This window comes from Patagioenas fasciata, chromosome 14 (assembly GCF_037038585.1).
Source record: "Patagioenas fasciata isolate bPatFas1 chromosome 14, bPatFas1.hap1, whole genome shotgun sequence".
NCBI classification, from domain to species: Eukaryota; Metazoa; Chordata; class Aves; order Columbiformes; family Columbidae; genus Patagioenas; species Patagioenas fasciata.
In genome coordinates, this window is record NC_092533.1 from 18,781,602 (window position 1) to 19,067,536 (window position 285,935).

General features: G+C 49.9%; 3 protein-coding genes across 7 annotated transcripts; 2 read left to right on the forward strand and 1 right to left on the reverse strand.

Moving 5' to 3' along the window:
* Nucleotides 1-2,196: 2,196 nt before the first annotated feature.
* Nucleotides 2,197-103,658, forward strand: SIL1 (SIL1 nucleotide exchange factor). Of its 3 annotated transcripts, none has more exons than XM_065849417.2 (11): nucleotides 2,197-2,255; nucleotides 7,252-7,399; nucleotides 26,269-26,383; nucleotides 29,280-29,415; nucleotides 57,462-57,582; nucleotides 58,874-58,970; nucleotides 61,275-61,466; nucleotides 65,400-65,521; nucleotides 97,914-98,010; nucleotides 100,898-101,062; nucleotides 103,201-103,658. In XM_065849417.2, exons 3-11 carry the CDS (start codon nucleotides 26,279-26,281, stop codon nucleotides 103,549-103,551), a joined length of 1,386 nt encoding a protein of 461 aa, XP_065705489.1. In that variant the 5' UTR covers nucleotides 2,197-2,255; nucleotides 7,252-7,399; nucleotides 26,269-26,278; the 3' UTR covers nucleotides 103,552-103,658. The 3 variants fall into 3 exon arrangements, with proteins under 3 accessions (XP_065705489.1, XP_065705490.1, XP_065705491.1); XM_065849418.2 differs by lacking the exon at nucleotides 2,197-2,255 and adding an exon at nucleotides 3,326-3,346; XM_065849419.2 differs by lacking the exon at nucleotides 2,197-2,255 and adding an exon at nucleotides 4,128-4,233.
* Nucleotides 103,659-108,693: 5,035 nt separating this feature from the next.
* CTNNA1 (catenin alpha 1) lies at nucleotides 108,694-221,437 on the reverse strand. Its single transcript, XM_065848762.2, has 18 exons — nucleotides 221,280-221,437; nucleotides 205,498-205,604; nucleotides 203,057-203,252; nucleotides 196,455-196,621; nucleotides 195,558-195,677; nucleotides 193,274-193,540; nucleotides 189,662-189,865; nucleotides 153,999-154,079; nucleotides 153,123-153,275; nucleotides 140,315-140,407; nucleotides 129,275-129,431; nucleotides 123,670-123,870; nucleotides 122,439-122,590; nucleotides 119,980-120,090; nucleotides 118,407-118,588; nucleotides 117,527-117,632; nucleotides 111,515-111,649; nucleotides 108,694-109,837 (listed from the first exon to the last, which is right to left on the reverse strand). Exons 2-18 carry the CDS (start codon nucleotides 205,600-205,602, stop codon nucleotides 109,550-109,552), a joined length of 2,718 nt encoding a protein of 905 aa, XP_065704834.1. The 5' UTR covers nucleotides 205,603-205,604; nucleotides 221,280-221,437; the 3' UTR covers nucleotides 108,694-109,549.
* On the forward strand, nucleotides 161,470-166,285 carry LRRTM2 (leucine rich repeat transmembrane neuronal 2). 3 transcript variants are annotated; one of them, XM_065849072.2, is made up of 2 exons: nucleotides 161,470-162,180; nucleotides 162,518-166,285. In XM_065849072.2, exons 1-2 carry the CDS (start codon nucleotides 162,177-162,179, stop codon nucleotides 164,062-164,064), a joined length of 1,551 nt encoding a protein of 516 aa, XP_065705144.1. In that variant the 5' UTR covers nucleotides 161,470-162,176; the 3' UTR covers nucleotides 164,065-166,285. The 3 variants fall into 3 exon arrangements, with proteins under 3 accessions (XP_065705144.1, XP_065705146.1, XP_065705145.1); XM_065849074.2 differs by having other exon boundaries at nucleotides 161,481-162,180; nucleotides 162,967-166,285; XM_065849073.2 differs by having other exon boundaries at nucleotides 161,482-162,180; nucleotides 162,946-166,285.
* Nucleotides 221,438-285,935: the final 64,498 nt, after the last annotated feature.

Consider the following 285,935-nt stretch of genomic DNA (forward strand, 5'->3'; position numbering starts at 1 on the left):
CCCGTGTGTTTACCTGAAACTTCACTACCTCCTCCAAAACGTGTGAAAAACAAGGGGGTGCTGAAGGACCCCCTGGCAGGGAAGGGTTGTGAGGCCAACAGCACCTCATGAACCTTGCGAAATATGGATATTGGAACAATTTCTTCCCCAAAGGGCTGTGGGGCATTGGAACAGGCTGCCCAGGGCAGTGCTGGAGTCACCATCCCTGGAGGGTTGGACAGACGGACATGAGGTTCTCAGGACATGGGGCAGTGCCAGGGGTGGGTCGTGGTTGAACTCGATGCTCCTGAGCGGCTTTTCCAACCAAAATGATTCTGTGATTCCATGACCCCTGCGGTTCCTCAATAGCCCCAGTGATGACACACAGAGAGCGAAGGTCCCTGTGCTTGGAGTCTGTGGTGTAAGGCCAGCCTGAAAGAAAGCAGACGTTGTTCGGGAAAGCTGCTGATTTTATCCTTTTCCCCTAAAACTGACATGGGAAGGCAAAACCGCCAGTCGGTCAGCGGCTCCTGCGGGGTGACTGGATTTGCTCAGCACCCGGCGCTGCCTTGGCAGGGCTGGTGTGGGTGGGAACAGCAGGATGCGCAGTTCAGATAAAGGGCCTGGGATGGGTTATACAGGAATATGTTTTGTATTAGTGTAAGGGGTGATAGCCCAGGACAGTGAGAAGGATATCTCGGGCCAGAAAACCACCCCCGTATGTATGATGTGTGAATGTCGGGCCTGGGTGTGTGAATGAGTGGGCTGAACGCCACTCACAAGATACACATGGGAACGTGACTGCAAACAGTCTCAACATGAGTGTGGTGCGATCGCTGTAGGAAACAATTATTTTGAAAATAGAATAGGCCCAGGCAAGATCTCTCAGCAAAGCATATTTTAATAATGATTTTGCAAGACTGGGTGTTCTACCTAAAGGTCAGCACACACAGTAGGGCAAAAAGCCCCTGCTTATATCCCCCCAAAATCCCGGCCGCAGTTTCCCTCCCCTGCTCCCCATTGGTTGATACTGCAGTGTTCACAGACCACCCAACACACACAATACCCTTCCCCTTATCAATATGGATTCCTGGTACTTTGGCTACACTTCCCCGTAAATTAACTTGTAAATACAGGTATACACAGGTGTCAGTACATATTCCAGGAACAGACTGTGTTTTACATTAAGGATCCGCAGTCCGATGTCTCTCTTCCTTTCCCCCATTGGGCTCAGGCGCCAGCTCCTCAGTGATGTGAAAACAACCGTTCTTCATTAAACGTTCCTTACATTTGGGATAACATTTTTTTGAAAAAACAACCTAACCTCTCGGTCAGGCCTGTATCTGTAAACCTATAAATTGAGAACTGTTAATAAAAGTGAGCTCAGCCTAGCTCAGCTCTCACTGCTGACAAGAAGGCTGTGCCTGTGCGAATCGTTCTGCAGTGTCCGCTGTGTGGCACGGGCTGTTTTAATGACCATGAGCCAGCACTGGGCCCTTGTGGCCAGGAAGCCAATGGTACCTGGGGTGGGTTAGAAGGGGGTGGTCAGTAGGTCAGAGAGGTTCTCCTGCCCCTCTGCTCTGCCCTGGGGAGACCACACCTGGAATATTGTGTCCAGTTGTGGCCCCTCAGCTCCAGAAGGACAGGGAACTGCTGGAGAGAGTCCAGCGCAGCCACCAAGATGCTGAAGGGAGTGGAGCATCTCCCGTGTGAGGAAAGGCTGAGGGAGCTGGGGCTCTGGAGCTGGAGAAGAGGAGACTGAGGGGGGACTCATTCCTGGGGATCAATATGGAAAGGGGCAGTGTCAGGAGGATGGAGCCAGGCTCTTCTCGGTGACAACCAGTGACAGGACAAGGGGCAATGGGTGCAAACTGGAACACAGGAGGTTCCACTGAAAGATGAGAAGAAACTTGCTATCCTGGTGAGGGTGTCAGAGCCTGGCCCAGGCTGCCCAGGGAGGCTGTGGAGTCTCCTTCTGTGCAGACATTCAAACCCGCCTGGACCCCTTCCTGTGGAACCTCAGCTGGGTGTTCCTGCTCCATGGGGGGATTGCACTGGATGAGCTTTCCAGGGCCCTTCCAACCCCTGACTTTCTGTCATTCTGTCATTTGCGCACAGCGGGGGCGGCTCTGGACACCCGCCCATCCCCGGCTGCTCCGCTCGGGGACCCGCCCGGGACAGCACGGGCCGCGCCTGGCCGGGCGGGGCGGAGCTGCCTACCGGGCAGCGGGGCGGGGAGAGCGCGGGGCGGAGCCGCGTGTGCGCGGTGCGGAGCGGTGAGTGGGGTCGGGCCGGGGCCGCCGGAGTTGGGCCCGGTCGGGGCTGGGGCCGCACGTCGTGCGGGGGCCCGCGGTGAGGCGACCCCGCGTGAGGCGTCGGCGGACCCGGCTGGGCCTGCCACGGCTGTGAGGGCGCTGGGCCCGCGGCTGCTCCTGGGGCGGGATAGCGGCGGTTGTGCGGCTCCGGAGGCCTGGGCTGCCTCGGCACGGCAGGTGCCGCGGCTGCTGTGTGCTGGGAAGTGACCGAAAGTGAAGGCCCTGGGGTGGGCACCTGCCTGCTGAGCGTGGGGCGGGGAGCTCGGACAGGAGCCCCTGCACTGGAGGGTTTAAACACAAACTAAACAACCCCAGGTTCCAGAATAAGTTGGGAACGACTGTTGGAGGGTGGCATAGGGGAAAGGGACCTGGGGGTCCTGGGGACAGCAGGGTGAGCATGAGCCAGCACTGGGCCCTTGTGGCCAGGAAGCCAATGGTACCTGGGGTGGGTTAGAAGGGGGTGGTCAGTAGGTCAGAGAGGTTCTCCTGCCCCTCTGCTCTGCCCTGGGGAGACCACACCTGGAATATTGTGTCCAGTTGTGGCCCCTCAGCTCCAGAAGGACAGGGAACTGCTGGAGAGAGTCCAGCGCAGCCACCAAGATGCTGAAGGGAGTGGAGCATCTCCCGTGTGAGGAAAGGCTGAGGGAGCTGGGGCTCTGGAGCTGGAGAAGAGGAGACTGAGGGGGGACTCATTCCTGGGGATCAATATGGAAAGGGGCAGTGTCAGGAGGATGGAGCCAGGCTCTTCTCAGTGACAACCAGTGATAGGACAATGGGTGCAAACTGGAACACAGGAGGTTCCACTGAAATTTGAGAAGAAACTTGTTCCCGGTGAGGGTGTCAGAGCCTGGCCCAGGCTGCCCAGGGAGGTTGTGGAGTCTCCTTCTCTGCAGACATTCAAACCCACCTGGACCCCTTCCTGTGGAACCTCAGCTGGGTGTTCCTGCTCCATGGGGGGATTGCACTGGATGAGCTTTCCAGGGCCCTTCAACCCCTGACATTCTGGGATTCTGTGGAAACAAGAACAGTTTGGATTCAGCCTTGAGCAGGAGGTGGGTTGGGGACCTCCTGCCCCCCTTGCACTTGGGGGTGGTGCAGTAGAAGTGTCCTGGTGGTGCTGGTGTAGCTCTGGGCCATTAAAATGGATTTTTTTTTTCAGGGTAGGCACTCAGTAACAGGAGGCCTGAATTTCAAAACTCTTTAATGATTTCGGTACAAACTTGCGTACGACTCTCCTGCCAGCGAACTGGTGAAATTACATATTTCACAAAACCAGGGGGTGAAAGCTGAGCGAATGGGCTTCTGCATGTAAACACTATTTGGAATATTGCCTTAAACGGTTCCACTTCAGTGGTTGACTAACACTTGCGTTAGAAGTAATCTTTGACAAATAATCAACACTACCCGCCTCTCAAGATGGCCTGGGTTTACACTAACGAGTTCTGTAGCTGTGTTTTCTTAGGGGCACGTTATTTATTTTACAGTGTTTTGCCGATAGAACTAGCCTAGTACACATACGGCTCAGAGGCGGAAAGTCTGCCTTTGCCGGTGTGTTTAATTTGCTCGCCAAAGGGGTTTAATCCGCATTGGCACTGCTGTTGGTTTCTGTGTGCGGGCGGAGGCTCCTCCGGCCCTGATAGGAAACATTTCAAGTGCAGATAAGTCCCTGCAGCGTTAGAAGCTGACGACACCGTGTCGTTCACCGACCGCGCTGCTGCGGCGTTTCTGCTCTGTGATCCTCTTGGATTCACCAGTGCCCTGGGAGCAGCATTATTAGGGGATGAACTTCTTTCATTCTCCCTTTCTTTCTCCAAACTGCCTTAAAATGACCAGCCTGGACCACGTTGGGATCTTTCAGCAGCCTCCAAGGTGTTTCTGTGGTGGAAGCATCCCGAATCTTACCCCAGAAACTTTGATGTAGACGTGCAGTTTAACGGAGGTGAGCGCAGTGGGCTCTGCTGCCTGTGTGACCACATGTTTTCTAGATTTGAAGGGATCCAAATGCATTCCTTTGAAAGAAATAAGCTGGAAACTGGCAATTAAGTTGTCAGAATGTCCCTTGGACCTACGACACCATCCCCTAAACCAGGGCTGGCAAACTCATCCCTGGGGACCGCGGCGGCCTCCCGGTTGCTTTCAAAGGGCCATTCGGCCCTTTGAAAGCAACCGGGAGGCCGCCGCGGTCCCCGATGAAGATGATTTTGACATCCCTGCCCTAAAACATTGGGAGATCAGTGCTGGTGCTACCGCTGCCCCTTCTCCTTTCTTCCAGTTGAGCACTAGACTCCTGAAACACTCTCCAGCATCCCCAAAACCTCTCTCTGCTCTACCTGGAAGCTGTGGTCAAGCTGGGCAGGTGTGGTTGAAAGCGTGTCAGCTGTACCCCGCGAATTTGGCAGGCAGGGGATTATTGGGATAAATTTAGGGGTAACAGTCAGCCTTTCTATGTGTTAATCCACTCAGCTCCCTCTGTGGCTTTTATAACCCACCTCATCTCTCTTACCGCTCAGCTTTCCCCTCTGAGAAATGACATTTAACTTGCTGCTCGTGAAGGAGGTGAATCAGCTTTAATTAAGATTTGTTGAGTGCTTTGTTGATTAAGCTCCCCGTAAAGCTAGTTATTATTTTTTTCTTAACACGTAGGTATTCTTAGCACCTAAAGTGAAAAATGACACAACACTGGGGATGTTCTGGGAAGCAGCCCCGTGGAAGGAGCCGGTGTGTGCTAACGAAGGCTTCGTCAGATCGCTCCTGGCTGCAGCTCGTTAGGCGGCTCGTTCCTAAAACTCTGACTCAAAAAGAAGTAAATATATATATAAAAAATCCGCTCAAGTCACTGGGAAATCTTAAACATTCCTATAAGTTCAACGCCGCTTTTGCATCAGAGTGGTAGCTCTTGCCCCCTGGCTGGGTTTCCTACGGAGCCGTGGGTCGGGGTTCGGTGCAGCTGTGTGTGTTTGGCATCAGCTGCGCTGGCACAGCTGCTCTCACCTGATTTGAAACACCTTGTTTTGATGATTGTGATTGCGTTCAGCAATCAGCCCCCAAATTGTTCTGCTGGGGTAGGGAGGTGATGATCTGTATGGGCTGCAGCACATCACCCAGGTTGGTGGGGCTGTTTGGGGGTCTGAAGGGAGGAGGGAAACTTTTGCCTTCCCTTTGAGCAGCCCAGCCTGGCACCCCTTGCCCTGCTGTGCGTGGGGAGCCCGTTGTTGCTTGGTGGCAAATTAAGCTGAAGAGCTTTGTTTATGGAAGGTAGTGAAGACATGAATGGAACTGCTTTTGGGCTGTGCTCGTGCTGCATTGCTCTGTGGGTGCCCTTTCGGCAGGACAAGGAGCTCTGTTGTATTTTGGGGGAGAGAAGGCTGTTAATTTAGCTCATTGCTGTTGAGGTGTAGGAGTGGCCAGGTGGAGGGTGTTAAAATGAAACTTGGGGCTGGAAAAGCCTCCTGTCTTGGCCCCTGTCCTGGGGCCAGGTGAGAGATGTAGCTCTGGGCTGGGCAGTGGTGGTTGTTGGTGCGGATGGGGATGGGGGTGAGTTCCCTCTGGGGCTTGAAATCCTGGTCTAGGAGAGCCTGGTACCTCATCTAATTCATCCTTGCAGCAAATTCAGTGAGCTGCTTTGTCTCTTGCATTCATAGAATGGGGAGCCCAAGGGCTGGTTGTGAGGGTCTGGAGCACAAGTGTGATGGGAGCGGCTGAGGGACCTGGGGGTTCAGCTGGAGAACAGGAGCTGAGGGGAGACCTTCTGATCTCTGAACTGCCTGAAAGGAGCTTGGAGCCAGGGGGGTCGGGCTCTGCTCCCCAGGAACAAGCGCCAGGAGCAGAGGAAACGGCCTCAAGTTGCGCCAGGGGAGGTTGAGGTTGGATGTGGGGAACAATTTCTTCCCCAAAGGGCTGTGGGGCATTGGAACAGGCTGCCCAGGGCAGTGCTGGAGTCACCATCCCTGGAGGGCTGGACAGACGGACATGAGGTTCTCAGGACATGGGGCAGTGCCAGGGGTGGGTTATGGTTGGACTCGATGATCCTGAGGGGCTTTTCCAACCAAAATGATTCTGTGATTCTTGTAACGAGCTGTTAAATGCTGCTAATGATGCTGGAGGACTGGCTGTGTGTTTTACAGCTGAGGGCTCTGCTCCGTGCCCAGACCCTCCAGTTTGTCTGGACTTTCTCAGGGGCTGTGCCCATCACGGAGCACGGCCCTCCAGCCCTGAGTCAGGAACTCGGTGTTTTTAAATCACAGGGTGTTTAGCTCTTTGGAGCTGGAGCTGTGCTGTCCCAGCCCTGACACTCGTCATGGTTTTAGTCCAGTCTCCGATTTTCCTCGGCATTACCTCTCTCTCTAGAGAGATTTCCCCGTGCTGTGTTTGTGCACTTGGTCTTTGTTTTTGCTGTTTCCGAGTGCAGTTCTTTGCATTGTTTTCCTTGCTTTTTATTGATTTGTGTGTGTTTTGGGAACTTTTCTTCAGTTTATCAATTCCGAGCATGACCTCTGGAGTGCTCCCAGCTCTCAGCTCCCGGGCATCCCCTTGGGTTTTATAAAAGTACTTTGTTCAGGCCATTAATGAAAAGGATGAACAGAAGCAGACCTGGACTCAGCTCCGAGCTCCCATATTTAGTAATGAGCACTGTGCCTCGTTAAGGTGAGCTCAGTTAGTTTGAGTTCCTCTCAGTGCTCCGGTTGCTCAGCCGTGATTTCCACCCATTGCTCCCCAGCTTTGGTGGCAGAGGGGTCCGTGTGGGGAATCGGTGTCTGGAATGTCCTGCTCCCCTTTTTATCCGCACTGCTCCTGTCCTCAGTGGAAGTGAAACTTGTCTGTATGTGACTGGAGTAGTAAAAACACATTTTTCTCCTCAAGCAGTTCAAAGTTCCTTGTGTGGTTTCTCTGTTCTGGGTGAGGGACGTGAAATCTTGCTCTGGAAAAACGAATCACACTCGTTTCTATCCCTGCACAGTGTGTCGCCGTGGGAGCGGCTGCAGGATACCCTGTTCTACCAAGGCTCAGCGCGAAGAAGTGTAAGGAAGAGGAGTTACTTTAACTGGAATACGTTTAACTGGATAAAAACCTCCCAACAGGACCAGCTCTGACCGCCCCGGGGTTCTGTAAGTACCGAGCTGCTCTGTTCAGCTTTTTGAATTGTAAGAGGTTCGTCCTTTTCTGAAGTGCAGTCCCCCCGCTATAACATCTTTCTCTGCACGTCGCTGGAACCTGGGGGTGAAATTTGGGCCTCGCTCAATTCAAGGACCTCACAGGGTTCCTCAGGACTGGGTGCCCTGACCAAATTTCAGTTCCGTGGGAGAAAATTCAGCCTCCCTGAAGCATTGCTGTGGTTTCTGTTGGATTATTCCTTGTATCTCCCTGGGGGCTGCATGCTGTTGTTAAACACTGATAGGAAGGTTGCGTTCCACTCTGGATTATGGGGGTGGATAAATTGCATCCTGAGGCCAGTTTGCAAAGCCTTTTGGTCTCTGTGGGATGCAAGGAGCCGTGTCTTGTTCTGGATGTCTGTTTGCGGATAATTCTGTAGGATCTTCAGTGAGCAGGTTGTGAGAGTCCTGATTATACCGGTTCTCTGCACGGTGGGACTCTTTGCCCAAATAATTTGAAGGCCTGCTGCAGAGGGAGGATGAGAGTGGAAGGATGATATAGGAACCTCTAGGTCAGCAGGGTAGGTGGGAGGAAAATGCAGATGTTGATCTGAAGGAGGTACCAAGCCAGCATCTAAAGAAAAAAGGTTTTTTTTTTAAACCACTGCCAACTTTAAACCCAAATTGTTTCTTTAATGAGAGTTTTTAAAGGTTTAGCTGTTAATTTTAGAATTTTTATTTCAAGCGTACTTCCATAAAACCAACATTTTCAACACAGAACGCTTTAATACCTTCCACGTTGGTGCTCATTTGCAAGAAATCTAAGTGCAATTATTTCTTATGTACCAGTTAAATCTATCAGCCAACAGATGTCAAATGTAGCAAAAATGCTATAATAATATTACGGTCTAATAATAGTTATAATGATTCTAATTACGTGGCACAGCTTTTGAGAGAGACAGGCTCTGAAATTAGTGCGAGTGGGATGTTTAACCTTGAACTGCAGAATCAGGGCGCGTTCGGAGGTGCTTGGGCTGTACCGTTGCATCCTTGTTGGGCAGCCCGTTCCCTTTATTTCCTCCAGCAGGCTGGGGGCAGCAGTCCGCTCTGCTTTAAACCTTCAAACCTCGTTCTCAGTGTGTTCAGAGGTGAATCGTGCTGGTGAGCTGTAGGTGAGCACGGAGTCTCCATCCCCAGTGCAGTGTTCTCTGTGCCAGCTGTTTCACATCCAAATGTCGCTCTGCCACCATATTTTTCCTTCAGGAAGGATCCTGGGCTGCATCTTCTCTATTCTGGTGGGTTTTACCCACCCTTGCTATGTGCTGTGTAGTGCCTCGTGGTCCCAGTGCTCATTATCCTTGTGGAACCAGTAATGCGGTGCACCATGGGTCGCTCTTGCCGCAGCTGTTCATTTGAATTTTGCAATGTGATGTTGGTGAGGAGTCCCTGATTCACAGAGAAGGATCCTTTCGGCAGAGGAAGCCCTGCATTGGCTGGAAGGTGACAGCTTTCAATGATTATATGCCAGACGGAACGTGTTCCCTCCAAATAATATATTCATATGCTGATGAGAACTCAGCGGGACCTCTGGGAATTTGGCTGTCGGTTCTTGATCCGTTTTATCGTCTTCCTGTAAAATGGATCCAGACGTACCCTTGCAAGGTTTCCTTCTTCATGATCAATGTGCAGAGTCTGTTGGAGGCCTGCAGTCAGTGGAGTTCCCCAGGGTCAGCACTGGGTCCAGTCCTGTTCAACCTGTTCATCGATGACCTGGATGAACAGACCAATTTGCGCCCCCAGGCAGTTTGCTGATGATCCCAAACTGGGAGGACGGGCTGACACACCAGGGGCTGCGCTGCCATCCGGAGACCTGGCCAGGCTGGATGGGGCAGAGAAGAACCTGATGGAGTTCAACCAGGACAAGTGCAGGGTCCTGCAGCTGGGGAGGAACAACCCCTGGCACCAGCACAGGTTGGGGTGACCTGCTGAACGCAGCTCTGCAGAGAGGACCTGGGAGTTCTGGGGGACAACAGGTTGGCCACGAGTCACCAATGTGCCCGTGTGGCCAAGAGGCCAACGGTACCTGGGGTGTGAGGAAGAGTGTGGGCAGCAGGTCAGGGAGGTTGTTCCTGCCCCTCTGCTCTGCCCTGGGGAGGCCACATCTGGAGCTGTGGGTCCAGTGCTGGGCTCCCCAGTTTAAGAAGGACAAGGAATTACTGGAGGGAGTCCAGCAGTGGCTATGAAGATCATGAGGGGTCTGGAGCATCTTTGTGATGAGGAGACACTGAGAGAGCTGGGGCTGTTGAGCTGGAGAAGAGAAGCTGAGAGGGATGTGATCAATGGGATCAATATCAGGATGGACCAGACTCTGTTCAGCGGTGCCCAGCACCAGGGTGAGGGGCAATGTGCACAGACTGAAACACAGGGGGCTCCATCTGAACATGAGCAGAAACTTCTTTGCTGGGAGGTGCCAGAGCCTGGCCCAGGCTGCCCGGAGCGGGTGTGGAGTCTCCTTCTCTGAGCCATTCAAACCCGCCTGGACCCACCTGTGTGATCTGCTCTGTGACCCTGCGTGAGCAGGGCTGGGCTGGGGATCCACAGAGGTCCTGCAACCCAACCAGGCTGGGATTGTGTGATTTCCAGCCTGCTCGTGGCCTGGTTGCTGTGCTGCTCGTGACAGCCCTGCCCGCCGTGCTCCGGGGCTCCCACTGCTGAGGGCTCTGCCATCTTCAGCCTTTTTATCCTGGTGCTCTGGTTGGTACCTTTGGTGCATCGCCGTGGAGATGGGGCTGTAGGAACCACAGGGCTCAGTCGTTTCCATGCACCCATGAAGAAGGATGCTGTGACGGGTGACGCTTGTTTAGGGAAAATGATTCCTCCGAGTAAATAATTTGTCAGTGAACACTTGGCATCACCCCAGATGCTATTAAGGAAAAGATAAATCTTGGATCTCTTCAGGCCTGAGCTGTGAGGCTCATATAATATTCACTTGCTTTTTAACATGCTCTTCACTTTGCTCAGCATCAGACTTTGCTGCCATGACCAGCGCCAACTCACGAACCTGCTTGTACTTGTACTTAGCCTGAGAAACCAAAGCTCCCTTTGTTTTTCTCCTCCTGACGCAAGAGCACCTTTCTGCATCTCTTTTCTACCTGCTGAGAGTCGAGATTTTCCCTGCGCTGAGTCGGTTGCACGAGTTTCCTGCCCGATGGCGGGTCCAGCTCCGGACGGGGTTCCGAAGGACACGAAGGGTGTGTTGAGCTCTCCCAAATGCCAGGGGGTGCGGGCACGTCCCCAGCTTGTCACACTGTGCCACTGCACCCCGGACACCCATGGGCTCGTGCCGAAAGCTCCGTGGGGCTGCGGGAACGCTGCCCTTTGTGCTCGCTCTTCCTCCCCTTCCTGGTACACGGAGAACCACATCGACACGGTCTGGAAGAGCCTCCGGCACCGCTCTGCCTCGTCACCTCCGCCTCTCGTTTCAGATCGCTCTTGTAAACATCTCTTTGCCCTTGCTAAACGCTGTATCTCTTAATTTCTTTCTGCAAGAGTATTATTTAATTTGTAAATGTTTTAGGACCGTATTTGAAAAATACGCTATGAAGCCGTATTTAATTTTCTGTAATGATCCGCTAATGCAGGCGTATTTCAAAGGCAGGCTGTGCAGTACTGTGGGGTTTAATTAAATTCTGTTTTTCAAGTAAGCATCAATAGACAGACAATAACAAATGGTGGGTGCTATGGATACAGCACAAAGTCATTCCGTTTTCTTTTCCAGGGCTCTGGAAGTGAAAATGTATAGCCCTTCAAATGCACTTGGCCTGCTCCCGATTGCAGCTTTAGTGCAGTTATGCAATTTAGGGGGAGTTTTTTCTTTTTACTCGTAGTTAATTTTCTCGATGTCGTCCTACCCACAAAATAAACTGGTACACTATGAAAAATCTGCACCTGGAGCCTTGCGTGAGCTGGGTTCTGCTGCAGGCTCCGGACTTAGTTTGAAATATTGAGTTGCATTACGGCTTGTAGAGATGGGCCCTCGTGAGGGTTACAGAACCCAACGGCCGAGTGTGAGGTTCTCGTTCCTTCAGTGGGAAGCGCCGCTCTCCGGTGACTGGATGTGGTTTGCGCTGCCGCTGGGAGGTAAGAATGATGTCGTTGCATCCAACGTTATTGTACCGGGATCAGGAATAAGTGAGTGGCTCTTGAGAGTGTTCTGTTCCTTTTCTTCCAGCAAGCGTTGGGTAATCAAGTACAAAATGTATGCAGAGGAGCTTGGGCAGGCTGAGTGTCAGCGGGAGGCTGTTGGAAATCATAATGGCCACTCACAAGCATGGCACTTGTACAAGTTTTCTAGGGGTGAAGAAATTTGGCGGTGGTGACGTAAATGGGCTCCTTTGCTTGGGTTTGTGCAGAGCATCGCTTGAGGAGCAGAGCGACATCGCTGAGTGGAGGATCCTTGAGTTCAGCTGCTTTCTGGTGGCTAGCGGGGGTTTTGTTCTCTCTTACGTTTTGGGAAATCTTCCTTTATTTGAAAACATAACCAGAATTTGGTGAGGAAATCAGTGCGGGCGCCCTGGACTCCTGCAGCACCACAACCCTTTGATTTCTTTCTGAAGTCTCTGCGAGTCAGAGAGCTGAAAAAAAGGTTAATTTTTCAGAGGAGGACTCCATGTCCGTTCTTCAGAGATGTAAGTTCAAGCCGTGTCCTGACTGATGCCTGAAGCCTTCCCTGTTTAACCCACCACGAGCGGCTCCTGTGTGCGTGCTGGCCGTGCCGCGCTGCCACCTACCCTGCTCACCGTGCACAGGGCTCTGGGGTGGAAGCGGGAGCGTGCAAAGCCTGGGGGAGCCTGCAGGACCCTGCCCCTTGCATCGCTGCAGCTGTAAGTGCATGAGGAGCGTCGCTGTCAGTGACAGACTGGTGTCTGCTGACCTCCTCCTCCGCGCCGCCTCAGTTTGACACTCCCCACGCAGCCCGTGTTCTGCTCCTTGCTGCAGAGCAGCACCACGAGTGCTTTACAGCGCTGCCGCTGCACGTGCTGGCTCATGGTGCTTCCTGGACCAGGTGCTCGTGGGAAACAACAACCTTGTCCAAGTCAGGCTGGTTGGGTTGCAGGACCTCTGTAGATCCCCAGCCCAGCCCTGCTCACGCAGGGTCACAGAGCAGATCACACAGGTGGGTCCAGGCGGGTTTGAATGGCTCAGAGAAGGAGACTCCACACCCGCTCTGGGCAGCCTGGGCCAGGCTCTGGCACCTCCCAGCAAAGACGTTTCTCCTCGTGTGTCCTGTGCTTGATGCCAGTCCCTGTGGCTGGAGAGGAGTCCTGGGACAGTTAAAACAGTGTCTAAATATAACGTGTCACGAAGCGTTAGATGCTCTTTAAATAAATTCTTGAAAAAAAACCCACACAGCTGGGATTTGCGCTGGTAGTGCCAACACCAAGGTCATGCCCTGTGCCTGCTAACTTGTGCTTCCCTTGTTCTTTGCTTTAGACTGCCAGACTTTCCCTTTTCTTTTGTTCTTTGTCTTTTTGTCGATACCTAGTGTCACTTGAGGACCCGTTGCTGGGTTTTGGGGTGGACCATTGCTTTTTGGTGACTTGAGATGGTGTTTCTTACTTGTCTCATTCTTCCTTTGGATCTCCTGCCCCTCTCCCGTCTGCTCCCACTTTGTGATGCTCTCACCTTCTTCTGGGGCTGCTCAAGCTTCCCATTGAGGAATCTCAGACAGACCAACTTTTCTGGGACCATTGCTCATGTTCTATGGATGGGATGGGTTTCCTGGCCGTGATTGGGCTCAGGTGGGTGACCCCAGATGAAGCACGTTGGCATCTGGAACATCTGGATCTGGCAGCTGAGCCCTAGGCTGAGGGATTTGCCCCCGTGCAGACAGTAAGCACTTGAGCCTGGTCTTTGCAGGAGCAGGTGGGTAATTTGGGCTCCTCATGACACTGACTGGCACGATTAGATCTTGCAGTTATGCCCAGAGCAGGTTTAGGGGCAAAAATGCTCTAGGACTACTTAAAAGGAAAAAAAAATGTAATCTGTAATTCAAGTTTGGGGGAATTAATTTATCGTGATAGCGTAAGGAGGAGCGCTTGCTCAGGCAGACGGTACCCATCGCGGCACGTTACAGCACCAGCGCTCTTGGATGGACATCAGCAGCCTCAACGCCTCCCTAGGACGAGCGAGACGCTGCATGAGGAACGTGGGGTTCCTGGACTAAGAGGAGCTTCAGCACAGAGTGAAGATTTAAAGACCGAATTCCTTTCAATGATGGATATTGTTGATGTCTGTCTCGCACGGAGCGCTGCGCAGGAACAGGCTGTGTTGTGCCGACGTGGTTCAAAAATGAAAAGCACGCTGATCTTGTAAGCACGTGGGGCTGACGCCGGGCAGCCTGGTTTCTTGCATTTCTCCTTTGGAGTTTGGCGACTGTCTGCTTCAGGGAGCGCAGTGGTCTCTGAAGGGTTTATTTGATGTGACACATGACAAATTGTTTCTGCTGGCGGGTGCTGGAGACGCAGTCTATTTGCTGGCAGCCGCGGCTTCGCGGGCACCGAGGAAGTTGGGGAAGGCGAGTCTGCCTTCCTCCTCCTCTTTCTCCTCCTCCTGGGAAGTTCCGGCAGAGCGAGTGTCTGATTAAACCCACCTCCCGTTCCATCCTCTTTTTTGCCGGGTGTTAAATGGTGCTATTTGCATGGATTATTAATGTTGTTTGTGTGCTAGGTGTTCCTGCAGATGCTCGTTGTGTTTCTTGTTGCGCTTTGGTGTGCAAAGCTGCGCTTCTGAAACCGGACTGGGTTACCATTAAAGATGCTTTGTTAAGTTGTTTTTATTTAGGACAGCCTTTTAACTCTGTAATGAGCGGTGAAATACTACATTCCTCAGCAGAATAAAAGTACACGTCCCCTGTGAGATACTGTAAATACATTTTATGTGTTCTATTACCTGCAGTTTCAAGAATATGTCCCCTAAGCATTTTAATCTTGTTTTCCAAAGTTGTCTCAGGGTGAGCAATCACTCCTATTTGCAACTTTGGGAATAATTACTGTGTTTGTTAATTTGTTCTGTTTCCTGCTGCCCATCTATTATTGCTTTTGTAAGGGAAAAAAAAACCCTCTCTGTAAATCTCCACCAAAGCAGCGTGGGGCTGCTGTTACGAAACAGCAATGAGGCAGGACAATAAGGGACGCGGTTCGTCAGCCGCCCCGCTTTTGTCCTGCAACTAAAAGCCAGTTCAGAGGGTTTTGTGCAAGTGCTGTTTGCTTTGGTCCTTTTTTTGCTCTTTCTTTAAGTACAGACTGAAAAAGCTGGAGACTGGAGGCCACTGTAATTATGGTTTCTTCCTGAATAGCAGAATAAATGTGCCATTTAATGAATAAATGACAGGGTCCTTGCCTTGGAAAAAATATGTGGCCTGACCCTAATTCTGCAAAGTCTCTATGTGTGAGTCACCGGCCCTGCCTGGTGCTGGGTCCACTGGGATCTCGCGCTCCCTGCATCGGGGTCGCTGCCAAAACTTGACTGCGCCTGTGATGTCTGCGGTCACTGTGGAGGCTGTCATTGGAACAGCCTTCACTCCCTGGGCCCTTTGCAGGCTGGTGCTGCTCCACTCCGGAGATGTGCCAGTCTGCGAAACGGCTCTTTTTAGGGTATTAGCTAACAAAAGGATGTTCCTTTTAAATGGCTGGGTCTCCTGCTGTTGCTCCAAGCTCCAGATGAGAAACAGTGGGGCTTGTCTTTTGAACTGAAGGATGCTGAGGTTATGAACACAGTTGTCCCTTGGAAGAGAAAATCACAGAGGAAAAGCACTCGCTTCTGGTTGGACTGGGGAAGAAGGAAAACAGAGACGCAGTTTTTGGGCTGCTGGGGCCTGACTTTGCCGTGGCTGAGGGGCAATGGGATGGAGTGAAGGCACAAGTGTGATGGGAGCAGCTGAGGGAGCTGGGGGTTCAGCTGGAGAACAGGAGCTGAGGGGAGACCTTCTGATCTCTGAACTGCCTGAAAGGAGCTTGGAGCCAGGGGGGTCGGGCTCTGCTCCCCAGGAACAAGCGCCAGGAGCAGAGGAAACGGCCTCAAGTTGCCCCAGGGGAGGTTGAGGTTGGATGTGGGAACAATTTCTTCCCCAAAGGGCTGTGGGGCATTGGAACAGGCTGCCCAGGGCAGTGCTGGAGTCACCATCCCTGGAGGGTTGGACAGACGGACATGAGGTTCTCAGGACATGGGGCAGTGCCAGGGGTGGGTTATGGTTGGACTCAATGATCCTGAGGGGCTTTTCCAACTTAAATGATTCTGTGATTGTGCTGCTCCTGGTTGACCTCCCGGCTCCACGGGGCGGTGTGCACGGTTTTGGGGACCTATGGCCTGGCAGCAGTCCTGCTGCTTGGAAGCTTTACTACTTCTTGGAGCCTCTCTGCATGACCCAGCGTTATGCACACCTGTGAGGTCCGGACTCACACTTCAAACGTCCGTAGCGAAGCGGTTGCTGGAGCTTTCCCCATTGAGAGGAGCCACGTGGACCGTGCAGCCCTTGATCGCGGTGACCGGGGCGGCTGGCAGCACACACAGGCTCCCGCGGCGGCTCAGGCGCTCGCAGAAATGCTGTTTCATAATGTCTGCTGGGATTTGTGGGACGTACATAGGCAGGTTCCCTTCCTTGTCATCAGGACATAAGGATTTAAGGTTGAGGAGCTCTTTGAAGCCCCAGTACAGCCTGTTCTGCTGTGACGAGGTGGAGCTGAGTGCCAGCACAACTGTTCTTCCCCAAGAAAATGCTGTTTGGCACGGATCACAGGCTGTGGCCCTGCCGCTGTTTGAAGAGACGGATGAATCGCAGAGGCGGGGGCTCCGTGCAATGTCAGTCTGCCCGTCAGAAGCCGAGGAGCTCAGGTGGGTGTCCTTCATGTCCAGGCAGCAAAAGGGAAGAAGGTCTGTGCACCGGGGGTCACTTGGGGCACCAAAGCTCTGCATGGCAGAGGCTGACGAGGCAAAAGGGAGGACGATTGGGGATATCTGATAACGGCGGTGGGGCCTCTGGAGGGGTCTGTGAAACCTTGTCCTCTGCTGGAGACCTCCAGCCCGCACCGTCCTCTGAGGAGATGGACGTGCGATGTCCTGTGCTTGGCAGCACCTGAAGGATTGTGTAATTAAAACCATGCTGTACTGTCACATTTTCAACTATTTTTTCCATACGTTGCTACAAGTAACATCTAAAATAGCTCTCCATATCTGACAAGAGATGAGAGAAGAACTGTGTTTTTCAGCGGTGGACTTCTCGCATTTGATGGTGGTTTGTGCGCAGGTGGTTTCTTTGCTGCTTCTCTGATTTTTACAAGCTTAAAACGGTGCCCAAGGACCAAGGAAGCCTGGAGCATCTTGATCCGAGGGGCAGCGTGAGCACGTGTTGCTCTGCACCCATCTCACAGGCAGGAAGGCAGAAAACCCTTCCCCAAAGTACAAGTGGCAGGTGATGAAGAAGGGGAGAGGGAAGGAATTATGTTCTCTCTCAGCTGCTCTGGCTGTGCATTTACTTCTGCATTTGCAGCCCTTGGAACTCTTTGCTGGTTTAAATTTCCTTAGGAAAGAAATAAAACAGCAGCAGGAATGCAGCCTGGTGCTGGCTGCTCTGCTTTGGCTCCGGGCTGGGGAGGCTCCTGCGCTTGGGGATCAAGACTCGATTTTTAATCTTGGTGGGAAGCGCCTGGGTAGAAGAATGGGAACTGTGGTGAGAGTTGCTTCTAGGTGATTGTCGTGGTAGTCTCTCTGTTCTCTCTTAATACGCGTACCTGTCCCAGGGCTTTTTTAATTGCTTATGAAAGATGTCTTCTGAGACCACATTAAAAGTACTGATACAGTGAAAAAATTAGGTAAACTTGAATAATGACTTTTGTCCAAGCACGTGATCATAGAATCATTTAGGTTGGAAAAGCCCCTCAGGATCATCGAGTCCAACCATAACCCACCCCCGGCACTGCCCCATGTCCTGAGAACCTCATGTCTGTCTGTCCAGCCCTCCAGGGATGGTGACTCCAGCACTGCCCTGGGCAGCCTGTTCCAATGCCCCACAGCCCTTTGGGGAAGAAATTGTTCCCCAGGTCCAACCTCAACCTCCCCTGGCGCAACTTGAGGCCGTTTCCTCTGCTCCTGGCGCTTGTTCCTGGGGAGCAGAGCCCGACCCCCCTGGCTCCAAGCTCCTTTCAGGCAGTTCAGAGATCAGAAGGTCTCCCCTCAGCTCCTGTTCTCCAGCTGAACCCCCAGCTCCCTCAGCCGCTCCCATCACACTTGTGCTCCAGCCCCTCACCAGCTCTGTTCCCTTCTCTCAACTCGCTCCAGCGCCTCAAAGACTTTCTTGGTGTGAAGGGCCCAAAACTGTCCCCAGGATTCAAGGTTTGACCTCCCCAGTGCCAATATTGCTGCAGCCCTTAGTGGAAGGAGCCCCGTGGTTTCTTGATCGTAATTGTGGTGCCCGTGTTATAAACTGGAGTGACCGAGCCCAGCGTGGGGAACGATGTGCCTGGGTTCCCGCAGAGAAGGGCCCAGGCAGGAGCAGTCCCGAGGGACCCTGCTTGGCAGGAGGTGCCGTTCACCCCCGCCGAGCTCTTTGTTCTCCTTCTGCGGGGTTTGAGGTTGTTTCGTTAGTGCTTGATTCCGGGTTTTGCTGCTGGTGGCTGGTCTGGCAGCTCCTGTATGGGTTCAAGGTGAATCCCAGTGGCTTTTCAGCTGGAAACTTGCCACCAAACTGTGAGTGTGGGGGAGCCCAGACCGCTGTCAGGGGAGGTCCTGAGCTGGGTGTCCCTCCAGATGTCAATTAACCCTATGGGTTGCGCTGCCTCGTTAATCCCAACTGCGTAGCAGAGCACATGGCGGATGAGCCGCACGTTCGCCGCCCACACTGCGCGCTGTGCCCGCGGGTTGTCCCACCCTTGAGGGCTGTCACCGCTGCTCTCCAGAGAGGTGACGAAATGCATTTTTCATAAACTTGGCAGCTCCCTGTTCCTGGTGGTCGTGGCAAGACCGGCTGAGATACGGACACGGGGGACAGAAGCTTGCACAGTGTGGTGTGGGTGCTGCTGCGGGAACCGTGTGCCCCATACATCAACACTGGGTTTTTATAACACTGAGCCTGAATTTTGCAAGATTTTTAACCTTTTAATTGAGTGTCGTCGTAGGGAAGCTGGCGCCTGGCAGGGCAGCAGGTTGTTATTCAGCGTGAGAGCCACGAGCGAACAGCAGGAATTGGAAAACATAAAAAGCTGTTTCCAGAGAGGCTGAGGATGCCAATTAAACCTTTGGCTCCTTGTGGGCCTGGCTGCAGTAGGACGTGGGGGTGCCCGTGCCCCAGCTCGAGCGGGCTGTGCCTTTCCTGGTAGATTGTCCAAGCCTGGGAAAGCAGAAGGCATAAAAGAATACGCTGAACGCTGTCACACTCTCAGGTTAGTCCAAACCAAGGTGTCACCTTGCAAATAGGGGCTGATAGAAATGATAGATACACACGAGGGGAAAAGTATCACTCACTTGTATGGGTCGTGCATGGGAAACCGCAGCGAGGAGCAGAAGCGAGCAGGTATGGGCAGAGAGGTGTTCTCTGGGGTTTGGGGATGAGGAAGGGACAAGCAGATCGGCGTGTTTGAGGTCATGCTGTGTGGCAGCTTTCAGAAAGGTGTTTGTCCTGAACATCCCTGTGCATCTCTTCTCTCCAGGCAAGTCCTGAATTGGTGCCAATCAGCCCCTTTTCTGGTACGGACCTGAAGGTGCTCACCAGTCCTGGAGCTCTGCAGAGCGAGGCTGTCGTCTGCCCGTGCAGGCGGTCGTGGAGCCCCGCGACGGCGGCTGCCAGGAGTCCAGATAGATGCATTTTTAAATAACTGATAAATGATCATTCAGCCCTCTGATCTCCGAGGCTCACTCTGCTATCGCACGCTCCGTCCCAAGCGGAGCAGAAGGCCCCCGTGTCTTGCACCCAGGGCTCCCCGGCACGGGGGCTCTGAGGTCAGGATCTCCCTGGGCTGTGGTCCTGCTACCATCGCTGCCAAGTGAGCGGGGAGGTGACAGCAGCCTTGCTCCTTCCAGCCACCCGAGCATCAAGCTCTTGCCATCTGGAGAGCAGCGTTTTCTGTGAACGCTGGTTTCTGAAGGAATTCATTAAGTAAATTTAATTGATAGAATAAATGATGGTGAGGCCCCACCTTGAATACTGTGTTCAGTTTTGGGCCCCTCAGCATAAGAAAGACATTGAAATACTAAAGAGAGTGCAGAGGAGGGAACGGAGCTGGTGAGGGGCTGGAGCACAAGTGTGATGGGAGCGACTGAGGGAGCTGGGGGTTCAGCTGGAGAACAGGAGCTGAGGGGAGACCTTCTGATCTCTGAACTGCCTGAAAGGAGCTTGGAGCCAGGGGGGTCGGGCTCTGCTCCCCAGGAACAAGCGCCAGGAGCAGAGGAAACGGCCTCAAGTTGCCCCAGGGGAGGTTGAGGTTGGATGTGGGGAACAATTTCTTCCCCAAAGGGAGTGGGGCATTGGAACAGGCTGCCCAGGGCAGTGCTGGAGTCACCATCCCTGGGGGGTTTAAAAGATGTGTAGACAGGATTCTTAGAGACATGGGTTAGTGCTAGAGTTGGGTTATGATTGGACTCAATGATCTTGAGGGTCTCTTCCAACCAAAATGATTCTATGTTTAATGTTAAAACTGTGTGGGGTTGTTTCTATAAACAACAGGGTCAGAGCTGCTGGTTGGGTAGAAGAGGCGGTGGTGGCTTTAGCTGTAAATGACCTGTAAAACCTATTTGTTGGTCCTGTGTGGAGCTGTGGCCGGTGCCAGGTGCTGCTGAGCCCTCTCCTGTCGCTGGGAACGTCCCCGCTCTGCTCTCACCTGCTCCCGGCAGCGTTTGTAGGAAAGCCCAACGTCCATCAGTACAGTGACTGAGCTGGTTAGAGGGGCCAATATTAGCTAAGCAGGCAGCCTGTGGGGGCTATTAATATTTATTGTTATTATTGGTTAGTGGCAGCTATAAAAGGTGCGGGATTGCGTGGCTCTGTAAGCACGTCTCTGCCATGGGTATCCTTCGCCTCCCTCCCGTCCCCACCGCCCCGTGTCAGAATTTCTCCCTGTGCACTGGTCCCAGTTCAGGGCTGTGCCAGGCAGCACAGGCTGAGCCTAATGGCAGAGCTTGAGCTGTGCTTTATTCCTGTCAGCCTAGAAGCGTGGCCTTCTTGCTGCGTGGGTTCTCCGTTGGCAGCCAAATACGGGAAGGTGTTCCCACAACTTCTCCTTTGTGTAGGAGTGTTCTTAACATGCCGGAGCAGAGTCCTGGTAGGAGTAAATGATGAGGAGCAAGCAAGAAGAGTAAACTTTTTTTAAACAATTTCATAAGCGTATTGCAGTAGTATTGCAGCTGCATGCTCTCCGCTGAAATCTTGGTGATGTGAGGGTGTTTGCAGACAAGTGGTGCTCACTGTCCCGTCTTTCACCCGTGTGTTGTGGGGCTTGGTGCTGCAGTGTGGGACCCTCGGGCAGGGCTCTGGGCGCAGTGGCTCCTGCGTGCAGCGCTGACACGAGCGCTGCCCAGGGCAGGAGGACGAGTCAGCACCCTGAGCACAGCAGAGGTGGGTGCAACATCAGACCTGGAGCGAAGCTGCGTGGAGCCCACGCCAGCCCTGTGCGATGGGTCCATACCAGAGCACCCTGGTCCTGCCCACTTCGTCCTTGGGACAATCGGGGACAAATGAACTGGGGCTCATCCGGAGTGCCTCACGGTCCCTGAAGGATGCTCTTTGTCGTGTTTGGGTTTGGCATTCAGAGCTCTTCTTCTGCTTTGCATAAGGTGTTGGGTTCATTATTATTATTTTATTGTTTTAATTATTAATTTTTATTCAGATCCAGTTCTTTGATCAGTCAAGTGTATTCAGGTCTTTTCCAGGATCTTTGTAGTTTTAATATTGGATTTAATGAAGGGGAAGATTCACACCTGCCTCCTGTTGGGAACGTTGCTGCTCAGGGCCTGGCTGTGACAGGAGGTCCCGGTGCTTCCCAAGTGCCTGTCAATCATGTTTGAAAGGTCAGGACCTGTGCTCTGTCTTATGAGAGCCATTGGGGTTTTACTATGGGCAAGTTGTCTTCCGAAGGCTCCCATTTCCAGGGGAAATCCAAGAAATCCTGTGCTTCCTGCTAGAAGCCCCAAGGCGTTCGGCTGACACCGCTCTGCTCTTCGGTAGCAATTCAGCAGCAATGGTTGCTCATCACAGACCTGGGGACCCTGTTCTCAGAGGAAGAAAATTTGGGGTCAGGCCAGCTAAATTTCCTTCTCTTTCTCTATTGCATTGCATATCGCTTAGCACAGGGTTGTCAGACTCATTGTCACCAGGGGCCACATCAGCCTTGCGGTTGCCTTCAAAAGGCTGAATGGTATTTTAGGACTGGATAAATGTGGTAAGAGTTGATAGTGAATAGCTGATGTGGCTCCCGCTGACAATGAGTGTGACACCCCTGACTTATCACATCGTGCTGGGCTCAGCACCGATACAGCATCATTGAAATGACTTTGTGTTCAAACGGGGATCTTGACACTGATTGTGGTATGTGACCTGAGCACATCTCTTCAGTCAGACATCCCAATTTACACGTCTGTCTTAAAACAGTTCCCCTAACTGCTGTTGCCCATCAAGCTTTGGCTTCAGCCTAAGAGGCCGGGAGTGCTTAGAGGTTTTTGCATCAGTGGTTCAGCTGAAGGGCGCTGGGGATGTTCCTCGATGTCCTTCATCCTTTGGTTGTTCTCCAGTGCTGCCCTGTGAATTCTTTGTGCTTGAAAACACACAAAGTTCTGTCGGTGCTTTCGTTACCACCGGCTGTCTCGATGAAGGGTGGCTGCACACACATCCTGCCCGAACTAGTTAATTAGTGCACAGTTTTGCAAGATTTATAATTCCCATTCTGCGCCCTCAATCCCAAAATGAGAACAAGGATTAGCTTATTATTATTATCACTTCCAGTTGGCCGTAAGAGCGGAGCCTGGCGAGGGGCTGGGGAGCTCTCCGGGATGCTCGTGTGCTCTCCGGAGCAGCGGATCAGAATTCAGATGAGGCTTCAGCTGGATTTATTGGAGCGGCGCGGTGTACGCGCTGAGCTTTGAGTTGGGACATGAAAGAGCACTGCGTTCCCAGCAGCAGGAGGCTTTAATGAAACGTGTTCCTCTTACTGACTCGCTTTGAACTGTCACCTGTGACTACGGCAGCCCATCCACGGGGCCGTGCGGCACTTACCGATGCGCAGCCAGTAAAATCAGGAAAAATGTCCCTGCTAATAGAGAACATAATGGCAGCGCGATTGTGTCTGCGGCTGCCAGTGCAGCCGGGTGTTTTGGAGCTGCAGAGAGAACCTCCCAGACCATCGCCTGCTCTGATGGGAGCGCCGCTACAGGCAGCAGAGCCTTCTTTGAGCGCCACTTTTTGCTCTTTCCCTAGTACCCAAGGATTATTGGAAGAACAAGCCCACCCAAGGGTTATTTGCGGTCCCCCTGGAGCGGTTCTGGCGCATGTGGGTGCTGCTGGATCTGCAGTTCGTCCTTAAACCGGAGCAAACGCTTCCAGTGCAGGTGACGGCCACCACCTGCCTGCTCTGCAGCCTGCAGGGCTTGTTCTAAAAGTGCATCGTACCCGCTCGACAGCATTTGATGTGGAAATCCTGGCGCGCGTCTGTCTCGTCAGGAGGTGTCAGCCTGCGCAGGCTTCTCTCCAGGAGCTTCGAGCCCCGGGTTTCACGTGGTGACTCCTCTGCCTACCTGGGGCCAAGCGAGCTGCTCGCTGTTGCACCGATACCCCTTCCAGGCCGGGGGAGGCTTTGCGGAGCCCGTGCTGTCGTTTGCTGCCAGCCCTCTCGGTACACGTGAGCTCTATTTTTACGGGAGTGCATGTTTTCTTTCAGCTGCTGCTTTGTTGAAGTTCTTTCTCTTCTTTTTCTCTTTTTATTTCCAGGCTCGCAGGTAAAGTTTGAGGGTTTCATCTATTTTTCATTATCTCAGTTTTGCTGCTTGTTTTGTAACTAAAAAAAAAAAACCCAAACAAACTCACCAAACACAACAAAAAAGAAACCCCACTAATATTGTTTCCTATGTGCAAAGCAGCAGTTTGTTGCGAGGTGCGTTGAGGGGAGAACAGAGCGTCTTGGGCAGCGTGAGGTTGAGATTCTGACCGTGGCATTGGCCGGAAGGGCACGTAGATCCAGGTGCGGGTGGAGGTTGAGGCTGTGAATTCCACTCTGGGTTTCCCAGCTCAGGACACTGGGGGCTGGTTCGTGGCCTGATTGCACTCGCAGTGCCCGAGAGAGATGGAGGCGTCAGCCACAGGTTGTCCCTGCCTGTCTGCTGGAAACGGAGAGCTTTGTCCTGCCCTGCTTGGAGTGTCGTAAGGGCTTGTGGGTCCTTGAGGTGGTTCTTTAGGAGACAGGAAATGTGGAAGGAGGACGCGGTTTAGTGCTGGAGTCGGGTTATGGTTGCAGTCGATGATCCTGAGGGTCTCTTCCAACCAAAATGATTCTGTGATTCTATGATATCAAGGACCAGGTTGAGAATGCAAGGTGGCACTTTCAGACGTGGTATGAATCACAGAATCCCAGAGTGTCAGGGGTTGAAGGGCCCTGGAAAGCTCATCCAGTGCAATCCCCCCATGGAGCAGGAACACCCAGCTGAGGTTCCACAGGAAGGTGTCCAGGCGGGTTTGAATGTCTGCAGAGAAGGAGACTCCACAACCTCCCTGGGCAGCCTGGGCCAGGCTCTGCCACCCTCACCGGGAACAAGTTTCTTCTCATCTTTCAGTGGAACCTCCTGTGTTCCAGTTTGCACCCATTGCCCCTTGTCCTGTCACTGGTTGTCACCCAGAAGAGCCTGGCTCCATCCTCCTGACACTCCCCCTTTTCATATTGATCCCCAGGAATGAGTCCCCCCTCAGTCTCCTCTTCTCCAGCTCCAGAGCCCCAGCTCCCTCAGCCTTTCCTCACATGGGAGATGCTCCACTCCCTTAAAATTCAGCAGTGGAACTCGTTGCTGAGGGATACTGTGGGTGTTGAAAGTCCAGATCTGCTCCAGAAGCAATTAATGGGGAAAAACAAAAACCCAATTGATCTGGATTTGAGTTCAAAGATAGAAGCTGCTCTTCAGAAAGACCCTGGCTCAGGAGATTTTGGAAGATGCAGAAATGTATCAGATTTATTACTATTCATGCTCCCTGCTCTGCTGCTTTTTCCTAGCTGTCCACCACTGACCAGCGTGTTGTGGTCTTTTGCCTTTTCCTGGTAAAGCAAAAACCAAGCAGGAAGAGGCAGAAGTAACAGAATGGAGTGGGGAGAGCAGACAGCAGCAAAGGGGTGGAAGGAGAGGACTCCAGTCTCTCCATGTCCCCAAAGTCATCTTAGAGGATAGAACCACAGATTCATTTAAATTGGAAAAGCCCCTCAAGATCATCAAGTCCAACCGTAACCCAGCCCTGGCACTGCCCCATGTCCCTGAGAACCTCATGTCCGTCTGTCCAACCCTCCAGGGATGGTGACTCCAGCACTGCCCTGGGCAGCCTGTTCCAATGCCCCACAGCCCTTTGGGGAAGAAATTGTTCCCCAGATCCAACCTCAACCTCCCCTGGCGCAACTTGAGGCCATTTCCTCTGCTCCTGGCGCTTGTTCCTGGGGAGAAGGTCCTTTGGTGGCAGAGCTGGTGTTGGCTGGCCCCTGTTTTCTGCTCTGTGGGATAGAAGATGGTTGTGTCAAGGGAGGAAAAAAAGTCTGCGCTGATGGGCCGTCCTTATGGACAGCAGAGACAGAAAGATATTTAGGACTGAGTGTAGGGGAGGAAATTCTTTTAAACCTGGACAGGAGTAGGAGCAGACTTGATAGAGCGATGAGTAATGAAGGAGTGTTTGAACGGAACTAATCAGTCCCATCTTCTTGCAAAAGACCTAATTTAGTTTAATTTAGCAGTGTGTAAATTTAGAGCCCGTCAAAGGCAGCTCCTCTCCAGCCCCTGTGCTGGCGCCTGCTCCGTCCCCAGCCCAGTGCTGGGGGAGGGTTTGGAGCCTGGTGTTGCGAAGGCAGCGGGGACATGGTGTGCGTGGGGACATGGTGTGCGTGGGGACGCACGGAGCAATGGGGACATGGTGTGTGTGGGGACACACGGGGCGATGGGGACATGATGTGCGTGGGGACACATGAGGCAATGAGGACATGATGTGTGTGGGGATGCATGGGGCAACGGGGACACAATGTGTGTGGGGACGGGGACACGAGGTGCGTGGGGACATGGTGTGCGTGGGGACGCATGGAGCAATGGGGACACGAGCTCTGTGCCAGCAGGACTGACAGCCCCAAGAACAGGACCCTTTTCCTCCCCCTTCTCTGGTTCGGGGGTGCTCTGTGGTGGGTCAGGGTGCTCTGAGCACCAAGGGACACCCTGGCCCCCCAGGAACCACCCAGCAAACCTTGCTCTCCCCTGCAAAACGTTGTGGTGGTGGTTTTGTGTGATTTGAATTAGCGCAGCTACTTCTGTGCTTAAAATGAGACACAGGCAGAAAAAGCCTTTGCAGGATTGAACTGAGTTCAACTGATTTCCTTGTTGTCATCTATGGTGCTGACAAAACTATTTTAAACAAGACTTGCAGGTCTCTTTGTGTTTTCCCGCAGACACAGAAGCCCCTGTGGGGTCATTATAAGCCACTTTGTTGTTACCTGTCATAAACTCCATCAGCACTAAAATCGGCACCTCTTGCTGCCCCGCGCGCTGACACCTTGAGGTGTTGCGTTGCACCCCGAACGCACGCTGTGTTGCAAAATGTCACGTAAAGAATACTGAAACCTGTGAAAACATGGCCTAAAACACGACTGGTTGTGTTTTTCTTTGTATTTTAGGCTGGCAGTGATGTCTCACTGGGCTGGTCTCCTCTCCACCGCTGCCAAAGTCAACCTGCTGCTGTTGCTGGTTTCCGCGGTGTTTTCCTGGCCAAGCCGAAGCGACAGAGTTCCCGTAAGTGTTGGCTGCTCCGGCCGAGCTCTGCGCTCGCAAAGGGTTGTCCGGGTCCCCTCTGCTCGGCAGCGGCTCTGCAGTAACATCTCAGAGGGGCCTCAGCCCAGGAAATCCAGAATGCGCTCGATCCGGCGAGTCTGCAACTCGAGTAGCTCTCTTGTTGCTGGGTGTCACTTTTTCAACTTGGAGTTGTCACACGTTCCTCCGGTGGCAAGAGGCAGAGCTAGTTTTGTGTCTGGTGGTGAGAAGAAGGGAGGAGATGTCCTCGATCAGGTTCCTAGTGGTGCCACTGTTGAGCTGGGCTTAGAAGAGCCTCTGCTCAGGTCCCCGCATCCCACGTGTGGGGATTTTGCTCCTCGCAGCGCTATTGCGGAGCCGCAGTTGCTGTAGGCCCCTTTGCACTTGTACGAGTGTGCAAAACAAACCCCGTGTGGATTCTGCTCCCGAGTGGTGCCCGACCAGCAGGTCTGGAAAGTGTCCTGGAGCTGGCACGAGATGCGCTCCGCAGCAGCAGAGCGGTTTGGGCTTAGTTCAGTTGATGCTGTGGCTTTAAACGGGGTGTCGCAGCAGCACCACCGGCCTGGGGATCACCGGTCCCCGTGTCCCTGGACACTGGCTCCCGCCTTTGCGTTGCAGCTCGCTGGTCTGTGGGCTGTGTGATGCAGTTTTCTGGGGGCTGTTTAAACACACGGGCCCACCTGGAGTCGCAGAACAATGAGATAAGTCATCGTTATTTCAGGGAGGGAGAGGAGGAGGCTGGAGCGGAGTCACCCAGCGGGACAACAGCCCCCCAGGGCCAGGGGCCCGAATTGGTGCTGAGGGGTAGGCAGGATTCATGCAATTTGGGGTTCGCTCTCCCATCGCCCCCCTTACACCGGCTCTGTGCTGGGGACATGGGGACATCCCTCCTCTATTGCACACACACTGTGGGTTGTCTCCAACCCTCCCTGCTGAGGCTCTTCAGCTGATTTCAAACCAATAAAGCAAAGAGGTTTTTCAGTTATTGTTCTTTAGAAAACATCTTTCTTTCTGCTATTTAAATTCTAGAAACAAACCGAAAAGGATTCTACCTAATTTCTACGTAAATAAACAATCGCTTGTGTGGTGTTGCCTATTTTTGCCAGAAATATTACTGAAAACGGGGTATTGCAAAGGAACTGTGGCCAAGCAGTGGCAGTAACGTTTAACCGAACCGAGTCACATCCCTTTATCCTCACGGAACGTTGAGGCCGTGGCACTGCTCTGAAGCAGAGCCAGTAACCATTAGCCATCTCCATTATGTGTTTGAGCAGATAGAGCACTTGCAGGCCTGTTGGTAAATTTACAGTGGCCCGTATCGTTAAGTCCCTCTTGGATAATAATATAACAGCGTAAATAAGCCGAGTAATAACTGCTGTGACTCATTTATTTTAGTCCTGTTGAGTCTTGGCTCAGAAAATGTTAACATTGATTTTCATCCGCAGAACCTAGCTTTGTATGTTTGTTATTGTTACTGAGCTTCAACCATTTGTCATAATTTTAACAATCCCAAGCCTCTGATGCACTAAGTGAAAGCAGCAGCCGAGCTGTTTCCACATGTGTTTCTCAGATTTCCATCCCTTTGGACAGATGGAATCAAACCATCCGCGGGTTCGTCAGCCGTCCTGCGCGTCACCCTCAGCACAAACTGTGCGTGATTCGCTCAGGGTGATGTTTCTCTTGCTCAGGATCACTCTCCTAGGCTGGGTAACAGGTATTTATATGCAAAGCACCCACATTCTGCCAGAAAATTTACATGCTTTTTTCCCAAGGGGTGGAAGAAGTGAAGGGAGAACATGGCCTAAAGTTTCCCGTTCACCTCTTCATTAACTTCTCTTTGTTTCCCTGTGAAAACTTTCTAAGGGTTACTATCAAAACACTTCATGAACTGAGCTGTAACTCTTCTAATTACCAACAATTAGGAGTAATCTTTCCCTATAGGCTGGTGACGTGGAATTATTCGGCGGTGTCAGCCTTGGTGATAGCAGCAGCTGATAACGCGCTGTCTGGATGGTTACCCAGCGTATCTGTTCTGGGCAAACCAGAGCAGCACGGACCAGCTTCCCGAGCGCTCAGCCGCCTCGTGTGAGACAGCTGGGGTCGTTACTCACTCTGCGCTCTATCATTTCACCCCTTGCGGTTTTACACCACTCCCCACAGCTCCCTGGGGAGACCTTGCACTGAGCAGCGAGGTTTCCCTCGCAGCAAGGAGGATTTTCCTGCTTTCATCCTCGTTTTTCCCATTGCGCGCGGCCCCGGCCGCTCCGCCGCACCCCCAGGTAGCGGCTGGTGATGGAATCGCAGCCTCCTTGTTTTAAGAGACTTCGAGGACACCGGGTAAAGAAAAGGATGTTGGCGTTTTTATCGCGTGGGCAATTCAGTGTTGTTTTCCTATTTTGGAAACAGCTGAACTATTTTAGCTGAAATCTTCTCCAAGCCTGAAATAAGTGCATTTAGGGAAAGAAAAAAGTATATATGTAAAACCCAACAACACAAGGCTTGAGGCGTTCCACTCGTGTGGAAAATTCCAGCTGAAAAAGTAAAGTTTGACATATTTTTAGGCGAGGGAAAACGGGGTCTTACAACATTACACAACCCTAATAATAGTCAGGGCTCCTGGCTCTGGTGTGATATAGGTGAGGCGCTGCAAAAGCTTGGAATAGGAAATAAACCGCGTTGCTTTGTTCAGCACAAATGTCATGCTAGTTATGTGTGTTTAACCTTTAATATACTTTAAATCTAAATTTAACCATGTGGAAAGAATCTCGGATGTCAAAAAACCAAAATCTGCTGGCGATGGAAAAAATTTTGTATCCTCAGCCGGCACTAAATTACCCAGATGCAATTGCTAATGAGCTGAATCTCTTCTGTCCAAAAGGAGTTTGCCCTCACAAAAATAGAAGAGAGTGACACGAAAGGTGACAGCGGGAAGGAGCCGGTGACAGAAGATGATGCTGATCCTGAGGACCTGGAGGTGTTTTACCCCACACATCAGTGGCAAACCATCCGCCCAGGTAACATGCTGCCTGTCACCAGCGTTCCGGCACCACGGGAGCCTTGCGGAACCACCCCATTGTTCCCATGACAATGCGTTATTTGCAGGTGTTCACACGAAGAGGTGTGGACGTGGGACCGGAGACCATCCCCGGCCCAGCGAGTGGGTGCTCAAGTGCGTTGGGTTCCCCGGAGCAGGTGGAGGGGTTGCCGGTCACATCAGAGGTGCTGATGTGTCTCTGCCACCAGCTCCAAACCCCTTTTCCTCTTTGCACGCTTGTTAAGGGACAGAGTTTATAACATGCCAGGTCTGCTGTGCGAAACGCTGCTCGGTGCCGGTCCGATCCGGGCTCCTCGATGTAACGCCGCACAGTGTTTTAACTACGAGCTTTCTGTTCCTTGGCTGTTGCAAATCCAGTTTTTATCCCCATCTGTCCATCCCACAAAAAACATCTTCCTTTTTATTTTTGGTTGGTATCTTTTAGTAGATGTGCATGGGACTTGTGTGGTGAGGAAACACTGGTGAGCAGGTGGCTTTGCTGCAAAAAGCCCTGTGCTGGGAAGGGCTCTGGAGAGGATGAGCGCGTTTAAACACACACAGATGCGTGTGTGCGCACATGGTTTGGCAATTAGGATGGTTAGTAAGGCTGCCTCTGGGGTCTTGGGCCAGGTATTTAATCCACTTGTGCTTTGGTGTCCTTATGTATATGCAGGTGTAATACCTTCCCGCCTCAGAAGGGTGAACTAAGTGGTAATTAATTTGTATAAAGTGCTCTGAATTGAAAAGAGCTTTACCCTGTGCTCAGTATTATCGCTGAAAGTATAAATATGGGATCCATTTGCCTTGAAATTCCTGCCAGATAGAGCAGAATGACTATTCCAAGTGTAAATCTTTGTATAGCATAAAAGTCTAGCAAAAGCTCCTAAATTTCACGAAGCTGCAGTATATACTTATATTCCATTTTTGTACCATTATGTATGGAAGGCGTGTGGTGTCCCTGCTTAGTATTCAGACTGGCAGATCGCCCCTCCTTGTTGAAGCAGAATATGGATGTTCTTGCAGTCGTTACAGTTGTCATTGCTGGGTTTGTTCTCCATTGCTGGGGTGTCCTGTTCCACTTCATTTCTGCAGCAGCTCCACGCTGGGCTGTGGAAGGGGGGGCTCAGCAGCTTCATTTCTCTGCCCGCCTCCCCGGGTGCCCCCGCACCGCCTGCCCTTGTGTCCCCGCAGCAATCGGGACCGGTCTTGGTGGGGAAACAAAAGTTTGATTTGGAATCTGGATCCTTGATTTTAAACAGCGGAAGGGAGCTCAGGGTCGCGTTTCCCCCCGTCACGCTCCCGTTCCATCTTATTTCTGTTCTCAGCTCAACGCAGGATCTTGATGCTTCTGTCTGGTCCCACAGTTGCTTTTCTTTTGTACATATATTTCCAGTTGTACTCGGCTGTTTTCCCAGTTCCTTCTTGCTAATTGCATCAAACTGCGTTTCCGCCGAGACTGCAGCAGTGTCACCACCCTGTAACCTGTCACATCTCCCCACCTGATTTGATGGTTATTGTAGATGTACCGCTGCTCTGTGCGGCCGTTCCCTCGCTGCCTGCAATGTGAGCGGGGTTTTGATCAAGCATTTTCTGGCGCTCGGAGCTCGCTTCAAACTGCTGGAGGCAGCTGGATGCAAACACAGAGAGACAGGTACCCTGAGAGCTCTGCCGCCTGTGATCGGGAAGCCAGCAGATGAGTTGTCTCCTGTGCCAGCCAGCCGGGCGCTGACGGGCTGCGGGAAGGTGGCTGAAACTTCACCAAGTCCTTTAACACCTTGTTAGGCATCGCTTCTTCTGCACTCGGCACTAAATAATGCACCAGGCGCGGTGGAGTTTGACAGAAAGGATACGTGCGCCTTGGAAAGCCTCCCAGCACCTCCATTATTGCATTTTTTGTGTTATCTGAGGAAACGAAGGCTACATCCACAGGGCTTTTCGCCGTGTTCATGGTTGTTGAACTTGCAGGCTGCTTGGGTGTTAGCGAGCAGGGTTGCAGTGTCCTCCGAGCCCCTGCTCACACCACGGCTCGTGCTCAGGTTCCACCACAGGCAGAATGTTTTTTGCAGTTTTGCTCCCTCTGATGTGTTTTTTCCTCTCTCTGAATGCGTTTTCCCCGGTGCCAGCACCCTTGTGAGCCCCTGGAGAAAGCCAGCAGAGGTGGCTGCGTTTGTTCTGCTTACGCTGAGCTGTTGCAGGCACGGGAGGTGAGTCTGTCTGCACACAGGAGCACCCAATGGCTTTTCAAGGTGGTCTTGCTTGATGGTTGTGGCAATCAAAGGCTTGTGCTTAGTGTGCAGGATGGCAGAGGTGAGTGGAAGGGTTGGACAGTGTTGATGGTCTTCTCTTGACAGTTTTCATGGCGCTTCTGTATATAAAAGCATTTCTTCCGTGTTTCCAAGTGACCTCAAAGCTGCCGTGCAAAGTTCTAGAGCACGTGAAGGCTTCATCTCCTGGGAAATTCCTGCTTTTGTGACTTGGGCACCTCGTGTTTTACTTATCATTTCTGATGATGGTGGAAGGTTGGTTTGTTCTGGCCATGTATTCGTATCACTGACCAGCAGATTTTCCACCCTACGTTAGGGTCAGAAGCGGCTCCTCTGGGAAGCCATCGCTGTGAAGATTAAGAAACAGGATCTAAGACGCAAGGGTTTAGATGAGAAAGAAGGGGGCTAACTGACCCCGGGGTGCCGTGTGTCTGCCGGCGGGCTCTGCCATGTCCACGCCAGCGGCACATTCCTGCGCCCTGATGCCGCAGTAACTCCCTGGCAGGTTCCTCAGCTGACAGTTGGAATTAACGTGTCCAGTTTCCAAATCCGGATGGACCAAGCGAGAACCTCATCTGCCCTAACTATCTGTGTGCTTTCCATTTGAGAGAAGCCCACAGTGGGACACAGAAAAATTTCCTTTGGTCCAGAGCAGCTCCCTGCAGACCGGGGAAATGGGGCAAAATCTTGCACCGGCGACTGAAAAGCTGCAGCGTTGGATCTCTCAGGTTTGGACGGCATGTTTCAGTATCTAGCCGGGCAGAGCATCCGTTGCAGGAGCTCGGCTTGCCCATAACTTTTGCTGTAGTTAATCTTCTGGCTTGCAGAGCTCTGTGCTGATACCTGCAGCTACTCTGTGGCGTTTGTACCGTTCAGAGTCATTTTCCTAAGTGCCTAATTATATTGCAGTTAAAAAATAAGAAGCCTTGACTGCCGCTGTTGATCAAACTGCCGGAGCGAAGTTGATGTGAGCGTGCTGTTGTTGCTGCTTCTGCAAAGATGAGACCATTTTATGTTCAGCAGGGAGCCGATGACACATTGCTTAGCATTTAAATATCCACGGCTGCAGCTTCCCAGGGTCTTCGGGCTGCTTTCCCTGCCTTTGCTGTTCGTACTTGTCTCAGGTCTCCTTTCCTGCACAAACAAGGTTTTACATGTATGGAAACGCAGTTCTCAAAGAAAGCGTTCACTTGGGGAGGTAATTTCAGAAACCGCTTTGATGGACTTTGTGTGGTTTGACTAGAAAGAGCAGGACTCGGGATGGGGCATAACTCAGTCTGGTTTCATCGCCGATCTTTGCCTTTCAAGAGGTTTCAGCGTCGGAGCGACGTGGCGCTGCTGGAGGCCGAGGAGAGGTGTTTGGAGCTGGAGAAGGTGCTGGCAGCAGGATCCGTCCCTTGGCGCGCAGTCCCGTGCGGATGCTGCGGCCCGGCGGGGATCCCCTCCCTCTGCTCAGCTCCTGCTGCTCGCCAGACGTCCTGAGCTGCACTGCTCTGCTAATTGCTGTGCTCAGTTAATGAATCTGTCCGAACCATTGCTTTCTGGGTGACCTAGACCTAACTCAAACAGTTACATTACATGCAGGTCTCTGAAATATTGATGTCAGCACGGGCAAGAGAGGGCTGTGAAACATGGCATTAAACCACCAGGGTATGCTTGTTTTTGCAAAGCTTGACGTGTGTAATCCAGGAAATCGGAGCCTCATCAGATCAGCTCAGGTTTGCATGAAGAGGGAAAGCAAATGAGATTTTAAAAACCTCATTTATGCCACATGAAATGCTGGTTTTTGGGGTTTTTTTGGTAAAATAACTTGCTACGGATGTGCAGAGGGGAAAAATCTCGCCTGTGGAACAGGGGGAGCTGCAGGGTGATTAGAGCAGGTCGGAAAGCCCAGGCAGTCTTGGGAGCAGTTGCAGACATTTGGTGCTTGGAGGTGGAGTTCTGGCCACCAACAGCTCTTCCTCTGCTTCTTTCCATCTGACCTCTCGCAGATGAGACTTTTGATGTCTCAAATATATCTTATGCCTGTCCTGTTTATTACCGTGTGCCTTTGTGCCCTCCTCTCTCGGCTTCCCCGTCCCTGTGGGCTCTCTTTGACTTCTCTCCTTGTCATGCCGGCTTGTGCTTAATTCCTCCTTACACTGAAGTCGGCTCTGGCAGAGGCGCGGGGCTGGAGCTCCACGTGCTGCGCCAGGCTCTGGCGCAGGGCACTGCAGGGCGGACATGTGAAATAAATCCAGTTCTCTGTGCCTCGCTCCTCTGAGAGGAATAACGGTGTTTGCTGCCTGTTGTGGATAAGAGGCAGGACCAGGACTGCTCCAGAGATGCCTGGGGAGCCTGCGGACAGGAGGTGTCAGCACCGCTGTTTGAGCAGGGGAGGTGTGAAGCATGCCAGCTTTTGGATGTGGAAATGCTGTCTGTGCGTGCGTCTTTCCCTCTGGCTCAGCTGGGAGCAGCGCTGTCACCCATCTCCAGCCTTTCTCTGCGTTATCCACTTGGATTTTCTTTACCGGCAGGTTCCCGGAGCTGGGGAGTCACAGGATGGTCCTTGTCACGCCATCTCCCTTCAGTGCGCACAAGGGCAGCGGGGAGCAGTATGGTGTCCCCATGGGGTGCCAGGGGAGGTGATGCTGGGAGCATTGTAGCCCTGGACCTGTATAGTCAAACCTTGCGTGAAACAGCAGTGAATCACAGAGTCCCAGAATGTCAGGGGTTGAAGGGCCCTGTAAAGCTCATCCAGTGCAATCCCCCCATGGAGCAGGAACACCCAGCTGAGGTTCCACAGGAAGGGGTCCAGGCGGGTTTGAATGTCTGCAGAGAAGGAGACTCCACAACCTCCCTGGGCAGCCTGGGCCAGGCTCTGCCACCCTCACCGGGAACAAGTTTCTTCTCATCTTTCAGTGGAACCTCCTGTGTTCCAGTTTGCACCCATTGCCCCTTGTCCTGTCACTGGTTGTCACCCAGCAGAGCCTGGCTCCATCCTCCTGACACTGCCCCTTTCCATATTGATCCCCAGGAATGAGTCCCCCCTCAGTCTCCTCTTCTCCAGCTCCAGAGCCCCAGCTCCCTCAGCCTTTCCTCACACAGGAGATGCTCCACTCCCTTCAGCATCTTGGTGTCTGCGCTGGACTCTCTCCAGCAGTTCCCTGTCCTTCTGGAGCTGAGGGGCCACAACTGGACACAATATTCCAGGTGTGGTCTCCCCAGGGCAGAGCAGAGGGGCAGGAGAACCTCTCTGACCTACTGACCACCCCCTTCTAACCCACCCCAGGTACCATTGGCTTCCTGGCCACAAGGGCCCAGTGCTGGCTCATGGTCACCCTGCTGTCCCCAGGACCCCCAGGTCCCTTTCCCCTACGCTGCTCTCTAATAGCTCATTCCCCAACTTACACTGGAACCTGGGGTTGTTCCTGCCCAGATTCAAGACTCTACACTTGCCCTTGTTCTATTTCATTAAATTTTCCCCGCCCAGCTCCCCAGCCTGTCCAGGTCTCTGGATGGCAGCACAGCTTCCAGTGTCACCACTCCTCCCAGCTTGGTGTCACCAGCAAACCTGCTGGCAGTGACTGTTGGTGAGCTGGGCCCCAGGGCACAACACCAGCCTTGCTGGGGAGGGTAGAGCTGCAGAGCCTTTGCTGTTCACTAACAAATGGGAAACCAGAGCAAACAACAGAAATTTATAGGCCGGTAACTGAACTCCCACATTATAAAAACACTCCTCCTCTAATTTGATGAGTGTAGCAATGCAGTTTTGATTGTGTATTTTGTAGCATGTTGTAAATGCAGTGTGTATATTTTTAAATTTTAATGATGTGAGACCTCAGAACTGCGTAGCTTCTGGAACTAAATCATTCCTGGGAGCTGGGCAGAAATGGCTGGGTGTGTGTCAGCACCCTTGATTCGCAGGTTGTAGTTGAGCGGGGTGCCGGGGTTGGTGTCTGTGCCCCGTGTTCTGCTCGGCCCCGTGCTGCTCCGCCTCCGTTCCCTGCGCTTCTCGCTGCTTCTCCATGACCTGGAAGTTCTGTTTGAGCGGCGGAGGAGCACGCAGGTCGACTCAATATGAGTGATAAAGCGTATTTCGATTTATTAGCCCGAACAGCATATACTTATACAGTTCACGATAATTATGCATACCTGTCACCTACTAATTGGCTTAAACTCTAATAGTCACATTTGCATGGTCCTCCTACTTACAGTTCCTAGCTATGCTTATTCTACATTATTGTGCTGTTGAAAGCTGTTTGTGAGACTCTGCTAAGGTCGCAGTGACCTTGCTGATTTTACTGAAACAGTCAGTGGTTCCCACTGCGGCCCAGTCTTGCTACTTATGCTAAGGCCTTCAGAACAGGCTCTGCTCGTACAACTGCTCTATAGACCCATGTCCCTTATTTTTAAGCCATTCTCCAACAATTCTGCAGTCGCCGTTTCCCAGCACGTCTGTGAGGGCGTTGGGCTCGGTATTTGTGAAATGAAATGGCAGCTGGTTCCCTCTCATCCCCCCAAATGCAGCTAAAACTTGTGTTGTCTTCTGTCATTTCAAGAACCGCTGGTATCCTGGCAGCAGCGGTGAGAAAGGCTCTAAATTTACTGCATGGATTGCTCAGGTTTAGGGGCAGAGATGGGTTTTTGGCGAATACTGTCCCTTGCTGGCCGTGGTGTTACTGGTTTTGTTAAACAAACTGTCTTTTTTTTAAACAACGAGTCTTTTGCAGTGATTCACATACCGCCAAAAACTAATTAAGCAGCTGAGATAAAAGTTTTCAGCTTCTCTAACACGTGGCCCTGTGCTGGGACGTTGGGCACAACCGAAAGGGGTGTAGTGCTGTGTCCTCCTGCCCGCGCTGTGGCCGCCCCATGGCGTGTGACAGGTGTGTTATAAGGTGGTTATACACCAGGGGATGGAGCTGTTTGAGAGCCAAGCAGCTTGTTCTTGTGCAACAGGAGGAAGTTAGGCTGTGTTGTTCAAAATATTTTCAAGCTCAGCTTTCATGATGCTCTGACTGGTGGTGGTATAATGTAACGTTAGCAAAGAGAATAAGGTGGTATAGCAGCAGACATAGGCACTGGGAATCATCCATATGGTTAAATTTGCATTGTTTGGAAGGGAAAAAGTGCCTTGAAAGAAGAGAGACACTGTTTCCCACTCTCTCTTTTATCTCCTTGCTGCCAAGCCGGGGATGCTGCGAGCACGGCAGCTGCAGGAGACGCTTCAGCGTGTGCCGGGTGATGAGGAACGTCTCGCTATGGTTTTTATGTGCTAGCATGCTGTATTTTCTGCAATAACGTTAACAAACGTCGTGTGACTGCTTAGAAGGATGAACCTCATTAAAGAAGAGGTATTTAATAACAGGCCTATTTTTATCTCTGTCTGTATCTAACAGTCTGCACATTTATTTCAAGCTTGTAACAGTGTTCTGGAAGAAAAATGTTTTCCCTCGTGGAAAACGTTTGGGAGTGCATCCAGCCTTGGTTATCTTGAGCTGCCAGTCTGAGTGAGATCCCTCTTCCTTCCAGGGCAAGCGAGCCCAGGACCTTGGCTCCAGCGTTTCATTGAGTATTATAAGAAAGTGTTTGTCAACAAGTGCGACTTGGGTTCTAGAGTCTTTTCAATATAATCAGAGCAGCTCCCTTACCCTTACACTTCCAACGCGTGGTGTTGACCTGGGAGAAAAGCCTTCCCGGTGTTGCAGTGTGCGCTTGCCTAGCCGTGGGTTGCGCCTCCGTCCCCGTGAAACCCTGAAGGCTGCTTCATGGCCATGAAAACCTTGAATCCCCACAAAGCGCCGTGGGGGGTGCTGGGGATCAGACCTGTCCTGATCCCCTCCGAGCTGCGAGGGGAGCTCCTTGTGCCAGTGCAGCTCTGTGCCCTGTCACCTCATTGAGTGGGTCTTCTCTCCTCTTTGGTGACAGGCTCCCAGGCAGTTCATTCCTGGTTTGGGTGATATTTTCCCAGTGTGGGTGTTATTTTCCCAGGCTGCTCCCGGGCGCTGCAGACCATTGGTGACCACACACTCCTGGAGAGCTTGGCCATTGCACAGAATCCCAGAGTGTCAGGGGTTGGAAGGGCCCTGGAAAGCTCATCCAGTGCAATCCCCCCATGGAGCAGGAACACCCAGCTGAGGTTCCACAGGAAGGGGTCCAGGCGGGTTTGAATGTCTGCACAGAAGGAGACTCCACAACCCCCCTGGGCAGCCTGGGCCAGGCTCTGACACCCTCACCGGGAACAAGTTTCTTCTCATCTTTCAGTGGAACCTCGTGTGTCCCAGTTTGCACCCATTGCCCCTTGTCCTGTCACTGGTTGTCACCCAGAAGAGCCTGGCTCCATCCTCCTGACACTGCCCCTTTCCATATTGATCCCCAGGAATGAGTCCCCCCTCAGTCTCCTCTTCTCCAGCTCCAGAGCCCCAGCTCCCTCAGCCTTTCCTCACACGGGAGATGCTCCACTCCCTTCAGCATCTTGGTGGCTGCGCTGGACTCTCTGCAGCAGTTCCCTGTCCTTCTGGAACTGAGGGACCACAACTGGACACGATGGCTCTGCAGGTCAGGCCTCCCACAGGGCTGATGTTTTTCTGCGTTTGCAATTTGACTATGTAGTCTCATACATTAATCCCTGACCTATTGATACAATGCAGACGTTGTGTTTCCAGACCATTTGTTCTCATTTGCCGGCCGCGGTGGAGGCAGGCAGTCTGCCGCGGCCCCGAGGGGATGCACCGGCTCTGTCCCCATCCGTCCCCAGCGTCACCAATCGGCTCCTCACCCGCCTGCCGACCATCACAGAACGGCTCTGGGCCCAGAAGTGCTGTTTAAACAACAGTACTGTACAGCCTGGGCCCGGAATGACCATTCCTGAACCCGTCACCCAGCACAGGAATGTGGCCACATGCTCCGGGAGCCGCTGGGCTTGGTCCCTGTTTGAACGCTGTTACTCAAACACCCGGCTCTGGGAGCTGAACCCACAGTTTGGATCATCACTAAAACACAGTTCCACAGCATTATTTTTTTCATAATTAGGAGGAAACTCTTTTTCCCCTCCATCTTGCTCTGGCCATTCCTTTCTGCACTCTTAAGGCCCTGCTTGCTGAAATTTCTACAAAACTGATTCGAGATGGGCGAGCACAAAGTCAGAATATTTCTCAGGCAGTCGGCACACACTCAAGCGGCTCCTGCATGAAGTGTTTCACTCCGCTCCTTCACAGTTCATGCCTGTGAATTAGTGCTCTTACTCTTTATTTTCCCATGTGTTTATTTGTGGGATCACACAGCAGCAGATCTTTGTCCACAAACCCTTTCCAGTGCTGTGTGCTCTGCCTGCTCCATCCTGGCTTAACAGCACGTTGCTCTTCTGAGGAAGACCCTGAATATCCACCATGCTGTCCTGATTGAAGGAGACGTTTTCTCTGATCTCTGCCCTCCATTCATTTTAGAACCTGCAATGAATTTGGGATGTAAATTTAAAAAGGCTGTTCGGTGCGAGGTCTAGGAGTTTGTTTTGTGTTTGTTCTTACTTGCAACGAATACCAGAACAAATGTGTCTGCTGTACCGAAACAGCTTCTTTTAGCATCTCAGGGAAGCTTTGGCGTTAAAAAATAAATATATCTGTGTTTTTCCAGCTCTGCTTTACCAGCATGAGCTCAGGAAATAAACGTGATCTCCCTGGGTCTGTCCTGATGCTTTGTAGAACTAATTCCCAACTATCGCAAGAACTCTTACAACACTATATGCAAGTTTAATTTTTTATTCCGTGTTTACTTTTTGGAAGGAGTAAGCCTGGTGGTGTTGGAAATTCTAATTAAGGGTGACATTTCTGATTCAATAGAATCAGTCCCGAGGTTGTTTTTCCTCCCTCCTGATTTTGCTGCCTGCTCCTTCAGACTGCGGGAAGTCTTGCTGGGGTCATTGCCTTGCAGCGGGATGTTCCCTGCGTCCTGAACTGATGGAAGCCTGAGCCCGCCGCTCGGTATCACTGTGTCCTCCTGCCCGAGGTCTCCCAGCGCTGCAGACCTGACGGTGATGGCAATTCCAGGGTTGTGCCAAAGAAGGAACACGAGGCTGCGTGTCTCTGCTGTCCCTGCAGGGTGCGGATAAATAGATCTCATCAACAATTTACGTTTCTTAACCCCAGACCGGGTTTTATTTTTAGGATCTGTCATTCAGCCCAAGCGAAACCTTTTCCATTTCTGGTGGTGTTTCTAAAAGCAGCTTTAAGTTATCGCCAAGACTGTATTTTAAGATGTGTTTACATTTTGATATAATCTGCTTTTCTTATTTGAAACAAAGCCCACCTGTTCTTCATTAATTATACTATCATTTAACCTGCTAAACACACTGCTACTAATTACAGTTACCTCTCCGCTCTGCGCTCGGTGATGTGCAGAAATTATCAGCCCTCTCTGTATCTCCGTTAGCCAGAGCTGTAAGGAGGTGGCACATTGCGGAGGCTCTTACAGGTGTTGAAAGGTATGGACAGACGGTGTGACATAGAATCACAGAACCATTTTGGTTGGAAGAGACCCTCAGGATGGAGTCCAACCATAACCTGGCTCTAGCACTAAACCACGTCCCTGAGGGCCTTGTCTAAATGCTGGAAGGGGCAGCATGGTTCAGGGGGACCTTAACAGCAAAAAACAAAATGGAAGAAACATAGAAAAGTCTGTCGTACTGTAGAGTGAGTGAACGCTGGAGCAGGTCAGAGAGCTTCAGAACCCCGTGGGACACGGTGGTGGGCAACCCGCTGGTGCAGCCCTGCTGGAGCAGGGTAGGGATGGACGGTCTCGGAGGGCTCTCCCAGCCTCAACCCATGTGTGGCTGTCTGGCAGTGGCTTTTTGAAGGCACAACATCTCCTGGTGGGCTCCACAGATTGCCGCGAGGCCTGGTGGTGACGCTGCCTGCTGCTGCTGGGCTGGCCTGCGGGACCAGAGCCTCTGCTGGGAGATAAACCAAGGGGCTTTGCACCTGAGCCCTGTTTTATCATCTTTCCTCCACTTCAGGTGCTCTCCAGACCTTTGGATCCTGTCTGAAGTGGACAGGGCCTGTCCTGGGGGAGCAGGCTGGTGGCTGAGGTGGCACCTGAGCTGGTCCCTCACCCCATGGCCCTGGGGCAGGCCTGGCCTTGCTGGCAGCAGGAGGGAGGAAGAGCTTCCACATCAACCCGTGCTGCTCAGAGGTATTAACGTCACCCGTTTATGAGGAGGAAATGTATACGCTCTCCTTCATCCACTCCAGCAAAGATCCTCAGGTTGGGTCAAACCGTCTACACCAGCTATTTTTACTGTTTGCTCTCTGCTGTACTTGATAAACTTGACTTAAGTGTGGGCTTTTGTTAGAGTTTGGCTTTATTTTTTTGTTCCTGAAGTGGTGTAGAGCTGTGTGCTGTGATTTCAGTGTGGATGCAGCGGGCAGGGGTGGGACCAGAGCATCTTGATTCTCGTCAGGTGCGTTTGTGCCCAGGGCGCTGCCCGTGCACCCCGGAGTGCAAAGGTGGTTTTCTTCAGGCTTAGGAACACAACACAGACAGGTAAAACCAGACACACCTGAGAGACACCGACACGTCTCCTCTGCATCAGCTGGGCAGTACCCGTTTAATAATTGATCCCTGCTTGTGCCACCAAAGCTTTATACTGGGTGGAGACGTGTGGATTTTGGGGGAGGTTAACCCCAACCGTAGGCTTGTTGGGTGTCAGGCGGGATTTGCAGCACTGGCAGCTGGGGAGAAAAACAGTTATTAAGTGTAATGTGGCACCTTGGATACAGAAAGCATGGGAAGACAATAAATACAGACTTCTATAATGTCGTTTTATAGTGTCACTCTTCAGAATTTATTAAGACTTAGTTGCAGCGATGCCTGCAGCTTCTCCTGGTTGAATCAGTAAATTCTGTTCGTTATCTCCAGCACTCGTTTTGACCTACTGTGTTTAAAAAAGAGGAAATATCAGAGGCGTGGGGGCACCCCAATTGCTTTCTTTGGCAGCTGGGGTTTTTTTGCTGTACGTCCAGCTTTTCCCAGGTTTGCTGCTAACACCCCCAGTCAGTGTTTGTCTGGGTGGATGGACCCAAAACGTGAGGTATTGCTGAATAAGAGCACGGAGGAAGGCAGGTGCTGGTGAGCCGTGGTGAGGAGGGACGCGACCGTCACCTGGGAGCAAGTCTGCGTGTCCTGTCACCCCCCGGCGTGGGGACAGCAGAGGGTGGTGGCAGCTGGGGATGGGTTTGCAAGCCCTTCCTCATCGACAGAAAGGTGCTTGCTGAAGCCTCGGGCTCAAAGAATAATTCATGGTCACTTCTGTGCGGGTGGTGCCGCTCGTTTGCTGTGGGGAGCTCGGTGCTGAGCGGCACCGGCAGTTTTCAAGAGTTTCGCCGATCTACAAATGAAATTGTTCCCATTTCTCCCATTTTCTGTCAGGCACAAACCAGAGCGGCGGCGTGTTCGTGTACCTTCATCCCCGTCCTCAGCATTTAGCCCTCCAGGATGGAAGAAAAGGAGTTCAAGCCAAACCTTCCGATAATTTATTATATTCTTTGTGCTTCAGGGCAAAATTTAAGTTGCCAAAAGCAGATGTTTGCCTGCTCCTTTTTTAGCTCTCAAAGTACTTTCTGTGTGCTTGATTGATGGATGTCCCTGTTACATTAATAGTTGGGCTTTGCAGAAAGCTGTTATTACCAGGAGAATCTGGTGTGGGTTTCAGTTTTTCTTCTTGCATTGAAAATACATTATTACTGTCTTTTAGAGGAGAGAAAAAAAAAAAAAGGCTCCAATTCAGGCATTTTGCTTTGCTTTCTCAGGCTCCTTCGCAACTGTCTCTTTGAGGCACTTTTAAAATCAGCGTTACCAGTGTTCTTTATATTTTACTGTGTGGCTGAGGGTTTCTGCATCTTGCTATTGATTTGGGATTGTGGTGCAGGACGTTTGGGTGCAGGCAGGTTGGTGTGATGGATTGATTTGTGTGTGGCTTCCCGATCGCCCCTGAGCTCTGTGCGTGTCCCTCTTGCAGGACGCTGAGCCTGGGAGCTGCCGGGAGAACGTGGAGCCCAGGGCTGCAGCCTCGAGACGCTGAAATCATGACTGTTCATTGAGTTTGATTTTGGTTTTATATCAGATGCAGAGTTGTGCTTGTGAGGTCTCTTGTGTGGTCATTGCAGACTTGTTTCGTGTTCCGCATTGTAGGAGCATAACAGGTTGTCCTGGTTTTGTTCGCGGTGGATACCTGGGGAGGAACAACCCCCGGCACCAGCACAGGTTGGGGTGACCTGCTGAACGCAGCTCTGCAGAGAGGACCTGGGAGTTCTGGGGGACAACAGGTTGGCCACGAGTCACCAATGTGCCCGTGTGGCCAAGAGGCCAACGGTACCTGGGGTGTGAGGAAGAGTGTGGGCGGCAGGTCAGGGAGGTTGTTCCTGCCCCTCTGCTCTGCCCTGGGGAGGCCACATCTGGAGCTGTGGGTCCAGTGCTGGGCTCCCCAGTTTAAGAAGGACAAGGAATTACTGGAGGGAGTCCAGCAGTGGCTATGAAGATCATGAGGGGTCTGGAGCATCTTTGTGATGAGGAGACACTGAGAGAGCTGGGGCTGTTGAGCTGGAGAAGAGAAGCTGAGAGGGGTCTGATCAATGGATCAGTATCTCAGGGTGGGTGTCAGAGGATGGAGCAGACTCTGTTCAGTGGTGCCCAACACCAGGGTGAGGGGCAACGGGCACAGACTGAAGCACAGGAGGCTCCATCTGAACATGAGCAGAAACGTCTTTGCTGGGAGGTGCCAGAGCCTGGCCCAGGCTGCCCAGAGCGGGTGTGGAGTCTCCTTCTCTGAGCCATTCAAACCCGCCTGGACCCACCTGTGTGATCTGCTCTGTGACCCTGCGTGAGCAGGGCTGGGCTGGGGATCTACAGAGGTCCTGCAACCCAACTGGGCTTGGATTCTGGGATTCTGTGGTCGTAATGCAGCTTCAGCTCTTTGGACCAGTGCTGGCACGAGTGCTGATGGTGCCCTTTGGATGGGCTCTGCTGGCAGATCAGGTGTGAAGACCAAGTCTCAAAATAGTCTGGAAACGTGGCACCATCTGTAGGTGCAGTTGGATTTGCAGATGTAGACATGTGGAGTGTGTTGGTGGACCGTAGGCATGTCTGTCTGGGACCAGAGGCAGGTGTGAGGGGTGACACGGCTGTGACTGGCACAGGGGCTCCAAAATGCGGCTGTGACTGCAGGCGGCTGCAGCAGGAGTGTGGTGGAGAGGACAGAGAACCATGTGTGTGCACATGGCAGGTTCTAAAAGCGCAGCAAGGGAAGGTTTCTGTGCAGGGAGGGTTTGCAGGTACCTCAAGCTTGTCGGGAGCAGCGGGGCAGCAGCCCCGCTCCGGCGCTCTCGGACAGGTCTGGAAGGGGTTGTTGCTCAACCTGCCTTCGGACAGGCTGCTTCCAAACCTCTGTGCACCGGCAGCACAGGCTGCACGGCTCTGGGTGCTGTGGTTGCAATGACACACAGTGTGTGGCTGGTCTGGGTGAACAGCACATTGCTGCCAGCTGGACTGCGGGGTTTGCTTGTCAGAGAATCATAGAATCCTTTAGGTTGGAAGAGACCCTCAAGATCACTGAGTCCAACCATAACTCTAACACCAAACCCTGTCTAAATGTGTTTTAAACCCCTCCAGGGATGGTGACTCCAGCACTGCCCTGGGCAGCCTGTTCCAATGCCCCACAGCCCTTTGGGGAAGAAATTGTTCCCACATCCAACCTCAACCTCCCCTGGCGCAACTTGAGGCCGTTTCCTCTGCTCCTGGCGCTTGTTCCTGGGGAGCAGAGCCCGACCCCCCCTGGCTCCAAGCTCCTTTCAGGCAGTTCAGAGATCAGAAGGTCTCCCCTCAGCTCCTGTTCTCCAGCTGAACCCCCCAGGTCCCTCAGCCGCTCCCATCACACGTGTGCTCCAGCCCCTCACCAGCTCCGTCGCCTCCTCTGTACTCTCTCCAGTACCTCAATGTCCTTCTTATGATGAGAAGCCCAAAACTGACCCCAGGATTCAAGGCAGATTTATCCTCAGCAAGGTTCAACTCCTAGGCACGTAAAACACTTTGTGGATGCCTTCTGATGAATTAGTGGTTGCAGTTTATCCACTCGTGCTGGGGACCAGCGCTGCCGTGTCCCTGCAGGAGCAGCCCAGAGCCGGGCTTTAGAACGCGCTGGCGGGGGACACGACCAGCGGAGATCTGGGTCCGGCAGTCGGGAAGGAGGTGACACGCGTTACTGTGGGAGGCTTCGCCCTTGCCGCTGGGACTTCGTTAGCAATTCCGTTGATGTTCTGGAAACGAAAATGTAATTCAGACCACCTTCTCCTCCAAGCTGACCCTGAGAATCTGGGAGGAGAACAGCTCCTGAATAATGAAGGTACATATTTTTCCTTTTTGCTAGAGTCACTCTCGGTGTTGAAGTGCGCTGCACAGTGTCATTAGTTTCCTTGAACTTACTGCTCCAAGTACTTTGCATTAATATAATTACCTAAATTGCAGGCTCATTAATCACAGCGTGCCGCAGCATATCGCTGTCTCACCGAATTTTGCGGCTGCTGGGAACCCCTGTAGCCCTGGCGAGGGGGTGGCGGCCGTGGCTGGAGCACCCCCTGTACGTGTGCTGGGTTCAGCCTGGGCTGTGATCCGCCTGTCTTCTGCGGGGAGGGGACACGGGCCGTGGGGACGCAGCTGGGCAAAGGTGGTAGGTTTCTCACAGGGGGTTTTGCTGAACCACATCCCTGCTGCAGCTGCAGATTTTGGGTCCGTGGAGGTCCCGGCAGAGCGGATCCTGAGCTGTGCGCAGGGCTGGGCTGCAGGGCCCTGTGGCGAGGCTGTGGCTCTGTCTCCGTGGCAGAGCTCTCAGCCTTCCTGGCAATGTAAATTCTCCTGGCTGCGTGCTAAAATTACACTGAGTTATTGATTTATCTTTGAGAGGATTTCCTTCCCCAGGGACGTTTCTGGCCACTGTAATGATTTAGTTCTTGTGTGAGTGCAGGATCAGCACCCCCTCCAGCCGCCACCGCAGCCCTGGTGCTCCCCCCGGCTTCCTCCGCAAGCTGATTTCTGTTCCAAAGCCAAGGTTATTTTGCTGTTACTTCCATGTGACAGCTGCAAATAAAAGGGCATTTTCAGCTTCACACTGAGCAAGCTGCAAGTCTCGCACTGGTCTTCATCCCACCATCCTGCGCCTGTCGCAAACGCAGCTCTGAGGCTGGTGCATGGGAGCGTGAGGCCATGCCAGCATCAGCGTGCCCGGGCTCCTGGGAGTGTTTTAGGTCTTTAAAGTGGAGTGTGATGGGAACAGGATCATGCAAACATGTTTTTCTAAAGATACAGGGTACAGCTTCTCTTTTCTTCGCTTTCTGCTGGCTCGTCCCTGGAGCATCTCTAAAAATCAAGCCAGGCAAGTTCAATTTTCATCTCCTACTTGAACCCCTGAGGAGGCAAAGCCAGTTCCCTTCTTCCACCACCAGTTTTTTCCCCTTTGCCATGAAATCACCATCAGCAGATGGACCTGACCCTTCAGGAGTTGGGCCAAGTGTTGTAGTGGGTGTCTCCTGAGGGAGGTGACGGGCTCTGTGTCCCGGGTGCCCGTCTCCGGCAGTGCCCCATCGAAACACCTCCCTGTGGGATCCCGTGTCTGACCCCACGCCGGCTTTGATCCCATCTCAGCTGCATCGTGCACATTGATAAAGTGCGAGGCTGCTCACACGCGGTGTTATAAAACAGTGCCCCCTGATTAGGCCCAGGGAGAACATCAGTTTATTTTCTTATGAACCAAGTGTGGCACAACTGCCTTCTTTCCTAGCGATCTGTCTGCGAGATAGAACAAGTCCTTAGCATCTGTCTTAAATACTGCAGCGTTGACAAGTTCTCTTGACAGAAATTAGGCTAATGTCCCTTACGACTGCATTAGCTATAGAAACGAGGCTTTAAATTGCAGCTTTGGAAAGCACTATACCACCGCTCTCTCCCAGGCATCTTCTTATTCCAGCTTTTATTATCCAGATTTGTTCTCACTATAGCTTGGCAGCGTAGCGTGTTCTCCGATACGTTCTGTGAATCTCACAGCTGGAAGCTGAGGACAGGATTGCTGAGAGCCCGTTGTGTTTAAAAGGCACAGAGATGAGGTTCTCAGGACATGGGGCAGTGCCAGGGGTGGGTTATGGTTGGACTCCATGATCCTGAGGGTCTCTTCCAACCAAAATGATTCTGTGATTCTATGAAGGCCCCTTCCCAAGTGGTGTCCTTTCCATGCCCCCATGTTGCTGGGTTCTTTGGGGGTGGTTTTCTCTGCCCTTACATTCATCTGTGGTGACCATCTCAACAGTCTCTGAGGGTGCCAGATGTGGAAACAGCCATGGCTGATGATGTTCTGGAGTTGCTAGTTGTCATAGTAAAGAAAAGCCAATGGTACCTGGCTCAAAAAGGTAATAGATACCTGAAATTCAGAATAAATATAATTCTCAGTTCGTTTTGTCAGGTTCTCAGTTCTCTCGGTCACCCCCCTTGTCCTTCTCTGCCTGTGTTCTGCATTGATCTTCTCCCAACGTAGATAAGCCTTCAGCATCCCAGATGGGCTTTCTAGTCTAACAAACACACCTGGGCGATGGCAATTATTGAATAGGTTGCAGTGACATTATGAAGTGGCGTAGGCTTGGGGATAAGTAACTTAGTGAGCCAGAGAGGGATTAAAACTGGCTTTAGTAATAATGTTTCTTTTGGATGCTGAGGTGCCCACATGGTGGGACCAAGGTCACCACAGCGTCCATGCCGCCCAGCATGCCATTTGATAGCTGAAGTAACCCCAGCGTGGCTTCGGTCTCCACTTTGCTTCTGCTGCCCAGACCTTTGTGGGATTAAACTCTTGTAACTGCTGCCGATCACAGAATCGAGCCCCATATTGAAAGAGAAAATAAAGCAAGTGCTTCCTGTTGAGTCACTGAGCACAGGCACCACGCTGGGACCGAGGGCGTGCGGTAACGCTTAGAAGTGATTGGCTTGAAACTGGAGATAAGGGTTCGCTTATAAAGTGAAAACGTGTGTTTTTGCCAATTTTACGAAAGTGTGACCCTTCCTCCTCCTGCCCTGCTATTATTTTTTCCTGGTGTGTTTTCTGCTGTTGCGGTGCCAGTGAGAGAGGAACTGTTGCCAAGAGGGGGGTGGGAGGGCAGAAGCACTTGTTGCAGGGAGCTCTTTGCCATATGAAGCATTTCTGTATTGGCAGCAGCAGAAGAGAGATGAGCAGATGCTGCTGCATCCCCTTGCTTCTTCCTTAGAGCCTTCAACCCCTGGGCCTCGCTGGTGTCCTCCTTCGCGTACCTCATAGTCTCTCCAAGCGTCCCAGGAGCGGCACACACATGCAGGAGGTGCGTGTTCCTGCCTGTGACAGCCAGCGGGATCCTCACAGAGCCACAGATCCCAGAATGTCAGGGACTGGAAGGGACCTGGAAAGCTCACCCAGTGCAATCCCCCCATGGAGCAGGAACACCCAGCTGAGGTTCCACAGGAAGGGGTCCAGGCGGGTTTGAATGTCTGCAGAGAAGGAGACTCCACAACCCCCTGGGCAGCCTGGGCCAGGCTCTGCCACCCTCACCCCCAACAAGTTTCTTCTCATCTTTAAGTGGAATCTCCTGTGTTCCAGTTTGCACCCATTGCCCCTTGTCCTGTCACTGGTTGTCACTGAGAAGAGCCTGGCTCCATCCTCCTGACACTGCCCCTTTCCATATTGATCCCCAGGAATGAGTCCCCCCTCAGTCTCCTCTTCTCCAGCTCCAGAGCCCCAGCTCCCTCAGCCTTTCCTCACACGGGAGATGCTCCACTCCCTCCAGCATCTTGGTGGCTGCGCTGGACTCTCTGCAGCAGTTCCCTGTCCTTCTGGAACTGAGGGGCCACAACTGGACACAACATTGCAGGTGTGGTCTCCCCAGGGCAGAGCAGAGGGGCAGGAGAACCTCTCTGACCTACTGACCACCCCCTTCTAACCCACCCCAGGTACCATTGGCCTCCACACTCGTTATCATATTAACACCACAAGAGGATCAAGGTTTGATGAGTTTTTAGGCTGGGCTACCTGCAGGATCATAGTTTTGGCCACCAGCCAAAACCGGGTGTGAGTTAAATGGACCGGCTCCAACAGCATCAGCCAGGGTCCATTGCCTGTCACCACTGGTCTGCCTGTCACCGCCGGTCCGCCTGTCTGCCTCGTCCTCCCTTCCTCCCCCGCAGCCGAAGCCAAGTGCTGGCAGTGGGTGTGTTTGGCAGGAGGCGTTGGTAGCCGCAGCCCGGTGCTCGTGGGGTGCTGCCGGTTTGAATAACCGGGCTGGCAGCCCCCGGCACTGGCCGAAAAATCGAGAGAGCACAAATACCGGTGCCGTGGGAGAGCTGGGTGGGTTTAAATTGGCAGTCGTGGGTGGTTGTCCAGCCGAGTGTCCAAATCTAAGGGATGGTTTCGCGTGCCTAACCAAGCATTGCTGGAAAGGCTCTTCCTTGCGACGCTTTGTTCTCCGCTAGCTGTGGATCACATCGCAGGAGGAGGGATTTGATTCTGGAGTCATTTTAAAAACGTTTTCTTTATATCTGCCAGGGGAAACAAATTACAGAGAAGACCTCTCAGCACTAGGACAAAAGAGTGGCTCTAAACCGCTTTTCAAATAAACAAGTGTTTGAGCTGCAGGCCCGATGGGTGGTGTTTAAATACATCATCGTTACTGCCGCAAGTGAGCGGTTGGCGTTAAATATCGTAAGATGAGAGAAAGTTCTGCCGAGGTTCACTGTGGGCACTTGTCTCCCCATGATCCTGGTTATATGGAGCCCTCAGCATCCTGAGTCCACACAGAACTCCAGGAAAACAGGAGCCCAGGGAACACCAGTGAGTGTCTGTTGCTCAATAACAAACCGGGATGGAAACAGCGCTTTCCCTGCGCCCTGTTCCAGTAGAGTTCAAGTCCAGCGGAAAGCAGCACTGCTTCTGTGAGACATAGAAGGACCCTGGGCAAGAGCAGAGATGGTGACACTTTGGGACGTGTCAGTGCAGCGATTTGGGGGTTTTCCTGGGGTTGGCTTTGCTACCGCTGCTCTGCTCAGCGTTGAACTGGGTTCACCCGCGGTCAGCTTGAATGCGGTTCAGGTGGCTTCTGTCCCTGCTCTGCTGCAAAACCACTGTTGGAGAAGATGTTGTGTTTGGACATCACCATTTTGACAGGTGGAATTGCAAGATATTTATTGACATAGCTTCGAATATTATATAAAAGATTTGCCAGGTACACTAACTAACTAAAGTGTCTTACGTGAAACATCCCTGATTTTGTTGAGTTTTTTTAACTCTTCAGTCTCTCAACAATTCTGCACATTCAGGCATTTCTGGAGGATGCTGGTGCGAGTTGCTGCTCAGAGCTAAATATCTTTTTCCACTGAAAGATGAGAAGAAACTTGTTCCTGATGAGGGTGTCAGAGCCTGGCCCAGGCTGCCCAGGGAGGTTGTGGAGTCTCCTTCTCTGCAGACATTCAAACCTGCCTGGACACCTTCCTGTGGAACCTCAGCTGGGTGTTCCTGCTCCATGGGGGGATTGCACTGGATGAGCTTTACAGGGCCCTTCAACCCCTGACATTCTGGGATTCTGTGATCTGTGTGTTGGCCCTCCCTGCGCAGTGTTTGTCTGCATGCTCTGGAAGGTGGAAGAAAATGGCAATTAGAGTTGTTTGCTCTTGCTGTGAGGACAAAGCTCCCATCTCTTGGTTTCATAGAATCACAGAATCATTTTGGTCGGAAAAGCCCCTCAAGATCATCAAGTCCACCCATACCCCACCCCTGGCCCTGCCCCATGTCCTGAGAACCTCATCTCTGTCTGTCCAGCCCTCCAGGGCTCGTGACTCCAGCACTGCCCTGGGCAGCCTGTTCCAATGCCCCACAGCCCTTTGGGGAAGAAATTGTTCCCCACATCCAACCTCAACCTCCCCTGGCGCAACTTGAGGCCGTTTCCTCTGTTCCTGGGGAGCAGAGACCAACACCCTCCAATTTCTTCTGTAATCCCAACAAGGGAAGGACATCTTATCCTTGTCAGCCTCCTGCACAAGCAGGGTCTTTCTCCATATCGAGGTGTAATGATAAGACGAAATACTGGTGATAAGAGCAGGCTGACCCCACGGTGTTTGGGATTTGCAGGCAGAGGCAGCAGGGCAGTGCCCACAGGGGATTTCCTCCGGCATCCCCGCCCTACAGATGCTGCCAGCATGTGCTTGAGGAACAGTTTCATGAACATGTCAAACGTATGAAGGTTTTTTTCTGTAATTAATGACAGGAGGTAATTAGAGCCCTTGCTGTCACTGATGGTGCAGACTTGATAATTCGGTGGGCGCTGGGCAGCGAGCAGGACGGTGCTTCTGCAAGGACGTGCTGTGCTCAACGGGCAGCCGTGCTCTCCCAGCAGAAGGACAGAGCTCGTGGAAATCAGAGTCAACGTGAAGCGGCTTTTTGAAATGTTTTCATCCAGCATCAGGAGCTTCTGCTTGAAATGTGGCTGTGGGTGTTCGGGATGGGGGGAAGCGCCGGGACTGTTTCTGGGGAAGCTTCCAGCCTTGATGCTGTTAAACCTCCCCGCCAGCCATCTGGGAGAGGTGATTAAGAGCATATTAATGACCTTTTCCACTTAACTGGGAGGAGCTGTGAGTGCCAGAAAGCGAATTAATACAAAAGGCTGTAGCTGAGTGAAGAAGGGGCAGGAAGGAGCAAAATGAGATGCAGGCTCTGGGCTTCCTCTTCCCATCAGCAATCCATCTCTTCTTGACCTGTGTCTTCTACACATCTTCCCTTCCTTTTGTATGTAAAAATGTTCTGTTTCGAAATAACAAGCAATCCGAGGAGTGCTGTGACTCATCCTTATAGAAAAAAGGAAGAAAGCGCAGGCAGGCTGTGCAGCTTCCCTGCTCGGCAGCGCTAACCGGAGCACCTGGAGGCCATCGGGATGGGGCTGCTTCGTCTCTTCCTCCCAGCCCAGTGATCAGTGTGAGAAGTGTGGCACATCCCCACAGCTCCCCGGGGGTCCCGTCCCTCCGCGGGCTGTGATTGTGTCCCCATCTTTGTGACCAGGATGTGTCACCCCAGCCTGTCCCCATCACTCGCCCACGGCGCTGACACGACAACCTGGGCTTTGGCTCCTTGTGCTTTTTATTTCTAATCATTGTTTTATTAAAGGAGCACGTACTGTGCCATCAGATAACTTGTTACAGATGCTCTGTGCAGCCTTATTATTTTTAATATGGCAGCACTGCCGGTTTGTTTTGCTGGGAACATTCGCAGATTGATTTGCGGGTTCTTTTGTTGCCTGGATTAGAAAGCCCCTTTCTCCTCGCTCCCGTGTGCCAAGAGAAACAAAGAGTAAAGAAAGGTAGATGCTATCTGACGCTCGCTCAGATGCCAAGGAGATCCTGAGAACTGCAGAGCCAGTCACTGACTCATAGCTGGGGTTTGTTTTCACACTGTTAATAGATACAGATATATATATATATATATATATATATATGGGTTTTTGCAATGGCAAATGCAGACGCTCAGCTGGGGAGGAACCAGGGGACTGGTGAGCTAGCTCACCCTTTTTGCTGCTTGCAGAAGCCATCCCAGGGGACACTTCTCTGCCGGAGGGGACACGGTGGTGGCAGAAGGTGTTTCTGGAGGGGGAGAGTGTCCTGTCCCTCTTGGGCTGGCTGGGCAGGTCCATGGGCAGCAGCTCGGGGGTCCATGGCGCACAGGGATGGAGAACCTGCACGATCTGTGCGTCTGTGTGCGATGTGAAATCCCCCCAGTTGTTTTTAACCCCTGCCCGTTGCCGTGCAGTGAGTTGAGGCTCAGCCTTGTCCCTGTGCAGAGGTGCAAACCCACTTATGCCCAGCACTAAATGGAATAATGTCCTGGAACCTTTCTCATTTAGCAATGAAACACAGTTGGTCATTTGCTTGGTCTAGAACAAGAGAGATGGGGTTACTTGGGGGTTACTGCGTGATGCATCTTCAGCACAGCAGCCCTGTGCGTTGAGTTACCTGTACGTAACGTGCCCGGTTCTTGCCGGAGTTGTGAGCGTGGTGGAAGTGTGTTCTGTTTGCCATTTGTTTATTTATTCATCGTTTTTGTTTTCAGCCCCTGCGAAGCTTGGTACAGGAATGGAGCTTCAGAAACGTACACACAACAGAATAACAGATAGCTGTGATTTGGTTACAAGGCAATAATTTAAGTCGACAGGTTTAGCTGATAACATAAAACACAAGAGAGAAATAACATCAGTTTATAAATGTCAGCAGAACCCCTGCGAGTGAGTTGCTGCCGCGAAGCCGGCTCTGCTGCTGTTACTCCGCCTAATATATTATAAGAAGGAATAAACGGATATCTGAAAAAATCTGGCTGACCAAGATTAAAAGAATAGGGCTATAAATTAAATTCTTCCTCGGCGGCGCTTGAGGCAGCTCCCCGGACAGACGGAACCGAGCAGGACGGACACTGATGTGCTGGAGGGACCAGCTGCGGACCGGGGTGTCCAGGCGGGGTGCTGGGACACAGGCGGCACCGGGTGGCATGTGGGGGAGCAGCGGAACAGCTGTTCCAGCTGTGCGGGGAGCAGAGCTTGGGATGCTCCGGCAGCCCGCACGGGGATTAAATCGAGCACGGGAGTCACGCTGCCTTGGCTGGATCGGTGTCTCCTGCTTGCAAGGAAATACCGTCACATTGCTTTGATGTTTATTCCCAATAACATTTATTCCCAATAAATACCTTGTCATTAGTGCAGTGAAGTATTTTACCTGTTGGATGTTCTCTTTTTGGCTGTGAGGGAGCGGGGGCCAGAGGTGTTGTGTCCCCGTTGGACACCAGGTGGTCTTAAACCCCATGGCTTTCTCTGAGATCCATCAAGCCAAGTTGGTGTGGTAACGTGTGTTCAAATCAATTTAGTTGTGGTTTAAAAGCTTCCAAGGATGGGATATTTTTCAATATCCCTGGGAAGAGCGGGATGAGACCCAGCGGCTGTAGGATTTGGAGATCTCGGTCGTTCAGCATCATTCTGTAACGCAGATGCGCGGTGCATACGAGTCTGCATCAACATAGTTTATTTGTCTAAGGTGTCAGAGAGAAAAAAGGTCAGAAAACCACTTAAATATAAATTTGTTTTTGTATCTGTTAATTGAGTTTCAGTTCCCAAATGCAACTTAATACAAACAAGAAGGAAAAAAATTAATTCCTCTAGGGAAAAAAGCTATTAGGAGTGTAGTTGTGTATCAGCAGCACGTGAAGCTCTGTAATTGCTTACATATGTATTGCTCTGGTGTGTGCTCCCAGTTGTTGAATAGTATCAAATTATAGGAATTGAAGGGACTCAACTATTTTTAAGGGAAGTGTCTAGAACCTACATATTGAAACATGATTAAAATTCAGGATTTCCAGCTTGCTCTGTTAAATCAGCAATTTAAATCACATTACTCAAGTCAGCCCACCCTCAAACGCACTTCATGAATAGTGCTGCAAAACAGCCCAGACTAAACAAAACCAGAGACCTCATCCTGTCTCGAAGGTCTGGAATATTTTAAGTGACTCTGGCAATGTCTTCACCGCAAACAGAGGTGTCTGCCGTGGTTTATGTAATGCAGAGGTATGTTTGTCCTGCCGTGGCACGAACCAGTGCTGCCGGTGAGAAGAAATCCCTGCAGCGACAAAAGCTCCAGCTGAAATACATCAGGGCTGAGATTTCTGCTCTGGGGTTTGGGTGGTCTCAGTCAAATCTCGTTTAGGAAAGTGCGGAGAAGTGGGAGCAGGACAGGTTTGTGTCTTCTCCGCTGGCAACCTCTGTAACGTGGTTGTGATGGGTTTGTGAGCGCTGTGGTTCGCCTTTTATTTACTGGCTGGAAATAGAAGCCGGGCGGGCTGGTCACCGGGGAGCTGCTCGGCCCGTCCCGGGCTGCTCCTTCCATCCCTTTTGATGTTTCTTTCACGCGAAGCCCATCAGCCTCGTTCCTCTCCCCTGGCACCGGAGTGAACCACCTTGTTCTGTGCTCTCTGGTGGGGACGGTGAGTGAGTTCTGGCCCCGTGTGCCAGCTCGGGGTTTGCTCCGGCGAGTGCCGAGGCTGGAACCGGGCGGTCCTGGACCGGGAAAGCCGCCGGCTTTGGGAGGGAAGGACTCAGGTCGCCCCTCGATTTCCCCTCCGCCACGCGCCGTTTGTGCCCGTGGAGGAGGAAGGTGTCCTCGTGCAGCTCTCTGTTCAGCACGCAATGCCATTTTATATATATATTTTTCCTCGCTGGCAGCTCTTGGAACAGGGAGCGGAGATGCAGTGTCGTTCTTTTCCTGGAGACCCTACAAACTCCTTTTGGACCGGCGCGTCCCAACTGCGCGGGGACAGCTCGGCCCTCGCTGCACGGCTCCTCTTTTCCAAGTGGGAAGATGCTCCTCTGGGTAGACACAGGGGTTAAAGCTCCTGCGTGTCACAAGTGAGGGAGCAGGGGGAGGTTTGGAGCCTGTCCTTACACAGTTTAAGATGGGAAGATAATCACATCTGTCCCCTCACACATCCAAACAACACAAATTCCCACGGACAGCACATGGCGCAGAGGAACTATAAGAAGTGCACCATTTTAACAGGAAATCCTCAAAAATGGATTTTCCATTTTTTTTTCTAAATGCATTTCTACCTCTGGGATGGCTTTAGGCTTTGAAATGCTCTTGTCTGAATTGTGACGAACATCCCAGTCTTATGTAGGAAGCACCCGGTCCTTTGATCAGGGAAGTGTCTCTTTGGTCTTGAAGAGGGGGAATCAGCCTGGTTGTTCCCTAGACTGGAGGATTTTATCTTTGAGAACACGTATGTGTTATATGAAATAATTATCCATGTCTTTGCCTCCCTTTGGTCTCCTGCGTGCTGTGTTATTTTAGCCGAGATGCCTTTTTAGGTAAAAGCAAACAGGGCTGAATAGGGAAACCCCATCCAGAGGGGCGTGAGCAGCTGTCTGTCTGTCTGTCTGTCCATCCGTCTGTGTGCAGCTAAGATCACCGCGCTCGTTCCGCTGTGACCCCGCTCTCCTAGGCAGGCAGATTTTGTTCATTAGAAGGAGTTGAAGCAAAATGAAGAAGCAGCAGCAAGGATGCTGCCGTCCCTCCCTTGCAGAGCGCCGGCCAGCGCCGCCTGGTCGTGGGGAATGGCGACCAAGGGAAAACGGGCTGCGTTTCCCATCTTTTCTGCATTTAAAACCAAAGCTTAATGTATTCCTTGTATTTTTGTTGGTGGATAGTAGTGATCATGTATTCCTTTTAATACAATATTTCCAAACCAACACAGCCTTGCCTCGGAACACTTGATATTCAGCGTGCCTGGCTGTACTCTGCGCTGTGCTTTGATTTCATTCTGCAGCTCTGCTTTATCCTCTCTACCCCAATCAGCAACCGATTCCTTGTTCTCCAAAGAGTCTCCAAACCCGCTCCTGATGTGGGACTTTGGTGCTGTCTCAGGAAGTGCCATGGGAGGGAGCAGGGAGCTGATGCTGTGCGGGGGCCGGGTCCCTCCTCCCCTGTTCGGTGGGTCAGGCTGGCATCTCCCACAGCATCCTCACAGCTGAACTGAGGGAGTGCGGTCTGGATGAGCGGGCAGTGAGGTGGACTGGGAACTGGCTGAAGGGAAGAAGCCAGAGAGTCGTGGTCAATGGGGCAGAGTCCAGTTGAGGCCTGGATCCAGTGCAGTGCCTCAGGGGGCAGTGCTGGGGCCGGTATTATTCAATGTATTCATCAATGATTTGGATGAGGGAACAGAGTGACTGTCAGCAAGTTTGCTGGTGACACCAAGCTGGGAGGAGTGGTGACACTGGAAGCTGTGCTGCCATCAGAGACCTGGACAGGCTGGAGAGTTGGGCGGGAAAAATTCAATGAAATATAACAAGGGCAAGTGTAGAGTCTTGAATCTGGGCAGGAACAACCCCAGGTTCCAGTGTAAGTTGGGGAATGACCTATTAGAGAGCAGCGTAGGGGAAAGGGAGCTGGGGGTCCTGGGGACAGCAGGGTGACCATGAGCCAGCACTGGGCCCTTGTGGCCAGGAAGCCAATGGTACCTGGGGTGGGTTAGAAGGGGGTGGTCAGTAGGTCAGAGAGGTTCTGCTGCCCCTCTGCTCTGCCCTGGGGAGACCACACCTGGAATATTGTGTCCAGTTGTGGCCCCTCAGCTCCAGAAGGACAGGGAACTGCTGGAGAGAGTCCAGCGCAGCCACCAAGATGCTGAAGGGAGTGGAGCATCTCCCGTGTGAGGAAAGGCTGAGGGAGCTGGGGCTCTGGAGCTGGAGAAGAGGAGACTGAGGGGGGACTCATTCCTGGGGATCAATATGGAAAGGGGCAGTGTCAGGAGGATGGAGCCAGGGTCTTCTGGGTGGCAACCAGTGACAGGACAAGGGGCAATGGGTGCAAACTGGAACACAGGAGGTTCCACTGAAATTTGAGAAGAAACTTGCTATCCTGGTGAGGGTGTCAGAGCCTGGCCCAGGCTGCCCAGGGAGGTTGTGGAGTCTCCTTCTCTGCAGACATTCAAACCCGCCTGGACACCTTCCTGTGGAACCTCAGCTGGGTGTTCCTGCTCCATGGGGGATTGCACTGGATGAGCTTTCCAGGTCCCTTCAACCCCTGACATCCTGGGATTCTGTGTTCCCGGGGCTGTCTATGGAGGGGCCATCACGCTCCTGTTCACCGTGCCCTTCTTTCACAAAGCTGCAATAACGACCGTGCCCTAAAATCATCTGACTTTTGTTTGCAGGTCAAGCCGTTCCTGCAGGGTCACACGTACGACTGAATCTGCAGACAGGAGAGAGAGAAGCCAAACTCCCTGATAGTGAATATGGAAAAAGTGAAGCGAGAGAAGATAAAAGAAGAAAAAGGTACCGTGATGCAGAGCATGGGGGTGGCTGGGCTGCTGATTTCTTTGCTTTCCTGTCTTGTATTAGAGACCAGGTTCCCCAGTGCACTCAATCGCTATCTCTTCCTGAGGCTTCATTGCTGGTTCTAGAGCTCAGCAGTGCTTAAAACTGAGCCCTGCCCTTGGTGATCTCTTTGGGATGGCAGTAGAATCACAGAATTACAGAACAGTTTGCGCTGAAGGGACCGTCCCAGCTCCCCCAGTGCCACCCCTGCCATCTTCACCAGCTCAGGTTGCTGGTACAAGTGCCTCAAGTGCCCATTCAGAGACACCTTCACGGCTCCTCACGCCGTGACACTGAAACTAAATTTGCAACGTGACTTCTTCAAATGGCGTTTATTCCTTTGAAACGTCCGCAGCAATCGGTCTGGAGCTGCTTGCTGAGCTCGAGTCGTCAGAGCCGTCGTGACGGGCTTTGTTTGGGCTGAGCCGGGGCTCCCTGGTTTAGCTGGGTGCGATCCGCAGGCCGCAGCAGCCGTTTACACCCCAGCCACTCCCCTGTGCCCACACTCCTTAATGTCTTTTAAAAGTTTCACGGGTGCTGACTTTCCCCCAGCAAAGGCAGGTTTAGTTACTGTGGAGAACTTTCCTTAAGCGTGTTGGATTTACCGCTGCTCCCCAGTCTGTCCCGTTTGGTTCACGGAGAAGCTCTTTAATTCCATGATGTCTCCAAGGTTGGCGTTGTTTTTCCCTGTGCACGGCTGTTTATGGCCCCGATATGTTCCCTGAACCAATGAGATTGACATAAAGAGTGACACAACCTGGTTTTAAGCATTCCTGTGTGATGTCCACGTGGGCTTGCCCTTGCCCCGGCATTGCGTGTGACGATGGTGTGACACATCTTCAACTGCACATCTCCCCGGTGAAGCCTGCAGGTCCTTTGCAATGGTCTGGTGGCACAGTGGTGCTCTTTTGGTTTTCCTCTGAAACATTTCCTGCTCTTTTTATATTGCTACATGAATTTCAGACACATCAATTAATTGGCTCCTTTTATTGTGTTAGGACTTGACGTTTGGAGCTGGCATGCAGATTCCCAAGCCTTTTTGGATTGCCAGGATGAGATGTCTGCAAAACACTCACAAAATATACTGCTTGGACTCATCTTTTCTTGAGCCTGGAGTTTTTCTGTTTTAAGCAAGACGCGTGGAAATCCAGTGCTCTTGGCTCCTTCCCTCCCGACGTTATCCATTGCCACAATGAAAATATTACAGATATAATTGTTCACTCATAAAATCTTTCATTTCCCCTGCCAGACTGGGCAAGGTGGACATCGACTCCAATTCGTTCACGTCCCAGGAGCTCAAGAAAGCGTTGGCTAAGATGAAGGAGAGCGAAAAGGCAGAACGGAAGGTGAGGGGAGTTCCTTCTTTCTAAAGCAACACACACGACACAGATGTGAACGCTCTGCATCGCGTGGCGCAGAAACACGATTGTTAAAGTAATTGCTTGGGAAAATACTGTGCAGACTAATCTTCTGGTGAGTGTGGGCCTGAAATACCTTTGCCAGCCTGTTAGTGATACGGTTCCCTGGGGAACTCTCACCCCTTTTTGTACTAATCCTGGCTTTTCTGTAGAAATGGAAGACTTTTGGTGAGGTCTGTGTTGTTCATTCCCAACTCAAAAGCCTTGCGTTGCAAGCTGCCTGTGAGTATTTCAGTACGTTTTTGCAGTTCAGGGTGTTTCTCGGTAATAACTGTCCCCTGCGCTGTCCGGGGAGCGAGCTGGGATCAGTTCAGCGACAGATCAGCCCTCAGGTGTCTGGATGTATTTTCATCCATTGTTTTACCTGTTGGAGTGCTGCTCTGTTCACAGAGACGCCTGCAGACCCCCAGAGTGGGGTGGATCGCAGTGTCATGGTATTTGCAAAGGAAATCACTTTGCTGTTCACTGTCCCGCGTTGTGGCCATAGCCTCCCCTGCCACTGGCACAGCTGCGCCCAGAAGTCATCTCGTGATTTCAGTTGCCAATCTCATGCCGTGGGTAGTAAAAACTGAGCGGCTGTAGTGAAGCATAAGCTGAAGTTTCTTTATATAAGCTCCAGGTTTCCCATGTAGTTATAAATAGCCCACAACCCAAAATAAAATAGGATATAAAAGCTGCTTTCAGCCCACTCTGGGCTCGGAGCTGGTCCCCAGCCACTGGTGGGATGATACACGGCTCAGCAGATGGATCCCAGCCTGTTTCCCTTGACCATGTCTCAGTCCAAGGAAAACTGCAGCAGAAGTCAAGGCTCTAAAGTCTTGGAACCACAGAAAGTCTTTTTTCCCCCGGTTATTTTGTTTTCTGTAAGATGATTTCTGTAGCAGCCAGCACTACTGATAGCAGGGCTTCTTGAAATAAGTGTCATTTAAATGTGAAAATTAGCGATACTCTATTATGGGAAAATAAGCCCTATTTTAAAAAACCCTGTTAGAATAGCTATTGTCCCAGCAACTGAGCTAAAACCAGCTACATCTAATGGACCTAAAGTACTCCATTTAAAATCGCTCCTGCAGGGAGCAAATTCATCCTCGGAGTAACTGTGTCAGAGTAAATTGAGCTCCACGAAGCGCGTTCCCGTCTCGCAGAAGTGGTTCTGCGTGGCTGGGGTGGGCACGGCGTTCTGTGTTATCGCCTGGTACCTGTGGTAATTAGGCCAGGCGAGTGACGCTGCTTTCGCTCCCGTCGCTCTGCTTTTTTCTTCTCCGGCGCCCGCGCCTGTTTGCGCGCGGGGGAGCTGCGGGAGCACCCACGTGCGAACCCTCTCTGCTTGGGGGTCGCTCCTGTATAAAACCAGGTTTTGGTATTTGTGTTCGTGACAGAATCCCTTTCGAAAGGGGCTTTCCTGCTCTCTCCGGCTCGCGGGCAGCACATCTTCGCTCTGCCCTCTCTGCTTCCTCCGTGCCCTGCAGCAGCAGCTCCGGCCCCGCCTGTCCCAGTGCCACCAGTGCTGCTGAACTGGTCCCTCTCCCTGATCTCCGGCGGAGCCTTTTCCTTCTCGCCACAGCCCTGGGTTCATCTTTATGTGAGGAACACCAGCCGTGCTGTCTCCTGGCCAAGCCCCGTGGCTCGGCACTTCAGCTGTCCCCGTCCTGGCCTCCCGTCCCACTCTGTGGCAGCTGCTGTCCCCGACAGCGAGTTTCCCGAGGGATAAAGCCATCCCGAAACCCGGTCAGTGATTCGGATGGCGGAAGAGTTTTTGTACGTGCCCGAGGAGATCTCCTTGATGTCCCTGGGCTGGACGGGACCTCCCGAGGCCTCCAGCCCCATCTCCGCTTCAAGCAGGGTCAGCTCTGAGATCAGGAGGATGCTCGGGGCTTTTTGCAGTCACGTCTTGAGAACATCCACTTGCAGGCAAACGGAGGCCAGCGGTGCTGCCCGACCCCGGGCTTGACGTTGTTTGGAAGGCACAGAGGACACAGAAATGGGTACAAAGCCCCAGGTAACGGGCTGTGCTGCTCAGGTCCCCAGGGTCGGTGTCTCATAGATAACCGGGCTCTTGGGCTTCTCCCAAGGACCCTCCAACGCTGCCTCTGCATCCGTGCTGCTCAGCAGTAAACCCGTGTGCACAGGCAGCCGGGTTCCCCTTGTAAATCTGGGCCTGGGGTTTCTTTCTGCATCTTCCTTGTCTCTATCTATCCCCTTCATCTCTGGTTTCCTCCTTCTGCTTTCAAGGCCCACGAGGAAGAGGTGAGGAAGAAATTCCGGCCCATAGAGCAGCTGAAGGAGGAGTTTGAAAAGCTGAATGTGAAGATGGAAACAGATTATGAAATTATGGTTAAATTAATCAGCAAATTCAACAGCTCTGCCTCCACGCTGGAAGAAAAAGTAGCGGCACTTTATGATCTCGAATATTATGTTCACCAGGTAACAAAAACGCCTTAGTAACTACCATGTAAAATGCAGGTGATACGGTGTCATAAACGTGGGTTTATTTTTCTTATCGGTATCGGGTAATACAAATTGCTTAATTATCATAATCCTGGGACAATAACAGACAGCAGAGGGCTGCTGCAGGCTTATTCTGTATCCAAGTTTGAATAAATCTCCGCTCGTGCCAGTAGCGAGCGGTTTCCTAGGGGTTAGTGTTGCCTGATTTGTTGTCTGTTCTCAGGCTTTTTTTCTTGCCCGCTCTTTTTCTTCATTCATATGCTCAATGGTATGAAATGGGGTTTTATCTGCTGATTTTGGGCAAGCAGAGTGATGGCTGCTAAGAAGATAATTATTTTCTCGCTCCTTCTGTGAAAGCCTCTGTGCTTGCAGGTAGGTGCCCTCACATCAGCTCACAGACCACGTCTTTGTACCAGGGAAGGTGACAGCCACCCAAAAACCTGCACTTTGCCTCGGTGTGAGTAAGAAGAGGCACCAAGAGCCTCTTTCACAGCTGAGCGGGTGGCAGGAATGGCTGAAGACCCAAACACGGTATTTTTGGATAAAGTAGCAGAAGGAATGAGCTGCTGTGAGTTGGAGTCCATGCACGAACTAATAGAAGTGTTATTTCCAGGGCTCTTTGTCTTCAATTTCTGTCACAGGCATGCAGAGGCTTCCTTGCTGTTTGTTCTTGAGGCTTTTGTTTCACTGACTGCATCTGACTCAGAGACCAAGTGTGAACAATGGGCGCCCGAAGAGCTTCGTATTTATAGTCAGGGCTAATTCTGTCTGGTTAAGGGTGCCAGAGCATCAGGCCAGCATGCTAAAAAGCAACCCCCAAACACCCTGGGATGCTTTGATTTCCAGCAGAGCAGTCTGGGCTGTTAGAGCATAAAACCCTGCCTGCTCGCAGCATGGGATGGGGCAAGCGATTTTGGAACGGTGAGAGGAGCAGGGAAGTGGGGACCGGAACATCAAAGGAAACCACGTCCAGCATCAAAGGGCTCCGCGGGGGCCGCGGCGGGGGACGGGGGCACACAGGGCTCCTTTGTGCGTCCGTCACAAGGATGCTCTGTGCCCGCGCTGCCGGGGCAGATGGCTGGGCAGCACCTTCTCATCAGGCAGGAAGCTGATAAGAAATATGACTTGTCTCTGAGCCAGCGCGTCTTTTCCTCCTCTTTCTTCTTCCAGCCAGTCGAATGCGTCCAGAGCATTATCTCTGCTTGGTACTGACTTTAGCAGCGCTGCCTTAATGTAATTACTGAATAGCAGCCAAATACGCTTGTGCCGCATAACCCTGGAGGGGCTGAACTTGTCAGGAATGCTCTGCGGCGGCCGTGCCGTGGACAACGGGGACCATTGCAGGTGCGGTGACCCCAGGCAGCGTGTACCCGTGTGCGGGACCAGGGACAGCTCTGCTGCTCCTTGTCCCCCAGCCTCCATCCCAACGGTGATGTGCCACGGCTTTTGATAATCATCCAGCTCCCGGCCCTCCTGCTGCTCCCATGGGTGTACAAAATGCCCTGTCGAGTGGAAAGCGCTGAGCCCTGCAGGGTTTGTGAGCCAGGGCCACTCTCTGCTCCATGCGTGGGGATGGGGAGGCGCTCGTGCTGCCGAACGCGCGGGGGAGCGAGGGCGGCCGGGCCGGTGCTGCGCCGGGGGAGGCGCTCGGAGGAGGCAGCCCCAGGGTCTGTGTTTGCTCGGCTTTGGGTTGCCAGCCCCGCTGTGCTTCTCATCAGTCAGGATTTGACTTGGCATGTTTGGGAGCCCGTCTTGGAGGAAGAGCAGGAAGGTTTGGCCCACTAGGTTGTCTGCAACGCATAAAAACCAAATGCAAATGTGAAGAGGCCAGAGCATAACTCATTTATAAACAGAATTCACGGTGCTTGCACAGCAGTGTGCAGAGCCAACACCCGTTCTCATGCATTGCAGGCTCTTTCTCTCAATTATTTACTCTCCTTATCTTCCTCTCTCCCCTCCTCTGACATGCTACACCATTTCTCACTGCTAATTTCCCTCTCTGTTGCGTATGGTTGACACGCTGCTTTTCCTTCCTCTCCTTTTCTATCATTTTCTCTCTCCCCTTCCCTCCTCATTTTCCTTCTCCTCCAATTCGAGGCTGCTCTCTAATAACCGCTGTCATATTTGCCCTTCTCCCATCCCTCTCCTCACTCACCTTCCCTGTGTTCTTTACTCAAGAGCTCTTCTCATCTTTGGCTTTCTTCTGTGCTGTTTGCAGCATCTTCTGCTCCCCAGAGAGGTTAATACCTTCCAGTTATTGAGTTTGGGGGTTTTGTTCATTTTAAAATAGTGAGAGAAGGAGCTCTCACAACAGAGTCCAGTTAAAAAAAATTCATACACCTTCAAAATAAGCTTTACAGCACCGTTTGTATTCTGTGGTTGAGGTGTTGGCCTGAAGGACTCGGTGCTGATGGGGATACAGCGACGGTTGGTTTTACCCCGACTGATGCAAACTGATGCCCCTTGAATTCAATGTCCAATTCCAGCATTAAAACAGCGTTGGAGTTTTACAGAAGCTGAGCAATAAAAGCACCCACTGGCAGCTGAAATCGGGTTGCTGCATAGATTTCTTTGTAGACAAAGATGGACCCGCAGAAAAATAAGGGATCTGGCGGGTTCAATTTACAGGACAGTTATGAAATAGGATCTGAAAGGATACAAAAGCTGCTGCAAACCCTGAATCAGCCCCAGCAACCTGCAGAGATGGCCTTTCTGTCCCTGGCTTTGCGGAGGGACAGCGAGCGGTGGGTATTGTCCCAGCTCCCGGGCCGTGCTCTGGTAAAGCCGTACCCATGGGACATAAAGCTAAGTAACTTCTTCATTCTCTTGGGTACCTATAATATCCAACTTGTGACCGATTTTGGTGGAGGCGCACGGCTGAGATAAATGTAACGCTAAGCATGGAGTCACTGTCGGCTGAAAGAGCGTTGAGGCCGGAGCGTGGTGCCTGACGTGCCCCGTGTGTCCTGTCCCACCCCACCGCTGCAGACGGGCATGGCAGCTCATTTTCCTCTTCTGTTTCCATCTGCCGTTGTACCCCTGTCTTGCAGGGAGGAAAAACATTCAAATTCTAACCACCAATTTTTTGCACATGCAATTCTGGACGTTCATCAGATTCTCTTTTAAACTGCAAAAAAACCCCCCAAAATATATCGATTTGGCTTCGAACCGAATCTTGTGCTTGAAGCACTTTGTGCTTTTCCTGTAAATTTTGTTTGTGAGCCGCTCGTAGCCCTTTCCTGACCCGAGAACAGCTGCCCGCTGGGATTTGCGCCTGGTTACTCCAATACTGTTGGCTTTAGAAGCCCTTGCCCAGGCTGCAGCTCCTGCCGACCCCTCCGAGCGGGGACCAGTTGTGCTTTTCGTGTCCGCATGAAGCTGTTGATCCTCACAAAACACGCTCCGAACCATCCGTGTAGGTCGCTGCGAGCAGAGCTGGCGCTGCCCTGCCCCGCTGGTGCCGACAGGCTCTGAAACATCCTGCTGCTACCATTAGAGCAGCAATTAATTAATCGCATTTGCAAAACAGACAGTTCCCTGGGCCCCCAGTGGCGGCTTGCTCAGGTAAGAGAGGAAAGAACTGGGGTTTTTTTTACATCACCAGATTTCCTGAATTTTTGAAATCACCTGAAATACACGTCAAGAGTAGTTTTGATAGCTGATCGAAGTATTATATTGGAGCTTCCAGTGATGCGTGTGGTAACAGCCACCTGTCAGCAGCTCCTGCAGCCACGACATCCACTGCTCGCAGGTGCTGGTGTACAAAATGCCAGCTGTGGTCGTTCCCCCTTAATTTTTAATGACTTTTAAAACTCAGCGCTGATCAGACAGGGAGGGAAGAGCTGCTGATCTTCACGAGGTGTCGAGTGCGTTCTGGGCTTTCATACTGATATCCCTGCTCCCTCGCAGGTGGACAACGCCAAGGACTTTCTCTCCATGGGCGGGCTCCGGCTGGTGATCGAGGGGCTGAACAGCAGCGAGGCAGCGCTGAAGGAGCACGCTGCCTTCGTCCTGGGCGCCGCGCTCTCCAGGTGAGCTCCGTCCCCCAGCCCGCGAGGGGAAACCTCGGGACACCCGGCGGGCTCTGTGCCTCTCTTCATCTCTTTTGATTTATTGCTATTGGGACGTTCAGATTGGATATTAGGAACAATTTCTTCCCCAAAGGGCTGTGGGGCATTGGAACAGGCTGCCCAGGGCAGTGCTGGAGTCACCAGCCCTGGAGGGTTGGACAGACGGACATGAGGTTCTCAGGACATGGGGCAGTGCCAGGGGTGGGTTATGGGTGGACTTGATGATCCTGGGGTCTCTTCCTACTGAAACAATTCTATGATAGCAGCAGGGGCTGAAAGCTGCTCTCATCCTGTGACACACCACGTTGTCCTCTCGGCTCCTCTCCTCGCACCGGCTGTCTGCTCGGTGCGTGCTCGCCCTGCTCGTCAGGCCGCGCCGGAGGTCGTTCAGCAGGGGAGCCGGGAGTGTTTCTGGATTTCCCTGGGCTTTTCACAAAGGCCAAGGGGAATAATTCTGCCTCCCCATCTCCAGGGGAAGATCCCGAGGCTGGCGTGGCTCAGCACGCACTTCTCCCTCCTGCTCCTCGCTCGTAGGCTGCTTTAGGGGAGCGAGATGCTGATTTTGGCAATCCAGCAGCTCCCGTGGTCTTTGGAGGGGTTTTAGCGCCGGTGTCTCTGACACCGCAGCGGTGTCGATCAGCCGTGGGGTCAGGAGTGGGGGCTGGGTCAAGGAGAAGCTGCTCTGCAGGACCTGTGTGGTGCAGCGGAACGTGGCTCGTGCCCCAGCAGCCCGGTCGGCCGTGCCAGGGCAGGACGTGCACTGTTACACGTGGTACCGCATGCGCTCAACGGGTTTTATCGGTGCCCTTTTGTGTTTATGGGTTTTTAGAATCAAAGAATGGTTTTGGTTGGAAAAGACCTTTAAGATCATCCAGCCATTAACATAACACTGCCAAGTCCACCTCTAAACCATGTCCCTGAGACCCTTATCTACGTGTCTTTTTTTGAGCTTTAGGGTGTGTGTGTTGCACATTCGCATGTGCAGAGCCTTTAGAAATGCATTGGAGGGACCCAGACTTCAAGGTCAGAAGTGCGGAGTGAAGACTGAAAGCCAGGTTCATTATATCTGCATATTTCTGTGCCTAAAAATGCGGTCACCTTCTCCACCATTATAAATTATTTATCACTGAGTCTAATATAGAGTCTGCAAATGTGCGTTTCTTTTGCCATCTTGTATGCGATGCCAGCGTGTGTGAGGTGAAGTGGGCAGCGGCGGGTACCCAGATTTACACCGGCAAAGGATCCATTTTATAGTACGAAACAGAGCTTGACCTACTGATCCCGATAAGATACAGACTTTCACATCAAAAACATAGACCTGCTCTTCACATTCTGGAATATTTTCATGTTTGAAGCAATATTGTGGTTGTTTCCTTAGGCTCTTTATTAGCGCGTGGACTATTAATTACATATTTCCTTAAGAGAAAATCATGCAGAGGCTCTGGGAACATTTGCAGGTAACTGGCGCAATGACAGGGGCGATTAAATCACTTCTTTCCTGATTTAGCTGATGTGACATGATCCAGACTCAAGAAATTCATTGGCTCATGATACGAGTGTGCGGCAGCGGCCATGAGACTAATGCCTTTGTATAGTATTATTTGCTTAATTGCAGATGCCTTTCTTTGGACAGAAACAATCTCTTTTCTAATATGACAGTATTAAAACACTTCTTCGGGAACTTTTAGACCTTTCTTCTTGAAAGGACATTCTGACAGATGGTGGTTTCGAGTGGTTCGGATGATGTATTGGCTGAGAGCTCAGCTCCAAAATGTGAGGAGCATTATACCTGTTTTTTGGGTTTGCTTTTTTCCCCTTGCTGAGCTTTCTCAATAGACACCTACATGCCAACTCGCCTGCTTTGCGCTATCGGCTTCATTTATTTGTTTATACATTTTTCTCAGCTTACTCTGTGCTCCGTTTACATGCCAGGGGCATTTGAAGTGCTTCGTGCTGCAGCATTTTCTGATGTCTTGTGTTTTTTGGAGGGGTTGGTGTTTATTTCTCCACTCTTGGTTGTTCCTGGGGGCCTTGTTGAGGTGTGCAGTGCATGCCAGAGCTGCCGCAGCTCGCGGGGCTGCAGGGGTGATCTGCTCCCCACGTGTGCTGGTGTTGGATGCTGAGCACTCCAGGCTGGAGGGGATGCTCTGCTGCTCCCAAACGGGCTGTGTCCACCTCCCAGCGCTTCCAGACCTTCCCCGAGGAACATCAGGGCATGGTAACCATGGTTCTCCTGCCCCTCTGCTCTGCCCTGGGGAGACCACACCTGGAATATTGTGTCCAGTTGTGGCCCCTCAGCTCCAGAAGGACAGGGAACTGCTGGAGAGAGTCCAGCGCAGCCACCAAGATGCTGAAGGGAGTGGAGCATCTCCCGTGTGAGGAAAGGCTGAGGGAGCTGGGGCTCTGGAGCTGGAGAAGAGGAGACTGAAGGGGGGACTCATTCCTGGGGATCAATATGGAAAGGGACAGTGTCAGGAGGATGGAGCCAGGCTCTTCTGGGTGACAACCAGTGACAGGACAAGGGGCAATGGGTGCAAATGGGAACACAGGAAGTTCCACTGAAATTTGAGAAGAAACTTGTTCCCGGTGACAGTGGCAGAGCCTGGCCCAGGCTGCCCAGGGAGGCTGTGGAGTCTCCTTCTCTGCAGACATTCAAACCCGCCTGGACACCTTCCTGTGGAACCTCAGCTGGGTGTTCCTGCTCCATGGGGGGATTGCACTGGATGAGCTTTACAGGCCCCTTCCGACCCCTGACACTCTGTGACATGTCAGCCCAGCCCAGGAGGTCATTAGCTCCTGGTGTAGCTGAATCTGGAAAAGGCAGCTTGGTAACGTGTATTATGCCAGAGAAAAACAGTGGATGCTAAGGAGTCTCAGACATGCTTGGGTTCCATTCAGAACTTGTCAGCTCTTAAAAATATCCAGGTGGTCTGCTCCAGATTTGCATTGTCTGTAACTCTGATCAGGTAGGGAAGCGGGTGAGGGATGGAGCAAACCAGCTGCATCCCCCAGTCTGGCTGGGACCTGCTGGGAGAGCTGAGCTGGGCCAAGAACCCATTTGGGAGGATGGGGTTTTCAGTTGGATCGGCTCCATCATCCAAGACACTGGATCAGCAGAGGTGGCAGGCGAAAGAGGAGGAGGTACAGCAGAAGTTCTGGATTTCTCCTTCCTGATAGTGTTCCTATTTATCTGGCTTAAAGTGGACTTGAAAAGCAGCCTTAGCACGTGAGAGTTTGGTCCTCGAGGCCACCGGTGCTGGGTGCATCCCTCTGCCACCGACAAGGGTGACCTGGTACACAGAACATCAACGTTTCATCTCTGTTTTTCTCTTATATGTCCTTCATTTTAGCCATTTGGGTTTTAATGGCCGAGTCCGTGACCAAATCAAACACTGTTCCATCTGGTAGAGTTTTCCGAGCGGTGCCCTTATGGCAACTCTGCAGCCTCATCACAGTCTTGCTGTTTTTAAACCCTTCACAAAATGTTTTCCATTCAGCAGTTTGCAAAAGTAAACTTCATTTGAACAATCCTCAAGTGCTCTGATTGCAAATAAAAGTTAAATGCAGTAACAAAAATAATTGCTAGGCATGTGGGATTGTACATTTAGGTATCCATAATTCACTAACAGTATATGCCAATACACAACATTATCTGGATTTTCAGTGATTGCATTAGCATAAAAGCATGTTAGCATTTATCCAGTGGTACTAACATTTAAAAATATATAAGTATGAAATATTAAGATACAGCATTTTGGAGGCAAGTAAAACTAATGTCTGTAAAATGTTCTTGCATATTCTTGAAGGTACACTCCAGTATCTTCGGATGACAATCAGCATTCGCACCATTGGGTCCAAACATTGCAAAAATGTCAATGTTTTATGCAAAGAGGAGCTATATTAAGCTAAAAAAGATTGCTGATGAGAGAAGTGTCTTCTGATGTCCTCTAAGCTATTTACAGGCTGCATCCCCCTTTGTTCGCAGCACAGCCAGGCCTCTGCGCAGTTTGTATCTCCATGTTTCACAAGACCGGGGATGTTAGCCAGAAAGGATTATGCTTGTGATTAAAACCTCAATTTTTAAAAACTTTACCTCCAGGAAACGTTTTTCCACACCGATAATTTGACCATTTTAATATTTTGTAATAAAAGGATTTCTGTAATCCGTTGAGAGGGGGAATAATAATTTATGTTGAATGCGTTCTTGAAGCTTTCTCCCAAATGCTCCCCATATGCTTGGGGGTGATTTAGAGGTGAGGACAGAGGAGCTGATCCGTGGGACCTCCGAGGAAGAGAGAAGTGGTTTGTGTTTGGGGAGAGGGCAGCAAACACCCAAGGTGACATTGGCGTGGGAGCCAGGAGAGTCGCTCGTGCTTGGGGAGATTTGTGGTGTTTGTCAGTCCTTTAAAAGCCCTCGTGCTGGCCACAGCGGCAGCGGGGACAGGATCTCTTGAGGGGCAACGGGCACAGACTGAAACACAGGAGGCTCCATCTGAACATGAGCAGAAACGTCTTTGCTGGGAGGTGCCAGAGCCTGGCCCAGGCTGCCCAGAGCGGGTGTGGAGTCTCCTTCTCTGAGCCATTCAAACCCGCCTGGACCCACCTGTGTGATCTGCTCTGTGACCCTGCGTGAGCAGGGCTGGGCTGGGGATCCACAGAGGTCCTGCAACCCAACCAGGCTGGGATGCTGTGACACCAGGTCTGAGCCTGGTTTGCTGTATCCCAGCGCTGCTGGGACCTCGGTGCTCCCTGTGCTGGTGCCACGAGTGATAAAACAAATGGTACAAGACTTGTCAAAGACTTGGGAGTAAACTCATCCCAGGTAGTAACTCCAGCATCATCTTGTAGCAGCACTCAAGAGTTTCCTAGAGGTGGCTCACGTCAGGGTGTTGCTCGTTTTAGCCATTTCCGGAGTGATTAACCCCTTAAACGATGGCAGTGTGCTTCAGCAGCATCCCGGCCCCGTTCTGCAGTCTCCCCACTCCTGCTCTGCCCATCAGTATTGGTGGTGTCCGTCCTCCCGGGGGTCACGACTGCCGTGCTCTGTCGGAGAAGCACCAGCTTCTTCAGCACGGCTTTGTGCAGAGGAAACGGCTTCCACCAGATTTAACGCTTTTGAATTCCGTCCAGCTTCGCACTGAAACTGGTTGATACTCGCCGCTGTTAGATAACATTAAGGCCCAAGCGATAAACCCTGGAAAAGTAAAATTAAAGACCTTGCTTCAGTGCTGTCTTGTAGGGACATAAGAATTTCTGGGCAGAGAAATAAATCTAGTTAGCTTAACAAGCACTGTCTGTACCCATTTATTTCAGATCCATCTTCATGTTCGTCCCTTCCTCCTCCAGCTTCTCCTTTTCCATCCTGCGGTCTTGGTTCGTCTCTTTATCTGTTGTCACTGTTTGTCTCCATGGCCCTGTTTGCCACCCCCAGACGCAGTAATTCCAGCTCCACGTCCTGCCCGCTTGTAATTTCTTGCATTGTAGGTTGTCTCTTCTATTTTTATTTGAACTCCTGACTTGCATGGAGTTATCAGCCTCACTGCACTTAATTTCAAATTAATTTGATTGGGTCACCTCAATTCTTTTTCTGTAATGATAATGAACTCAACCTATTTAGCCTTTCCCCATTATGAATAACCTTAACAAAAACTGCAGTGCGGTATAAAACTGTGTTTCATCATTACGGTTAATTACACAGAAGAATAAATCCCTAAACATTTTTCAGCGTCTGAAATCTAACAAGAAAGTGTAATTAACAATTAAATAGTAAACTGCCATCCTTGTGCTCTCAGGAAGACAGGGAGAGCAGACCCCGTGAGAAAAATCTAGAATCCAAGGTTTGCTCCTAGGTTTGTTTCTAGAACAGCTTTGGTGATTTAAATGCTGGCAGACGGGGGTGTCTGGAAGCTGTTGGGTGCAGCAGCGCGGGGTGGGCGCTCCTCCTGTCCTGGGTTTGTCCCAGCTCCCTGCGACTGCTGGAGAGCTGACAATGGGGTGGACACCCTGGCCTAACCCTGTGGGACGGGTTTTAGCCCGAGGATGTTGTCGCTTCTCTAAAATGTGGGAGTTGTGGAGTGAGTTACCCCATCCAGGCTGAGAGGGTTGGGGTGTTCAGCTGGAGAAGAGAAGCTCTGGGGAGAACTTATTGCGGCCTTTTTGAACTTAAAAAGGACCTGTAAGAAAGATGGGGACACACTTTAGCAGGGCCTGTTTCCATAAGATAAGGGGTGATGGTTTTAAACTAAAGGAGGGAGATTCAGGCTGGACACGAGGAGGAAATTGTTGGCCCTGAGGGTGGTGAGAGCCTGGCCAAGGTTGGCCAGAGAGGTGGTGGATGAACCATCCCTGGAGACATCCCAGGCCAGGCTGGATGGGGCTCTGAGCAACCTGAGCTGGTGAAGATGTCCCTGCTCACTGGGGGAGCTGGGAAGATCCCTTCAACCCAAACTGTTCTATGATTCCATGGTCCAGGGGAGCTGGTGGTGCGAGGGAGGAGGACTAAGACGTTCAGCAGTGCGGATGCGGATCCCTGAAATTGCAGTGTTTGGCCTCACATCACACCCCAGCATCCAGCACACCTGCCCGCTTCCCCCAGCACCGCTGCGTCTGGTCGGTGGTGCCGGGCTCAGCCCTGGCGGTGCAGGCGCTCCCTGCCTCGCCTGCCCATCCTTCCCGCCAGGCCGAGCGCTCCCGCAGCCGGGCAGGGTTTAGCTGCCCTGCTCCCCGCTGTTGCAGCGCCTTTGTGAGGATGTCTGCCCTGGAAACAGCCGCTCAGGAGAGCCGGTGCACCAGGGAGCCGCTCTGGCAGCACCCTCGTGTTACTGACCCAGCCTGCAAGAAAAACTCATTGCAGCCAGGTCGGGCATTATATAAAACACATTGTTTCTGCCTCTTCTCATTTGGTAGATGCTCTCTGCTGTAGCCTTGGAGTTATTGTGCTGGTTTCCATTTACAATATGCATTCAGACTGGTTACCTAATCACTTTCTGCAAAAAAAAACCCAGCCTGAAGTTGCTGTTTCTCAGTGTAGATCTGGTTTCATCACTGAGCGCAACATGTATTCCTCTCTCTTCAGCTGCTATTTATTCATCATCCATGTTCTCTGTTTATCCTTTTTACTCCAAACTGTGCGCTCGGCTAATGGCTTCACCAAGCTTCAAAGGTTTTTCCACCTAACCATCCAAAATGATTTTCCTGACCCGCTGTGACTTTGCCGAGTCGCGTGTTCTCCGCATTCCCTCCGAGTAATAGGTGCAAAATGCTCCACAAAAAGGAGGCATCTACGTCTACTCTTTAATCAGGGCGTGCAGGAGGCTGTGGCAGCCCGTCGTTAATGCGTTTCAGAAAGGAGGTGGAAAAAAATGCGTTGAATAGAACAAAGCGGCGAAGAACAGGAGGACGAGGAACAATGAGAGCAGGAAATGCAGGATCCAGGCTCAGTTACGTACCTGCTCCCCGCCGGGCTTGGGGTGGACAGAACTGACCCCACCATTACAGATTTGCAGCTGTTGTCTGAGCCCGCATGGGAGGATCCGGATCCCATCGTCCTGCTGCGCACACCCTCCTACCCCTTCCCTGATTGCTGCTTTTGTGGGGTTTAATCTCTGGCGGGCTGTACGCAGGGAGCGTGCGGAGGCAGAGCCCGCGGGTCTGTGGTAGACGGTAGCGACAGAGTCGGGGTTTGGAGGGGCCCTGGGGGCTGCCCTTGGCTCTTGTGGGGTGTCGCTGGCTTTAGCCACAGGTGCTCAGCACCCCGCTGTTGTTCCCTGGCTCTTGCCCGTGTGCCGAGGAGAGGAAGGCGAGGGCTGCAGGACCCAGAGCTTGCCCAGGGGGCAAAATAACAGGAGCTGGCAGCCGCGGGCTGTCCCAGCATCCAAAACTGGCCTTGCCTGTGGTGACTGAGGGCTGAACAAGTCCCACCAAGTGACCTTGTTTCCAGGCTGGCATCTTCCAGCCTACCTGTTCTCCTGATACGGGGTTTTCCTAAGTTTTTCCTCATCTGTCTATTCGTGTGCTTGAAGATTCATTGAAGCAGGTGCTTATTCGTCCGTGCAGAGAGTTGCTCAGGTCTTCACCAGATCGCTGCCATCCTCGGCCCCGTGAAGGCTCTCCAAGCGTTTGAACACGGTGATGTTCTGCAGAGAGAGAAAACAACAGCTTCTTGGAAATTACCTCTTTCCGAAGAAGCTCATCATCAGTGTTGACTACCTGCTCTCCCCTCAGGTCCTGACATTCTGTGTCATCTTGTGGATTTTGATCTCTCTTTATTGTAGATGATGCTATTTCTGTCGGTCAGAGGCCCTTGGAGCTGCTGGTGTGTGTGGAAGGGGCTGACTCACGGGCTCGTCTCTGAGGAGCGCGCAGACCTCTGAGCCCTGTGGCCACAGACGTGTCCGGGGGCTGGGCCGGCGGGCAGACCTCCCCATGGGGTGGCTTGGAGTCATCGTGCGAGCTGGAGAAACGCTGTCACCGCTGCTTCCCGCGCAGTCTGCGCTGCTTGACGCCCCTGCATGGGAGCTGAATAGACGTGAAAACTGATTTGCCGCTCAGAGCATCGATGGGTGCGCGTCGCTTGTCCTCTCTGCTGCATTTAGTGAGTTTCCAAGGTACTGCAGCCAGGTCCAGAAGGAACCATCAAAGGGCTGCGCCTTCGCTTCCATCAGAAGTGTCTGGGTGTCCCTCCAGCACACTTCAGCTCTCACAAATTTTCTCTGGTTTTGTCTCTTACAAATTTAATGTGGAGGCCGTCGTATAATTTCTTGCAACCATCCTTTCCAGACTGTCTCTCCCTTTATTTTTCTAAATGCCCTGGAAATAGGGGATGGGCAAGAGAAAGAACTTTTCCAGCAGTCGGGTGGTGTTAGCTGGAGCCCAGGTGATATGTGGGTCATGGTAGATGTCCTGTCACGCTGCTGCTCTCCTGTTCGTGACTCTCTCCTGGTGCCCAGCCGTCCCTGTTCGCCTCTGTGAATCACCCTGGAGCTGGTCTGTGCTTCGAGCATCCCTGTCACCCCGTGGGACCCAGCGCTGTGCGCTGAGTGGGGAGGGAACGCGCTGGCGCTGCTAGACCGGGCTGGGGGACGGGGGCACAGCCCCGCGGTGGCTGCATCGAGGGGTGGTCGCTAACCCTCAGCTCCATCTGCCGAGATCAATAATTAGGGCTGTTGCTTTGTATAAACCACCGGATCAGCACAGGAATCACCGTATTTAAGCAGGGTTGGCTGGTTGGAAAGCCTGGTGGCTGTGTTTTGCAGAGGTGGGAACATAAAACCCAAGTACAGCAATGTGCAAATGGGCTTTCCCTAAGCCTTAAGCCACTAAAACCCACCCTACATGATGAACCACGAGGGTTCTTGGGTTTTTTATCTGTTTCTGTCAGCGCAACAGAGAGGCACGAGGAGGGTGTGTGGATTCTGGGCCATGGCTGATGCTGCCGGGATCCCCTCAGTGTCTCTGAGCTCTCTCTGCGCGTTCCTCACCTCCCTTTGCAAGCAGATTGTGTTACAGTTCCATACATACTCTGTCATAAAAGCCCATAAATATGATTTTAGTGTGTTTGCATGTCTTGCAATGAGCAGGAATTCACCTGAGTTGTTTTCCAAATTAATACCCTGCTGCTTTTACTTAACCAGATCTTTTTCCAAGCTGAGAATGGTAACGACTCTGAAATTTTCTTTTTACGAAATGCATTTTCTTCTCAGGCACTTCATATTGAAATCTGTCTTAATTTCAGTTCAGCTAGCGTGTGAAAACACACGGTGAGGCATTATTAGTCCCTGAAGGAATAAAGACAGATGGAGCCCAAAATGGCACTGGCTTTATGATTAATTGAAACCTTCAAGAGTGGAATGGAGTCAGGGCTCGGTCCAGCCAGTGCCGGGAGATCAACCCAGCCGGCGTGAAGCTCCGCGAGCGTGGGCTGAGGAGCTCGTGGGACAAACACAGGGGAGGGTGGAATGTTTTGCGGAGTGGGAATGCGGGGTTGTGGAAGTGGCGTGGGGGAGCAGCGAGTTCAGGCTCCGCTCTGGGCCCTGCTCCGCGTCCGACCTGAGCGATACCCGGGGGGCTGTGCTTACACATCCTCACCTGGGAGACCTGGAGTGGGGAGCTGCCCCTCAAAAGGGAATGGTGGAGAGATCCCCGGGGGTGTTATTTTATTGTGGTCCCTCCGTACTTAAAAGGGGCAGAGAAGAAAGTTGGGGACAGACCTTTGAGCAGGGCCTGTTTCCATAGGACAAGGGGTGATGGTTTTAAACTAAAGGAGGGAGATTCAGGCTGGACATGAGGACGAAATTGTTGCCCTGAGGGTGGTGAGAGCCTGGCCCAGGCTGACCAGAGAGGTGGTGGGTGAACCATCCCTGGAGACATCCCAGGCCAGGCTGGACGGGGCTCTGAGCAACCTGAGCTGGTGAAGGTGTCCCTGTCATGGCAGGGGTGGCACTGGGGGAGCTGGGAAGGTCCCTACAACCCAAACCATCCAGATGTTTCTGCAGTCTGTAGCCATGATCTTTACAGCATTTCTAACATACCTGCTGGAAAGGATCAAAAAAAGGTGTTGCAGAAAGGAGATCTCCCCATCGTGTTTCGGGAGCATGTCCTCCCTGTGCAAGCTGGTCGTACAGCTCAGCCCATGGCTGTGCTTGCATGGTTGGTAAGATCTGAGCTGCTGTGGAGCTGGGCAGAAGCAGCAAGTGAAGTTGCTTTGCGAAGGCAGAACCAGGTGAAGTGTGGATTTGTGTCAGCACATCTGGGTCCGGGGGGGATGGTTCGGCACCCAGGAATGACCCCATTCCCACCCCATGACTGATCTTCCCTCTGTGCACGGCTGCCGTGGGGCACGCTTGCCAAGGAGAGGGTTGTGGTTGCCTCCACCTCAGCCAACTGAATGAGGCAGAAGGGTCTGAAATAATTTAAAGGAGGATTTGGCATTGATTGTGGAGATCACAGTTTAGGGAATGCAGGGGCACATTGGACCCATCTTCCTGGGGCAGAGTGGGTGAGGAGCAGCATCCGTGGCTGCACATCAGCTGGGAAGAAGGTACAGAGGGACACATCTCCTGGGTCCAGCAGGACAGTCCTTTCACAGGTGCCAGCATCCCTTCCTGCAGTGCAGTAGCAGCATTTCTGAGTTAGAATGTGACTTGGACTTTGCTAATTGTCCTAACGAGTGGGAGGCTGCTGGAAATGAGCTGATACTGCAGATCAATGGGGAAATGAACAAACATGTGAAGTGTCATGCCCAGCACCTCACAAAACGTCCATTGTTCACCTATTCTGACAAGTGGGATTTGGGTTTTATTATCTCTATTACCTCCTAGAACGGCAGCAAATTTGCCGAGGTGTATTTTGTAACGGGAGGAAGGCTCCATAATGTGAGTGAGCTCTTTCTGCAGGACCCGGCCAGGAATCTCAAAGAAATACTGTAGGGCTGCTATGGATTTTCTGTTCTTTCCCTGGGGACTCTGGGCATTGCAGATCAGCGGATTGTGGATTAGTCAATCAGGAATTAGAAATGCATTTTTCATTCTTATGTTACACACTAATGAACTGACAAATATAATTTCTTTAAATCCAGCCACTTCAGCTAGAATAAGTGAAGCCTTCTTCTGTCTCCTTTGGAAACTCGGGAAGGGCTGACTCACCATCTCTCTGGGCGCCACATTGTCCAGATTCAGTTCTTAGTCTATTCCGTGTTGTCGTGCGGGTACGGGCAGGTGAGCTCAGCGCCGTGGAGCCCTGTGCTGGGCTGGTGGCTCCAGTTTTGGTGCCCGAGTCCCCTAGCAGGACGCAGGTGTCCCTGCTGGTTGGTACTGGGCAGACGCCCTTTGGAAAGCGTGTGCTGCGCGTCCCCGCAGCGCAGCGTGGTGTGGTAGATGTGCCATCCAGAGACCTGGACAGACTGGAGAGCTGGGCAGGGAAAAATTTCATGAAATAGAACAAGGGGAAGTGTAGAGTCTTGAATCTGGGCAGGAACAACCCCAGGTTCCAGTGTAAGTTGGGGAATGACCTATTAGAGAGCAGTGTAGGGGAAAGGGACCTGGGGGTCCTGGGGACAGCAGGGTGACCATGAGCCAGCACTGGGCCCTTGTGGCCAGGAAGCCAATGGGACCTGGGGTGGGTTAGAAGGGGGTGGTCAGTAGGTCAGAGAGGTTCTCCTGCCCCTCTGCTCTGCCCTGGGGAGACCACACCTGGAATATTGTGTCCAGTTGTGGCCCCTCAGCTCCAGAAGGACAGGGAACTGCTGGAGAGAGTCCAGCGCAGCCACCAAGATGCTGAAGGGAGTGGAGCATCTCCCGTGTGAGGAAAGGCTGAGGGAGCTGGGGCTCTGGAGCTGGAGAAGAGGAGACTGAGGGGGGACTCATTCCTGGGGATCAATATGGAAAGGGGCAGTGTCAGGAGGATGGAGCCAGGCTCTTCTGGGTGACAACCAGTGACAGGACAAGGGGCAATGGGTGCAAACTGGAACACAGGAAGTTCCACTTAAATTTGAGAAGAAACTTGTTCATGGTGAGGGTGTCAGAGCCTGGCCCAGGCTGCCCAGGGAGGTTGTGGAGTCTCCTTCTCTGCAGACATTCAAACCCGCCTGGACACCTTCCTGTGGAACCTCAGCTGGGTGTTCCTGCTCCATGGGGGGATTGCACTGGATGAGCTTTCCAGGGCCCTTCCAACCCCAAACACTCTGGGGTTCTGTGATTCTGTGCTTGGCTGACATCTCATATGTTTTTCCTGCCCTTGGGCTCATTCCTGTGGATGAAGCTGAGGTCTTTCTCCCGCTTTTGGATCCCTCCATGGGGAGGGTCCCAGTGCCTCGGGCAGTGCCCCTGGCTGTCACGGGCTGGGATTTGGGGAGCGCTGGTGCCAGTGGATGTGCCGGGCTCCCTGTGCCTCTCCTCTAGCTGTGCTGTTCTTCAGGTCCTGCGGTATGCGCCTCCCTACCCAAAACCTGTGCCAGGGTGAACACAGAGCAGAAAAAGGCATTTATGTCAATAAAAGCCTAACGGACTGCGCTGTGGGACCCGATCTGCAGGGGGAAACCAGCTCCATCATTACCCAGTCACTCTTCAGAGCTCTAAATGAGAGCTGAACAAAACGGCCTTGGCTTTCCAGAGCAGGCTTTGTTCATCCACTTTGTCATGCCAAAAGTGGGTCTGAAAGGCGTGGGCTGGTACCCGCGGGACCGCCTGGAGCGCTGGGACACCGGCTGCGCCCCCCGACTGCTGAATGGATTCTGGGCTGTGCCTGTAATATCTTGATTAACAATTAACACCATGGAACTGGAAAGTCCCCACTTGTTTCTCCCCCGGCCCGACAGCTGAGGATATGTGTTTCCTGGTCGGTTGCTGTGCCTTGTTATAGCCTATTGACCATTGATTGAAAAGCAGAGGCTTTGTGTGAGGAGAGACCTTTAATTTCCTAGCAGAGCCGAGCGCGTTGCCCTCCAGGAACCGTGCCTTCTCCTCTGCCTATCTCTGACTCCCACTTTAAACCTCCACCCGGCAGAGGCCAGAAATAAGGCAGGATCAAAGCAAAAATAAATGAGATTGCTAGCTTCTGTGGGCAGTCTGAACCCGTTATTCCTACTTACTAACTAGTTATTCCTAAATAACTCTTGCAAGAGACAATTCAGCAGTTGCAGCATCTTCTTGATGAGAAGCACTCGGAATAACCATGGCAACAGTTGCTGAGGGCCGGCGCGATGGGGGACGGAGATGTGCTCTCTAAAGGACAACGGGCACAACTTCACTAACAAATGACACCGTAAAGCACCACGGGGGTGACGGAGGGTGAGCTCTGCTCTTGTCCTGGTGGGTACCCAGCCACCTGTGCTCTTCTGGGGATGCCCCGGTGCACCCAGTAACGAGTCACACCTCGTGATGGTTTTAAACTAAAGTAGGGCGATTCAGGCTGGTCATGAGGAAGGAATTGTTGCCCTGAGGGTGGTGAGAACCTGGCCCGGGTTGGCCAGAGAGGTGGTGGATGAACCATCCCTGGAGACATCCCAGGCCAGACTGGACGGGGCTCTGAGCAACCTGAGCTGGTGAAGATGTCCCTGCTCATGGCAGGGGGGGCACTGGGGGAGCTTTGAACATCCCTTCAACTCAAACCATTCTGTTATTCTATGATTTTATGATCCCAAAGTCACAGAGGATTTCCCAGGGTTTGGTTGCTCAGGGAAACGCTGCATCTTTCTCCTCTTGATCTGCACCCAGCCTGACTGGAGCTGGAGACAGGTATCGATAATAAATATTTGACATGTCTAATTTCAGAGCTGCTTCTTTGTAAACCATCTTTAAGGCCACGTTTGAAGCTCTGCAGGAGGGGAGCCAGGAGCCATGTGGTGTTGCAGGTGGAGGAGCTGGTAAGAAATGGGGCTTTGACTTGAGGAGTTGGCCTGTGGTGCAGGGCAGGAACCAGCTGAGGGTCCTTCATCGCTGGTCACGCTCTCCCCTGGCCCAGGGGTCTGCTGAGTGCTCCCCGTTAGGACAACCCTGCGAATCCCTCTCCAAACTCTGGTCTCCCTCTTGGCTTGGGAGCACCCGAGGTTATGGGAACAAAGCCTCTCAAATAGCTTTGTGAGGATCGCGTTACTTTTATTAAGCAATATTCTCTCTCTGTTGTCTCATTTAATTGGACGTTTTATAAGCCTGAAAAACAAAAGAAGGAAACTCCTTAATGTTCACCAGAAGAAAAGAGGAGCCTGCTGAAAGGCAGCACTTTTACAGATTTCCAAGAAGGAGGCAGTAAATACTCCACCTCTGCTTAATAATAATAATAGGCAGGCTAAGTATCTCTAAAAATATAAAATACCGTGGGCCTATTTGGAATAGTCAACATCCTTATCAGCCTGCTGCTGTCTCTGCAAACAAGTCCTGCTGGAGGTTCTGGGCATGATTTTCGATGGCTCGGAGCAGCTGGAGCTTCTTTGACTTCAGCGCAAAGTCTGAGTGCTTGGCAGGGCGGCAAACCAGCCTCTTCCTTTCTGCCTCAAATTGGGTCTTGATTCTAAGTGAGAGGAATTTTCTCCTCCCGATAATTCTGTGCATCTGAAGTGATTACAGCTCCGCGTGAGTGCTCATTTAGGAGATTTGAATGCAGCGTTTTCTTCCGTCTTAAAAAGGTTCCTTCAAGCCTTATGATTCTGGAGAGGGGGGAAAAAATAAATCCTAGTGGAAACCGTCACGTCTTCCTATGCAGATTAGAGATTAAAACTTTTATTTTTATAAAACACGGGGGCTAAACCGGAAAACTTCTGTTCAGGCGAGCGGGTTTTGGCTGGTGGCGACGTGCTGCTAAATTCTTATCTGGTGGTGAAGAGGCAGAGCCAGCGAGTGGTATTATTTGGAGTTCTTAGAGAGTGAGCTTTAATGTTTGCTTAACTCCACTAAAAATAGACGCCACCTTCTTTTCCTAATAGGCGGCATTTGTCACACTTGATTCATTTCCTCTCCCAAACCGAATTCCTTCATGAATATTCATCGCTACTCCCCAGGAATCTGCCCGTCCTCAGAAGTTGTACTCGCAGTAACAATGCGAGTCAGCCTTTCCCAGCTCACCTGGCCCCAGCTGGCACGGCGCGGTGCTACCAACAGCTCTCATCCATCCCTGCCTTCTCCCGAGCTGTGATTGCTCGTTATCCCTCTCGATGAGACCCTTAACGAGGCTCCCGCTCTTGTTGTCATAGCAGCGCCGCATTGCCCGGTACAGCGAAGTCTCTGTTAATTGTGAGATGGGAGGATCAGTTTGGCAGTTTTTCTAGTCGAGATTAGGCCAAAAGGTCCCTTCTGAACCGCGATGAATGTGGTTTCCTTCAAAAGGTACTAAAACTTGGTAGTTACAGAAAATTTCTGAAGAGGGAAGGTTTGCATAGCAAAGAGAGGGACAGCAGTCCTTCTGGAGCTCTTCCCGTTCGTGCTCAGCCACCGCCTAAGGCAGGAGGAAAACAACCAGTGGTGCCAAAGGGGAACAGAAAATGTTTGATTCGTGGTTCAGGAAATCTGTCAGCACCTCAGACCTTCTGACCTCGGGGGTCCAGAGCATGCCGAGGGTCCTGGCTGCTGTCATTGCTGCTGGAACGGGAGGAATCTGCTGCCTGGTGAGCAGCGGGGAAGCAAAGGGCTACGAGATGCCGGAGGAACGCAGGCCAGCAAAGCCCGGCCCACGTCCCTGGAGCCCTTGGCCAACGGGTGCGTGAGGAGGAAGGGCATCGGTGGGATCCTGTGGTAGGTGACCATGTGTTTCACTCAGCAGGGACCAAGGAGAAGGCTTGCTGCATTGCTTTTCAGGGCGCTGGGACGGGTGACGTGCCCATTTGCTGAGGGAAGGGGTGCTGGTGGTCACCTCCTGCCAGTCGCTCCGTCCTCACTCCGTTTGCTCCCTGTGCTGACACTGTTCAACCTTGCTCGTTGTTAAAGCAATCCAAGGACAGAACTGATAGTACTTCCACAGGGTGTTGTCTGCTGGGCTCATGAGGGCCACCCGCTGGGCAGACGTCTGTGACCAGTGGGGTTGTTGCCATCCAGGAAGACCATGTTGATTTTCAGTGATGTGCTACAAGAGTTTTGTAGGGGTCGCTCTGGTGTTGAGGGTGAGACATGTGCACAGCAGAATGATCTCATCACACCTTTGGTCCTGCAAGCCCCAGAGCGGCCGTGTCCCCATGTTCATTGAAGAGGGTGAAGAGCGGTAGTGTGCTGTTTGCGGCTGGACCCAGAGGAGGGATTTACCAGTGAGGATGCCATCCTTAACTGGTGGGACTGGTCCAAGACACTGGGTCAGCATCTCCGCTCTCTCACAGAGTGGCGCCATGTGGTTGTTCGCCCAGGAGCGGTGGAGCTGGTGGTTGTGTCATCTCCGGGCTGGAATGGGGAAGGAGACCTGGCTGGGAACAGCTGTGCTTGTCCCCCAGATACACAGGGCAGGTTTGTCATCTGTGCCCGTCGCTGAGTTTACTCTGAAATGTAGCCAGAATAATCCGTGACCTAAACATAGGCAAGAGTGGTGTTTTACAGAACGAACAAAGATAATCCTTTCCCCCAATCCCTCTCCCAAAATGAAAAAATCCACTAGCCAAACCCTGCAAATGGGATTTCGTTTTTTCATGTGTGCACCGAGGAGGCAGATTTCTAAAGGCTGGCTTTCCATTTTACAGGCGTTTATTATAGGCATGAATAATTGCTGGCACTGCGCTACCACTGCTGTTGTTTGCTCTTACGGTTAGGCCAATTACATATGTAAGCCCCTGATTTACAAGCAAAAGCAGAACGAAAGGAGCTTTGCGGTGTACATTTCAAGAACAAGTGATGTGTCCACAGTCAGCCGTAGGTCCCCGGATTTGTGCCGTGGAACACCGAGGTGCGTTGCCAGAAGTACGTGGATGCAGATTGTCCAGGGCATTATGTGACACGTGCTGTCACAGCGCAGCGTGAAGGACATCAATGTGAATGAGTGTTTGAGGACCGGGACCTTGCCCAGATTCACCCTGTAATGAGGATTCCTGCTGCATTTGGGGAATTCACAGAGAACACACACATAAGAGAGAGAATATGAACTAAACATAATGGCTCTGCAAGATGGGCTTAAGCCTCTTCAGGGGCTATTTCCCAACATGATAATCAGTTCGTCTCCAACTCTTCCTGCCCAGTGAGCCCTCCTGGGCAAGACGAATAGATGACATCTGTTGCTGGATTCAAAATGAATGAGTTGAGATCAGACTGAGAATTTTTTCTTGCTTTTGCACAACAGGCAGTGGACAGGTGGGACAGAGGCAGGTCACTGCATGGGGTGATGGCTTCCAGACAGCCACTCGGACGGGTCACAGCAGCCACGATTCCTGTTGAGCTGGACTGGAGAAGGTCATAGAATCACAGAATCATTTTGGTTGGAAAAGCCCCTCAAGATAATCGAGTCCAACCATAACCCACCCCTGGCACTGCCCCATGTCCTGAGAACCTCATGTCCGTCTGTCCAGCCCTCCAGGGATGGTGACTCCAGCACTGCCCTGGGCAGCCTGTTCCAATGCCCCACAGCCCTTTGGGGAAGAAATTGTTCCTAAATCCAACCTCAACCTCCCCTGGCGCAACTTGAGGCCGTTTCCTCTGCTCCTGGCGCTTGTTCCTGGGGAGCAGAGCCCGACCCCCCTGGCTCCAAGCTCCTTTCAGGCAGTGCAGAGATGGGAAGTTCTCCCCTGACCTTGCTGTGCTGGAGCCTCTCGGTACCATCAGCTGTGGGTGCGGTGAAGAACCAGCCCGTGCGGTGAGGGAGGATGAGAAGCTGTGCTCATCCTCCTTGGACCAGCGGCAAACTGGTGTCCTCGCTGCTGGGGGAGCAGAGCGGGAAGGATGTGAGTAAGGACAGAAGAAGTCAGGATGGTTGTGGGCGCTGATCTCATCGTCACACGTCGCACTGGATGTTTGCTGTGTGTGGGAAGGCAGCCGGCGTTCCGCACTCGGGGGATGGCCGGGGAGGATGATGCACTCGTTAGTCGCTAGCCCAGAGCGGGCGGCTTCTCATCTCGCAGGGTCTGTGTGCTCAGCTGGAGGCCGTGGCAGCCTCCTTGGTGCACATAGCCCCAGACTGGCCTGACGGGTGCATGCTGAGCGGCTGGACGCTGGAGGGGAAATGCTCCGCACCAGCTCAGCACAGCGTGCACCCGCATGCGTTCGTGAGCGTCTGCCAGGGCAGGTTTAGAGCCATTGGTTTCTGAAGCAATGTCCTGAAGCATCTGGAGCTTCCCAGGGCAGAGCCAGCCCCTGGGGCAGGCAGAGCACCCGGCAGCCTGCCCTGTGCCCTCGGCAGACGTGCGTCCCCCTCTCTGGGTACAGGACGGATGGGAAAGCACACCCAGATTTATTTACTAGGCTTTACATCCCGGCAATTACCGGCAAGTCTGCTCTCCTCCTGCGCCTTCTCCTCACACGTGTGAACTTCTGGTGGTGTCACCTTCCCGTCCCCGCGGCACGCAGTCTGGCAGTGGGAGGTGATCAGCACCGCTAACGTCTGCACAGCGTGTGTCTTTCCACGGCTCCGAGGGCTGAATGCATGGAGCCCCGGTTCCTCCTTCACCCTTCACATCCAAGCTGGTTCGGAATCCAGGTGTTTCATGCTCTGCAGCCGCTCTCAGCACTTCCTTCTGCCCTGGTGATTAAACCCTTACTTATCTCCTGCCTCGCAGAACCCACCTGGGATGCCCGTATGCTGCTCTCTGTTACAGACACAGTGTTCATTTGTAGCTCTGTCTGTCTTTTCCTCACCACGTCACTGCCAGGCTATGTCTGTCTGTCAGCTCCCTCCTCCATCGACTTTTTCTCTTTGCCTGTAGGGTCATTAAAACTTAATTGGCATGTCAACTTCCTTTGTCAAGGTATCTGTCCTCTCCATCCATCAGTGGTGTAAGACACACTGCTGAAACTCCCTTCTCGCAGAACTATCTCATTCCACCACATCTTTTACCCAGAATGTTCCCTTCTGAACATGCCTCCTCTCCTTGCTCCTCGCTCCTTGCCTCTAGTTTAGCTGTGGCTTTGTTTCTTATATGTTCACATGAATTCATTGCATTGTTACCATATTTTATTGGCCGGCATGGTGGTTTTAAGTCCTTGACAGCTTGATTCAGGCATTTGTTGGTGTTTCCTTCACCCTCTCTCTGACAGTGGGATCCACATCACCTAGCTTCAGTCTTGCTTCACCAGTGTCCACCTGAGCTGACTGTCCGGGGTACATCTCCAACCAGGTGAGAGAGACAAAAAGACCTCAAAGAGATAAAGAGAACCTCCAGAAGACAAATCATCCCATCGTAGGACAGGAGTCAAAGACAACCCCATCTCCCATGGGGTAAATGATCATTTCTGCTCACTGCTGCGACTGTGAATTTCTCAGACACTTTTCAAATTAGCTGCAGCTCTCTCCGGAGTGGATCTAAAGCCTTGTGCTGTAGCCTTGCCTTTCTGGATTCACCTGGGCAAGTGCCGTGGAAATCCAGAAGCAGGGCCTGTGTCTCCAGGGATGCGCAGAACACGTGTCTGAGGGAGCCCAGGCGGCGCGGCCGAGCTGGATGTCTTCATTTTAGGTGTCTAATGTTAAGTGAGATGAATCTGACACTTAGAAAGATTAGGGGGAATGTTTCCGTCTTATTTTGTATTTAGAAAATATAAAGGTGTACCAAGAATGTTTAAAAAACAACAACAGTAATAACAGTAATTCTAGGTGGGTGAAATTTGCCTTTATCTTTTAATTGAAGCTGCTAGAAAAATTACTGCTGTGCTGATATTTGGCAGGGACACCGATGTGAGTACCCACTTGTTTCTGAAAAATGCTGTTGGGTTTTCAATGACCATCAGCAGCACAACCTTGATTTTTAAATGTCATCCTAAATGTAGCAGTGCCAGCCTCCTCTGCCGGGGCGTGTGGGTGTTTGAGGAGGGATGAATCAGAAAGATGAAAGAGTTGCTGGTGCTTTCTGTGACTCCCAAGCTTTCCTCGAGGGCTCCCACCCGGGAACTGCCGTGGCTCGTCTGTGGGTCGCGGTGCAGCGACGGTCCCTGGTCCCGTGGCGGCCGTCCCGCTGTCGCCCTCCCCTCTATTAATTTGTGACTAAATTGCTCAATGCAGAATGAGTTCGTTAGATTTCCCCAGGAGCTGGTGTTCCATAGGTCAGGCTTTCTGTTTATCAAAACCAGGTTTCCCAGCTTTTGCAGATGCAGCTTTTCCATTCTGTGTGCGGCTGGAAGCGTTCCCCATGCTTCGCTTGTTGGAGCTGAAATCTGCGCTTGGCACTTGCGAGGTGGTGATTTGCTTTTGTAACTGGAGCAACGTCTCGTTTTTTTGAATCATGACTCAGTGAAACAAATCTACTTTTCTAGTCTAAAATGATTCTAATAGCACCGTTAAACCCAGCGGGACTGGGAGCAGCCGAAGTTGAAAGCATGGCATTGCAGTGGGGGTGATCCTCGCTGTGCTCCAGCGTCCTTTCCCCCAGGGGCGGCTGGCGACGGGGCTGGGAAGCGGTGAGCGGCCAGGCTGTCGGGAGCGGTGTGCCCGGGGAGCGGTGTGCCAGGGGAGCGGTGTGTCCGTGGAGCGGTGTGCCAGGGGAGCGGTGTGCCCGGGGAGCGGTGTGCCCGGGGAGCGGTGTGTCCGTGGAGCGGTGTGTCCGTGGAGCGGTGTGCCCGGGGAGCGGTGTGCCTGGGGAGCGGTGTGCCAGGGGAGCGGTGTGCCCGGGGAGCGGTGTGCCCACGGAGCGGTGTGTCCGCGGAGCGGTGTGCCCGGGGAGCGGTGTGCGCAGGGAGCGGTGTGTCCGGGGAGCGGTGTGTCCGTGGAGCGGTGTGTCCGGGGAGCGGTGTGCCCGGGGAGCGGTGTGCGCGGGGAGCGGTGTGCCAGGAGAGCGGTGTGTCCGTGGAGCGGTGTGTCCGTGGAGCGGTGTGCCCGGGGAGGGGTGTGTCCGTGGAGCGGTGTGTCCGTGGAGCGGTGTGCCCGGGGAGTGGTGTGTCCGTGGAGCGGTGTGCGCGGGGAGCGGTGTGCCAGGAGAGCGGTGTGTCCGTGGAGCGGTGTGCCCGGGGAGCGGTGTGCCAGGGGAGCGGTGTGTCCGTGGAGCGGTGTGTCCGTGGAGCGGTGTGCCCGGGGAGCGGTGTGCCCGGGGAGCGGTGTGTCCGTGGAGCGGTGTGTCCGTGGAGCGGTGTGCCCGGGGAGCGGTGTGTCCGTGGAGCGGTGTGTCCGTGGAGCGGTGTGCCCGTGGAGCGGTGTGCCAGGGGAGCAGTGTGTCCGTGGAACGGTGTGCCCGGGGAGCGGTGTGTCCGTGGAGCGGTGTGCCCGGGGAGCGGTGTGTCCATGGAGCGGTGTGCCCGGGGAGCGGTGTGCCCGGGGAGCGGTGTGCCAGGGGAGCGGTGTGTCCGTGGAGCGGTGTGTCCGTGGAGCGGTGTGCCAGGGGAGCGGTGTGTCCGTGGAGCAGTGTGTCCGTGGAGCGGTGTGCCCGTGGAGCGGTGTGCCAGGGGAGCGGTGTGCCAGGGGAGCGGTGTGTCCGTGGAGCGGTGTGTCCGTGGAGCGGTGTGCCCGGGGAGCGGTGTGCCAGGGGAGCGGTGTGTCCGTGGAGCGGTGTGTCCGTGGAGCGGTGTGCCAGGGGAGCGGTGTGCCCGTGGAGCGGTGTGTCCGTGGAGCGGTGTGTCCGTGGAACGGTGTGCCCGGGGAGCGGTGTGTCCGTGGAGCGGTGTGCCAGGGGAGCGGTGTGCCAGGGGAGCGGTGTGCCCGGGGAGCGGTGTGTCCGTGGAGCGGTGTGTCCGTGGAGTGGTGTGCCAGGGGAGCGGTGTGTCCGTGGAGCGGTGTGTCCGTGGAACGGTGTGCCCGGGGAGCGGTGTGTCCGTGGAGCGGTGTGTCCGGGGAGCGGTGTGCCAGGGGAGCGGTGTGTCCGTGGAGCAGTGTGCCCGCGGAGCGGTGTGTCCGTGGAGCGGTGTGTCCGTGGAGCGGTGTGTCCGTGGAGCGGTGTGCCCGGGGAGCGGTGTGTCCGTGGAGCGGTGTGTCTGTGGAGCGGTGTGTCCGTGGAACGGTGTGCCCGGGGAGCGGTGTGCCCGTGGAGCGGTGTGTCCGTGGAGCGGTGTGTCCGTGGAGCGGTGTGTCCGTGGAGCGGTGTGCCAGGGGAGCGGTGTGTCCGTGGAGCGGTGTGTCCGTGGAACGGTGTGCCCGGGGAGCGGTGTGTCCGTGGAGCGGTGTGTCCGTGGAGCGGTGTGCCCGTGGAGCGGTGTGTCCGTGGAGCGGTGTGTCCGTGGAACGGTGTGCCCGGGGAGCGGTGTGTCCGTGGAGCGGTGTGTCCGTGGAGCGGTGTGCCCGGGGAGCGGTGTGTCCGTGGAGCGGTGTGCCAGGGGAGCGGTGTGCCACGGGAGCGGTGTGCCCGCGGAGCGGTGTGCCCGGGGAGCGGTGTGCCAGGGGAGCGGTGTGCCCGTGGAGCGGTGTGCCCGGGGAGCGGTGTGCCAGGGGAGCGGTGTGCCCGGGGAGCGGTGTGCCCGTGGAGCGGTGTGCCCGGGGAGCGGTGTGCCAGGGGAGCGGTGTGCCCACGAAGCGGTGTGCCAGGGGAGCGGTGTGCCCACGGAGCGGTGTGCCCACAGAGCGGTGTGCCCGGGGAGCGGTGTGCCAGGGGAGCGGTGTGCCCGGGGAGCGGTGTGTCCGTGGAGCGGTGTGCCCGGGGAGCGGTGTGTCCGTGGAGCGGTGTGCCCGGGGAGCGGTGTGCCAGGGGAGCGGTGTGCCCACAGAGCGGTGTGCCCACAGAGCGGTGTGCCCACGGAGCGGTGTGCCCGGGCGCGGCCGTCAGCAGAGCGGGTGGGAGACGACCGCCAGATCTGCCGGCTGCACCGCCATGGGAGGAGCAGATGGTGGGGTTGGAATAGGGCAGCGCTCGTGGAGCTGCCGCGGCAGGGACGGAGGAGCGCGTTCTCGCACCTCGGCGTGGCCGAGCCCCCGCGCTGCAGCCCCGTCAGAGTCCGGCTGGGTGGCTTTTGTATATTATTAGCACTCGTCTGAAAGAAAAATCAGCTCAGATGAACAGGCAAACAAATAAAGCAGATAACAATCGAAGGTCTTAGCCTCAGGCCACCTTTTAACGCCCCTCAAGGTGATTAGTGGGATGCGCTAGGTAGACACTGGGGAATGGAAGCTGCAGTGTTGGAAGCTCAGTGGTTAGCGCTCAGGCTTTCTTCTTGCGGTGCTTTCAGACACCTTTTTGCGGTGTTTTTGTGTTACCTAAGGTACGCCAGTAGGTTTTGTTGGCAGGTTTGTGTAACTTTGCGTGCCTTGACTTGTGCTATGGCCGGCCTCGCGGGGATGCTGCCGTGCGAAGCTGCCCCGGTACCATCGCACAAGGGTCTTGTTCAGGGTCCCGCGGCAGCAGCAAAGAGCTGGGCAGGACCTGGGGTGTCCCTGCGTTTGTCACTGTCCCCAGTCAGCAGAGCCACGGAGCTGGGAGGCTGGAGGTGACAGGGAACGGGGGTGACGGACGGGGGAGCCCAGCACTCACGCTCCCATCCCAGTGCAGCTGCCGGTGCTCCCGGGAGCGCTTCAGTTTCCCCGTCTATAAATCTGGGGGTGCTTTGAAGTCTCTGTGGTGAAAAAGCACTGGACGAGCTCAAGGATGTGGCATTAATCCTGTGGTATTGTTCCTTGCTGTGTTGTGGTTTTTGTAAAGGAATCAACGCAATTTTTGTGGGCTCTGGCTAAAATGGCCTGGGAACGAATGAGTTCTGCTTGCACTCGTAGAGAATCGCTCACTTTTTATTAATGACAGACCCCATCCATGGGCACCAACAGGCGTTTGACCCGCGGTAAAATACCAGGCTTTCAGCAGTGCACAGGGAGTGCTTTGTAAGTGTGGCACGCGTAGCCTTAATGTTGATTTACGCCTCAAAATAAAGCATCAATTCGGATGATGGAGCGCTGGGGCGAGTTCCTGAGGTGTCCTTTCTCCATGCACCATGGAGCACTTGCTCACACCCACCTGGAGGGATCGCTCATTCGACACGCTGTGCTGGAACAGAGCTCAGGCCGTTCCCTCCGTCCTTGCCGATGGAACACGAGTCACTGGCCCTCAAATCCCGGGGGGTCAGCAAACCCTCCAGCGTGGGCCCACGGGTCTGTCCGTCCCCGAGACGGGAGGAGATGGGCTGGTTGTGCCGCCCATACCCTTCCCTCTCCAGGCTCCTCCGCCCTGTGCTGACCGGGTGACAGCAGCGGCCCCAAGAATCTAACAACCTTGGCTTTTTAATCATAAAGCCCGTTTTCATGGTTCCTTTTTTCCTACTGCTATAAATCCAGCCTGTTGGTGTGTGTTCCGCAGAACAATCTGGCGTTGTTGATTTTGTTCTGGCGCCTCAGATTTTATTGTCCAGAGCCGGTATTTGTTCTCCGCGCCAGGGTGAGGTGAGGAGGAGGGGGTTTTGCTGCATCTCGCCTCGGCCCCTCTGGTCACATCACTGCTCTCCGGAGCCGCCGTGCTTCGGGTGACAACTCGTTTGTGTTGACCCCAGTGATGCTCCCTGCGGCGGGGACGCTGCGTCCGGGCTGTGGGGACACCCCTGCGAGGTGTCTCGCTGCAGCAGATTTGCTATTCTGTATTTTTATTTAATTACTTACTTTTACAGCTCTTCATATAAATCTAATTATCCATCTGTTATGCTACATTACAGCACTGCAGCTCGTCTGATTTTTTTCCCGTTTCAAAATATCGGCTGCCTTCTCCTGGCCCTGTCTGGGCTTGGGCGAGTGGGTCCCGTCCCCGTGGGGCCACGGTGGCTCTCGAGCCCAGCTGCGCTAGACGAGCCGCTCTGCTCTCCACTTCCAGCTCAGAACCGTGTGGCTGCAAAGGGCCTGAAACCCCGTTATGTTCTGAATCCGAGGGCAGAGTTCACCCTGGTTAACCCCGATGTCACCGCGTCCCCAGGGAGCTCAGGGCTCGTCCATAACGGGACATTATAAGCCCCCAGCTTTCAGCAGGGACGTTGCAGGGCTCTTAAGAAGCTCAACCATCTCTTGCTGGTGCCTGTGCCACAGATACAGGTTGACAGCAAGCCCAGGTTCCCCTGCTGTTCCTATTCCTGCCTCTCCGGGGTGACTCATGCTCCCCCGCTTTCAGCATCACATTAACCCATCAGAATCACACACTCAGCTCCAACTGATTCTCTGCAGTTCTGTTCTCTTCTTAGCAACAGATACTCAATAACCTAATTGCTCATTAAAACCCGTACTCGCATCTCCGTGGTGCGTTATGTCACGTTGGGCCCTGTTGCTCTCGCGGGGCCGCGGCTGCTCCCCCGCTACGGCGACGAGCACCTGGCTTGGTGGAAAGTGAGAAGGCAGCGTTGCATTGAAGTGGAGATTTTCATCTTCTCTGGGGTTTTTTTTAATGCCTCTCCTATATTCTGTGCTTTTGAACATCTAACACCTCTTTTATGCTTCACATCTTTCATACGAAATTGTTGTATTGCATTGCCTATTGAAACCTCGTTTTCCTTTTGTCAGGTTTTCCCCTCTCGCCCCCACTTTCTTCCTCGCTGTATTTTGATCGGCGCAGCTACTCAGGGCTCCATTTTTCTGGGTGGTTTTAATATCCTTAAGTCATAGCTCTGAAGGCCTTTGTCTGCGATAAACTCAGGTTTGAGCTGATGCTCAGAGAAGAGCCTTTCTAGGCCAGTTCTGCCGCATACGCACCTTGGTGGGGGCTTCAGGGGTGGTGGTGCTGCCTTCCTCCTCCTCTAACTCCAAATAGCCACAGGCAGCCTTGTCGGGGTCAGGGTTATCTTATTGTTACCCTATACATCTCACATTGTGCATGCAAATGCCCCATCTCCTTTTTGATAGTGTAGGACTCTGATGATGGAATGTATTTGTGTGAGATTCACCGGCCCTGCGCTGAAGCATCGTTTGCCGGCAGCCCGCAGCAGAGCCGGGGGTCGTTTCGGAGGATGGGGCCTTGCAGGGGTGCTTGCGGTGAGTTGTCCCATTGTCCTTGAATTGTCCCAGTTGTCCTTGAGTTGTCCTGGTTGTCCTCTCCTGAAGAAGAAGGTTTGGAAGGAGAAGTGTCCCCACTGCTGCGTACCCGGGTTTGGAGCTGCTGCCCATGGGGATCGTTGTGCCATAGCCAGGTCTTTGGCCACCGCGGGGACCCGTGTTCTCCGCTTTTGTCAGTTCTCACTTGGGCTATTGTAATGCTTCATTTTTTTTTGTTTTCCTTAAACCTGCAATCTAAAATTCAATCCTGCAAGTATTAATGGGCTGCCGGTCATCCTGCCTCCTTTTTCTGCCCTTGTTCGTGGTTGCGGATTTGCAGCTCTAGTTTGGGCTGGAATTACTGAGTTCTAGTCAAAGCTTTAAGCACTGACATCATAATGATCAGTTCTATCTCTCTATGTATTACTTGTCAGGTAATTTGAATGTGAATATACTTACAAGAGCTGTCAGAAATCCTCCAAATAGAGGCGTCTCTGAAAAAGCTGTTGGCCTTTTCAGGTGTGACCCCACTTGTGTCACTTTGGTTTCCAGGACTCACAAAAATGACCTTTCCAATTCTTACCCAGGTGGGGAGGCTCCAGGTGCACAAGTAGCCAGATGAGGTGTTTTAGGGTAATTTTGGGTCTGAACCACTTTGCTCTCCTGCGAGCAAAGCGTTGCCGCTCTCCCATTTTCTCCGTTAAAGGGTTTGGTGTGGGAGCTGGGGGGTCAGGTGAGCGCTGCCGCCTCTCCCTGCTCCTCAGCTTACGGCACAAACTCAATAGACCGCACTAAATTTTTAAGGCTGTTTCGCAGGCTTATAGACTTTGATCCCCTGCTTTGATTTCCCACGCAGCCTCGCTGAGCGCTGGTTCTGAGGAGAGAAGAGCCCCATTAAGCCGCGTCTCGCCCGGTGATTATCGCGCCTCCTCACCTCCGCGCCAGCCTTTCATCCCGCTCCAGCCCTGCCTCCCGCCGCCATGCTGCCCGCAGCGTCCCCTCCATCGCGCTCCCCGTTCCCACCTCTTCTTGCTCTTTTCTTCGCTTCAGCAGGATTTTTGGAGTAAGGAGGTGACCCCTTTTATTTTTTTCCTAGGATCTCGTGCGGTTTGTATAACAAGGAGGCCAAGAAATAAATATTCTATGTGTGTCCTTGGCAGAGCAGCAGAGACAGAGGCATTTGCCAGCCTGCCCTGCGCTGTGCTTCCAAGTCCCCTGCTCCCTTTTTTTTGTTAATTTAAATCTAATTTTGCTGCTGTATTGCAGGTTCCTGTCTAACTCCGGAGCCGCTGTCGCCTCAGGGCTGTGTTGCTGCTTTCCAGTCCTCCCACGGCCCTCGTGTGCGCCGTCTGGAAAGACTGGGAAAAGTCTCTCCTAAATCTGTGCACGTGTACTTGAGGGTCATCCAAGGAGGAACGGGGTGGGGGGAACTCTTAATGGATAATACTTTTAAAACATCCTTTCTTTGGCTGAACGGGACCTGCTTACATGTGGTGAGTTTGCCAGTGAAAATGGCAAAGGAGAAGCTTGTGGTGGGTTTTCATGCTGGTGGCTTCTCTGGATGGTCTGTCATCCTCATCCTAAGGTCTTGCTGCTTCCACAAAGAGCTTTAATGGTAATAAAAAAAAGGAGGAAGGGAGCGAACATCCCGACCCGGCAGCTGGTGGCAGGTGCAGGTCCCATCTCTGCCTTTGTCACCTGCCCAGGGCAGGACCTGTCACCGGTCGCTGCAGCAGCTTCAGTGCAGTTTTACACGCACATCACGGCATGTCAGCCCTTGTTTTTATTGCTGTTGCTCCCCTCTCCGGGCGCTGCTGAGGCTCACGATGTTCTGGCAAACAAGCCTTGACTGTAATAATTTCTGGCTCCTCGTGGGAAGTTGTAACTGCGACGCAGTGAAACATCAACTGGCAGAAAGTGGAGAGTTTCCTTCTGCCGCGTGAGCTGCGGCGGGCAGGCTCGCAGGGAGGTTTTCTCCTGACTTTCCCTGCCCTGATTTGCTTTTCCCCTCTTTACCCACGGGCATGGTCACCCTGCTCCAGCCACCAATGGGGAAACATCCTGGGCTGGTGGCACCGCATGTTAAACGTGTGCTTGGCAACGTCACCGCTCCGGAGCCTGGGAGGAGGCAGCTGTGGGAAACTGAAATGTTGTTTGTGTTGTGGTCAGAAGGGTCACAGAATCACAGAATCATTTTGGTTTGAAAAGCCCCCCAAGATCATCGAGTCCAACCATAACCCACCGTGGCACTGCCCCGTATCCTGAGAACCTCATGTCCATCTGTCCAACCCTCCAGGGATGGTGACTCCAGCACTGCCCTGGGCAGCCTGTTCCAATGCCCCACAGCCCTTTGGGGAAGAAATTGTTCCCCACATCCAACCTCAACCTCCCCTGGCGCAACTTGAGGCCGTTTCCTCTGCTCCTGGCGCTTGTTCCTGGGGAGCAGAGCCCGACCCCCCTGGCTCCAAGCTCCTTTCAGGCAGTTCAGAGATCAGAAGGTCTCCCCTCAGCTCCTGTTCTCCAGCTGAACCCCCCAGGTCCCTCAGCCGCTCCCATCACACTTGTGCTCCAGACCCTCACCAGCTCCGTTCCCTTCTCTGCTCCATATCAAGAGGGTCTGGTGGCCCATGTCCAGAGCTGTTCAGAGGTCATCATATGGTCTGGGATGGACGACCCATGTCTCAAGAAGTTCAGGATCTTCTGTGCAAGGACAAGCTCACCTTGCAAGGACAGAGCTGTCTCAGGGCTACTCAGAGCTGACAGTGTGGGCAGCTGTGGGCAGGGGGGATTCCTGCTGGGCTCCCCAACCTCTTCATTGCTGCTCAGCACATCTTGGCCAGCGTGACCACCAGCGACCTGCTCCTTAACTCCAGGCTGTCTTGGCACCCAGGGAATTCTTTGCATGGATCAGTCGTGGTGAGCCGGTACCTGGCCTTGTTTTCTGCTCTTCAGGGACACAACAAGAGGTGGATGTGATGGCCGTGGGCCTCGGGGCTGGGAAGCTGGTTCATCCCATCCGCTGGGTGCTCCCCAATCTCTGGCACCCTGCAGCGCTGGGGTGTCCTCATGCGCTGTGTTCAGGCTCTGTCCCAGCCTCAGGTCCATGTCAGTGAATTTCCTCGCTGGTGCCACTGTCCCCGTATCCATTAGCAGATGAGCACAGGTTGAATTTCCCGTGCGGGCGCTCCACTGTCTGTTTCATTGTATTTATTTTGTTCAGGCTGCTTTTCCCTGAGCTCAACAGTGTAATTTGTACTGATCTGTGCTGAGTTTTCCAAACCCTCAAATGAGGTTTTTTGTTAGCGTGGAGCCCAGACTATTGATAGTAGAGACATTAAACAACAGAAACACGGGGAAGTGAGCAGCACGGCTACCACCAGGAACGCTTCCTGAGCTCCGGAGGTGCTCCTTGGCAAAAACACCATGGTTCAGAGATTTTAATTAGATCTAATCCTCCAGGTGACCAGCCAAGCAGTAAAAGGCATACCAATTTTCCAGTTGCATCCCTTGCTGAAAGAGTTTTTATTATTTATTTTAGATAGATGTGACAAAAGAACTTGGCTATCCCAAACTTCATGTTTTCTGTGAATGGCAGCAGGAGTTATACCAGCCTGCAACCTTGTCCTGCACTCGTTCTGGTCTCCCTTTCCCACTTGCATGTGGCCCAATCTGGTCAAGTGTTTGGATCAGAATTTGTATTTTCTGAGTGTCAGAGGAGTCGTCCGCTCCTCCTTGGGTCTGGAAATGCAGCGGTGGTTTCTTTGCCTCTTGTTCACGTGGGACACAGAACCCCAGTGCCGAAAATGTGTCTGCCAGCCTGGCCGGTGATGTGCCGGGCACAGCCCGACCTCCAGCCTGCACCTGCCCCTAGGAAAGCTGGAAGCAGCAACAAGCACAGCCCAACCGTTCGCAGACACAGCCAGAGACCAGAGCTGGAAAAGCCTTTTCTTGCCCCCTTGCCCGGTTCGCACAGCAGAGGGGTCTGTGCATCCCTGCGGCGCCGGGCGGGCTGTGGGGCTCTGTGCCCACACTGCCCGAGCTCTGCGGGAGGTTTTGTGCCGTCGTGGTGAGCACGGCCATGCCCGGCTGTCCCGACACGCTGCTGGGGGCACCGCAGTCACCTGGGACGTGTGTGGCTTCCAAACACTGTGGTGTCCTCCTGCTGTCGTGTCTCTGGGCTCCCAAAGGAGTCTCATCACATAAATCCATCTGGACTGGCAGGAGATGCAGGATTCATTCCTTTCTGCAGGGCGGGTGTCACTCATCTCTGGCTGTGTCGAAGCGAGGGTCACACTGGGCACGTGGGGTATGTCAGACCGCTCCTCAGCCAAGCCCCGGCTGGGCACCATGCTGCCCAAACCCCCTCTGCAGCAGGATCCCAGAGCTCCTGGGTTTGTTCTTTCTCCCAGGTCACAGCTGTCCCCTCCTCGCAGGGTCCCGAGAAATCAGAGGTGGCTTTTGACAGCCCCTGTCCCTGCCGTGGGTCATTGCGGTCAGGACCTCTCTGAGCCGGGGTGGCTCCTGATGGTGCGAGAAGCAAAGCCAGGGTGGAGCAGGGGGCGCAGGGTTTGCCTTCCTGACACCCATGAGCTCAGTGTGCTCTTGTGTTCCTGCAAGCCACGGGTTTAATTCAAGGCTGCTCCCTGCCCGAGCCCATTTGTCTTCTGTTTGGGTTTTTAATGACCCTGTCTGCCTCTGTTTCTCGTATTTCTGGGACGATGCTCGGCACTGGCTGCTCCGGTGTTGGTAAGAGCTGCGGGTGTTTTGCTGTAGTAGGGACGCGTGACCTTTGTCTGGCCGTGGTGCAATTGCTGCTTCCAACATGAGCAAAGGCTGAAGCGCTGGAGCTTTTCCTTAGAGCACGAAAAACCCGGGATCAGGGCTGTCGACAGCTGGTGCATCGTGCTCCGACTGCAGAGGCCCTGCCAAAGTGGGAGCCCGTAGCATCTGACCTCTTTGCCACCTTCTAAGATGCCCTCGCAGTGGGTTTGCAAAGCGGTGGACACGGCTCGTCCTGCCTGCGCCCGGGCCAGCCGCTCACAGCCCTGGTGTTTTAGCCTGGTTCTTGCAGACAGGAGGATGGATTCAGCCATTTGTAGTCCTTGGAGAAAAAACACTCGATGCGAGAGGTGTGTAGGTGGTGAGACTGGGTATAATTTGTGATTCAGAGGCACGGGGGACAAGCAGGACCTTCCTCCAGGTGAGCTGGGGGGGCCGGTGCTGCCACAAAGGGGCGTTTAAATAAATCAGTGTGTTAACAGCAAGTGAGGGCTGTGAGGGAGGGAAAGGAAGAACTGAAATATAAAAGGCTGTTAGGGAATAGAGGCGAAGCAGGAGGATGAATGGCTGTGCGGGAAGCACAGGGGAGATTTTGCCAGGGCTTTGCACCTTCTCCAAAACCACAAAAGTCAGGTTCTCCAACACCGGACACTTTAAAGGTTCAGCTGGACAGGGTTCTGGGCCAGCTTGCCTAGACTGGGCTTTATTCCAAGAAAGGCTGGACCAGATGATCCTCGTGGTCCCTTCCAGCCTGGTGTCCTGGGATTCTATAGTTCTATGGAGCTGCGGTCGGTGGCAGTGGGGGGTTCCTGGTGGCAGTCGGGGGTTCGTGGTGGCAGTCAGGGGTTCCTGGTGGCAGTCGGGGGTTCGTGGTGGCAGTGGGGGGTTCGTGGTGGCAGTCGGGGGTTCGTGGTGGCAGTGGGGGGTTCCTGGTGGCAGTCGGGGGTTCGTGGTGGCAGTCGGGGGCTCGTGGTGGCAGTCGGGGGCTCGTGGTGGCAGTCGGGGGTTCGTGGTGGCAGCGGGGGTTGCTCTCTGGTCAGGCCAGGTTTGCCCTCGGCCGTGTCCCGCCCGCCGTGCCCGCGCTGCCGCTCACCTGCCTTTCGCTTTTTCCCTGCAGCAACCCCAAAGTCCAGATCGAAGCCATCGAGGGGGGAGCGCTGCAGAAGCTGCTGGTTATTCTGGCTACGGAACAACCCCTGCCCGTCAAGAAGAAGGTGAGCGGGTGGGGATGCCCCTGTGGGCAGAACCGTTTTTGTGCTGCTCGGGGCTTTGCTGACCCCCTGAGAGTGTGGGACCCGCACTGGGGTGCAGGATTGGGGCTCTGGGTGCCCACTGGCCTCCAGCACCGTGTGTCTCATCCCACATGCACGGCAGCTCTGGGGCTCTGGGGACACGGCAGGGAGGGCGAGGGTCCCTGATCAGAGGGTACGGAGGAGCGCTGCCGGTTGGAAGGAGCTGGTTGCTGGAGCCAGCCCCGCGTGCTGCCCTGGGCGCTGGCTCCGCAGCGAGCCGAGCAGCGAGAGCCCCCAGCCAAATGTGCAGCGCTGTCCGTCGGGGCCGCCTCCCTCCCTCCCTCCTCACCGCACTCCCTGGAGCATGAGATCTCATTACCCTCGCTTTAGCCTGTGATGCTGCCTCTGTTTACGGGCCGTAAAATTATCTGTCTGCTCCCGAAAACCCAGGCACACCGTTTAACACGGTGACCTCCTGCGAGAGGGGCTTTGGCGGGGTGAGGGAACCACCAGCTCTTCCATATGTCTTTGATACACCTGCTGATATGCAAACAGCAGCGTTTGAACAGGGTCCTACAAACACACTCCCGTCCGTGCTGAGAGTCCTCCAGCGGGCAGAAGACACAGGAGAGGCTGGGGAACCCCTGTGCTCTCAGTCATGGGTGGGAGGAGGTCCCGGACGGAAAGTTGCACCTCAGGATGCTCTGGGCTCAGAAATTCAACCCGGGAGTGCCTGTGGCTTGGTCTGGAGCTCATTTGGGGGTAGGAGAGGATGGCAGGGAGCGCAGAGCCCCTCACCAGCATCGCTCGAACCTCTGGGTGGTGCATGCAGGACAGTTCTTTCCAGCAAGCCCAACTGAGCCTGGACGCTTCCCCCGGAGAACAGCGAGAGGGGTGAGCTCGGTATTGTCTGCATTTACACATGGTCTCATGAGAGCCTCCGAGGGTTGAACCTCCTTTTCCAGGAGGACAGAGGCTTTTAATTCCCAGTTCCTGAGCTCTGCACAGGCCAGGATCCCGAGCACGGGTGGGTGCCCCAGCCGCGGCTCCCGCTCAGGTGGGTTTTCCGCCCTGGCGCACGGCAACGAGGCCATGAGTGCATTTCTTCCCTCCCCTGTCCGTTGCCCTATGGTGAAATAAGGAGAAGGAAACAGCCTCCAATTCACTGATGGCAACTCGAGAGATGGAAAATAGAAACAAACGGGGCTGGGGAGGACGCGGCTGTCAGCTCGGATCTGTCGGCGGAGCGCGGGGGCTGTGTGTCCGCGGAGCGGCCGGCTCGGCTGCTCATTGCCCAGACGAGCGTCCCGGTCCCTGCTGGCAGCAGCCCTGCCCCAGGCATGCCAGCCTGTCCCCGCTGCAAACCGCGGCCGTCAGGAGTAGACAAGTGTAAAATCCAGCGCTTGGCCCCTAATTGTCTCCTGGGTGTTCACCCCATGCTGCTGGAGGCCCAGGAGGCAAGTGCGGCCGTGCGGTGTCTCTCACTGGTGGCGTGTGATGCTGCATCGTGACAGACCCCGTTTTGGGGCCGTTTCCTGGGAAACTGCGTGGTTCTGCCCTCCGGCTGCATGGGGGCGAGGGAAGGGATGTTCCCCAGGTGTCCACATCAGTACTGGGGCCAGTTCTGTTTAATCTCTTCATCAATGACCTGGATGAGGGGATCGAGCGCACCCTTAGTAAGTTTGCAGATGACACCCAGTTGGGTGGAGTGTTGATCTGCTGGAGGGTGGGAAGGGCATGCAGAGGGGTCTGGACCAGCTGGATCGATGGGCTGAGGACAGTTGTCTGAGGTTCAACAAGGCCAAGTGCCGGGTCCTGCACTTGGGTCACAACAACCTCATGAACGCTGCAGGCTGGGGAAGAACGGCTGGAAAAGCATCTGGGAGTGCTGGTGACAGCGGCTGAACGTGAGCCAGAGTGTGCCCAGGTGGCCAAAAAGGCCACCAGCATCCTGGCTTGTGTCAGGAATAGTGTGGCCAGCAGGCCCAGGGCAGTGACCGTCCCTGTGCTGGGACCTGGGGAGGCCAAACAGTGAATCCTGGGGTCAGTTTTGGGCCCCTCAGGACAAGAGGTGCTGGAGCGAGTGGAGAGAAGGGAACGGAGCTGGTGAGGGGCTGGAGCACAAGTGTGATGGGAGCGGCTGAGGGACCTGGGGGTTCAGCTGGAGAACAGGAGCTGAGGGGAGACCTTCTGATCTCTGAACTGCCTGAAAGGAGCTTGGAGCCAGGGGGGTCGGGCTCTGCTCCCCAGGAACAAGCGCCAGGAGCAGAGGAAACGGCCTCAAGTTGCGCCAGGGGAGGTTGAGGTTGGATGTGGGGAACAATTTCTTCCCCAAAGGGCTGTGGGGCATTGGAACAGGCTGCCCAGGGCAATGCTGGAGTCACCATCCCTGGAGGGCTGGACAGACGGACATGAGGTTCTCAGGACATGGGGCAGTGCCAGGGGTGGTTATGGTTGGACTCCATGATATTGAGGGGCTTTTCCAACCAAAATGATTCTGTGATTCAATGATCTGGAGGGGCTGGGCCCCACTTTGGCCCATCCTCCCCCTGTATCTGAACCCTGTGCTGCGGGTCAGTGGGGGATCTGCAGGAGCAGCGATGGTGCTTAGTCTGTTCGGGTGCTGGGTGATCGTTCTGGCGGTCACAGTGATGGGGTTGGAGTTGGATGGAACTCACGCAGGTTCAGGCATCCTGGTGGCAGCGGGGAGGGCTGGGATGGGGAGACGAGGGGACTCATGGGGACGCCCCTCAGCAAGGGGCTTTGCACAGACGGGGTGGCATGTTTCTCCTGTCCCACGGGGTGCCAGGAAGAGGCCGTGCTGATGCGATGGCCGTCCCCCTGTGCTGACGGAGCTGTGTCCCCCCAGGCCCTGTTCGCGCTGTCCTCCATGCTGAGACACTTCCCGTACGCCCAGCAGCAGTTCCTCAAGCTGGGCGGCCTCCAGGTCCTCAGGAGCCTCTTCAGACAGAAGGGGATGGAGCCGCTGCACGTGCGGGTGGTGACGCTGCTCTACGACCTCATGGTGGAGAAGGTGAGGAGCGGGACTGGCTGGGTGCTCCCCAAAGGAGCCGTGCGGGTGAGGATCAGGAGGGGCTGATCCAGCATCGGTGCTGGTCCTGGTTGGGATGGGTCCCCTGCCCATGGGCCACCACAAGTGCCTGGGAGAGCCCAGAGTGAGCGAAATCTTTATTTTGCATTAAACTGCCATCGCTGTTTCACCCGAGGGTTTTTAAATAACAAAATGTCAAGGACGCAAGTAGGGAACAGGCACCGGCCTCCGTGAGCTTGGCTGCGGTGTCTGGGACAGCCAAGGGGAGCAGCCCCTGCTGTGTCCTGCCTGGTGGAGAGGCCCTGCCTGGCCCTGCCTGTCCTGCCCATCCCTGCCTGTCCTGCCCATCCCTGCCTGTCCCTGCCCATCCCTGCCTGTCCCTGCCCATCCCTGCCTGTCCTGCCCGTCCCTGCCTGTCCTGCCCATCCCTGCCTGTCCCTGCCCGTCCTGCCTGTCCTGCCTGTCCCTGCCCATCCTGCCCATCCCTGCCTGTCCCTGCCCCTCCCTCTCTGGAGCTGCATCTGCAGCTTCAGGTGTTTTATATTCCAGTCCTGGGTCACTGCCGTACTTCAGTTCAAGCCCCGCATTCCCTGGCCATCGCTCCTTGTTCAATCTGCAGAGAGCGGGAATTAAATCCACTTTCTCTCTGTTCACAGCCAGTTTGCCCTGCAGATTATTACTGCCGTAATACCAGGTGTCAGGCAGCACGGAGCAACGTCCGTGTTTTAAAACAGCTGTTTTCCGGGAGATTTTGTAAAGGTGCAAATTATTTTAGCGGGTGTGAAATGGTGCCAGGCGCTGTCTGTGACGCGGGTGATCCTGTCTGTGTCCCTTCCAGTCCCTAACATTCTGTGATCCCGTGGTGAGAAGGAACGTGCGGGGTGTCTGACCCCGTCCCGTCCCGTTTGCTCCTCCCGTGGGTTTTACAGCTGCCCCGTCTGCTCCCAGCCCCATGGGCCCCGCGGATTCTCGGGTTTATGTTAAAACAAGGATCTTTTGCTGCCCTTCGGACAGGGAAGGTTGTTTATCAGTCTGAGCCCGTTGGCTTTTGGGGTGTGTGGAGATGGGGCTCCCCGGTGTGGGGTGGGCTGGGTGACAGGGAGCTCAGTTTGAAGATGATGATCTCCCACAGGCAGCTCTGCGCTGATGCCACAGCTCCGAAGGGCTTTTTCTGCTGCTTGCTTTCCTTTTCACCCCAAATCCTGCGTGGCCAGCAGGGTTTAGCAGCAGCCCGCGCAGGGACCGCGAGAGGGGAGGTCTCAGCCTTGTCCCTCCTTGTCCCCACCATGTCCCGCCAGTCAGGGGCGTGAAGCACCAGGACCAGAGCTGCCCGGGGACAGTGGAGCCCAGTGCCAAACTGGTGACCCAGACAGGGAACAGGTTACAGGTGCCCTCGGGGACCGAAGTGGCTCTTGGGGATGGGGTTGTCCGATGGCTTCTCACAGCAGCTCCTGGGCACTGCCTGCCCTGTCCCTGCCCAGGGCTGGGGCTCTGCTCTCAGCCCTTGACAACTTCATGTGTGGGCAACAGAGAACCAGGACACAAAACCATCTTGGATTTATGTTGCAAGTCAGAGAAGGGAACGGAGCTGGTGAGGGGCTGGAGCACAAGTGTGATGGGAGCGGCTGAGGGAGCTGGGGGTTCAGCTGGAGAACAGGAGCTGAGGGGAGACCTTCTGATCTCTGAACTGCCTGAAAGGAGCTTGGAGCCAGGGGGGTCGGGCTCTGCTCCCCAGGAACAAGCGCCAGGAGCAGAGGAAACGGCCTCAAGTTGCGCCAGGGGAGGTTGAGGTTGGATGTGGGAACAATTTCTTCCCCAAAGGGCTGTGGGGCATTGGAACAGGCTGCCCAGGGCAGTGCTGGAGTCACCATCCCTGGAGGGCTGGACAGACGGACAGGAGGTTCTCAGGACATGGGGCAGTGCCAGGGGTGGGTTATGGTTGGACTCCATGATATTGAGGGGCTTTTCCAACCAGAAAGATTCTGTGATTCTATTATATGATTCTCCCTTCCAAGGCAGGTGTTACAGGACACTCATCCTACCCTCCCATGATGTTTCACCTCCCGGGAGTGGTTGTTTTCCAACAGGGATATTAATCCACGTTCTGCCACTTCCCACAGATGATTCTTGAGGACTCGCAGCACGGAGACCAAATGCAAGAGAAGATCCAGCAGTACCAGCAGGTCAGGCTGGTGCCGGCAGTGCTGGAGCAGGACTGGTGCGTGGTGGTTTCCAACCTGCTGGCCGTGCCGGAGCACGACACCCGGGAGAAGGTGCTGAAGACGGTGGCCGTGCTGATGGCGTTCTGCAGGGAGCGGTTCCGCGGGGACCCGGCGCTCGGCAGCACCCTCGGCCTCCTGCGCAGCGAGTACGAGGAGCTGGCGGCCCAGGAGCAGAGGGAAGGCGACAAAGACGGGTATTTCAAGGAACTCCTTGGCTCCATAAACACCATCATTCAGGAATTAAGATGAAAACAGCTGTCGATACAGTTCAATCCCAGATAATTCAGGGCAACAGCGTGAGTTTTGGTGGCACCGATGTACGTGCATTTCTGAATAAACTGGTGGACTAAATGCGATCCCCCCACTGGGTGAGTGCGCCAGCAGCTTATTATGGTAATTAAAATGTTTGGGGGCTTGTTTTCCTTTGCTGGGGTCCTGCTGGGAAAGCAGAGGTGCGCACCGTGGAGGAACGGGGCACGGTCTCAGCCCGCGGCGCCCGTCACCTCCAGCCGCGGTTCCTCGAGCGTGCTGAGCATCGTGGTCCGGGGTGGTTGGGCTGGGAGCACCGAGGGACTGTCCCGGTTGGGCAGCGTCTGTTCCCGCAGCTCTGATCTGCTGCTGTTCTCACACGGCAACACCCACGGTGTCTCTGATGCTTCACTTGCTTTGTACAAAGCATCTCAGTGCTCGGGAGCACCGTTTGCCTTTGGATCGTTTAGTGCCTGTACAGCACTGAGTGTCATTTCCTGGAATCCGTGACTGGGTGGGGTCTCTAATGAGCCCTGCTCGGAGCAGGACTGGCCCTTGGGCAGGTCCATGTGCCCGCAACCACCCCCAGGAATCCTGGCTCTTCCGCAGCCCCTTCTGCTGGGACACCAGCCATGTCCCCATGGTCCAAACCTCAGCCCTGGGCTGGCACAGCCATGGAACCACTGCTGCCGTGGGGCTGACCCACTGGGGAAACACTTGGTCCTGCAACAAAGCACTGAGGCTTTCTGCTTGGAGAGGAGAGGAGCAGAGAGAAAAGAGGAGAAAGAAGAAGGAGATGGTCTCCACCCCGTTGTCGTCTCCTGGGTCCTCTCACCTGAGCCGTTTCTGTTCTCCTGTCACACCAGGTGACGTGTCCTGTGGGCCCATCCCCAGCACTGCCAGGTGTGTGTTCTCAGGGCAGCTGGCAGCAGAGCCCAAACCCACCGGGATCAGGGGTTTGGGGGTCGGCCACAGGCACTGTGGGGCTGTTGTTCCCGTCCTGCTCCCTCCCCACAGGGCTGGTTTTCCACTGACACAGCTCTCAGATCGCCTGGCAGCCGGGTGCTGCCGACCCCTCTTGAAGGGCAGATTTTGGGGTCAGCAGCTCTTTCTCCACTTTACCCCGTGCTGGAACACGAGGTGGCGGCAGAGCCGGTGTCGGGGTCCCGGGCTGAACCGCAGAGTGAGGGCTGTGCTGGGTCAGCGCCCGGGTGCAGCGCGGCCAGGAGCCCCCTCTCTCATTCCTGTATTCGCTTTCACAATTGCTCTCTGGCAGTAACAGGTTTTTCAATCACCGCTGCTCCTGCCACCGCCGTGATGTCACCCCGGGGCTGCAGCACCACCGTGACCACCACCAGTGCCAAGAAATAAATCTAAAAAAGGCCATGTCTGGTGCCCCTGGTCCCCAGCCCCGAGCCGGGCCAGCGCGGCTTTGCTGCCGCCGTGCTTGCGCAGCACGGGCTGCTGGGGCTGCGGGGGTCCCTGGTTCACCCCCCTGGTTTCTCCCCCGCAGCGCCCAGGGCAGCGATGGGGCTGGCTCGAGGGGATCAGCCTTTCTTTATGCTAAAATATTTCTGGCTACCATTTACAGTGTGCGGTTCTCAGTTAAGTAGTGGGGCTAATTATAAATATTGATTCTTTTTTTTTTTTGGTCCTCTTTCTGGGTTTTGATTCAAATTCTTTGATTTGGATTAAAAATGTTTTCTCTCCTCTCTTTTCTCCTCTCCTCTCCTCTCCTTCTCTTTTTCTGGAATGCATTTCCCAGCTGATCCTAGCAGGGTTTTGCTTTGTAGATTAAAAAGAAAACCAAGGGTATCTGTATTTATATTTATGTCTGATGGCAATGGACGGGGTGAGCTCGGGAGGGGTTTCTGTGCAGAGCCTGAACGCGGGGGTGATGCCCCAGGGAAGCGGGGGGGTCCAGCCGGGGTGTCCGAGCTCAGGTTGCTCAGCCCAGCCTGGCCCTGGCGCTGTCACAGCTGCATTTAACCACGTGGGCAAGGTTTAACATCTATTTAAGGGGTGATCGGTGGAAAACCACCAGCAGGTGCAGCGACCCAGCTGGACCAGCCCTCCCTGTCAGCCCCCCAGTCGAACCCCCATCTCTAGTCCTGACCATCTTTACGCTGCGGTTCTGAGCAGCAGCTGCTCTGGCGGGTGCTGCTGCCCTGGGGACGGGGCCTGGGACCCCCGTACCCGGCACCCTGGTTGGTCCCCCCGCTGCAGGGTCTCAGGGAGGGAAAACAGCCCGTAACTGCGTCTGGGGTCACCGTCCCGTCCCCCTTGTGTGCCGCTCCCTGTGCCGGGGCTCCTGCAGCAGCAGGAGCGGTGCTGGGGGGGCACTGAACCCACCGGCGTGTTCCCTCGCTCGGGCAGAGCAGCGCAGCTGGGGAAGCGCGTGATGATAAACGGAAGCAAAAGGAAAGGAAGAAAAACCCCTGGCCTTGTTTACCCCAAGCCCTTTGGAAGTTCCCTGAAGACACTTGTGGTGCTGAAGATTTTTGGGGGCCTCTGGCACTGCTGCTGCTCAGTGACCTTTGCATCCAGCAGCTGTGTCCAAACCCACGTTCCCCCCACCCAAAGGGCTCCGGGCTCTATGCTGGGGGGCCAGGGGACTCCCACAGCCCTGGGCACCCCTGCAGCAGTGCTGGCGTTTGCTGGAGCAGCCCCGCGGACCCAGGGCTGAGGCATTTTGGGGAGGCAGATGCATTTGCGGGGCAGGGGGTTTGCAGTTAGGTTGCGCTGCCGGTTGGTCACCAGTACTAACAGCTGGTGTGGGGACACCCCACGCTCTGCGGTCCCGCAGCCGGACGCAGTGGGACCTTTGTGTTGGGGTCTCACTGCCAAAGGCCATTCAGCTCCCGCTGCCCTTGGGGCACAGACTTCGAGCGGGCACACCGGAGCCGAGCGCCGAGTGGGAAACACGTCCTTTAAACAGCATTAAACCTCAGCGCGGAAACCCTGACATGCAATTGAAGCAGCATAAATTCACTGTGGCTTGATTCACCACTGAATTGAATTAAGAGCACTTGAAATTTGGAGTAAGGCTGTCTCCCGGGGACTGAATGTGGTTTCACTAATACGCCGTTGCAGATAAGGCTGAGATAAAGCTCCCGGTGTGGCCTTGCTGGGTGCTGCCATCCCACAGCACTGCCAGGAACGTCCCCAGATCCTTGCTGCTCAGCAGGTATTGGAGTGTCTGGGGAGCAGCCGTGCACAGCGACACCCGCAGCCCGTCCTGCCCGGAGCCCCCGCGGGTCCCGTCCCTGTGATTTCCTCTGTCGCTGAGCAGGAGCGATGCCCAGCAGCCGGCAGGGCTGGGGGCTCCGCTCATCCCATGGTTGGGGAAGGCGGCTCAAACTTCACCCCTCTGCCCCGTGGCTGCCACAACCCGACCCAGCCGCACTCCTTCCCCCCGGCACAGGGTTCCCCTCCAGCAGCCACAGCGCGACCGCCTGCACCAGCCCTTCCCCAGCGCTTAATTGCATCAAGCAGTAATTACTGTAATTCTTTTCAATTGGCTCTCTAATAAAGTTGCAGCTTCACTGGTGTCGGGCCCCCCTTGCTGCTGCCTTGTGACGCTGTCGGTTTTGATGCAGACTGGAACTCTCGCACACATCGCGATCGGCACATTTACACGTTCTAAACCCTGAGCCGCTGCTCGCAGCATCTGGCGCCCAACACGCCGGAGGCCCCGGGGCTGCTTTGCTGGGGCGACACGAGCCGGCGCTGCTGCTGCTCCTGGGCTGGGGTTTGGGGTTCGCTGTGAGATCACACACCGCTGGTCACCAGCCGCCCTCCAGCCCCACAACGTTTGTGTTTGTCTACACAAAGCCCCATCCAGCCCTGACGTACACCAGGAGAACCAAGGTCACCCCTTGAGCCATGGAGCCATTGCAGGAATTCTTAAACACGGGTTTAAGAGCTGATCTTTGCTAAGCCAACGTCCTGTGCGCAGACACAGCTTGTCCAGCAGCACAAGTGTCCATAACCACATACCCAGCGACTCACTACAGCGTGGGCACTGGAAACGTGATTTAATGTGACACTAAATCCTCCTTCTGCCTCAGGGGACAGGGTGTGCTGCCCCAGCCCCGCGGTCCCGAGCGCAGCGGTCACAGGTCACCCCAGGAACAGCCCCACGGGGTCCTGCGAGGAGCAGGTGGGGACGGGCGCTGGGCCACGAGCACCCGCCTGCCCGCGGCACAACTGGAACCCAATGGGCATTTGTTGCTGGCTTGATGTCCTGAGCTGATACAGCAGGAAATAAACTGACATTTATTGAAAAGCTCAGGACATATAACTGTGTCTGTACATCTTAATACATGGGGTGGTTTTTAAAGGTCGTTAATAGATTGCATTTTGGGGGAGTAATGGATGTATTTTGAAGAGTCACTGAGCAGCCTGGGGAATGCAGCCTTAAGGTAATTACATTAGTGCAAGGAGAGCAAAAATTCATATGGTATGAAAGCAGTTAATAATTATATATATGCCAACAAGATGCACAGCTTACCTGTTTCATTAACCTTTGAGTGTCCCCCCCAGCACTGCCTGTTTGGGTGTTAAAGACACACGAAAACTAGTGTATCGTTGTTTAATATCTGTACTCGGCAGGCTAAAACGCTTGAAGACGTAATAGATTTGGTAAAGATCGCCCAAGAACTCCTTAGCTTAATTCTGATCAGCGTTTTGGTATTGTGACAGCAATAACCTTGATACAGTAAATTATAAGCTGATCAGGGTAAATAAAATTATAACATAACACTGCCAAGGGCTCAGCTCTCAAATTCAGCTGCAGTTTAAAGCATTAACTACAGAGCGGGCTGCTTTCCATTTTAATGGGCGCTTTACAGGAACAGCAAAGGCGACTGTGACCCGTGCAGGCGCTTCCTGTCCAACACCGGGCTCCACCGGTACGGGTAGAACACCCCGAGATTCGGAACATTTAAATACGACAGCGAAATTGTACCTTGTGGCCAGAGTTACCACAATAACGGAGTCTGAATTGCAGCTGAGCAAACCCCATTTGCTGGGTGCGCCGGAGGCCCGAGGGACGCAGAGCAATTATGAGAAACCAGCACAAAGCCCATTTGCATCTGAATGGCGGGCGGGGGCGCGGGGGCCGTTCACACCACACAATGCTGGGCTGGTGAAAGCAACTTTATTAGTGTCCCGCAGCAAAATACATTAGTAATTTGTAACCAGGCATTAGAATTCCCGTCCGGTGTGGTACAGAAGTAATGAACCGCCCTGGTGATCGTGTTCTGCTGGGTGCTGCCCGGCGCAGGCGCGCTCCGAAACCCCTCGGAAACACGAAAACCCCTTGAAAACCCCTCGGGAACGCGCATGGGGCGCAGGTGGAGCCGGCCCGGGGGGAACGGCCCCAGAGCCCCGGGGAGTGGACGCCAGGACCACGGAGCACCCAGCGCCCCAGCAAACCCCCCCCAGCCAGGGATGCGGCCGCTCCAGCTGTTCCAGCTGTGCACTGCGGCGGTGTCATAACCCTCGAGCATACAGAGCTTGTTCCCCCTCCACCCCACACCAGGAATACACTCATACATACAACACTTTAAATTTTTTTGAGTGAAAGGATCTAATTTTCCTCTCTTGATCACAATGAGAACGCAGTCTCGGAGTAGCACGATTCGACTGTTAGTGTTAACCATTAGTGTTAACCATTAGTGTTACTGTAAAATCCTCTTTGGTTATAGAATATTTTATTTAAAGCGAGATTATACAAAATAATTCTCCGCTAGAAATACACCCCTGAAATCTAAAAGCAATCTAAATTAACACACTCCCGCAGGCTGAAGCTATATTGATAGGCCTTATACATTTGAGTATTTCCCCACGTCATCTAAACAAAGTTATCAAAATTATATTAAGTAAATACACTTTGAGGAATAGTAAACTTTTGAAAAATCCTTAGAATATTAAAAGTAGAGTTCTGGAAGTAGCAGTAGTGGGCTAGAGAAGAAAAATAACCAGAGACCTCCCTTTAGATGCTTTCCATGGCCTTGAACTCGCTGAGCGCCTGCACCGGGTTGACGTGTTTTTTCTGGGACGCCCTCTTGATTTTCGTTTGGGTTTCATCTTGTTTCTCCCTCTTGACCAGGGGTTTCTTCTCCGGAGCCTTCATCTTCCAGGACACGGCGGGCAGGTTGAGCGACGCCATGCCCTGCGACTTCTGGTACTTGGTGGAGGCCACGTAGGAGGCCTTGACGGTTTGCACCACCGCGTTCATCAGGTTCTTGGCTGCTTGGATGAGGGACATGGCGCTGTCCACCTGCCAAACCGCAGCACACGAGCGTTACGTGCCGGAACAAACACCGTATTCCAGAAAACAGGACAGGCCTGGGGTGTGAGAGCACTCGAAAACTGATTTTTCTGGGTTTTCTTTTGAAATCTGAGGTTCTAAAATCAAGGTGGGGTTTTGCTTTGGACACAAATCAAATCCCAAGCACAACGTCTTCCTGTGATCTGTGCCCCTTCTGTAGAAAGGGCAATCAGGAAGGTTTGTGTGCTGCTGTTTGCTTTTGTGACTAAGCTTTAACAGGAGCTTATTCTCTAATGAAATTAATAAAGCTGTAGTAATATCTTAATCACTGCCAGTAAATATTGAAATGAGTCCAGAATATTAACCTGTGTTGGAAAGGAAGGGATGCAACTGCATCCTCAGCCAGGTCTGGAGCCTTTTCCCAGGTGGTTCCTGACTTACAAGAGCTTTAAAATGAGGAAAAAAAGCTCCAGAGTCAGGTGTATGGATGGGAAGGATGTTTTGGTGAAGAGAGTTTTACCTTGGACAGGTGAAGGCCCTGGACTGGCACAGATCTCTATCTGATAACCTGGCAGAGGTTCAACGCTAGTCCTGGCACTATTCACCCCAGCACACAGGCTCGTGGAGAGCGGATAAAAGCCGGAGATGAGTCTACAGATGCCAGCCTGTTCATATAACTGATTTATGGCAGAAGGGTATGTAAATCCTGAAGACACAGAGCAACGGCAGTAAAACCCCGCAGTACGAATTACGGTGCAGTGACACATCAGCCTCTGACGGCACGATGCCCTCGGCTCCCGCGACCGGGGCGTGGGGCACAGCGCCTCTTGGGCACGTCTGCCACCGCCAGCTCGGGCTTGTTTGTACCAAAGAGATGTGCTAATAAGTGTACGCACTTGAAATACCTGAATGATAGGACAGGGTTAATTTTTTTTGCCATTTGCTTTCAAGATTTCAGGTTCAATACTGGGTTATCAGCCCTTTCTGTCCTGCCTCAGTTGTGACATGGGTGGGCAAACAAGTATCAGTGATCAAACGTACCCATTAGGGCAAGGAAGAATATGCCAGAAGAAATTCAAAATGTAGCTCTACTCCCTCCCCCCACACTCACATCTGGATTGCTCTCCGGAGGAGGCATTTCATGAACTATGGTGAAAAATGCTTTGCTAAGTAACGGCTGGCGTGAGGAAGCCGCTGGCCTAGGGCAGCTCTTCGCTGCCGTAAACCAGAGCAGGCACCAACAGTCCCTGCGCCCTTCGGGGCACAGCTCTTCTGAAACACGAACACCCCCGGAGCACTGCGGGACCCCAGCGTGGCCAGGGCTGCGCAGAGACACAGGGCAGGCTCAGCTCTGCTGCTTAAAGTGGTTTAGCCTCACCAAGAGTGACAAACGCTCTGGAACAACAGTGGGGTACACAAAGGAGAGGTGAATCTGTCTACAAACACAGCTGAGTAGGAAAAGTGGAGCCTCTATTTGTATTTTCCTCCCTTTCAAAGTGTCTCCTTCAAGAACAACGAAGCAGTGCAGGCAGCATTATAAACTTTGCCTACATTAAAACTTTGACTGAATGCTCCAGGATCTCTCGTCTATATTTTATATTATTTAGCGTTAAAGCTTAGCTTGGAATAACTGTTACCCTTGGAAGAAAAACCGCCCAGAGCAGACATGTCCCAGCCCATACGTACCCCAGACACAACCAGCTCCCCGCCCAGGTTCTGCACTTCAGCCTTCACTTTGCTGCAGATGTTCAGCTGGTGGCAATAGAGCGCGATGCGCTGCAGGTAGGCCAGCAGGTCCTGCTTGCACGCAGAGTCGGGGCACTGCGAAAACAAAGGGCGAGTTTTACTGTGCGACCAGGGAGACTAGAACAGGAATCACTTACGGAGGAACCAGACAGCTCTGTTCTGAAATAACAAATGTGCTCCAGAGATTATGCCGCTTTCTGCTGAGCTTTGGTTTTCAGACTGAGCGATACCTGGGCATCACTAGATATAAAAACCAGAAGCAATAAACATGGGCTGTCAGAACACGGGGGCAGGCGCTGGAGAAAATCACTGGGGCTCCTTTGAGCTGCACGGCCGCCCTTGGGCTCGCTGCGAGGAGGAGCGAGATGAAGGATGGTGCCCACAGCAGGGTTGGTGCCTACAAAAGGCCCTTCCTGCACACTGTACAGGACACAGCAGCAACGATTTGACACTCAGGATCACAATTTGCCACTAGCAGATGTTACCCGATCCAGTCGCAATTCTCCATCTTCAGTATTTTAAGCTAGGAAATGACAAACCCCAACAGTTACTCAATTACATGCAGCAAAGTAGATATTTCCCTGACTCCTGCTCCCATTTCTTAGCAGTGTGGAAACCAGATTTCTCGCCAGGTATGAAATAAAATTTTTCAAGTGCTCGCTGAAGCACTCATCTATAAGATAAAAGTTACTTTTTCAGCTCTGCAATTGAAAGCCTAGGTAGGCACTGGAGACTGCAGGGAGTTCGGAAAGCTGTTTTCTCCAGCACAAACGAAGGGCCATCCCGTGCTTTGCAGAACCGAGCGGTGAGATGATTAATGAGGCAGTCTCACGCTGGATTTCAAACCAAGAGGAGCCCTGCTGAGCCCTGCCAGAGTCCAAACCGGGATCTGCAAGCATAAGACAAAAAGGCTACGGGAAACCTTTAACTACCCATCGCAGTCCTGTGGTATCTTTAGGAATGGCAGCGAGTGCGGTGGGCAGCGTTTCCAAAGAGGAACGGGGCGTCTCAGACCCGCTTGGCTGGGTGAACACGGTGAATAAAGCAGCCGGCACGCACGGAGCTCCACACGTTTGCCCGCCGGACCGTGGTGCTGCTGCCGAAGGGACCCCAGGCAGGCTGCTGGGCTCCTGCCCCGCGTGTGCAGCACGAGCAGTGACACCAGAGTGACACCAGACAGCTCCCAGCTGGTAAACGCTGCAGTGCTGGCCAGCTCTCACCTCCGGCAGCGCCCAAGAGGACGGATTTCAACACATTTGTGATGGCAGAAGGTGTTGCAATAGGGATGCCGGGGATATGAGGGTACAACGGGTGATGTTCCGGCAGATCAGCCCCTGCCGGGATCTCCCACCCTCCCCAGATGGCTGCACCCCATCCAGAAACTCCTGAAAGCTCCACCATCCAGGCTCTTGGCACCCAATTCCTGGTCACTAAATGCAGGTTTACACCAGCCCGTACACACACGCATGTGCAGAATCCAAATGCTTTTGTATGGCCTCACAGCATAACTCAACTCAGCATCAAGTGGGGCGACTGCCCTCCACCTCTGCCCGACGCTGTTTGTCCCCGAGAAGCCAGGACCTTCTGCCTCCAGACAAGCACCAAAATCCACAGGAACCACGAGTGGCCTCAGTGAGCTAAGGAGAAGACACGGAGAGGCTTCCCTTCCCCCTTCCCGCAGCACCTGCTCTCTGCCCACTGAACAGCCGCTCCAAGACGGGCGCAGTTGGTGAGAGCTCTTCTCCACGCACCACATGCACAGCAAAACCCCGTTTCACCTGCTGCCCTCATCCTCTACAACGGACCATCCAACGAAGATTCATAATGCACGTGCTGTGACTGGAAGAACAATCTTCAATGTGGAATCAGTTTACCACTTCACTCAAGCTTATTGCTTCTGGCCACACAGCCTCTCCTTCCAGAGCAAGGTGAAAATCCCCTCCTGCTGTCAGCAGTGGTGTCAGAACCCTACTTCTCATTGCAGACCTCTCCTCGGCTCCAGCCGAGCTGTGCGGCAGGCAAGCGGGAGCACGAGCTTCCCGGTACGTACAGGCTCAGCAGCAGTGCGCAGCAGAGCAGGGCGGCGCGTTGCACAGGCAGAGGTGAGCGAACGGGTCACGCTCACAGGGAGCTGCGGCTTCCCACAACACACACTGCACTGCCTTTTGGATTTATTTGTATTAATAAATACATCTGTGTTTTTCCAGGGCCAGAACAAGTGGGGTTTTGACCCCGTGTGGTATTTCGGCACACTGTACTAGATGTGCATACAGATGGCACCGTACGGCGGGCTGCGGAGCTGGGACCCCAGGCAGCGCAGACACACACTCTGCACTGCAAGGGGGTTTTGGCGAGCCAGGACAAGCACGTCAGGCCGTGCGACACAGCCTACGGACATTTGGATGGTTTTACGGGCATCTGACCCAGTGTGGCCATAAACTAACAGAAATCACCTTCTCAGTCCCAAGGAAGGTAACGAAACACCCAAAGTACCCGCAATTCTTACACAGGCACGTTGCTTCCATCTGTGAAGTGAAACCCGTGAATAACGCACAGCAAAGCTTGCTGGTTAATTTTTTAAGCTAATCAATATTAGTCAGCAGTACAAGATGTTTTAGAGAAAGTCCACAAATAGCGTCAGCCAAAGAGCTAATGAAAAGCTGAAATTACCATTTTGGAAAATGCTCTCCATCTCCCAAACAGCTCATCTAACAAAGTGAACGAGCAGCACAGCGGCAGATTGAATTGAATGTTGACAAATGCACAATACGGCACGTCAGAAGGACCGCTACACAATTCAAGGTACTTTATGGGCTGTGGGTTTATGGAAACCATTTAAGGAAAGACACTCTCAAGGAAAGAGGCTGCCGCATGCTTACTGATGGCTGAAGGAGGCAGCGAGACATTAGTGGGGGAAGCGGTTGAATAGGAAATATTATTTGGTTGTATATATCAATATGATGTGAATTGGAAAACCGCATTTGATACTGTGTGTGCCATTTCTAGGAGCGGAATAGAGAATTCAGTTCAAAGACAGGTGATGTTTGAATAGAGATGTAATACAAGATAAAAAAGAACATCAACAAAAGACACTGCAGGTGACTGCATGAGCCCTGTCCTCTCCTGTGCAGAACACTCAGATAAAACCCAAAAGGCAAGAATATCAACACCGATTAAGAAAGATGACATTATTGTATTAACCTACAACAGCCACAGGCTCTGCAGAGCTGGCTTGGGAGGATTCCCAGACGACGGCCACAGCGGATAGCCATGGTGCCAACAGAAACCAAGGGGGTGGGGGACACCCCCGCCTCCCCAGACCCCCAGAATGAGACGCTGCCGCAGACCCAGCAGTGGCTGCTGGCCAAGGCTCCGCTGGTTGCTCCAGGTCAAATCCCGAATCCGTTCCGAACAGAGCGAACATGCACACACAATCACTTCCTACCACCCCAGCTGAGCCTGCAGAGAAGCAGAATCACCTTTTTTGCCCTTTTTGCAAAGGAAGGGGGCAGGAAAGACCGAAGAGCTCTCCTGTGGCGTGTGCTGGTTAAGAAAAGCCCACAGCCCCCACCTCGGTGACAACCAGTGACAGAACAAGGGGCAATGGGTTCAAACTGGAACACAGGAGATTCCATTTAAATTTGAGAAGCAACTTGTTCCCGGTGAGGGTGGCAGAGCCTGGCCCAGGCTGCCCAGGGAGGTTGTGGAGTCTCCTTCTCTGCAGACATTCAAACCCACCTGGACACCTTCCTGTGGAACCTCAGCTGGGTGTTCCTGCTCCGGGGGGATTGCACTGGATGAGCTTTCCAGGGCCCTTCAATCCCTGACATTCTGGGATTCTGTGATCCTGTGATCTCCACATGTCTGGTAAGCGTGAGCAACTGCAGAGCCTTTGCTTCCTCTCTGTATCTCCAGCTGAGGGATGGACACCGCTGTACCAGCAATTCCTCGACCCCCTTTGATTTAACCATCGCACATTGATACAACCTGCCACCACTATCAGCGAGAAAAAGCAATGGCATTTTTCTTTTGCTTTGCAAATATTTCAACGTTGAAAACAATAATATGGAGAATCGTTGTCTTGCTGCCCATCATTTTTCTTTGTGTTGTGCTCATAACTTCTTCATATTCCCCCATTCAAAACAATCAGGCTGCTGTTTCGAGTGAAAGACAGAACACCTTTGGGAAAACCCGACGGCTGGACACTTTTCAGCAGACGTGAAATACCTCGGATAATAGCTTCAATGGTTTCAAAGGCAACGCGCTGTACAGCTGCCTGACAGCAGGAGTTAGGAGATCCTGACACACCGACACGAGGGGTCGTGAGTCACCCGGTGTCACATGGCGAACAGGCCATAAAACCTCGTCCCGTGGTTAGGAGCTGTCGGGAAGGCGTTAGAGCCGCCTGTGCGCACGTCCAGGTGACCGTCACACAGCTCACGCCAACACATCGCTATGGAACACGAGCACGGCTGATGGAACCTGCACACTGCGAGTGCGAGCGGAGCGTGGAGTCAGGGAAAATACAGCTATATTCTTGTCAAAATGACTAACTGTACAGTCCTGCTCATATTCATCTTTAAACACCTTCTTAATCTTTTACATTTTTAAGAGCCTTACTTCCACTAAAAGGAACCGTTTAGTTTTCTTCTATATTTGGAAATGGCTCGGTGCAGAAAACCGTAGACCAAGTTTGCATAAAACATGTGAATTGAAGAAAAAAAAGCATTGTAAACCTTCAGCACAAGATCCCCTGAGACCTCCAAGACAAACTGCTCCGTGCTTCATTTACCTGCAGCAGAGGCGCACCTGAGTCTTCCAGAAACACGGCTGTCAAACTGCTCCAGCAAGGACACTCCTTTTCAACAACACTTTTCAACGTTATTTCCCCATCGAACATTTCTCACTGCATTATTAATAAATTAGGCCGATGACAACATCCTCCGGATGCAACATTTAAAGAGAGATCTGCATTACAAAGATTTACCTCCAGAGTGACAGGTTTTATTTAAAACCTCACATTCTGAATTTAAATTCGGAGAAGGACTGAAAAGCATCTGACAGCTGTACAAAATCAAGTTTAGCCCATGATCTCAAACTTAACCTACCTGCATTTCATGGTCTCTCTTGAAGGCAGAATATTATTACTAATGCTGATGTTTCTCTGCAATTTGGGTGTGGACCGAGACCAAAGGCGCTTTTGCTTGACCCAGCCCAGTTTCTGAAGCGGCTCAGGACAGGCAGATGTGTTGCATACAACCCTGGGCTGGCCATACTTGTTCAATCCTATAGAATTCTTTTCAAACGCCCTTGTACATATATCACAACACCACGCACAACAGCCTGGGACAGCGTAGCAAATACCTGAGTCACTACGTGCCGTCCTCAAAAGTCTCCATCAGCTCTGACCGGACACACAAAAAATACTAGGGATTTTTGACCATCTATGAAGCATTTGAAAACTGTTAATATTAAAAAGTTGCTTCAATATTCCATATTCAATATTGAATATTAAAGGTTGTGCAGTAGGTCACGTGCAATAATTGTGGTGTTGGCTATGCAGTCTCATCATTGCTTTGGGAAGTACTGGGCATATTCTGAGCATGACAGAAGTGACACAAATTCAGTTTCAGTCCTGTTCAGTTAGAGAAACTGGCCTAGATACTGTGGGACATGCAGCAGTGGTGCCACATCGCTACTTTAAAATGGTAGGTGCTTGATTTAAGGGAAGGAGCTGCTTGTGTCAGCGCTGGACAGGCTCGCTGCCCACACTGCTTCGGGTGGCAGCGGCGCAGAGAGGACAAACAGGCTAAACCTTCCAGCAGCAAACGTGGAAAATCAGTTTAAAAGCCCCCAAACCTGAAAACTAAACACATTTTCCTGTCTGCAGTACTAACAGATCTCCTATTGGTCACTTGTGCTGGAGGCTTACGGAAATGACTTGTGACTTACGTGGTCAGCGATGGTCCGTCCCAGCTTGTCCATCCTCGACCCAGCCTCCGCAATCTTCTTGGCTGCGCTAATCACATCTGACGTGTTTTTCAGTGGACCTTTACCTCTGGCAAAACAGAGCAGAGTCAACCTTCTAGCACCAGAAAACCAGAAGGGTGAACTGTACTTTGCTTTACTTCTCCTGTTCCATAGAGTACTGAAGTGATTCCTTGCCCAAACTGCATAAGGTGGCACAGAAATGGGTGTAACCATTCACCTTCATTCTCAAGAGCTTCCCCCTTCCAACCCCTCCCCATATTTAGAGTATATCTAGGAATAAAAACATCTTAAATTGTACTGTTTTAAGCAACATAATAATGATAAGAGATGACATTTTAGAAGACAGATTTGCAATTTTCATGGGATGCAACATCAAATTTAAAAAATAGCGTTGTATAAAATCTGGCAAATGAATTTCAAAAGGCATCAACCCCCCTCTTTTTCTTTTGCAAATAACTGTACTAGGAACTATTTCTGCAGTATAGCAGTATTAAGAAGCCCATAGAATTTAATGTGGTAAGGAACTGAGCATATATATATATATATATATGTGTGTATATATATATATACATATACTCCTTGGGACAAAAATCACCCTTAGGAAGGAAAGAAAGACAGGCAATGACTGCTGCGTATCTATAGCTCAATTTAAACAGTTATTACCACCCAGTCACTGCATACTAATGCATCTCCCAAGTTAACATACAGATTTAATAGGGCAACATTTAAAGGAAATTATAAGAAGTTAGGCTCTAAGAGTACTTGCAAAATCTTCCACTGCAAGATCAGCATCCCCGCCCGTTCTGAGAAGGTGCTGTGCGCACACGTTAAAAAGACTCACCTGGTGAAGTCTGTCATTTCCATCATAATCATACACATTTGTTTGGCCAGAACAATTATATCGTTACCGCTGTCATCCCATTTGGATACTTCAGCATCCAATTTACTCTTTTCTTCCTGGAAGCTCGCGACTTGCTCGGCAATCTTTGCTTTTTGTTCTTGCGGGAGCTGGGCCATGATAGCCTGGAAGACAGAGTTTGCTCACCTTGCCTTACGGTGCCACGTGTAGAACATTTCACTAATAACCAATTTAAGTCACATAGACGGGGGGATAAAACTTTCATAGCAAGGCTCTACCTTGAGGCTTTACAGAACCATTTCCCTCCATTTTGAACCATCAAATTGTTAGACACCAAACAAGTTGCCAGATATTACCATCCACCAAAGAAAAATGGCACGAAGAGGAGGGACTTGCCTTTTCTACAAGATTTAAGGGTTTTAAAAGGAAGCGCCACTTGGGTGTCTTTCAGTGTTGCAATGCGCACAAGAAATACGACAAGTCTCTCTCCTGCAAAGCTAGATGTGCTATTTTGAAATGTGTACTGAGAAGAGTAAGTGCAAATAAAGAGTATGTGCTTACTCCTGAATAAAATCTATTAGGTCAGGTTTACAGCCTGTATGAGACTCCATGCCCTTGCCTTCATAAATACCAGGAGCATTTGCGCCTCCAGGAGCAGGTGAAAAGGAGCTTTCAGTGCAAAAGAGCCTCTGGCAGCAGCTGTGCTAAAAGGTAAATTAGAAATCTCTGCATTTAAATAAAAGGGGGGAGATGGATGCGGGAATAGAGAGTGCTCGTACTAGGAAGGAGAGCATAAAATATACTCTCGGTTAGTGTAATTCCAAAGCCAATGTGGCAGGAGTTTGATAAATAAGGCCTAACTGCGTCTTGCCTGGTTTCGGGCTGGAAGAGCCTTCACAAAAAATCTTCCGTGGTGCTTTCCCAAGAGTGTAAATTATTATCGATCCAGAAGGGGACATGCCAAATAAAAACAATAGGTAAGGCCTGTTTCTCCTCCAATGTACTGACTTTACGTTTTCACCTATTAATGATGATATATCGCCTATCCGTGCCTTCATTTTTAACAGCCATAGGAAATGCGGCTAGTTTAAACCATTTCATTTTCGAGCTCCTCTCAACATTGTCCTGATGAAATGCTCGGTGGCCAAACACACACCATGTGTGAGAAGACACTTGGTAACAATTCCTTAGGATTTGCCTGTTGAATATCGCGTTAGTGCAATGGAATGATTCGCTCTGTATGTCTCCGCAGACGCTCACCTAACTGCATGTAAATGCCTGTGTCTGTGACGTCAAAGAGTTCATTGGTATTAAAAGGATTTTGGTTTTTCAGAAGATTCAAAATGAAACACAAGATGTTTCCCACATCCGTCAGCCAACACTTGCTGCGTTTCCCTTAGCCTCCTTTTCAGAAGAAAACCGGAACCAAAAAGCACCAGTTTTTTGACCCACCATTTTCACCACCACCCCCAGACCATTTAACCTGGATTCTCAAAGCAAGTTGAACCGTCTCTTGAAAGAGGGTCATGGTTTTATAACTTTATTTCCTCCTTACCCTCGCGCTTTGTCCAGCAATGAGCTGATCATCTTCAGTCTGGATACTTGTTCTGCTCCGGACGTCAAAATCCTCGGTCTCAAAGTCAGAATCATCCAGCTCCTCGGGAGTCTGAGGGAAGAGCAATTCAATATGATCACACGATAAATTCCATGGCTCTAAAAATGAACAAGAACATTATTTTTCAAGCAGACAGAATGCATATAAGTGAATGTAAAAATTATTCACCGTTTTCAACAAAAAGGTAAATATAGGGGCTGTATCCAGCTTGTGAACACAGGTGATTATATGTGCTTGAGTTAAACAGCACAGGGATCCCCAGAATTACACACCAGTAACTCAACACCTGAGATCTGCAGGACACCGGTGCGCCCAGGACGAGCAACACGCAAAACAAGCTTCTGCAAAACAAATGGCACATTTGCAACTTGGTTAAATGAAAAAGCTTTGCCTGAGATGCCGAAGCTAAAATTACACGCAGCTTTAAGGCTGGGTTCAAAACCACGGACGTCTTTAGCACAATTATGAATCGAAGCAGTGACTAAAGTAACGACAGATAAAGTATATCGAAATTTATTCTTATCCCCCAGGAAACACTGACAATTTTTAGCTAGTAAGGGCCAGCTTTCTGCTGCAGGCTAAACACATCTGACCCAGTTCCTGCTTGCTGAGGATTTATTTTTGCTACTGCCAGTCTATAGCTGGCAAACTTTTCATAAAGCTTATCAAGTTTAAACAGTGTGTTTGTCAAAATACTGTGTCTTTGCCTAGAGTGGCATTCATGACAGTTTTGCAGAGCTCAGTCAACAAAGAACTTCCCCGATAAACGCAATAAATGGTGTTTAACAGGTAAGATGCAAACAAAGCCCTTGTTCTTCAGATTTCTTTCCTATGATATGAATTTTACGAGCTTGCTTTCCGATACAGACATCGTGTGATACAGTTAGAATAAAGACAGATATGCACAAGAGTTGCAAAAAAGCAAAGGTGAGTATGCTGATAATCAAGACCTCGGGTGTTTCAGCTGCCATTTCCTCTCCGTGCCTTGAATAACAGAGACATCCACAAAATCAGAGACATCCACAAATCAGCATAAGGACACAGACTAATCAGGAGCTCGGTGTAGCCATATTTTAAAAATACAAAAATAAACCAAACCAGTTCTGCTGCATCTTTAGAAACGGGTTATGACTCTCCAGCCCCATTCCATGCCCGTGCATCCCAAAGGCCTCTGGGTCATACACACTAAGTTTCTGACAGGTCATGGCGGCGTCACCAGCGCGCTGCGTCAGGCCCTGGCAGGTGCACCAAAGCCGCGGCACAAGGGGACGTGTCAGGATTCCTGGCATCGCCAGCTCGGCTAATTAGTACCGACGTGGAACTGGCAGAGTGCCTTCATACCCTGAATAACAAGGGCTTCAGTGAGGGGGAATCAAATTAGTTTGTCTGCATAGGACTGATATCTTCATCTAACATTGGTTGGCTATAAATCTGGAGCCTAAGTTTGAAAAAAATTATATGGAGAGCACATATGTGGCTGTCAGCTTTTCTTCTGATTTTCCATCTGATTCTTTGCTTTAAGCAGGAAACATGGAAGATACTATTGCAACGGTTACTATAATCATCTATTCTGGGGCTGTATGTCCTCAACTTACTTATCACCAAAACGCATCTGCCATGGTTACCATTCTGAAAGAATACGACAGTTTCTCCGCGAGGCACTTAGGTTTGAGCCAGAGCGGTACAGGAGGAAAAAAGAAGGAATAAACCCCCTACATTAGTTTGCACTGTGTGTGGCTCCTGCCCGTTTTTACCATGCCCACAGGTCAGCTCAACCAGAACCTTCTTTTGTGCATCGCTTGGATCCCCGACCCCCAGAAACGAGGACTCGGGGTCATGTTCCCTGCACCCGAGTCACACGAGCACGGCAGAGACAAAGCCTCTGGGAGCTGCTCCCTGTTTACCAGGTGAGCCAATTAACAAATTACACGCTCTGGAAACTACACACTGAGCTCATCTAAACCTGTTTTTGACTAACTAGCATTAATTCTCAACATTTACTTAATCAAGAGCCATCAGGGTTTATTTCCAAGCTCTCAAACCATCAAAAAGCATCTGTAGTCATGAATCCACTTGCTGTTGTTAAATTAAAGGTCACTGATTTTAGCATATTAACAAGCAAGGCATTAACACAATACTACAAAAGAGGCGTGAAGGGTATTTAGCTTCACAACTCCGGCTATCATTGATGCTCAGATCTGTTTAATGAATTTGAATCAAAACGTACTTCTGAAGTACTCCACGGAGTGATTAGCAGTTTTCAAGACTCTGAATGTTAATACGAGCTAAATGAACATCTTACGCTGTCTGCTCTCAATAAAGCTGATGCGTGTCAGTTCACCAGAGGTGGGGGGAAGCGAGTGGAACAGCAGAAAGCTGTTTCAATAAGTCGTGCTCACCCGGATCATCAGCACGGCTTTCCTGATGTCTCGGATCCCATCGTACACCAGTCGCGATGCGTCGATAAACTCGTTTTCATCCATGGGCTGAGCAGGGTCTGAACTCAGTGCTTCCACAGCAGCTTCAACTTGCTCAGTAAACCGCGGCATAACTGAATTACAACGCAAAACAACAGTCAGTCCCCAACCCAGGGCCATTTTCTCTGTGTGTTTCTTGTTGTTAACCGTAACTGGAAACACTGCAGTGGTTCCATTTAAATTCGTAACATTTGTTACAGAAGGACACAAATACTGTAGCTCGAGTCTTCTGTGCACTTCAGTTTCTCTTACTCTACTGCTCTTTGTTTTTTTCCCTTTCGACAGTGAAAAGCTTATCACACCCTTCTAGTGGACAAGGAGAAAACGCCTGCGGAAGCAGTTAGAAATTACAGGATAAAATATTAAGCATTTGTTTAATATTCCCTGCAGATGCACATAACTTTTTGGGGAAAAAGCCCAATATCACCCCCATGAAGGTGAGGTTTGACAGGCAGGGAAGAGGGCAGGCTGTGCTGCCACACTGCAGCGACCCACTGCACCACACAGCCATGCACGGGCTGCTCCTTCCTCAGTGTCACCCTCGACTCTTCATCAAAGTTGTAATTAAAGCAAAACCAACAACTAATAGATGGTGCAGCACTCGCTGAAGCGAGCAGAACCATTCCTTACCCTATATGGATGTCACCAGCTAGGCCACAGGAAAACACCCTTATTTATAATTTACAAATGGGTGACTATGACCTACAATGTTTCTTTAACAGTTATAAGAATATTTTACAAAATTTACCCTAAATTATTACCCCAACATTTATTCCATGGGGCCATCACAGCAGAAATCTTCCTTTTGGACCCTGAAGGCTGACAGGTCTGGTCCAACACTGCAAGATGACCAGCAGAGCTTTCCAGCCCCAGCTCATGGTTTGGGACCCATTCCCTGGAGTTTTGTCTTTCTGCAGCTCAGCCCACGGCAGCACACACACCCAGGAGAGCCAGGCACTGCCCAGCGTTCCGCCAGTCAACACGGCAAAATCACACTTCTCATTTGCAACAGCTCTGCAAATAACTCCCACTAATTCTCATTACAGTATGTAAATGGAGTCTTTAATAGATTTCACAGGTACATTAGTATCTGGCCGCCTGCGTGCTTACCAGCAAGATGAATTGAGGGATCTTGGGAGGAACCGGCTCTTACCTGTGTTGGACAGTAACTTTGTCGCTTCCAGCACCTTCTCGGTGTAGACTCCCGGTTCGTAGTTATCCATTTCGGAGGTGACAACGTGAATGACTCGAGCAGCACGGCCCCGAATTGCACCAGCTGTGCGGTCTAAGCCATCCACATCTTTTTCTTGGAGAGCAATGACACATTTGTTTACATCTTCTAAAATATGATTCTCTGGTGGTAAAAGAAGGAGGATTTAGATGGTAATATCTTCTTTTCTGTTGCAGTCACCAGTATTGCTATTTCTCAGTCTGGGATCTGCTCTATAAACCTTCAGCGAGATGCTTTACAGCATGAATTTTTAAGTTTGCTATGAGCAGCAAACAGCTGACCTTCCCAACCAGGTGTCAAAAAACCACCTCCGTGCGTTCACCTGCTGCCATCCACACCTCTTGCCCTTGGTTGTGCTCAGTTTTACCAACAGAACAGCTGAGTTCGGCCGAATTCTCCCCCAACGTGCTTCCTTCCATATTCCTCCCTGGACTGCCAAACCCCGCATTGTGAACACTTGCAAACCACTCCCGTCATTCCGCGCGTGTGGGGTGACGAGACGCCCTCCCTGATCCACCCAACGTTTTAATAGACCGGGGCACCTGCGGCACGTTCCTACCTTCCCTACACAGTGCTCTCCTACTACAACCACATATTACAGAATATTAAACTGGTAGTCTTCCATTCAAATTTAAGACACGTAAGATAGGCGGTGATTTATGCAGAAAGCGTTCCAGCAACCGAGTACTCATTGCCTTTTAAGAAAAAAAACGAAGCCAAGAACTTTGTAATTTCCTTCTAGAATATACATTTTAATTTTTATACAGAGATATCTTCCCCCATTGATCAAGTCCAAGAGGCTCATCATGAGTAAAACCCCTTGAGGGATGGCTGAAGATGCCTAAAGAGGTTGGCACCCTCATTTGGGGAATCCTACACCAGAGGTCTTCCAAACAGCGTTAGAGACTTCTTTAATGTATCAGTACCGACGCCTTGACGCTGCCCTCCAACATCAGCATTTGGGCTGCTTGGTAAGGAACCAACTTGGAAACATTTCTGCTCTGTCACTTAAAATAGTTTCCAGCGTTACTTACCATTGACTTAATCACGCTACGCTGCCAATCCGTGCCACTGAAGTGGCTTTTATTCCCCACACAGGTAGTAAAAGAGCCATTTTGCAAGAGTTTGTAGAGATGAGAAGCCCATAGAGTTGACTGATGGCGGATTTGTATAAACTGGCTGAAAGGATTGCTGCTGGAAGAGCTATGCTTCATTTACATAAAATTAACAGAGCCAGGTGCAATACTGCGAGACTTTCTGTAAGCAGCCTGAACAAAAACGACACTTGTGAAATCCCTCCGAAGCGACTCGGGCTGAGCGAGTTCAGCTGAGGGCGGAGAGGAGCAGGTTCATTAGTGATGTGACAAGGCAGCGAGCAGGCAGCCAAGGTACGAGAGCTGCAGCGAGAGCACACGGAGGTTTGGTGTTTAAAGGAAGAGACAGACTTCCCTGCCACAGCAAAAAGAAAAAGCCTCGGCGTCGGGCCAAAACACAGACAGCTTATGGCTTGGATTCCTTCACGAATAAATTAAGCCGCAGACCATTTAAAAGCCTCTTCGGATTATATGAACTTTAATAAAAGGCATCGAAAAAATGAGGATGAATATTTAAATACCCGCTGATCATTTAATGTCTTTTGCAGATGCCAAGTTCCCAGAAAGACGCTTCTATGGAAAGCTGATCCCTGATGGGGCCGCAGGGAAGCGCGGGGCTGTCAGTGCATCCGCTCAGGTTATGCTCTCCGGTCGGACGATAACAAATGGGATTTGACGCTGTTCCGTGTGCTCGGATATACACACACCGCTACCTGTCCTACAGGCATACAGACCACAAGTGTCTGCCACAAAATGCCATCTGCTGAGGCCGGGGTGGCAGAGCCCCAAGAACGCTGACGCAGGGGTTCAGCGCCGGGGACGTGATCGCAGCGTCCCGGTGCCGCGCTGGAGATCAACCTCCCAGAACACAGAACGTAACGCAGGAAACGGCAAAGGGTCTTGTCCTTTCTCCCTACGCTGTGGTTTGGCAACAAGGGGAGAGGAAAGAACAATTTTCAAAAACAAAAGAGATTTTTAGAGCAAACAAGGCAAGTGTGAAAAGCTAACAGAATTGAAAGTATCCCACAGCTGTCAATCCTCAGTCCTCCCAGCAAACACCTCCCACCTCCACCCACCTCGTCACTAAAGAGATTAAAGAAATCCTTTCCCGAACATCCCAAGGAGCCTGTCAGGGGGTATGGCAGCTCCAAGAGATCAAAAGAGCAACGGAGATGAAGCCACAGATGTATCAGTGTAACTCTGCTTCCCTGCTGTGTGCCCCGCAGAAGGTCTTAGAACAATTTCCAGGCTGCACCCTCTCTTGACAAGGACACTGGGGGACCAGGACAGGCAGCTGTGTCAGTGGACATGGTGATGGAACCCACGCCTGAGTGTTCACTCACTCGTAACTACCGTATTCATCTTGTAACCAGGAGGATAATCAGCGGGCTCAGGCAATATTCATCTGGAGGCTCTTAGGACAAAAACGCTCTCTGTGATGGGCAGTCTCTTGTGTAAACCTCTGTCAGCAGCAGAGGAAGAGAAGGCAGCAAATGGAATGATTTTTTTAGAGGGTTTCAAAGGAGATCCAGATAATTTCAGAACATTGGATTTGACAATTACACAGAGATAGCGGGCACACAAACACAGCCCGCGTACTCGGGGAAGGCATTGACAAGAGGGATGAGAATTACAGAAGGTAGAGAAGAGCTTTGAAATGTGGAATAATGAACCAGGCAAAGACCCTGCAAGTCAAGGAGGAGACAACTGGCTAAGCGTACAACACAAGTCTCTGCGTTTACAAGCAGCAGGAAGAAAGCCAGTAGGGAAAAAGAATCTCTTCGCCATCTACAATAACCAGGGGCATCAACTGAATCAAATAGGTGACACTGAAAAAACGAGGAGGTTCTTCACACACAGCACAGCTGGGCTGTGAATTCTGCACAGGATGATGGAGATGCCAACGGTTGACAATGGTCGGAAGAGCAGCTAACGCAAGCTCAAATGAGACAGATCTGTCAAGGCACTGTTCAGCAGACAGTGCCTCTGATGCTGGAGCTTCTGCGCTGCAGATCACTCCTGGCTGGGAGCGGACAGAAAGATCTTTACAGGACTCCTCACTGTTAATTGCCCGTGCACCGACAATCAGCCACCACCAGACCGCTGTCCTAACTCGACAGGGCCTTTTTCATACCATGTCCTTCAAAGAATGTTGGAACCAGCAACATTATCTGCAACACTGGGCATTTACCTATCCTTATTCTTGTATGTGTGTATTATCTAAACCCAACATCTCTTTCATCAGGCCTTTACTTCTGCTTAATTAATGCAATTCTGTGGCATAAGCTAAACACTTCATGCTGGACAGCACGGCACACAGTAAAAATGTGGTATTTTATATATGTACACACATGTACATACAAACACACACATAGGCCCACAAGAACACTTCTTAATCTGCTTACATCCCAGTTTGCAGCTGATACAAACCCTACCATGCACAAACACCCTAATAAACCTGAACAGAATCTGGTATAAACCATACCCGTCCCAATTTTATCCAAATACATGCTTAGATTTTAGCAGAGAATTGGAGTTGTGGCATATACATGGAAAGGCTTTATCCAAGCCCTTCGGCTCTGCAGAGGACTCAGCAGTGGCCAGCAGAACTGCGAAGATGCTGAAGGAGTGGAGCATCTCCCGTGTGAGGAAAGGCTGAGGGAGCTGGGGCTCTGGAGCTGGAGAAGAGGAGACTGAGGGGGGACTCATTCCTGGGGATCAATATGGAAAGGGGCAGTGTCAGGAGGATGGAGCCAGGCTCTTCTGGGTGACAACCAGTGACAGGACAAGGGGCAATGGGTGCAAACTGGAACACAGGAGGTTCCACTGAAAGATGAGAAGAAACTTGTTCCCGGTGAGGGTGTCAGAGCCTGGCCCAGGCTGCCCAGGGAGGTTGTGGAGTCTCCTTCTGTGCAGACATTCAAACCCGCCTGGACACCTTCCTGTGGAACCTCAGCTGGGTGTTCCTGCTCCATGGGGGGATTGCACTGGATGAGCTTTCCAGGGCCCTTCCAATCCCTGACATTCTGGGATTCTGTGTCCCCTCCAAAGCAGAGCACCCATGTCCTCCAATGACCGTGATGATGGAGACCACCTGTCCCAGTGGCTTGAGCCCTTTCGGGTCACATCTGCCAGTGAAATGCAGCTCTGGACAGACGGCGTTTGCACAGACTCCCAGCTCGTTCTCTTGCAAATGTTTTGTACGCTTGTGGGCAAACTCCAAGCGGAGCCGTGAACTTCAGCACACGATTCTCTCTAAATATATTTCCCCAGAAATAGGCTCCTCGCAGCTGTGCAATTTCAATCACTGCTGCAGCACCGAGTACACAGACACATACAAAGAACCGGGACGCTCAACTGCCTAATAAGTTTATGCTAACTCATTGCAAAGGAAATTTGTATTTAGAACCCAGGGGACCATGATACAACATGTATGATATTATAACACAGGTGACTCATTGTGGAAACGCTCCTTGGGTCTTTTGTTGTTGGTTTTTTTGTGTGTGTGCTTGTTTGTTTGTTTCGGGTTTTTTTGGTCTCTTGAGATGCCCAAGCCTGTTTGCACCAGGAAAACGAGACCCTCAGCTGGCAGCGGTCCCTCGTGAATGCCATTGCAGACACAATTCACGTGGCTGTGTCGCCATGTCCTCTGGCTAGAGCAAAACTAGAGGATGTGGAAATAAAAATGCTGCCCTTATTCCTAGGTCACAGCAGCTCATAGTGGGTCTTTATCAATGATGCTGATATAACAGATTATCTTGGCAAGCTCTTCATCAAATAGAATCATTAATCTATTATAATTATCTAATCCTTTTCAAAAGCTTAAACACTTCACTAAAGCGGACATGTTAAGAAACATTTTCTATAGGAATTTCTATAGGAATTTTACCTAACTTGTATGACCACGGTTTGCTATTCATTTTTGTTTCCATAAGAAGCGCCTAAGGTGAACCGAGAGATGGTCTATTTTCCTAGTTTGTGACTCGAACACAGCCATATTTCTTTCCCCCAGTGTTACCGGTGAGGTTTGTCTGCAGAATCTGGATGGTAATTCATCAGTAGTTCAGCTAAGCAATTCCAAACCTTGAGACACAAAGTGTCTTTCGCTATGTTTAAGCTGATCTGTCTAGTGCCATGTAAATATATACATTTATGCACGCACACGCTCTAAGTGCAGTGACAGGTTTCTAGAGTACCTGCTGAAGTAAACTCTCGCTGTTTTCACACTATAAAAATACCTCTTCTCCTCATGCCAACATCTTCTGCTCTATTTTCACACCTCGCCTGGCAGAAGCCGACGTTTGCCAGGTGAAGCGCAGCAACACCCTCCCTTCCCAGAGCCTGAGGAGCCTCCAGAACACGTGCGGGAACCGCTCGTTTCCAGGGATAAGCTCAGTTCGGGTGGTTCTTTCTGCGATGGGAGCCCTGGTTACCTGACACAGCCAGGAAGTCGTCGATGGACGTGATGTCGTCCACGGCGTCCGTCAGCACGCGGACCTGCTTCTCCCACTGCTCCTTGAAGAGATCCATGTTCTCCTGCGCCAGCTTGCTCTGGGGTTTGGCAGCCAGCGCCAGCGCCGCGTTGATCACCTGCAAAACACCTCTGGCTTTTTACAACGTGCCCTTCACGAACCAATTCATTCCCATGTGTTTATCCAATGAGCTCAACAGCAAACAAAGCAAGTTTAATAACTTTTAAGGAACTCAGTGTTTAAACACAAGAGTGTTTATTCTGTTGCTCTCACATGCAACTCATTCCCTCTTCCACATTTATTACAGTTGCTTATTACAGGTAAGAACCCTTGGCAAGTATTCACACGAGCCAGCTTCATCTTTCTTTAACAGCTCATGTTAAAAGGTGTTGTTTTCTGTTGGTAACTATTTCAGACAGGCCGACATTTAGTAGACTGGAGGCTGCGTTTCCTGAGCTACTCACCAGAACCTGAGAAACAAAGGCCAAAATAGGACTGAGCTTACACCGTCTGAAGTAGAAACAACACGCAAATATAAAATGAAAGATCAATTTTGGATTTACCTTCTTTTCCTTAAAGCTTTCCTCTGCACCTTGTCAGTAATGGTTGCAATACATTAAGAATTCTGTTATGGCTCTGGAAGAGCAAGATTAGCCCGGGAACAGGAGGAGAGGACACAATTTGCTGCTTCTCCTAAACACTCCCCTAATATTCATGATTTTCTTCAAACCCTAAAACTGTCATTTACTCCAGATCCTCATTTTTCTAAGCAGAACAAATGCTACACATACTGCTGGGTAACAAAGTTTATGCTGTGCCAACTAATTGGTCAGTGAAACGACCAAAAAAGCCTCTTTTTGTGGGAAGAAAGCAAGCTTAGAGCCCTGCTTCAGGAGAACGAGCTGGAGACAGGTTGGGTGGGGGGAACCAGCCACTGTCCGACCCACATGACAGTTCTAACCTTGTTTTCAAGCCCCTGGGATTTACAGCTAATGAACTTATAAGGTTAACGTGTAATTTTTCTTCTCTGCTTCAGGCCGGTATTAATTTCACCAAGTTGCCGAATGAAACAAGCAAGCCTGGTTTCCCAAAACCTGCTTTCTCTCCCTGCTTCATTTAAGAGTGTCACAAAGCATTTAAAAAATATATAACTCGCTAACCGCGGAAACGATGGTGAAGTCAAACGTACCCCGATGGCACTGAATGAAGGAGGTGGGTAAGGAGGCTGACTCGCCCGGGGACGCAGTCACGAGCCCTGATGAGGACAACCCACGGAAAACTCTCCGTGGCCCTGGAGATGGGGACTGCGAGTCTGGGTCACCATTCACAATGAGCTCCATGGCTTTGATAACACAGACATATGCAAGAAACAATTTGACATGAGCTACAATCTGTTCAGGAGGCCCGTGGGGATGGAACGTGCCTTTGAACCTCGGCAACAACGACGGTGTCCGTCCGCCACGCGGAACGGGGGGCTCCTCCTCTGCTGTGCCCAGACAGACCCGCCACCAGCCACGCTGCTCCTGGAGATCGTGGCCCTCGAGTTCTGAAAGCCCCCAAAAAAGCCTCGCAACACCCGAGAGAATGATATTTAAAACCTTCATATTAAACACAAATAGAGGTTCTTAAGTTTATCCACCGCCTCAGTCTGATTGATGTAATGAATTATCCACTTATCAATCAAAATCTAGATGTCCACAGTTTTATGAAGATGAACCCAAATAACAAGCGTACTGGAAATAAAAAGGGTAAAGCAGACAATGCTCTAGAAATCTGCTCTCAGCCTCTATCCTGCCAGCAGCTGTCAGTACAGGGACAGGGGAGACAGTGGTGCCATCTTCTCCTGCTCTCTTCTGGCTGCCTGGGCAACATCAGATACCAAAATATCCTTCAAGCACTGGGACAGGCCAGCAGTGATGCCAAAGGAACATACGGCCTGGGTACCTGGGTGATGTATCTCCGGACAGCAGCAGCTGCCAGAACAATTCATCTTTGTCGACAGCACGTGCCCAGCTCCAGATGCCCCCATTAAGCAACTCTGCCAGGTAACGAAGGAGCTGTCAGAGATACAGAAACTCAAACAGCCCATCGTCACCAAATCCACACGCATGTGTCTTTAAAAGCTGTCCAAGCAAAAGCAGCATGTCAGATCTCCCTTCCAAGCATGCGTGTCTTGTGTTTGGAAAGCAGCCGGAGGTTCTAGAGATGTGGAAACTAAAGGTTATCCCATGTCACTGTGGGAATAAAGACAAAGTTGCAGCTTGGGAAACCCACACAGGTCCGTGTGTGCTCAGGAAGAAATTGAAGGCAGATGCAGTTCAACCGTCCTTTTTAGCAGCACATACTCTATTCCCATGCGCAAAGTGCTTCCAAAATCCTGATAAAACCCTTCGCTCAATGGAGCATTTACGTGGGCAAGTTATCCCAAACGTGTCTCACTCGTAATATCCCAAAAACTTGCTAATTATCTATTCGAATGCATTTGCCTGGTATCCAGTACAGTGAGCGATTTATTTTCCAACAAATGCATAGATAGGGAAAAAGAGAGGGATGTTGGATCTTAAACAGTCTGTGTACGCAGCAGGACTCCGATTGGCTTATTATCTAAAAATGAACACTTGTGGGAGAGGGGGAAGGGGCTCATTAAAGTACAATACTGCTTCTCCAAAAAACATGCAGCATTGGGCAACTCATCTAAAATATTAGTAACTCTTACAGGAAGGAGATATATATAGATAGGGATTTCAAGAAATCAGAAGAACACAGCCAGACTACCTGAAATGAAGCTGCTTCCATGTAAAACATTTGGCAATTTCAGGGAAATATTCTGTGTCTCTAGCTTTTGAAAAGGCTGCCAGCGCACTGTGATCACAATGACTCACTGAAGCCGTGCAAAGAAAAGAATCAAACAGGGACATTTTGAGACTATCCAGAAGGAAATGAAGCATGGCAAGAAAACACACTATTTTTATCGGTGCTTTGTGTCATGGAGCAATTGCAGTGCTGGAGTCAGACAGCCCAGCGCTCGATAAGGTGGTTCCAGCGATTACCTGGAGTCTCTCTCCTCCGCCTCGCGGCTTCCAGGCCTTGGCAACACGCGGCCCCAGATCGGGGAGGTTTGGGATTCCAAGTGATGTCTCAATCTGTACCTCAAATCCTCTTCTCACGTCTTGCATGAGAAGAACCTGCTTTTCATTTCTTTTATTTTCCCTATTGAAACTACAGATGTCAGACTGAATTTCTATGTATCAACATTCGCAGGGCAGGGCTCGCCGAGGTTCCCTGAAGAGCGACTTATGCCACTGTCAGATGGACTGGGAGTAAACTAGAACCATTGGCTCACTCAGAATTAAGCTTTTTAGGCTTAATTTAGGGTGGCTTCAAGCCTCACCTTCATGGCACCTCACCAGAGAGGCTGGAAGAAAGCTCTTACACATGGGGGTGTTCCTGCAAAAAACAGTTTTGAACACCTGGACCAAGGAAGAAACTTCATTTGTGAGAAGAAACCCACCACCTGTTGATTTTGCACTGCAACCCCTGCTTGTTGTGCACACAGTAGCTCTGCGCTACACGACTCCCCACTTCAATGGCTACGAGCACTTTTTCTTTCCTGCCTCAGTCTTTTTGCTCTTTACAGGAGACCTTTCTGCAGCTTAACTTTGCGCTGCAGTATCGGTTTTAGGATGTGACTGTGCCACAAGACGGAGTTTTTCAGTTTCAAAAGCTCTGAAACACCCCCTCAGTCCTCTCCCCTCTCCTCACTGCGCACCCCACTGCTGCTGTTCCTAAGTAACTCACTTGGGTTTCCGTTTTAAAATAAAGATCTTAATTTACCAGCTTTGTTGTCCCATTTGGGTAATGAGTTGGAAAGTAGCTCCATGGCCTTCAAATCCAGGACACTTTGCCTTTGTAAATAAAACAAGCTAATAAAACAAGCACTCACCCATCAGAAAAGCCAAGCCCCGGCTGTGATGTGACAACCAGTTTCATTCTGGAGCAGGTGAAAGGGAGAAGCCATCCAGAGAGACCTGGCCAGGCTGGATGGGGCAGAGAAGAACCTGATGGAGTTCAACCAGGACAAGTGCAGGGTCCTGCAGCTGGGGAGGAACAACCCCTGGCACCAGCACAGGTTGGGGTGACCTGCTGAACGCAGCTCTGCAGAGAGGACCTGGGAGTTCTGGGGGACAACAGGTTGGCCACGAGTCACCAATGTGCTCGTGTGGCCAAGAGGCCAACGGTACCTGGGGTGTGAGGAAGAGTGTGGGCAGCAGGTCAGGGAGGTTGTTCCTGCCCCTCTGCTCTGCCCTGGGGAGGCCACATCTGGAACTGTGGGTCCAGTGCTGGGCTCCCCAGTTTAAGAAGGACAAGGAATTACTGGAGGGAGTCCAGCAGTGGCTATGAAGATCATGAGGGGTCTGGAGCATCTTTGTGATGAGGAGACACTGAGAGATCTGGGGCTGTTGAGCTTGAGAAGAGAAGCTGAGAGGGGTCTGATCAATGGGATCAATAGCTCAGGGTGGGTGTCAGAGCATGGAGCAGACTCTGTCCAGTGGTGCCCAACGCCAGGGTGAGGGGCAACAGGCACAAACTGAAGCACAGGAGGCTCCATCTGAACATGAGCAGAAACTTCTCTGCTGGGAGGTGCCAGAGCCTGGCCCAGGCTGCCCAGAGCGGGTGTGGAGTCTCCTTCTCTGAGCCATTCAAACCCACCTGGACCCACCTGTGTGATCTGCTCTGTGACCCTGCGTGAGCAGGGCTGGGCTGGGGATCTACAGAGGTCCTGCAACCCAGCCAGGCTGGGATGCTGTGAAATGAATTCAGGACCTCACCACTGAGCTGCCACAGCAGCTGAGCCAAGCCAGGGCTCTCCCCTTGCTCAGGTGGATTTTACCACCTGTCTTTTTCTGTATTAAAGCAAGCATAGCTTGCTTACAGGCAGTTTGTAAGAAGCTGCTCATAATCTAATTTTACATACGCCAGATGCCAAAGTTACCTCCAGCGTTCAGCCTACTCATGTCTCCTTCCCTGCTCCTAATTGCATTTTGCTCTGAGTAGAAAAAAGGGTTCATAAGCAGGACATTTAAGTCGCTTCCATTTACATCCAACCCCAGATTTGCATCCACATGTCTACGTGTGCTAACCCTCTACGTACTTCAATACAGCAAAAAGCACTCTGCAGACTCTGATGAGCTGAAATGCCTGGAAGCAAAACATACCGAAGATTGTTTTGCACTTCTCTAGCTATAATGGCAGTGACCAGCAAGTGTACGGATGCTGATGAACCAAAAGAAGGAGGAAAAGTTTGCTTTGAGTTCCAATACTCTGTTCCAATGTACAAAAGGCACTTTGAGCATCGCACTTTCCTGCAGGTTGTGCAGAGTGACTGCGGGCGTCTCTGCAGATACTTCCTCCTGTTGTTACCGTGCTACAACGACCCACAGATACAGGCTTTTACTAGAATAACACGACCTTTTCCAGTTTAGCATTTACATCTGTGTCAAAGTACTTACTATTTGCATATTGTGTAGAGATAATTATCCTATCGACTTCCCCACATATTGAAAAAGCATTTTCATTTGTAGCTGAGGATTGAGATTACAGTACCAGTCAATGCAGAAGCTGCAAGAATCTTGGTGCCGTTTGTTTTGGTGTTGATTTGTGTTGCATTTCACTGACTTCAAGTGCAGGAGCTCTGGGGGTTTCAGGGACTCTGTGTCTGCCCTGGAAGCTGTTGTGTACTGCATCCACAGGTCCTGCAGTGCTGCGACGGAAATGCAGGGTCCTTACCCACTAACATACCTCCCCTACAGAACTGAATCCCTCTCTCCTTTTTTGCTTCTTTTTAACGCATCAGTAACTGCTCGAGTTTCTAATTTCGTTTTTTGATGGCCACTCCTGTCCTGCACTGGCCCTTCTTCACAGCAGGCCTGTGCCATACAAAACTGCAACCCAAGTGTTCTTTTCTTATGTAAGTATTTCTACTCAATGCCAATAACACGCTTCAAGCACCTGTAATTAAAGAGTCTGGAGATAGAGCTGCTAGTTAGCACATTTGAAAAATCTGACAGTCTTTCAAAAAGAAGAAGAAAGGGGACAATTATTCAATATTAAGACTTTACTGCAAGAAAAATGAAGTTGTCTCCTTCTCCACCAGCCATGGGGAACCGGCAGGAACTGGGGACTCCAGGAGAGAAACCCGCCAGGCACGGCTGGGTTTGCTTGGTTTGAAGGGTGGGCTGGAGGGGCTTTTTTGTTCCAAACAAAAGGGTTTGCACTATTCAGAACCTCTAATGGGATTCCTTGTGCCTCGGTATTTTGTCTGTGTCAGAAGGTGTGATCAGCATATGTAACCATCTGCCTCATCAGAAATCTATAAGCAGCAAATTGCTTTTCAAGCATTTCCAAACTGGAATGTAAGGATGTGGAACAGCAATTACTAAAACAAGATGTTAATATGAGAAGAGCCGATGTATTTGTATTTAAAAAAGAAAAAGTAATTTAATCCAAGGTTGATTTGGAGCCTGTTCAATGGCACCTGTCCCTGGAGGGTGCAGGGGCCGCTGAGCCGCCCCAGCCCCGCTGTGAGTGCTGAGGGCACATGGGGACGGGATGGGACACGGACCTGGTGCTCTCCCCAGGTTTCTAAGGAGATGAGCTATTCGGGCAGTGGAAGAGAAGACGAGAAAGGCCTCACGGACGGGAGAACAGCCCCGTGTGTCCGTGCCAGGGATGGACACGTCCATCTGGAATATTGTGTCCAGTTGTGGCCCCTCAGTTCCAGAAGGACAGGGAACTGCTGGAGAGAGTCCAGCGCAGCCACCAAGATGCTGAAGGGAGTGGAGCATCTCCCGTGTGAGGAAAGGCTGAGGGAGCTGGGGCTCTGGAGCTGGAGAAGAGGAGACTGAGGGGGGACTCATTCCTGGGGATCAATATGGAAAGGGGCCATGTCAGGAGGATGGAGCCAGGCTCTTCTGGGTGACAACCAGTGACAGGACAAGGGGCAATGGGTGCAAACTGGAACACAGGAGGTTCCACTTAAATATGAGAAGCAACTTTTTCCTGGTGAGGGTGGCAGAGCCTGGCCCAGGCTGCCCAGGGAGGTTGTGGAGTCTCCTTCTCTGCAGACATTCAAACCCGCCTGGACACCTTCCTGTGGAACCTCAGCTGGGTGTTCCTGCTCCATGGGGGGATTGCACTGGATGAGCTTCCCAGGTCCCTTCAACCCCTCACATTCTGCGATTCTGTGATCTCGCTCCCACAACCCACCTCCCAGCACATGATCGGTCTCAATGGCGATGGGCTCCAGCTTGATGGCAACAATTATTTTCCACAACTCGCAGCCTGACTGCAGTTTGGTGAGAAGCCTATCGATGAACATCATGGAGGCTTTAAAGCCCGGGAAAGTCAACATCCAGGTAGCGAAAGCAGCCAGTGGGCTGTCACATCAAAAGGCTGAGCAATGCTCCGCCTTTCAAGAGCTGTGCTGGGGCATTTCACTGTTGCTTTCTAGACACCTACAACTTGTATGATCAGAAACACTCCTGCGGTTAAGCTCTCTTCTCAGACATCTTTAATTCAAAACGCTGTTACAAAACAGCTTTCGCAAGCTCCCAAAGTGAGTACTTCTTGGAAACAGAACTCAGATGCCAGAGTTACAAGCGAGCATCCAGGTTCTCGAGTCGCGATAAACGAAATCTTGCACTAATTTACCGCCGGCAAGCTCTGTTTAGCAGGAAGGCACAGAAAACTTCTCCCAGCGCTCTGCTAGGCAAATGCAAGCACAGGCAACTATTCCAAGCATGTCATGTCAGTACTTTTCCATCTCCATTATGAAAGACATCTTAAGCATTTTTAAAGCCATTTCACTGTAGTGATGGAGAACTTTTGCTGTTCGGTCTCAGCCACGGAGCCAGGCCTGTTTCCCCAGCGCCCCGCAAGGCGCGGAGCTGCAGGACTGCAGGGGACGCCTGCGAGATGCTGGGCAAATTAGCTTTGCTTTGATATCCAGACTTTCAGCAACGCATGCCCTCAAAAACAGGAAAAAATGCCGGCAGGCTTGTAAGTCACGGCTTCCTTTAGACAAGCACCTGCGCACCTCTGTTGCTGCCTCACAGCCCCTGCAAAGCCAGCGCAGCACACACCACCCCGCTGGCTCCAGCTCCCGCCGCACCGTCAAGAGGGAGCTCTAAATATCACATTAAGTCTTCAACTTCACATTAATTTCTGAGTTAATTGGCTGGGGACTCACAAGCAGGCAGGATGATGTTACTCTTGAGGAAGAGCTGATCTTCGGTAACAAGCCACGCTAAACAAATTTCACTGTGTGCTTTTGTAAACGCTTTTCCGATGGGAAACTTTCTACATCTTCTTTTTGCTCAAAGAGCTACAGTTCCAACCCGAGAACGCCTGAAGGCGTAGGTGACACGGGCAGTGAGTGACTTCGTGTCCATACCCACAAGGCCTCCGGGTTTTCCCCAAGTGTTGCATGTTCCTCGCTCCCCTGCCAGCTCTAAAAGGACAGTTATGGCATGAGACTGAGTAACTGCTCCATTTGAGATACAGCTTTTATAATTAACTCTACAGATTGATTTCTACAGAAATCATTCTTTAACCAGGAGTTCCCTACTCCCAGAATGGCCTCTACTCAGCTAAGCTATTTAAGAGGTTACCTGGGGACTTAAAAGTGCATTAAATTTCAGTTTCATCCTTCCAACTACAGCAATACCTTGAATTTAATTCCATACATCATATTTCTGTGTGATATTGATACAGCCACTTGAGTTTCAGAGACTATTGTAATTACTGATTGACTTGACTCATTCCAAATCCAGCATCCTCCTGGAAAAATACCATCTAAGCCAAAAAAAAAAAAAGGCAGTAGAGCAGATAATATTGGCTTAAATCTGTATTTTATGCCTAATTCACACGTTTGTTCAGCACAGCCACCTAAAAGGATTCAAGAAGCAGCTGTGAATCTCATTGGGAATAAACTGCAAAATAAACAGATAATTGTCCAAAAAAGGAAACAGCCCCCACTGTGCTGCTCTTTAGATCCAGGGGCATTTAGATGATACAGAACAAGTGAGGTCTGGGGGCTGTTCAGAGATGCAGTTGAGGAGGACGGCACAGGACCAGCTTCTGTACTGATGGGAGCAAACACACATCTCCCCTGTAAAACGGCTTAGATAAGTGCTCCTAATTACCCCTCAGGATTCCCAACATGTTAAATACTCTGGGAGCATTAAAGAATCAACCAGAGGACATGTAATGTAATACAAAAGCGTTCTTTCAAGTGCTAAGAACAGCTGTGGAGCCATTGACTAATCTCGTGGTGATAACCCTGCCATTAAGGCAGCAGAGCAGGAACTGGAAGTTCAGATGTGTGACCTTTATAAAGCCAAAATCCATCGGTTATCGCCCTTGTCCATTTACAGATAATCAAGGCTTCCAATGTGTGTTAAATGTATTATCCATAATCCCTGAAGCCAAAGGTTAACAACGGCACTTCAGTAGCTGTGACTACGGTTTGGTGACTACTGACTGTACTTTGGTAATTATTTCAGGTTGACATGGTGTTTATTTTATTTTGAAAAGTAGGTTTATTTGAATAAGTAAAAGCAAAGAGTTTGAAATACACAGAGCCTCATTAATGGGGACGGGAAAACACCCGCACAGACTTGGACAACTACCAGGAACGCTTAGATTCAAATAAACCCTAATTTTCCTAAGATGACTCTTTTCAAAAACATCAGCGTTTGTTTGCAGCAACATGCATTACACACCCGTATTCTTGAAGAAAAAAATGACATCCAGCCTAGTTGGTGACTTGAACAAAGAGCAAGCCCTTCTAGCAGATAAGATGTATTTTTAAAAGCTTTTCCTTCCACATGCTTTGTTCCAACTGTAAAAGTTGACCTTTGGATGTACCAGCCACACACCACTTGCCCTAGAGCGGGGAGGCCAAGAACCACGTGGCGGATGCGCCGGCCGGGGCTGGTCCTGAGCACAACCACTGCCCCCGGACCACCAACGGCCTCCCAGGCGGTGCTGAATGGCTCCTGTTTGGGTGCCTGCCTTCAGCTATTCAATAGCACCCTTACTGCAAAGTGATGGAAAAGGTGCAATAGCGCTGGTCCTCCCTCAGAACTCCCCTGCTGCTGAGGCAGGTGCAGGTGAACGCATCTCTCTGCCTTTCGGGTGCTTTTAAAAGGACCAATAGATATCAGAACACCTGAAAAAAATGCAAATAATGCTGACGCAACACACCTTGTTTTCATAAAATGCCATTTGATCCTTTTTTTGAGTACGTATTTTCCATTAGCTCCTCAACAGCTTACTTTAGACCTGAATTTCCTATTGCTTTAACAAATGTAAATTACAGGAATCAACAGCGCACTGCAGTCTTCAGGGGTTCACCCAAGTATCTAGCTGTTGACATTCAAAACATCAGGGCTGTCAAAATGGAAAAGGATCATCTAGTGCTCATAGAAACCTCATTTCCTTGTTTCCATTACAAAGGTATTAATTAAAAGGTAGTCTTAGCCAGGTTCAAACTCGTCACGCACAGCCAGCTTCCTCTGATCCTGCTCTACAGAGAAGAGTTTTTTCTGGCATATTTATATTCTACCCAGGCAAGAAATAATATATCTATAATTCATCTTACAGCCTGCACAGGAGGAGCGGGAGCGTCTTCACGAGACAGCTTCCTGCAACAGGAACTGTGAACCACCGACCAGTTTAGTCCCTTGCAAGTTAGAATGCCCTGGTCAAATTAATTAGAGCTATTACATCAAAAAGGCCCATGCGTATCACTAATCACTTTGTCATGTACTTTACAGTTTGAGTCTTGATGCCTATGCTGCATTTCTTACTCTACACATATTAAGGAAAAAGTCAAGTTCTGCAGCAAGTCCCCAGAGAGCTCCAAGGCCAGAGTGTGTCCTAAGCAGGCCCACTGCCCAGCTTATCCAGGCTGAGCTCTGTTCCCCAGCCCATCCTTACCTGGGGACACAGGGTTTCCAGCTGGCTGGCTGACATGCGAACCAGCTTCACACCTTCTTCATTGTTCGAGATGGAACAGGCCAAGTTGGCAACCTGTGTCAGAGCGGGGAGAGAACAAACCACAACTGTTAACATTAGGTTTTATTTCCCTCTGTAGGAAACGTTTTACCCACCCCCAACAGCGACCAGTAACCCATCATGGAATACAAAGTGTCTGTATGACATCTGTTCATTCTCTAGCCATAAAACCGTAACACATCAGATCACAAAACCACAGTCATTCCAACAAGACAGACAGATCATTGCTACCACAGTTAAGTTCTCTCCACTAAGTGTACAAAAGCATCAGTGGCAGCACTTGAAGTTAGAGTTACAAAGCCCATTCCCACTCGGGTGAGACAGCAGCGATCACACGGTTAAAACAAAATCCAGCTCCCAATGTGCCTGAGGAGCGAGTCTGCTCATGTCCCTAAGTGTGGGGATGTGCCCTCTTTCTTGAGCTACTTCTGTATCCTGCTGTGTGTCAATGCAAAGAACACCTCTGCGACAGGATACAGGGCTTGGAAAGCACTGGCTTCAACTGCTCCATGTTTGTATCTACTCAGAGATTGCAGGATCAGGCAGGTGCTCCTCCAGCTCTGTTTGTGCCACAACTCATCGAATAAAACCATTTGCTGGTACAGCCGGTCTCGAAGATGCACCCGCAATTCTTCAAGATTTCAATACCATCTCATGATGCTAAAAAACTTGACTCCAAAGCCCTGAGCCGCTGCACAGCAGCATCCTTAACTGGGTCATCCTGCCAGGGGGCCCTCTGCGAACACCTGCCTTGGAGTACCCGTGAGGGGCAGCACACAGGTTCTGGAATGGAAGGTATTTCTCCTATCGGAGCTACTCTCAGGGGAAGGAAGCCTGAAGTACGTTACACTTCTTAGCTGACAGGTGAATGACAAGCATGTTATTCTGAGCCATTTGAACACAGAAAGCTGCAAAAATAGCACAAAGTGAACTGAGATGAACAGCGAGTACTGTCCTTTCAGGGACAGAGCAACCTGCAAAAACCCCCGGTAAATGTGCTGTAAAAGCATCATCACCAACCAGCAGACGCTCGGTAACACCAGTGAACCAGATTTCTCCATATACTTTCTCTATAAGCTGGGGAAATTCCACTCTCCCTTTAACTAAACTATCCTGTGCATTCGCATACCAGTTATTGTGCAGCAGTACCTGCAGCTGGATCGTTTGCTTTTCCCCCTCCCCACACCATTCCCTCCCACAGATGTTCCCACACAGAACACATCACTGTCCCACAAAACATCAGCCACAGGCCAATATACTTGAACTGTGGTTTTCTTGAACCCCATTATTAATTTTTCGAGCAAAAAGCAAGCTCCCATTGCAAAGCACAGTCTCCTCCTCCTTCCAGTTCCAAATCGAGTTACAGAGGATAACAAACTGTGCACAGAGGTACATTTCCAACACCCAACAACCACGTCAGCAGACAACACCGCATCTATTTGGATGAAAACAAACTGCAGTTGAGAGAGAGAGGATGCAGCATCCACACAACATAGAAAACTCAGCCAGTTTTCAGTCCTGCTCCTCAATTTGCTTTTCCACTCGTCTTCACAGACAAGAACTCCGTGAGAAGAGCTGGAGCTGCAGTAAGTGTCCAGCTCACTGCAGGGCTGTGCAGCTTGTTCCAGCTCAGCCAAGGCTCTGTTCTCCCCGACCTGTTCCAGTCTCCAGCTCCTCTCCACAAGGCACAGCCGTCCCCTCGATAACGCCCGACCAAAAAGGGATTTTATTTTGAACACAGGGGGTTTTTTCACCCCTGTAGATTCGTCATGTCTTAAATCCCTAGTTCCCATCAAGCTGTAGTATATTCTGCGTTCATTTAGAGACTCAGAAAATATCAAAAGGCAATAAGATGCCGTGATTTAGAAGTCAAATAAAGATTTTGCCGTTGTTTTAAGCACAGGTCATATTTTTGAGAAGCACCAGTTTGCCGATATTTTTTATGGTCCGTATTTCCAGGTGGCTGCTGCCCCCGCAGCAGTGGTTACAATCTCTAGGAGTGAGAAGAGCACAAAGCGCTATTGAGATGGGGCTGAATAAAAGCGACATTGAAGCACTACAGAATCAGCCTCTCCGGTATCTGGAGATGTTGTGTTCTCTCTCAAGCCAAGTGTGATGAATCAAGCACACAGAAACCCCGCTCTGTCTGAATACAGAAAGGCAAAGAAGTTCATCATCAAGTGTTCCCCGCCATGGCATGATGAAATTTTGCTTTTGCACAGTCATTTTTGAGCAGTCATTTTTCTTCCGAATCCCTCGCTGCTGGCAATTCTGCGCTGGGAAGCGCCGGCCCGCCTGCCAGCGCCCATGAAAGGAGCGCGCGTGCTGCGCACCGAGGGGCTTTGGCGGGTTCACGCAATCCCGGCGCTGGCCGCCGCATCCCGTCCTCTGCAGAGCTCAAGGTCCAGCCCAGCGCTGGCCGACGGCAGCTCCGTGCTCGGGGGGGCTCCTCGCTCTGCCGGGCCCGCTCACAACCTCCTCAGCAAACTATGGGCAGGGCGAGGGGGGAGCTGGGAGCACGGCCCCCAACTCCCAGAGGTTACTGCACCAGGGAAGCCTCTGTCAAACCACTGCAAAACACTGGCTTCTAAAACGTGAAATTTAAGAAGAGCTATGTCGACTAATTAATCAAGCTGTAAGTGACTTAACAATGAAGCATCTGAAGTTGTCATTAATTATCAGGTGCTCTACAGCGTGAATTCTAAAGTTGCATGTACTAGCTGAGGCAGATGGCGGTATAATTAAGAAATGTAATTTTAAAGGTATCTGAAAGAAGCCATCATTAATAACGGCTGTGTGACACCTGACGAGTAACTTCACACTCCCTGTCTGTAGAGAGACAGGGTGCTGCTGGCCAGAATTTGATAGGTCTACATTTTACATAGGATTTTGCAGCCAAGATGAAGATCGACTATGGCCAAATTCATTTCAAATCATGCAGAGCACTTGGAAATAATGCATTTCTAAAACTGCCAAATAAAATAGAGCACCACAAGCAAACAAAAATTCCCCCTAAATCAAATGTAAATGAAATAAGTTTCTCCGTGTCTCCAACAATGCAGCTGACTGACACAGTAAGTGGTCAGACTTGATTTAGAAAGAACACTTGTGCTCGAGAGCAAAATAGCAATTGAATTCCCGCTGCATTTGTTCATTCTTACCATTCAATATCATCAAGCCCCTTTACATGAGCACTACTGGCACAGGCATCAAAGGCAACCAAAAAAATCACAAATAATGCAATCAGCCGTAACAAGCCATCTCTGGAAAAAAGTTAAAAATACATAGGGAATGGAGACAGATCAGAGTAATGAGGGACGCAGTTCAGAGACCTGGAAGCGCCGACACACCAATTCAAAAGCGTCTTTTTGCTGCTTCTGAGCAGACAGCGGCGTCCCAGAGATGGCTCCACGCATCCCAAAGGGGGACAGACCCGAAGCAGCTGCCAATGTTGAGATGAACGAGCTGACTAAAGTGCCCAGACACAACCCTTTCTCCACACCGAGCTGAGGAGCTGGTGCCAAGTCAACCCCCCAGCTGGACAAACCCATCTGGGACGTGAGTGTCACCGGCCGCTCAGGGTTTGAAACTCAGGTAGAGAGGAGCCGGAGCCCAGGGATGCGAGGAGCCGTGGAGGGGACAGGGATGCTCCAGTGCGCACAGACAACTGGGAACACGATATTAGCAATAGGTATCATTCCAATGGAACTAAAAAATATTGGACCATCAAATTCTAGTTATTTTGATTGTGCAGAATGTACTAATTTTATATCAGGAAAAATCTGGACATTTCTGAAGCGGTTTTTGCCTCCATCATGACCGTGTGTCAATGTGTTTGCAGTGCAGCTGCTGTGGCCACCGCCTGCTCTCACAACAGGCAGTTCTCACCTTCTGCACCCCAAACACATTTCTGACTTTTATTTTTTTTTTAACCTTGAAATCCGTTCCGATAAGGACTAAGGAGCTGCATCTTCCAGCCGGTCAGAACTGCAGCAGCCTCAGCTACACCAGCCCGGGGTCATCAATAAGCTGCTTAAATTACACTCTTGAAAATCATCGTCAGTGTTGTACTTGCTCAACTTTCTCTTGCACTCACATCCCGGCTGAGGTGGAAGGGTTACCTGACATGGAACCGCTCATTATTAATAAAAGATTGACAAATTGCTTTTTCAATAAGAGCCAAAAAAACCCAAGAGCAAGGAGCTACAATCTCTGACACATTAAATCTCCTTTTTCAAGGATTTCAAAGGCTGGCACTGGAAGTTTGCATTAACATTTTTGCTTCGCGCACCTGGATTGACTTCAGAGGAGCACCATGGAGATTGTGCTCCTTGTTTTGCCCATACGCAAAGCCTCCCAAACGCGAGCATCCAGCAGCTCTGTAATGTGTTTATTGTTGCATAATTTAAAATAGAGTTGCCTCTGCCACACCGTGCTGCTGTAAGTAAGGACTGTATGATTGCTATGCAGGAGATGAACAAACACTACTGCAATTCTAAAAGCCTGATGACTTTCATTTAAAACCACGGATGTAAAAATAGAAGTACGAGTTTTCAGACGGTCTCTGTATTGAAAAACACCAACCAGTATCCTCTCCCAACCGATGCTCACCAACTCTAGTGCAAAAATAACAAAGCCACCCTCATTTATACACAGATGCTTTGGGATTCCAACAAGAGGGAAACAAGGCTTTTCAAAGGTGCTCTTGGCATTTTCAGTTCTGATTAAACTTCAAAACTTCAGCTTCTTGTTCTGTTTTTTGCTTTTCATGTTACAATTTCTCCAGGAACGCAAATTCACACTTTTAAGTGGCTTAAAATCATTCATTTTGAAAGGCAAAAGAAAAGAATGGACAGGCAGCCATTCAACATTTGCCTCTTGAGGACTCGCTACAGAAAGTGTATCTGATATTCTTACAAAATTCAAATACAGCACACGTCATTTCTTCCTCCCCCGTATCAAGAAAACAGCCCAGATCCGCTTCCGGACAGTCCCAGCCCAGGACATTAATTTATCTGCAGACACAACTGTTCTGGCAAAACTAAGTGGTAACTGAGGACTCTCAGAGTGACGCGTCAATTATGTAATTTCCATCCTTCTCAGAATGGTTTTTCTTATTCAGCGAGTCCATACATTTATTAATTAACTTGCACACTACGGTCAATAGTCAAGACAAACGTGAGCATTTTCGCATCCAGTTTTAACAGCACCACATGAGAGAGCTCCGCATCCTCACTGCCATCCCATAAACTCTCTGCTTCAGCAGAGGCACAGTGAATTCTGAACTATACCCAGCAGCATCAAGGGCTTCAGTCAGCATGCAGAGGGAGCTGGGAGGGTGGCACCGGGACTCGCGCTGGCAGCTTTGGGGTTTTACTCAACTCCAGAAGCTGCGATGGGATGCAGCTCCACAGAAGGCACCTTGTGAGAGCTCGTTGTGCACAATGAAATCTCAATGTATTAACTTAAAATAGTTGAAGTCTTTAAATAAAACAAGCTGAATGCGGAAAAACTCCAGACGTAAAGCACTGGGGGGAACAATGGACTAAAATTGAGATAACCACTGTTTCCAGAGCTCTGCAACTTCACACAGAAGATGAGAGCAATTTTAATTTCAAGCCTGGTTATAAACACATGGAGAAGAAATTTCAGCTAGATAGAACAAAGCTGGTAAGCAAAATGTTTGCACTTTTTATTCAGAAAGTTTTAGACAATAAGAAATGGGGGTTTCAGGGTTTTTATTTCAACAGGCTGGCAGTCGACTGAAAGAGGAAGGGGAGCAGAGACAATATATTGCGTATTTTCTGCTCCCTATAATACGAGGAAATTGCCTCATCTTTTCATGGGTAACCACCTTTCTTTTGGGATCAGATCTCAAAACCTGCACCTTTTAAGTTGTGTTTGTGCGTCTAAAATCTGGTTAAGCTTTGCATTCAGCTCTCAAGCTAAACGAGCTGTCTCCAGCTCCTCCCCAGTTCCCTGGTGCCGTTCTCGGTGTCGCTGTCCCGCAAGAGCTCTGCTCAGCTCCTCCATTCCCGCAGGAAAGGTCCTTCTCCAACAGCGCAACCCCGCGTCTTGTCCAGGTTCCATAAAGGGACACTTTTCATGCAGTTGGGCAAAGCCAGAGTTTGTGCATCACGACAAACGGACGCGGGCTTCGTTTACGGAGAAGCAAGCGTAGAAGGGAGAGCGCTTCTCTCTTGCCAACAGCAACGTTTTTCAATCAAAGAGGGGGAAGAGATATTCGGAGGGAACTAACACGTCTCTAGCATAAAACACACACCTTCATTTCCAGGCTGTGTTCTCTGGGGCTGCCGGCGGAGCTGTGAAGGAGCCGCAGTGTGCGCCGCGGGCACCGTGCCCCCCGCAGCCGCAGCTGGAGCAGCAGATGTGACTGCTGGCACGGGAACTATTGCTGCCTCAGACAAACAAGCTAAAGTGAGAAAATGTTGTTATAAGCGCAAAACACATTAGTTACACAAGTCGATCCGAGCTACCAGCACAGAAATCACAGCGCCGGTATGCAACATGGAGCTGATCTTAAGCTAAAGCTTCCAGAGCGAATCCTCATCTTAGGTGCTTCTTAGCAACACAAATGGTTTTCTTTAAATACAAGTGTTTCTAGAAGTGATACCTGGATAATTCCTGAATAGTTACCCTTATTCAGGAAAGCATCTATGTTTCTCCAAGTGGAAACCATCATTCTTCCTTCCCTCATTTTGCTCATCCCTCAGAGCATTACGCTCCTACTCAAGGCTCCCAACTTGGTGCCTCCTCTTAGCTGTTCAGACCAGTTTTCGGTAACTCAGAAAACTCTTCACGGCAAGTTTAATGGCAATTTTAATTACATTATGCTCTTGAAGAAGTTGACAAAATACTAAGAGGAAGAAGCTCTCCACAGATGTCAGGCAACTCCTTGATGACGCTACATGACTTCAATATTGCTAACGACTAAGATGATGAAAATCTAGACGTGCACTGAGGCTTTTAGTTACATATCAAGAATTAAAACATTTATGCCACAGCTGTACCCAAAAGAGCTATTTAAAAATGCTATTGGAATTAGGACCAAAATAGATGGAAAATAGGCCAAGACTCTCTGACTTCTTACCTGCCTCTGAACACACCACGTCAACAGCACCTCCACTCCACTCTGCTTATACTAATACTTCCCAACCGCTTTTACAGATCTCCCCTTCCCCAAATATTTCTGTTTCCAAAGGAAAACGGATCAGACTAAACACAGGGCTGTTCCTAGAGGGGCAGAAGGACATTAACATTGTTTTCCAAACCCTAGACCCCATTCACCTCCCACTTCTAAACCCTTCACATCTCCCTTGGCCCACGTCCCACACTCTCAATCATCATCCAACATCATGGCTCCCCCTGTGGAAAAGGTACGGCAGAGACGCATCCCCTCCACGGAGGAGCAGCTCTAAGAACCGGGGTGATTTTCAAAGAGCAGAATGTCTCTGGACTCCCGCTCAATGTCCAGATAGGGCAGGGTCCAAACCCACCTGCAGTCACTCCAGCGCTCCCACCCCTTTGCTGCCAGGTCACTGCCTGCCTTGCTGCTCCCCATGTCCCTGCAATGCAATCTGGACAGAGAGATTATCCGGAGGTCTCTTATTCCTCTTCCAACATGATTTTTAATCTCTAGCAGCATTCTATGCACCCCTTCATACATAATTTGGTGTAGCAGTAGAAGACTGGCCTCAAAAAAAAACCCTTACATGAACAAAAGTTATCCTATTAAAAGGTCACTTGCCTTTACTTATGTATGATGTATTAAATTTGTATATCCAGTTTTGCTGGAAAACGGAAGAATTTTTTCTGCTGAGGTTTTCCTACTTTACTCATTATGAATGTGAGGAAAGCATGTTCGACGAGTAGAACTGAATTTATTTATGAATTAGTTGACTAATAAAATGAACTTCCACAGAAAGAGCATCGGTTCTTGGAGAGCATCAGATTTTAGAGGGCACATTATGAGCTACACTGGCCATTTTAACCTGCTGCTAAGGTTATCTATAGACAAATCACCGCAAGCGTGCTCGTTCTTTGGAAGAGCCGTTTTGCTCTCCATGTTCAGATGGGAAATGAGCCTGGGGCTGAACTAACCCTGCTTCTCTCCTGGCCATAGCACCAGGCCAATTCCCTCCCAATACACAAGGACCTTCAAAATAAAAGCATGGAAAAGACAACCTTGCAAAGAAAGAATATTTAAAGAGTGAGCAAACCAGTCTATTCCCACCTCCAAAGATGCTCATTTAATAACTGGAAATCATGTGGCTGATGGACACAAAGCGTGACCTTGTGAGCCCAAAAGCAAGCTATTGTTTTCAACTCCACTATGTTTTACCCACTTTGGATTTTTTAGAAGCCTGTCACATGTGAAAACGTGCAGCTGCTAGATACGAACAACACACAGGCCACAAGTACGGGCAAATCAGGCTAAACTGCAATCAAGATGTTGCAAGGCTTTGGGCTTTCAGAAAGCGGTGTTTTTAGAGGGAGGTCCGAAGCGTTTCCCTAGGCCAGGGGCTGGGCAGCGAGGGCGGCAGAGGGGAAATGTCAGACACACAGCTCCTGGAGCCGCGAGCGCCCAAATGTGATTCTAGCCAAGCAAATAAATCTGCAGCCTGCATCTGTTTCACTGAAGATGAGAAAATCATCTCTCCATATGCAAGATCCAACCCAGTGCATTAAAAGAGGCACAGAGCAGTCTTTTCAGATAAATTAAAGCAATTGGGGAAAAAATGGATGTTTATGAAATCTCACTGAGAGCTTTCGCCTCTCTGGTCTTACCAAAGCTCCTCTGAGAAAGAGACTTACAAATAACATTTAAGCTGAGAAAAACATCTGACCCATGGGTACTGGGTTCCAGAATAAGATTATTCATTGTTTTTAAGGAATTACAAACTCTCCCTTTCCAAAATATTCTTCAGCAAGCAAACAGCTACTAGAACATTTTAACCTGGACTCTGTGCTCACCCACCTTTTAACTACTCTGGTTCTTCAGCTCTGAAAAACTTCTCCATTAAAACCACATAGTGTAAGACAAATTGACAACCTAACTTTTGTTTTTCTAAAGTATTCAGTAGCGTCGCAAAAGGTTCTTCTTACCACTGGGGGATTTTTCCCTTCGGTCCAGCAGTGCGGCTGCGGGCGGTTGTGCACGAGCACACAGCAACGACCGGGCCCAACAAAGACAATTCCATTTAGTGTTAAATAGTCAAAAATTATTGTGCGGCAGTAGAAATGAGCAGCGAGCTGCGGGACAGCTGAGCTTTTCTAGGAGGGACATTGGATCTGCAGACACCAAGGCCAAGCCATCTTTCCTCCGGAGCAGAGGCGCAGGTTGGAGGGCCCAGCAGTGTAAAAACCACTGGGACGCAAACCAGTACTTTCCAGTCTGTAAATGAGGGAGATTTTCATAGTGCACAAGTGAATTTAACTTTTTCTTCCACTGGTTCCCCAAATGCTGTTTTTCCTGTTATTCTCATGTGCTGCATTTAAATTGGCTTCTCAATTCCTGAATTAAACTCCTTTAGCACAATTCAGGCAGAGCGCTAGTTAGTTAATGGACTGTTAGCACAGAGCAATTTCAAAAGCTATCTTTGAAGCGTATTATTCAACAGAGACAAGTCTCATTTTACTATTCTTACCGTTACTCCATTTTCAAAAGACAGGATAAGGGGGTTGGTATTTTACTATGTGAGGAATGAACAAGCTGGAACCCCCTTGGGACACGGCTTTGGTGAGGTCTCTAGAACACACAGATCCAGCAGGTTAATCAGATTCCTGTGTGTATTGAACCTTTTGGTCAAATCTGGCTGCCTGGACTTTTGGAACCACAAAGCAGAGAGTGTTCTGCTCCCAAGAAGGGAAAATTTCAAAATAAAGTTACCCAAATCACGCGCTCGCATCTCTTTACGGCTTCTGGGAGGGCCCATAAACCCCTGCGCACTGCAGGAGCAAGACCTGCCGTGCTAAGCCAGGCCCAGCACCGCTGCTCCTCCTGGCTGGCCAACACCTGCAAGAGTTCGGTGTGTATATGTAGATCTATATATCTACATATATCCCAGTCCCCTCTAGTGCCTGGTTCAGCAGGAGGGCAGCACTGACTCCTCCAGGTCACAGGACAGAGGGCGACTCAACCCAAGGCGTGAAACTTCTCCCTCATTCAGCCGGGAATCTCCTGCGTTCCCCGGAGCACAGCAGCTCTCTTACGCGCGCGTCTTCCCATCATTTCACATTAAAGGAAAGGACACGTTCTCCTCCACATCTAAGGCATCCTGTGTGTGATACACGACACAGCTCCGCTCTGCGCTACAGCTGTTTTGTCACATTTGATACCTCGAGTCACTCAGCAGCAATTCCAAGGGCAGTTACGATAAACTCCCCGCCACATTCACCCTGCACTGCAATGGGCTGGAAGCAATCACCGCTCATCTCACCACTGCTGTTCTGCTCTTACACAACCTTTTATTGTTTCTCCAGATACCTGCAGTCAGGTTTTCTGCTCGAGAGCAGAATCATAAGGGAACTTGCAAACATCCTTCTCCATTCTGGCGGAGACCCCCAAGACTGTCAGTGCAAACCACCTCGGCCTGTGTTCCTCCACAGGAAACGCGACACGGCACACGGCCCCGCAGCGGCTCTGTCCCCGTGAGACCAGGGCTCTGCAGGAGCACTATTCCCATTCTGCCGAAGCTTAACGTATATATTAATCCATCTGCATTCATTGATGAGGTTTTTATAAAGCCATTTAGATCATGCTGCTCTACAGTTAGAGTTACATTTTAGACAGCAAAAGCAAGAAGTAAGCCTTCCCAAAGTTGTTGCGGCAGCATATGATTTTAGCAGAACCTTTTGATGCGAGTCAGAAATATTGTTCAATGCATACTTTCAGGGGAACAGACTTTCTTGACAGAAAGGCTGTTTGGCTGAATAGCGGTTCTGTAAAACTCATTTGCGGCTTGGCATTTTGCACACAAGGTGAGGTCGGTGACAAGCACTCTGCCGTGCCCGTGGGGACAGCCAGCCCTCGCTTCTCAGCCGGCACACGAGCGCTGCAGGAGCGGGAACACGGGCTCACCTCGCAGGGAGGGCAGGAGGGAAGTGCAATTACTCCTTCATAATTAAGCCAATGAACTCCAGGCATGGACACCGCACAGCCACTGAAGAGGTGGGCAGAGCTACGGCAGAATAGGCACTGTTGTTGTTAGGTCAGTCAACTTCTCCTGTAAACAAGCCCTAAATATAATGTTCTAGACAAATTAGGCTTGCAACAACGAAGAAGGGGAGCTTTACACCAAACCAGGTCCACAGTGTTGCCACCACTGCACGGGGCATGGCCGTATCCTGGTCCCGAGGTGGGGGCACAGCAACACTGTCTTCCACCTGCTGTTTTGTCAGTGTTGCTCACTTAAAATTTAGAATAAAATAGCTTTGAAACTATAAGAAGATGGCACTCACACTAAAACGCAGCAGGCCAGAAGTGAAGAATGGATACACTAAAAGAATCAAAGATTTTCGTTGCTTGAACAGCGATTCGGAAGAGCCGGTCTAGCCCGACATACCGCAGACTACGGGGCACTTGTGCACCAAGCTCAGAGCCCCTAAGGCTTTAAAAAAAGTGAGAAAAACATATTGAATGAGAGTCAGAAACTCCTTTTCCTGATGTTTGATAAGTCTTCCTCTCGAGTAATTTAAAACTGTCAAGTTGTGTTGAAAGTATTCCCAACAAGCCCAGAGACACACGGACTCAATTATCAAACGCAGCGATACCGAGAGAGCAGAAATACATTAACCGGCCCGCGTCTGCTCCCGGCAGCCGCTGAGGTCAAGCACAGGAGCCAGCGGATTGCCTCCAAGTGCACAGGAGGAGTTTTTGAGGTTGATTCCTAGTGGCACGCTCCTCCACGACCCCTGCAGACGTTTGCTCCTTGGCATTCAGCAGCAGCGGGCACAGGACTCGCACGCCAAAGCAGCGGCAGGAGGACGAGGTTACCGAGACGCAGCCGTGGATACGGGGCATGAACCCACGCTGCTCTTCGGAACTGCGCTACCTGTTGGAAAACTACCACATTTAATAGCACATTTAATCTTCAATGCGTTTTAGCTCAGATGGGTCAGTCGGATTTAGGCTGACCTTCCCCCAGATTAACTTCACTCTGCAGAAAAGGCTGCGAGCCTTTGGGGTTTAGTTACACAACGGAGGCAGGGACGGGCTGTGCTGTTACCGGAGTCTTCCGTTTGTCCGTTGTTTGCTCTTTACACACGCACAAGCAGGTTTGCATTCTAAAAGTATTCACATAGCAGGTCTGTTTATAGCCGCTGGTATTTTACTGCAAAGAAAAAACCTCCAGACTTCAAGCAAGAGATCAGACTGTAGAGCAGGACAGTCCCGGCCCACGGCCTTCCTTAGTCCAGGTCACCATCTCCAGTCACCGCATCCAGCAAGGGGAACAGCGTCATATATTCACATTGTATCATATCTAAATCTACACGGGCTATATAACAGTAGCCACTGCTTTTTGATAAGCTTATGTTTTTAATTATTTAATACTAAATTGAGTTGTATTTAAATTCATGCAAATGAAATTTTAAAAGCAAATTTGTTACAGAATCTGCTCTTTGTTTCAACAGACTGCCAAAATCTGCTTTGCCCAGGCTTGTCCCAGTTTACCTAGTGATAATTTCATTTTAATTTGCACCACCTTACCTCAATCAATTTGTTGGCGTGTTCACGGAAAACCTGGGCATATTCTTTAACTTCTTTCTCGTTCCCATTCTTGGCAGCTTCAATCAAGACTAAAAGCGGAACATTTGTTTCCAGAAAAGAGTCTGATACGTGGTCCATGACAGCTTTGCGGAGCTAAAACAAAAATCAAAGAATGGGATATTTTCCAGTAGTATCCCACTACTGCTTTTCTTTTTACCATATTAATACATCAACCTGAAGGACTTTTGTCGCTGTTCTTTCTTTGTGTGGTCAAGGCTCTCCCTGCACTCAGTCTCATCTATACACTTTTTCCTTCTATTTAAATTAAATCTCTTTAAAAAAACTGGATTAGTTACATAAGTGCAAGTCACCAGTTTGGCGACGAATATTGATTTAGCAGCTCATACTGGTTTTGTCTGAGCAAATTTGCCGCTTTCCCCCAGCTGATTAAACAACATGCTGATTTAACTTCGTTATTTTCTAACGGAATACAATTATTGTTCAAACTTGATCCATATTCACATTTACTTGAAAAGGGGAATATCTTGCTTTAAAAACCAAATGGGCAAAAGATGGATGTCACATAGAGTCCTCAAAGAAAATGTGCTCTCCGAGATGAACACCAGAACAATTATAAACCATATCTGATTGTGTTCAAAACCCAGCAAATGTGAGGTGACTTGTTGGTTTGTTGGGTTTTTCAAAGTCTCTCTGTCACAAGGATGATTAAGAATCCAACATGTTTATTATACACTTAGCAGGGATTACATTTCCAGCCCATGTTTCCCTGGGACCCAGGCACTGGAAGCTTCTCGCTTTTCATCCGCTAAACACACTCATTTGTCTCCACAAATATCAACTTCATACATTCATTACCTGTCTACGCAGGTCTCGGGTCTTTTTGGTCATTTTATCAATGGCAGAGTTGAGTGCATCACTTCTTTCTTTGCGTCCAGCCTGCAAAACAAGAAACAAAGAGGTAAACGGGTACTCAGGGTCTCAAAGTAAAACCAGTATTATTCATTTCATGTGCAATGTCAGCTCCTTTGTTATTTTGCGACTTTGCACACTAGCAGTGTCCCTTCCCTGCTAAAGCACTCTCCTCCCGGCTGGCCTGGCCACCACAGGAACATCTGACATCTCAGATTTTACCCTTAACACCCTTCAACTTTCTTCCAGAGAAAAAGGTGGTCTCATAAATCCAGACGTCTTTCTGCTCCCTATCACCCGCAGACCACGTTCAACCTCTGAGTTCTGGATGTCCAGCTCAACCACCGCCCGGAGTCCAGAACAACCCGCTTCAACCCTCCAAAGCCAAAAATCCATTATCTTAGAGGTAAAATCCTTAGAAAACATTTGTCAGGGGTGAAATCCAGTGTTGCAAGTGAGTACCCAAGGCCCACCCACCAAGACCTGGATCCCACCACCGTTCAACACAGCAAATTTCCCGTTAGCCCTGTTGTTAAACAGAAGGCAAGGGGCCAGGAACAGCAGCAGCCTCTTGCTTTTTAAGCAGACGCCGGGTCAAAAATACCCTAATTTCTATCAGATTGGAAGTGTTAGATCAAACAACGGCGGTGGTCTGGGTTTGCTGGGAGTTTTTTGTATAATATAGCTTATTTGGAGGTTTGAACCACACTTTATGCAACCGCAATCCAATTTCTGAAGTTCTAAGCCACAATGAATATCATTATCCTGTTGCGAAGAGAAACCGTTTAGCGGCACTAAAGCGAGGGTTTGCCAGTTATCAATCCTCCAGGTGACAGGCTGCTGTTCAACACTTGGATGGGCAGCCGTGGATCTAAAATGCAGAGTCCGCACTACGGCACAAATAAGAATTAAACAGAATTGGGAGGAAAAAACTGGGATGTTGTAATGTCACTCTAGTTTAATGAATTATCGAAGATTTGTCACCTCCCTGATCAAGCCATTTGATTCTCATCACAAAGGGTAACTGAAGAGTGACCAGAATTAAACCCAGGAGCTGGCTGTGCCTATGGGCAGCGCTGCCGTCGGCCCGTTCTTCACTCCACCTTCCCAAATCAAAGCTGAAGTCTCCAAATAAAGCGAAGATTAATGCTACTTATTTATTGACCAGTTTGCCGTTCCCACGCTTGGTGGGTGTGAAAACCAGAACGGTGTCAGGGTGAGAAGCCCCACCCTGTTCAGCACCCACTGAAGGCGATCGCTGTGTCCCAGGCCCAGCTCGGGGTGCAGTGGCAGCGGGTGCTCTCCCAAAATTCTGATGCCAGGCACTGCATCAACTAAAAGACATAAAACCGAGACATCAACCTGCAGGTGCAGCCACCTGCACTCTCCGACGCTGTCACGCCATTGTACCTACTGCAGCGTGACCATTTTACCGACCCTGCTGTACACACGGGTGCTTTTTTCCAGGAGTACCTTTGGATCTAAGATATATGCTCATCTACTATGCAGAAAGACCAACATTCAGCTGTTCCAAGCAGCGTGGTTTTACTCCTCCCCAGGTGCCCCTGCGTTCCCGTTCAGCCACGACGCAGGAGCGCACTTTAGGAGCAAGCTCACCCATCGCTTCCACTTTGCTGTCCCCGCTGTCACAGCCCAGAACAGCCCCAGCGCACAAGGACCAGCCGCCTTTTAGATGAGAAGGAAATCAAGAGATGCTTTCCGCTAATGGACACTTGGTTCATGAGACCAGACCACAGCCGCTCCTGCGTGAAATGCCCCAAAAAGCAGGCAGTGCATACATTAGAGTCTGAGCGGCACCAATTTCATCCTGTTGATCCACTCTTATCAAGCCACACCACGTACTCGCACAGAAAGAGTTGTATAATCCAAACCCATTAGGATTTAGCAAGGCAGCTCCATTTTATTTCCACTTTGTTGGCATTCAGAAATTTCAGTGCAGAAGCTCATCAAAAGTATTAACAGAATTTCCTTCTGAAGGCTGCAACATAAAACGCCCTGTTAATTTAGCTGCGGTAATTTAACAGTTCAGCACATCCAGTTACTGAGCTGGCTCCTTCGTTAGGGCTGGGGCAGGATGGGACAGCCACGACGGACACTCACACCTCTGGCTACAGAGACCCTGTTGTCAATGACATCTTAAACGAGCACAGCCAGTTCGAGTTAAGGTCCTGGCCCTGACCCAAGGATGTCACATTTTCCCCACCCGAACTTTCTTTACCTTTTTTTGCATAAGATGAAACATAAACCACTAAGTGTGGGAGATAGCGGGACTGTGGTGGCTGGAGCACACGAAGAGCGGGCAGTCTGCAGCTGGGCACGTGGACACACCAAAGCTCACCCTTGAGCACAACAGTCGCCTGGTCCGGGCTCCCACACACCCAGGAATTCCACCCACTGGTTCCACTCGGCAGCTCAACAAGTCCTGTTTGAGCTCTCTCTCTCTTTCAAGTAATAAATCGTGTTTTAAAGGCTCTTAGTGACCATCTACCACCTCTGGGTAATTTGTCCTGGTAACCAATTACCCTTACTATTAAAAAAATGAGCCAGTTAATGACCCGGCAGCACAATGCATCCCAGCTATCAGCTTCTCTAATCCACAGGATTAGGAGGACTCATGGTAGCGAAGCCCAAATATTCAGATTACTAATAGGATTGGTAGATGTTCAGCACAGAACTCTGCTCTGCAGTCAGCGAGTAGCTAATAATTCAGTAGATTTAATAGGGTCATGTTGACCATGTCAGTCATTTCACAGTAAGATACCACAGCTCTGTCCAGTATTAAGGATAATAAATATAGCCACAGTGCAAATTTACTTTAAATTAAATCAGATCTTTATCAAAGAGGCTAGAATTGGTGTTAAAAATTGCTCATTTCCCCCACTCTCCATAATCTCTGCTCTTCCACCATCCTCACTGCCCTGCTTGGAAAGCAGCACAAGCAGCCGCTGTCGCATCCCTGCTGCTCCAGCTCACACAAATATCCCCACTAAGGTTCGGCTTTAATCGCTTTAAAGCAAAGAAAGGGGATTTGTATACAGGGAGGCAAGTGGAATCACCACCTCTGTCACAATGCATTTCCTTTGTTGGCCTGCCATCTGAGTTAAAACCAAATCCTGAACCAAGCTCTTCCTACAGCTACTGATGTGAAAACGTCATCCCAAGAGATTTCTAAAGGTACCAGAGCCGGGTGGTGCATGAATGCTACCCTAAAGCCACCAGTACCAACAGCACAAATATCACAATGAGTTACTCAAAGCCACACTTCTATAGCTAAATATCAAAACTCAATGTTAACCTCAGTGGTTCAGTATCAGCTCAAGTTAAACCAACCGGTGCCTCCCGCCTGGCAGCACCCCCCTCCCCACATCAGCACCCAGATGTGAGCCAGATGTGCCACCGCTGGCCTGCCAGCCACCCACCACACAACTGATTCAAAAGGATGGTTCACAGAGAGGTTTCATCTCCAAGTAATCCGTGAATGTCTCCTGAGCTGTTTGTACAACAGGCAGTAATGGTGGTTAACGGCGGTGATTTAACAAGCGACCAACGAGCGTTTGAGCGTTTGGCACACCCTCCTCGGGCGGGCAGCAAAGGCGGCTGCAGGCCCGCGTGCCGCTGCCTGCCCACGCTGCACCAGGAGCCAGGACATCGGCGCTCAGATCCCGTTTGTCACACGCTTCATTTTTGCCTTGACCCCTCACCTAATCTACAAAGGGCAACCACCTATACCCCTTCAGCACCGTGACACAAGGGCTGCAAACCAACCCCAGATATCACAGTGCTGACTCAGGACCAGAAGGGGAAGCCACGAAGTGCGACACGTGTTTCGGTGGTGGGTTTATATCTGGGGTCTGATGGTTGAGGAAGCAGGACTACATGCTGGTTTTTTGCAGGAAGGAGTCTCCCGTGGTGAGTCATGAAACCATTTTGGTTGGAAGACCCGTAAGACCATCAAGTTCAACCGTTAAAGCACTGTGGCACTACCTCATGTCCCTGGGAACCTCGTCTCCATCTGTTCAACCCCTTCAGGGATGGTGAGAGTCACCAAGATGCTGAAGGGAGTGGAGCATCTCCCGTGTGAGGAAAGGCTGAGGGAGCTGGGGCTCTGGAGCTGGAGGAGACTGAGGGGGGACTCATTCATGGGGATCAATATGGAAAGGGGCAGTGTCAGGAGGATGGAGCCAGGCTCTTCTCGGTGACAACCAGTGACAGGACAAGGGGCAATGGGTGCAAACTGGAACACAGGAGGTTCCACTTCAATATGAGAAGAAGCTTGTTCCCGGTGAGGGTGGCAGAGCCTGGCCCAGGCTGCCCAGGGAGGTTGTGGAGTCTCCTTCTCTGCAGACATTCAAACCCGCCTGGACACCTTCCTGTGGAACCTCAGCTGGGTGTTCCTGCTCCGGGGGGATTGCACTGGATGAGCTTTCCCAGGCCCTTCCAATCCCTTACATTCTGTCATTCTGTGACTCCAGCACTGCCCTGGGCAGCCTGTTCCAATGCGCAACAGCCCTTTGGGGAAATGTTTCCTGATGTCCCATCTGAACCTTCTACATCAAAGCACAGAGGCTGCATGGCATCACCTAGCATTCAGCCAGAACCTGAATGGGCATAAAGACACCTGGGTTCCCCATCCTGTGCCCACCCCAACGTCCCTCCTCAGCGCTGGGTTGCAGCGTGGTGGCACCAATGGAGAGGGGACAGCTGGCAACACTACAGCCACATGTCTGTGCTCATCTCCTCTGCCTCACAGCCTTATTGACCCAGCACCAAGGCTATCTTCTAGGAAAAAAAATCAGCAAATGATTCTATGCAACGTCCCCACAATCCCCAGCAGGCTGCCATCCAGCGACCGTTTCTCCGGGCAGAAGGGTGAGCTGGGTGTGCGCCTGGTGCCGCGCACAGGGCCGCAGATCCCGGTGCCCCAGCCTCACCGCAACGCCATCCTCCAGCTCCGCAGCACCACAAAGTCACGCAGCCCCCATCTACATCAAATAAAATTAGCTTATTTGTTGTTCTTAATCCACTAGGAAGGCTTCCACAAGATGTCAGCCTAACTAAATGACAACGTTAGCCTCGGGGTGCAATTCTACTTTTTCAGCATGTGCACTTAGCAGGAAAACCAGTTCTGTTGCTGCTCGAGGAGCGGGGTAAGGGAGAAGCCCCCAGGAGGATCGTTTGGTCCCAGCAAAGCTCCTTCCCGAGGCAGACACGCCAGCTTCCCTCTCCGTGCCGCACGTGACGACTTGGGCCGCTGCTCCGAAGCTCCCGTTCTGGCACAAGTCCCCAGATGGCACTCGTACGTGGTTTTCCTCGGCATGCAAGTGGACTTTCGGTCTCGGTAGAAATGCCACCGTGGAGTTTTGTGGGCAGCTGGGGTTTATCCCCAGCCTGTGACACCTTGACACCCCAGGCAGCTCCCAAAGAAAAACACGAATATTACCACAGAGTGCCAGACTTAAGCTTTTGGTAATATCTATTATTTTGTGACAAGCGCACATAAAAACATGTTTCGCTAAGAAAAGCGCCCGTAAAGTTCACGTTAACAGTTTCCCAAACAGGAAACGTGCTGGCAAGGTGCTAAATAGCCCTTGTTTGGTTATGGGCCAAAGAAGGCAGAGCTTTCGAAAGGAAGCAACTCACCGTGTTTGAACATTAACTCTGTGCCAAATTACACAATTTTAATGTGGGAGGAACCTACCAACAGATACTGATGCAAAAAGCAAAATGTTTCCAAAAGATACATAAATTCAGCCTCTTGGTAACAGCAGAAGTAGGCAGCACAGGAGAGGAGTAACACTTGACCCTATAGCCTGTGTAATTTTATTAATGACACCCTTCAAACGTTGTTTGTAAATGTTATGTTATCATATTTAAATGCTATTGAAATTCCCATCAGGATTTTGCACAGACGAGCTGCTCCGTGGCAGAGCCGCGGGTCTCGGGTGCAGAGCGCAGCCGACAGCCGGCACCCGCAGCCAAGCCTGAGCGCCGCTTCCGCACCTTCTGCGCAGGGACCATTCCACGTGATCAAACTCTTTACATAGGTTTATGTCATTTCTTTGCAAATGTGAAAACATTTACTAAGGCAGAGCAATTTAAGAAATTCATCTAGCATTTCCTAATTTGCTGTATCATTAGTTACTCTCCCGCATTTTTCTGGTTTGCTCTGGTTTTTGTGTGGGTTTGAGGTTTTCTTTTTGTTTGCTTTTGAAGAGTTCACCTTCTCCATCCCTTTCTTTTGCCCAGCGCAGAGGAGGCACCGCAGGCAGGGGTGCAGCTCTGCCCCGGGACTGCGGAGGCAGAACACATCACCTTAGTTTAAATAATACCTCTGAGGAACCAAAGCTTAGTTACACAAGCGGTCATTTTGTTTCTTCTGACATATCTCAGCATCTTCCTCCATCAGCACGGGAAGTTTGTTACTCTCAGCTCATGCCGTATTTTGGGGTCGTAAGCGATACCTCAAACATTTTCAAGTGCCTTGACTGCATTATTGCTTTAGCTCTCAAGGTGAAAATAAAAGAGCTTAGAGCGGGGAGCTAACACCTCCCTGCCTCATCCATACCAAGACCAGAGCAGCTGCTCTGGAAGCTTTCCTGCACATGCACACAAAAATCCTAAAACCATTAAAAATATTAAGTCGAGCCTGTTCCTTTCCATTTCAGCACCAGCTGTCCCAGAGGAGACTTTGCTCCAGATAAAAGGGCAATGAACTTTTGAGAGCAGCAGCCAGGGCAGCACGTTTGCTCCTCCACGCTGCCCGTGCACGCTGGCTGGCGCAGCACACGCTGGCTGGCACAGCACACGCGGCTTCGCGGGGTCACCGCCTCCAAAAATGCTAATTCCTGCACCTCTGAAACACAAGGGATAACCGTCATGGACCCACACCGCAGAGAGATGCTGATGGCAGTGATGTCCCCCCTTTCACAGGGGCTCCTGACACCAGAACGTAAGCGGTGACCGCAGGGAAGCACTCAGAGCCCCGACGGTAAATGCCAGCCTCACTTCTCCTGCACTCCTGGCCCCAGGAGAAAGCAAGTACAAAAACCACCGGCTGGGGGGGAAAAACAGATTTTCTAGTTTCATAACTGCATGCTGTCAAGCTGGATTCCAATTAAATTTTTCCTGTGCCCTAAAACGAGCTTTGCTTCTTCCAGAAATTTCTCATGGCTCGAAAGGTTCGCTCCCCTCCTTTGCTCCCGGGCTGTGCGCTGTACTTTCTGACACGCCACCTTCATCTACATGACCGCTCTCCCCCTCCGCCACTTTCGCAGGGACCACAGTTGTCAGGCGTAGCTTGGAGCTGCCAAATCCCTCTCACCTCCACAAAAAGCTGGTGCTAAACAGCATCCTCTATTCAACGCGGGCATGTTTAGCACCTAAAAGTTCCTTTTGCCGGCAACGTTGAAGGGGAGCGGCAGCAGCTCGCGCTGAGGCGCCTCCACCCGCAGCTCTGCACACAGCGCCGGAGGGGGGAGCGAGTCTCTCCTATTCCTTCTATCGTGAGGACCAAGGACTCCTACCGTCCATTTATTTCCCACCCCCTCCTCTATCAGTGGTCTTTAAAACGATCACAGTATGCAGCACAACGCTTTAAACCGGCAAAGCTTCTGGAAAACCCAAACAAAAGGAACGTCACCGGGTGACGTCAGCCTATATACAGCCCTGTGTGGTCGCAGCGCATAAGCAAATCCATTCTTGTGCCGCTTCCCTGAAAAGCTTTTCAGTAAATGCACTCATGCTACTACAGAAGCTTCTCTCAGCAATAAGCCACCCATCTGCCATCAACAAGTTAGGACTAAAGGGAGCCACAGCTGCGCAAAAAGGAAACGTGAGCTTCAATTAAACAGCTGAGCAGCCACCGAGGATGAAAACTTGCATTAAGCGTTGATTTAAAAATTGCAGACCTGTTAGAGGAGATCAAGGCAGCGATTTCAAAAGGAATATTCCAGGAGAGCATCGTGGATTCGATTTTGCACCGATATCAAAGGACACCAAGCCCAGTAAATTATTCAAAGGCTATCTTACATTAGAGCCTTTTACAGACTCACGGCGTTGAGTCTAAAACTACGACTGAATGCAACCTCCAATGTGCTCAAAAGAATGGGTAAGTCCCTGCGTTTCTATATACCTTGTCTAACGAATGACCGGCTGTGCTTTAAAGGAGCAGTTAGGTGCTAAAGCCAATCTTTCTGCCCTGAACCTTATGACAAAAGTGTTTTCCGATTGTGACACTGTAATCCTCCGTAACAGGGCTGAAGACTCAGCCTAAGTGTAATATCCAAGTATTGTGTGTTTCATAGTAAAAGTTGTTTCTTGCATTTAGAATTAGCTTGTCGGAAATGCATGGCAATGTTATCTGCAGTGAAATCTTCCATGGTGATGTTCAAAGTGTACTGATAAGGCTATCCTATCTTGTTGTTTTCCTAAATTATATTCTGCAGGCTTACATTTCAAGTGGCCATTAGGGGCTCGTATGCTGGCAGCACTATATGCAATGAGTATGGTTTTAAAAATGCTGCCTGCCTTGGGCATGGCTTGTCCACCAAAATGTCGCTGTGAGAAGCTGCTCTTTTACTGTGACTCTCAGGGGTTTCACTCAGTGCCAAACACCACTGAAAAGGGCTCGCTAGGTTTGTCACTGAGGCACAATTATATTTCTGAACTTGAGAGGGATCAATTTGCAAGCTTCAGTCAACTTACTTGGCTTCACTTAGATCATAATCAAATTGCTACAGTCAGAGAAGATTCTTTTCAAGGACTGTATAAACTTAAGGAATTAGTCTTAAGTTCCAACAAAATCTTTCATTTGCCAAACACAACTTTTAGCCAGCTGCTTAACCTGCAGAATTTGGACCTCTCTTTTAATCAGTTATCCTCTCTGCACCCCGAGCTCTTCTACGGTCTTCGCAAGCTCCAGACATTGCTCTTGCGTTCCAACTCCCTGCGGACCATCCCGGTCCGCCTGTTCTGGGACTGTCGTAGCCTGGAGTTCCTGGATTTGAGCACAAACCGCTTGCGAAGTTTGGCTCGCAACGGATTTGCGGGATTAATCAAGCTGAGGGAGCTTCACCTAGAGCACAACCAGCTGACAAAGATTAATTTTGCTCACTTCCTCCGGCTGAGCAGCCTGCACACGCTCTTCTTGCAGTGGAACAAAATTAGCAACTTGACGTGTGGGATGGAGTGGACCTGGAGCACCTTGGAAAAGCTCGATTTGACTGGGAACGAAATCAAAGCCATCGACCTAACCGTCTTTGAAACTATGCCTAACCTGAAAACCCTCCTAATGGATAACAATAAGCTCACCACGCTGGATTCCAAGATTCTGACCTCGCTGAGGTCCCTCAGCACCGTGGGCCTCTCGGGCAATCTGTGGGAGTGCAGCCCCAAGATCTGCGCCCTGGCCACATGGCTGGGGGGCTTCCAGGGGCGCTGGGAACACTCCATCCTGTGCCACAGCCCCCACCACGCCCAGGGAGAGGATATTCTGGACGCCGTGTACGGCTTTCAGCTTTGCTGGAATTTATCGACTGTTGTCACCCCCGTGGCTACGACGGACGCGGCTCCCACTACCGAGTCCACAAAAAGAATAAGCTCTTCTCATTTCCATATGGGAGACAAAGAGATTCCAACCACGGCAGGCATGGTCGTCACCACCGAAGAGCCGTTCCCGGAGCCAAACAATGCCATCTTCACTCAGAGGGTAATTACAGGAACAATGGCTTTATTGTTTTCTTTCTTTTTTATCATTTTTATAGTGTTCATCTCCAGGAAGTGCTGCCCTCCCACATTAAGAAGAATCAGGCAGTGCTCAATGATTCAAAACCACAGGCAGCTCCGATCCCAAACGCGGCTGCATATGGCAAACCTGGCCGACCAGGGACCCTATAACGAGTACGAACCCACCCACGAAGGACCCTTCATCATCATTAACGGCTACGGACAGTGCAAGTGCCAGCAGCTGCCGTACAAAGAATGTGAAGTATAATACCCACATGCCATCACAAAGTAAATCAGATAAGTAACCTATTTTAAAATTGTAGGGGACCTATATCAGATTCTAATTTTTACAAATGTTGACATAAAGCCTAATTTTCCAAGCTACTTAATGGAAACATTGTTTATGGAGTGGTGCAGTATTTTTAAGTTTTTTTAAAAATAAATCCATAATATTTTCAGTGTTAAAGAAGCAATGATTACATTAAACTTGCACTCCTGATGTTTAAAAGTCTAAAGAGACGCTCACCTCAAACTATGTAAGATGTTTCATGTTATGTAATTATATGACTGTGTGTGAACATTTATACCCAAGTCTCCACATTCTGCTTTTTCTACTGAGAACAGTGCGAGGGAAGGATACTGGCTATCTGTGCAGAGAGCTGCGGGGGGACATTCGCTCCGTTTGTTCCACTGCAGCTGTAGCATCCCAAACGCTCCAGCTGGCTCCGCTCACTTGAAAAGCTGCCGGGGAGGAAGATTTTCCCCCTCTGATCATTTCACACCAGTGAAAAAAGGGGAGGGGAAACAAAAGGGAAAAAAAAAAAGAGTGGGGGTGGGGGATAACAAAAGTCCAGGTGGAGATTTAAGAGCGTTGGGGATGGATGAATTTATTTTAAATGCAGTTTTCCTATCTGCATATTCATAGTTCAGCTTGTTTCAAAGGACCTTGCTCAGGCTCCAGACAGACACAGCTAGGAGCCGTTCCCAGGGTCACAAATTAGCAGGACGGTCACAAATTAGCAGGACGACTCTCCAGGCGCTCCCCAAGCGGGTAGCGCAGCTTATTTAGGAGAGCTCAGTGCAACGGGATCAATACTAAATATTAAGTGCATTCAATTCTTATCGGCTCTCTGGTTTGGCTTGATGATGCTTTTCGTGAATTCAGGCTAGTTGCTTAGGACAACCAAACGGCATTTCAATGCCTTTTCATGTCTAAATACCCTTAATACAAGTTTTTCTTAAAGAGAAGTAAACGCGAAGCGCGAGGCGAAGCTGGAAGGCAGGAAGAAGCGTGGCTTTGTGCCCCCGCCGCCCCGGCTGCGCCGCCCTCGCTCCTGGCAGAGATTTTCATGCACTAACTCCACCGGTTTCTCTGGAGACAGAATGAGCCCCTGTAATATAAGCTCTCACTTGTCCTCCTCCCCCCAAAATTCAAGGTAATTACTAGTTAAAAACAAACAAAACAAACAATTACATACCTGCTGATAAGTTAGGATAATATGATTAGTCTATAGAATAGTTCACTGAAAAATGTTTTGTTTCTTACTCGATATGGGACAGAATCTAAACTAGCATACCGTTTTTAAAAAGCATATCTAAATATATATACACACACGCACCTCATTCTTAAGGAGTAATTTGCTTTCTTTAGCCAGAAGCACCATATTGCTATTTATCCTATATTGTGAGATTCTCTGTAAATATTTGCGGATCTATGCAGTGCTGGTGGTGTCAGATGCCACGGGGGCGGGGGGGTCTGCAGAGATGACATTATTTTTAAGTCAACTGCTCAAATATTGTAAACATTCTAACCAAAGCTACAAGGACCAGAGGGATGGAAATTTTTATAGATATATATAGATATATATATACATGTATGTATAACTAAAAAGATGTGTTGTGTCCAATGCTGCAGTGTTGAACAGCTACCAGCACACAGCGATGAAGAAAAGAGATTCCTCACAGTGTTGCCATACCTTGAACCAATCAGTAATTACAGTATGCTAATTGTGTTGTACTAAACTATTCTGCAAACTTTTTAAACGGGAAAAAAATCACTGCATAAAAATCCATTTGCTATTTCACTCTGCTTTATTATATCTGTATTACCACTTAGTGAGGTATTTAGGGTGCAATTATACAACAGTTTGATGTTTTATTGTGAAATGAATTCGTCCAAGACAATTATAGCAACATAAGTGTGACTTCTGTTAAGATTTTACATAAAGATTTTTCAGTTGTTGGTTTTGAAGATATTAATTTGCTTCATTTTACTTTTACATACAGTGCCCTTATAAAACAATTATTTTGTTTACTTGCTGTGACTCTGTACTTTAATGAAGAGATGCTATGGTTTTCCATAGAGATAACCCTCGAACCCTCCATTCTGTTCATACTCCGATGAGCCGATTTACACCTATTGTAGGAAATCAATTACTGCTTTTAACCGAATACAATAAATCCTGCAGAGCAGGTGGACAAAGAGCAAATATTCTGTACGATTAAATCCCACATGAGCCAGGAGGCCAGACCTAAGCTGATAAATACAAAAATGTGTTGGCATCCAAGGGTATTTAGCTGCTTGTAGGCAGACTCGTTTCATTCCTTATCACGAGTGAGTGCTCACTGCTCTGCCCTTACGCCCAGGCGCTTGCTCTGCTTTTACTTTTATATATATAGGGGGGTGTGTGTGTATGGGGCAGGTGAGTGCAGCCCCCGTCCCTGCCTGGGCATCTCCCTCCCCTCGTGTTACCCAGCACCATGGGCCACACCAGGGCCGCTCAAAGGCGGACGCTTTTGGGGTGATTTTCATGTCTATCTGTAGGATACCAGCAGAGAGAGCGAGAACTGAACTCATTCGTTACACCGGCAGGCAAATAATCCGGCTGCCCCATCACCAGCCACCAGATCACACTGAGCCCCACTGTATTCCCAGAGGATCCACCAGCCCCGTGCTGCCAGGCGGCTCCAGAGCTACCACGGCACCTTCCACGTGCTAAACACACATGGCCTCCTGACTAAAGCCTGAGGTTCCTCGCCAGGAGGTGTCTTCCCAGCACCCCAGCTCTGCGCTCAGCTTACCATTATGCCCAAGAGGAGCAAATCTAACGCTGGATTTAATCCTTTCTTCCACCCCAGGCACTCACACCAATTTTCCAAGGGCTGTTCCAGTGTAAACACGCCCAGGCACCAAGTCCTCTCCCCCCCAGCATGCCCAGCTCACGCTGGTGCCGCTGCCCTGACACCGTTCCGTTCCACCGGGACCCCGCGCCGCCCGCTAACGCGCAGCTCGCCTCCCAAATGCCGTGGTTTATGTCTGCCATTTCCAAACCCATTTGTTGCCAGGTTCCAGGCATAAGCAAAGCAACTCCACAAACATTACATTTAGGATAACAGGTATCATAAAACTCGCAGAATGTCAAACACGAGCAGCGAAGTCAACCTGAATTCCCCGAGGAGGGCCAGCGCGGCAGGCGCAGCCATCGCTCTGCACAAGGACACCACCAGAGGCTCTGCGTTTTCAGTTTTTTTCAAGTTACTGTCTTCCAATCTCAATTGCTTGTGACTCTTCCAGGCAAGGAGGGTTTTGTAATAATTGCATTACTCAGCAGCCTGATTTATTTTGTTTATGGAACAAGAAGCATGATGATTTGGTTTCAATTAATCGTATTTGAGTATGAGCACTGGCTGATGACAAGAGGTTGTTAACTTGCTCTCCCCCAATACCATCTCTGTTGCACAGCCTCGGTTTCTCCAGGCACTAAATGGCATTGCAGCTGGCTCCCCACGCGTGGGCACAGCCTCACCCACATTGGGGGCCTTGGAGACACCAACATCGCTGCTGCTGCTCTCCAGACCCTCATCCCATGCACAGATCTCCCCCGCTTCTCCTCCTCCTGTCACTGAAATGCAAACCCAGCAGCACAAGTTCAATCCTTGAGTCATCATCCTGGAACAGGTCTGGATTAATGCTCTCGGTTCCCCTCTCATTAGTCGCTCCGCATTAGATCATCGTTTGAATGCACACAACTAAGAACCGCTTGCTAAGGAGTGCGAGGGGTTAGAGCTCAGCCTGCAGATGAGGGCTCCTCTGCACTGAGCTCCCGTCTCTTATCAGATGGAAACATAATTTGTGCCGCTGTATCAATGTTTGGGTTTGTTTGCTTTTCCCCAAGCAGAAATGATCTGATTTTGCAGCTATAAGCCTGCACGCTAATCTGAGCATCTGAGCTTATGTCCCATTACCCCCCTCAGAAGACAGTGGCCTATTGCTAACATATAAAATCAGAAATATCCAGTGGCTTTAAACAAGAAATCTGCACTACACTTATTTTTTAATGTGTCTAAGTTAATTTCTATACTACTTTAATGAAAATAAAGTTCATTTAATTTTGTGATCTGTGTAGCTATCAAAATCCATCTGTTCAGACTTATGAAACCTACCCAGAAGCTGAACTTCATCTTTCTTCTGAAGTTTTCCATAAAAATTAAGAGTTCAGAGAGGGATACAGTATTTCTCCTCCCTCAAAACAGGAACAAGCAAGGAAACAACAAAAATCAAAGGCAGCTGCAGAGCAGCAGCTCCTCCCTCCATCGCAAAGAGTCCTGCTCGCTAGAACTGGTGCCAGGCTTTGCTTTGTAAGCCATCACACCAGCACGGTGCTCAAAGATCATTGCAGGGTCACCCGGAAAGTCAGCATTTCACACCTTGTAGAAAAACCTTTTGGGGATTATCTGGGGAAAGGGAACAGAGGCTTAGAGGGATGTAATCAAGCCTCAGGTGGAGGAAAGCTGGGGCTAAGGTCAAACACTGCAGCTTGTGCAGCGCTGGTGTAGGCACTGAAAATCACACCTGCTGTCCTTCCACCACTGCTTTGTGAAAAAAACCCACCAAAAAACCTACCCCATTTTTCTTTTTACTAAGAAAGACATTAGTAAGTGAACTATTCTACCAGCTTAGCAACCAGAGATTGAAGAGTCCTAGATGCATTGTATTGAAATTACGTTTCAAGAGCCAACTTCTGGTGGGAGGGGGTGTAAGCCATGGAGTAAAAAAAAAGTGCAGTGTGCAGAAAGATTTTGTTATTAAAATTGTGTATACTGTAAAACTGGATTTGCCTCTTTCTTCCTCCCTTTTCAAACAGAGGTGTCCAAAGCTCATTTTGTCACAATATGTACAGACCAGTCTACACCAGAGCAGGTAATTCAGGTTTAGGCCAGTCCACTTGCCATAATCCTATCAAATCCAGCACCTTCAGTTATATTACAGTAAATGAGGTCGTCTGCATGGGCTCTTCCCACACGAGGTGTCTCTTGACTGCTTTGGATAAGCTCCAGCCCTGGGTGCTGCCCTTGGGTACCCGGTAGAGCAGGTGTTTCCAACAGGAATTCAACGAGGACAAACAATCCGTAACTTCAGCTCTGAATTACAGCCACCTAGGAAGTGTCAGAATCGCACTGGCTGCACAAGAAGTGCTCTTTATGTGGGCTGCTGCGGTGAAAGTACCATTCAAACTCGCAGTGCCTCGGTATCAGGACGATCGCTGATTTAGAGGAGCGGCAAGTTCGCAGACACAACTCAAAAGCCTCGCTACAACAGCTGAACAAATGAACAAGCTGCAGGATGTTCCAAGATGATTCCATGCACTGAAGTGCCAGCTAAAATCATTTAGGAACTAAGCTCTAGCTGCATTTACTATTTTTTTTTTCCAAAAGGTTTGGCTGCAATAAGTTCTCCAGGGTTTTAAATGTCAGTTGGGTAACTACCTCTCAAATCCTTCTACTACTTCAAAGAAGCACATGATAAGTCTATTTTCTTAAACTCCCTAATTTTAAGATAAAGAGTATCTCAAAATACAAACCCAGTTGTTTTCACAAGCAAAGTTAAGATATATAAAAGTAGTATTCTGAACATACTATGCAAAGCTTTTAAATCTAATTAGTAACAAGGAAATGTCAACATCACTAGCCACTTCCTTTTAAATGTAGGCTGTGTTAAGACAGCTGCAAAAAAACCCGAGACTCCAGCGAGGAGAGCAGGAGTCAGCTGAGAAGTGCAGCACAGGGGGCCAGCGCCACTCGCTGCTCTGGGCGGAAGGGACGGACAGGATTCAAACAAAACCCTCGTGGCAACATTTACTGCAACCTGTTCTCCAGGAATAAAAGCTTTTTGAAATCCTAACGCCAGAGCAGGTTGGCCAGAGAGGTGGTGGATGAACCATCCCTGAAGACATCCCAGGCCAGGCTGGACGGGGCTCTGAGCAACCTGAGCTGGTGAAGATGTCCCTGCTCATGGCAGGGGGGGCACTGGGGGAGCTGGGAAGGTCCCTTCAACACAAACTGTTCTGTGACACAAAAGAATGACTAAGATTGCCTCATTAACTAAATTTCATGTTTATTTCTGTGCTGAATGACTAAAGATGTTTGGCTACTAAGGGCACTCAGCAAATATTTCTGGGATGAGAGGTAACCAAAACGTTATTCTTAGTTCTGCTGGTTTTAATGAACAAGGTCCAAGAAATTTGCCTTTTTCTTCTTTCTCAGTCTGCTGAAAGGATGAGATCAAAGTCTGAAATACACACAAAGATCACTGGAGGCCTCCTGAACCAGCAGCATGAGACACAGCAGCTGGGAGCTGCGCAGGACCGGGGGGAAGAGATCCCCAGTTACCACACGCTCTTCTCCCCAGTACGGAGCACAAACACTTCAGAGACACACAGCAGCCAAACTAGAGTGGTATTCTCACTACCGGGACATCTTAAGAAACTAATAAATCTTCCTTTAAATATGTATATATAATATATTTATTTTAAATGCTGTTCAAGTAACTTACCCCTGTTTTCTCCCAGCAGGCTCTACTACTTGTATGTTAAATACTCAAGCACACTAGACACAGATAAAGTGCTGTTTTTCTTTTCCACCAATCCTCACCCCTACAGAGTTGTGCAGGGCACCCACTGCTTGATACAGGTGCATTATGTTTTATACCATTTAAAAAAGCAGCCTTATTTCATGAAAACTCTTGAAGTAAGTGGCAAAGGCTCATCCATCAAGGAGGTTCTTAAATAATGAATGGGTCATAATTCTTCACAGTCAAAAGCAATTAATTTTCTGTATAATAATCAGGAGAATAAATCTGAAAAATCCATTCTAATGGCTCTGAATCCGAAGGTAGTGTTGCAGCGGAATTTTTAATCTTCAAATACAGGAGCAATGAGGACTTGTGCTGTTTAAACACACAATCTTCTACCAAACAGAACAGCTTTCCTGCATATTTAATGGGTAGAACGGGTTTTGCAAGACCGCATGAGATTTAAGACAGCACCAGATACAGGAAATGCATTTCAAGTAGAAAGGCCCTTCTTTCAAGATACTTCTCAACTGCACAGCTACAAAAATTCTTGAAATATCCTTTATGAAGTGTGCAAAGTATTGCAGAAAAGCTTATAGCAAAAAGCAGTTTTACTCTTGTTTGCAAAGAGCTAAAAATATTGAGAGGAGCGTTAAAGCAAAATCCATCTCAACCCTACAGCAAGTATTCTTATTAGGACGCATTTGCTCTCTCGCCTTTAACTAACTCCTCAATAATCCATCACGTACCCACCACCTCTGCCTCCAAAGCCATGTGCTGTTAGCTGGACTATCCATTCCTGCCCTCAAATAGATTGCTTCAACCCTCATACCATCTTCCAGTTTTTAATCTTTCAGAGCAGAAAAAATACCCTGTAAAATTAATAGAGCTTTAGTAAAGCCAATAATGACACAATCTGTTAGTAGTGAGAACACAGGGAAGGGGACAGGGACACAGACACGAGTGAGCTGCTGTCTCTAAAGGCACCACACAACAGTTCACAAGGGAGAAATACTCATCCATTCCCCGCACCGCGGAAACTTTAGGGAGCTTTGTTAACAATAAAGTCCAATTTTAGGTACCCAGACCAGCCTGCCTGACCCAGAAGGAGGCTGCACAGTGAACACCCTCAGCAAGCACCGAGTGTGAGCCAGGAACGACCTTGGCGGCTGGGCAAGCAGGCCATGCTGCAGGCCCCAGCTAACCCTACATCTCATTTAAAGAGCAAAAGCATCGTCTCCATTGTCCTCAGGATAAGACAACGTGCTTCAGTAAAGATGCAGAACCGCTTTTTGATTGAGTCTAGCCCTGAAGCATCCCGTCCCCAAATGAACGGTAACAGCTGTCGTACCGAGGTCTGCAGAGACTTGGGATTAACTCCATGCTTGAAATTCTGGTTGTGTAATTTAAAGGTTAAGGAATTCCTCCTCGATCTTTCCAGATAGTCCCGAAGATGGTAATAGCTGTGTCGCTGCTCCCAGGTAGCACAGACACGCAGCTCGGCACCCGGGGGAGGAGCAGCTCACGGCAGGACCAGGGCTGGTAACAACTAATGACAGCTGGAAGCTCTGCACATATCAAATCTGTATCTTCAGGGTTCAGGCCTTCAAGAACTGAACAGCCACAGGGCAGGCAGGAGGAGAAAGCCATCTCTAGTTTATATTCTTCTCCATGGATGGCCGGTTTAGCTCTGGGATATCTATTAGCACCATAGCAGCTGTGGAACTTGGAAATGAGAGCGCTCTGACTGCATGACAGATGCCTTTTGCCTGCAATTAGCATCCAGTCCTAAGACACCAGAAACTTCAAAAAAGGCTAAGGTGAGACACTTGATCAGGTTGGACTCCAGAAAAGAGATACTTTGGCAGTACTACATCTCTAACATGACACTACAGTCTCGAGCGAAACACAACAGACACCTTTGACAAGTTACTCTATAGTGACAGGGAACGTTCAGGAGATGTTTGTACATCCTTTAGTGAAACTGCAAAGTAAAACGCTCAAAGTCCCACACATAATGAGCTTTTGCCAGTTATTGCTCTGTGCCCGTGAATGGAGAGCAAGTCTCTAGAGCAGCTAAAATACGTGTCCTTTGGATGAGGGACACCTGCTGCTGCCCATAGTTAAAATAATTAAACACCCGCATAGTCCACAGCGTAACATAATGTAACAATGAAATGAGGACTAGGGCATTTCAGATATGTACAGACCACGTGTGTGACTTTAACATGCCTTCCGTGGTGGGAACTGCTGAACAAGTTGCAATGCCTCTGCCACTCCAAGTTGTAGATTTGTCAGCGATGTAGGTATTCGACAAATGTGAAACCTGGAGAAAACAACCACTTTGTTCCAAATTTGAGAAGCGTTTGTGGAATGAACTGGAAGCCCTTGCTGCAGAGATGGGCGCGGGACAGCAACCGCCACCGGCCACGCAGCAACGTAACCTGCAAAAAGCACTTGCACGGAAGCAGCAACGTTATGTGGAGCTCCAGAACGCAAAAGTTAAAGCTCTGCACCCTCCGCTAATGCATCTCCAGAGAACTGCGGATCTCCCCGCGCCTGACAGCGCGTCGTAAAGCACGGCAGGCAAATGAAAGCACTGACAGAGTGGCGAACGGCTCCAGCGCACCATGCAGATAAATTTCAGGGATATTACCCCTTCACATCTACAACTGTCTGTGGACAACAATTAACTTGACAAAGCACGCCAATGAGAGTGTCCAGAGACACATGAAGAAGCTTTATACTACATTCAAATGAGCTGACGCTACCAGACTGCAGACTGCTTTCTTCTTCTTCGTGGGCACTCCATCACTTGAATACACCACAGTAAAGCTGCATCATCAAAACTGCAACTTTCTGACACCTGTTTTTACTGTCCATTTATTAAAAGTAGTAATCTTCCATCAGGTAAATTAATAAGCGATCATCAGCTTTAAAAACCAGTTTCAGTAGTTCATGAGAAGCTGGCTACACTGCAGTACATCCTGTTCCTGCCGCTCCTGGGCTCCAACCCGCGCTGCAGGGACAGAGTTCAGCCTGTGCTCACCAACCAGACACCCACTGGGAACCAGGAACACACCAGAAACCACTGCAAAAAGATGAGGTGACATAAATAACAAACCAACCCAACCGCTCCACTCCTCTAAAACATTAATTATGCACATGTATGCAATGAGCAAAAAAAAGAATGTAGTAGAGACATGACACAGTAAATTCAACTGAAATAATATGAAGTATATGCAACCAGTGATCCTGGGGCACTATGTGAAAACAATATTTAAAAATCAAAATTAAATCTTACAAAAATAAAATACTAATGGGGAAGTTTAGCTATAGAAGGCAGAAAAATTTAGTTTCAAGAAGGGTTTGGGCCTCTGCAGATGGGAGTCTCTGCATAGAGATGGTTTCAAGGATACAGGTATTATCTTAGAACCAAGACTCCTCTGCTACTACATTAACCAATAACTTAATGTTATCTTTTATCTGTATAAAAGCACATTGGCTCTGACCATATCATCTTACCCTAAATCTGTACGTTAAAATTGTGTGCTTATTACTTTACAACTGCCTTGCCTGGGCTTCTGACCCATTCCCAGGTGCAGGTCACCCATCCTGCACTTTGGGTATTTCCTGCTCATTTAAACCTCCAAGTACTCTAAGTATTGCTCAATGGGTAAACTATGCTGAAAATGTTCCTAACTTTAATCCTGGGTTGGTTCTTGTTTGAATAATTACTATATACTGTCTCCTACGTTTGCTTATGCAAGACAAATGGTGGAAACTACTGAAAGAATTAGAACTAAATGTCAAGTCCTTGATGCAAATTGCTCACAAACACAAGGTGATAAAGAACAAGTTTCGGTGATCTGAGGAAAATAAAACAGAGCCCACATCATTCTGAGCAGAAAGGGACTTCTTTGCCGTTATTCCAACAGCTTCGCGCAAGGCCATTACACAGCCTGATTTCTATTCTGACAAGTGCTTCGGTTATTTCTTTCTTTATGTAATGCGGTTATAATGAGGAAAGGCCTATTTTACCAGTATGTTATCAAAAGCATTCCACTGCCTTCCAAACAGATATTTCAAACTAGCAACATATTTCCAGTATTGTCACCAATATAAAAAATAACCCTCCAAAAGCCTTCCTTCCTCATACAAGAGCTATAATTTGCAACTTCACTCTCACAGAGTCTGCTCCCAACCACGAAGGAACACCAGGAGAACACACGAGTTAGTCTTCTTCCAAATGTCATCACATCTTTTAACTGGAATGGCAGCAACTCAGAATCCTCAGGCCTGCTCAGGGCTAAAACCCGCTCAGAACCCTGGGACTGGCTCCAGGATTCGCACTCGAGGGCACTGAAAATGCTGGGGACGGTGAGCAGAGCTGGGGCTGGTTTGTAAGCAGTTCGCATCCTAAGGCCAATCAAACCATATAAAGTGACAATTCCATCCCCAGCCCATGCAGGAATCCGGTTACTTACTGACTTGTATACACAAACTTACACCCCTTGTGCTGGGGCAGGAAAGCACAATTTCATTCAAATACCTTCACAGGCAACAGCAGCTGAGCAAGTCCTCTTAAGTAATGGTGAAATCAAGCCTTTAAAATTACCATCTAGTTCTATCAATGCATTCTTTCTTGAGGGGAAAAAGAGGCATTGCAATAGCACAAAGTAATTTTTTTACCTATTATTTCCACCTGAGATGTGAGGGAGGAGGAGGAAGGGATGGAGAGAGATGTCTGGTCTAGAAAACAACAGATTCTCAAACATTTTGTACTAATTTTGTACCACTATCAGGTAACAGAGCAACTGGTGTCCTCCTAAGACTTATATCTAAAGAAGTTAACAGCATAGGTTTGATAATATAGAGCATACAGGTTCTATAGCTCTGCAACACATTTCCACCACTGTCATGGTTGAGACGGACAAACGACATGGACCAAGTTCTTCCAGGATGAAAGGCAAAAATATAGAATCACTTAGAATTGTTTCAGACGGAAGAGACCCTCAGGATCATCAAGTGCAACCATGACTATTCTATTCATACAGGTAAGTACCAGTAGGAAGGTGCCAGGGTACCAAGAAAATCATCCGACAACAACATGCATCTTTTCCTTAAGGGCTCAAAAGAAAACTGAAATTGGCAGCAATACATCATACACTAAAACTGAGTTTTCATTGAACTGGATTTTCCTTATTTCTATTAAATCACGACTCTACAAGCCAGACTTGGACCCAGCATTAATAAAGCAAACATACCCGAGATATTTTGCAAAATATAAGAGGTTTAAGTTTCTTATTATCTGGATCATGTTTTCTACTTGAGCCAGGTCTGAGGGCTCTGAGCTGGGTTCCGTGTGCCGGGTCCCCTCGTGGGACGGCAGCTCATGCCCAGTCGGCAGGCGGGAGGCAGAAGAGCGCCCAAGCTCCACCTCACACAGCTCAGACGTAAAGGGGTCACTGAGCAGTGGCTCTGGCACCCACTCCTTCAGGACTCTGTAAACTCCTACTCCTCTTCTCTTCCCTCCCCACCATGAGCAGGCGGGTACATGGGCTCTACACAGCCCCTAAAGATGTAACAGAAACGCTGACAGAAGCTCTATTTCAAACCCAGGGGGTTTCTTCAGGCAGTATGAAGGTGAAAATGATGCCTGATGGCCCTGATTGCTGTGCAGGCAGGGGAGGCCTGACCCAGGCTGCACAATATTGTGTCAATACTTGCAGCTGTTTCCCCACAAGTGGTTCTGCTGAACCAGGACTAGTTAAGCTTGGCTACAAGTCAATTCATCTCGCTTCCAGTAGAGCTGGGGAGATGGGAGTAGCAGGATGGATGGGGGAATGTCCCAAATCAGAGGGACAAAAGGCTGGTGAGTAATCCACTACCCTTATAGGCCTGATTTGTCATTTTGATGTTAATTAGTAGTCTTATCTAAAGAGTAGCTCAAGTTTTTCCTTTGCAAATTACATGAACTAAGAGATATATGCAGAAATATGAAAAGCAGGCTGAAGTTTACACCCGCAGTAATTGTGAGAGCCTTGAAGTATTTCAGTTTCCATCATATTGTACATGCACATGTAAGGCTTTAGAAATAGAACTACTAAAATTGGAACAACACGGACCCCTGCAAAACTCAAATGAAAACGAGTGAGCCGAGGCAGCACATGCCCTTTCCAAGAGGAAGAGAATGCATTATAAATCTGGGAATAAAGCCACCTAACTCCTGGCAAGACAGCTCAGAGAAACAGATAATAAAAACAATCCTACCCATACAGTCATAAGACCTTCAAAGCTAGAATTAATGTATCCCCTATTCATTATTAGGAATATAAATAGCTTTAGTTTGCGACAGATTTTTAAGTGTTTTCTGTAGGAAGGGACTCAGCCACCTTAACCTGTGAAACAGCAACAAAAACACTAGATACAAAGTTGTCCTCAACAGGAAGCAAAAGGCATTAAAAAGTGGCAATAGCATCAAAAGCTGAGTGAGGAGGGCGCAGCGCCCGAGCGCCTCCAGCCTCGCCAGCACCAAAGAGCAGATCTAGCTCCTCTCCCTCCCACACAGCACCTCGGTACCTTCACTTGCCCCTTCAGAAAGCAAAATAGCTGGGAAGAAGCCGGGCCGGCTGCCCTGGGGCCGACCCCGCTGGTGTTGGTTCAATACCGCCAGCAACCTTCTTCCCATCACCTCCATTCATCTAAAGCAAGTGACTCACTGAGGAACTGGGCACAAATAAAAAGGCACCAAAACGCGACACGCATAACGTCATCCTTTACAGAGGCACTATCAAGCCATTATTTACTGAGCCAACTAATTAGCCAGCCACCCTTGCAGATAATGAGAATGCATTAAAGTATTTAAAATTCCAGCACAAACCTGACGCATACAAAGTGGCTGCCCCTCTTCAAAAGAAAACAAATGTCAAAGGAAATAAACCATTTAGGAGCAGGCAGCGTGTCCCAGGTGGGCTGGGAAGGTGGCAGCACCAGGGGCAGCATTCAGAAAAGGGAAACAAGGCAAAGCAGAGAGCTATGGGATGCAGAGGTATTTCACATTTTTATTGTATCAGCCTGTACTTGTAAAGAAATCATTAGATAGATGACTTAAATTAGCATTAGATTATAAAGCAGCAGCTATTCAAAACAAACAGAATTAATGTACAGAGCGGTACAATCTGGCACAGAAAAAAACAGGGAAATGGAATGTACTTAAGCTGACAGTGATCTGAAAAACCCAGCTGGTTAAATTCAGTTTTACACCAAGAAATAAGCTCTAACTGAATCTACACTTCAGTGCAGCCCAGTACCGAGAGCTCCACATCCCCTCCCTTCACAGCGGCACCGCTCCAGAAACAGGCAATACAACTGAAGTCAAAAAGCAAGTTTACAAAACGCATAAAAGGAATTAATCCATCTACTGGAAATGACATCAGGAATACTCCTGGGGTCCGAGCTCCCTGCGCTTTCAGAAACATCGCCTGAACTCCAGCTCTGAGTACCCACGACCCTTTTTTTGGGGGGGCAGATGTCTCCACAGGACTACAAAACAGCACCGAGACACTAATATTTGCAGCTTAATTAATTACTACCTTTTTCTGTACACACACATTCCTCATAGGATCACATTCATTTTAGTTGCACAGTGGAGCCCCACAGCATCTGCAGACGCAGGAGCAGCCTCGAGGGCTGAAAAGCTGCGTGGGACTGAGCAGGATCTGGGCAGGAGGCACCGGAGCAGCATGGGCTGCGACCCTGCTCCAAACCAGCTCTCACAACACCACATCAACCTGGTGTTTTGTGAAGACCCTGCCTTCCTCAATTCAAAGATCCTGTAGGAAAAAACATGACTGTTCGTAGGCCGTTAGCTCCCGGTGCATGACAAAAGGGCTTTTGATTTTTTCTTTTTTAAACATTTCAGTTATTTCTGCATTAACTTCTCGCTTTCTTGGCTTTTTTCAGTCCAGTGACCTCTAGAATTGGGATTCTTTGACTCCTGGAGAGATGCCCAAAAAACTCATTCTGCCTCCAAGGAAATTCACAATTTGGCATTTAAGGGGAACAGTATCAAATGATATAGTTGCAGCTTATTTTGTACTTGACATCAGAGCTCCCATGTCACCTTCTTCCCCTGAAATGACTCAACACAGACAGCCCTCCAAGGACAGGTTCAAAGGCACGGCCGGGACAAGAAGCAAACCCCACATTTCAGATTTTTCCCTGCACAGTCCAAGAGTGGGGAAGTGGGACAGATACGCACATGAGCCCTTTGAAAGCAGGACAATAAACTGAAAACACAGAGGCACATGGGCAATATGATGTAGCCAGCTGCTCAACCTCTACACTAGCAGAGTGAATTGCTGGGGATTAGTGAAGATGTTTTGAATGAAATTAATTGCATACTTAAAAGCAGTGCGTAGTATTAGGTTAAAAATGTGGGGACAGCACATACATGGAGGTATCTGACTGGCATTCACAGCTGTAATTCAACTGCTGGGAGGCTTGGAAAGGAGAAACATCCATGGAGACCTTCCAGCACTAGATACGGGACACACGGGCTGTGCTCCAAACAGCTCCCAGGGGCAGCTTCCTGCTTGGGAAACGCGATTTAGAAGCATCGTATACCCATGTTGCTAATTAACACCTGGAACAAACCTGAAACCTGTCAGTGCAAATGGTCACAAGTTGGTATCGGGAAAGAAAACCAAAACCCAAGCAAGTCTCAAGCACGTAACCAGGGGTCTCCAAGTTACAGGAAGGTACTTCAGGATCTCCAGCATTCCCTCATACTACCGTATTTCTTTTAATTTTGAGCGAAATTATGCAATTACATTTGTATTTCAAGACAACATAAAATTTAGCAGTATCAGAATTATTTGAAGTCTCGAATAGTTGAAGTTAATAAACACCCTGACTCCCCAAACCGCCCCGTGTGCAGCCTCACACTGCATGGACAACTCTGAATGTCATTATTTTTAAACAAAAGTGTCTGCCTTGCTTGTAGGTGGGAACCTCACTTCAAAAAACAAAAGAATACAAAGAGAATAAAAAGAAATTTGTTTTTAAGGAGTCCATCTTTTATCTAGGAGACCAAAGCGTATTCCCCAGAAGGCAGCAGGGGACAGACGAGCTAAAAGGAAAATCTGCAGCGGGTGAGAAGCAGAAAGGGTTGGGTGGGCAGAACCCCACAAGGGGCACCCACACACCTGGCTCTGCACCCACCAGACCTGCCCCTCCGCTTTCCTTGGCTCCACAGCCACACTCAGCTCTCACACCGCACCCACAGAGTTAAACAGCTTTTAAACAAACTAACTTTTGTTTCCAGAGCCTTTCAAAGAGCTACCAGGCTTCATTTTCCAAGTTCTTTCCGCAGGTTTCATAAAGTAACTGATAATGTCAATTCAAGTTGTCATATTCAGCAAACCGCAGATGACGGCACCTCGGGCATGCAGAAGAGATTCTAAGCTGAGAGGCAGTTTTTTTCCTGGCCACATATGGCAGCAGCAGAGCACCCAATGGATGGCAAAATCCTTTTCTCCTGACAGTCCGAGGTTAACATATAGGCAGTATGAGTCAATAATCCACAAACGGCTGCGCATCACGGAACATTTGCATTCAAGCTGAAACATACAGACATTATAGAAAAATACACTCCATTTATGAAAAGCACAGTGATTGTGAAAGCAAGCTCAGAACCACGTGACTCCGCCCTGTCACTGACTACTGGGAATTTCGCAAATGCGTTGGTTTTCCCCCTATGGGAAAAATTGATTTAATTGGCACTGAGGAAAACCCATCTCTTAGCACACCTTTGCAAGGGAGTTCTTGGCTTGAGAGCCTAAAGGTTTGTTGCTGTTACTGTAAAGAAACCACTTTCAGAGCATCAATTCAGCAAGTTCACAGTCTCCAAAGTCATGAAGTATTCTCCAATATCTTGGAGCAGAAGGTTTTTAGCCCTGGCATACACAGGTTCTCTGCTCTGTTTCTCCTCTGCCCATTCGCCTCCAACTCCTGCCCAACCTGCTCAACAAACACGTCCCTGTGCAGACCATAGGAAGCCAAAATTCTCTTCTCTGTTTCAACAGCCTTCCAAGATACAGCTTCACCCTCATCCTTTCCTCAGACATGAGGAGGATTAAGTCACTCTTCCGCCTCTATTTACATTCAAGACGACTGCCACTACTTGGATTAGCCACAAACACTAATTATTCCATATTGATTCAGTTGACTTTCTGGGACAAAGTAGGTCTAAAGCTGCAGGACACACGATGAGCGTTGCAGAACATCAGCTTTCTTACACGGGATAAAACAGGCTAAGCAAAGAGCACGCTCTAGATGTTGAACGCCACAATCAGCACAGAAACTCTGGCTTCTTGTCAAGAAAGACTTCTACTGCTTGCATTGGGATCCATAAAAAAGGTAGAGAGATATTAAAAGCAATAAAATAATAAAGCATAACAGGCTTTGCATATCACCGGCAAATTGGAGAGGATATTAGCAGTACCAGGCAATAGCAGAGCGACATGTGCACAGACGCTGACTGCCCTCATTCTCCCACTTTATCATCTTCCAAATCTCACCCTGCAGAAAGAGAGGAGCTGAACCCAAGAGTTCTGTTAGAACAAGGCTAAAGAAAAAAGGGGAAGCCCAAGACTTGAGATGCACGTATTTTGTCATAACGCAAGGACTGTGGTATTCCCACTCTGTAATAATTCCATCCTCCCTTTCCTCCAACAAGAGGAATTCAAAAGCCCAGTTGTGTGTGTAATACTTCTGCACACTGAGAGCATGATCCTGCTGGAGGCTAAGAGACTGGTTATGCACAGCTCAGCAGTCACTGAGCAAACTTGCACGCTCTGTTCCATCTCTACTCCCCGATTTGGGTTTGAGAGAGCGCTCCAGTATCACCAAAAGGAGCCCCACTAGGGTGACTTTAGATTTAATCTTATGTAGGCAGGCAGAGTTCAAATGTTTTCCTACTAAATGGTAGAATTCAAATTAAGTCACAAAACACAGAATTATAAAGCAGCATCCATGCATAGCATTATAGCATATTTATGTAAAATGGTTTACAGCTCAACAGAAATAAAATGCTGTTAAATGCCAACTGCCACATCACAAAAAAGTGAGCACGCGTTATTCTTTCAAGACTTCCACCAACCTTAAATGTTATTTGATCAACATTAAATTAAGAAAGGTCTGGATTTATAACGCAGTATTAGACTATATTAGATATGTCTTAACACTGGAGATAGACATATGTCTAATAAGAAAGGAAAAACAGATGTTTCATCAATACCAACCTGAAGGGGTTGGGTAGGAAAGGAGGGACCGGGTAGGGTGGAAGCCTTCACTGCCGCACCAAGCATCTCCAGAACTCAAGTCTCAGTCCAGAGACAGCATCAGCCTCCAATTGTGCTGCACACATCAATGCAGTGTGTGTTGTAGGGGAGGGCAGCAACCCTCCTCCTTTTACAGCTATTAGAAGTCTACAAAACGAATGCTGAAAAGCGTGGCAAGACTGCAACACTGAGTACTGCTGAGTATAGCTTATCCCGAGCCCCAGCTACCGCCAAATCCACTCACTTGACGCGTTATTACTGGCATTTTTATGCCCAACAAGCAGCAGACCCTGAAAGTGGTGGATGGAGAAGAGCGATGATTTAAGATTGCGATCAAGTGTCAAGCTTGCATTGGAACAAGACTTCAGCTGCGAGTGTTGGGCTTTGGTGGGTTTCTTTCAGTTGGCATGAAGGCAGGCGTACGCTTCTTTAAGTAATGCATGGCGCAAACGCTGCTTTGGGCCTGAAAAGTATTCAGGACTTGTGGTGCCTGCAGCAATGAACTGGGAGCCTGGAACACCTGGAGCCCAGATGTGCTGCCCTCCCTCCCTCGCCAGCCGAGCCCTCAACGCAGCAGTTGTTCGGGATGTCTGAAGCTGCAATTCCACGTTAGCACCAGGATGAGCTCAGAGTAGCCACTGGGATGACAGGGAGCTCTGAAGAGCTTGAAAACCCAAAGCTCACAAGGCTGATAAAGCTTTGCACAAACTGGCTTCAGTTTATTTCTATAGGCTTCTGTATCACTACCTAAGAAATAAAAGTTCCTTGAAAATCTTCTGCAAACACACCCCATGCTCAGTCCCAAACCAGGGTGATGTTGGAGAAGCAACCTGTTTCTGTGGCCCGAAAATATCTGACTGATACAGTGTGAAATTCTCTTCATCAGGCGCCCCTCCAGGTACACTGACTTATTTACTCTATGTCAGTCTGTAAGCATTAAGCTTTAACCGTATGACTTCAGAAACGTTTTGTTTTCAAAAGCAGCATCTTTGTCAAGCTGATAGCATCTATGGAAATGAGTGCCCAGCACAAGAGCACAGCTCTCTGCTGAGCAGCCAAGTCCACAACGGGAACATCCATCCCGGCTTTCAAACCACGTCCATCACGTCAGCGTTCAAGCATCTTGAACTGACAGAAACAATATTAAAAAAGAAAGCGTAGATTATCTCAAGGCAGAATTTTTATCAGCATCTTCATCATAAATATGAATCAGTCTGCCATTTTAATTCACATCTATTTCCACAGAAACAGTTGCTTTCATTAAAAGGGCTATGAAAGAGCCCTTTCAAATATATAGATACTTGCTGTAAATAACTTTTACAGTTGTGAAAATTCACACATGTTCCTTTCCAAGCTTGGATCCTTGATGGTAATACAAAGCTGTGGATCAACATTATTAATAAGCAAATTCATAATGAAAACCCATCTCCATTCTGTAACACACAAGTGTGTCGGGACTAGAAATACCCTTTGCTGGTAGCTCTCAAGACAAAATTATTTCTCCCAAAAGATATTAAACAGATAAGCTAGACACTTTCCTGCCCATTCATCTCAAGCATCAGAGATGCTCAAAGAAGCTTTGGAAAGCAAAACAAAACAACGCAATTAAGATGGAGCAAACAGTACTTGTTTGGAGCAGTACATGTTCACAAGCACACTAAACACAGAAAGGAGGTGCGAAAGAGGCATTTAGCAAGTTACGAGACTACCAAGTCTAAAACCAGAAGTGCTGAGACCTACTTTAGGCATCCCAAGAGCCAAAGCACAGTGGCCAGCGGGCGAGAGCTCCCACCAGCCGCACGGTGCGGCAACCCGGGCTCCAGCCACCTCGCTCACCGCCCAGCTGTGCTGCACAGCTGTAAACGGGACCACAATCTAACAGGGACAGAAACACAACCCCCACCCCAAACACACCCACCTATGGCAGCCAACCAGTCCAGGCCCAACAGAAGACGGAAACTGGGAAAAAAAAAAATCTGCTGCAATAATCTGTGTCTGGAACGGCTGCTCTGAAACCAGTCCCCAATGGTTTTTCTCCATTTGCTGCCAAGCACCTCTAATGCAATCCAGACACTCAAGGACACAGTCAGAATGTTAATATGAAAGCATTAAAATTCCCATTGAAATCGGACCTGTCAAGCTACTTTATGTAACACGATTTATCATTTCCAAATGTAGTAACAAGGGATTTTATTGTACAAGAGCATGTTGTACACAATGGGGCTCTGGGTTCGCATTCCGCACTAGCCAGACTAGAATTTCTGACCAAGCTGATGCCAGTGTGTGTCCGAGTTACTGGTGTGTGCATGAAAGGGTAGCTGGATGCATTAGAAATTTATGGGGTACAGAACAGACTTAAAAGGAGAGCGCTCTGCACATCTCTGTGCATGCTAAATAGACCTGGACACCTCTGATCGCTGCTGCAGAATGGCTCTAAAAGAGCTCTCGTGGAACAACGCCGAACTGTCCCCATCCCTCAGGGCACTTGCATCGAGCAATAAAAATGGACTGTCAAAAGCCTACGGAAGTTTTTCTCTCCAGCCTTACATGTCCGTCAGATAACTGATGTCCTTTGCGAGATCAGCACAAGCAAATTGAGAGCAGACAGAAATTTCTGGTGAAGTTTCAGGGGACGGCCTGCACTTTCTAACCCACCAAACGCCAACTGCAAAACCTCAACCTCAAAAACCACCAGCTCCTATATTTACCATATTTAATCAGCTAAAATCAAGCCAAGCTGCCCAAGTTCTGCACTAATAATACCCATGGAGAGTTCCAGCACAGAGCGAATACCCTGTCACGATTTGAAGTTGTGGATTTTCGTCCCTGTAGACGCATTTTCTTACCTCTCCATTCTCCATACCAGATTCTCAGAAATGCAGACACATTTCAGCTCTATCAGCCCACTATTACTTTTTTATGCATTCATTTGTAGTTTAGATAACATAACCGCAATGAAAAGCGCACGTATACATTTGAGGCAGCGTTGACCAGCTCAGTACAGAAAAGCAGAGACCTTGACAAGAACCGTACCCGCTCTCTGCACCGGGATAGGTGTCACAGTTGCTGCTGCGCAAAAGAAACACCAGGATAAAGCGGTAGTGGTGTCAAAAAATAATCTGCTTCATACTTTTTATTTGGAACAAACCGCAACTGGTCAACATCTACCAACACAAGGTTAGGCAGTGAGACACAGAGATGTTTCAGTTGTATTTTGTTATACTGCCGTACTCAGGACCGTAGCTTTCTTACCAGCTCCTTCATTGGTGTACTATTCATCTTGAACATCCCTCAAGCAGATGTTTTATTCTGTCCCCTTCCCCTAAGTCTGCTTTTTATGTCCAATTAAACTCAAATATGCTTTGAAATTTTTTCATTTAATTAATAAAATACACACCAAGAATGCTTGACTGCAAGAGGTCACACAAAGACCTGGATCTCCCCATCAGTTACATTACAAACTTTGTTACAACTGATGTGGTCAGTTTATTGCATTACATGCAGCTGATTCTGGATCTAAGACCTTTGAACACTCCGCTTTTACAACACTAGTCAGAATCAATAATGATTTTTTTTTAAGCCTTCCCATTCTTACTCTGCCATTCAGCTCTAGCAATAAGAATCAAACTTACCCCAAGTAAAAAAAAATAAAATGCATATAAACATTAGTGTTTGCCATTTCAATCCAGGAGGGATCTGCAATGCAAGTTTAAAAAGCAAAACTATTTTCTGTTGGAATCGTGAGAAGCGAGCAAAAGCCCTAATGGAAGGCAGCCCTCCCTAAGCACAGGGGAAGACGAGGGGGAAATGCTAACAAGTCAGATGCTACAATTAAGGGATGAACAGCTGGCATTTTAAGGAATGTGGCTTATAAACCAAGAGTCTGGATAATAAAAAGGCAGATAAAGTTCAGTGGACATAGGTAACAAGTGGTGCACAAGGGAAAGACCATCTAACTTCACATCCAGAGAAACAAACTCCTGCCACTGTGGCCCAGAAGCCAAATCTCGATGGCAGCCATTTCATCGAGATGGCACCTCAGTGCTCAGCAGCTACCGGAGAGCAAATCAAGTGTTAGGAACGGTCAGTACAGGAGTAAAGAACAAAACCAGACGGTACCATGACACTGCCTGAATCCTGAATGCAGATGCAGTTCTGGGCTCCAGATCTCAAAGGGACTCTGAAGATCCAGACACGGCACAGGACGAGGTCGTGGAACGTGTCTACATGAGTTTTTGGCTCAGATCAGAGGTCACTTTTGAAACTGGTCTCCCAGTCACTGCTATGTGCACTGTGATTCCCCACTCATGAGCTGGATTCTGAGTGAACCTGAACAAGGAGACGGGTCCCAGCACAGCAAACACCACCTGCCACCAGTTCACAGGACCAGGCTAAAAGCAGCTGTGCAAACTTTTGTGAAACGCAGATAAGCACAGGCAACAAGCCCTAACCCACTCAACAAAGCCCATCCTGTTCCACCATGGTGATTGATAACGAGGGCACAGCCAAAGCTCAGAGGAGCTGTTTAATAGCTTGTCTATGGCAAGCACCTGATAAAACTAGGACACCATTCTGGGGAAGACCAAAGTCTCCTACATGATATGGCTCTGAAACAACACAGGTGGCACAGAAAAGGATGAGCAAGGGAACTACTCAGGGTCTTTTCCTAAATGAGATGAAGGAACCATCCAGGAGAACAGGCAGGAGACTGTTCTGCTTCAAGGCAAAAGGAAATGGTTCTTCACAGAGCACCTAAGCAGGAGAACTTCTTGCTAACGAAGATGACGGATGCTGTATGTTCACAGGGGTTCAGAAAGAAACAACACAGATTCTTTGGGGGAAACGGCCACAAGTTGCATCAGGGAAGGTTCAGATTGGATATTAGAAAAATATTCTTCCCAGAAAGTGCTGTTGGGCATTGGAACAGGCTGCCCAGGGCAGTGCTGGAGTCACCATCCCTGGAGGGGTTTAAAAGGTGCATAGACAAGGTTCATAGGGACATGGTTTAGTTCTAGAGTTGGGTTATGACTTGACTCTTCCAACCAGAATGGTTCTATCATTCTGAAGTCCAACCAGAGTCATTAAATGTTAAATGCAGCCAGTGACACTAGTTCTGGAAGTATCCGAGCTGCAGACTGTGAGCAGTCGGAGGATACTTTGGGTAAGTGAAGTCCCTTGTTACTGTCCTCTGTCTTGCAGGAACCACTACTGACTGCTGCCAAGACAGGACACTGGCCTGGATGGACAAAATTCAGTCTGACCAAGTTGGACTACTCTTGAAAATGGCAAGACAGGTGTGTGAGATGGAAAAGGAAACAGAATACACACCAATCTAAGAAAAGGGGATACAAACTTCTGTAACAAAGTACAGAACAAGCAAATCTTGTCCTTCTTTTATGGGCATAGTCACAGGCTTCACCACCACACCCACAGAGGCAGCTGGGGTCAAGAGATCCAACAATTCAGTTTTACTGAAAACTGTTATTCAGACTGTTATGCAGACTTATGGACCTGGGGAACAGGCCCAGAGACAGTTTAACTATGGGTTCAAAACACTAATAACTTTGAGTTACAAACTAGCTAGGAAACAGCCTTTTTATTGCCAGAGATCTGACAGAGAACCCAAAAGCTAGAGGAAGTCACTACACCAGAAGGCATTTCAAACTAAAAGGGAATCTGCCTCAAGACATTCCTGTGCTTCAACCTTTCCAGCGCACTCCTCATCCAATCTTCTCCGATTTTTTTCTTTTTTTTTTACACTTGGCCAATAAATATCTCTTATTCTAGCACTCACATAGGATTTATGATGCGCTGCAAGTGCTGTGTAATTAACAGATTTAATGCCCAATTCGTTTCCTTGTTCCAAGGGAGGCTGAGACAAGCACACCAGGAGATGGCTGGGGCCTCTGACTGTGGGTATTTCATACATATACATGATATGACATTTCCTCTACCGCTCCGGGAAGTCAGCACACCCCTACTCTTCCTGTAGATGTGTCAAAGCTTTTCCACTGTTTAGATTCCCGACTATTATTCATCCTTCAGCTTCATCATTGAGGGTATTTTTTCCTACCCTCAGTATGGATTTTTACACACCATCCCACATTTTCACCATAATTTATCAATTGCTTTTTCCACTCCATTTCACTGAATTTCTAATCTCATTTCCCCAACTACACTGTCTACAATCATAACATAGTAGTGACTTTAAAAAATTCAGTATGCTCCACTAATTTCACAATGTGTTAAGAGAGATAACAGAGGGAATACATTCTTTCCATCTCAACGTGATGACTTTAACTTGCATATTGGAGACAAGAGCCCAGAGGAGGAGGAAGAGGAGGAGGACAGGCATTCCTGCGAATGGCAGGCACAGCTCTGCACATGCACACAGGTACTGACTGACTTTCAATGAGACAAATGCCACCAGCTCTTATGTGCAAGATCCACATTTTTAATTAGCATTTGGTGGATATTTCGTTCTGAATCATGACAATAGGGCTTCATCCAATCCAGCAGCACATTAGTTGGAGGGATTATTACAGATGCGTCATATAGCAATAAAACGCCCTGCTCCAAAAGCAACGTTAAACGGCACATCTTAGCGGCTTGCTTCCCAGCTGCACTGCTCAGTTCTATAGAATGTCAATGCTGAACGCAAGCTACTTTCACAAGTAATTAAGACAGACTACATGAAGTACCTAGCTCAGCCCGCAGGCTATATAAGGCTTGGCTTTCAGTTTTGTTCAATTACTTTGTCCTTGTCTTTGGTAAACAGAAATTCTTGTTTTACTTCACCACACACTGCAGCTGCTCTCCAAATTATACCGACCTTATCTGCACATTCGACCAGTTCTACCCTACACTGAAGTAGCTTTCGTCAAAACATTTGAAGGTAGGGTCCATAACACAGCGATGTTCCTAAATAATTCTATTCTCTAAGAAAAGGTTCAGATTAAAACCCACCAGCATAAGAACAAAGAGGCAACAGCGGGGAGAGAAGCCCAACATTATATCATGCTGCCTTCAAACACAGCCGCTCATCCGCGTGACATGACACTTACTCCAAGCGCAGAAGCACTCTCAGGCTTCAAATACCGTGTGCACATTAAATGCCTAAACACTGGAAAAAAATTGCTCAGAGTCCAAGATTTATACAAAACTGTTCTCGGGATTTCTTCCTAAATATTTAACTTCGTACATGACCCCTACTCGAACTGAGTAGCGACAATAACTTGCTTCTAAAACACACAGAACAGTTAGAATGCCTTTAGCTAAAAAGGGGACACAGTTAAACTTCCCAAGCTTAAACAAAATTAAACAAGTATTGCTTTTTCCATAAGTCAAGTTACCTCATGTAAACTGAGGCACAAAAACAGACTAAACCCATTTAATTTCTACACAAACCAATATTAACAGTCATAAAATAATAACAGTGTTAACACTTTATGTTGATAACAGTTGCTTGGAAGACTAGAGATCAACGTTAAGATAAGTGTCATTGATGATTTTAAGTATGTTTGATCCTGGCTCCTGACAAAGCTTTCAGCCTGCTGGTTACTGTTCACATTCTGTTCGGGAACAGCTTTGAGACACAGCTTCAAGTCCACATTTTACATAATAACATGGAGTTAAAAACCACACAAACTAAACAAACAGAAGATACTCACATTCCCCATGTATTCTGAAAGTAGATCCTGCAAGGCCTGTCGCACCGCATTACACTCGGCAACTATCCGTTCCCGTCGGTCATCACGTGTGCAGGATGAATCAGCCATCAGGGCCGCTCCGCTAATGATGCTCTCCAGGCGTTCTTCCAGGGAAGGCCTGAAACGCTCCTCGCTGAAGGTCGATGGATCCACAATAATTTGTTTCTAGGAAAATAACAGTTTCGGAAATTAGTAATCAGACCGAGCAGTAAGTCACTGTTCAGTCATTGAGATGACCGACGTCTACAGCAAACCCCTGATCAGGCATAAAAGGCAAATGCCACATAATCTTGGCACTGAGGACAGTTTTCATGAGTAGTTTTGCAAAATTACTACAAGGTTCCACAGTAGATTACATTGCTAGTCATTCCTTGCACTGCTTTGACAGCTAAACAAAATTTGGCCACAGGAAGCCTCGTTACATGAATGGCAAAAATGAAGTGTGCCAACACAAATAAGGTTCAAAGTACAGAACTCTTCTTAACTACATGTCAATCCGGACATGCCTTCACTAGTTAACTTGTCAGATATAATTATCCCACCATGAACAAAAAAAAAGGTCCAAAATTAGCCCTATATATAGTGCTGTGTTTCCTACTTTATGCAGTCTGTCTTCTCCTCACCATCATGCAGGTAAGTACAGCAGGATTCTCAAAAATTCTCAAAGTGAAACATCAACATGGATGTTTCAAACAGCACAGAAATCAAGCTCCTCATGGCAGAAGATCGCGAGTACATTTATATATTGCATCTCTACCTTGATGCCCTGAAGCATCATGGGCCCACCGAGCTAGGAAAAGTTTATCTTGAGAGTGTTAGGAAGCACAGCTCATACTGAGAGACTGTGCTGGTTTGACTGAAAAATGGGTTCATTTTCTTCATGCAGTTAGAAACCTTTCCTTTTCATAGCTAGCACGCTCAGTATTTAGACTTAGTTTGAGAACAAGAGCTAACAGCCCAGCACAGAGTCAATGTTTTAATTTGCTCTGATCTGAGAGCCAAGGACACTCTGAGCTCTGCCCACAGGTGTGAGGCAGCACAGAAGGGGATGGACAGACAGAGCTGGACTGACACCCACACTGAGCAATGAGAGTGTTCCAGCCCATTAGGGCCATGCTTTGTATTTAAGGAGAGTCGGGACCTTCTGGTTTGCTCTTCTGTTATCTCTCTTCTCTTGGCTTTTTTTTTTTGTGGTCAGAGCCGGGGGAGTTTCGGTCGGGATGTTCAGTTCGGCCTTTTTCCTCTCTTTTCTCTGGGATCAGCTTTGGGACCAGGTGTGCCTTGCTGGGACTGGCTGCTCAGTTGTCCGACAGAGTTGTGAGGAATGGCTTTGAGTATTTTATATACATATTTACTAGTAGTGTATCAGTATTTTCTTACTTTATTGAACTGTGTCTATCTCAATCCAAGTTTCTCCCTCCCCAGTTGGGCTGGGAAGGTGAGCGAGCGGCTGTGTGGTTGTATTGCCAGCTGCGGTTCAACCGCCACAGAGACCTGAGGCTGAAGCAGCAGTACTGATGTACCCGCTTTGCAAGAGGCCAATAACGCCACCAAAAGAAGTTCACCAGAAGAAGCAGCGTAGTATTTATCACCTTGTGAATATTTTCAAGTGGTTTATTTAAACTGGCTTAAAATTTATTAAAGGGAAATTAATTGGCCATTTCAAGGTTTGCTGGTTTGTTTAGGGTCTTTGTGGGTTTTCTTCCCGCTATGGAGCAGGAGGGGAGGGTGTTGCATATAAAAGAAGCCCTAAAGTTTATTGAAATGGAAGTTTTCAGAACGCTTGCATGCTAGCGAACTTCAGCATCAACGCCACGACCACCGCTTCTCCCACCAGCCAGCGCATTCCGTCTCCTTGCAGGGTAACCATTCAGCCTTCGCAGCAGGATGAGAACATGGCACGCGTTCTCCAACACACTCGTTTTTTCTGAAATGTTTAGCCATGTGGATAACAAAGGGTGTTTCAAAAAGATGGGCCCAATTTCAAAGCAGCCATGTTCATCATTTGAAACTCTGCCCAGCCCTTTCAAGTGGTAAGAGTTTCATTCATGGGCAGTTGGTGGTTGCAGAGATAGTGATTTTAAATTGGGTCCATCTTTTTTAAACACCCTGTACAACGATAGTATGCTACAACTCCAGAACTGCACCATCAAAACCAGAGATAATCGTTATCTTGTTATCTTCTGGTGGCCATTTAATATTTTACCATCACAGTAAAAACACTGGAGTGTTTGGGGCACGTGTGTGCAAAGTCTCTAATACAAGAGCGCAATAACACTCAGGAAATTAAGTGCAGGGATAACATCTCCCAGTCTCCTTTGGCAGGAATGCGATGACAAAGCACATTGAGGCCGGCCTGCCGAACAAGCCCTGCTGCTATTAGAGAGCCTCACAATGCAGAACAAAAATCTCCAAAGCTCCGCATGAACTGCAGTACTCAAAAAAAGTCTCCAGCCATACGTATTAGAGAGTTAATATAGTAAAATATGGCCGTAGATCAGAAAGCACATTAAATGGTTTGAGCTAATTAGCCAATCCATGACCCTGAACTGAATTGCTTCTCCAATTCCACATCGCCAAGTCAGCCCTTGATGCTGTGTGCCGTGATGGGACCTGCGGGCCTCCCACCCACACTGCTCAAACCTGCCACCCCAGGACTTCTGGAGCTGAACGTTCAACTGATGGAACTTAAGAAAAGCAGACTTAAAACTGAAATCTTAGTCACAGAGATCAAAACAACCACGCCACCCTCCCGTTCCTCAGGAGATCACACAGAAAGGCTGCGCACCAGGCACAGGGAGAGCTCCAGTATACCCTGGGAAAGGAAACAGGGCTGAGAAAGGAATGGAGGGGAGGAACAAGAGTGGCAAGAGCAAAAAGGAGAAGGTGAGCAACACCTGGCAAAAATGAAAGTATTAAACACCTTTTGAGTGATGTCTTTGCAATATTAAATAAAGTTTCAGAGGTAAGTTAATGCCAAGGTGTTTAAAATTCAGCAGCTGAATCAGTGGTAGGCTCAGAATACTGGCTTCAAAAGGGAAGTGTTCTCAGTAAAAATGCATGGCTGCCCTCAGTACCTCACTGAACGCGAGATAAAGAATGACAGATCAGTACAACATCACTGCGGAATGACTTCATTCCCAACCAAAGATCATATTCAACTTCCCACTTCGTGTGCCTCTCGGTAGGTAGTTTGGGCAATTCCAAATACATTATTCACTTTTAATAAGTCATCTCTGTCACCTACAAGAATACATTACGTAAATATATTATAAAATATTCAATTTCAAATAAACCAAGGGCTTACACCTAATGTAACAGTAGGCTAACTACTATTTCAGAGCTAGTTTAACTTGACAGCCTTCAGTCACCAAGAACCACATATATAACTTTTTTTTTCATACCGGGATTGATAGAATATAGCCTTTTAAACAAGAAAAGTCTGCTTTGGCCAAGACTTCCTGTATTTCAGTAGAAAGCAATCTTTCAGGCAATATAAATAAAAGCAAGCTGTTGCTAATAAATGAACACAATAGTTACCACTTTTTTTTACATAAAGAGCTCAAAACTCACATCGAAGTTGTTGAGAGCATAGGCCAGCTCTCCCCCTCCGCCCTGCTGCTGGGCAGCGTCGTCCGACGTCGTCGCCTGAGCCGCGTTGGAGATGCCGGTGACCGCCTGCTGAAGCTGCTTGTAGATCAAGTCCCTGTTGGCTTTGTAGGCAGCGACATCGGGGTGCTGCAGGCAGGCCTGCGACGCCGTGTACAGAATGGGAACGTTCTTCTGCAGGATTCCTCTGGCTGCTGCCATTTGATCACGGTGACCCACATCTTTCAATTCCTATTAGGAAAATTAAAGGGAAAAAAAAGGCACTTGAGAACGTATCCCACATTTAACATCCATACATTGTCTCCCTGCATCTTCAAAATACAGGCAGGTTCTTTGGCTAATATGCTCAAATCTAACTGCCTCCTGACTGAATATCCCTGTTCTTAAGGGCTCAATTTCAAGACACAAAAAGCTCATAAAGACCAACAAAAAAATACCATAGGGCAATTCCCAACACCACAATTCAAAACATGAGGTTGGAGTTTTGCTCCTCTCCACAGTACAGGACCATCATTTTGAAGGCTGGCAACACCTGCAAATCAGGAGGACACAGGTTGCGAGTACACAATTCTTCTCCCCATTCCTTCCAGTTCACACTATAGCTAAAAATCACAAAGAAACCCAAATCCTCAAAAGAGAACACCTTACATTTTTAGATAAAAATAAAATTAGCTTGGTTCTTAAGTTAACTATCAAACAAGATGCTTCCCATGCAATCTTGTCTTGCACTTGCACATGAGAAGAAAGATCTTCTTGAATTTAAATTCCAAGACTCACAACCAGAATGTTTTCTCTAATCATACCTAGAAGATGGAGTTCACTCCTCAAGAGACTCAGGTACTTAATTTTAGAAGTGCAAGTATATTATCTCATTCAACTTCTTGTTCATCTCCAATGAGACAAAAATCAATCCAATGACTGTAATTACTGCTAATTTAAGATTAGTGAGCAAGTCCATATGTCTTTTCCCAAACTCTCACTGCTGCAATTCTCTAAAGCACCATCACCCCTGTTTAGGAATGGAATCACTACGACGAGATAAAGCTGCTGAGTCCAGCACAAGCAGTGAGTTTATAAAAGGAAGAACCACCAGAGTTATTAGCAGTATCGTAATTTTAACGTTATCTCTTAAATCTAACAAAGAGGTGATGAAAATGAAGAGGATTGCCTTCCTGAGAAAAGGCAAAAAAAAGCATTGACAGACTCTTCCAAATGAATGTGTTCTATGCGACCTCTGCCAGACGCACACCAAGCAGGCAGGGCACTGCAAGCAGGTTCATAGATTTACAGATTTAATGCAATCACTTCCCACAGCGCGGAACACTCCATCACAAAGCAGTTTAAGAACATTTATTGCATTGCCATCACAACCCTACACCCATTTACTGCAATCAGATTGTAGATCCACAACCAACTGACAATCCATTTTAGAATGTAACCAGTTTATTTTCAAAGATGAATCTGTGCAAAAAACCCAAGCAGTGTCAGAGGTGCATAAGGAGTCCTGGTTTGTACGCATCAGCAGAACAATCAAACACAAAATGCTCTACAAGAATTATGCTATTTCTGATAAAAGGGACTGCCCACACCTCCGCTTGCTTTTGAAAACTTACCTACACAGTGAGTCACAACAGTGCTGTTGAACAAAACCGATTTCACACGCAATTTAAGGTTAAGCACAACCTACCCAAACAGACATAAACATAAACAGGATTTTAAACTCCTCCTCAAACGGGCATTTCAGGGCAAGACTAACCAGCAACCCCACTCACTTTCTTGGAAGGAGTTGTTAATGCTGTGCCCAGCCATGACTTGTGCTCCCTGTTTAAACGGGCGCATTCAGCCCACGTGAGCCGCACAGGCAGGGTCGTCTGGTGGTGATGGCACCAGGCACCGAGTCACAGCTCAATTCTCCTGCCTTACCCACACCTGCACTGCTTTAGAATGGGAACTGCAAGTCTTCGGAAGCAGCATTTCATTAAGGTACTAATGGATTTAAGTAAATAAATGCTACCAGAACAAATTCTGTCAGAAGCAGTACGCAACAGCTGAGCAGGCTTTCTGCTTACCAGGCAAGCTCAAATTTCCTAAACACAGCAGAGTGCAACACAAAATACTCAACAATAAAAATAAAGGGGAAAAAAAAAGGCTTTAGCAGCAAGAAGTACTGCCCAAGAGCAGCAAGGCTGACTTATTTTAAATGAGAAAAAGAAATTATATACAGAAAAGAGAGCTGCAGTCACTATACCTGTTGTCTCTTGGCTGCCATTATGTTAAGCTTATCCACTTCTGGTTTCAGAGCTTTGTACTGGATACCCAAATCCTGCTCCGTGCCAGCATTTCTTAGTTTCAAGATACCTTCTTCCACCTGAAAGAACATACATGCACATATTTTTCCAAGTAATACAGTCCACAGTTCAGGAAGTAATTCAGAATGTACTTCAGAGCAGACAGAGGAAGCAATCATCCTCTGCCCCCTTGTATTTTTTGGAGAGATCCTTCAAAGGCTAATAGTACTCCAGGCTTTGCTACTACTCCATAGTCAGCAGCTACCAGAGAGGGCTGAGTACACACATTTGAAAGAGTGTGAAGGAGCCCAGGGCCACGGCAGAGCCGTGGCAGGGGACAAAGGGCACGAGTAGAGTCCCCTAAGCCCTGCCACTAAACAGGCCCAGGATCGACTCTCATCTCATTTCAAATTCTATACAAATCGCCCACCTTCTTGCTCGTGGGAAGAAAAGGCTTCCTCAGGTATTCTGTACTCAGTTTACTTAGTCTACAAAAGCTGCTTATCCCTAGTAGCTACATGGGAGTACTGCTTATAAACAAGTCAAATTATTTCTTTAAGATGAAAAAAGCTGTTCATCACCTGCAGTTGCAAACTACAGTGCATTTAGTTTCAATACTAAAAGTTCAGAATAAAGTGCACCACAGTGTCAAAAGCTACTGACAATGAGTATAAACACAAGTGACAAACATCCATGGTACACATTTTGCTCAGAGGGAAAACCCTAAAAACCTCGCTGCTCCAGAAGCGAGCTGCTCAAAGTGCACACACCAGGGTCAGCACACACGCAGGAAACAAAGCCGCTTGATGGGCACGCCCGGCACGGCAGAGCCAATGCCAGCAAGGAACCACACTTACCACTTTGAGTTGAACGAGCAGCTTGTAGACATCTGCCATGTCAGCCAGAATCAGCAGGCGGGTGACGGCGGAGAGGAGGGCGCGCGCCGCCCGCACCATGTTCCCCCGCTTGACGGAGGAGCAGGGGTCATCTGCGAACTCCCCCGAAGCGCTCTTCATCAAGTCACCTGCACCAGGGGAGCAGATGGGCCGACTTTAACATCACACAGCATTTCAGGGGCTCTAATGATCCCCAGGCAAGCCAAGTTAAGTCTTGGAAACAAAACGGGTTGGCTAAAATAGAGCCAGCAATTAAGATTACATGTAGCTACCTGTAAGTATGGTTACCACATGGTACCAGGGTAGAGGGGTTTGTACAGGGAGGAAAGGCCGGGAAATAACACTTTGGTCCTTATTTCCAATTGTACAGGTGTTTTAACAAGTCAGAATCCTCTGGAGAGGCAAATTCAGCGTCCCTGCTCTGTTACCTGCAGGACTGCAGTTACTTCACAAACTACAATGCTTTCAAAGCTGAAGCAAAAGCTTTGTTTTGTGTGCGTGTAGGAGCTCAGCGAAAAGCGGCAGAAAGCACTGCACACACAGAAGGAAATGGCACAGCTCATGGGACCGTAAACAACTCGGAGCGATGACCTGCCTGGATATGCCCTGCTTCGCATTCAAAGCAAGGCACCCCTTAGTAAAACGCTTCAACATTTCATAGCCTGTGGGTCTGCATCTGGTGCAGGAGGAAAGAGTTTGGGTTTCAGATGGTAACAATGCAATTGGTTAACTATGAAAAGCAAAGACCACTTTGCACAGCTAGAGAAATTCCTCCAGAAGGCATTCAGAAAGCATAAAAGTAACGTCTGCATATAGTTAGAGGAGGAAATTCTGGATTTCTCCCCGGTCTTTCTGGGGCAGCATTTTGCTTTCAGTATCACAGTTCCTACACAGCAGTAAGTGTTGGAATCCACATTATTATTCTTGGATCTCTCTGCATTTCAGAAACATTTGGTGAACAGCTAGGATTTGGTTCAGAAAACAGCGAGTACTCAAGGCCACAGCTCCGCGGGCAGTTGGAGATGAGCAGAAAGCAGACAAACTGTGCTGAACTCACTATTGAGTCAGGGGCTCCCCACACCTGTGTCAAAGTGTCCCTGTGGTCAAACGCCAGGATAAAAATAACACGTCTTGGATAAGAACAGAACAAGTGAAAGCTGACAGGGACTCCCATCGAGCCCACTACCTAATGGGGTTTGCACAGTAACCTCAGGAGGAGGCAGCAGCATCATCCTGCTCCCCCACTAGGCCAGCAGGGCAGTGGGCCCCAGTATGGGAAGCGCTGCCATTTTAACAACTTTTGGTTTTAACTACTATTTTAGTTACTCAAAGACACCCACAACTGGAAACCCTGGGGTGAACCATCTGCATACTTACCATTAAACAACTCACATCTTGCCCTGGAAGAGTTTCTAACAGCCAGGCACTTGACACCTTCATAGCTAAACAGAGCCCAGACGCAGCTGCCAGCCTGTCCAAGCAACTACATCCAGACACCGTTTTGTTCAAACGCTCCCTCCTGTGTAACACCCTTCCATCATCTTAAATAACACGACAAACGGTGGCATACAACATTAAGATAAAGTATGCTACTTCAGTGCTATGACATATGAAAAAAACTTCCGTCCAAACACGGGCCAGCTATAAATAGCAAGCTGAAGCTCTCCTTTACCCAACCTTGAGGAACAACTCATTATTTTAACAAGTGTTACGAGCCTCACATTCCAGAGAGGTGAAAAACCACAACCAGTCAGGAGATTGTAAAATCCCTACGTAGCTAACGTGACTGTCTTTATTCCTTCTGGAACAGGGTAATAATACTGGAATTAATGTCACCACCACAAGTGTGGAATCTAGTAACAATCTCAGGATCTAAGGATATATGGCAGAACCAAAGTTCACTACAAATATTTCCCCCGTTATTTACTTATATGTCAAATTCCCACATTTCCAACTCCCAAAGACAAGAACGCTGTCTTCATTTCTTTCTTATTTAAAACAGCTTAGAGAGGTGGCCACTCACTTCATCCAAATCTCAGAAACTGCTAACAACTTTAAAAACCAAAGTTATCCTCTATCCATCTCTTCAATTGCAACCTTACAAGCCAGTCCTGAAATAACATGCTATTCCTTTTCATTTTAAGAGACTTGAAAAGATTTAGCGAGTTTCAAACAGCTTGTCAAGGTGTCAAGAGACAACCAGCTTCCCAGAATTAAAGGAAGATGGTATTTAAAGTTGTTGCATATATATATATTTTTTCTGCAAACTAAAGAAAGCTGGCTTTCAGAGTTCTTTGACAAAGCAACATGAAGTAGTTATTTGAAGCAGATTGAAAGGGTAAGGGGGAACTCTGCCCTGGCCTGAGTGTGCAGTTACTGCGATATGTGTGCACATTAACAGTTCCAATTGGATCCAGCATTATATTCTTTTTTTTGAATTTGAACCAGGGCTAACACAGCAAGTTTGAAAGCAGGATTTCAAGAGTTAAAATGAATACACTCGAGAGTCAGACCATGACACTCAGATGGTACAAATTCTTATGAGTAATCTGTTTTTCCAATATAACCTCAGATTTTCACCAGATACTACAAGGGAAAGATAATAAAACAGAGGCAAGAAAAGAGCAGGCAACAGTAGCCATACTACGATCTTGCCAGTAAAGTACTAAGAATTCAATTAAATCTAATGGAACAAAGCCCGTTTCAGAAATAGTCAGATTTGAGTCCATCAAAAGAAACCCCCCATTCTCCAAGCCTCCCCCCACGCCCACAGGCTCCAGCAGCACCTTGTGACAGCGCCATTCGCCCTCCTGGGCAGCGCGGTGCGCGATGCCCTCGGCAGAGAGGCCTCGCTGCGCACCAGCACTGACCGACAGGAGAGCGGCAGCACGGACAGGCCAGACCCGGGACACACACCAGCACCGAGGTTCTCCTTCCAAGCTAGAAATTCGTGCCTGCACATCACCCCGGACCCTTCAGCACCTTCCCGGTCACAGCCCGTCCCCAGGCGGCTTTGCCAGCAGTGTTAGAAATACAGAGCGTGCCGTCAGGTCACGCTCTGCCTGCTCATCACACCTGCTCACGGTTCCCTAGAAGATGTCGATGCCCCATCAAATGAAGGCAAGCATGAAATCAGAGTTTTAAGACTCTACTGTTCTGGATGCTGACGTCCTATCTTACCACCAATGCCACCTTCAGTGTCTGCCATGAGTATCACAACACACTGTCCTTGCTTTTACTGTGAAAGACAAGGCCCCACATCTCCTTTTGCCGTATCAACACGGGAGTTGATACTTACAGCAACAAAAGCTGCTCTTAATTCCTTAACCTTGTTTTCAGTTAAATCCATACAGTGCCTACAACACTCCTTGTATGGTTTGCCAAGAGTCCTCTCCAAGCTCCCTGAGGTTGTGGCTTCTATAAAGTCTCAAGTCCTTGGCTGGAAAACTACATCTAATACAAGGGGTACACTCCTAAAAAGCTTTTCTTGTGAGGAAAGAACTGAAAACTTTTTGCAACTTCCAAGAAATTAAGCTAACTGGTCAAAGTAGAATTTCAAAGCTGACTTTTCCAGGAAGAATTAACTGTTTAACTTAAAGTCATTTCACAGCTGGCCTCCTCCTGTTCCTTGGAAATCCTTAAGCCATGTATCTTGTGTGAAGTACAGTTAAAAAAACCACAAAAACGTTCTACCCTTTCATAATTCACCTCACTGCTCAGAGAGCTTCACTCGGAAACACAGGGCAGAAACACACCACGCTGAATCACTGCGTTCACTGCCCTGCGTTTGCAACCATGAAACATGATCAGAGGATTCACAAGACCATTCATCCACCCTCTTGTCTAAAACCCTATGCACATGCTTAAGAGTTTTAAATTCAAGTTTTAATTTTTGGTCCTTTATGTAAAATCACCATAGGAAGAAACACAACAGTAAGACCATAGTTAATACCCTGGATCCTCACACTAGCATACAGATATATAAAGGAAATAAATAGGAATAGCCTGGTCAGCATGACCCAAAATAAATTACCTTCTTGATCACAGAGTCTGCAACCAGCACTTACAGTGGGGGAGTCAGACTGGGCAAGACCGATATTGCTCCTTCTATTATCCAACAAAACTCCACGGGCAGAAATTAATGTAACAAATGCTGTAAGGATGCTGAAATCTGAGGTGTTAACATCAGACATTTCCCCAGTAATAAGTCCTTTCTGTAACCACAGCAGGATCTATTCTGAAAAACACTGTGGTTCTTTGTCTCCACTCTTCTCTTCAAAATTTTATTTTAAGAAGTTTCACTAGTTTTAAAGAAGTCAAAAGTCCAAAGCTTTAAAGGGCCAGGAATCTTGCTTTAGGATATTTCATGAACTTGCTTAATATTTAAAGTGAGTTGTAATTTATTCTTTCATTGTAAAAAAATCAGGAAGACTTTGAAGATCCACTTCTGCTGATTTAGTATGTAGCTACACTATCATTCATTCTAAATAGCTCTTCTCACTTCTTTGTTTTTACCCTCAACAAATGGGATTTCATGAACACGCGTGCTCGCTACAATCATGTACCCTCTCCATCTTCTTCTTGCCAACTTAAAAAAAAGATTTTTTAATTTTCTCTGATGAGACAAGTTATCTATTGTCCTAATCATCTTCATAACCTCTGTCTATATTCATTCATCTTTTTTATTATGGTAACTAAACCTCTCCCTACTCTAAATACAGGCATTATTAATCCTATTTTCCTGTCTTCTGCTGAAGATAAATTGTGCTACACTTCTCTAATCCCACTGCTACCGTCAGACACGCAGATGCTGTCAGTTCATGATCACCCCAGTGCCAAACAAGACACCCAGATTCTCCTCTCCACTTCTGCCCCCATTGCAAGAGGCAGATAAAGGCATCAATGCCTGAAGTTTTGCTAAGCACAAACACACACACACACTTTGTACTCAATTTTCCCAGTTTCTCCAGTTCATGAATTCAACTGGTATACCACAATATTGGAAACACTTCTGAAGTGCACAGACTGTATATAAACATGCACACTGAGAGTTCCTATCTCCTTGCTGTCGTTACCACTGCTGAGAACGGCAATCCTTCCCTGGGCGTTGGCACCAATAAGCCTTCCCTCTGTTATATCTCGTTTTTCACCATTTGCTTCTAATTTCCTCAAAGGTTTGTTTGGTTTTTAATTTCTTTACCAAGAGCCGCTCTGCTAAACCTGACCAAACACTGGCACCATGCCAGGGCAAAGGGTTTTACCCCTGTTCAGCCGGCCCTGCTGCGACTGTCCCCACAGAGCGGTGGGCACCGCTCAAGTCTAATCCTCACCCACCCAGCTTCAGAACACAGACACAGCTCTCTCTGCACTGGATTTCACACAAGTTGCAAACAGTAAAAAGGGAGGAAGAAGTGAAACAACATTAGGGTGAGAAGTTATTTCACTCCAGCACCTCTCAGCCCTCAACTCCACCTCCTCCGTTAAAGATCAACAGAGCAGGAAAGCTTTGCCATCTACTCTGCGCAGTCTCAAAATCAAGCAGGGGCCAAGGAACGAGTGAAAGGCTCATCCTGGATGTTTTAGTCTCAGTCTCCCCTTCCTACCAGCTTCTCACTGGAATGTGCAACTACAAACAGGGCTAGTGGAGCTCCTCAATGCTGAGGACTGAGTACAGCTCCCTCGCTCACAAACACCACAGAGTCACTTGAAGGTACTCACAGCTGAGCTCTGACTCTCCATTCTGAGCAGCAATCAAGCAAGCACAAAAATTAAAGTCTTCAAGACAAAGGGGTCTCTTTTGCTGTTGTTTGTTGTTGTTAAATTAAGCCAACTCAATTAGCCCCTTATATTGCAGCCTTCTTATGTTGATCTTTCTTTGGTCTGTCAACCAGGCTCATCCGGAACTTAGAACCATATTCAACTAATATTTCATCACTGTGCGGCTTCAGCTACAAACAAGTAATTAATGCTAATGAGTTTTCCTTTTTCTTTTTTTTTCCAGCAGCAGCCACCACAATTAATACCAGTTGACTGGGTTTCACTGAAGCATAGAAAAGGCTCATGACTGGAAGAATGATAAATGATTTATGAGCAACAATATTTACTAGTGCATATTTTAGAGTGAGCCAGCTCCACAGGCTTTTCTTGCAGGTCTTCTCTAAGAAAGTAAAAAAGAAAATGATAAAAATCAACACTAGACATGGGGGAGGAAGCCTGGAATATTGAATCAAGGTCCTCGCATTCTGTTTGTTGCTGTTTACATTTTGCATATTTGAGACACCCGGCTCTGTCAAGTCAACACTCAGCTCTTCCTCCTACAATGCTGTTTTGAATACATTCAAGTATTGAAGAAGTTATTGACATATTTGATACACTGTTCCAGAACAGGCAGGGGGGAGTTTAGGTTTTAGCCTAAACCAAGTTTTAAATGCTCATCAAAGAACGAGCCCTTCTGCTTCTCTTCTCAATCTCTACCTGGGACATGCAACTTTCAGATCTGCCCCGTTCACATTATTCCTCAAGGAAGCTGTAGTTTCACCAGCTACAGCACACACAGCTCTTACCTTGCTTGCGAACATCCTCCACAGCCGCCACCAGCTCCTCCTTCAGGAACTGGCTCTCTTTTGCAATTTTGTCTCCTTTCTCCAGGAAATTCTCTGTTGCTTGTTCAACGGAAGCAGCCAAAACATGGGCCTTTTTAGAACGCCCTCGCTTTTTATTAGAGGGGCCCTTGTTGCTAGTGTTAACCAGTGTTGTTACCTAAACGCATAGATGGAAGAAAATTAGAAAAAAAAAATATATATATTAGGAGTTTATCAATTTGACAGCAAGGCCACGCGTAGTTTTTTCTAGACAGCCTACTGCTAACACCTGTGCTGTTGCCAGCTCCAAAAGTTAAACTCACGAACAAGTGTTTTTCACGTCTCTTTAAACATTACCGTGCTCCTTGATTCCTTAGACGAGCATTATAAATTCAGCTAAACTGCTTAGAGATTTTTCTTATCAGCAGCAGACCTGAAAATTTGATTTTAACACTTGAGATCTACTTGTATTCTTGATAAACAGCAATCTCAGTAACAGGCCAGAGCTGTTTGGCACCACATAAAAAGAAAGTGAGTTGGGGATAATTAGTTTGGGACAGCTCTCTGGGCATGAAAGGCCCCAGACAAGACTGAAGCCATTATCTACACAAATCGAACAGCACAGTATCTTTCAGTCCGAAACAGTGCTACAGCCAATGGGCTGAATGCAGAGCAAAGGACTTCCTAGAGCTCATTATTTCCCTAAAACAACCAAACCCTCCCAATGCTCCTGCAGTCAATAAATATTGCCAAGTTTGACGTGTCAGACCAAAAGCCTGCTAGGAGCTGGTCACCAGCGGCCATATGACCCCCAGGTTCTCTGTTAGCTCAGGATCAGGATCTGTCCCCTCCAGTCAAACACACAGATGTCACAAAACCCATGTGAGCTTTTCTCTTTGTCCCCCTTTTATTTCCTCCCCATCTTTTTTGTTACGTCTAGGAAAATGCACACAGAGGTACTTCAGAGGGACATTAAATTACAACACTAAAAATATGACTACTCTGGAAAGCCCAAGGGCTGCTGACATAAAGGTCCTCAGAGTTGAATCCATCTTCTCAGCCGGCTGACTGAGAGGGAAAGCCGCCAGCTGGGAATATCACTGTCAGTTAATGGGGAGCATTTGTGTGGGGTAGTCTCAGTTCATCACATACTACAATTTGCAACAACACAACTTACTTTGCTTTCCTCTCTGTATTTTGCGAGACACATCATTCACAAAATCTGGGATTGCCAGGACAGCCTATTGTGCTGCTCCAGGAATAAGTTACAGACACTGACTTTGGACAAAAAGGTCCTGTAAACATGTTTGCTCAGTTCAGTTTGCCAAATGAGGACAATTTCTCTTAAGGAAAGACTCCATCACTAACTCTGGCTAAAAAGCGATACAGTAGATTATCCAACTGCCCATCTGAATATCTGGAAGGAATAGATGGCAGGTACAGAGAGCAGCCTGACAATTAAGAGGATGTTAACACTGGAAACACAACTTGATCATTGCAGTTTGTGCTTAGCAGGAGTTGTGTCCATTTCATACTGTCACTTTTAAAATTTCATATTTCCGGAAAACCATGGTAAAGAAGACGCATTAACTGTCTCCAGGGCATCTTCTCTTTCAGACCTCCACGAAAGTGTCTTCCAAAAGTCTTCAAAATGCTCAATACACATAGCTTACATTTACAAGACTTACTCTAGCTTTTCTTTATTCTTATTTCACTGGGCAATATACACCACGCAGAAATAAGCTTTTATTCACAAATCCAGCATAAAACATTAGGCAGAACTAAAAAGAAAGCATGTATGTCTTGTAAAGTCTATACTGAAACAGTAACAAGTGCCATAAAAGCATACATCTTGGGTAGAACTTGGTTAGTAATCTAGCCACAACACAAGGCTGGTTTGGATAGGGTGCAAACATCCCCTGCCACACATGTCACCATTTACCTGAACCTCCTTCCAGAGGGAACACTAAACACAGGCTCTCGTAAGTTTTTTCTTTGAGAGCAGCCATTTCTGGCAAACATTACTGGCTTCACTGCCAGGGACTTTCGTCATTCCCAAATACCAGTCTCTAAATGATATGTTGCACAGCTTTTTAAAGACTCAACTAATAAACAGCATACCACCCAAAACACAGGTGAGAAACAGCACAGCAGCAATGGAACATTAGTTATTATACCAACATGCATTTCTGCACTTCTAATTGAAACTATCTCTTAGCAGGTGCTGAAGTTGCACAGTTTTCCGAGACTGGTGCCCAATAACTGTCACAATAAAACTGAACACAGAAGTTGTTTGTACGCTTTTTTCCACCTTTAGTTTTGTAGTGTTCTTACTTGTGGAATTTAAGCTTAGAAAGTTACTTAATTGAAATAACACATCAAAACAAGTAATCATCCTTATGAAGTTTGGTTTTTTTCCCTACCTGTGTAACAAGAGGCTCCAGTAGTCTTTCAACCGCCAGTGTTCTTATCTCCAAGCTTTTGGGGTCCCATTTGAAGTTAACGTTGCCTGCAGTAATCGCAGTCATTTCTAGAATCATAAGAGAGCTACATTAATACATTTTTATTATGAATAATGCTGTTGGAATGTACTTTTAAAATAAATTTAAATGCGGGCTATTAAACAAACATCACGTTTATTTGGTTTAAGTTAAGGTTATACTGTCTGCAGAAACATCAGTTTTGGTTCAACAGGTGACGGTCTAAAAAATTGCTTGTTATGACAATATAGACATTACCTGTATGTTTTGGGTAGAAAATAACACACAAAACCACACCAGAACCTACAGTATTTTATCAGAGCAATAACAAGATAGACAACATTTGGTCTACACATCAGTCCCTACCCCAAACGCTTTGTCAAACCAGGAGCCGGGTTCCAACTCAACTCATTCAACCTACATGCTCATCCAATTCACCTTTTGCAAGTACAAAGGTAAAATGGCGAACATAAGCCTTACGAAGCCAGAAAATCCAGTTGGTTAATATTTAACAGCTTATGTATCTACTACACCTCCCCTTAACATTTACATAGGAGGGAAAAGTAGATTTGCATGAAGAGATCTGTTAAAAGATGACACCGAGCTCTTCCTTCCCATTACAGTTTTATATCAACATCCCAATGGAACAGCAAATATGACTATGAAAGCTACTAAAATAGCTCTGCTTTTGAAACCAGTAGTCTAAAAAGAATAAAAATAATTAACTACAACAGATCACCAGATTTAACACTGTGATGCTGTACAGCACAACAAGGAAATAACCAGAACCATAATTTCAAGTTTAAAAGGTGGATTTAAATTATGTACAGGTCCATTAAACCAGTTCATGCTATTTCAGACTTAACAGATTCCAGCTTTTCCTGCTTTGGGTTGTCCTCAAAATTCAAGATTAGACTAAACCCGCTTTTGTAAATTTTTATTTTTAAAAAAGTCAGGAAGAGAAATACATTTCCAAAGTGTCCTTCCACCCCTTTTCCTAAGCGTCTATCGCTGATGTTGTTTTAAAGCTTATTAGCTGATATTTTTAAATTGACTCTGGACAGGGCATTGTCTGCATAGCATCTCAGCAGACAGATTGCTCTGACAGCACCAGATGTCCCCGAGCTGCCAGTCGCGCACAACGGTCCATTATTTTAAAGGAGGCAATGTGCTAATTTTGGTAATCAACAGTGTTTACGACACGTACCAACAACCATTTTCTACCGACACTGCCAGTTAAACATGCAGAAACAGCACAGACATGGCTATGTTTTCCCCATTGAAGAATAAAATCTCCCGGGCACTTGAGAAGCTCCTCCTGAGAGGGTGTAAAGAAGTCGGGGCTCAGCATCACCTGGCAGCACCTTCCTGGCAGGCTGGGCTCTCACACCATAGATGTGATACAATTAAGTACTGCACTACCGATAACAAATCTTTGCCCTGAAAAGCCTATACACTGTCATAACCTGAGGTACAATTTTGCAAAGCCGGAATATTCACCTAACCTGCATTCAGCTTCCCACTTATGCCCACGCTGTAAGTGCCTACACTGCTGGAGAGAAAGAAACCTTCAAAAGCTGAAATATTTGAAAAAAAGAATAGGAAGAGATTGATCCATGCTAGCATCCATATAACATTTCTGACAGTTTTAAATCAAACAGCTCAAAGGTGCTTCTGCCACAGCCCAAATGCTGGCACAGTACAAGCTGTGAAATGCCCTTCACCCCCAGTAACATCCTACCCCAGGGTAGCAAACACTGGCACTGGCGCCACATCAGCCTCGCAGCTGCCTTCAAAAAGCTAAATGGAATTTTAGGAATGTATAAATGTAACTACTTCTACATTTATACAGTCCTAAAATGACGTTCGGCCCTTTGAAGGCAACCATGAGGCTGACATGGCCCCTGGTGAAAACGAGTTGGACATCTCTGTCCTACCTTGAACAAGGAATTTCTCTGCTTTATTCCCTCCTGATTAGCTCAGTGTGAATGCTTCCTACGTAAGAAACTAAGAAAAATACGCTGAAAAGCCTTTCTGATTTCTGAGAAACATACCCAGGCCTCTGGAAAGCCCATTAAGTTTCTCGGTAAAAGCTGTTTCTACGTATTTAATGCTGTTACGCCTCTCGGAGAAACACAGTGCAGGACGAGGTAACCATGAGAAGATACATTAATTGTATTAGTGGGATAATGAAGGCAATTCATCTGAAAACACGTTAGCACGATAGCTCATGAATTGGCCAAAGTAATGTCCTATAAAGCCACTTAGTATGAACTTTATTGAAATTTATCTAAAAAGCGTAGGTTGATGTCAACTACACTGTTTGATAGCAACAACTTGGACATCATTTGTACACTGTAGTAAATGCATTTAGTCAACTAAATACTTGTGAAGAACACAGTAACAGGATATAGATTCCAAATGCATGTGACTGGGGAGGGTTTAGGGGTAAAAGGACACTGCAGGGCTGCGCTCTGGTTCTCTGGAACCTACCTTGTCCCTGGGCCTGCTCAAACTCTGCCTTCATTAATTCAAAAATAGTAACAGAGTAAATCCAATCAGAGGACATGCTAGCAGAATGCTTAATTGCTGGCTTTTAGAGAGCACACAACGATTCCCACAACACCCGCAATAACTGCAACATCTCATGAAGACAGAGGACATCCTCTGGAAGATGGACCCAGCCACAGGCTAGTGCAGCACTGTTTCTGACAGCTTGGAGGAGCCAGCTGATATGGGACCAGGTTCTCCACACCACAGCCCTGCCATGCACAGGACATGCAGCAGCGCCTGCACTCAAAGCAGGAATTGCAAGGACACAGCAGCACAGACCGCACAGCAGAAGACCAAGCGATGTTGAATCTGAAGCAATTGAACAGATAGAAAGACACCACCACTCAAGGAGTTGTGGTTGCCCAGCCTGTGGTTTCATAAGCAGCAGGAAATCTGCTTGAAAACCAACGTTCATCCTCCCACACACCTCTAGGAACTTGTTCCCATCTTCACATCACACCCCCTCTGTACTGGCACAGCTTTCCCCATGGCTGAGTGATTAAGCAGATGGGGAAGAACTGACTTGGCTGGAAGGAAAGAAAGCCATTTTTGCAGGGTGGGCTGAGATGCCCATCTGGTTCACCGTGCCACCACGGATACTGTCGTGAGCAGAACTGGCAAGGGCAAGAGGAGATGGTTACATCAGCTGGCACCGTTGGCAAAACCCTTCAAGTGGAAACACAGGGCAAAGTTGGATGTCACAGATGAGTTGAACCAGGTGCTACTGAAAACAGAGCAGCAAGTGGAGCTGCTGCAGAGAGCAGGAACCCCCTCCCAGCACATACAATGCTCAGACACATGAAGGCCCAACCTCAAAGCATGCTCAGAGCCCAGCATGTTGATGGGAAACACTTCAGGTTACTATACTGGTCATGATGGTGCTCATCATCGTAGATGGTTCAAGAGTAATGCAATTACATCTTACCAGGGTTCAGTCCACTTGAAAGGACACAAGGCTGGGGAAAGAACAGGATTCTGAAGAAGTCACTTCCAGATTTCCCTGTTGCCTCCAGAAATTTCACAATTTCCAGCCAAGGAGCAGCTCCACAAGCAGAGCCATTCCAGGACAATGTGTCCCCTCCCTCGCTTTATACAAAGAATCAAGATCTTGGCAACAATGAAAGCTTAAGAAGAGGTTTATTGTTACACTTGAAGCAAACACTGCCACAATCCTGCAGCTCCTTTCCCTGCCACAAACCTGCCTGGAACAGACACCCACACCTGAATGCAGTGAGCCACTTCAGGCAGCCAAAATGGTCCCAGAGTGAGACAGGAGCTAAAAAATCTACCTTGCCAGCTTAGTGTCCTGAAGGAGGAGGCGGAACTGCAGCAGCCCTGGCATGAGCTCTGTCCCCACACTGCAGGTCCCAACACTGCTTGGGAGAGGAAAGAGCACAGACCTGAACAAAAAGATGCACCAAACTGCCAGGGCTGCATCTACACACCATGGCAAACCAGCTGGTCTGCCGTGAATGCACTGAAGGCAACATCCCTACAGTGCTCTTCCTAAAAATCACAACTAAAAGCCACAGTGTTTTCAAAAACTGGTAATTCAAGGCTTCCAGAATAACTTCAGTTAACTACTTCCAGAATACTGGCATGTAAATAATTTCTAGATTTTGGCAAGCACTGGAACGTATCTCTGCAGCTTCTTCGCAGCAGTGTCCTGAAGGTACCCAGGCTCTTCCAAAGCCCACCAAGGAGCACTATTTTACCAGTGAGCTCTGCACGCCAACAGAACTCCAGAAAGGCCCAGTGCTCAGAGTCCTGTTTTTCCGGGCTGCCCTCCCACACACACCCAAGGGCAGTGCTGCTATCTCAGGCACTACTGAGACGGTACATCCAACCTGCTCTGTACCAGGAGATCCTGCAGTCTCCAGATCACAGCAAATCTCTTTTGGTTACACAGTGGAAAACTGAACTGCCCATCTGTGCTGCAACTTAAGTACCAGCACCTTGTGCCACCTGAAGAGCCTTTTACATGCTATCTCCTATCAGTCTTCAAATTTTAACTAACCTAACATGCCACTTTCTAAAAGTTTTTAACTATAATACACTCACCATTCCTTCTTGTTTTTTCTTAGGGAAGATGGTATTCAGTGGTCTCGCTAGCACAGCAGGGGCTAACCCAGGCCAAGCACAATGGACCACATGCTGAATTCAAGTATTATGCTATCCAAAAAACTTAACAAAAGAGTACCGTACAAGAACATTTTATACCTGGGAGGACATTCTCCATTTTAATGCCCTGTCTCCTACCCACCCAGTTGTTCCCCATTTCATTCAGCTGATTGTGCCCAGGCACAGTAACGTGTACTTGATGGCATTATTTCACAGCTTATTTCTCTCATATTTAAGTAGTTGCAGTTATTTTGAGCAACAATCCTGTTCTCTACCATGCTCAGACTTTGGATATTCTGTGCAATGTAACGGGAATATCCCTTATTCCATCACCCAAGTCATGAGAGTGGAACACGGTGGGATTCACAACACAATGACTTTGCTTCAACTTCAGCTAAGAATGAACCGGCTTCCCTGCTATGGGAATTTCTGTGATTTGTTACCCAAGCACCTGATAACCAGCCTTTGCCTCTTTACTCCTGCTGAAGGTAGAGGACAAGACAGAGCCAATAAAAACCTGTGGGAATTGGGTATCTAACATACACCGTTAACACAAATATTCTGAATATTTTTCATTTGAAAAAGGTTAAGGCACACTTCATATTAAACCCAGCTCACACATGGGGGTTTCATCACATTCCACCAACAGTTCAGCATTGTTTGTCCTACAACTGAGAGTATCCAGGAAAGAAAGTTTCATCCTTTCCCTTCAGAGTCTCCCTGTCTGCCCTGTTCCACAAGTCAAGTGCTGCTCCTTCCTCTCAGCAGCTGAATAGCTGCTAGTCGAGGATGTTTGGTATACGTGATGCTTTTCAAGGAACAATTAAGCTATTTTTACTTAACAACAAGTATACACAGCTAAAACCAGAGTCATACTCTAACATAGCTAAGCTAAACAGACAAAATTTGAGGTTGAAGACTATCAAATAATCTCCTCCACCATAAATGTCATGAAGGCATTTCCTTTGAAATCCTTACTATTAGACTTTGACAATCCGAAATATCAATACAATCTCAGATGTTGCATTGACTATATTTTTCAATTATAAAAACACTTCTACCATTTGAGTGTATTCAACTTTGCTACACATTTTTTTTCCACAGACCCTAGTAACAACCCAAGTAAAAAGAAGATATCCTGGTTCAGATAAGCCTATTTCTCACCAGTACCATCCCAGGTCCAGCTGCCATAAGCTGTTCTCATAGAGTTTTTTTTCTCTCTGTTGCTCTTCTTGAAAAGACCCAGAGAGAAGCATCTGAAATCACCCAGAAAGCCTTGGACAGCCAGTAACAAATGCTTCTCCTCCATTTGTTTGGTAAAATTTTAGATCTTATCGCTGAGTTAAGAGATACAACTTAATCTGGTGCCCCCAATTAAAAAAAAAAAAAAAAGAAAAAACTAATCACTGAAGCTTATACCTCTGTTTTCCCTTCTACCTGGTGTTACCTCCTGCCCTGTTACCAAAGCCACCTTCTCCCCTCTGGTACTGTGGATTCAAGTAGCTTATTTTCAGTCCAAAATCAGGAAAGCACTCTGTAACAGGTTTTCACACCTTCATTTTGGTCTCGCTACCATTAAGAGGATGGAAGAAATGCTGTGCACAAGCAGTTTCACTGTGGTGTTCCTGAGACCTCAGCAGAGATTTCACAAGTACAAAAAAGCCCAGATTTTCTGGAGAAGCCAGTGCTAACAACAGCCTCTTGCCTTCAGTTACGTAAGCGTTAGGCTCTGATAATGTTATTTTTGCCAGGATTGTTTCACGTTGAAGAAGCTAGAAATGAGGTGCACCGCAGACCAAATCACAGCAAGCACAGGCAAGTAGTGGTTATTTGCGTCATACTAAGACATGGATGTTCATGGATGACATCCTAAAAGAACATAAGAACCAAACTCATGCTTATACTCATTAAAGTGTCCAGATGGATATCCCGGTATGTCCCAACAAGCATCCAGTTTACTTCTGCACAGTTTTCAGTTTGCAAAACTCAAGCAGGATTCCAACTATATAAAGAAAACTGATGGAGTATCAAAACACTGCTCTAGAAGACACACACACTTTTTCTAATTAAAAAGAGAATCTTCTTACATAACTAAGATTAAATTTCAACATTATAGCTGCAAAACTTGAAATTCGGGGAAGAGAGAAGATGTGTAATGAGCAGTGAACTACTATTGTTAGCAATAAATCCCCTCATTCTGTCTTCACAATAACGTCGGTGCATTTTAGGCTGAAGACCTGCAATACTAACACCATGAAGGAAAACCTCCAAAGTCAGAACAGGCAATTGCTAGATTTTAATGCCTGTATTTTAGCTGTGTGCTCTTCAGATCAGGACTATGACACTCTGGCCATGCAGAAGAGGAGAACACTTGCATTTTAAGCAAAAAGCAACAACTTATCCCTGAAGCAACGATACCTTCAAACTCCCAAACCCCAGCCCAATTTCCCACATTTAAGCCTATAAGTATAGCACTTGCAAACAAAACGAGGGGACTCAGCCTGCAGAGGGGACAGCAGAGCCCAGGTGAGACTTGTCCATCTGCTGGACCACTTAAATCCAGCTACTGAGAGCCCTTCCAACCTTGTATCTCTTCCCATCCTTGAGGTGGAAGACTGTGTAAAGGTTCCCTAAAATCCTTACGAAAGAATGGAAGAACAGCTTACTGCCACTCTCAGAAGCACAGAACACATTTCAGACCCCGCTGTGGCTACAGAGCACAGCGTTTGAAACCTGTGCGAGTGTAGTCTGGGGTCTGAAGTACCAACCTTAAGCTAGCAATGAATGCACAAATAGGCAACCTTTTAACAAGTTATTTGAGAAATACTTGTGACAAAAACTAAGAAAAAGTTTGTTATAAATTAGTCTACTTTATCGGTTGGCACAAGAATTTGCCAGTGCTGCAAAATTAATTCTTGCTTAACTTGCAAAAAAAACCCACTTGATGGTTGGCAATAAAAGGAAAAGAAAACCTGGGTATTTTTGTTCTGATCTTCTTCAGAGCTCAATCTGCAATAAAAAGTGCCATTTAAGCTACAGAGTCAGAAATAACCAGAATCTGACCCCACTAAACCACATTTTAATTCCCAAATTGATGTGTTGTTATGCAATACCCTTCAGTGCTTTTAGCTGACCACATCTTCTAAATCTAGACCCTCATTAACAATTTTAAAACTGTCAGAAGTACACAAATACTGGAGTTGTTTGAGCTGACACGCATGTTTTGAAAAAAGTGAGATTCCTATAATGAGAGGTTTGATACGAGATAACGAATGAAATGGGCAGCCTTGTATTAACAGACTAAATACCACATTCTTTCTCAATTGCATGCCCCATATAGTAGCAATCAAAGACTATGTAACAAAAACAGCATTACAAGAGTGAAAACAGTTTTCCATCATCTTCTCCGCTTGCAAAATCTACTAAAAGAAAAGCGTTCACTGAAGTAAACGAGAATATGAGCCTAGAGATTCTTCAAAGTGAAAGGTTTTCTAAAGTTTTTCTCGAAGTTATTTGCAATTCCCTATCCAGCCCTTCACTTTGATCCAGGAACACTCTGTCAGTCTTACCTAAAAATTACAAAGCAATTATTTTTTAAAGAAAAAAGAAATAACAAAGCCCACAAGTGAAAAGGTAAGAATTTCACCTTACGCTCATGGCAACCTTCAACACCATCTCTTAGCTATAAACAATGGATTGGTTTCTCAGGAAGAACTGCACCGTCACTGCACGCCCCCAGACAACTCTCAACTTGCAGCTCCGCCAACACATGTTGTGAGGTAAAGAGGGGAAAAAGTAAAAATTAAAACCAACCAAACAAAAACAACCCACACAAGACAAAAACAAACCCCAGGAAGAAGAGTGAAGCTAAGTATCTTCTAAATGACTGCAATTATCTGGAAGAATATGTAAGGTAGGATGTTCCAACGCACACCATCTCCACCGCAAACAAGGCTGCAGACACTGAGAACACAGCGGGCACTGACTGACGAGAACTTTGCAGCTTCTTCAGAAGAGCGATAAGTAATAATAAAAACACATTGGTGCAATGAATTTTTGGATGCTTACCAGAGTTACCTGCAAAGTCAAAACCACCTTCTGTCCAGTACAGACTTGCTAAGGGTGCAGAGCAGTGCAACGGAATCACAGCGAACAACAATCTGCCTGGACAGGAATCCTTTCAAGTCACTGCCTTACCATAGGGATGACCAATTAAAGTAACTTTAAAAAAAAAAAAAAAAAAAACACAAAAAAAAACAATTGCACCAAACCCAAGTGTCACCGACCCACCCACATTTCATAAACGCAACAGGAAGGAACCGGAAGGCTTGAGAAGGAGTCATCGCTTGGCTGCTCTTGCTGGAAAAGAGACTTCTCCCCCACCCCGCACCAAGGGGAAACCAACCTATATCCAATTAAAGACACATTTTCTCACTCCACCCCTTCTCTTCACCCCCAGGAACAGGAAACAAGACAAAGCTGCGGAACAAAAAGCAGATGTGCCAAGAAATCCTGTTCAATTGGCTGCACACCAGTGCTTTGCCTCTGGTTCTGCTGAACGCTGTGCCTTTCACCAAGAACCACTGGCTTTTCCCTAGGCCCTTGATAATATTTTGTTAAACATAATCAAATTGCCTTATCTCATTCCTGCCAGCTATGTAAAACAGCTTAAAACACCTGATGCTAGACTACTGATGCACACAGATCAAAAATTAACTTTTCTTGAGGTTATAAGCTTTAAACCCTGTACAAATAATGTGTATTACTCTGTTTCACTAATAATAAGCCTTCTAGCCTTCCCCCCCCCCCCCCACTACAATTTATTGCATCTTATATCATTATTTTTTCTCCCTCACCCCAGCAAGGAAGGGGGAAAACCACACCCACACAATCATTTTGCACTCCTCAGTGTACTGGTACAAAATCAGAATATTGTGACTGAGGATTCCAGCAGCAGTGGAATTGCCATGAAGTAACAATCAAGGGTCATGCTTCCTTTCCTAAGAGCCTTCCCTACACCTCTGCTTCCAGGGTGCATTGTTCAATGTTAGTTAGGAACTGCATTTCCAGCTGCAACAGCACTCGTTTGTAATTAAACACATCTTCCAACAAGTGTTAGTGGCAGTAACTACAATGCCATATTTTGTACAGAAGTTTAAACCACTCCAGAGCTTTTCATACAGCCAAAACAGATCTTTGCTTTTTACACTCACAAAACACACAATGTTTTTCATTTTACTTGTACCTTGTATGAAGCCTTTCAACCCCCAAGCAGGTTTCTAAGTTTAAAAGAAATTAAGTCTTTGCATTGAGCCTGTTGAGCACAACAAAGTGACAGCCGGTTCGCACCTGCAGCCAAGCCCGCCAGTGTCGGAAGCCGAGCAGCCAGCATTGGGCACCGGCCACAAGCACCGCTGGACAAATCTGCAGAACAGAAATGAGCCCGGGCTCAAACTCCTGGCTCTGGGAGCTCCTGCACTGCAGGAGCTGGCACAGCACCTTAGGGAAGCAATGCTACCCAACTGCCCTTTTCTCACAGTTTTATTGGCTGTTTTACTGCTTGCCTGCTGCTTTCCCTTGTAGGGATGGCTTCACATACAGCCACCACCCAAGAAAAAGGCGGGGGAAGGATATAAGGAAGTGAAGCTGAATGATTGTGGGGATCAATAAAAAGGAACATGGCAAAGGTCAAAAAAAATATGATCAGGGAACCAGAGGACAATACCAGACACCACCCAAGAGCATCCATCACTCCTCAAAGGCATCAACGGAGCCAGAGGATACTGCTCACCAGTGTGACAAGCAGTGGGAATGAAGATGACCCCTGGAGTTCCTGTCTTATTCCCTCCTTCTGGTGGTGTTTAACAGCCAGCTTGGCCAAGGTCAGGTGAAGGGCCTGTAACCTGGGGCCTCAGACAAGGGCTAGACTAATAAAAAGTTGGAGACTGTACAAACAAACCCTCACTACAAGGGTCATGGAGATAGGGCACTAGGGTAGATGGAGCTCTCAGCTATACTCATCAGATCACATTGAGTGCCCTGCTCCTGACCTCCAGGTCATCGTTCTGACTTCTCATTCTTTAAATGAATAAATAATTTAAGTTTTAAAATGCTTAGACTCTGAAACACCTGGATATAGGTACTGGTTGAAATGAGCTTTATGGTAAACTGTACGCGAAGCTTACATGGAACTTGTCCCCTGCATACGCGTCCACAGTCCATCACAAGTTATCCAAGATCATGAGCAACTCTTTAACATTAAGTGATGAGACTCACTAGGTCCTTAAGTCATGCCAAAAGAAATTAGTTTTACAAGTACACGTTAGAAGGACACACTTGCAAGAAAGCAGGTAAAGAACAGGCAGCTTGTACATCTTCATTCATTACATCTACAGAGGAACACCCACTTGTACTTTGCTCCTCACTCCACATACCCCTAGTTCTGCCCTCTGCTATGCAACAATGCTCTTTTTGAAACTGTTATTCTAGTCAATTAAAAAGAAAACATTTCCCCAGGTATAGCTTCAGCTGAAGATCTCAAGAGCACTTTGCAAAGATGAATACTGACCTGCTGAGTGTTACGCAGGTTAAACACTGTTTTATAGGCATCCAGTACAGCCTTGTTTACATGAAAAATTAAACTGACCCTTTTGATTATCTAAAGGTACATTGCTAGTGCAGCCCTTGTGCAGATCGCTTATTTAAGTGGATCTTCTGGATTGAGCTTGTATCGTCTAGAGAAAAGATAAAGAAAGAAGAATCCCCCTCCTTAGAGCTCCACAGATATGACCCACAAAAGTACCCAGAATAATACAGTGAATGAGAACTCTCTAAACTCTCGGAGAGTGGGAAAGGCAGTGGAAGGGGAAAAAAAAAAAAACCACGCATGCCATCAAGGTCACAATTTCCTGGTAGCACTAATTCTTACTGACTACTTACTAACTGTATAAAAAAGGCAATTTTAGCATTTACCTAAATGCTCTCTCGATCTTGTGCTGAGTGGCAGCAATGACAGAAATATCTGGCCCACACTTTCCTCATTCCCTTTAATTAATCTCCATGAAAATAAAAACTAAAAAAAAAAAAAAAACAAACACCTTTTCCTACTGATATTTCACCAGTTTTCCACAAGCCCACCAGTTTCAGTTTCTTCGTCTTAAAGTAGCTGCTGAAGGCTACTCCAAAGCAGGGTGCACTAATGGGCTTACGGCATCTCCTACCCTCACTTCCACTAACGTCTCATTTGCTCCCCGACAGCAGCTTCACAAAGAAATTCTTCTTAAGCATATATCATCATACACATCTGTTCCACAACAGGGCACAGATAGCTTAGAAAACCAGGTATTGTTCGGCAAAAATGCACACCATGAACTTAAGTTGTATCTCGTGCAATATTCTACCTGCCACACTGCTGGTTCCCAGCTGATCTGCTCTCAACCCCTTCACTGCGCTGGAATCTGGAAACACTCTGGGAGATGAACCCACTCTTTTGTTGTTAGGTACATCAACATTCCTTCCTGTGTCATTCAAGGTATTCAAACCGATCTACTGGGGAAGCCACTGGCATCCAGCTCAGTGTCATGTTCTCAGTATTGTTCCACTCTCTGTCTTGGTAACTGTTACCCCTTTAGCTATAGCCAGCCTCAAATTTTGTTTTCCTTCCATAGATGCCTGAACTTAGATCCTTTCAAAAGAGATTCTCTTGACTCTAAATGATTAATCAAGTATCTGTCTGGTAAATTAGAAAAAATACAAACAGAAGTAAGGGAACGTCAATAGATGGGGAAGAATTTCCCTTTGCAAACTGTGTTAATTTAGATCTGCATATTTAATAACTTCTATCACTTCATAAATCACATGGAAAAAAGGTTACTCCTCTCTGATTCCACCAGAGCTATTTATAAAAACATGTCCATGGACTAGTGGATGTTTTCTGTAGTACATCTGGGATTAACAAACAAAAATATGTAATCATGTTTAGAGAAAAGGTAGCTGGCTCTTTAAATAAAGTCAAGGAGGTATTATGAATCATATTTAAGTATCAGATTTGCCAACAGATGAGTCTATTACTAACCCACTGCACACTAGAAACCAGAGTTAACACCCACTGTCACCCTGACTGGAAGATAAGGAGTCTCAGTCATTCAGGGAGAAAGATCCCCTGACAGCTGCAGTCACTGCGTTCATTCTTCCTGCCGTTCCTTTACCTCAATAAATCCATTTGTCCCCAGTTCTGCTCTGCGGCACAGTAGGTCACTCTCACCGCTCAACTTTTCTGCACAGTTCCTCCAGTAAGGGTGCTGGTATACAGTTTTGTGGGTAGGTTCTATTTTAAGTCTCATACACTGGATTAAAATAGTATGGAGTTAAAAGTAGTAATTATCAAACATCTGCACTTTCTCTAAAGCTGCAACTCTGTTTAACCAGCACACGAGCTATAAACTCACTGAATGGAGCTATTCCAGAGTAGCTATAAAGCTAAATTAGGGTGAACTCCCAGAGCAGTAAAGGATCCAAATCCTCAAGGTTATACACATTACAGTTCCGCAGTACAAGAATTTGAGTGATTTCCAGTTAAGGCACAACAGCAGAAAACAACAGGCATTCATCATCATGTTGGATGACTGTCTCAATATGGCACTGTCCTAACAAAATAATACTCCATCCTCTTTCATCCATCATCTTTCCTTTCACATCAAGCCACGCCAAGAGACGCCAGTAAAGCCTAATACAGCAAGTCCTTTAACAGAAATATCACAGCCACACAGGTCCTCACTCTAGCTGAGCCCGCCTATCCACCTATGATCTGGTGACTGGTTTTGCTACCTAATTTTTTGTGAGTTTAACTAATTCTCTGCATAAGAAAGATCATTTCAAAATCAAATAGTAACAGCAGATATGATTTCAAGGCAGGACCAAAGTCCCACTAAAGCATATTTCAAGCTCAAATATTTCTGCTCATGTGGATTCCTTTGCAAGATCAGTTTCTCAATCTTACAGCTGCAGAAGGAAGATATTCACACTGCTGAAAAAAACCCACACAAATTACTTTTCTATTACAGCTTTCAGACAACTTTATCAGACCAGTGGAAGCCCTATGAAGAAGGAACACATTAACATGTGCCATTACACATGTCAGCGCAGAAAAGCTGATGTCTCACAAAGCTTGAAAATTCATTGTGAGGTAAATATTTACATTGGTATTTAATCATACAGTTTGGGCGCGAGATTTCTAATCTCTGCCCGCTGTGCTCCCCCTGCCACCTTGAGTAAACTTTTAATCTCTGATGCAGAGGCCTATTATTAGAGCAGGCTCAAAAAAACCTAAAGAATGAAGGCATGTTGTTTATTATTGAAAAGGTTAGGGCAAAGCATTTTTAAAACAAAGCCTTTTGTCTGTTTCTGTAAATAAAAGAACACATTTCTTTGATGTTTTAAAAACTGTTTCTCTGTAAATAAAAACCAGTTAGTGACTCAACAGAAAATTATGCCCTTTTTAAAGAAAAAGTTTGAATTCAGCAGGGAGAAACAAGTCCTACTAAACACTTATTGTGGCCTTAGCACCCGAGTCAGACCAAACAAAGGGTACCTAAAAGACTGCATGTATTCTAAAGTATGCTGGGCTTTCACCTCCATATAAACACAAACCTGCCTACAAACCAACCCAGGAGCTGAAAGAAAAAAAAACAAACCAAACCAAACCACAACCTTTAGCTGGTTTGAAAATACATGAAGCCTGGCGTAGCCAGCAGGACTGAGGATGTGCATTGGCATCAGAGTGCCCTTAACAGAGCCTCTCCCACCGCCCCCGCATCCCCACGCACAACACAGGAAAAAAACCGCAGGGAACACCTAACCCAAGAACACCTTTCACACGACCCCTATCTCAAAAACAAACAAAAAAATCCCAACCCAAACAAAAGACAAAAGAAAAGAAAAAGAAGAAAACGGGGGGAGGGGCAGCAGAAAGCTCCCAGACTAGTTCAATACAGATAACCCAGACATGCCTTGAGTCATATCTCTGAAAGCTGGAACAAGGACACAGCCACAGAGACTCAGCCCAGACTGGGCGAGTGAGCAATCAATGGCCCTTGGTGGAGCCATCGTCACCTCCTGGGCAGGGCAGGCAGGGAAATACACCTTGACCACATACAATTCTTCACTAAACAGAAGTGCAACCACACACCTTCCTGCAAGCTCCGAGTCTGAAAGATTTCACGTGGTTTGAACTAGAATGACTAATGAAGATACATACCAGCAACCCCACGACAGAGGGAGAGGGGTCGCGCATAAACTGGCGGCTAAGATACTCTCTCCCTACTTTTTGGCTGTAAAAAGTTGCACAAAACTTCTTGTCAGCGAAAGAGAAGCACCCGCCTTACTGCATACTAGCAGATTAGAGATGGGTGTCAAAAAACGTGGTATAGCCAAGCTAAGGCGAGGGGGGTGTTCCCAGTGAAGAGGCTGATCTGTGAGCTGAAACAGAAACATCAACTCGGTGAAGAGAGGGTACCCGCTCCAGCTACACCGAGAGAAACTCGGGGTCGGAAGCGGGAGGAGGCGACACCGGGGCCGCGGTGCCGCTGGCGAGCGGGCAGCGCCGGCCGGGCCCACGCCGGGGAGCGGCCCCACGGGGAGGAGCCTCTCCCTCGGCCCCGCCGCCACCGAAACTTCTCCAGGAACCGGGTTCGGCCGGCGTTTTTCCTCCGGAAAACACCGCTCAGCGACACAACACACACCCGGCTCCCCGCTCCCACCCCTCCGATGCCCCCCCGTCCCGGCCGGGCCCAGGGCGGCCTCGGAGCGCGGCCCGGGCCCAGGCCCACGCCCCACAGGCGGCGGCGCGGCCCGCTCCCGCCCGCTCCTCTGCGTGTCTCTCCGCTCCCCTCCGTGTCTCTCCGCTCCTGTCCACCGCCCCCGCCGGGCCGCGCTCCGCTCCCCCGCCCTCAGCGTCCCGCCGCCTCCCTCACAGAGCGCCGGCAGGGCCCGGCCCGCTTCGCCTCGCCGCGCAAAAGTTTCCAAGTGAGACAAACCGGGCGGCGGCACCGTACCTGAACACCCCACAACTTCACCGGGGAGCAGGAGAACCGCCTACGCCGCCGCCTCTCGCCCCGCTCCGGCCCCCGGCCGCTTTGTGTCCCCGCCCGGCGCTCCCGCCGCCGCTCCCGTCCCGCTGAGGAGATCGGCTCTTCCGGGCGCCTCCCCGGCCCGGCCGCTCTTCCCGGCACCGCCCGCCGCGCCGCCCCCGGGCCCTTCCCGGCACCGCCCGCCGGCAGGTGCGGCCGGAGGCCTCGGTGCGGGGCACAGGGGATCCCGAACCCCCACTGCACAGGCTCCCTGGGCCGGGGTGGGCGTTTTGTGAAGTAGAATAAACAAATGTTAGGTCAAAACCTGGCTTTATCTACCCGAGGTAGCGCAGGACACAAAAGGTCTGTGGAGAACTGGGAGGTGATGAATACCTGGGTTTGGAAGAGATGCAGGAAAAATTACAGATCGGTCTCTCTTGGGTTTTAGAATCACAGAATCATTTAAGTTGGAAAAGCCCCTCAAGATCATGGAATCCACCCATAACCCAGCCCTGGCACTGCCCCATGTCCTGAGAACCTCATGTCCGTCTGTCCAGCCCTCCAGGGATGGTGACTCCAGCACTGCCCTGGGCAGCCTGTTCCAATGCCCCACAGCCCTTTGGGGAAGAAATTGTTCCCCACACCCAACCTCAACCTCCCCTGGTGCAACTTGAGGCCGTTTCCTCTGCTCCTGGCGCTTGTTCCTGGGGAGCAGAGCCCGACCCCCCTGGCTCCAAGCTCCTTTCAGGCAGTTCAGAGATCAGAAGGTCTCCCCTCAGCTCCTGTTCTCCAGCTGAACCCCCAGCTCCCTCAGCTGCTCCTCGTAAGTCTTGCCATGTCGTTGTAATAGTGTGAACACAGACCATAGGTTTAACTCTTTATTCAGCTACGAAAGTAATAATCTTCGGCATAAATTTGCCTCCATCTTATGCTATTAAATACTTAGCTATGAAAATACTTGTCTAGAAAACTGCAGTCTGTTTTTATGTGAAAAAAAAAAACTTGATTATTCAAGTTTTCGTGTTGATTAGTGTCAAGTTGTCTGGCCGTAGTGGTTTGGTTTTCGTTTTGGTTTGGTTTTTTTCTCTATATTCTTTCCTGCCTTTCCCTTCAATTCTCATTTTAGCGAGCGTTATCATAGTAAAGGAAGATCATCTTTGTACCAACTCTTCTGCTGATTCACTGGGGCAATTTTGCCTCCCTTTTTCTACAATTATATGGACACCTAATTTTTTTCTTACCTGAGGGAAAAAAAAAATCATGTTTTCTTTTGAAAACCTGACGTATATTAACCTTCTCGAGAGATGTTGCTTTTAGGAAAAGTCTCAGGTTTATGCCAATGTCTCTGATAATGAGAGCACAGGGAGAAGAGACTCGGGAAGTCACCAGCGGTCGGGTCACCGGGGCTCCTGTCTGAAGAGAGGGAAGGTTTAGGAACCCAACCTCAACCCAGAGAGGTGGGTTTGCAAATGGGGGGAGTTGTCTTCAAGCAGTAATTTGTTCCAAAGGTTTCTTTGAAAAGTCTCAGTGAGCCTCTGGTGTGAGAGTGACCATTTTTTTCCTATGACAAATTACTTGGGGATTTTTTGTGGTGTGTTTTGAGATGTTTTTTAAATACAAATGTCTCCACAGAATTTACACATGTACTGGATTGTAGAAACAATTGAATAAATGTAATACATTTCATGATTCATTTGCCAGCACTTCTGAGATACCTGAATCTACTCACTCCACCCTTTGATATTAAGCAAAACAGAGAGAGATTGGGCAGCGTACCACGGAGACAGATTCATTCAAGGTATGTAATTTAGCAGAGGGATTCAGTCAGCCCGTGTGGACCCCCGAGGGCTCAGCCCCTGGGCAGTGTGACGGAAAAGCCCCACCGTGGGTCAGCACTGTGACTTTTCCCCCGGCTCCTGGTTCGACCGCATCCGCGGGGCCGTGTCTCTGATTCTTGCCGTACTCCTACAGGCCTTTCCTGTGGGAAGACACACGGGGTCCTGCAGTGATTTCGATTGCATTCTTCCTTCCTGCAGGTTTAATCCAAGAAAGAGATCCAAGAGAAGAAAATAAATGGAGTACCATTACTTTACAATCCAGAAAGAAAACTGGGATCAGGAGTCCAACCTTGTCAGTGAGTGAAGTTAATCAATAGAGAGGGAGATCTGTAATTATTATACTGACTGAGATACGTGTTATTAAAATAATACATGGTCTTCTGTGCCTTAACAAACAGGCTCTCCTCTAGAAACACAGAGAAAACAGATTTTTTTAAGCTCTGTATTTCCAGCTTGTACCAAACCATTAATATTTTGGTGTCACTTGCACCAGGGATTCAAACTACTCGTTTCTGATCTGTAGCATACTCTCGGTAAAATTGAGTTTACACTTCAATAGCTTGCTTTCTTTCATTACTCCTTTTAATATCATGTCTTGGCCTCCTGTGGTGGCTTCCACATTCAGCGGTTCTGCACATCTCACATCCTTTCAGGATGAAATGTCAGATTTAAAAAAAAAGATCCCTTTTAAAAGTACAAACTCAAAGGTAGAAGGCCTGGAGTTGTGGAGAATCACACGTTCTGCACCGCACTGTTGAAAAGAGAAGGAAAAAGTACATCAGCTGGCAGCTCTGTTGGTTCGTGGAGCAAGTTAAAAGACTCAGCAAACAAAAAATAAAACTATGTTAACGTAGAGGCAGCTAGACTGAGATTGGATTTGTCTGTTAATTAACAGCTCCTCTGGAACAGGGTGGGAGGCTCTGTCAATGAGACAAAAATCAGGGTGTTGTTTAGACAGGCACCCAGGAACAATAGCTAACACTTCCATCCAGTAACCATCAGTGAGACACCAACAGGCTGTGCTGGCAGCTTGAAATCCAATCTATTTTCTGAAATGAGTCAGAAGTTTTCTGCTTGACCCCGAATCTCCCTTTTAACAGTGTTTGTGGTTTTGTAATCCTATGTTCCCATTTTTTAAAAAATGTTTCTCTTGTCCCTTTTGGCTGGGTGAAAACCAAACGCAAGCTGGGGAGAGGCCAGCGAGGAGAGGCCAGCACAGCGATGCTGCCGGGAGGTTGGCAGCTGCGCAGAATAAACCAACGCTTTCAGTCTGGGCTCTGTCAGGGCAGCTCGAGGTGCAGCACGTCGGAGCAGGACGGGGTTGGCGGTTGCGGCTCCTGGCAGCGTGTCCACGTGAGTCAGGTGTGTGCGGAAGGGCAACCCCTGACTGGTGCCACCTGAAGACACCCGGGTGGGTGTAGTCACAGCAGAAAATCTGCCCTTTCACTGTTAAATCTTGTGCCAGGTTTGTGTGCCAAGCAAGGAAGGGTGTTGTTTATGTAGCACCTGGTATAACCACACTGTCTGCTAGTCCCAGCATACACGTGGTCTAAACTCTATGTGAGGGCTGGAGCTGCATTTTCTATTTCCGTGACAACATTGCTGAAATGAATTGTTTACTCCCTGCATATGTTCATGCCCATTTCAAAATGTATGCTTGATCTTTGTGGTTTTCTAAAAAGAGTGTTTCTGGTTTGTGATTTGTGAGATGTGAGTGCAGAAACATAAGTGAGAGGTGCAAAGACAGGATTGCTAGGGCAGAAAACTGTAATGGAGAATTAAGAGGGAATAAGAGGGAAGGAAATAAAAGGGAAGAGGAAAAGCAGAAAAGATGTAGGGTGATGTAGTAACGGGTGGAAGCTGCTGCAGTGAAGGCTGAATGGGCAGCAGTTAACCACTAGAAAGAGGAAAAACTAAAAATACAATAAAAGAATCTCAGAGTCCAAATACCAGAGGGTTGAGGCTATCTGCAAGCTGATGTCACGCTGTGCAGCAAGGACAGTGCCAGGGCAGCCACGCTGTGCCACCCACTGCACCGGCTGCAGAGGAGCAGTTACACCGTGCAGCCTTGTCACCTCTGCTGCAGCCTTGTCACCTCTGCTGCAGCCTTGTCACCTCTGCTGTCTCTGCAGGCCTGCCTGTCCCTGCTCTGCCAGCGAGGGGTCCCAAAGCAGGGTAGGGACCTCATAGCTGGGTGAGCTTTGCTATGGGGTTACCCCAAAATGCAGCATCCTCCAAGAACTGATGGCTGCAATGAAGCCAGCAAAGTGACAAAATTGAGGGTCTGGCACAAACATCATCTTCTGCGTGCCATGGCATCAAGTCCTGGGACCTCCCCAGTGTTGGCCTCAGCATTTAGGAGAAACGTCTTTGCTGGGAGGTGCCAGAGCCTGGCCCAGGCTGCCCAGAGCGGGTGTGGAGTCTCCTTCTCTGAGCCATTCAAACCCGCCTGGACCCACCTGTGTGATCTGCTCTGTGACCCTGTGTGAGCAGGGCTGGGCTGGGGATCTACAGAGGTCCTGCAACCCAGCCCCTCTGTGATTCTGTGATTCCCATGCAGCTGGGAGGCACCACCATTCCTCTTCAGGGCTCAGATACATCTCCTAAGAACCAGTTTGAAATCATTATCCTCACAGCAAGGAAGCAAATCCCAGTGTCCCGAGGCCATGCATGTCTCTGGACTGCTGGGTGGAATCCCTTGCAGGGGATGCTGTTGGCAGGACTGCAGCTATGCCACCATGGCAGCAGAACAACTAAAACACCCACCTTGATTAAGTGAGCTTCAGGATGAGAATGGATTTACCAGCACATCTGCACCTCCACCAGGGCTCCTTCTGGCACCTCTGGCTGCCCAGGGATCAGACCTTGCTGCCCCAACCAACGCCGCAACGCCTCCGGGGTCAGTGCCAGCCAGAGCTACTGCCACAGGTGCTCACTGCTCCGGGCACACAACTGCGGTGTTCACCATCACCGCATGATTGCTGTGTTCACCGTCACCACACGACTGCTGTGTTCATCATCACTGCATGACTGCTGTGTTCACCATCACCGCCCAGCCTCTCTGCTGGAAATGTGCTCCTGTTCATACCCAGGAAACCACTGGATCCTAACGGAAACACTGTCTCTTCCTCCACCGCCAAGTCCTCATGGGGCCTCTGGAGAGAAACCCAGAAATGATCTATAATGCCAGCATGACCACGAGCACAGGAGCTGCCAGCACCGAGCAGCATCCGCCCCACGAAAAACACACTGCAGCACAGGCATCCTGAACAGAACAGGCAGAAACCGTAACCAGGAGAAGCTGTGCTGTCCCAAAAGGCTCAGCACTAACTGGGTTCACTGGTTGCTGCTTTGCCGATTGGGGAACAGCCTCGCCAGAGTCGTTTGCATTCACCTCTGGTTCGCACAGCTTTTGTGTAATAAACTGTCATAGCCCCAGAGAAGGGAACATTCAAAAAAGCGCCCTGAGGCAATGCATAGCAGAAGCCTGAGAATCCTGCTGCATGAGTCACTGACCTCCACACACTGCATCTATTTCAGCCTTTAATTAATAAGGTTTTACATTTCTATGGCACTTTCCATCTGGAAAGATCCTAAAATGCTGTGAAGACTAAGGGCAAACAGCACCATTGAAATGTGTTTCTGGGAGAGGTAGGACTGTGCAGGAAAGGAAAGCATAGCCAAGGGCACTGGGGAACAAAATCCTTAATTTTAAATGGAGCCTCTGTTACATCACTGAGTATTTTATAACCATGGAGAACAGACAATAAGATTTTATTTTCTAAGGCACTGCTTGAATAAATAGGCATTGTAGCTTGCTTTCTTTATCCAGGGGGATGTCATGCAAAACAAGTACTGGGTGATTTTAATTTAGGGTGTTAAAGGACCACAACTGAAGCTACAAATTTCAACCACCAGTGGATCAAGGCTTTCCTCCCTCCTGATGAGTGAGTTATTCGCCAAGTGCTACACACAAAGCAGAAGCCAGTGGAGGAAACAAATCCCATGCTGACAGCACCTGACCCTGCACTGAGAGCACCAAACTCCCTCTCACGCTCCCGGGAAGCTCAGCAGCATCGCACCAGACTCCAGCAAGGTAAAAGCTGGAAGCACCAAGTGGGGCAATTGAGAAAACAACATGGAAACGGTCCTGCTGTCCCGAGGCTGATGTGAACCCTGAGGGGAGCCAGGGCTTTGCGAAACTGGCACAGATCCCTTCGTTTCTCTTTCAAAAGATTAAACTAGTCTAATCGCTCTGCTCCACTGACTTCCCTCAGCAGAGACTAATTTCTGCTGATGAGCAGGGCCTGGCTTGCGCTAAACACAGGGCGACCAAAACGGCTGTCAGCTGCAGCTGGCATCCCTCTGCCTAAGTACTTAGCCAAAATAGCCTGGGAGCACTTGGCCACAAAGAGTTTTCAAAGGAATGTCAAAATTCTCTTTTTTCTCAGTGCAATTCTGACCTGTTTTTATCTGGCACTTTCTGGAAGAGATACACAGGCATTGCCACAGCTAGTTGTAAACTTTGATTGCTTCCCCAGGAGAAATTGCAGGCAAATTACAGACTAGCACACTCTTTTTATGTCTCTCCTGCTTGGGGCATGTCAGCACTGCTGCATTCCCTTCTACCCCAACGCATTCCTCCCTGCCATGTCCTCTCTGTGCTTACCGATGGACATTAATGACCTGCCTCCATAATTAACACATCCAGCACCACATTCAGTGTGAGGTGAGCACTCAGTGTGATGCCAACAAGATGCTGGAGAAATCATAGAGTTGTCTAGTTTGGAAGAGACCCTCAAGGTCATCGAGTCCAATCATAATTCAACACTGGCACTGCCCCATGTCCCTGAGAACCTTGTCTATTCACCTTTTCAACCCCTCCAGGGATGGTGACTCCACCGCTGCCCTGGGCAGCCTGTTCCATCCTGTGCATGCCGAGTGGGATCGTTCCCGACTTCCCGCTCCACTCGAGCATCCCTCTTGGCCACGCTGTGCCTGAGCTCCACCTGCTGCGTTAACCCTGAGCAAGAGCAGGGTTGTGTGGGGACATTAAGCCCGTGCTTGCACCATGTCCCATATTCCCCTCCCGGTGTGCTCCTGCTCATTCTCAGATGCTGTGCATAGCCCCGCATTTCTCCTCAAGGCACACAAAGAGCTGGTGTGAAGGAACAACCTTCATCCTTCATGTTTCACCATCTTCAAGGGGAAGATATTACTAGAAGATATTAATTATTCCTCTCCCATGAAGAAAGAAATATATATGACCAGTTTACATACTGTTAGAGTAGCAGGGAAACTGAGGCAGAGCAGGTGAGTGCCTGTGTCTCCGCAGCTCCCATCCCAAGTTTCCATCCCCACCGTTCCCAGCCCAGGTCCATGCACCTGAACACCCTGGGGCTGGAAATCCCACAACCACTGGCTTTTTAGGCTTTGAAACTTCCTCCGAAGGGAGAAATCCTGTCATGAAGGTGAAAAGTATTGCTACCGAAATGTGATCAAAGAGAGAGTTATCAACTTAAGTGTACTCAGGAGTTTCTGTTCCAGATGAGAATTATCAACGAGAAACCAGTCTTATAAGGTAGCTGCTATTGACAGGGAAATAAAAGGAATACAGTTTCTACCAGACAGACCTAAGTTGCTCCAAATTGCTGTCAGCTTGAAATATCTTGCTGGTAATTTGTTTTCAAACTCTTTCTCCCTAAATTTGATTTGTTGCTGTACAGTGGATGATCTATTCTGCACAGCATCTCAAAGAGCACTCCCGGTGTCCTCTCGCTGATTGTTTGTGAGCTATCACTTCTGGGAGTTGGCAGCATTTATTATAAAAAGGGACATCACCACCTGAAAAGCAGATTTTGTCTGAGGATGTGGTCTCTGCTGCTCGTACAAGCAACAGCCGAGATTACTGGGAGGAAAGTCATCAGGGAAAAAAAAATCACATTTCCTCCCTGTCTTTGAGCTCGTCCGCATGGGCAGGCAGCCCTGCTGCTGTCTGTACCGGGGGAGGGAGAATGGGGCAGCGTTTTCTAACAAGACTTGAATAAATCCTTTCACTGGGATCCTTTTTAACCAGGAGAAAAATGAGTAGGGTTTCCTGCTTCCTGTGGTATTGTAGCAAGAGGATGAGCATCACACCCAGCAATTTTTTTTTGGCTGATTTCTGCTCGCTCTTATGTGAGGGAGGAAAAGGTAACATCAACTTATAAAGTGTCCTGCTGGGTTCGTTGACGTCTCCTGTGTGGTTTGTCTGGGGGTCCCATGCCTCTGAACCATTTGCCCCAGCTCTGCGGAAATGCGGTCGCTGCATGGGATGTATTCCTGCACCTTCACACGGAGGTAGAAATGCAAAAACCAAGTCTCACCGCTCCACCTGGATCCATCCCGCCTGTGCGTGGTTGCCAATGAGAAGAGCAGTGTTCTTGCTCTGCATTTCTCTTTTGAGAATATACATGTTTCTTCTCCTGTCCTTTCCCTACCCTCAATCCACTTTGACCAATGTTTTAAGCAAATTTGGACAAATTCCAGTTCTGAGAGAGGAGCTACCTGGGGTTAGTTATATGGGCAGAATGGATGGACCTGCCTGAGCCCATCCTGCAGAGCATGAGGAGCCAACGGGCTGTCCATGCAGCTCCCCTGGAAACAAAGGGTCTCACCCATCTTGTGTGTATGGCTGTACTAGACAAAAAAATGGAAGAAACTGTATATACCTGGCACTTGCTTATTTCTGGATCTTTCCAGGAAACTATTGGCACCTTTAGCATAATTCTGCTTCCCAGCTTGTTGGCGGTACCTGTAGGTGGCTTTGCTGTGGAGGGGGCACTGCAGGTACGATGTCAGGCACTTCACGCTCTGCTTTGGACAGGTCTTGGTGCCATCCAGAGCCTGGAGAGAACGGAAGCGTTGGGAGCTTCTGGAGGGATCACTCTTCATCCACCTCGGCACTAGGAAACTAGTAACTGGTGCAAATGCTGGAGAGCAGCAGAAAACAGAGTGCTAACTCAGCTGTCTGTGATTCCACCACGCTGTTTACCCTGAGATCACATCAGGGAAAGCCCCACTTAAGCAACTGTAACATCACCAAAAAGACTGAATTAAGAAAAAAGAGAAGGAACATAAACCTCTCACTATTGTTATTTTCAGAAAGCAACAACAGGAAGAACCAGTTTAAAGGCTCAGAATGATCATTCCTCCCTGGAAACCACCCCATAGGACAGAATTGCCCCGAACCCTGGGAAAGATCTGTCCCACAGCCACCCCAGGGGACACGAGCCCGTGCCCAAGGGCAGGTCCCTGCAGAGGGCTATCTGGGCTACCTGAGTGTCCAGGCTTTGGCCACCCTCTGTTTCCTTTGCTCCGCCATGGGATGCCCTGGGCAGATGGATTGACGCTGTGCCCTGTTGGGAGCAGCAATGTCCCTGGTGCCACTACCAGGGCTTGGAATGTCGCTGTGTCCCCAAGCACAGGTATTGAAACAGGGCTACTCGGGAACCAGCGATTTTTCCTCTTTGCAGGAGCAGACTGAGCCTTTCCGAGTGACAGAACGGGGTGTCAGGCAGGCAGGAGCAGCACGAATCAATCTCTAACAGCTTAAAAAATATTTCTGTATATCAGATCCAAGCCTTTTCCTCTAGAGTCTTGGGGCAGAAATGGAGTTTTAAAATGCTCAATTATTTATAGTTGAAATGCTGAGAGAAAAACCAGCCTCGTTTGTCCTGCTGGGGCAGAGCGTGCGGGTCCCCGTCACCCACTGCTTGCACAATGCCCAAGAGCAATGAGACCTGGAGGGGGCAATGGGAAACAAGGAGGAAGGAGGAGTGCCCCAAAGTAGGGTACAAGCACCCCAAAGCCAAGCCAGTTCACGCAGGGACATGGTCGAACCCAATTATCACAATCCTGAGGTGTGCCAATTGTTGCTTTCCCGCCTGGGTGTTAATTATCACCAATTAGGTGGGGTGGGTGGTTCCCTGAGTGCAGGCTGCTTCTGGAAGAAAGGGCAGGTTTTGTAGACACAGATGTTGCGTCAAAGGGATGTCGGGAGTGTAGAGCTCGCGGGAGAGAGCCTGTGGGGGTTCCTCTGCAGGAGGATTGTCTACCTAAGCTTTCTTTTCTCTTTTCCCCCGCTGTGTTTTGGAAGAGCAGCCGCTTGCCAAGGGCCCGCTGATCTCTGCCCAGTGAAGGAAGAGACCGTAATCTGAGGGGACACATGACACGAGGAGCAACGAGAGATGAAACGGGGAAAAGAAGAGAGACCACAGGATGGAAAACCAGCAAGCATCACACAACTGCTGGACAGGGGCCGGAAGAGTTTTGTGTGGCTTCTGAACATGAATTAATCATTATGGCTGTGCAGAATCTCTCTCCCTTACTGAGTTCCCTGCTGTTTTTGCCTAGTGCTTATGGACATGCAGCGGCATGGGGAGAATGATGTAGAGGGATAGTTTGATGCCAGATGAAGTACATTTGGTTGCCTAATTTAGAACTGAAGAAGGAAATGACTAACTGGGGTCCCCATCTCTCTGCTCCCTCGTGGGGAACAGACTCCGTCCTCCCCATCCTGGAGAAAAGGAACATTGAGAGGGATCTGAAATCCCAGTGCCTTTCACTTGCTGCTTTGGATGATGAGGAAAGTGCCTGTAACCATGGCAATCCTCGCAGCCGCATCCTTCCCTGCTGCAGCCGCGGGACCGGCGGACATGGGGCCAGCCCTTGCCCCAGAGCAAGCAGGTACTGGTTCTGTCACCTGTGGGTCACCATCCCCTGTGCCACCAGCCAGGTGCTGACAGCTCCCAGGGGTTAGGGACAACTGTGCCATAAGAGGACCTGCTTGGTGCAAATGCCAGCAAGAATCCCTTTTGGTCCAGCTCTGAGACGAGCATCATCCTGCTCCAGCTCCACAGCATCCGTGCTTCTTTTGCAGCATGATACTCAGGAGATTTTGGGCCACATCCTCCAGTGGAACCAGTAAGATTACAGCACTTGGCAGCTGAGGAACTGGTGGTTTGACTTTCTATTAGGATAAAATTGTTTAATTCCTTCCCACCTCAAGACTGTTTTCCTGCACAGCTCTGTTAGCGGGGCCTGCACATGGAATATTAGGGATTAATGAGACAGGTGATTAAATACAGTTCTGCTTAAAATTCAATCCCAAGAGGATGGATGGGGAACTGCCCTGCTGTGAATTAAGCAATAAAGTGGAAAAAAAGTAGAAAACATAGTGGGGAAGTGGTTCTGTTTCATTAGCACTATTGTGCCTAATGATCCCAGCGCCTCTGCCCACTTCAGGTGCAATTTCAACGTGATTTTGGTAGAGCTGCCCAGACTCTGGTCTCAGCACCCTCTGCCGCCCTGGCTCAGCTGTGCCTGGGCTCAAGTGCTCCTGCAGGGGCTGGCAACACAATCAGCAGGGGAGAAAAAGGGCAGAACACAACTTTTTATTATACTGCCACTTTCTTGTGCTACTGCTCTATTAAGAAATCTCACCCGCGCTCCACATTCACCTCCAGCACCTCCTCTAAACCACCACAGCTACACCAGTTCAGCAGTTGCCACCAGGCACAGATGCGGCCCTGGGGGATAGTGCAAGAGGTACTTTAGGGTGCAGAGCAGCAGCACATATTTTTCAAGCAGACAGAGCCCCGCAGTGTCTCCTTATATCTGCAGAATCCATCTGAAAGCCTGTGCAAGCCTAGAAGTAGAGACACTGGGAGGAGCAACAGTAAACCCAGTGGGAGCACATTGAATGCACGGCTCTGGAAGTGTTCAGCAGCGGCAGCCAGCACCATCATCCCCTCCTTACAGATGGGGAAACCGAGAAAACTCTTTGCCCCATGTAACTCAGGAGAGCTGGGATTACAGCAAAATCCCAGATTAGGGAAATCTCAGCCCTTGGACCGTAAATGAGTCGTCAGAAGTCAGCATCAAAGGCTATAAAATCTGAGCACTGCTGCCCAGCTGGCACATGTGGTTGGGGGTGTCTGGATGATGGCAGGTCTGAGATGCCCTCAGGACTGCCCAGCCCTGTGCCCTCTGCTCATGGCTTTGGTTTCCTTCCAAGAGACCAGGATAAAACTTCCCGTGAGCATCACTAAAGTCATTGAGAGCAGATAACTCCAAACCATCCATCTGCTCACAAGGCTTCCCTGCCCGATGGCGTGCACAGACTGAGCTCCTTCCGCTCAGGAGCGGCGGTGCCCACTGCAACACCTGGCTTTCTGCTCTTCTAAACCTTGTGTCTGGATAAAACAGTCCCTCATGCTGGTCATAGAAAAGCCAATTCTTGACTGCACAGTTGCTGGGGTTCAAATCCCCATTTTCTCCCCCACTCCCTGGCACCAGGGCATTTATCCACATGCTGGCTCCTGCTGCCAGCCGCTTAGGAGTGGAGCAGCCTGTTTGTAAGCTTAATATTACTTGAGGTTTGCTCAGAGTTCGTGCCCCAGGTAGCAGTTTGATGGAGTGAGCCGGTCGTGAGTGCTTCTGATGGATATAAAAAGGATATGCAATCAAATGTGCACTTGGGCAAGTGTATTGCCGAGCTAAATGACTTCAGTTTTACTAAGCTAATTAAAACTGGAACAAAGCAAGGATCAGATTAAGGTCATAATTAATAACTCTATAGGTTCAAATTTTCCAGTCACCAAATAAATACTGCATGTAACCAGAGGAAGCCACGGCCCATAGCTGGAGAGAATTAGTGTCCTGCTCAGAGATCTTTGGGAGGCAGGATCTATTTTTGAGCAGTGACCTCCGCTCACCGAGACAAATGTTAACCTCGCTATCGAGGAGACCCCCTCCCTAAGGCTTGAGTGTCTATATGAGCCCAAGTTGCTCCTTTAAAGGGAATCAAGTGGACTCAGGATGGGCGAGAGCCCCACGATCCCCACCTGCCAGGTAATCAGGACAAGAGCCACCACCCACCAGCGGAGATCACATCCCTCTGCTCTTCCCACACAGCCATTTCTCTTTTTTGGTCATTTTAATGCTTTGAGTATTTCTTAAAATATCCCGATTTGTGGGGTGGTTGTTGATTTTTTGGGATTTTTTTTTTTAAGGCCAGGAAAGAACAAGTTAGTTAAATATGGGCTTCTAAAGTGTTCCAATAGCTTTTAACTTAAAATATAAAAGCTGAGTGCCTCTCTAGGAGCCTGAAGTTGATGAAAAGTTTCCCAGGCCAGTGATGGTGTCAGACCGGGATGCTGCTCCAGCAGCTCAGTGGGACTCCACCACACCAGATTACATCCAAATTTAGATAAAAAGAACATAAAATCCTGCATAAAAGCTGCAAGTGTTTGTGTCTGCCCATCCAGGGCTGGCACGGACAGGCAGGACTGGCTGCCTCCCAGCCCCAGGACTCTCCTGTCTCCCCTGGCCGCTGGAGAACAGACACGACAGGGATGCACACCTGCTGCACCCGCCTGGCAGGGCTGGCCCATTAACTTTTCCTTAATGATTTTTAAATTTTATATTATTAACAGGAAAAGAGAAATCTGTTGCAAAACGAGTGTTTAGCTGTTTGCGCTGTGGGAGGGACGGGCAGAGGGTGGGGATGCACAAGAGGGTCTGGCAGGCAGCAGAACCTTCTCTGCTGGGTACCATGGCTGCAGAGCTCAGCTCCACATCCATATCCATCACCAAACATGCAGGGAGCTGTCATGGCTCAGGGACCTGAGTCCCCTCCTCCCCAAACTTGCTCCCTGCCTTGGGAAGATGGTCCTGAGCAGTACGATAAGTCACAAATGAATGCAACAAAAAGCCACAACAGTCAGGTCTCTGAGCAAAAGGATGGAGAACCCCACACTGAGCACCTGGGCTCACACACCCGCATCCCCCCGATCGGCCCCATCCCGCCTCCCCCGCACCGGGCAGGGCTGAGCATCCGCAGCACGGCCGCCCCGCCTGCGGAGCTGCTCTGGGTCATTCTCATGGCGATGGCCGGGAGATGATTTGGTTTTTTCCAGGCCAGCCCTTTCCTGCTGGGTTTCCTTCCAGCCGGCAGCCTGGAGAGAGGGCAGCACGGACAGGCTCACAGCAGCTTTGCAGCATCCCCTGGCTTCTTAACAGAGCAGAAATAAATGCCTTTGACACAGGTTGTGAGGTTTCTGTCCTGTTACCGAAGCACCAGTACAGGCTTCAAAGGGAGACGTCACGGCTCAGCTGGAGCCCCTGCAGCCAGCGCTTCTGATGCACTCACCCTGCGTGTGTGGCCACAGTCAATCACAGAATCATTTCAGTTGGAAAAGATCCTCAGGATCATCGAGTCCAACCATAACCCAACTCCAGCATTAAACCGTGTCCTGGAGAACCTCATCTAAACACCTTTTGAACCCCTCCAGGGATGGTGACTCCAGCACTGCCCTGGGCAGCCTGTTCCAATGCCCCACAGCCCTTTCTGTGAATAATTTTTTTCTAATATCCAATCTAAACCTCCCTTGGCACAACTTGAGGCCGTTTCCTCTTGTCCTGTCACTTGCTACTTGAGAGAAGAGACCAATTCTCTCCACACACCAAGCTCCTTTCAGGCAGTTCAGAGATCAGAAGGTCTCCCCTCAGCTCCTGTTCTCCAGCTGAACCTCCCAGCTCCCTCAGCTGCTCCCATCACACTTGTGCTCCAGGCCCCCACCAGCTCCATCATCTCCTCTGCACTGTCTCTAGTCCATGCAAACCCCACTGCCTCTTTTGGCTCCCCTTGCACCCATCACATCCCCTCCCACAGCCACCCCAAGCTGGGCTGTACAGGGCACAGACACCTCTTGGCACCCCGGCACAGAGGAAGGACGGGCAGGAGCACAACTGCAGCACCCCGCGCCACCATTGCCCTTGAACTGGCACCGCTTTGCTGGCTGCGGGCAGGCGCTAGGGCCAGGCAAGCAAAGCCTGTGCTCTCCTTGTCTGGGAGCACAAATCACCCGGCCCTGTGCTTTTCCTGTGGGCTGGGCACTCCCTCTCTGAGCCGTTTGTAGGTGAGGACAGAGTTCCTCATCACAGCCACCAGCTGGGGACAGTGACAGGCTCTGTCATCCTCTCCCTGTTAACAAAGGCAGCTGCTTTCAGTCTCTTAAATGTGACCTGGTGAGCATCAGCTGTGGGTGAGTAGCACCTGGGGATAACAACCTGTACCTCTGCTAGGCAGTGGCTTGTAAAGATGCGTTATCCGGATTTTATCCTGCCACAGGCAGAGCTGGGAGGTCTCTGTGTCTCCTCCAGCCAGCAGGATCTGTCCCTGGAGCAGAACGCGGCGCAGCAGCTCCAGAGGGGCTGGCGAGGGGCTGCATCCCCCCATGGCTGAGGCCAGGGGACGATCACCCTGGCACAGCCCGGACATTACAGCCGCCGAGCAAAAAGCAGTTTATTTTGACAAAATAAAAGGAGAAGCAGTGTGTTTAGAGGCAACGAAGCTCTTTGGGTGCACAACAGTAGAAAAATACCCATCGCTTGTTCCAGCTTTGGCAATGCAGGGAGAGAATAAGCTCAATTGCTTTTGTAAGTTAAAGGTACAGGTGATTTGATTGTGCCACGTGTGAGTTTTGCTGTTCGGTATTGAAGGGAAGTTGCTCTTTCTGCCGCTTAAGGTAGACGAATGGCAGTCACAGGCCTGGAAGAAACCCCGTGTTCAAAGCTCAAGCCCAGGTGGGATGAAAATCCCCCCAGGAGGGGTTTGCAGAGCCGGGGCAGCCAGCCCAGCCCTCCCCTGCCCCTTCCCATTCTGACACGGTGAAATCTCACCTTAAAACCGTGAAGAACTGCGGCTGCCTCATCTGCAGAGTTACAGCTCTCTTAAGAAACTGGGGCACAGTCATAACGCCGGGATGATGACAGTGTCGTCCCCCCGCCAAGACGGTCCATCCTGCCGGGCGAGGGGCTGGGCAACGCCAGTGTGCCCACTGCCGACCAACTTCCTGAAATTAAATTAAATTTTACATTGAAGTTAAGTATCCATTTCCCCCCACCCCTCAAAAAAGCCCCCAGCCCCCTCCCAATACACTGTTTGAAAATTAGCAATGATTTAAATCCCTCAGCTACTGTACAAATACAGGCAGGGATGCAGCACTCAGACCATTACTGTTTCGTTGCTGCCGACGCCTGTGTACCCTGTGTACCGCCTGCACATCCACCCGCACCGGGGCCAGGGCAGCTCAGAGCAATCGCAGTTTCTTTCCAAAACTCCCGTTTCTTGCTCAATTGCACCTGGATGCCCAAGCAGATGCTTTCAAAGTGCCACAGGAGTCCTGCTCTGCTCCCTAAAAGCTGCCCCGTTGCGCTGGTGCCACCCCCTGTCCTCCCACACCACAAAACCCCTCTGGCTGTTACCAAAGCAGAAACATCTGACTGACTTCATGGGTGCATCCTGCTGTAGTTTGACACCAGTTTTAAAACCCGGGCTTTTTGCAAAGAGCCCAGCATTGAGCTTGTGCTATATTCACACCCAGTGCTTTTAAGACCTTTTTGGTTGCTCTTCAAGCAGTTGAGCTCCGACGATGTACCAGCAGCTGGTGCCCAACCCCATGGGTACCCACCTGCTGGGGGGCAGAGGGGCTTCCCAGCACCTCCCTCACCCGGCTCTGCTCCTCCTCATGACTTCTGTGAAATGCCCAGGGTGCTGGGTCTTTATGCCGGAATTTGAGGTATTTGCATTCTAAATCCTCCAGATTTGGCCAAGTTAATGTTTTAAGAGGGTGTTTGGAATGATCTGTTAATGTGTACAGGGTGGGTTTGTCCTCTTGTGGCTCAGAGCCTGGAGCAGCTATAAAAGAGGAGTCAAGAGCAGGAGGGTTTGCCAATTACATGATCCTATTGTTAATTATCTTAATTATGAAGGATACACTGCTCGGTGACTTCTCCACCCACGGCCTGTGCTGCAGCACACGGGTCCTGAACCCTTGGGGCTTTGCATGGAGACTTGGCCGGACCTTTTTTGGGGCCCCTGGGCAATGGGGACAAACCCCAAGCAGTGCAGGGGGGACCCCATCACCCAAAGGGCTCCCCAAAGCAGGGGGGAAAGAGGTGGGAGACAGGGGTGCTGGGGGTGCCAGGTGTCCCCGGAGCTGAGCCTGGGGAGGCACCAGCATCCCACCGGGAGGGTCCCTGCAGCATCCCCATGCTCAAGGATGCTCTGGGGGATTTGGGGGAGATTTAGGGGAAACCTGAAATGTCCCTTCTGGTTCTCCTCCGCCTGCTGCCCTGGGACAGCTCTGGCTGGATCAATCCCCTCCCAGACGGTTTCATAGCCTGAAGTCACTGTTTACTAAAAGCAAATGTTTTACTGTTAGCTAATCCAGCTTGTTTGCAAAAACCCCGAAGGCTCATTTTAATTGCAAGTAAATGATTCTTAACGATATAAATCAGAGCCAGCCGAGGCCGGGAGTGTTTGTGATATCTTGCACTGTAACCAGGAGTCAAGAAATGAATTAGTCTCAAATTGAAAAGGGGAAGGTTTCCATCTGAAATTGGGCAAATATGAGACTTCATCAAGGAAAGATAATCACTTTGCGGGATAATAATGATGCTTCAGCTTATCAGTTTTGCATGGAGAATCCTTAATATGCCTGTAGCGGATTTTGCTGCTGTGAACAGTGCGAGAGACAACTCAATAAGAAAGCTAATAGAGAGAGAAGAGCTGCCGCAGTGCCGGCCCCAGCACTTCCCTGCCCAGCGCCTTGAGCCCACCTGGCTCTGGAGAAAAAGTCAGGAAAGTTACGATAAACCATGGAGATGTCAAAGTGTCTGGCGGGGCAGGGAAGTCTCTCCTTGGTGAGTCCACTGTGCTCTGCCAGCATCTCCTGTGTCTTATTGCGGGGGTGAAGGTGACCATCCCCCAGGACACCTGCCCAGGGTCCCAAGCTGCCCGGCTGGGACCAGCAGGAGTTTGTCACTTGGTTTCAGTGCCAGCTGGTTTACCCTCGCGGAGGATAAAACCCTGACCGGGGGTGTGTGAAGGGATGGGATGATGAAATAGCCGAGGTCTGGCCTGTTTCGGGTGCTGCTCCCCGTCCCATTCCTCTCGTCTGGGAGGTTTCCCAAGCGCAAGGGATGGATTCAGACTCACAGACACTCAGCTCCCGCTTCGCTCCCCTTTGGACATGAGGAAGCTGCAGCTGGGGCATGGCCAGGCTGTTTTGGAAGCAAGCAGCACAGCCACTGTCTGTCCTCAGGGTAACGGGGATCCCTAAAAGGGGAGGGTGGTCCCCAAAGGGGGACGGTGGTTCCCAAAGCCACCCTGGCCCAGAGGCCGACATGAACCAGGAACGACTCCTGTGTCTGGACACCCCCTGCTCCAGACAAGGGCCCAACTTCAACCTGGGAACTCAGCACCGGCTTCCAATGAAATCAGGCAAAAGCTTAGATTTGAGCAGTGTACTTTGATTTCTCGAGAGAAAAATGGAGAAGAAAAAGGGGAACGTGGGACATTTGATTTGGTTTAGCATTCAGATAAACTTCCTTTTTCCAAACTCAGGCTGAAAATGACTCAATATTTTCCTTCCCAAATTGCTCCCATTGTTTGCACTGATTTCCACTTCCTGATGCCCGAAGCATCGCTCCTGGAGCTGCTGTCGCTCTGCATGGCTGCCAGTGTCCCCTCAGAGCAGAACGGCCATGTCTGCGCTGAACCAGCTCCCTGCCAGCCCTGGGGCAGCTCCTCCTGCCCCTCAGGGACACAGCCACCCCTCAGGGACACAGCCACCCCTCAGGGACACAGCCACCCTTCAGCCGGGGCTGGTTCTCAGGGCTGCTGGAGCCAGCTGGGCTGCGGGCAGAGGAAAACAAGAAGAAACGTTTCAAATTTCCCCATAAATCTCTCCTAAGTCTCTGGAGCATCCCTGAGCACGGGGATGCTGCGGGGACCCTCCCAGCAGGGTGCTGGGTGTACCCCTGTGCTCAGCTCCAGGGACTCCTGGCACAGTGGTGCCCCCAGCACCCCCATCTCCCACCTCTTTCCCTCCTGCTTTGGGGAGCCCTTTGGGTGACGGGGTCCTCCCCGTGCTGCTTGGGGCTCATCTCCATTGCCCGGGAGCCCCGAAAAAAGGTCCAGATGAGTTTCCATGCACGGGACACCCATCCCACCCATCCCACGAGGACACGAGAGGGCAGTGGGACTGGCTGGGTGCTGGGGGCTGCTGCCATGGGAGGGTTTTTCACAGCAGAGCTGCTGGACCTGTTGGCCAAAGGGCTCAGACATCGCACTCGCTTTGCTCAAATGGCAGCCGGTAACTTGCGTACAATGAGAAGAGGCTGTGACTGCCCCGACTGTAATATTTCAGGCTGTCGGGAGGATGCAGCCGGGCTGGCTGGCAGCGAGAGCCCGGCGCTGAGCCAGGCAGGGGCTTTGCAGCCACCGGGGCTGTGCCAGCTTGTCCCGCTGTGCCCTGACCTCCTGTTCACAGCCCGGGACACAACGCGCTTCCCATGGGGGTCTCTCCCAGGCCAGGATGGGGGTCCCAGCCCCCAGGCGCGGGGGTGATGGGAGCAGCCGGCTGGGGAGCGGGCGCAGCTGCTGCCGAGCGGAGCTGCGGGTTCATTACCAACCTCTTCAAAACCCGTGCTTAAAAATATCCCCTGTCTGCCCGGGCTGGCTCAGCTGCACGGCTGGTCCTCATCTCCCTCTCGGGATATAAATAGCTGGTGCTGAACGGCAGCGTTGGCCCGGTGCTTGTCACGCTGCTGCACGGGAGGGGACGAGGGCACCAGCCCGGAGCGGTGGCTGGGGACGTTGGCCGGGCAGCCCAGCTGTGTCCCCCAGGTTGAGCTGCAGCTCTGGGTGTCCCAACAGGAGCCGCTTCCAGCCAGGAGCTCTAAGCCAAACGCAGTCAGGGAAAGAGCCAGGAAAAGAGACGACCCATTGGGGAAATGGGTGATTTTGTGATGAATTTTGTGGCAAAATTAGAAATTTGCAGCAGTGGCGTCTCCTGCATTAAAGTCCTTTGGTAGCAGTGGGTGAAGATGCTCCCACACCGTGTGTCCTCCAGCAGCCTCCCGTAGCAGGGCAGGATGATGTACCCAGGAGGAAACAAAATAGATGCTAAAACAAAAGACAAATGATTTTTCCTTTTTCTATCTTGTACCAAGAGCCTGGCATTTAATAATGAAGGAGACTCAGATGCTCAGATATGCCCTTATTAAATGAAAGATGTAAATGTCTTTGCTTAATCCACTGCACAGCTAAACGTAGGGCAAAAGACTTTAATTCTTTTCCTAAACAAGCCACTTCTCCGTTATTCTCCAGTGAAGCTTCAGTTTCCTCTGTCCAGGAAGCTCCTCAACTGCTCCATCATCTTTCCTCCCAGACTAACCCCCGTGTCCCACCAGGAATTCATCATTAGTCTCCACATATCAAGAAGATGATCCGTCGCTCACAAAGAAAGGAGGAAAAGTCCACATGAAGCCTGTCCTAACCGTGGCAGCGCGTTGTGTCCTTGGAAGCAAATGAGTCGCAGTGCCACCGAGAGATGCTGCGAAATAACCCTGGGTGCTCAGTGGGCTGAGCTAAGCAGGAGGAAAAATTCATGCCCAAAGGCAAGGTGAAGAGTTTCTTGATTTTAAATGATATTTTTGAATTGGCAGTGAAGTCTCTTCTGGGAAAGGGTTGGAAAAATCCACAGCAAACTCAGAAAATCCTCTTATAACTGTGTCACTGCCTGTCCGGGCTGGAGCTTGGCTGCAGAGCCCTCAGTGACGGCTTTGGTGGCACAGGCAGGGTGACACTGAAAACAGGAGTCCCTTTCCCCACCATGTCCCTCTGAGCTGACATGGGTGGCTCTGGCTGTGTCACCATGTGGAGCAGATGGGGACATCCCCTGTGGGGACAGAGCTGATCTCTGCAGCCCCTGGGAGGCCACCACCACCACCATGTGGAGTGTGGGACGCTGGCTCTCACTCTATCTCCTATTCGTTTCCATCAGCACCACATCCTCCTTTGTTTAATCCAAAGGAGTGCAGTGCTCAATTGCTTATTTCCTCTGCTCTAAATTGTTGCCCTTTTCAGCATCTCTGCAAAAGAAAATGGGATGCTCTGAGCTGGCCACCTGCTTCGATGGCCAAGAAGACATCACGCGTGCCAGCAGGCATCCTTGTCTTGTTTTGCCATATTACCTACACCTTTGAAAAAGTCCTTCTCCGTGAAAAATGGTCATCTCATAACTAGGAAAACAAGACAAAGCTCAATTTTGGGCTTCCCTGCTGACACAGGGCTGAATCGGTGCCCAGACTGGGAAAGGCTGTCCCAGGTATGGCACTGGGAAGGGCCGCCAGCCCCTTCATGGCCAGAGATGGCCTTTACCTCTGTCCCCAGGCCAAGAAGAGCTGTGGTTGAGTGATTTCATGAGTCCTCCCCAGCGCATGAACCGCTGCTGCTCCCTGGGGTTATGGTTTCGTTGGGAAGGGGCAGGGCGGCAGGGGACGCCGGGCTGGGCTCTGTGGCCACTCTCCGGAGGTGACATCTCTGCCCCATTAACATGTCAGGCAGACGCAAACCCTGCCAGGCTGACTCCCCTTCCAATCTCCAGCTGCTTTCAGGAAACCTGCAGTGGTGGTTACGCTCACATAAGAAGACTATTTCTTTTCTACACCGGGCTTTTTTCCTGCACAGTCAGTTACTAATCGTATCTGTTTAGCTAGTAAACTTGGGAGTTTATCAGTCTGATCCCTCACCTTTATCAGATCTCAGTCTTGCTGAGTTGATGAGCACCTCTTACGCTTCCTGGGCTCCCTGGCAGATCTCTGCCACTTATTTTAAATGTGCTGAAATGATGCCAGGCTCAGAAAAATTGCCTCTTCTGGAAATCCCTGCAGCTCTGAGCAGCCGGTCCCCAGCCCAGTGCACAACCAGGAGCAAGTGGCACCAAAAAGCCTGGTGCCCACCATGCTGCAGTCCCAGGGGGTCTGTCCTGGGCAAAACCTGCTCCTGGGTGATGTGGGTCCTTGAAGAGCTTCAGAGAGTGTTCAAGCAATTGTAGTGGGAGAGGTCAAAGCTGCTCTGTGCATGGTTCCCACATGCACACACATACGCACACGCATGTGCACACATGTACACACACATGTGCATGCACACTCTGAGTGCTGGGCTCAGAGCTGTAGTTTTTCTCACTCATGGTGTGCCCCAAATGATGCTCCCAGTGCCCTGAGCAATGAGATGCCGTGGGTAATGCTCCCCTGTCCCCTCCGGTCCTCAGCAGCGCAAGGGCCAATGGCCCCACTTCACGGGTGACTTCAGCAGCAGGCACCGAGGGGTCGGGATGGCTGCAGCAGCAGCAGCAAAGCTCACAGCCGCACCACAGCCCCGGCTGCAAACCTCCTCCAGCCCCGGGGGTCACGGTGAAGCCACCGTCCCTGCGTCACCCCTGGCAGAGCGTTCCTGTTTCAAGCGCCGGCAGCACCAGTTGGGAGCTGTGATTTATTTTGCTGGTTCAGTGGGATGCTGCTGGCTCCCAGGGCTGTGCTTTGCCTCCATGGCTTTTGGCAAAGCCCCAGTGCTGCCTGTGCTATGAGGTGAAAGTGAGCCCAGAGCCTGGTGTGCAGGTACAGCTACAACCAAACCCCGCTTCAAACACCTGAAGAGCCGGGGAGTGCTACATCCTCACACAGCTCCGGTGGGGCGTGCAAAAACGAGTGTCCCTTTTCCCCCTGCATCGCTCTTCCTCAATTCCTCACTTGCAAAATAGAGATGAAAATACCTCCTCACATGGCAAGGGAGCTGGGAAAATAGCTGGCTTGTCTGAGAAGAGCTCAGAGACTAATGATGAGCCCCATGGGCAGCCTGGGCAGGAATAGATACCCTGGGCCCTGCTGAGCGGTGCGGAACCTGGGTACCACAGGGATGCTCACTGCCCTGCATCCCTTGCAGCCAGTCCCCGTGGCAGTGGGCAGAGCAGTGTCCCTGAAGGGCTGGATCCCACCGCACGCCATCCTCAACATGGCATTTCTTGACTTGGCTGTGTTTGCAACCTGAAGAAATCCTTTCAGATAGGAGAGCATGCAGACCTTGACGTTCTCTTTGGAGGCATCATTGCTGCCAAGCCTGGGATTAAAGAAAACAAGGTATTAAAGAAAAAAAGGTATAATACTCACAAAGTATTTCCTTAGCTGCTGGCGCCAGGCATGCTGGGGTATGCAAGGGTTAACAGCACAGCCAAATTCCCGCTCGGGTTTATTTTCTTAATTTAAAATAAGCTTTTTTTTTCATGGGAAATGGCTGGGTGTGTGGAGTAAAACTCATCACTCCAGGGATGCTCAGCGCTGCTGAAGCCAATTTCAGGAGTAAATACGTATTTTTAATGTATTTTTCTTTATGAGGCAGAAAGGCGACATGGCTGGGTGGTAGAGAGCTTACCTGAGCTAATGGCCCAGCTGGAGCTCTTCCAACCAGCCTGTTTAAGGAAATGGATAGTTCGGGGCTTTGCTTGGGCTTTAAATGCTTTTAAATAGATCTGTGCTATTTGCTTGTTCTCTCAGTCCCTACCATGGTGAAGGAGACGGGTTCTGCTGGCCTGGGCCATGGCTGGTGGGAGAAGAAGGGCAGAAGATGCTGAAGGTGCACCCAGTCATGGACCTGGTCACGGATGTGCTGAGAGAGGGCTCGCTCCTCTGAGCCGTGCCTGATCCTTTTCGTTTGGGCCCTGGTACATCTAGGTCAGTCTATGGATTATATGACATTCTGCCATTTCTTAAACACATAGGAGGTTATTCAGGAGACAGAGGTGCTCTTGCTCTCCTCTTGTCTAGAAAAGCCTCCCACCAGCCCCGATGCCTGACCCTGGTCTCCAGGCTGGTGTCTCTCTGCTTTTACTGTGTTTCCCCCAAAATAAGACCTATTCCGAAAATAAGCCCTAGTATGTTTTCTTTCAGTATTTTTGAGGATGTTTGAAATAGAAGCCCTAATCCAAAAATAAGTCCTAGTTACAGATCATTAAAAAGGTCAATTTAAATAGTGTCCAGGCAGCTATACAAGTAAAAAAGTAAGCATCTTTTGGAGCAAAAATTAATGGAAGACCCCCTCTTATTTTTGGGGAAACAGGGTATCTCACCTAGACCTCTCTCATCCCACAACATCTCAGCACTCCCTGATAAGCTCATGGCAACTCCTTCCTTGAGCACTTTAGTGGAAACCACCAGCTCTCTGCAGCAGGAGAGCTTTGCACCCAACAACGGCCTCGCGCTCGGGCAGCGATGGGGGACCAAGACATGGGGTGGTTGGCCCGAGTCAGAACTGATGTGCTTTGCAGGAGGCTATCGGGCATTTGCTTGGAGAAATCACCTCTCCAAGCATCATGGGGAGGATGAACGTTTCAGAGGCATGGTTACAGCTCTTAACGCTGGGCCAAAATCCAAAGAGGCTCTGAATTTAGACCCAAATAAAGGAGAGCAAGGTTCAGTTTGATGGTGAGAGCCTGACTCCATGATACCGCTAAGGGTTCCTGAATGCAGCTGATTGCACATGGAGGAACAGCCACTCATCCTGTCCATGGAGAAGAGCCCTGTGCAGGGACCAGAGCTCGGTTTGGCCACCCTGCCAGGCAGCTTTTAGTGACAAGATAACAAACTTTGTCTGAGCCGTGTCACTGATCTGATCACAGAACCCGGGAGATGAAGGTGCTGGCTTAGAGAAAGAAGCTCTTCAGCTAAATTCCCCCGCAGGACTGTGTCCAAACAATAACATTTTCAGCCCCATGACAAGCTTGAAAATAGAATTCCAGCAATGCATTTAAGCAGGTGTGTCTCTGTTGGGCCAGATGATGAAAAAGCGGTGTGCTGCTTTCAGCCCCCATCCCTCGCTCTGATGTGGCTTTCAATTAGCTCCAGCGCGGGTTCGGCTGCTCCCGCTGAGCCAGGAATGAAAGAGCCGAGATGAAGACTCTGGCCTCACACCGGGTACGCCAGGACTGTGATGGAGACCTGGCTTGGGGTGCGCAGGAGCTCCCCAGGACCCTTGGGGCACCCCTGACACCTCGCAGCCCCTTGGTGCACACAGTGAACACTCCCCACTCGCTGGCTAATTGGGACGGCCGTGGATGGCCACCACCAGCCACACTGAGGGACCAGGGTGTGGACGAGCAGCTTTGCCGTGTGTTGGTGCCAGTTCCTTCTGGATCCATCTTCTGTGGGGCCCATGCTTGGGAAAAGGGCAGGGACAGAGCACGACTGCAGTGAGGAGGAGGAAGGGTGAGGAAGAGGAGCCAGGAGCAGCGTCTCAGGGCACGCTGTGCCTTCTATGCGCAGACCAGTTGGATGCACCAGTGCCTGGGAGTTACTTCAATGTTCTTGTGGGGAGGGCCAGCAGCGGTGTGCCGGGCTCAGGAGGACACATTGCATCTGCACATCAGTGCCCGAGCAGCTGACGTCCCACTGCAGTGACACATCCCAGCACAGACACACAATGGCACAGCCCAACACCAGCTGCACGGTGCTGGCAGCTCTCTCTGCCACCCATGGCATCTGTAACACCACAGGCACAAGGTCTTCCTGTGAATGGGGACATTATGGGACACATTAAATTAAAAGAGGGGAGATTCAAGCTGGACATGAAGAAGGAATGTTTTACAACGGGGGTGGTGAGAGCCTGGCCCAGGTTGCCCAGAGAGGTGGTGGATGAACCATCCCTGCAGACATCCCAGGCCAGGCTGGACTGGGCTCTGAGCAACCTGAGCTGGTGAAGATGTCCCTGCTCATGGCAGGGGTGGCACTGGGGGAGCTGGGAAGGGCCCTCCAACCCAAACTATTCTGTGATTCTATGCCAGCTGTGTGGCTACAGGGACAGCAGCGATGCTGGGGGGAATTTTCCCAGCCTGGAGCAGGATGCTGGCTGTCCCCTGGGACACCCATGGGCTCTGGGGACTTGGCAGAGTGGGGATGCTGCTCTCACATGGCTGCACTGGGACAGCCTTTGGGGACAGCCCCCCTTTGCCTGCCAAATTCCAGCCTCAAAGGAATGGGATGCTTCCTTGCAGCCTGTTGAGCTCCACAAGCATCTGCAGGTGGAGGTGGGAGAGCCTGGAAAAGCCCCTCAACGCGGGCATGTGCCTGAGCCGAGCAGCGCAGCGCAGCCATCCGAGCAGCGAGGGAGGCGAGGGAGCCTGGGGGACGCTCCTGTGCTCCCATCCATGGCACACAGGGAGAATTTAACGAGAAATTGCTTGTTAATGCGTGCAGTGCTTTGTGATTATTGAGCTGCAGTGTGACACACTCTGCTGACACATTACGGGGCTTAGCAACAAATACAAGAGACGACTCTTTAGGTTTATGGTGCGAGGGGGCTGCTAATCTTCCAGGAGTGTTTTGTCTGGCCAGACTCCCGTCTGCGGCTGGAACAGGCTTTGTGCCTTTTGTGTTCACATTAAATATCAGCCGCAGTGTAATTCTTCCTGCCTGCCAGTCTGGGGTCAGGGGATGCCATGTTAATGTCTCCTGTAACTTGTTCACTCCTTTTCCCCTGCACCCCAATAAACAAACCCCTTTGCTTGGTCTGCACCTCCTCTCTCCTTCCACATGATGAGCACCGAGCATCCCCAGCATCGCTTTGAAGGGCAGCACATCAGTTTTGCGGTGCAGGAAGCTGTCTGTCATGGCACAGGGATGCTACCACCATCCTCAACCTCCCCAAACCCCCATAGGGTCCCCCTGTGCCGCCAGCTGGATGGCTCAGTGTGGGCAGGAACACTTGCAGTAACCCAGTCAAGATGCAGTGTTTATAAATCATTACAGGCACTTCCCAGCCCTCCAGGAGGTTACCCTAATAAACCCCAGGTGACCTTCTCTGCAGCTGTGAGCGGGACAAACCTGGCTGGTTGTGTAGAAAGAGTTATCGGGGAGAAGGAGGTGGCTGGAGGACCCCGGTGGTTTGGTCCATACTGAGCACAAAGCCTCGCTGCCTCACGCAGAGCAGGGGTGATACATGACAGCCATGGGACCACCCAAAGCAGGCGATCTGTCCCCAGGGGGAATTCCTGGGGCAAGCTGTGTCCACGTGCACAAGGGTGGCAAAGGGATGGGGGGGATGAGCCCAGGCTGGATGCCTCTGCTGCTGGGCAATTCTTGCACCTTCAAAATGCCCTGCCAGGCTGCGATGCTCTTTCCATGGGTCCCTGCTTAATTATCTCTGTGCTGTGGGTAACAACTGGGGTGATTTGTCTGTGTTACCCTTTGGCCTGAACAGCATCGCTTGCTGCAGCTCACTCAGTGGCTCTGACTTGTGTCCCCTTGTGTTTGTTCTGGTGCAGGATGGTGCTGTCAGTCCCCTCTGATGGGTACAGGGTGTTTAATCCAGCCTGCAGTCTCCCGGGGTATTTAATCCAGCCTGGAGTCTCATGCACTGAGGAAGGACAAGTCCTGCCTCACCTCTCGTGGCCTTCATAGGAGTTTAGCAGAAGTGGGAGGATAAGAGCTGGGCTGGAAGAGAGAAGAAGATGCTCGCAAAAGGGATGGGCAGATGTGGCACAAAGACCATTTGCTATTTTCCCTGGGGTGTCTCTCTGCCCAGGCTCTGTGGGGCTGGTGTGCAGCATGAGCAGGACCCGCCCTGGGTCACAGCTGGGCACTTGCTCCCATCGCAGTGTGGCTTTAGCCAGGCTTTGGTCCCCAGGGCTCAGATTTAGCACTTTAGGAGCTTTCTCAGCCACCCGACAGGGTTGTGCCAGGGAGCACATCCGGGCCAGCAGCAGCGATGTGCGCAAGGAGCGGGATGTCCTGCCTGACCCTGTGCAACCTTAAGTGGGGTCCAAGTCCCAGGGCTGCTGAAAGAGAGCATGGGTGTGAGACACAGGGATGAAAAAGGTTGCCTATGAGACAGAAGAGAATCCACCCCCAAAGCTTATGGACCCGACTCCCTTCAGCCCCATTTGCTCACCCATGGGTGATGTGTCAGTGATTTGCCACCTGTATTTGGCAAAAGGAGAGCCAAGAAACCAAGCAAGTTAGCATTTCCAGATAAAGGAGAGTCACATCCCCAAGAGAACAGACCTTGGGAAGCATCCAGACTGCTCTCCACTGGAGCAGAGTGCAAGGGCACAGCAAAGGCCAGGGCAGGTGCAGTGGCACCCCAGATGGGGTCACCCCCGCCAACCGGTGACAGTCCCAACTCCAACCCCTCGGTGCATATAACATATGGCCATGCACAGGAGCTGCGCCGCCCCAGCAGAATCACTGCCTGAGCCTTTGCTCCAGAGCCAAGGTTACAACTGCAGCATCCAAATGGAGCTGCTGCCCCTTGGCCAGATGGTTTTGCCTCTGGCTTCATCCAGCATGCGGGAGTGTGTGATAAGAGCCCCCTGATCAATACTCAGCAAAGCCCGTTATCAGTTTCAGTGGGTGTTGGACCAAACTCCCAGGCCCCAAACTTCATCCAGCCAAAACACATGAGCAATGCTGCTCAAATGCATCTGGGATGCTGCTCAGCTCCCTGCTAGAGACCGTGTTTGAGTGGTTTATTTAAGAGAACACCAGTGTTTTGCTGGATGGAGGCGGGAAGACCAATTTTTCTCTCTTCTCAATAAATGTAAGTTCCACTTGCTCCCAAGTTGACCTAATAATTGTAATTCTAAATTAAATGTAAATGTGTTGGCTGCTGGTAAAGGTCATTCCACAGAAAATGGCTATGTTTGCCTCTTCTTCAGATGCATGAATACTAAACATGTATAATTCACAGGATCATTAACAGATAAAGATGTTTCCCACCTCTGCTCCCTGATCCTCGCACAAATCCATTTTATACATCAGTAGGCAAAAGGAAAACTGTTCAGTCTTATTTAATGTCTATAGATTGTCGTATCTGCTATAAAAAAAACTGCAAGTGCTCAGCATCCATCGAGATCCAGCCCTCTGGAAATGAAACCCATGTCTTCGAGGCAGAATGACTGCAGGTTATCCTTTAGGGCTCTGTGCAATCGCGCCTTCTGCTCTGCCAGATCACCACCCTGGCTTAAAAAGGATGGCTGGCCGTCCTCTGCTAACCATTGGACCTGTGTGAAGGTCCACGAAACCTCCTCCCAAACCCCTCCCAGAGGAATTTGGAAACACAGGACCGAGTAGAAGGCACTGATTATCTCTGGAGCTCCTTGGGCTGAGCTGAGTCACAGCATGCTTACTCAAGGAGCTCCTAAACCTGGGGAAAAACAACCAGGTGCTGGTGAATCAGAGCTTCAGAGATGATGAGGACCTTTCCTGGAGAAGGAAAAATCACAACATACAGCAGAAATCAGCCCCTGGCAATGGGAGGAGATTGCCAGGCTACCACAGGAATTCACAGCATCCTCAGAGAGCTGATCCTCTTGCTGCCTGCGAATGTCACAACTCTCTCAGTTGTGCTCAGGAGCCGAAATTCCTCAGTACATTGGGATTGTTCCCCCTTTGCTGACCGACTGCAATCTGCACAGTCTGCTGGAGGGTGCCACTCCGCAGTGGCACAACGAGCAGTGGGTGCTGGTGCCATTGGTTGGCACAGCTTGCTCTCAAGGATGTGGTTTCTGAGCCAGGCAGGGGTCTCACAGCAAACCCCCCTCCCCATTTGCAAGTCATTCCCACAGGGCAACCTTTGCTGGAGGCTGAGTGGGTGCAGAGTTTAATTTTCACTTGTCTCACTGGTGCAAATTAATTGCACACGCAGAGGGTCTGATGGGGTCAGTTGCTCTATTGACCTCTGCAGCACCAGGGATCCCATCAGCAGCTTGGGGAGCCATCACTGGGCAATGACACCCTTTGCTATGTGTGTCTGCTGTTGGCCACAGAAACCTGGGCAGATGGAGGACAGGGAAGGGCCTTTCTCTGCCCTGAGAGTGGGAACAGGACCAGGCAGAAGAGCTTCCCAACCTTAGAACCACCTGGAGATGCTGAACATCCAGCAAGACCCAGTTTAGGCCAGGGCTCTGTCACTCCCCCAGCATCACACACAGGGACTGGAAGTGGTTTCCCCTCCTAAAATTAACCAAGGGAGAAGCTGAGCTCCTCTCACAGAACCACAGAATGTCAGGGGTTGAAGGGACCTGTAAAGCTCATCCAGTGCAATCCCCCCATGGAGCAGGAACACCCAGCTGAGGTTCCACAGGAAGGTGTCCAGGGAGGTCCAAGCTTTAAGGCAAAGCTCTAACCCTGGCACAGGGATGAGGAGGGTCTGAGCCAGGTCTGTGCTCTCAGGATAATGGTGCCACCTGCTATTCACCTCTTCACAGTTTTGGGGTCCCTTGGGTCTGCTCTTCCACCTCATTAGATGCTCACTCCCTGGGAAAGCACGCAGAGGTTTTCTGCTCAACACACACGCAGCCCCAAATAATCACAGAGCTGGCTTGAAGTTGGTTACAGAAGCTGCCATTTGCTTTCCCTACTCATCCAAGGCTTTTAAAGGTTCTACACTGTTAAGTTGGGTGATCACCCCATCCGTGCTCCCCCATCACCCCTGCCCAGGGTGGAGACGCTTTCACACACACTGGGACATGGGAGCAGTTCCCTGGGGGAAGGGCTGTTAACAGCAAACAGAGGCTCAGGAACACATCCAAAGCTCTATCTCAGTAGGCAGAGCTGGGCATGTTTCTAAACCCAGTTCCCAGCACATCCTGACCCCAGCCTGGGATACGCTTGGATCTGCTGCCCTCACCACTTCGCTCACAGCGCCCAGAACAAGGCTGCTCAATGGGGAACACATCCCTCCCAGGCAGGACCAGGCTGCTACACCTGCCTCAGGCACACCAGGAGCTGCTGGCACAGCTGTAGCTTCACCCAAAGTCCCTCTAGCTCCCAAAAACAGACACAACAGCCACTCTTTACCCCAACTGATCCATCCCCAGCAAGGCACACAGAAAAACAGAACCCTCACTTATAAGAAGGAAACCCCTCTGACCAAGGAGGTTGCTTTTATTCCTGGTCTTAATCACCCTGACCAGCTCCACCTGGGACCTCAGCTCTATAAAAGCTCCAGCTCTTCCCTCCCCTTCAGTCTGAGTGGGCTCCTAGGGAGCAGTGGGAGCTGGGCTGCTGTGTGGGTGACTCCAGCAGTGTCCTTGCTGCCATATGTACCATCCCCTGGGGCTGGGAAGAGAGATGGTGACAACAGGTTCATCAATAATCAAGCACAGTGACATAAGATCAGGTTGCAGTCCTCGTGGGAGATGGAGCTGGAGACAAAGCTTCCCCCCAGGACAGTAGAGGACAGGGTGGGACACAGGTAGGACAGCAGTATGGCCCTGGTGGCAGGGGGGAGAAGTGTTGGGGCTTCAAGGGGGCTCTTACGCATGGGCAGAGGTCTGGAGGGGGCAGGTGGTGCAGACAGGGTGTGGTAGGGCTTAGTGCCCAGGCGGCTCGTGTTGAATCACTACTGCCTGCCCAGGCATGTCAGGGCTGTCCCTGTCCCTAGGGCTGTCCCTTTCCCTAGGGCTGTGCAACAGGGGCCCTTCCTCTCTGTGCTGAGGACAAGCCAAGCCTTGGTGGGGTCCAAAGGCAGGCAGGTTCTCCTGGGTGCTGTTCAGAGGTGGTGAGGCACCCGGTGTGGCATGCTGAGGGATCCTTCACAGAGTCACAAAGCAGCCGGTGTGGTCCCTGTGCTGCCTGAGCTGTTGTCCCTGCCCTGGCAGCATCTCCCAACATGGTGATGGGGCTGGCAGGGCCTGTGCACAGCTCCACAGCTCGGGCTCCTCCATCCTTGTGTCCTTCAGCGGGCTGCAGAGGTTTGAGCGGGGAGGGAAGCTGGCAGCCCCTTTCTTGGAAGGTGTTCATTCATGCACTGACATGTTTATTTGCATAGAGACGTTTTAGGCTTTTTTCTTGTTGGCTGACTTATTGTACAGGTTCTCAAAGCTGTGATATTGAATTATAAATTGAGACACTGTATCCATGAAAGATTGCTCTTTGACTATAAGCAGCATTATCGAATACGACAGTCACAATAAATGCATGCTATAAAGCCAAACTAAATATGCTCTGCAATCCAAGATGTGCAAATCAAGCAAGTAGAAAAATAACCATAATATTTTTTTTCACGAACGAATCCCAAACCTTGGGTGATGATTTTGTTTAGCTTTATGTCTTGGCTCCTTGGCAAAATACTCAGGCAGCAGATAATGAAATGACCTACTTTTGCTGTCTTTGTTCATGACAACACATAAATTAAGAATTATGCCCTTTCAAATTAAACTTATCGTTTTTGCAGGAATTGGAGAGTAAAGTAGGGCTGTGGGTGGGAGGTGAGGGAGGGGGAGGCGGGTGCTGGTCCGGGTTCTGTGGGGTCCCCCTGTGCTGTTCTGTTCCCGGGGTGCAGGGCTGAGCGTGGGGGTGTCCTGGGCTGGTACCAGGACTGCCCGAGTCTCCCCCACCCATCAGCCTCTCTGACTCCTGAGGCTTTACCTTCTGCTGAGCTTCTGGAGGCCTCAGAGGCTAAACAGTGCCATTTAGCCGATTATTTAAATAACGCCCTGGGTTGAAACTAAATGCGAAGTCAAAAGCGACCATAAACGGGTGTCGTTCAGAGCGAGCGCCCAGGGAGACCCTCCCTCTCGATGGGAATTGTTTTGCCTCCAACTGCATCTGATGTGCAACGTGTCGTAATGCTTTCTGACTGGGTGACAGCAAAATAATGTTTGCTTTAATTGAATTTCAGATTGGGAGTGCGTGTTGCAGCCTGCGGTGCTGGGGGGTTGTGGTCCTTGTTTGGAGGAGGGGGGGCTGCTGAACTGGGGGTCCAGGCTCCCAGAAAAGAGGGAAGTAATACTGAAGGAAACTCTAATTATTTGTTAAATTGAGTGTTGTGTGTGGCCACTGTTGCCTCAGAATTGGACAGCCAGGTCAGAGCAAGGTTGTTCAATAATGCTGTGTAATTTCCTGAGGATGCTGAAGGTGGGAAGGAAGGGGGAACACAACGCCAACGTGGGGTGAGGTGGGCTGCCGAGCCTGGCGCGACTTCTGTCCTCTCCAAACGCCACAAACAAATCTAATAGTCTACAAAACCCATTACGAAACCAAATGCTGTATTTTCATAAGCAAGAGGTTATATATAGCACTTGAAGCTTTCCATTTCTGGGCCCTGCAGGCATGTCACAAATCTGTGTGCTACAGCTTTGGGAGCGGGGCTGGGGTGACAGCGGGGTCCTGGCGACTCGCCCTCTGTCCTGGTTGGGGTCCTGGGGACTCACCGCTTGTCCTGGCTGGGATCCCCTTCTGGGCTGCTGACCCCAGAGCCCATCCAGCCTCTTTCTTCCCAAAGCTCACTGTCAGGTTACGGAGGTGACAGCACTGGGTTGGTCTGTGTCCCTGGCAGAGACCAGCAGGAGCCTGGGGCAGGGTGTAGGGGGGTGTACAGCAACACATCGCTGTGAGATGAGCAGGGGCACCTTCAATACATCCCTGCCCCCTGCCAAACCCCCCTGGCTCAACATGATGCGATTGCTCTCCTGCAGAACCCGCTCCCAGGCTGCGAGCACCATTGCCCAGTGCGGGGCTGTGCTGGGCTCCCTGCCCTGGCTGGGGATGCTGTGAGCAGCGAGGATGCCGCTGGTTCCACCAGCCCCGGATCCAGCCCTGCTGGCAGCGCTGCCATGGCCGGGCCCTGGGGAGGGCTGCGCTGTAGCACTGCGGTGTGACAGGAGGCTGAGAGACGCCTACACAGATTTCTCCTAAATCACGGTGCCCTTGTGCTCTCGCTTCCCCGCTGATGATTTCTCAAAGCTCCCGGCTCCCACACACTGGCAGGAGGATTCAAGGCTCCGAGGGAGGCTGGGCCAGGCTGCCCAAGCGCTGTGTGTGCGGCGAGGCTGAGCGCTGCTCGGAAACACAGAAAAACCCATCACAGACCCCAAACCATAAAGTATCCCGTAGTGATTCCCAACTGTGTCTGTAGCAGGCGCTCAGTGTGTGGTACAGGTTTTGGGGATGCTGTGCCCGTCTCCGCCTGGTTTGGACAGGTGTAACTTTCACTCTGCTGGAGGGGGAGAGTGGGGCAGAGCCGGGGTTGCTGGTGACGCCCCTGCCGTGGGGCGAGCAGGGGGCAGCTGTCACCCCACCCTGCTGGGACCTTCTCTGTCGCCTCTCTGCGCTTTGTGTCACAACTTTTCACGCTGCCAGGGTTTCTCGGGCTGTCCCGCGGTACTGGCCCTGTTCTGGGTGTGTGGTGGCTGTGACCCCTCTCCACGCTGCCTCCCATGCCTCCTATTTTTTTGAGCAGTGCCTGGTAGGAGCACTTGTGCTTCTTCCTTTTGGTCTATTGTTTCCAGTTTCAGTGAGTAATTCCCGATGAGCTGTAATTTCTAAAATTAAGTCATTAAGATTACAAACAAGAGGCATGAATTAATATTCCTGCAGTGCGTGTGGTGCCTTAACCCCTTCAGGGATGTCTCACCTGGTGTTTTCCCAGTGCCAGCCCAGTCCTCCTTCCACTGGCACCAGTGCAGCCAGTGAGAGCAGGATGGGACCCACTGGGTTCAGACCTGGACCCAACTTAGGATGGATGTGTTGCTCTGGACCACAGCTGCTCTCCACACTGATCTCATCTTTGAAAATGTCTTATTTAGGTCAGAATTTTCTTTTTCCAGGCAGATCTTCTGCCAGTCTTTACTTAATCTGAGCTGTCTAATTGGGGGCTCCTAATTCAGCTAAACACGCTGTTAACCTTATTGAAGCAGCTCCAGCCTCGTGGCTGGATTTTTCTTTTCCCTTTTTGCAGCAGATTGATTTTCCTGACAATGTGATCTCTCCCCATTGAAGTTCCCATTGCTGCGAAGTTCAGGCTCCTCTTTGTTCTAATTATCGCTGTCTCCATGCAAAGTGAATGAAGCAAATGCTCTGGTCTATTTTAAGGTGTAACAGAGATGATAATCCTGCACAGCTGGGGAGGCTGCAGGAAGCTCCTGCTCAAAGGATCATCTTGCCTTGCCCAGAACCAAAGGAGCAGCCAGTTTTTGCTGGGAACACCCAGGGGAGCCATGTCCACCTGGCCAGGCTGTCAGCAGGGAGCAGCAGCATCTTCCCCTGGCTGAGGCAGGAGCTGCTTTCTCTCTCCTGTAGAAAAAACAGGACCTGCAGATGCCCTGGGGACGCTGCTTGTCCTCCCATGCAGCAGGAGAGGAGAGGAGCCCTTGCATGGGTTGCTCCAGGTTGCTCTCATCCCAGGCCTGAGAGCGGTGTTGCAACAGAGGCATTTTTCCCCCTTGCTTAGTTATTCCTAATTCTCCACTCAAGTCCCCAGATAGTTTATTTGCTGCTTCCCATAATAACATCGGGGAGCAGGAGCAACGCAAACCCAGCTGCCTGAGCTCCAGGTAGGACACCCATGTGTCCCTGGAGCTGGCCGTGCCCAAGCCATGGCAGATGTGCAACTGAACCTCCACACACACCAACTTTTAGCCCTGACCCACTAAGTCCTATCAGCCCTATGTTTCCCCATAAGTGAAATACCTGGGGAGTGAACAGCCCTGGCAAGCTGTGGCACTGCCACCGTGGGCACGTCCTCACCCCTAGATGGGTGGGATGCTGCTCTGGGGAAGGGAAAATAAAAGGGGTTGTTGACACATCAGCCATTGATCCTGTTGTGCATGTTGGGAGCCAGAAATAGAGCCTGGGAGGATGGGGGTGACTCACGTACCGGTGTGGCAGGGAAATGGTGACACTGTATGCTGAGTGGGATGGGCTGGGTGGTGGGAGCTCCAGCTGCTCCACAGGTGTGGGAGATGTGGGGCTGGGTCACTGGTGATTCAGCAGCTCACTGTGGGTGCTGGGGGGCGGGCAGGGGGACAGCCAGGTGCTGCAAATACCCCAAATGCCCAAGCAGCTGCTGTGCACCCAAAAAGCATCTCTGAGGGCTCGGCCGGACCCTGAGCCTGCTAAGTGCGGCACCATCCCCGTTGTATTTGACATTTTTTTTCCCAGCTTGTGCTGGGCAAGGAAACATAAAAGACAAAATCCAGCCCTGATTGCTCAGGATTTTCTCTTGCTAAACGATTTAAGCAAAGGGCCATGCGGGTTTGGGTGAAGAGCAGCTAAACCGGAGCAAGTTGCAGAGGGGTTTGATTTGAGCTGGGAGCATCTGAAGGCGCAGAGAGCCCAATGGCATGTTCCAAGTGAATGCTTTTCTACTCCTGAGATCCAACAGCTGACAAAAAGGCTATTTTGTCTGAGGAGGCTGTTCCTGACAAAATATTTGAAAGCATTTTAAAATAGTTTGCGTGGCAACACGGAAAAGCTTAGGCTGGAAGGAGCTGTGGAGATCAGCTGTTCTGCCCCCCTGAAAGCAAACCCCACCTGAGCCAGTTTCAAAAGCAACCCCACCTGAGCCAGTTCCAGCTTTCAATGTAGAACTTAGTTTTTACTTTTTCCAGTGCAAATCTGATTTTTTTTTTTTTTTAATCTTGAAGCAACCTTCAAAATTTCTGTCAAAACAATTTAACCAAAACTTCTTTTGAAAGTATCTGGAAAGGTTGGCGTGAGAAGTATTTCAAAATAAATCACCTAGTGACCTCGTCTGGATTATTTTTTGTGATTTTTGTTATTTTTTTTCTATCTGACTTAGAGCAGGAAAATATTCTGGAATCTTCATGTCTGGAGGTGGGAATGAGGAATGGTTGAGCCAGGTTTATCTTGCACTCCCAAATGGGATGGTTTTGCTGTGCTGAGGTAGCCATGGGGCAGCAACTGGTCTGGGTGGGGACAGTGACACGGCGGTCACAGGACCTGTGGATGCGCAGACGCAGAGCTGGGTGATGGCACCGAGCGTCGCTGTGTGCTCAGCTCAGCCCGGTCGGACCCGCTCAGTGATGGGATACGGCCGATGTGGGGAGTGGGGGGCATGGCCAGAGCCCCGTGCTGTGCTGCCGGGGTCCCCTCTGCCGAGCACCGCCCGGCCACCGGTCCCCTGGAAGCCACTCACCATCCTGCAGCTCCTTGCACCCTGGCTGGTAATCCCGACTTTGATTAAAAATTAAAGGAGTTTAAACCTCTTCTGGCTGTGTAGGGTGAGAACGGGGTTTCTAGAGGCGCAAAGACCAGTGTGTGCATGAAAAGGATCTGTATTTTATCACTCTCATTTTTTTTTCCCTGTTACTAATCTCATTATACTTAGGAGTATAAATTTAGGTTGACACAAATCTGTATTGCTAAAATATTTTACCTTAAGTTCTTAGAAGCTCTCTCCATCTGTGAGGATAATACTAAGTATTAATTAACTACCTAATCCTATGCAGTGCTTGGAAAACATAAAACATGACATAGAAGCAAGTCCAAAGTGCAATTCCAGACCTAATAAAAGCCAACCTGTCCTTTTTCCAGAGGATGTAGCTTTGGGATTTCTTTTTTATTGAGAACAGCGCTCAGCTTGCTTCAAATATCTGCTTGAAGCTGCAAATCTCTTTTAAATCGGAAAGGGCGAAAGGTGGAAAGGTGGCCAGGGAAATCCAAGCGTGCTGCTGGGTGCCTCTGCCCAGGCGAGGCCAGCGGCTGGCTGGCTGTGCTTGCCGCGGCAGCACATCTTGCAGGCGAAGGGCTGGAACTCCGAGATCCCTGCTGGTACGTGCGCCCCAAATTTTTGCTCGCTGGGTCCTTGGGACATGTTTTAGCATTAGATTTAGGTTATGGTTGGACTCAATGATCTTAAGGGTCTCTTCCATCAAAGTGATTCTATGGTTTAGTGCCAGTGTCGGGTTAATGGTTGGACTCAACGATCTTGAAGGTCTTCTCCAATCAAAATGATTCCGTGATTTCCCCCTGCACGTGTGGCTGTTCCTGGCTCCTCATCTTGGCACACTGCGATCACAAAAAGCTCATATTTAGTAACAAACCTGTTCCTCTGTCATCGGAGGGAGTTTGTCATCGCAGCAGCACGGAGCCACTCTGCAGAGGGCTCTGTCTCCAGCTGGGGCAGTGGGGTTCAGGTGACGCCTGAGGTGGTTCCAGGGTGAATAATGAGCTGTAACCACCTCGGCGTCCTCTGCCTCATCCTGAGGTTCACAGGCATGTATTTCAGTAGTGTGGGGCAGGGTGTGTGGTGTAGAGAAAATCAGTTTGGAGGAAGCCCTGGAGCCCAGGTAGTGGTGAAATGGAGGGTTGGGGATGGAGCGGGGGAGCGGGCAGCCCTCGCTCAAGCAGCGCTCCGATGTGGCAGGAGGCTGGATTATCACTGCTTGGCATGCCAGGGATTGCTCAGGCACCTGGGCACCTGCAGAGCATTTAGGGGTGTCTTGAAAAACTGTGTGGGGCTTGTCCCCACATCCTGTGGGTGGTTTGGAAAGCCCTGCCTCTAGTGCTCATATGTGCACAGACATTGCAGAAACCTGGCTCTGCTCTCCTGCAGACAACGCCAAGCGAAATGATGGTCTTCTAATATTATCTCCAAGTGCCAAGCTCGACGTGAGCAGGTTCACTGCATTCACACTCTATATTCACAGCTGCTAATCTGAGCCTTCCCTTCTTCCTCTGCGGTCAAAAGGGTTCAGTGAGGTGATGTGGGGATAACCGGGGCCAGCGCTGGTGCCCTGTGTCCCCTTAACCTCAGCTCCATTATTTAGTGCTGAAAAGGGAATCTGTGCAAAGTCTTGTGTTAATTGGATGGGGTAATTGAGCTCCTGGTTGCTCCATGTGCCAGCATGTGTAGCCCAAGCCTGGAGCTCGCTGTGGCTGCCAGGCTGGGGAGGGTGGGACCTGCAGCCCTGTCACCGCGCTGCAGGGTGGTTGTTATCACATTGGCACAGGCGTGCAATGTGAATCTGCCTCCTGTTCCTGGTTCGTCTTCTGTTTTCAAAAGCGTTCATTTTGAGCCATCCGTAGGAGATTACACAATTGCTTGGTTGGACTCTGTAAGGGCAAAGGGCTGGATGTGGCATAGGATGGTGCGGTGAGATGGTGGGGTTGGTGTCCTGCAGAGGGGACGGTGCTGGGGTGAGCACAAAAATTGGATCGTTTTGCATCCATCCTGCTCTTTCCAGAAGCCAAGTCATCTTTAACACCTCTGTTATAGCAAAACTACGATTCTCCCATGCTCTACATCAATCAAGGTCCATCGGGTGACCTGGAGGAGATGATGGCTCAGCTCTGTCAGGACGGGTGAAGGACCCTGCCAGCTCAAGCACTGTTTCTCTCCCCATGAGCAGAGCCCAGGTCTGTGTGTCCTTCCCGCACACATCCGGCCTCCCCGGGAGGGGTGCAGGGTTGGCCCCACTGTGCGCCCTGTTAGTACAGCACAGCAGATGCTCAGCGTCCGTTTTTGTTGCATGTAGTAGGCATTAAAGGAAGTCAATATATTTCTGTATAGCATTTTCTACTGGGGAAACAAACTCCAGAGCTGAGAGGCTGGTTAAAGACCAGAGCCTGCTGTGGGCACTTGCATGGTGCCCATTCGTGCGGGGGGTCCTGGTGAAGCTGTCCACGCCTCCAAAGCCAAACCCACAGCCATGGATAACCCAATGCCACCCCTCTGAACAGCACCTGGCTGTGGTGCCCTGGGTATTTGATTGTCACAGCTGACACAGTGTGCTCCTTTGCTGCTGCCAGCCTGCCAGGGCTTTTGTCTGGCAGCTGCAGACCTGAGTGGTATGAGTGCTGTCCCATGTGTCGGATCTAAATGTCATGGGTGGTTCAGAGGACCCAAGGGCTCCTGGGTACCTGGGATGTGTTAATCATCTTGGTTTTGCCTGGGATGGCAACAAGCAGGTCAGGCCTGGGGTGAACCTTCAGAGCAAGTGGGGCAGGTTCTCCAGGCTGCTCTGCAGAGAGGAGGGAGCTGGGGGCTGGACAGGCACTATAAGTATCTGCCAAAAAAAACAGGCTGGAGCCTGGAGTTTGGCTTGTTCAGCAAGTGATTTGGAGCAGGGACCCGGGCTGGGAAACAGATGCTCTTTGCTCCATCCCACACAACACAGGGGCAGTGGGACCAGCAGTGAGGTTCCTGCATGCTCCTCCAAGGCAGCCTTGCAGCCAGTGCCCGGCCCGTGCTGCCGAGGCGCAGGGTCTGCGGGTCCAGGTATGTGTGAGCATCTCTTGGGCTGCCTGTGAAGCTGCTCAGAAACATCTGGAGCCCACTGCAGAGAAGCCATAGGGTGGCTGGCCATGGTCTGGCTCAGCCTTCTATTCCGGTGATTTTTTGCCAAGACAAGTGATTTATTTGTGGGATGTCACTCAGCCAGCAGACTGATTTTTAGCTCTTTGGTTTGCCAAGGTGGTGTCAGCCACTGATGTGAAGCTTGCTGGTGTGCAAAGCTTGCAGTGGGTGAGGGACCTGCCAGCGCTTGTGCCCCGGGATGCTCTGCACCCCTGAAAATCTGCACCCTGTGCATGTGTGCGGGAGGCTCTGCAGCACGGCAAAGCCTGGTGGCTCCGGAGCGCAGAGCACAGCAGCTCCTTGGGCAGCATGTGGCTGGAGCACTGCTGGTGGTTGCTTTTCAGAGAGGGGATGTTGTTCTGCAATTACAGCAGAGTCATGAATGCTGACACCATTCGTGACTTCAAATCAAACTCCCACATTCTCCTGCTTTCTGTGCTTGCTGTTTTTCTTCACTCTTTTCAACCCTGTAAAACGCTCAGTGCAAACTAAGATGCACAGGGTGATAAACTGAGATTGGGGACAGAGGTGTGAGGCAAACTGGAACTAGTGGTCAGCACAACATGGGGCACTGGGTGCCCAGTTGCCCCGTACCAGCAGAGCCCAGCTTTTCATTGCAGGAACCCATCTCTGTCCACTACAAATACTGCTCTGTTGGTCTTGAGTCACTGTTAGTATCTGAAAAACTTGCATAACTCTTTGAAAAACCCAGATCAAAAGAAGTATTTTCAATAAATCCAGCCAGGTAGAGCAGTGGGTTGGCGAAGGTGCTCCCCAGCAGCAGAAACCAGAGGGTTATAATGCATGAAGTCAATTTTGGCCCTGGACATGGAGAGCAGAAAATCAGAGTGTGAGGAATTTAAAAGGGGATCTGAGGCCGTGTTGCCTGTGTGCCAGGAGTTATAAAGCAAGGGGCTCTTTTCTACCTCGCTGCCCAACAAACCTGCTCCTGACCTTGCTGCAAGCCAGGACCTTGATTTGCCCCGTGTCCTGGGAGCAAAGCTGGGACAGGGTCCTCATCCAGACTACCCCATGCTGGGATCGGCTCTTCTCTCCCTCCTTTGTGTTCAGCATTGGCAAGGGGCACCTGCTTGGAATTCCTCAGGAGAGCTCTGACAACAGCCCAGGATCATTCTGCACTACCTGCCTGAGCACAGTCGCTCCTGCCCACCACCAGGCAAGGTCAATCCCAGCAAAAGCCGTGCTACAGCTGCTGCTGCTTCCAGCCTTCAAACTGGTTGTCAGCAGAGCCAGGTCTCAGGAGCCCAAAGCTGGTGCAGTCGCTGCTGGATCACACTTCTTACTGTCCGCACGGGATCTCTGCAGAAACTGAATATAGTCCCATATTTTGGTGTAGTGAGATTTTTTTTCCCCATCTCCAATTATTGATTCAAGCAGTAAATATCTCTTCCTCTATCATCCAGAGTTGCAGAGCTGTGGAAAAATTATCTCATTATTTTAACTCCCTTGGTATTGGCATGGTTGGGGGGAAGAAATACCAGGGCAAGGATGCAGGATGCCTGGGAACTGCATGGGAAAAGATTGTACCAGCCAAGGGACTGGGAAATGCATCTGCAGCTCTGGGAAACAAAACAGCTCCAGGAAAGCAGTATCTCCTGGAGACACGTGATTTACACGCTGTTGCATCCTGCTGCTGTGCTAACATTCATGCAGGCAGGGATCACTTTTGGGGTAGTTCTCTTTGCTGGGAGCCCTCCACAGTCTTGTTGCAAGTCACTGCTTGTGCAGGCAGGTTACAAGTGGTTTAGCTTCACGCTAATTGGATGTGACATGCCACATCTGTCTTGCTCGCCATGTTAAGTGTGGCCTGTGCTAGACAAGGTAGTGCTGGACCTGCAAGCCCTCTGGCACAGACTCACCTCGTACCAGCTGGAGGTACTTTTGTTGCAGGGCTCATGCCAGTTCTTGCCGAGACATAAGCTGAAAGCACTTTCTGCTGCTCTAAATGCACCAGGATTTCTGCCAGTATCGTAATATCACATGGAAATCTCCCTCTGCTTCTGCATACATCCCTGTTATTACTGGACCAGCAAATGATCCTAATGTGGACTTGGCCAAACCTCTCCAGTTTGAAGAATGGATAAAAATTGAAGTGCCTGCTTCCTCAAAAAGCCCAGCCTAAAGAAACCTCTTTCACCCACTGTGGTAGAAAAGCATCTCATCCTGGGCTTGGAAACAGTCTCCAAGCAAGATTGTGCCCATGCCCATGCCAGCACTGTGTCCCCACAGCAACACAGGCACCTACTCATGGACCTAGAGATGTGCTGTCCATCTGCAGTCAAATCTGAATGCGTTTAGTCCCCCAGCTTTGCTCTGGCTTTACTCCACCTATATCTCATAGCTGAGCAATTTTGGTGCTGCAGACCTGGTGCTGAGCACCTCTGGGGATGGTTCCCAGCCCCTTTCTGCCGGCCTCAAACAGCACTGCCCAGCTCCCTGGGGTGAGGCCAGGATCCAACCCATGTTGTTCCCAGAAAAGCTGCCTCAGATCTGTTTATAGGCACCTGTGAAATCCTCGCTCTGCTGAAGTCAAAGACTAAACTCCTGTTGACTTCAAAGGCGCGAGGATTTCACGCTGAGCCTGTATCTCCCATCCCCTCCTCCTCAGATCCTGGCCCTTTAGATATCCTTCTCTTTTAACTCTAGATGATTTGTACAGTCTGGAGCTATATTTGGGTTGGAATAGACTGTGTTTGCCCCTTAACATCATCTGATGGGCAATTTTAAGCTGGGTTTTGCATCACTTGTCAAAGGGCTGTGTCGCGTAGGTGCTGTCAGCCGTGCCTCCTGCAGGAAGCTGCTCTGAGAGCAGATGTGTCTGAAGGCAGCTGTGCCCTCAGGGCTGAATTTTAGACTTTTTCTGACTTGGAAAAACACCGTATTTCTCTCCCTGGAGAGACAAGACATTCTGCCCTGGCCCTGCAGATCATTAGAGCTGAGGAAATCTGTTCCAAGGGCAGTCCCAACCCTGCCTTGTTTCCAGCTGAATTTGATCAGAACCTGCATTGAACTTCTCCGTTTGGACAAATCACTGATTTTTACCAGAAAACTGTTTAGCTCTGATTTCTTTCTGGCTACTAGTGATACATCTAGACTCCAGCAAACAATCAAGCAATGCGTTCTCCTTTCTGCCTGTGTCCTGAAGGCACGTGTGAGGCAGCCGGGGATGCTGGGCTGCCTCCGAGGAAATGCGGCTTGTTCCTCTGGAATTATTTTGTATTTATATAGTGTCACTGAAATCAGACTCCGAAACAACTATCTCTAATTAAAATTATTTTTTTCTCTGACACTTCATCTTTTCTCTCAGCTTCACAACATTCTGATAACTGCAGCATTTTCCCCCATCTCTTTAGCTCTAATTTGCAGCCCATCACGACATTGGTTAAGAGAATCAATCTTTAAGGTCATTACCTCAAGCTCTTTCCCAATATGTTCTCCTGTAGTTTGGATAGATTGTGGTGTTCTTCCTTCAGATCTTTATTTTTTTCCTCTTTGGCTGATTGAGACAAATTACCTCGGGGTGAGGAACAAGCCTGATGCTGAGTCCTCAGCACTGGCCATCACCAGCGCTGGCTCCAGCAAACACAGAGTGGCCGTGACAAAAACAAGCCCTCTGAGGCAACACCTGCTGAGAGGTCTGGTAATGATGTTACCATAGAACCATTTTAATTGGAAGAGACCCTCATTGTCATAGATCCCAACCATTAACCCACCCCTGGCACTGCCCCATGTCCTGAGAACCTCGTGTCCGTCTGTCCAGCCCTCCAGGGATGGTGACTCCAGCACTGCCCTGGGCAGCCTGTTCCAATGCCCCACAGCCCTTTGGGGAAGAAATTGTTCCCCACATCCAACCTCAACCTCCCCTGGCGCAACTTGAGGCTGTTTCCTCACATCCTATTGCCTGTTATTTGTGAGAGGAGACCAGCACCCTCCTGTCCTGGTTTTGTTAAAAAACAAGTTTCTCTTTTAGTGAATTTTTGCCTGTCAGCTAAAGCCTTCATGTTAGCTGCATTTTCCTGGAGAACCAGACACATGTTTTGGTAAACCTAGCAACGGAATGCAAACTTATTGATAAGCACGGATGGACATCTTGCGAGAGGGGCAACGAGAAACTGGTGACTGAGAGACTGTCCAACTGTGTATAACATTCCATTCACGTGAATACTTCATATAAAAGTGGGAGATCACAAGGATCTCATCCCTTTTCCCTTTTCCTTCCCTTCTGCTTATGGCCGACATTAGGAGAGGACCTTGCTGGTCGTCCCTGCAAACTGAGGCCAGAGAGAGACTGAATCCAGCTCCGGTTGGCTGCAGAGTCCAATCCAGGACTTTGGGTGCCGGCTCTGCAGTTGCTGAGACTTTCAAGATTGGTTTTGTATATTTTGTATTATTTTCTCTATTCTTATCAGTAGCATTAGTAAAACATCTTTAATTTTTCCAACTCTCTTCTCTCTGTCCTTCTTTCCCTCCCGATTGCCTGTCCTGAGTGGGAAGGGGGGAGAGGGAGGGGCAAAAGGGGGAAGTGGGGGAGAGAGGAGGTTAACAATACATCTGCCAGGGTTTTATTGTCACCCCACAATCTTAACCCTCGACACCTCCATGCTCCAACCTCCTTTCAGGCAGTTGTAGAAAGCAAGAAAGTCTATATTTTGCAGTTTCTAGTTGTAGCTCCTTGAGGGAATTGGTACATCTGCAGTTGTGATGTTGAAACCCCACAATGGGCCCAGGAATGTAGTGATGCAGAACATTCCTCCATGGGTGCTTGGTGCACCAGAGTCCTGCTGCCAGCCAGCCTTTGAGGGGCCACCAGGAAACCCACCTCTGCAGCTGGCTTTGCACAGGAATTTGCTGTTTTTCCTGCAAAAAAAACCCATGCTGTGTTCATAAGCAAGTGCTGGAACGCCAGGCTCCAGAGCTGGCCTGGGGACACCCCTCCCTGCCCACCCTCAGGGCTCCAGCAGGGATCTGAGCAGGGACTGCCTCCTGCTTCACCAGCTTCTCTGCCTGCAAGAAGCAGACATACCTGTGTCCCCGTGGCGACGTGCTTTAGCTAACCAACGTGCTGTGATCCTGTTGGCATGGCAAACCAGGAGATGTTACCTGTCAAGGGTGAATTTGGTCGGTAAGAGAACTTGGGCTTCCCCGCGCAGCACGTGGCTCTGAGGTGACGTTGGCGCAATGTAAGAGACGGGCAACGTCAGAAAAACATGATATGGCTTTTCATTTCATCTGCTCTTCGGTGTGTAGCAAGGGCAGTTCAGTGTAATATATAATTATAGCTGTGCAGTGAACAGGGCTGTATATGGAGAGAGTTTTCCCTCCTGTGTGCTGGCTATAAATCACCTCTCGATGTTGAGTGGTACCTGTAAAAGCTGAAGCTTTTCTTAGGGCCTCGGCATCCCTGGTGGGTGGTGATGCTGCAAGAGGCTCTGTTTGTATTCAGGAAAACTCTTCAATAATTCCTGATGTCATGTATTGATATTTTTCTATTTATAGAGGCTCTAACTAACTGCTTTGGCCCCAAATGTGACTGTACCTTTACCACCGCTTGGAACCTCACCCCACAGCGCTCGGTCCTGCCTGGGAGGCGGCTGCAGGTCACGGTGCTGCTGCTGTCTGGGTGTTCATTTTCTTTTCCAGCAGGCAGGGCTGAGGAGGTGGCTGTGGGGCTGAGGCTTGCTGCTGTAGCCATGGCCTTTTATCACAGGCCTTTGGTTTGTCCCAGGGCTGGGGAGCATCTTGCGTCCCACAGCTGTGGCAGCAGGTGAGGGATGAACCGTGGGTCTAGTTAAGCATCCAGTGAAAAACTGTCCTTAACCACAAATAATTATTTTTTAAAAAATGTGTTGGCCTTTTGCTGGAGATATGGAAAAGAAGGAAAAGTGGTTTAAAGGTTTGAAACATGAAGTCTCAAGTGAAGTATTTGTTTTAACATCACCCCCTTATCCCTGTTCCTTTTAAGCAAAGCGAGCTTTTATAACCTTGTTTGGCCACAGTCTGGATGGCATTAAGGATGGCAATAACTGTCTCTTTAGGGGTGGAAAGAGAAAAAATTAGTCAATATGTGTTGGAGAAATTGCTGCTGTTCTTCTTCTTGTTGTCTGATCCCGTTCCCCTGAGGATGAAGCCCAGAACAGGCAGAGCAGGGGAGGCAGTGGCTGCCTGGTCTGACCCATCCTGGCTGCTGGCGGGACCCTGGACCCAGTGGGGTGACAGCAGCTCCCTTGGGACAGGGGGTGGCTGTCCCTGGGACAGGTCTCAGTCCCTTCTCCATCCTCAGGGAACAGCATCACTCACCAATTCGGCTGCCCAAGCCACCTCTGATTTGGTGCCTCTACTGGAGTGCCAGAATTCAGACAAACTAGTAAGTGCAAAATCCCGGTGGATCAGCCACAAAACCTGCAGTAAAGGGCACATCCTCCAGCTCTCATTTGTGTGTTGGCCATCGTCTGCACTGTCCCAGCTCTCATTAGCGGGGATTTATTCCTGTGGTGGGTTGGTGGGACGCCTGCCCATGCTGCGGGCAGCCCCTGCCCTTCACAGCCAGGTGGGCAGTGGTGGGTCCAGCCTTGGGACCCCCGTCCTCACTGGACCTGACTCAGAGCAGCTTCCCATCCAGGCAAGAAATCAAATTTGCAGCTGATTCCCCGTTTCCTACTTAATTTGAACCCAGCAAAAGCAGGACAGCAAGGGACATAGAGGCAGCGGCTGCGTTCAGGTGCGACCACGTGATGCTCGCAGCCTCTCTCGTGCTGGGACCCGTGTTTGCTGCTTCCCCGTTTGATTATTCCTCTGCACGGATGCTGCCCCAAAGGTTTTAGAGCTGCGGGTCCCACCTCGCAAGCACACGTGTATGACGACTTTTCAGCAGCTACAATGTTCACAAGGTTATTGCTGCTCCGATGTGCAGAGCCAGGAGGCTCCCCGATATTTGTTTGCTTTCCTTCATTCCTCGTGTTGACTTTGCAGGAGCAATATGTGTGCGCAGGGGACCTGAATACAGATGTCCCCGAGCGGCTGGGAGCTGAATCACACGTCGCCTCCTGTTTTTCTTCAAACCCGGACCCCGCTGACATTGAATTAAGGGCTTTTATTATCACTTGTGCAGGGATTTTTCTTCTCCCGCCTGCTCTCCGCAGAGCGGTGGCTGTGCGGCCGCGTACGGGCAAGCTGCCATCCCCACTGCCCCACTATTAATAGCTGCTTTTCTCTTTCATGTGTGAGGCCCAGCACTTTTATTGCAGGCGAGAAGCAGCTCTTTGGATGTACTTTAGGTGTTTCCAATTCTCCCAGCAATGTCTTCTCCTATTTCAAATTCTTGCTGTCTATTTCTGTTTCCTTTTATCTCAAATCCTTTTTTTTCCCACCCAGAAATGATCCGGCCAGAGGGCGATTTTTGTTGGTTATATTGCTTTTGCGTTTTAGACTTTTCAAGGACTAATGAACTTTATTAGATTATAATGAACTTATTACTCAGTGCTGCTGACCTGCTTTCTAAAGAACTTGAATTATTATTTGGAACAGGCCTGTTGAGGGACTGTATTCTTTTGCAGAGCAGTGTGGGTATATTAACTATTCTGAGTCAGATTTTTTCTTTCTGCTTGACTTTAGTAATTTCAGATTTGTGTGCAATACTGCTGCTCTGCATCGATGGAGAGCCAGGGAGCGGGCACAGGGGCTGGGGAGCTCTACCATGATGGGATACTTGGTTCCCATCTCTCACTTCCCTCCAGAGCATCATTCTCCACCCTGTTCTCAAGGCTCAGCCCCTCTGGCTTCTGGGCTCCCACCCCCAGCAGCCCAGGGATGCTCTTAATGTAAATCCCCAGCAGACCTCACACACCTGTGCTGGCTCTGAGGGTGCTTTGATGCCAATTTCTTAGATGTGAGGTGTGTCCCCAGCTGAGCTGAGGGCCAGTGGGTGAGTGTGGCTCTGGGGGCGGTGGCTCCTCACCACCCCACGGGCGTCCTGGCTGGTGGGTGGGCACATGCTGGGCAGGAACACCAGGCTGAACTCAAGGATGCTGGCCTCACGTTGCACCAGGGGAGGCTGAAGCTGGATCTTGAAAACAATTTCTTCCCCAAAGGGCTGTTGGGCATTGGAACAGGCTGCTGGCATGTCCTGCCCAGAGGTATGATGGTGCGGGGAGAGGTGGCTCAGGGTTGCGGGTTCCCCTTGATTGTAAAACAGTACACGCAGTACTTAAGGTCCATAACAAAAAACAAAACAAGAAAAAACCAAGAAAAACAAAGAAAGGAAAACCAAAAATCAACGCAGCAACACCTTTGATTTTGCAGCGTGGCCCAGTTTATAGATGATTTGACAGCAGAAAGATTTACCTTAGGTCTAATTATTGAATAGTTTACCAGGAAAGAGATTTACATAAAAGAGTTCGCAGCAGGAGAGGCAAAGAAATAGGGATATAGGAAGGAAAAAGAGAAGGAGAGAAGGATGAAAACAAAGAAAGGAAGAATGTGAGGGATCCAGCCCCTTACAGCTCTGCAGTGTGGACGATGGGACTCGTAGTCTGGGTTGGATGATGTGTGGCCTCAGTGTCCCTCGGTGGGGACGCTGGGGTCGGTAGCTCTGGGGTTCGCAGTTCAGGAGCGCAGTGTTCTCGGTGTCCAAGCCAGTGGGGGTCCTTGGGGTGCTGGGTTTCCTGTGCTGGTTCAGATGAGCTTTTTATCTGCTTGCGTAAGTTTTCCTTTGTCTTTTGCAGAGGTGTTATTGTAAAAGAGAAAGAACAGTCTCGTGGGGCGATTGCGAAAGCCTGTCGAGTTTTGGGCCATCTTGAAGGGTCTCAGCTTTCCCCTTTGTGCCATGCTGGGCTATCAGAAGGTGGAGCTCTGTGTCCGTCCCACCTCCTACTGCCAGCCAGCCTGGGCTGTGGTCCCTTAGCGTGTTGTTGGTACGTAAATTGTAATTCACCTTACCCTGAGTGACCCATCTCCTCCTGCAGTGTTTGAAGCATGGTCCTCTTCAGCCTTTGACAATCCTGGGGCTGGAGGAACCATTTTTTGGCACAATGTTTGAGACAATTCTTTCCAGTCCCTGGCAGCTGCCCAGGGCAGTGGTGGAGTCACCATCACTGGAGGGGTTGAACAGATGGAGATGAGGTTCTCGGATGTGAGGCAGTGCCAGGGGTGGGTTAATGGCTGGACTTAATAATCTTGAGGGTCTCTTCCGAAGAAAATGATTATATGTGGCTTCCAGCAACCCCACATCCACCAGCAGCAATAAAGTGGAGCTGTTAAATCCCACCCATTGGGCACAGGAAAAGGGTGAGGGTGTGCATGTGGGGACAATAAATCATGGCAGCCACCAGTGGGACAAGAGGGTTCTGCAGATCGGTGATGATTAACAGCAGCTCCAGCCCAAGATGCTTCTTGCCCTGGGAGGCAAATCCCTGTCCCCTCCGTGAGCGAGGGACTGGCTTGTGTGAGATAGACTCCTCTAGACCCGCCGGTGTGTCAGCCATGGACAGCACGCAGGGCATGGTGCTGGCTTAACAAGGACCCAAAGCTGGAGCACGAGCTGTGTGTGAGCCCCCGTGGCCATGGCTTTCCATCTTCTGTACCGGTGTGGGTCAGTCGAGCACCTTTCCCTCCCCAGCCATGCTCTCACCATCTTCTCTTCCTCAGTGGGTTTTGCTTCCCAATTTTCACCTTTTGCCGCCTGCCTTCTACTGTGTAAATCCTTGATGTTGTCTCTGCGTGCTGTGACTCCTCATCAATCCCGCTGTGCAGCCTGGGTTTGTGTTAGTGTTTTCTCCAGCCCTTTTAAAACCCCTGCGTGTCTGTGCTCCCTCGCAGCGCTCCCTCTGCTCCGCAGCACCATGGTTTATGAGCGGCGGGGGGATGGATGTGGAGTGAATGGATGAGTCAGGCATTGACAGGGCACCAGCTCATTGCAAATCAATTTTCACCTGCCTGAAGCCTGTGCTGCTGGTTGAGAGGAGAAAAGGGAGTGTGCAGGGGAGAGAGGGCTGAGGAAAGAGCCTCCCCTACACCGGCCAGCAGGATCAGGCTGCAGAGAGGAACGCCAGAGCCAGGGAGGGAGAGAGGAAAGATGGGTCCTGGCATGAATCCCCAGCACCGAGCAGCAAGAGAAAAGCACGGACAGAAAACAAAAAGCTGCTCCTTGCTGCATCGCTTACATCAAGGCAAGATCTGGCAGGAAAGGTGCCCAAAATGTGCTCTCTCCAGAGGTGTTTTGTTGGTGGGTGGAGGCTGATGTTGCTTGGTGTGCACAACTGACCCCAAAAATGCTGATGAATGAGGGTATCACCTGGAGAAGTGGCTGTAGGACATCCCCCTGCAGCGCAGCATCTCCACAATGCTTGGGGCAACTTACTACTGTTGTGGCATGGACATCTCTAGGGCTGGGGACAGGCAGAACAGAGAGCATGTGGCTGAGAGAGTAAGGGCTGGGGGAGCCCTGCTGCCCTTCCCTCCCCTCTGCAGTGGTAGCTGAATGCTCAGCCTTGCTCCTGGGCAGAAATTCAGCCTGTTCTGGAAAATCAGCAAATGATGGCATGGCACATGGGGCAGCAGCTCTGCAGGCAGCTTTGAGAGGCATGGTAGGAGGAAGGTTTAAGCCCAGCTTTGTGGTATGAGTGCTACCAATGGTCTTGGGGTAAGGACTTGCTCTTGGCATCTCTGCCTCCAGCCCCTGAGCGTGGTACCCTGTTTTGCTCCTAGATGCTCACTACTGTCTCAAGGTGACGCAGAGAGCTCTTCACCTCTTGCATCATTCCCTGCTGACCTCATTGCATGAGCACTTCTCTCCCAAAAGTGTTCCCAGGTCATGCTGGGAATGGTCTTCCCCTGGTGCTGCCCTGAGAGATAGAGAGCTGTGGGTGTGGGGCTGGCACAGGGGGCAATGGCAGTGGGGACAGGCTGGCAGACAGGAGATGTTGCAAGGCAGTGATGGAGTAGTGGTGACAGGGGATGGGTGCACTGCACGGGGACACAGCCCCCAATAACCTGCCCAAGGACAGCCCAAATGCTTTTCATGCCCTCGCAGCATCCCTGAGCTGGTCCCTGAGCTGCCTGGGTTTCCATCAGCTGCGATGCAATGCAATAAACAGCTTGGGTGATCCCTAAACCACAGAGCAAAGATAACAGTGACCTTTTCTTCTGTAATTATCTTTTCTCATAAAAACTACATGCTGAATTTAATAAAACAGAGGAGAAAAGAAGCAATGGTTTCATATATGCTGCAAATAGAAACCTGATCTGCCTCTCCAAACCCAGGGAGATCCAGGACCTCTCTCAGCACTCAGGAAGTGACGCTGGCACCTGGCTCTGCTTCGCATGGCAGAGTGATGCTGGGTTTTGACATGTTGCTGCTTACCTGGACGTGGGGGGAATGTGAATTGGACAGGCGGTTTGAGCAGCCAACTCCTGTATATTCAAGAGAAACATATTTTTGTTTTGATGCAAGGCATGATCTGGCCATCACCAGACCCCAGGACCTGGGATTTCACCCAGGATCTGGGAACTCAAGATGCTTTAATGCTATTGCTGGCAGGTTTGCTCAGTGAGGGCAAGCAAATGGGAAAGAATTGCCCCGGATGCCTGTGTGCCTGCCCTGGACTCCCAACCAGCTGCATTTGCAGTGCTGGGGGTTTCCAGCCTCTCCCCTGGGTGCAAACAGGGTGTTGGGATGCAACCCTGTGCTGCCCGAAACACAGTGTCCAGCACAGCCCGGTGCTGTCGCAGGTCCCGCCTGCAAAGCGACCCGTGTAGGCAGCGAACATGGGTAATGTGATAAATAATGTACAGGAGATATACATGAGCCTGCAGCTATAAAGCTAAAGGGAAGAGTTAGCACTGGGTCACTCAAAAATTATGGGGCATGGTAAAAGCAGCCCCTTCCACACGGCTGCTGAGCTCCCGGCGGGAAGGATGCTGCTGCAGCTCCCGGCTGCTCCATCCCGGCTGCGAGCTGCTGGGGAAGGCTCCGTGGCCAAAGTGCTACCTGTTAGAGGGGTCACGGATCAGTACTTAAAAGGGGCCGATAAGAAAGATGGGGACGGACTTTTCAACAGGGCCTGTTGCAATAGGACAAGGAGTGATGGCTTTAAACTAAAGGAGGGAGATTCAGGCTGGACATGAGGACGAAATTGTTGCCCTGAGGGTGGTGAGAGCCTGGCCCAGGTTGGCCAGAGAGGTGGTGAATGAACCATCCCTGGAGACATCCCAGGCCAGGCTGGACGGGGCTCTGAGCAACCTGAGCTGGTGAAGATGTCCCTGCCCATGGCAGGGGTGGCACTGGGGGAGCTGGGAAGGTCCTTTCAACCCAAACTGTTCTGTGATTCTATGAATGAAGAGAGAGCCCTGGGACAAGGAAGGGGACATGAGGAAGGAGCTGGATGGGACAAGGAGCAGTGCAGGCTATGGGCTAAAGACAAGGGGAGGTACACAGCTGGTTGCAGAGATGTCCGTGCACAGGGACCAGTGTTCCTGCAGCAGGGTCTGGCCTCGGGCACCACTCGGAGCAGCACTGGGGTGGACCAAACATCGTCAGTGCTGCGAAGCCGGGGTGTGGGCACCAGGGTGGTGGGACACCGGGGAGGAGTTGTCTGTGATCCTGCTTGACGCCTGAGCTGGGGCTGGGTCATTCGTGTCTGGACCGCATTAGCACCTCACAAAGGGACTCATCCAACATGCTCACTCCCAGCCTTTTTTCATGTTTTATTGAAACCTCGTGTTTCTTCTTAGCACTGCCAAGGAAATAAGGGGCTGCGAATCTCCGAAGGCTCGTGTCCTGAACCTGCCTTTCAGATGCCATTAGAGCCCACGTAACATTTAGTCTGGGGTGGCGACAGCAGTGAAAGCTGAAGGCAGGACTGCCCCTTTCCAATCACAGCTGCTTTGCTCTGGAGCCACTGCACCTCACTCCTGTCCTTTACACATGGCACATTTAATTTATAGCGTGCTCTGCTTATCACTTGATCTCCGACTGTGCTCTGTTACTTAATCTAAGACCTCTGTCCACTTCGAGTGGGATCATCAGATGTGCTGGATAACGTCATGTGCAGAGCAGATGGCCCCTTTATGTCCATGTCTGTGCACATGCTGGCTGTGAGCACCCACGTGTGGTGCCCGGGACATTGAGGTCTCCTCAAGGCCAGCAACACGTGTGCACCAGGGCGGGACTCAGCACCAGGTCTCTCCCAAAACCAGTGGGACCTTTGCAAGGGGAAGGGGCAGGTGGGCAGAGCTCAGGTAGCGTCAAAAGGAGACTAATGCTGCTGGATGTGCATTTATGGATGGATATCACTGGCAATTATGATAATGGCTGGGATATCCAAACTTGACATCTTCCTCGTGGATGATGAATAAGCTGTCTGACTTCTGCTCATTTTTTATTCAAAACTCCTATGCTGGCTAATCCAGAGCTCTTGATGCTAAATGCTAATGAGAAATGCGTTGCCTGACTACCATATTTAACACCAAAGCGACTCCTGGGATCAAGGGGGTTAAGTGTTGAAATTGTCTCCTACATTAAATAATTAGTAGACAAACAGATTGACTTCTCAAGCCATCACTGGCCCCATCTGTTTCCTGTGCATTTGCTCCCTCTCTTTGCTTGATCAGATAATTGGGTAGGGCTTCACTGAGCGGCACTTTCCTTTATTTGGGCAGTTGCAGCATGTCAGGAGGGGAAATCTGATGTCGTGGCTCTGATTATGAAGCCAGAGCATGAGCAGACTGTGAGTAGATGGTGACAGTAAAGCTGTGGTGGGATGGCTGGTGTTGGCTTTTGGGTTTGGTCCAGGTGGGAGGTAATTAAGTAAATGATGCAAGGGGCAAGGGAAGTGGTTGGGCTTGGGTTGAGTCTTTGCTGGAAGAAGGTACGAGCCCAAATCTCTGTGTGTGAGCGCACGTGTGCGTGGACACATGTTTGGAGGGAGAAATCGAGGGCAGAACCTCATGAGAAAAATAACCCTGATGTGCTTCAATCCAGCGTACACCAAGATAGCGTGAAATACAAACTCTATGGCCCAACCAGAAGGGAATGCTTTAAAAGGCCATTTGCTGCACCGAAATGTTTTTGTAAATGTTTCAAACGGGGTTTTGAAAGCTTTTATTCTTTTATTTCCTTTGCGGTGCTAATGCTTGAAGGTTTCCTGTAATTGCTTCTCTGTTTTTACTGCTCTGTGGCTTTTCTGAAATATTCTTGTTTTAATTACAATATTGATTTAGATACAAAGCTAGGAAGACCCCTGAAAAAAAGAGTAAACGAAAAGCAATTACTAGAGAGTGCTCTAATGGAAAGGAGCCTCACGTGGGGAGTCAGCCCAGACATCAGCAGTTATTATTATTTATAGAGCCCTGGAAATGAGCACTTGGCCAGCCCGGCATGAAGAGTTATAGATGGGCAGGCCGTTCCCATCAATAAAGCAGCCAGGGGTTTGCCCAGCGCCTGCAGATGGGGACCTGCTGGTGGTCACCGTTCGGCTCTGGCTCTGCCCGTGGCCTGGAGGAAAGCTGCCTGTACCCCTTCTCTGAACCCCCAAAGCAGCATTTGCACCCCAAAGGAGTCTGGAACCGCTTGGTAAACCCTTGGCTTTGGCAGAGCATGGTGGGTCCCAGCCCACGGGAGGTCAGGATGGTGCCCACCACAGGCAGGGCATCCAGATTAATCCTACCAAAGGTGATTTGAACATGAAACCACAGAGGCAACCTTCTCTAGTACATTTAGTTTTGATTTTTTTTCTATTTATTTTTATTTTAAAGACTCTTCCATAAGGCTGTTGCCATGACAGATAACTGTGGAGCTGAAATGCTGTGTGAGGGTGATGTGGGCTGGGGAAAGAAAGGCAGGCGTTGAGAGAGGAGGTGAATGTTATCTTGTCAAGGTAATAAAAGAACTGAACCTGAGGCGTGCCATAAAGAGGAAGTTGACTTTTTCCTAAAACACATAAGACATATTGCTGGGAAAACTCTATTAAGGATTTTAAAAGGTGAAAACCTTTCATCCAGTTGACTCTTGAGAAAGGTTCCTTGGCACTGAATAGATAAATAGAGGCTTTTGCCCTTAGCTATTCTAGCATGAAAGGAAAGTCTTATGAATACTTGCTAGATTAATGAGACAGAGGACTCATAAATATGTCAGAAAAACACAATGGTTGGAGATGAAATAGATGCCTCCTTGGGATGCAGATTAATATTCAGGAGGCTGGGGGGTTTGCCAGAGGTTGTGCCCCCCAGGCAGGGTGCCCACTGTCCTGGGGCTTGGCCTGGAGGCAAGAGCTCATCTTCTGGTGAAGGTGTCACCTTGCAAGGGCTTGGCCTGGCACAGGAGATGGCCTTTGCTCTGTCCCACCAGGCTTGACCATCCTGTATCAGGAGGGTGCTGTGCAGCTGGCTTTCTTGACTGCCATAAAAATCTGCTCTTTACAGCATGTAGGTTGGGATGTTCACGGTTCACCTGGGCAGGAGCAAGTCCAGGCTGCAGAATAAAGAGCAGCAGCTCTCTTGGCGCGTTCCCAAAACTCAGTGTAGCGTGTAGTGCAGCACTGTTGTGGTCCAGCATTCTACAACAGCCCCGTAGAGACACCTCACGCAGAGGCTGTCCTGAAGTTGGCAAAATAGTATGTACAGGAGCCCCTGGGCTGCAGTGGGGCTACGGGGTGCTCTGCGTGACACCAGGAGTCGTTAAGAGGTGTGGGGTGGAGAGGGGGCTGGGGGTGATGCCCTCCATGCTCGCTCAGTGAATGCTTGCAGAAAGGCTGCTTTTCTGGTGAAAACAATGTTTTGCTCCTAGTGGCTCTTTTCCTCTTGCAGGAAAACCCACACTGGGGGTAGATGACCCCATAGCAACAACTCCCTGGGCTGCTCTTGGGAGCTGCTCGCTCCAGCAGCTGGTGGCTGCACGTGTTCAGGCTGGGAAGGGGAGCTGAGGAGCTCCTCTGGACTCTGCAGCTGTTCCTCCTCTGGGCTGCACAGAAACAGTGTCGTTTTTTTCTGACAAATGCCTGCAGGCTTGTACATGGGATGATCCTGCGTGCGGTCCCCTCCTGCCTCCACATCCCCCAGGAAACACCCAGCATCGGGCACAAGGACCAACGGTGGTGTGAGCCTCATGAATACTGAATCAGGGCTGCCAGGAGGAAAAAGATCCCTGAAGGGGTTGCGTGTACGGCATGGTGAGGTGCTTCATGTTATACAAGTGAGGCAGAACCATGGGGCCGTGTCGGGAGCCGTGCCCGTCCCTGCAGCGAGGGCTGCACACAGGCAGGTTGCACTTTGCCATTTGCTGAAGTTATAGAAAGGTGTTTAACAGGGCCAGGCTGGATTTTTCAAGTGCAGGTTGAAGGTGATGCTCACCGCTGGCATCTCTCCTCCTCACACCTGCCGTGCAAGCCTGTAGCGCCCTTGCATTTCTCCTCCCATCGGCCTCTGTGTGGTCCAGAGATTTGGGGAAACTCCCTGGGGATGTCAAGTTGCTGCATGGCAAAATAGAACAAGTCCCTCCAGTAGACACTGTGGTCCTCTCCGAGGGCAGGGGAGGGTCAGGAGGGGATGCAGATGAGCGTGGGGTATAGGGAGAAGCGGTGGATGGGCAGTGGGTGCTGGGTGAAGGCTCCCAAAGGCTTGGGGAACTGGTCCCCAGTGGAAACAGCCCTGCGTGTAGGTGTTTAATAGGATTATCATATCGAGTGGCGCTGCGTTAATCACCATGGTAACACAGCAGCAGTAAATATTCTGAAATTATCCCAGAAAATATCACGCTAGTGTTCACATTGGCCCTAATATGAATTAACAACCAAGTTAGCAATGAGTCATTGTAGCATAAACCACAGCCATGGCATCACAGAAGTCCCCGAAAGCATCATTGCACAGCACGCCAGCCAAGAGCGAGCCCCGCAGCCCCAGAGAGTGGGATTTGCTGGGGACCACCCCACACAGGCATCCGTGGGGTCGTGGGCAGCTTTGGGAGGGCTGGCGTAAAGCAGCTGGAGCTACCCAGAGCCCCGCGGGACGTGCTGTGGGATGCGGGCAGAGCCGCGCGGCTGTAGCGGGACCTGCGACCGGACTGCTCAGGTGGCATTGTCCTACTTGGTGCCACTCATTGTCACTTGGCATCTCTCATTAAACTATTTTCCATGGCAAAATGAGCCCTTCCCAGTGCAGCGGCTTCACCGGCAGCTCACTGTGGAATTCAGCCCATGGCCTCTGGCTGCAACTCTGAAGTGTTCACACGGCAAAAGCTCCTTCCTAGCAGCCTGTCTGGATTTCGCCCTCGTCCCCAGCTGGGTGATAGCCCACCATGCGCTGTTTCCCCCTCTGTTGGACCCCACTGGCTCATCGCGTGGGGGTCCCTGAGCGTCCTGCTCCCCAGCCACCAGCAAGTATGAGCAGCAGCTGAAATACATCCTCAAGCACAGTGTGTGCTGCTTGTCCCCAAACCTGCCTCCCCCAGGGATGTCCCTCACCTCTCCTGAGATGTCAGCCTCAGCAGGAAGCGTTGCACCGGCTCCCGAGGCGCTGGGGTGTGCTGGAGGGGAGCATCCCTGCAAGCCTCTGTGGCAAGGACTTGCAGCTGATCACAGCTTCACCAATTCGCTGCCTCAAGTCTTTTGCTGTCTTCAAAATGTCGCTGCCTGAGGCTGACACCTGCCCTGGCACGTGCACAGAGAGCACATCCCAAAATTACTGGCAAGGAAGAGATGGGGGGTCTGCAGGGAGTGTACACGGGGATCAGTGTGGGGTGGGGGATCACAAGGACAGAGGGGTCGCAGCCAGCCGAGCCATTTCATCAAGAGCTGACAGAAAACCAGGGAGAAGGGAGGCTGGAAATTTGTGATTGGAGTCCAAATAAAGCCGTCAGGTGACAAGCATCCCCCAGGCCCTTTTGTCATGCAGTGAGCACCCCAGGTCTGCTCTCTGTGCCCACCCTGCCCAGGTGGTTGCAATCTATGGCCAAGTCTTTCTCTTGTCCCTTTTGCTCTTTGTAGGCATCTCTGGAGGATGCTCATGACACCTGTGACTGCCTCCAAATCTAACTGCTTTCAGCCCAAATCACTGCGTCCAGGAGACGAGCTCTCAGTTCTCAAGTTCAGACTGTCAGATCTCATTCTCTGTGGGAAAAAAAAGGGCACCCAAAGGGCAGCCCCCCTCTCCTGGGCATCCTGACTCTTTACCTTGCACCTGAGCTCCGCTCTCAGCCCCAGCCACGTTCTCTGGTGGTTATTTAGGGTCTTGGGGCTGCCCCAACCACAGCTTTAGCTTGGATTCAACAAGGCGAATTTTGCTTTTCCTGTTACATTTAATCCCTGTTGATCCAATAGATGTGTGCATTTGTTTGTCTGGTTTCATCCTGCTGTGCTCTCTGCCTCTTTTCTGTGGTCCAGAGACTCTGAAAGGTGCTGTGTAAATGATTGCAATATAGTCATCATCCTTGGGCAGCACTTGTGTTACCCAGATGGCAGTGGATCTGGGACCTTTCCATGAAGCCTAAAAAGGTACCAAACTCCTGTAGTTTCAGAAAGCCCTTTTGCACATCAGTTTTTAGTATTCGTCTTTTCATTAAGACCCAAAATCTCCTGCTTGCCCCTCGTAACTTCTCTTACTGAGTTTCTCCATGCTGTAATTCAGAGGCAGTTTCAAGGTTACAGCAAACGCCTCACGCTGCAGCGACTGCAGCTCTCCAGGGGAAGGTTAAAAGATGCAAATTGTTGACAGAGGGCTTTTCAATTTAGTATGCAAAGATCTGATGGTTGGAAGGTGAAACTCGACAAATCCAGGGCAACACGATGGGCAATCAGCAATTGGAACAATTTGTCAAGACTCGTGATGGATTCCCCTTCACCAATGATTTTAAAATTAAGATTTGATGTTTTTCTAAATGATGTGGCCACGTTCATAAAGCATTAATTTGGGGAAATGCTTCAGAGACGTTCAGACCAGTCCTATCTCTGAAGCAAGGAGCCCTGCATCCCCCTTAGGCTTTTCCCTGTCTCTTCTTGATCATATAATTGCCTTGATAATCATTTAATCTCAGCCTTGATCATATAATTGCATGGTCCTTGGGCTGCCATGGGCCGCCTGGCAGAGACTCGTTAACCTCCTCGGATGTTTGTGGGTGGCCCAGAGCAGCCAGCAGTAAATACCCATTTTTTCCCCTGGGAACGTTACTGTGCGACAGCACAGTACAGAACATTTCAACACTCTGGCTCAGCAGCACTCGTACACGTACCTGGCAGCCACCTCCTCCCTGACACTCATTGCTACAAGGAAACTGGGGAGTTTTTATGCTATTTTTATTGCCTCATGTGTTCAGTACGTGGTATCCAGAATGACTGTCCTCTTCCCTGCTCTGTAACTTGGATGTGCCTCTTGGGTTCATTTAAACTATTTGCCTTGCTCTTTCATTTCTTTTTTTTTTTTTTCTACTGGAATTTAGTGCCTAGCTGACAGGTTTTGAAAACAACATCCTTCCTTCATCTATCCTGCCAACAGTGCATGTGCCAGGGGACCTCTGCAGGGTGTCAATGTGTTCCTCCCGGTTTCTCACTTGGGCTTTTGGTTTTTCTACCTGCACGAGTGCGTGCTGATGTCTCTGGGTTCTTAGCGGTGGTGAGCACTGGTTCTCCATGCTTGAAAATCGATGGGGCAACCTGCATCTAGTTACCATTAAGTATTGTTGTTTGTTAGCAATAATTGCAGTTGTGCTCAGTGTACTTTTTTATTACTTGGGTACAATATGGGCATGAGCTTCCAGCCGTACACTGAGACAGCGAAGTGTGCCCTGGCTGAGCATTGCCAAAGTATCGTATGTGAGCTGCAACAGCCACGGAGTGAGAGTTTCTATATATTTTCATCATTCTCTCCTTTTCATTTAATTTAGAGCTGTGTCCTTCATAATGTTCAAACCACTGTGCAGATTTCTTGGGCATTCAGATCTAAGAATCCTCATTTTGCGCTGTGTGTATGGAAAGAAAGCAATAAATGTCTCTAGTTTAATGGTCTAAAAGTCTGTCTTGCTGTGCAAAAGAACCCAGCACCCTCAAATCCATTTTCATTTGTAACATTATGAGTAATTCTACTGGCAGCGTTTTTTCCTTACCATATATATTTATTAGATGGAGAAATTCCCCATCCTAAAATAATGTTCTTGCTTGGATCAAATAGTTTTCAGACTCTGACTCTGTGCTTAACCCTTTCATAGCTTCCCACGTGCTGTTTTACTGCACACCGTGTGGGGTGGAGTGTTCAGAAAAGATGGCACCTGGGAATGCAGAAAACAGCCCCAGCAGATGGCTGAGAAGCAAACAGTGGCAGTGCTTGGAAAACAAAATTGGAGCAGCTTCATACCGAGCATTGCCATCTTTGTGAGAGCAGGAAACCATGGGGACTAGAAGCCCTCTCCCCAAAGAGCAGAGATGTTCTTTCTGCCCATGCTCCTCAGCTAATGACTGTGGAGCTGTGATTAGGGTATCGTCACCCTGAGCTCAGCTGGGCTGCTGGGGCTCTTGGGTGGGTATTCCAGCCCAGCTAAGGGGAGTCTGCAGGGTGAGCTTGAAGGTAACTTGGAGCTTTTATGGACCTCAGTGTGGTAGTGATTACATGATGGTTCATAGCTTCTTCTCAAGGTGGTGGTATCACAGAGTCACAGAATGTCAGGGGTTGGAAGGGACCTGGAAAGCTCACCCAGTGCAATCCCCCCATGGAGCAGGAACACCCAGCTGAGGTTCCACAGGAAGGGGTCCAGGCGGGTTTGAATGTCTGCAGAGAAGGAGACTCCACAACCTCCCTGGGCAGCCTGGGCCAGGCTCTGCCACCCTCACGGGGAACAAGTTTCTTCCCATATTTAAGTGGAACCTCCTGTGTTCCAGTTTGAACCCATTGCCCCTTGTCCTGTCACTGGTTGTCACTGAGAAGAGCCTGGCTCCATCCTCCTGACACTGCCCCTTTCCATATTGATCCCCAGGAATGAGTCCCCCCTCAGTCTCCTCTTCTCCAGCTCCAGAGCCCCAGCTCCCTCAGCCTTTCCTCACACGGGAGATGCTCCACTCCCTTCAGCATCTTGGTGGCTGCGCTGGACTCTCTCCAGCAGTTCCCTGTCCTTCTGGAGCTGAGGGGCCACAACTGGACACAATATTCCAGGTGTGGTCTCCCCAGGGCAGAGCAGAGGGGCAGGAGAACCTCTCTGACCTACTGACCACCCCCTTCTAACCCACCCCAGGTACCATTGGCTTCCTGGCCACAAGGGCCCAGTGCTGGCTCATGCTCACCCTGCTGTCCCCAGGACCCCCAGCTCCCTTTCCCCTACACTGCTCTCTAATAGCTCATTCCCCAACTTACACTGGAACCTGGGGTTGTTCCTGCCCATATTCAAGACTCTACACTTGTCCTTGTTGTATTTCATTACATTTCTCCCTGCCCAGCTCTCCAGCCTGTCCAGGTCTCTGATGGCAGCACAGCTTCCACTGTCACCACTCCTCCCAGCTTGGTGTCATCAGCAAACTTGCTGACAGTCACTCTATTTCCTCATCCAAATCATTGATGAATACATTGAATAATACCGGCCCCAGCACTGACCCCTGAGCACTGCACTGGATCCAGGCCTCAACTGGACTCTGCCCCATTGACCACGACTCTCTGGCTTCTTCCCTTCAGCCAGTTCCCAGTCCACCTCACTACCCGCTCATCCAGACCACACTCCCTCAGTTCAGCTGTGAGGATGCTGTGGGAGACTGTGTCAAATGCTTTACTGAAATCAAGGTAGGCTACATCCACTGCTTTGCCATCATCTAGCCACCTGATTATGTCCTCATAAAAGGCTATGAGGTTGGTGAAGCCATGTTGACTGCCCCTAATGACCCTCTTATCCCTGATCTGCCTTGAGATGGCACCAAGGATCAGCTGTTCCATCACCTTTCCAGGGATGGAGGTGGGGCTGACCGGTCTATAGTTACCTGGGTCCTCCTTCTTGCCCTTTTTGAAGACTGGAGTGACATTTGCTTTCCTCCAATTCTCAGGCACCCCTCCCATTTCCCAAGACTTGGCAAAGATGATGGAAAGCGGTCCAGCAATGACCTCAGGCAGCTCCCTCAGCACCCGTGTGTGCATCCCATCCAGTCCCCTGGATTTATGGATGTCCAGATTGCCTAATTGCTCCCTAACCCAGTCCTCATCAACCCAGGCAAACTCCTCCATTGTGCTGCCTTCCTCTGGGGCCTCAGCGGTACGGGATCCTCAGGACAGCCTAAGGCAGAGCAGACAGAGACAAAGAAAGCATTCAGTAACTCTGCCTTCTCTGTATCTTCTGTCATCAGGGCACCCACCTCATTCATCAGTGGGACTACATTGCCTCTGCTGTTAGTTTTATCTGCCACATATTTGAAAAAGCCCTTCCTATTGTCCTTGACCCCTCTCACCAGGTTTAATTCTAAGGAGGCCTTAGCTTTCCTAGTTGCCTCCCTACACCCTCTGACAACAGCCTGATATTCTCCCCAAGTGGCCAGCCCCTCCTTCCATGATCTGTAAACTCTCCTCTTCCACTTGAGCTTACCCAGCAGTTCCCTGTTTAACCACGCAGGTCTCCTGGCTCCCTTCCTTGACTTCCTACATGTTGGGATGCTCTGACCTTGAGCTTGGTAGAAGCTCGGTAGAAGCAGTCCTTGAACGCTAACCAACTATCTTGGGCCCCTTGAACTTCAAGTGCCCTTTCCCATGGGATTTTCCCCAGAAATTGTTTTAAAAGGCCAAAGTTAGCCCTACTGAAGTCCAGGGTGCGATTCTGCTTGATATTCTGTTCCTGCCACATAAGATCCTGAACTCCACCATCTCATGATTGCTGCAGCCAATGATTCATAGTTCCTCAGACCAAGTCACCTGTGGAGGGGCCACCTCCCGGCTGAGCTTGAACGTTTTGCAAGGAGATGATTCCCCCTGTTTTCTGATAAAATATTCCTGAGGCATCTATTTCTGGCAACCCAGGAAGGAGAGGGAGAGACGTGTGCTGCCTGCCTGGGAGGAGGAGAATGAGGCCACCATGGACGGGGCCAGAGACCTCCGAAATCTTGGTCCCCTCTGACCGTTTGCTGGTGATTGGGGGCACTGTCTCCTGACGAGCAGGGTATTTTTCATCATGTCGGTGACAAATGGCTCTCGGTTGAGTAGAAAAATGGTTTATTGATTAGCTAGCAGAGGTGCAGGCAGGGATTGTGCCGCTAACGAACTGTGCCTGCTCTGCCAGCTGCTTGCTGGGGGCTGCTGGGGAGAGCTGGGGGACGTGGCCAAATGTGGCCTCTTCCTCCTGGGGCCATGGGTCCTACAAAACAGCAGAGTAGAGGGCAGCCTGCTCCATCCTCTGCTTCCCTTTGGAGTCTTGCTAAGCAGGGACATGTCACCGTCCCCAGGGCAGGGGACCACCTGACTTCCAGGGACTGTGGGTGACAATCACTGATACGTGGCAGGACCATCTTTGCGGGTGACCTCTTGGCAGTCAGTCCCTCTGCTTTCTCATGTCCCCCCAGTCTAAACTCATCTCTAACAAAGCACTCCAAGACTCGGTTTTAAGCAGGCAGCAATCCTCCTGAACCTGGCCGGTCTATTCAAACCAAATGTGTTTGGATGCTGTAGGGTGGGAAGCCACACCAGTTATCTGAACTGGGAAGACTGCGGTTTTGAACAATTTCTCCCTGCTCAGAGCTTCATCACTGGAAAAACAACAGCACAGAAACAGCCCAGTTACTTTGTTTTCTGTTTGTTTGGTTTTTTTTATTTTTCATATTTAGCCTCTGTGCCTACCCACAACACACCTTGAGCAAGCTGAGCATAATTAATCACAGTTTGCTTCTCTGTGTTCGCATGGGATTCCTAATTCGCAGTAAAACCTTTGGGGAACAGATGCAATTATGAAAGAAGCGCTTATTAAAAAGAACTATATGTGCCATAAAAAAATGTCAGGACAATTGTCCTTTCATTGTTTGTAATGTTGCCAGCTGTAATATATGATCCCAGCGCTACACCCCAGCTGTCTGTGTCCCCTGGTACAGTGTGTTTCAGCGATAGCTTGTGCTGGATTTCACGTGCAGCTGCACAAAGCCCCCAGATTTCAGCTGTTCTTCCTTCTCTTGCCATCCTGCAAGCACCTATTCTTAACTCATCAAGCAAAAGCCTGTCATAGCCATAAAGCTCCTGTAGCAAACACTGTATTTGATCTCTCCTGACTGAAATGGATGATGAGCTGCTTGGAATTAATATCTTCTGCACATGTGAATGTGACCAGCCACTGGAAGAAGATATATTTGACAGTGATTTGTTGGTTTGACTGGCTTGACAGGAGAAAGACCACAGCAACTGAGCTGCAAATGTGTACTGCACTTTTCCATATGTTTTATTTTCTTGCCTGGTAAGAAGCGAAGAAGGAGGTTACAACCAAAATCCATGTGTCGGGGCCTTGTTCAACACACCCGCGGTGGCATCAACCACCTGAGGACAGCGAGTCTAGGGAAATGAGGATTCTGGCGTTGTGCTCTTGGGTTTGGCCAGCCAGTTTTTCACTCTGTGGCTTAGCTTTTCACCTGTAAGACTGGTGAAGTCACGTCAGTCCACTTCTGCAGAGCCTTTGAAGGAGCAGTCGAACAGCTACAGACAAAGAGATCCCAGGAAAGCTCTTTAACAGCACAGCTGGGCAGCCCATGGCCAAATAATTCTTGTGCGTGGGATGGTGTTGGAACAGGGAGCAACTTGTCTTAGAAGAGCAGAGGAAAAGGAGATGGTCTTCCTATATGTAAGTGCTTCCAGGTCCTTGGGCAAAAACAATCCCACAAA

Bases quoted from the DNA above. Each gene is read 5' to 3' on its own strand.
- SIL1 (XM_065849417.2), top strand. From the start codon at position 26,279: ATGTCTCACTGGGCTGGTCTCCTCTCCACCGCTGCCAAAGTCAACCTG. The intron at 26,384-29,279 runs GTAAGTGTTGGC...TCTGTCCAAAAG, and splicing joins GCCGAAGCGACAGAGTTCCC to GAGTTTGCCCTCACAAAAAT. The intron at 65,522-97,913 runs GTGAGCTCCGTC...TTTTCCCTGCAG, and splicing joins CTGGGCGCCGCGCTCTCCAG to CAACCCCAAAGTCCAGATCG.
- CTNNA1 (XM_065848762.2), bottom strand. From the start codon at position 205,602: ATGACTGCGATTACTGCAGGCAACGTTAACTTCAAATGGGACCCCAAA. The intron at 196,622-203,056 runs GTAAGAGCTGTG...CCCCTGGTGCAG, and splicing joins GGAGGATGTTCGCAAGCAAG to GTGACTTGATGAAGAGCGCT. The intron at 154,080-189,661 runs GTGAGTATCTTC...CTTGTTTTGCAG, and splicing joins TTTCAGAATACATGGGGAAT to GCTGGACGCAAAGAAAGAAG.